This window comes from Bos grunniens, chromosome 2 (genome assembly GCF_055505025.1).
Source record: "Bos grunniens cultivar Pamir isolate PY7600 chromosome 2, Bosgru_T2T1.0, whole genome shotgun sequence".
NCBI classification, from domain to species: Eukaryota; Metazoa; Chordata; class Mammalia; order Artiodactyla; family Bovidae; genus Bos; species Bos grunniens.
The window spans coordinates 109,822,864-110,106,757 of record NC_141166.1 but is presented as its reverse complement, the minus strand read 5'-3'; the positions used below and the strand labels follow the sequence as shown (position 1 = coordinate 110,106,757).

The following is a 283,894-nucleotide window of genomic DNA, read 5'->3' as shown; positions in this document are numbered from 1 at the left end:
ACTGGAGTGGGTTGCCATTTCCTTCTCCAATGCATGAAAGGGAAAAGTGAAAGTGAAGTCTCTCAGTCGTGTTCGACTTGTAGCAACCCCATGGACTGCAGCCCACCAGGCTCCTCTGTCCATGGGATTTTCCAGGCAAGAGTACTGGAGTGGGGTGCCATTGCCTTCTCCACTATATGTCATTAGAGGGAAATATAAATTCACACTTTACCATCTTGACATCGAGAGACTTTGATGTTATATAATCACATATAACAATGTGTCATTTATAGTTCATTTTTCTTTCATTTGACATTATTTAGATCTTAGGTACTTCAACATCTGATATATATCAATGCCTCATCCTGGATTTGCCAAAAGAGGCCTGTGGAATAGTTTAGACATAGGCACTTGCTGCCTAACTAAGCCTTAATATCCCTGGTAGAAAAAACATTAAAATTTATACTTGTGAAATGAACACTCAGATTTAAAAGTACCATTAAAGTGTGTTGGTGGGAGTCAGGTGTTTTGAAAATAACTGAAAGTAAAGAATGACTAACCAGGAAAGATCTTCAAAAGATCCTTTATGAGAGAATTTCTTCATACTTAGTGGGAAACAGGAGATAATAGAGTAAAAAGTTACAAACTCCTCCACAGAACTCACACTCTTTCTTTGAGAACATTCTATTTCTTTTAATTAGTAAAAGTGACAAAAATGATTGCTGCAAAATCATAAAACAATACAGAAAGGTATAGGATGAAGAGTAAAAATACTCCTTCATCTGTCCCTTTTCTTCCAATAGCACTTTTCATTCCCAAAGAAACCATTGTTAATAGTTTGGTCTATTTCCTCCCAAAACTCTTCTATATGTTCCTGAATATTCTTACACATACATATCCCTAAACTGAGGCAAGTGTATAGATAAAGAGAAGGGGTCATACTGCACATATGGTTCTGTGTGTAGGTATCAAATCAGAGGGAATACAGATATCAACCTGACTTATTACTGATAATATCAACCTTGATCACTAGTTAAGGTAGTGTCTGCCCCAGGTTTCTCCACAGCAAAGTTACTATTTTTCCACACTGTCTTCTTTAGAAGTGAGTTACTAAGTCCAGCCTACACTTAAGGGAAAGAGAAGTAAGGTCCATATCCTGGAGGAAAGCGTTGTTAGTTGCTCAGTCGTGTCTGACTATGATCCCATGGGCTGTAGCCTGCCAAGCTTCTCTATCCATGGAATTCTCCAGCCAAGAATACTGGAGTGGGTTGCCATTTCCTTCTCCAGAGGATCTTCCCAACCCAGGGATCGAACCTCGGTCTCCAGCATTGCAGGCAGATTCTTTACTGACTGAGCCACCAGGGAAGCTCCTATCCTGGAAGAGGAAGTATCTAAATATATTATTTGGAATTCTGTAAGAAAGACTTCCCTTCTATTCCATTTATTTGTTTAGTCAATAATTTATATGTGTCAATATGGACACATGGCTATTTAATTTATTCTTTGGAGTATAACTCAATCCTGTAGAAATTTATTTTGTTGCTCAAATTCACATGCATTTAAATTCATTCACTGTCTCACTCACTCTCTCTCTCATTCTCTTCAAAGATATATTTAAAAGAGGAGCAGTCATAATAGGATTCTATTTATGGTTTTAGCTCCTTACTCATTCCTTTCTCTGTGAGTCACTGGTTTTTAATGTCTGCCTTCTAATGGAGTGAGAGTCAGGTGGATGATGAGCTGTGTATGAGGCCACAATCTAAGCTGAGTGGAAACAGCTTAGTGAGGGAAGGATTGGAGCTCTGTGTTCCTTACCAGCTCACACCAAACACTTATTATTGACAATATTAATGACTTTTGACTCTTCAGCACTGTCCATTCCTAATCAAAAGTCAGAAATAACCAGGTTCCCAGAATAAACTGGGATTAATTTATAAAAAATTCCTCTCTCACTGTCTAGTTGGTTTACAGTGTTGTGTTAGTTGGGCTTCCCTTGTGGCTCAGCTGGTAAAGAATCCACCTGCAATGCAGGAGACCTGGGTTCAATCCCTGCCTTGGGAAGATCCCCTGGAGAATGGAAAGGCTTCCCACTCCAGTATTCTTGCCTGGAGAATTCCATGGACTGTAAAGTCCATGGGGTCGCAAAGAGTCAGACACAACCGAGCAACTTTCACTTTCATAGTTGATACACAATGTTGTGTTAGTTTTAGGTATACAGCTCATGAGATTCTTTCCCATTATAGGTTATTATAAGATATTTAGTATAGTTTCTTGTGCTACACAGTACATCCTTGTTGGTTATCTTTTCAAAACTGTATTTTAATTGAATCCATGTTTGGGAATGTATTTCAGAGAACTATTGAATTCATAATAGGAAGATTTGAATGTAGTGACCACAGCAGCTGTTATTTCATCATGCCATTGAGCAATGTTTATTTATTTTTGGCTGTGCTAAATCTTCATTGCTGCATATGGGCCTTCTCCAGTTGTGGTGATGGGGGCTACTCGTTGTTACTGTATGGGGGCTTCTCATTGTGGTGGCTTCTCTTGTTGTGGCTCTCAGGCTCCAGAGCACAGGCTCACTAGTTGTGGCAGAGGGGCTTAGTTATTCCACGGTGTGTGGGATCCTCCCTGGCCAGGGATTGAACCTAAGTCTCCTGCTGTTTTCTAAGTTTATCGTCAACCTCTTTCTTCAGATTATCTTTGAACTTGGATAACTATCAGGTTCCTTTCAGTTGAGATTATAAGAAAGTTGACAGTCACTATTTCATGCCCACTTAGGAGACCTACCTTGGAGGTTTGAGTTGGGATCATCTAGCGTAATACACAGAGAAGGCAATGGCACCCCACTCCAGTTCTCTTGCCTGGAAAATCCCATGGACAGAGGAGCCTGGTAGGCTGCAGTCCATGGGGTCGCTACAAGTCAGACACGACTGAGCGACTTCACTTTCACTTTTCACTTTCATGCATTGGAGAAGGAAATGGCAACCCACTCCAATGTTCTTGCCTGGAGGATCCCAGGGACAGTGGAGCCTGGTGGGCTGCCGTCTATGGGATCACACACAGTCGGACACGACTGAAGTGCCTTAGCAGCAGCAGCAGCAGCAGCAGTGTAATACATGGATCATGGGGTGTGTAGAAAATGAAAATTCACTTGGTCATGGAGGGATCTCTGAGAAAATCTGAAAAAATGTTCCACAACAGCTGAAACTAAGGCACGACCAGAGGTTGTGTGACTGCCAACTGAACATTGGCTCTCAAACTCGGCTATCTATAACTCTGGAGTCTTTAAAATTCCTAAGATCCAAGCTGGACCCTGGACAAATGGAGTGAGAATCTCTGGGGACACAGCTCAGGCATCAGTGGCTTTTAAAGCTCCGCATGTGATTCTGATGTATAACCAAGGTTGGGAATTCCTGCAACAGAGGGATGCCCTAGGTAGTAGCAGAATAGCTGGGTACTTGGATAATAACGAAACAGAGGGTTCAAATGCATGGTCACAGTGGCGGGTGTTCAAAATTGTAGGTAGTCCATTGTTAAAATGAGCTTCTATTTAAATGATCAATCCCAAACAGCAGCACTAATGTTACAAACAGCAGAGATTTATTTACTTATCACTATTAATTCTCCAGAATGATCATGTGGAGGCAAGCAGGATTATACAGATAAAGAGATAATACACGTTACTAAGAAAACTTAAAATTCAAGTTTCAGATGTTGTCTGGCATGTGAACAGGGTGGCACCACCAATGTGCTCACTGTACCAGGCCAGGACCGACTGAGATTCCACATCCTGCAGCACTACCAGATCAGCTCAGGCTACAGGCCTCCTCAGCCACCTTTTAAACTTGCAAGAATAGAGGGTAAGCATGATCAAGGTCAAGGACTTTAAATCCAGGCAAATCTGGATTCTAATAACAGTTAATACTTATATAAGGTTTTCCATATGCCAGACACTGTACTAAGTGCTTTAGGTATTAACTTATTTGAATCTTACAATCTCTCTAGAAGGCAGGTATTAGCATCCATTCCTTACAGAGGTGACCTGAAGCACAGAAACTTTAAGGAACTTGTCTGAGGTCTTACAGGTAGTGTGTTACAGAATTCAGGATTTGAACCCAGAAAGGGTGGCTCTTGATTCTGTACTTTTATCTGTTACTCAACACTTCTGCATACCAGGGAGGCAACCAGCCTTCGGTATGTTATTGAGTCCCACTGTCTCATTTTAATAATACTTATGTTACAGGATGGGAGAAGGCAATGGCACCCCACTCCAGTATTCTTGCCTGGAAAATCCCATGGATGGAGGAGCCTGGTGGGCTGCAGTCCATGGGGTCGCTAAGAGTCGGACACGACTGAGCGACTTCACTTTCACTTTTCACTTTCATGCATTAGAGAAGGAAATGGCAACCCATGCTGGTGTTCTTGCCTGGAGAATCCCAGGGACGGGGGAGCCTGGTGGACTGCCGTCTCTGGGGTCGCACAGAGTCGGACACGACTGAAGCAACTCAGCAGCAGCAACAACAGCAGCATGTTACAGGATTATTGGGAAGGAAACAGCTGGTATAATGCTTGGCACAGTTTTCGTTATGTTGATGTTATTCACCACTGCCAGGCAGGTTATTGTCAGATCCTTCTGCCCTGTGGGCCTGGGTGGAGGACTTGTATATTTACTTAATGATCAACTAAGAGAGACTAGCAGAGCTTTGCAGTTAATTTTTCTTGTCTCTACTTCAGAATATAAGATAATAGATACTAGTATTGTACCCAAACAAATTCCACATTCTCGCAGACCACACTTAAGGAGTAATGATTTCATTTTTGCACCTTATTTTATGTTCCTGGGTATATTTCAGTGTCTCCTAGTTTACAGTCTGTGGGAACTTGAATCGAATTTGTATCCTACCATTGTGTGAATCATGGTGCTTTTCAGGCCTACTTTTTTTTTCAGGTCTCCTTTTGCTTTTCTGTGTATTCATTCTATTGATTTTTGAGAGTTTGTTATTGAAACCCCAACTAAAAATCTTAATTTCTCTGCTTAAAAAATCATTATAATACATAGTGAAATTATATGCAACTTTGTTCTGTATTTTCCAAGTCTCCTGTAAATGTGTTATCATACTTTTATAATTTAAAAAAAAATAAAGAGAAAACAAAAAACTAATGATTTCAGAAGATGATTAATTTCAGCCACTTCTGTCCTGAGTAAAATCAGCTTCACTACAACTTGGCTGTACTTAGCTAAGTTAAGAAATCCACCCCACCTTCTCCTGCCACCAAGGGAGTCATTATGTACTGGGCACTACTCTTTAAACGCTTTTCTGGAAGCAGAAATCCAAAAATCCAGTCTTGGTAGTTGAAGTGGAGACGAAAGAATTGCTTTCCTTTGCCATTTAAAAAGTTTACATGTTATGGCTCCATTTACATGAAATTTCCAGAATAAGGGAATCCACAGAGACAGAAAGGAGAAAGAGTGAGAATGGGGAGTGACTGCTAGTGGATGTGGGTTTCTTTTTGATATGACAACAATGTTCTGAAATTAGATAGTGATAATGATGGCACAATTCTCTGAACATACAGACAAAGAAACTGACTTGTACAGTTTAAATGAGTGAATTTCACAGCATGTAAGTGTCTTAAAAATGCTGTTATAAAACAAAATCATTCATGTGAATGTTGTTGGCTTTGTCTTGTATGCCTTCAGTGGTGCCAAGAAGGAGGAAGGCACCAGCTAGATGGATGTTTTACAGATGACTGCTGCTCACCTCAGCAGTAATAAATGGATAGCACTGCTACAGAATGTAGGATTTTGATGACAGTTTTCAGGTTGAGTAACTGAGAGGCTATTTGGGGTGACCAAGTTCTCCACAGGGATTCTAAGCCAAGTTCCTAATCTATTGCTATCCTAAGCAAAGCCTGATTATCCAGAGCTATGATGAGAGTGATTAGGTATGTCCAAAGCTCTTGGCATATTGTGATTTGCATGGTACCTATCACATGGTCATTAAATCTGTGATAAATGAGTAACTGAGACTCCCTAAAATCTGGCTTAAAACTCAACATTTAAAAAATGAAGATCATGGCATCTGGGGAAACAATGGAAACAGTGACAGATTTTATTTTCTTGGGCTCCAAAATCACTGCAGATGGTGACTGCAGCCATGAAATTAAAAGACACTTGCTCCTTGGAAGAAAAGCTATGACCAACTTAGACAGCATATTAAAAAGCAGAGACATTACTTTGCTGACAAAGGTCCGTCTAGTCAAAGCTATGGTTTTTCCAGTAGTCATGTATGGATGTGAGAGTTGGACCATAAAGAAAGCTGAGCGCCAAAGAATCGATGCGTTTGAACTGTGGTGTTGGAGAAGGCTCTTGAGAGTCCCTTGGACTGCAAGGAGATCAAACCTCTCAATACTAAATGAAATCAGTCCTGAATATTTATTGGAAGGACTGATACTGAAGCTGAAGCTCCAATACTTTGGCCACCTGATGCGAAGAACTGACTCGTTGGAAAAGACCCTGATGCTGGGAAAGAACGGAGGCAGGAGGAGAATAGGATGACAGAAGATGAGATGGTTGGATGGCATCACCGACTTAATAGGCATGAGTTTGAGTAAACTCTGAGAGTTGGTAATGGACAGGGAAGCCTGGTGTGCTTCAGTCCATGAGGCCGAAAAGAGCTGGACACGACTGAGTGACTGAACTACTGAACTGATGGATCCTCCGGGTTGAAATAAAGCCTCTGAACATAAATAGTTCTTTTGTTTGTTTGTTTTTTAACACCTGGGACAACTGCAGTGTGCTCTGAATTACATTGATACAGTATTTAGAACATCCATACACAATGAATTATATTAATAGATTTACTTTTTGAAAGACTTCAGGATACAAAAATAATGCCCCCTCTCTCTCTCTCTTCAGTACTTAGGCATTACTTAGTCTTAAAAAAATTTTTTTTATTGAAATATAGTTGATTTACAATGTTGTGTTACAATGGTTGTGTTTCAGGTGTACAGCAAAGTGATTCAGCTATATATATACATACAGATATATATGTATGTGTATACACACACACACACACAGAGTCTTTTTCAGATTCTTTTCCATTATAGGTTATAATAAGATAAAGAATATAGTTCCATGTGCTATACAATAGAGCCTTGTTTATTTTTATGTATAGTTGTGTCTATCTGTTAATCCCAAGCCCCTAATTTATCCCTTCCCTCCTTTCCCTTTGGTACTCATATGTTTTTTGAGTCTGTGAGTCTGTTTATGCTTTGTAGCCAGGTTCATTTGTATTTTTTAGATTTCACATATAAGTAATATCATATGATTAAGAGGTGAGGGTGTGGGTGCGGGTGGATGGGTTGCGGGGGAATGAGTCTATTTAAACTCTTCCTTAGAACAATAGTGACACCCTGTGGTAAATTCTTATTATAGGCTATAGTACACAGTGGATGGGTGTGGGTTCCCTACTTGTCTACTTGAAGGCAGAAAGTACTGTCAACCAAATTAATCAGACTTCAAATTAAATGAGAATGTACTGAGTGCCTCCTATGTACAGGAACTATGCCAGTGCCTTCATAGATATTATTTCTTTCTAGTATTCATCCAGATGACCAGATGCTAAACTAATTTTATATGTATCTGTGTCTCACTGTGGGGTTTCCTAGCTGGCTAAGTGGTAAAGAATCTGCCTGCCAATGCTGGAGACATGAGTTTGATCCCTGGGTTGAGAAGATCCCCTGGTGAAGGAAATGGAAACCCACTCCAGTATTCTTGCCTGGGAAATCCCATGGACAAAGGAGCCTGGTGGGTTATTGCCCATGGGTGGCAAAAGAGTTGGATATAATTTAGCAATCCAGAACTCCTAAAATTGTATGGAAAATATGTGTATATGTGTTTCTAGGGAAATGGACTCTTAGCTTTAGTAATATACTCCCATGGGTTCCTTGCTCCCATAACACTTGACATTGCTCTCTTAGAGCATGTCTCTAACAATGCCATTATGATATATTTGAACTAGCTTCATCAATCTCTTTTTCTTTGTAAGCTGCCATTTCTTCCAGCAAACCATGCTCACCCTAGGCTTAAAAGCAAACTTAAAAAAACTTCAAAGAAAAAAGGAAAGAGGGGCAGAAAGAAGAAAGCCAAGAAGAATAAGGCTAGATAGCAGCACAACAGCGTAGAGTGAAAAGAGCATTGGAATCTGTCAGTTTCAAATCTATCACTTCTGCCCATTTGAGCTTAGTCAAGTTAGTTATTCTTTGAGTCTTAATTTCTTCATCTGCAAAATGGAGATAATAATGTCAGAGAATTAGTCTAAGAATCAATAGATGGCAACAAGCTTTTAGATACAATTAAATGTATAATCCATGAGAGAAAAAAGTGATAAAATGAACTTTATTAAAATTTAAAACTTCTGTTGTGCAAAAGAGACTAAGATAATAAAAAGACTCTGGGGATCCAGAGGTTAGGACTCAGCACTTTCACTGCCATGGCCCCAAGTTTTTATCCCTAGTTAGGGAACTAAGATCCCGCAAGCTGCATGGAGTGGTCAAAAAACAAAAAGCCCCAGACTGAGAGAAAATATTTGCAAACAGATATCTAGTAAAGGATTTGTATTCAAAATATATAGAGAATCCACTGAGAAAACTTATGCTTTTAAATTTGAAAGTGATAATCTATTATACAAACATACATTTTTATTTATAACACAAATTTTTCTGATTACTAAATAGTGCGATCAGCATAGAAAACATAAAAATGAGTGAAAAGGATAAAGAAACAAAGTTAGTGTACCCCATAGCTCAGCAATAACAATTGTTAACATTATCAAAATGTTAACATTATCAAGATGTTTTTCTTTCCTTTTTTGCTAAGCATTCATGCATATATTCATGTGGTATCATTAGTTAACTGATGTTTAAAGTTACCCTGTTTGTTCTACCTGTGGGCGGCGGGCAGGGGGCGGGGGCGGTGGTCTGGATTTCTACAGAGAGGAGGAGGAGTGCCTTTCCAACACAGAGGTATAAAGTGTCCAATCCTGGTCTATTGGATGACAGGTGAGCTCTGGAGCTGCACCCAGGTCAGAGTTGAGAAGAGAAGGTAGATGTTCTCAGGTATGTGCTTGCTGCCTCTTCTGTCTCTGAACAGATCCAGTCTGTGTTTGAGTGTGCATGTGTGAGCATGCACACACAGGGAAAGAAAGAAGGTAGAGAGGCCAGGGCTGACCCTGAGTGTTTGCACTGCTGGCTGCACACGGGCTAGGATGGTTTTAGGAAGCCCCTTCTCAAGGACTTTTTCCTTGAGAACATTTCTGTTGAGGGATAACATAAATGCAGAAATGTGCAAGTCATAAGTATACAACTAGAATTTTAAAAAATGTTGATGCACCTAGACCTAGAAATACAACCAGCACCCCAGAACTCCTCCTAGTATGCTCCCTTCCAGGGATTATCTGCCACATAATTGACCTGACTTCTACTACTATAGATCATTTTTGTCTGCCAAACAGATTTTTTTGATTCTCTAATGAATTCATAAAGGGCACTATTGTATCTTCATAAACACTCTGAAAAGAGTAAAGTTGCATTGATGTAAATAATTCAGAACCAGAGTTTCAGTAAGGCAAGGAAGCCAATCAGATAGGCTGGTGGCCTCTGATGTAGGAAGATATTACAGCCTTGTTTACTAGGCTATCACGGAACCTGTCTAACCTGTGCCTGATCTACCACTTTAAATCTTTCTCTTCCAATTTCAGATGGTACCAATACTATCCAGCTGCCCTGACTCATGCCCAGACAAAACTAACCCCCATAGCTTTCCCCTTTTCCTAATCCTCTGCAGCTTAATATCTGCTAAGCCTGCTATATTGCCCACTATGACTTTAACCAGGCATTCTTGCTCCTCATTTTAGGAGAATTTGGAAAGATCTAGGCCTAGATACGGAGAAGGCAATGGCACCCCACTCCAGTACTCTTGCCTGGAAAATTCCATGGAAGGAGGAACCTGGTAGGCTGGCGTCTATGGGGTTGCACAAAGTCAGACACGACTGAAGCGACTTAGCAGCAGCACCAGCAGCAGGCCTAGATAATACAGACTGAGAAAACTAAAGAGTAAAATACAAAGAGTAAATTCAAAGAATTGAAAAGAACAGGAAAGAATAGAGGCATTTTTTTTTCTTTTGTTAAACTTTATGACATGAAACTTCCCAGTTTCTTTTCTAGACTAGAGCAAAGGAAGTCAAAACAAGTCTCAAAGCTCACATTAGTCCATTTTCAGGAATACAGTAACTCTTCAAACATACATACAGCAGTGTCCAACATTCCCTGTATATTTTTGTTAGCAGTCCCCTGTTAGTTCTCTGTGCGGGTTTAGTTTTTGTTTGTTTGCTTGTTTTCACATGTTCTGCACATCTTCCCTTTCCTGGTTGGAAATCATTACAACATCCCGGAAGTCTGTTTGGGGACAGTTGGTGTGAGCAGGAGACCACAGAGATTTTGTGAGCACTCTGGATATAATGTACAATGTAAAGAGTTGTACGGAGTTGGAGATACAAACTGGGTGACGGTGAGTCACAATATCCATTGTAATTTAGAATAAAGGAGGTGGGTTTGGGGAGACCTTAGAGATTAAAGAGATTAATCCTCTACTCAGTGAGTAGTCCCTTTGACAATAACATTCATAGATGATTATTTAACATCTGCTTAAACATTTTCAATGATTTCCAGTGATAAGAAGCTCACTGTTTTTCTGGGCAAGTCATTTTATTTATTCCCATCTTGAACTATCATAAAGCTTTTCTGTATAATGATTTGAGGTCTGCCTTCTTGCAACTGCATCCTAGGGAACCCAGTTATTTCCTCAGGAGTAATAAAGAATAAGACTTAGTAATCTAGTGGGCAGTTTTGCTATGGTGAGAGAGTTACCATGTTATTCCTTCCGGTCTTCAAGTTAAATATCTCAATTCTTTCCACCATCCTGTAGCCATCTTGGTCTCCTTCCTCAAGACGGTGTTAGTTTTATCAATGTCCAACTAGAACAGAATACCACAGATGTGGTCAGATCAGTTTAGGGTCTAATGGGTCTATAAATTTCTCTGATTTGTATTTAATTCTCCCATTAATGTAGCCAAAGCTGGGTTTTTTGTTTGTTGGTTGGTTGGTTTTTGGTTATCAAGTCACACTTTTGGCATATATTGAGCTGTAATCAATAAAAATGGTCATATCTTATTTTTTAAATTTATATAGTTAAAAAATTAACATACAGTGAAACTAACATTTTCTGTGAACAGCTCTGTGACTCTTACACATGTATAGATTTGTGTAAGCACCACCACACTCAAGACACAGAACAATTCCACCTCCACCCCACCCCTAATTTCCTCCTATTATACTGTTCTAATCACACCCTCCTCTGACTCCTAAGCCCTGGAAAGTATTAGTCTGTTTTCCATCAGTTATAGTTTTGTCTTTTCAAGAATGTAGTATAAGCAGAGTCATTCAGTATATAATTTTTAGACTGGCTTTTCTCACTCATTATAATGCCTTTGTGACTCATTCAGTTTGTTGCATGTATCGTTAATTCATTTCTTGGTGCTGAATAGTATTACATTGTATGACTGTACCATTGTTTGTTTGTATCCACCGGTATAAAGATATTTAGTTGTTTCCAGTTTTGGACAATTTTTATAGAGTTACTATAACCAATCATGTACTAGTTTCTGTCATAGGTAGTTTTCATTTCTCCTAAATACTGAGGTGTGGGATTGTTGAGAAACACCTAAAAAAACAAAACAAAACAAAAAAAACCTTCAAATGGCTTTCCAGATTAGTTGTACCATTTTGCTTTTCCATCAGTGATATTTGACAGTTGCAATCGTTCTGCATACATGCCAGCACCTGGTATTGTCAGTATTTAAAATTTTTTAGCCATTCTAATATATGTTTACTGATACTTCATTCTAGTGTTAATTTACATTTCCCTAATGGCTAAAGATATTGGACTATACTAATTTGCCTTCTGTGTATCCTTTCTAGTGAAATGTCAGCTCAAGTTTTTTTTTTTTCAATTTTTAATTAAGTTGTTTTATTATTGAATTTTGAGAGTTAAAAATATCTATATCTATCTATCTATATATGTATATATAAATATATGGACTTCCCTGGGGGCACAGTAGATAAGAATCTGCCCAATGCAGGGGACACGGGTTTGATCCCTGGTCTGGGAAGATCCCACACGCTGCAGAGCAACTAAACCCATGTGCCACAATTACTGGGCCTGGGCTCTAGAGCCTGAGAGCCGCAATTACTGAGCCCCAGAACCTAGAGCCTGTGCTCCCCAAGAGAAGCCAGTGCAATGAGAAGCCTCCGCACCAAATCTAGAGAGTATCCCCTGCTCTCTGCAACCTGAGAAAGCCCGTGTGCAGCAACAAATAAATACAACCCAACCCAGCCAAAAATAAATAAATACAGCAATGTGTACATGTCAATGAATAAATAAATATAGCAGTATGTACATGTCAATCTCAGGCAAGGGTTTAAAAAATTTAAAAATATATATATATATTCTGGACACAAGTTCTTTATCAAACATATGACTTGCAAGTAATTTCCCCCAGTCTGTAGGTTGTTTTTCATTCTCTTCACAGTGAATATCTTTTATAGAGTAAAAGTTTTTAACTTGGATGAAGTTCAATTTATCAGATTTTTTCCTTCTAGAGATTGTGTTTTTGGTGTCATTCATGTCCAAGAACTCTGCCTACATCCAGGTTATGAATCTCTTTATTTTTCTCCTTCTAACTATTGTATTGGAGAAGGCAATGGCACCCTACTCCAGTACTCTTGCCTGGAAAATCCCATAGACGGAGAAGCCTGGTAGGCTGCAGTCCATGGGGTCGCTAAGAGTCGGACACGACTGAGCAACTTCACTTTCACTTTTCACTTTCATGCATTGGAGAAGGAAATGGTAACCCACTCCAGTGTTCTTGCCTGGAGAATCCCAGGGATGGGGGAGCCTGGTGGGCTGCCGTCTATCGGGTCTCACAGAGTCGGGCACGACTGAAGCGACTTAGCAGCAGCAGCAACTGTTGTATAGTTTTGTGTTTTACAGTTAGGTCTATGACACACTTTGATTAATTTTTGTATATGATTTAAGATATGGGTTGTTGTATTTTTTTGGATGCCCAATTGTTCAAACACCGTTTATTGAAAAACATCATCCTTTCTCCATTGAAATGTCTTTCCATCTTTGTCAAAGTTAATATATGTGTGATTTTATTTCTGGACTTTATTCTATTCTGTTAATTTGTGTCTGTTCCTTTGCTAATAATACACTCTCTTGATTATTGTAGCTTTGTAGTAAAACATAAAATAGAGTAGTATGATTCCTCCAAGTTTATTTCTCTTTTTAAAAAGTACTATGGCTATTCTACTTTCTTGGCTTTCCCATGTATTTCCTATATTTATCAAAAAATCCTGCCAGGGGAATTCCCTGGATGCCTAGTGGTTAGGACTGCAGCGGGTACAGGCTGGATCTCTGGTAGAGAAACGAAGATCCCATTGCTATGTGATGCGGGCCAAAAAAAAAAAAAATCCTGCTAGAATTATGATTGGGATTGCATTAAACCTATAGATCAGTTGACATCTTTATTGTGTCAAGTCTCCCAATCCTTGAATGTAATATGTCTCTCCATTTATTTATCTATTTTAAACCAGTGTTTTGAGGTTTACATCATATAGTTCTTACAAACATTTTGTAAGATTTATACATAGATACTTCATGTTTTGGAGCTACTGTAAGTAGTAATGTGTTTTAAATTTCAGTATTCAGTTGTTTATTGCTCCCAAATGAAAATATGATCGGTGTTTTTCTTTTGGTTTTGTAGCCTGTGATCTCGCTAATCTAGGAGGTTTTTTGTCGACTCCCTTGGGATTTTCTACACATTGTCTGTGAAACAGTTCTATTTTTTCCTTCAAATCTGTATTCATTTTATAGTTTTTCTTGCTTTATTTTACTTGTTAAGTGTTCTACTATGATGTTGAATTGGTGTGGTGAGAATGAATATCCTTGTCATGTTTCAGACCTTAGAGGGAACACATTCAGTATTTTATCGTTTGTTTGTTTTGAGGGTGCCTTTCTCAATAGATTGGGAAAGAACTCATCTATTTCTAATTTGTGGAAACTTTTTATCTGGGATGGAAGTTGAATTTATCAAATGTTTTTTCTACGTCAATTGAGATGATCATGTGGCTTAAAAAAATTTTTTTTTAGGCTATTGATATGGTGGATACATTTCTTTTTTCCTAATATAAATCATTATATAATTACCTATAAACACTGCTTCCACCATATCCCACAATTTTTTGTATGTTAGTATTTTGTTTTTATTCAATTAAAAATATTGTCTATTTTCATTTTCTTTGAATATATACCCAAAGAGTGGAACTGCTAGATCATAGGGTAGTTTTATTTTCAGTCTTTTGAGGAACCTCCATGCTGTTCTCCATAGTGGCTGCACCAATTTACATTCCTACTAACAGGGTATAGGGTTCCCTTTTCTCCACATCTTCGCCAACATTTGTTATTTGTGGTCTTTTTGATGAGAGCTGTCATATCTTTTTGCAAAGTAAAGTACTTCATGTTGGGAAGTAATAGTAACCTCCTCTCCTTTTGTGCGTTGTTTGAATTCACTGGTGGCTCAGCTGATAAAGAATCCACCTGCAATGTGGGAGACCTGGGTTCGATCCCTGGGTTGGGAAGATTCCCTGGAGAAGGGAAAGGCTACCCAGTCCAGCATTCTTGCCTGGAGAATTCCATGGACTGTATAGTCCTTGGGGTCCCAAAGAGTTGGACACCACTGAGCAACTTTCACTTTCAAACTTTGTCATATAGGTATTGAGCCATGTCCTTTTTGTCCATTGTATTTCATGGATGTGTTGTGCTCTGTTGCTTCAGTCGTGTCCGACTCTTTGTGACCCCATGGACTGGAGCTGCCAGGCTCCTCTGTCCATGGAATTTTTCAGGCTAGAGTACTGAAATGGGTTGTCATTTCCTTCTCCAGAGGATCTTCCCTACCCAGGGATTGAACTGATGTCTCCTGAGTCTCCAGCACGGCAGGTGGATTCTCTACCACCTGAGCCACTGGGGAAGCCTCTTTGTTGTTTTAATGTGTACAGTTGTAATTAATCCTTTATTTTGTTGTATCTTCAACCAATTTATTGTTTAAAATATTGACTAGGTTAAGACTAAGAAAAGAACTTTGTAAGAATATTATAAAAGGCCTATAGGTTTATTCATTTATCTATCTCATTTTATTAAATGCCTACTACCATATACCAGGTGCTTTCTAATGCCCTGGGTACATAGAGAAAAATAAAATAAAATCTGTTGACAGAGATTCAGAAAACAATGTGCTCTGATACATCAGTGGATAAACTTAACTAAATCGATGCAGATTTTTTGAACCTGAGTCAGGTTTTTGGTGCTAGAGAAGACATCAGTTCAGTTCAGTCACTCAGTCGTGTCTGACTCTTTGCGACCCCATGAATCACAGCACACCAGGCCTCCCTGTCCATCACCAACTCCCAGAGTTCACTCAGACTCACATCCATCGAGTCAGTGATGCCATCCAGCCATCTCATCCTCTGTCGTCCCCTTCTCCTCCTGCCCCCAATCCCTCCCAGCATCAGAGTCTTTTCCAATGAGTCAACTCTTCGCACGAGGTGGCCAAAGTACTGGAGTTTCAGCTTTTGCATCATTCCTTCCAAAGAAATCCCAGGGCTGATCTCCTTCAGAGAAGACATAGCAGTAAACGAATGACAATCCCTTCCATCTTAAAGCTGTCAATCTTATCTATCCTATCACATTGCTTTGATTTTTCCATTTTGCCTGCCAGACTATCATGAAAACCCTTTGACACACGACTTTCTGAAATCCCTAACTTACATCAGTTATCTATCTCTGATCTACCAATATAGACATCTTATCAGAAAAAAAAAAGGGTAAATTTGTGAGCCTTGCTCCAGTTTCTTTTCTAAACGCTAATCAACTCCTTTAATCCACTTTATATTTTCTGGAGCTTGACATCAGCTAATGGACAGAATCTAGAGCCCAGTTTTTCCCTTTCAAAAAGCAAGCCGACTACTTCCCTGGTGGTCCAGTCAGTGCAGAGGGCCTGGGTCCCATCCCTTGTCAGAGAACTGGATCCTATATGCTGCAACTAAGAGTTTGCGTGCCACAACTGAAGATCCCGTGCGCCACAACTAAGACCTGGTAAAGCCAAATAAATAAATAAATAAAAATTAAAAAAAAAAGCCCAGCTGTTTGTTTATATTAAATCCCCTCTACCAACCTAAACGTCATCCAACGTCGTCCAACGATGGACCATCCTCTGTTTTCTATGATCAGACTCTGACTCCTTTTCCTGTGGTTATATTTTCACTTACCTCTCTTAGAAGCTTTCTGGAGGGAGGAGGTGGGTAATCACCATCAGAACAATTGATCTTTAGAGAGAGTGGAGCAGAGAGAACCAGAAGATGATGAATCCTGGTGCTGTTGTCTGTGCTTAGGCCTTAATTTGGAAGGCACCTTTGCTCATCACTGTATCACCGATGCTAGGCCTTATTTTGAATGTCGATGCTTGGAATTAGAGTGATATTCACTGGTGGTATATTCATTACTATAAAGCAGTGATATTCTTTAGTGGTTAGTGATATTCATTCACACTGTTGATTTGACAGTATTTCAAGGGTAGGAAAAGTGGATGCATATGGAACTATTAGCAGAAAGGATTTATTTCAAGACGCAGAGTGATTTAACAGACACTATTTACATTTTCAAAATATGATTGTGCCTGTTCCTATTATGGGCACTTTCTCAGCACCCCTGAAATCCAGGTAAAACTCTAATTTTGCAAAAGTAGTTACTGTTAAAGCCAAAAGCTCTTCTTTTCGCCTCTCATAATGATAGCATGATAATTTGTATACAGGAGACCTGATTAATACATTCTCCTGTTGGAGTCCAGTAAATCTTGTGATCCAGTCTCTTTTCCATGACAGATATAACTATTGCCTTACTACCAGATAATTTAAAACAACACAAACAACAGCAATAAGAGCAAGAGAAGCAGCAACAAAACTGCTCCTGCAAAATCCTGATTCCACGTCTAAGTTGCACGGATTCAATACTTCCAAATAATTGCCTTATGCTGCCCCCCTCCCCTTGCTCTCTCATTTCCCAATATAGAACTTTCCCACTAAAATCAATCATTCTTTGTCTCGGCTCTTATTTTCCTATGTACGGGAGTTAGAATGATTCTAGACAGTTAATTAGCCATAAATTGTTCTCTAAAACATAGAATATGTCAGCTGCTTTTGTAAACCTCCTATGTTCCATTTTCCTTCAGTGCTTTTTAAAAAAATAAACCTAATTGTATTAATGCACTGGCATATTTATTACTCACCTTTTCACTCTTTATGCTGATCCCTGGCTGCCCATGGGGTCCTTTGAATTGATCAAAACCACAATCCCCTTTGTAAGAAACCACAATCCCACATTTACTCTAACAATGGGAACCCATAGCCATGTGTTGCTTCAACGTAGGTCACCAGGAGCACATCAAAGCAAAAGCTGTGACTTGCTTGGGTCCCTCTTGAGTTTTTAACTTTCCCAGCTTCAGAGGCACAGGAGTGATTAAAAAAAAAAAAAAAAAAAAGACTGCCCCCTCATTCTCATTATGTGTTTTAGGAGGGAAAATGGAAAATCTTATTAAAAAGAAAAAATATCTCTTTTCTCCACTCAGACCAGAATTTTTCTGAACGTGTCCCAGGACAAGAAAAGAATAGAGAAGGAGAATGACTAGGTATGAGAATTGAGCTGTCAAGCTCCCTGGAAAGCAGGAGTTATGTGAAAGATGTGAATTTTGCCACATGTTAGGTTAAAGTGAAAGTCTCTCAGTTATGTCCAACTCTTTGCGTCCCCATGGAATTTTCCAGGCCAGAATACTGGAGTGGGTAGCCGTTCCCTTCTCCAGGGGATCTTCCCAAGCCAGGAATCAAACCCAGGCAGATTCTTTACCAGCAGAGACACCAGTGAAGCCCAAGAATACTGGAGTGGGTAGCCTATCCCTTTTCCAGTGGATCTTCCCAACCCAGGAATTGAACCGGGGTCTCCTGCATGGCAGGCAGATTCTTTTTAGGTAGTTTGTTCATTTATCCTTCCATCCATCCCTCCCTCCATCCATCCATTCGTCATCCACCCATCCATTCATCCATCCATCTGTCTCTTACTCTGTAGAGATGTTAGAATCAGAGACCACAATCTCAAACGCCTTCAGAGTATGAACAAGGTTTAAAGACTGAAAGATGGGAATGTGGGTGAACTGAAGAACACACGTCTCATCTTAAAGGACTTAAAAACCTTAGCATTTAGGAAGAATACAACTGCAGTGTGAACTGAATTCAGTCCTGTGTGAATTGAATTTTCAAGAGAAGCAGGAAATCCAAGTTTTTATAAAAAAATCTTCCAACTTCTTTCCTTGATTTGTACATCTTTTTAAAATAACTCTTTTGAACTTTTTTTTTTGAACTTTTCCTTTTATGCTGGAGTATAGTTGATTAACAATGTTGTGATAATTTCAGGTAAACAGCAAAGGGACTTGGCCATACATATACATGTATCCATTAAAAGTCTTCCAGCTTTTAAATGTTGAAATCAGCTATCTGATAATTTTAAAATCACTGTGCAAAATGTATCTGTATTCTGAATTTAACTAGCACTTCAAGACATCCAAAGCTCCACTGTCCTTCTGATGTTTAGAGATGAAAGAGGTCAAAAGTGATTATGCTACAAAACATATATATTAAATATTTTGTAATAACCTATAATAGAAAATCTGAAAAATAATATATATCTATATCTGGTTCTGAATCACTTTACTGTACACCTGAAACTAGCCCAGAATTATAAGTCATTTATAGTTCAGTTTAAAAAAGAACAGAAAGTTAATATTGTAGCTATAATAAAGAAAAATATCCTGAATTAAAAAAAAAAGTTTTTACTCTGTCTTTGATTCTAATTTCCCAGTCATTCCCTCATCAGGAGCAATTTCTATGACCAGTTTTTCTTTTTTTTTTTTTTAATACTTATTTGTTTATTATTTGGGCTTCCCAGGTGGCTCAGTGGTAAAGAATCCACCTGCCAATGCAGGAAACGCAGGTTCAGTCCCTGGATAGGGAAGATCCTTGGAGAAGGAAATGTTAACCCACTCCAATATTCTTGCTTGGGAATCCCATGGACAGAGGAACCTGGAGGGCTGCAGTTCATGAGATTGCAAAAGAATTGGACATGACTCAGCAACTAAACAACAACAATATTTGTTATTTATTTGGCTTTGCTGGATCTTAGTTGCAGCAGGTGGGATCTACTTCCCCTACCAGGGATGGAACTCAGGCCTCTTCCATTGGGAATGTGGAGTCTTAGCCCCTGAAGCACCAGGGAAGTCTCACCAGTTTCCTATGTATGTTCCAAGATATATCCTATATGCATATATATATTCTTTAAAAGCAACCACAACAATAAAGGGATAAACATTGATTTGCATTTTATTTTCCCACTTATGACTTTTGGATATTACTTTTAATCAATGTGTATTGGTTAAATATATATTAATATTTTATGAATATGATTAAATGTTTTATATGTATCATATATAAAAATGCATTATTTCATTGCTATGTAGTACTTTATTATATGGTAGTACCATAATTTATTTAATTCTCCTGTGTGATTTTAGTGTTTTTTTCTAGTCAAGAAAAATCATGAATGTCCTTGTCTATGAGCCTTTGAATATAAATAAAAGTGTAACAGTAGAATAAAAGTTTAGATGTGAACTCGCCAGGTGAAAGGGTATATGCATTTAAATTTTGACATATTTTGCTTATTTCAAAGAGATTGCCGATCTACAGCACTCCCCACGTGGGCTACCTGTCACAGTGTACTCTTGCTGACAACACAGTATATTATCAGATTTTTTAACTTTTCATTTGATAATTCCATTGATGTTTTCACTTTTATTTCTTTATCTATGAGCAAGGGTGAACATCTTTTGAAAATCATTTGCTTTCCTTTTTTCAGTTATTCATTAAACATTTATTGACCACGTACAATATGCTATGCATTGTGCGAGGTGCTGAAAATCCGAACCAAATGCACACAACTTGGGATTCATGGAATATATTGTCTACTAGGGGTGACAGACATGAAACAATTAATTACAGAAATAATTATTTGAGTACTGTTGTGATGTGGGTATGGTGTTCAGAGCGTGTGTAACAGGGCGCCTATCCTAGTCTAGGAGGATAAGGGGAACTTCTGGGAGAATTAAATTGAGACTGGAAGAAGGACAAGAGTTAACAGGATGCTAACAGTAACATCACAATGCCCTGGTCTCCCTCTCCTGACCCTCCCAGGCACTGGGGAGTGACTACACTTCCTTTTTACTTCAGACTCAGGCCCACCTGACTAAGAGGTAATCAGAGAACAGAACAGGAAAACAAATCTGAATTAGTTTATTTTCATTATTCTGGTGAAAAGTGTGGTGGCTAAAATCACTGACCAAATTTTATTATTTTGAAATAAATGTTAATTTTTTTTTTTTTCCTGCTGTGCCATTTGGGATCTTAGTTCTCTAACCAGAGATCAAACCTGTGCTCCCTGCATTGGGAGTGCAGTCTTAACCACTGAACAGCGAGGGAAGTCCCTGAAAGACAGGTTAATTTTAATATCCTATTTGTTAGTCAAAAATCAAGAGATAAAATAATTGAGATTGTTTGGGGTATTTGACAGAATGACAAGTTTTGCACCCCCTCCAAAACATTTTTATTTTCTTTGACTACCAAAAATTGGGTTCCTTTACCTAAACTTAATGCTGTCTAACAATTGTTAAATCATGAAAGTTTGCTGAAAAGATGTTTTCTCAATTACAGCTGTTTATAATATTGAGGACTTGACAATAAATTTCATATTAAAAAAAAGAAATTAGCAGTCAGCAAATAACTTGGGGAAAGGCTCCTGGGAGTTCATGTGACCTCAGCCTAGACCCCATTGTGTCACCTTGTTATCATAATATCGCCTTATTTTAATCCTGTCTGAAACTATCTGAGGTTGGTATTATTGGGAATCCCCTCCTGGTTCGGTAGTTAGGTCTCTGCGCTTCCACAGCTGGGGGCACAGTTCTGATCCCTGTTGAGGGAACTAAGATCCCCTATCCCACATACTGTGTGGCACGGACAAAAAAAAATGAGAATGGCATTATGCTGTTAAGATTCAGGTTGCTTTCTATATTTGAGCTGTTGGTACCCTCATACTGTAAAATCTGTATGCTTGTGGTAATTTCACAGACATAATTCAAAGATATTGTAGGTTTGGCTCCAGACCACCACAGTAATGCAAATATCACAATAAAATGAGTCACACAAAGTTTTTGGTTCCCCAGTGCATCTAAAAATTATGTTTACTTTTATATAAAATCTAGTCTACTAGTGTGCAATAGTATTATGCCTAAAAAAAAAAAAACAATGTATATACCTTAATTAAAAGATAGCATTGTGAAAAAATGCTAACCATCATATAGGCTTCCAGCAAGTCTTTATCTGCTGGTGGAGGGCCTTATCTCAGTGTTGATGGCTACTGACTGGTCAGGGTGGTGGCTGAAGATTGGGGCAGTGTGGTAATTTCTTAAAACAGCAACGACATTTGCCACATTGCCTGACTCTTCCTTTCAGGAGCGATTCCTCTGTAGCATGCAGTGCTGACAGCATTTTACCACAGTAGAACTTTAAAAATTGGGAGTCAATCCCCCAAACTCTGCTGCTGTTTATCAACTAAGTTTATGTATATTCTAGATCCTTCGTTGTTATTTCAATAGTCCTCACAGCCTCTTTGCCAGGGGTAGATTCCATTTTCAGAAACCACTTTGCTCATCCGTAAGAAGCAATTCCCCATCCTTTAAACTTTTATTATGAGGTTGCAGCAATACAGCCACATCTTCAGGCTTCATTTCTAATTCTAGTTTTCTTCCTTTCCCCACCATATCTGCAATTACTTCCTTCACTGTAGTCTTGAACCCCTCAAAGTCATCTATGAGGGTTGGAATCAACTTCTTCCAAATTCTTGCGTATGTTAATATTTTGACCTCTTGGTACAAATTATGGATGTTCTTAATGGTGCCTAGAATGGTGAATACTTTCTAGAAGGTTTTCAGTTTACTTTGCCCAGGTCAATCAGAAAAATTTCTTATCTATCACAGCTTATAGCCTTATGAAATATATTTCTTAAATAGTAAGACTTGAAAGTCAAAACTACTTGATTCATGGGCTCCAGAATGGGTGGTTTTTTTGTTTTTTTTGTTTTTTTTATGTGCAGTAGGACCCAACTGTAGGCTTAAAATATTCAGTAAACCCACAGTAAAGCTGTCATCCACGCTTTGTTGTTCCATTTATAGAGCATAGGCAGAGTAGATTTAGCATAGCTCTTTTTTAAACAATTTTTATTTATTTATTTATATATATATTTTTGTTGTGCCACGCTGCATGTGGGATCTTAGCTTCCTGACCAGGGATTGAACCCATGCCTTCTGCACTAGAACTTGAAGTCTTAACCACTGGACCACTTGGGAAGTCCCTAGCATAGTTCTTAAGGGCCCTAGAATTTTCTGAAAAGTAAATGAATGTTGACTTCAGCTTAAAGTCACCAGTTGCATTAGCCCCTAACTAGGGAGCCTGTCCTTGAGGCTTTGAAGCTAGACATTGTCTTTTCTCTGGCTGTGGAAGTCCTAGATGACCTCTTCTTCCAATATGAGGCTGTTTCTTCCACACAGAAAATTCCTGCTTAAGAGTAGCCACCATCAATAATTATCTCAGCTAGATCTTCTGGATAACTTGCTGCATAACTTGATAACTTCTATATCAGCACTTGCTGCTTCACCTTGTACTCTTATGTCAAGGAGATGGCATCTTTCCTTAAACCTCATGAACCAACTCTGCTAGTTTCAAACTTTTCTTCTGCAGCTTCTTCAACTCCCTGTCTTCACTGAATTGAAGTAAGTTAGGGCCTTGATCTGGATTAGGCTTTGCCTTAAAGGAATGTCGTGGTTGGTTTGATCTTCTGTCCAAACCACTAAAACTTTCTCCATATCAGCAATAAGGCTGTTTCACTCTCTCATCATTCATGTGTTTACTGAAGTAGCCCTTATAAGTAACTTCAAGAACTTTTCCTTTGCAGTCTCAACCTAGCTAACTGGTACAAGAGAGCTAGCTTTTGGCCTTTTCTTTTTTCTTTTGACATGCCTTCCTCTTTTAAGTGTAATTATTTCTAGCTTTTGATTAAAGTGAAAGACTCTCCCTTTCATTTGAATACTTAGAAACCATTGTAGGGTTATTGGCCTAAACTTTAATATTGTGTCTCAGGGAACAGAGAGGCCTGAGGGGAGACAGACAGAGAGACAGAGAGAGAACGGCCAGTTGGTGGAGCAGTCAGCACACACACAACATATCGATTAAGTTTGCTGTCGTACATGGGTGTGCCTTGTAGCACCCTCGAAACAATTGTAATAGTAATGTCACAGATCACTGTAACAAATATAATAATAATGAAAAATTTTGAAATATTGTGAAAATTACCAAAATGTGACGCAAAGACATGAAGTGAGCAAATGCCGATGGAAAAATAGCTCTGTTTGACTTGCTGGAGGCAGAATTGCCACAAACCTTCAATTTGTAAAAAATAAAATCTTTGAAGCACAATAAAATGAGGTAAGCCTGTTAGTAGCTTCTGGAAGAGTAGTTGGTGAGTTTTGTAGGGCCATAAAGTCAATAGCTTTATGATAACCACATGGGGGAGCTCAACCTTTCTTAACAGTTACCTTAGAAAATCACATTCTTTGTTTTTGTTTGTATATTTATTTATTGCAATTACTTTTTATTTTTATCAATCACCCACAAGATTAAAAATATTCAGTTGGTGTTACCTCCCCCCTCAGCAACTCTTAGTCTTATTCCCTAGAACCACTCACTATTTTTTTAGCTGTTTTCACAAGTATTTGGCTCTCTGTTTCTAAATGTGGGATTTAGACTGTTCTATCTTGATTTAACAACTTTAGATAATATATTATATACGTTCTGTTATGGTAGATGTGGATTTACAGTTAAGCACTCTAACCACCAGGCTACATCAAGCTCCCCCTGTCATCTCCCATCCCATCCCCCTTCCAACCCTGCCCTTGCCACACAGACACACACACCAGTTGTGTAATTAGAATGCTTTCAAGTGAGAATTACAGAAAGCCTTGATTCTACTGGCTTGATAAGGGAATTTGTTATCTCCACTTAAGTCTGAAAATCGTGTTTTTCAAGGTTGCACAAAAGGTTGCACAATTCAGTGAAGTATCGAAACCTGAGAGCTTTTGTTCTTTGCTCTGCTGTCCTTGAAGTGTTGACTTTATCTTCAGGTTGACTGCCCTCATGATTGATAGATGGTAGAAGCATATTTATTTGTCTTTTCCACATGTCCAGAGGAACATGGACAGTGCAGTGTTTTTGCACTTCTGTTTAAGAAGCCTCTCAACAGAATTGGATCTATGTTTCTTCCTAAAACTATCACAATTAAAGGGATTGGGACTAACTAGATTTACCCTTTAGGACTGGTGTTGGGATCAGCACATTGCCAAACAGAAAATGGTAGATACTTGAACAAAATCTAGGTGGAGGAAGGTGGGAGATGGAGGGAAGGGATATTGGAGAGGTAGTAACACTCTGCCATAATAATAAAATTACGTCATAATTTTTGGTTCAATTGATAGTCATGCATAGATCATATATTGTTCACTTCTGGGCCAAATAATGTTTTATGGTTTAATTTATTTGCTTTTATTGTTGTCATGCTTGCTTTTCCTGAAGTTGATTATAATATTCATTTTACTTATATACTTTTCAGTACTCCTCCTTATTTTTTTCCTATGAGATTTGTCAAACTCCCCTCAATACTTTCCCAAATGCTGAGCAAGTCAGATAGTTTATTAACTTCATACCTTTTTCTGGGAGCTTACCTCCAAGAAGCTCCCTGGGGAGCACTCTGGACTGGTTGTTCTCTAGGTCAGTTGTCAAACTGTGGTTATTCTGTAACTCATTCTTAAATTTTACACTCCGTTTTGGAGACCCACAAATTTTCTTTTTCTTGATTCATTTGGTTATTTTTCTGGACTTTTATTAGCTTTCTAAGGAAGGAAGTTTGTATAACTTTTGTGTGTCTGCAAATGCTTTTAGTTTACTCTAAAGCTTGACCAGGTATAAAATTCTAACTTGAATTTCTTGCCTGGGGCACAGATCATGACCCCTTATTGCAAAATTCAGACTTAAATTGAAGAAAGTGGGGAAAACTACTAGGCCATTCAGGTCTAACCTAAATCAAATCCCTTAGCATTATACAGTGGAAGTGACAAATAGACTTGAGATTAGATCTGGTAGACAGAGTGCCTGAAGAACTGTGGACAGAGGTTTGTGACATTGTGCACGAGGAGGTGATCCAAACCATTCCCAAGAAAAAGAAATGAGAAAAGGAAAAGTGGTTGTCTGAGAAGGCCTTACAAATAGCTGAGAAAAGAAGAGAAGCAAAAGGCATTGGAGAAAAGGAAAGATATACCCATGTGAATGCAGAGTTCTAAAGAATAGCAAGGAGAGATAAGAAAGGCTTCCTAAGTGAACAATGCAAAGAAATAGAGGAAAACAGTAGAATGGGAAAGACTAGAAATCTCTTCAAGAAAATTAGAGATATCAATGCAATATTTCATGCAAAGATGAGCACAATAAAGGACAGAAATCGTATGGACCTAACAGAAGCAGAAGATATGAAGAAGAGGTGGTAAGAATACACAGAAGAATTATATAAAAAAGATCTTAATGACCCAGATAACCACAATAGTATGATCACTTACTTATAGCCAGACATCTTGGAGTGCAAAATCAAGTGGGCCTTAGGAAGCAACACTAGGAACAAAGCTAGTGGAGGTGATGGAATTCCAGCTGAGCTATTTCAAATCCTAAAAGATGATACTGTGAAAGTGCTGCACTCAATATGCCAGCAAATTTGGAAAATTCAACAGTGGCCACAGGACTAGAAAAGGTCAAAATTTATTCCAATCCCAAAGAAGGGCAATGTCAAAGAATGTTCAAACTATCACACAATTGCATTCATTTCACATGCTAGCAAAGTAATGCTCAAAATCCTCCAAGCTAGGCTTCAACAGTATGTGAATCGAGAACTTCCAAATGTTCAAGCTGGGTTTAGAAAAGGCAGGGGAACCAGAGATCAAACTGCCAACATCCATTGGATCACAGAAAAAGCAAGAGAATTCCAGAAAAAAATCTATTTCTGCTTCATTGACTATGCCAAAGCCTTTGACTGTGTGGATCACAGCAAACTGTGGAAAATTCTTAAAGAGATGGAAATACCAGATCATGTTACCTGCCTCCTGAGCAATCTGTATGCAGGTCAAGAAGCAAGAATTAGAACTGGACATGGAACAACAGACTGGTTCAGTATTGAGAAAGGAGTACATCAAGGCTGTATATTGTCACCCTGCTTATTTAACTTATACACAGAGTATATCATGTGAAATGCTGGGATGGGTGCAACACAAGCTGGAATCACGATTTCTTCAACACAAGCTGGAGAAATATCAATAACCTCAGATATGCAGATGACACCACCCTTATGGCAGAAAGTGAAGAGGAACTAGAGAGCTTCTTGATGAAGGTGAAAGAGGAGAGTGAAAAAGCTGGCCTAAAACAACATTCAAAAAATGAAGATCATAGCATCCAGTCTCATCACTTCATGGCAAATAGATGAGGAAATGATGGAAACAGTGACAGACTTTATTTTTTTGGGCTCCAAAATCACTGTGGGCAGGGACTGCAGCCTTGAATTTAAAATGCTTGCTCTTGAAATTAACTTGCTCCTTGGAAGAGAAGATATGACCAACCTAGATGCATATTAAAAAGCAGAGACTTTGCTGACAAAGGTCCATCTAGTCAAAGCTACGTTTTTTCCAGTAGTCATGCATGGATGTGAGAGTTGAACCATAAAGAAAGCTGAACATCAAAGAATTGATGCTTTTGAACTGTGATGTTAGAGAAGACTCTTGAGAGTCCCTTGGATTGCAAGGAGATGAAACCAGTCAATCCTAAAGGAAATCAGTCATGAATATTCACTGGAAGGACTGATGCTCAAGCTGAAGTTCCAATACTTTGGCCACCTGATGGGAAGAGCTGACTCATTAGAAAAGACCCTGAAAGATTGAAGGTAGGAGGAGAAGGGGACGACAGAGGATGAGATGGTTAGATGGCATCACCGACTCAATGGACATGAGTTTGAGCAAGCTCTGGGAGATGGTGAAGGAATGGGGAGCTTGGCTTGCTGCAGTCCATGGGGTCGCAAAGAGTCAGACAGGACTGAGTGACTGAACAACAGCGACAACAATAACAACTACAAAAACAACAAGGTCATTACTGAGAAGTTCAAGCCATTCTCATTCCTGTTAACTTGTGTGTGATCTTTTATTCTCTCTTCTGAAGACTAAAGGATTTTCACGTTAGTCCCAATGATCAGTAACTGTAGGATGCTGTCCTTGGAGTGAGACATCTGAAATTAATAGTGCTAATCATTTGGTGAGTCTTTTAAAGCTATAGATTTGGGTCCTTCAGCTCCACTGAAGTGAAGTGAAAGTTGATCAGTCATGTCCAACTCTTTGTGACCCCATAGACTGTGGCCCACCAGGCTCGTCTGTCTGTGGAATTCTCCAGGCCAGAATACTGGAGTGAGTAGCCTTTCCCTTCCCCAGGGGATCTTCCTAACCCGAGGGATCAAAATCAGATCTCCTGCATTGCAGGCTGATTCTTTACCAGGTAGCCACCAGGGAAGCCCTGAGCTCCACTAGTTATCTTGAATTATTTCTTAGATTATCACTCTTTAATTTTTTAATTTTTCTTCTCTTTCTGGCACTTAGAATGATCAGATTCCATAATCTGGACTAATATCCTGATTTTCTTATCTTTTGTATTTTTCATCTTTCCCTTGTTCCCCTGATCTCTTTTTTTCATACTTTCTGGGAAGACTATTTTCCAACCCTTCTATTTAATTAAAACTTTGTCAATGTATAGATTTTAAGAGCTATTTCTTGTTCCTGGATTATCTGTTTTTGAAGCATTGTTTTTAAGGATACACCTTCTAGCTAAGGTTATTCTCTTTGTAAATTTTTATCTCTTCCCTGTATTGTTTATCCCCTTTTCCCTTTCCACTTCTTGAATTTTTCTGTTGTTTCTCCCTTTCTTTTCATGTTTGCTTGTTGTGAATTCTCTCTTCCATGTTGTTGTCTTCCAGAAATAGCTGTTGAAAGTCTGATAATGCATTCATTTATATTTAAGGGTGGAATCCCAAGCAGTTGGTTGGAAGTTTGTTTGTAGCCACTTCTCCTATGAAATCTTTCATGATTCCTCTAACCTCTGGGGTTTTAGTCTTTTAATCCCCAAAGCACTCTGAATCTCTCTTATGGCATTCACATTCTGCTTTATATCAGTTACCTCTAACCTAGTCTTATACATGTAAACTCTTCTATGAGATATGGATTCATTCTCCTGGGATAAGTTGCATTAAACCAGCCTGGATAACTTTGGAACATTTTCTTTCTTCTATTTCACTGTCAATGCTATTTATCATTGTCAGTTCTTGTTAATCAGGAACATGGTTGAAATTCCTGGATTAACTTTGCACAATCTGGGAAAAACAGCCATAGAATTGTTTGACAAATTCACTAAATAAAAATTATCTATCAGTATTTTATTTTTATATTTTCACTGATTTGTGGGCAGCATAGTTATCCTTCAAGGTGTTGGGTCTATCAGTCATCAGGGAGATGATACCCCAAGAACTCACAAAAAATAGCTTGTTAAAAACTGGAGTGATTTGTAAACATCTACTGAATCAAAGAGTGATGTGTAATAAATGGCTCTCAACTCTAAAGTATGATTAGAAAAGGAATATTTCTTTTAAAGATGGTGAAGGGCTTCTAAGAAGTATAGTGCTTCAAAGTGAATACATTTTTGTCAACTTCCTTAGCAATAGTCATTGTTTAATTAACTATCAAGAATATATAGTTTTTAAGAAGATAAGAATTATTTTAGTGCTACTAGATTATGTATTTTACTTCTCTGTTATGAACTAGAAAGAACATTTACCTTGAAACATTGCCATATAATTATATATCATGAAACAATTGCTAGTGTGCAAAATGATGATTTAAAAACAAAATCAAGTCAATTGATGTAAAAGAGTTGACACAAAGCTTACTAAAATTTTCTGAAAGGTGTAAAAATTGAAAGCTTTATCTATGTTGATGGTGAACAAATCACAATTTGTTTCCCTTTGCAAACCAAACAAAAAAAAAAGTTGACTCTGACAATTTTCCTGAATCTTAAGTGTAACAGAGATTTGTTTGCTTAGTTAACTCCCTGAAGGGCTTCCCAGGTGGCACTTGCTTAGTTACTCAGTCATGTCCAACTCTGTGACCCCATGAACTATACTCTGTTCAAGGGGTTTTCCAGGCAAGAATACTGGAGTGGGTTGCCATTCCCTTTTCTGGGGGATCTTCCCAAACCAGGGGTTGAACCCAGGTCTCCTGCATTGAAGGCAGATTCTTTACTATCTGAGACACCAAGAACCTGCCTGCCAACGCATGAGACATAATAGACTCGAGTTCAATCCCTGAGTTGGGAAGATCCCCTGGAGGAGAGCATGGCAACCCACTCCAGTATTCTTGAGAAGATGAATTCTCCTTATTCTGGAGAATCCCACAGATAGAGGAGCCGACAGATAGAGGATGTGGCAGGCGACATCTGTAGGTCACACGGGTTGGACACAGCTGAAACGACTTAGCTTGCAAACACGGACAATTCCCTGAAATCTGTGGTGTGTGAGTATGTATATTTCTGTGCTTGTGTGTGTACTTGGCTTGGTGAAGTGGTAGAAGGGGAAGAAAGCAGGGTGCTTGATCTCAGAGAAGCCTTACCTTTGCCTGATAACCCCAAATGGGAAAATAATGGCAAAAAGTAGAGGTGTACTTAGAACATCATTGTGGGTACTAAAAGAATGGTGAAAAAAGGTATGGTAGTTTTAAGAATTGGCTGCTGTTTCTTTGACATGCCTCCCATCAAGGAGTATATACCCTCTCCCTTTGAGTCTCGGCTGGCTTCTGACCCCATCAATAACCAATAGATGGAGCAGAAGTGATGCTGTGTGCCTCCTGAGGCAAGGCGAGAAAGGTGATATAGATTCAGCTTTTGGAACCCTGAGCCACCATGTAAGTTCCCGTACTGCCATACTGAGAGAAAATCCATATCACACAAGAGGCCATGTGTAGGGGCTCAGAACCAGTAAGGGTCTCAGCTGATAGGCAGCGTCACCTATTAGACATTTGAGTGAATATACCTCCAGATGATTCCAGCACATCTTTTCCTCCCACGCCATAATCAATGCCAACTGTTGAATCTTCCTGACTGAAGCCTCAAGTGTCACGGAGCAGAGACAAGTCATATTTGCTGTGCCCTGTTAAAATTTCTGATCCACAAAATTCACAAGCATAATGAAATGGTTGTTTTAAGCCTCTAAGTTTTGGATAATTTGCTGCATGGCAATAGTGATAAAATAGAAGGGACGAAAGGGAGTAGATTAGTCAGGTTCTAGGGGAAGAAAGCTGGGTTGTGAGATGACTATGCTGAACAGAAGCAAATTTTCTAAACATACAGGTAGATCATGAGTGAGCCTCAGGTGACAGCCCTTAACTGTTCTGATATTACCCTAGGAATTCTTCAGATATATTAACAAACACAAGAATGTAAAAGAATTAAAATACTAATGTTCTCTTATTATTTTTTTTCCTAAGAGGTAAGAAATGGATTTATTCAGATACAGAGAGATGCACACTCCACAGTGTGGGCCATCGTAGACGGCAAATGCAGCCGTTCTCTTATTCTGTAGTCTTTCATGAGCTCCTCCAGTTTCCATGGAATATTGCTGGGTGGCACAGTTCCCTTTCCTAGTACTCTTGGTGACACCTGAAGTATGTTGTTAATAATACTGACATGAAGTTATGTTAAGAAGATTAGTAAAAGTAACTACATCAAACATTAGAAGTTAATTTCACATAGAACGTGCGTGACTACAAACTCTACAACATTGATCTGATTTGCAAATATTCAATAATACCACTTAACTCCTCTTGTAGGGGGTATATAAGCCCCTGAGCACGTTTAGTCTGTGCTCAGTCATCTTGCATTTCCTGAAATGTGCAGCAAATCTTCAAGTTCAAACCCAGGTGAACTATTGTCTCTCTTCACCATTGCCCCTGACTCCACTGTCTGTTTTTTGGCTGTGAACATTTTTATCTCTTGCTTCCGATCATCTTCAGTGATACAGACCAAGCAGTAGCCATCAACTGTTGAAATTATTCTCTGTATAACTCTCTGAGGCTGCAGAGCTATGGGTACACAAACTTCTTTAAATATATTTATTTGGCTGCGGTGGGCCTCAGTTGTGGCACACAAGACCTTTGATCTTCTTTCAGCATGCACATCTTTTAATTGCAGCGTGTGAGCTCCAAGCTGCAGCATATGGGAACTACTTCCCTGACTAGGGTTCTAACCCGGGCCCCTGTATTGGGAGCTGAGTCTTAGTCACTGGATCACCAGGGAAGTCCCTACACAAACGTTTTTTGATATTGATGGGGGAGAGGAAACTTGAAGTTTTTGCAGATGGTTGCCAACTTGTTTATCCCTTCACTGTATTGCTTTCCTTTCTTGGCCAAAGAGTTGCTCTTGTTTCCATTGGATTCTTTGGAGGAAGAAAAACAGGAGTCCTGTTTTTCAGGACTCTCTTATGACACACATGTATTGTACCGAGGGTAAATAAGAATCAAGCTGGACCAACATTTAATGATAACTTAAATAAGTTAAAATTGAACTTTCTTTTATTCTTCATAACTGAACCTATGTTATTGATGAGTCCTTATTCCCTCTGATAGTACAAAACACTTGTAACGGGATCTATAAATGAAAATTTAAGCTAAGATCCTAAGATGACAAATGCCAGATGTCAGAGTGGATTGTGAGGATTTGTAAAATTTCAAGGGAAGTTTCTAAATCTTTTTCATATCCAAGTTCTAAAGGGTAGGGTTGGAAATGGGAAGAGAGGATTGGATGGAGGATGTCTTTGAAGAGAGCTCTGTTGTGAGCCCTTCCTGCTTCCTTACTGTTCAACTAAATCTGGAGGGAAGAGTTCCTCAGGAATCTTGCTATGAGATTCATGTAGTTGAGGGTGGGGTGGGGCTGAGTGTAGCCCTGTGAACTGATGTCTGACTTTTGAGGGAAAAATGTAAAAGACAGGAATGTGGACTATCCAGCTGATCCAAGGTGGGAGCAAAGGATGTGTTTGTGTGTTTTCTCAATCAGATGTGATCATTGGGAGAAAAGACAGGCCTGAGGCTCTCTGAGCCCTGAGGCCAGGGAGGCCTGGCGCGCTGCAGTCCATGGGGTCGAAAAGAGTCACGACTGAGTGACTGAACTGAACTGAGGCTCTTTGAAATCCCAAGCCTGGACTGAATGATGGGAACCCAAGGGAAATAATGGACTGTGGAATGTCAAGGGGGAGCAACTAGCAGGGTGGGGGGTGGGAGAGATGCATCCACGGGACCAGAAACAAAATAGAATGTTCCCAGTGAGGATTTCTAGAGTCCTAAAAGGGACCATACATTTAAAGCCAGCTTTAAACATCTTCCCTGGTGGCTCAGACAGTAAAGCGTCTGCCTATGATGCAGGAGACCTGGGTTCAATTCCTGGGTGGGGAAGATCCCCTGGAGAAGGAAATGGCAACCAACTTAATCCCATGGACAGAGGAGCCTGGTGGGCTACAGTCCACGGGGTTGCTGAGGGTCAGACATGACTGAGCGACTTCACTTTCACTTTTCACTTTCATGCACTGGAGAAGGAAATGGCAACCCACTCCAGTGTTCTTGCCTGGAGAATCCCAGGGACGGGGGAGCCTGGTGGGCTGCTGTCTATGGGGTTGCACAGAGTCGGACACGACAGAAGCAACTTAGCAGCAGCAGGAGCAGCAGGAAACCAAAATTGCATTTGTTTACGATTTTAAAAAATGTTATCCTGCCTCACACCAATATTAGTCAGACCCATGGCATGTAGTTCCACTGGTCTCCATTTGGCTTACAACGTACTAAGGTAGGGGCTTCCCAGGTGGGCTCAGCAGTAGAGAATCTGCCTGCAAAAGAGGAGAGGCGAGTTTGATCCCTGGGTCAGGAAGATTTTCTGGAGTAGGAAATGGCAACCCATTTCAGTATTCTTGCCTGGAAAAATCCCATGAACAGAGGAGCCTTGTGAGCTACAGTCCATGGGGTCACAAAGAGTCAGACTATACGGACCTCTGTTGGCAAGTGATGTTTTTGCTTTTTAATATTCTGTCTAGGTTTGTCATAGCTTTTCTTCCAAGGAGCAAGCATCTTAATTTCGTGGCTGCAGTCACCATCTGCAGCAATTTTGGAGCCCTAGAAAATAAAGTCTGTCACTGTTTCCACTTTTTCTCCACCTATTTGCCATGAAGTGATGGGACCGGAAGGTCGGCGGTATCATTTGTGATGTTTCTGAGTTATACGAGCAGGTGTAGAAATATCAGTTGAAATATCAGCTGTAGGAATACCATTTCAGCAATTATGGTGACTCAGTTCAGTTCAGTTCAGTTGCTCAGTAGTGTCCAACTCTTCACGACCCCATGAACCACCACATGCCAGGCCTCCCTGTCCATCACCAAATCTCGGAGTTTACCCAAACTCATGTCCATTGAGTCAGTGATGCCATCCAACCATCTCATCCTCTGTCATCCCCTTCTCCTCCTGCCCTCAATCTTTCCCAGTATCAGGGTCTTTTCCAATGAGTCAGCTCTCCGCATCTGGTGGCCAAAGTATTGGAGTTTCAGCTTCAACATCAGTCCTTCCAATGAACACCCAGGGCTGATTTCCTTTAGGATGGACTGGTTGGATCTCCTTGCAGTCCAAGGGACTCTCAAGAGTCTTCTCCAACACCACAATTCAAAAGCATCATCTGGTTGGCACTCAGCTTTCTTTATAGTCCAACTCTCACATCCATACATGACCACTGGAAAAACCATAGCCTTGACTAGACGGACCTTTGTAGACAAATTAATGAGCTTTAAACCAACTTTTTCACTCTCTTCTTTCACTTTCAGGAATTATTGCTTCCTTCAATTTGTGCATTTGTGAGATCTCAGCTGGTGAAGCAAAAAAGTAAAACCAAAGTCAAATGGTACTAGAGGACGTGCTAGGGAAAGACCTTTATTATTGGTCAATGTGATATGGCAGTTTTAAATCTCACCTCAACTTGACACATTGTATGTTAGAGTCATCATTATCTGAGTTATGGGGCCAGAAGCTCTTTTTATATTCAGTTCCACAAATCTTACACTTGTGGTTAAAAAAAGAAAAAGAATGAAGTTTAGGAACAGATGGAATAATAGCTCAAATAAAGTTTTGGACTGCAGTTCCTCAAGGAACATGGAATAACATGATTCAATCAGTATTCTGGAATCAACTATATGCTCCACATAGTATAGTATTTGCTTTTATTCTTGAAGATGGGGTAAGATTTTAATGACTAGAAACTGGGAAAATCTTATTGACCACACCCCTTGAAAGATCTTTGATAGTTTGTACCATTCTTCCAGGCTATTCATTTACAGTTGCTTATTGGTTGATTCCTTAAACTCAATTTATTATAAATACAGATACTATATTTATATCTTTGTGCTTCAGTGAAAAACAATGCATTCTCTAGGGGATACCCTTCCATGTTTTCTAGTTTTGATTTTTTATGAGCTTTTCACAATTCTATAAATTATTAAAAATTGACTGCAGTGTGAAACAGTTCTGGTCTATAGATGTGCACATTCCATCCTGTCTAGTAGAGGTGCAATTGACTACTCTCCCTGACTACGGAAAAGGCTAGTTTTGCTGCTGTTTGTATGTTCATTTCACCATTTCTTTACTCCATGGAAATTTGTGCTTTTTGACTTCCCCTTTGAATTGGCTGTAACACGTCCTCACTTTCCTCACTGAGTTAAATAAAATCTTTAACACATTCATTTTCATAACTGTATGAGATGATTTTACCTTAAAAATTATCTTTTTACAATGTATTGTCAAAAATATTAGTGTCTGGCAATCCATGTATTGCTCACCAGTGTCGTGAAGTGGTGATTATTGCAGCAGAGATTTGATATGGCACAATGAGTTTGAAATCAGAGTTTCTTGCTCATTTATCTTGGAAAATCAGTGGCTTTGGTGATTATGCTGTGTAGCCTGTTATTTATGGGCAACAGATAAAAAGGCAAGGAATGTGCATGTTTGGGGCAAGAGAATTCTGATGACTGTGAAACTATTATGGAATCCCTTAGAAACTCCCTCTGGTCACCTTTCCATTACTGAACCAGAATGAAGGCACCAAAAAATCAACACCAAATTACAGCAGGCAGGGCCGCCCATACCTCTCTCTACTTCAGGGCATCCAGAAGGAGTTCTTTTCTGATAATATCAGCAGAGATCATCTCCTAGAAGCTTAGAAAAATGTAAAGGCTGGTTTCTATATTTAACTAGGAGACTGCTGATGTTTTCTGATGGCAAATTAAAAAAAATCAGAGTGGTTCCTTGGCATGAAAATCTTCTCCAAACACAGAATATTATTATAGCAGCAAGTCATGAAAAAGGTCTGACATAGGTTGACATCCATGACCTTGTCAACATTGATGGGAACTTGTGTGGAAACCAACTGTTGTCCTCTTTGAAGTCTGAAGGTTTGAGTAGACTCTAGCTGCTTTGCTAGGGCGCTGACACTGATTTGTTCTGATCTCTCCCCTTTAAGATTCTCTTACCAATTTGGCTGCTGCACAAGTGCTTCCAGGGGCATGTGCTACCTACCATTCCTCACAAATTTGGTCACATACTTGGCTTTGTAGTTTTTGACACAGAAGAAAACAATGCCAACGAAAGTGTAGCATAGTCACTTGTTGAACTATAAACACATTCTAAGGACATGTGTTTTCCCCATCTATTGGCCCCATCTATCAACTCCACTTTTGATACTACTTGGTCAGTCCTCTGACAGGAAGGGAGAAAGTGTCATGTGTGGTCACCTTAAAGTCTAATTAGAGCACAGATGTCATATAAGCCTGGCACATTTCTCTGAACACTTTCCTGGTGATGAGAAGAGAGTTACCCCCATCTAACCTTGATAATAATTATTCAAATAATTGTTGGAGTCCATGGGGTCGCTAAGAGTCGGATACAACTGAGCAACTTCACTTTAACTTTTTACTTTCATGCATTGGAGAAGGAAATGGCAACCCACTCCAGTGTTATTGCCTGGAGAATCCCAGGGATGGGGGAGCCTGGTGGGCTGCCGTCTATGGGGTCGCACAGAGTCAGACACGACTGAAGTGACTTAGCAGCAGCAGCAGCAACACAGTTGCTTCATATGAAATACATTCATGTTTCAGTTTTTAATCTAGAAGTTGAAGCCACTTTGTAAGAGCCTTGTGCCTATCTTCTGCTATGGCTCCAAATTTTGATAAAATGATTCCTAAATTTACATGATTGGGATCATCATTAAAGTTCCTACGTTGGAGGTAGCTTTGTTTACCACCTCAGTTTCCATAACTGTAAAATGGAATAGTAATCACCACTTCATAGATTGTTTTAATTATTTAAAATACTGTATGTAAACTACACAGCACAGTAGTAGGCCCATAATATGGCATCTACTCTAAACTGGTTAAGACGTAAGTCCCAGTAAAGGACAAGAGCTCCAGCCATGTGAGCCAAGACAGATGCTGTCTGAAGGACTCCCATGACTTGGGTCAGGGAGAGGTCAGGTAGATCCTGGCTACTTGAAATTCCAGGGCTCATGCCTGGCAGAGTACACCTGGTCTACAGGCTGAAGGGCCTGGGGCTGCTGATAAGGACTGGCTCAGAACAGGCCTAGGACTGAGGCTACCTCCTATAGAGGTCAGAGGACAAAAAGGGCATTCAGAGAAGGCAGAAAATGTCGGTACTCTTTGTTGGTAAGATTCACCTGTGATCTAGTGGAGTGGTCTTTGATCTTTTCTCTAAGGAGACCGGATCTTTTGGGAGGATACTGAATTCTCAAATGTGTCTACGGGGTTACATGTCTTGCAGTTTTACTGTTGCAGGAGGAGAGGACATTAGCAATCATGACATTTATTCATAGAAACCTTCCACTAACCTGTATTATTACATGCGATTCTGCCACAAATGTGAATATTATCCTTTTTGCTTAGTACATGAGGAAAAGAATGTAGAGAGTAATCAGATGACTGGGCCGTGTTACATTTGGGACTAGAATCTAGGTAGCCTTTCTCCTAGGCCAGAGCATTTCCCATTTGTATAGGTTTAAAAATAAAATGTATTGAAGAGATTTTTGCTACTGATAGTAGGGCTTATTTTCCTCTGTGACTTGTGGGATATTTTTAAATTTTGTTTTTAAATGGAGGGTAATTGCTTTACAATGTTGTATTGGTTTCTCCCATATATAAACATGAAACAGCCATAAGTATGCATATATCCCCCACCTCTTGAACCTCCTTCCCAACCCCCACCCCACCCCATCCCTCCAGGTTGTCACAAAGCACCTGGTTGAGCATCTTGAGCTATATAGCAATTTCCCACGAGTTTCGCTAATAGCTTAGTTGGTAAAGAATCCGCCTGCAATGTAGGAGACCCTGATTCAATTCCTGGGTCAGGAAGATCTCCTGGAGAAGGGATAGGCTACCCACTCCAGTATTCTTGGGCTTCTCTTGTGGTTCAGCTGGTAAAGAATCTGCCTGCAAATGTGGGAGACCTGGGTTCGATCCCTGGTTTGGGAAGATCCCCTGGAGAAGAGAAAGCCTACCACTCCAGGATTCTGGCCTGGAGAATTTCATGGACTGTAAAGTCCATGGGGACAAAGAGTCGGACATGACTGGGCAACTTTCACTTTCATCTGTCTTACATATGGTAATGTATATGTTTCAGTGCTGCTCTCTCAATTCCTTCCACCCTTTTCTTACCCACGCTGTGCCCCACAAGTCTGTTCTCTGTGTCTGTGTCTCTATTTCTGCCCTGTAAATAGACTTGTGGGATTTTTAAAGCTGTACAACAGCATATGGGTAACTTTTAATTGTACCTCTATGTAGATTACACACGGAATAAAATTTTATGGCAGAATTTACATACCCAGTCCCAGGGAAACCTTGCCCAACTGTGCACTTTTTGACGTAGCAAACAGTTCAATAAATGGGATGGTTCTGGATTTGTCTGAAGCTAGCTGTGTGGCTTTAGGCAAGTTTCCTAGTCTTTAAAAAGACTGTCATTCTGTGGGCTTCCCTGGTGGCTCAGACTGATTTATTGCAAAGAATCCATCTGCAATGCAGGAGGTCTGGTTTGATCCCTGGGTCGGGAAGATCCTTTGGAAGAGGAAATGGCAATCCACTCCAGTATTTTTGCCTGGGAAATTCCATGGACAGAGTCCACGGGGTTGCAAAGAATCAGATACAACTGAGCAATTAACACACACACACACAGTCATTTTAGCCTTAGTGTCTTAAGTGATCTGTGAGGACTTCCTTCAGCTCTGAGTAATAATGATCCTGTGCTCCAAACACTATATGTTACAGACGGTATCATTTGTGGGTATCACCCTCCTTTGATAGCAGACGACCCTGAAGCTCAAAGAGATGAACAGATTTGCCAAGGTCGCAAATGGAAGAGCAGTTTTCAGTGCAGGATGGGAACCTCAAAGTCCTTGCTGCTCTCCTGTGCCAGGTCACCCATCAGTTTGTCTCTCTTCCTTTACCGGTGAGAAGTCAAAGAATTGTCAGGGTAGCAGCCTCTAGCTTGGAGGTTCCCCCTCAGGCACGCGCAGGATACCTATTGAGGAACACGGAAGAATGTCTCCACTTTGATTTATATTTTTCTCATCAGACCAGATCAGTCGCTCAGTCGTGTCCACTTGAAGCTTTTCTATTTTGGGGGTATATTTTTAAAATGTATATGATGTATAAATACATTGATTTACACACATCATACATGGAGGTTTGTGGGGTAGTCAGTAAACTTGTTTTTTACTGAAAGAAAAAAGTTTTAGAGAGCCCTGATTGTCAATCTAATTTTAATTTTTTATTAAAAAGTTATTGTGAAAATAAATAGGCTATAAAAATATTGTATAATAGAAACACAGTTGCAAATAGTTCTATTTGGATTATTTGACCTTTTAGATTATCTATACTTTTAGATTATCTGTGGCCCCTATTTTACATCAGAGCAGATTCCAGAAGGTTGATTGAAGAAGAGATGTCTGCTTTGTGTGCTTTGTGTGGGGATTATTTGACTTCCTATTTTTTTTTTTTTCTTTTGGCCTCACTGCTCAGCATGTGGGATCTTAGCTCTCTAACTGTGGACTGAACCTGTGACCCCTGCAGTGGAGTCTTACCCACTGGATCACTGGGGAAGCCCCTACTTGACTTTCATAATCTTGCTTTTATTATGGTAGTAATAATAGCTGCTGTTTATATATCTGTGCCAGGTATAGTCATAAGCATTTAAAGTTGTATCTCATTTAATCCTCACCATGGCTCTGTAAGTCAGGAAAAATAGCTCCATTTTATAGAAAAGGAAATTGAAATTTAGTAAAGTGCTGAGACTTGCTCCAGATTACCCATTTAGAAATTGGACTTTGATTTTTCTGACTCCATAATTCACTTCTTTCTTGTTTGGTAATCTCTGTTAAACATGTTAGATATATTTGCTAAAATATTAATTTTATAAAAATCAAGATTTTTTTGTTTCTCCTTTAGAGTTATTAAAATGGATCCTACAATACACATCTCATCTAAACCTTAACACAAAATCTCCAAAGTACTCATATAAGAGATCATTCTAAAAAATTATATATTTTATTTCTTTTTCTACTCCTTAAATAGAGATAAAACTAACTCTGAAAGGGTTATCTAATTAGCATATTTTATGAACAACTGTATCACTCTCAAGATTCTAAAAAGTATTAAATATTGAATTATTAGAAATAAAATAGGTAATTTTTCTATTTGATATAGGAAGAGTTAAGGCTGTAAATTATTTTATTGTCTATTTAGGTTTGCTACATAATTTCAATTTGTCCCATTAGTTTCTATCAGAAATTGAATACATTGTTTTGTCAACAGAAGGCAAATTACTTACTAATGTTAGGTTAACAAAAAGCAAAGATACGGAAAAAAATCTTCTATTAATTATGTGTGAAGTAATATTTACTAATTTAATCTGGCTTTGTAAGATATAATTCACTTTCAGTGAACAAGTCACAGACTTAAGTAATACTCAGTGGAGATTTTGGAAAATGGCAAATCACATAGAGAAGAATTTCAGGGATAAAAGAAATTAAATTTGGCCACTGGGTGTCCATCTTGATCCATATTCACTAGTAGTTAGGGCAAGAGAAATAAATCTTTTAAGTGACTTCAGCTTTTCTTTGTAGTTCTCTTTCCAGAGAGTTAAGGGAATGCTTTTATTTAATAACTAACACAGTAACACATTTTCTCTTTCAAAGTCTTTGTGATTTCTTTCACCACCATGAAGAATCTTCAGAAAATCCGAAGAGAAAAAAAAGACTTAAAAAAAGCAGCAAAAGAACCCCTTTAACAAAAATGGAATCTTCTGGGGCTAAGCTGTGCTCTTGACTGACTGTGTAAGACAGCCCTGGTCACTTTATTTCTGCACACTACTCTCACTATATAAAATTTCTAAGTCTTATAGGTCATATATTGGTCTGGAAAATATAGCTTTCTTAGTGAAATGGTGCATTTTCTTTTCATTATTACTTTTTCAAACTTGGATAAAAGTAGAACTACAAAAGGTATATAGTGTGAGGGAGACATGTACCCCCACGAATGCCTTATATTTACCTCTTTCTAATGTATCCTAGGAGTACATCAAGGTTGTATATTGTCACCCTGCTTATTTAACTTCTATGCATCATGAGAAATACTGGGCTGGATGAAGCACAGGCTAGAATCAAGATTGCCTGGAGAAATATTAATAACTTCAGATACGCAGATGACACCACCCTCATGGCAGAAAACGAAGAGGAACTAAAGAGCCTCTTGACGACAGTGAAAGAGGAGAGTGAAAAAACTGACTTAAAACTCAACATTCAGGAAACTAAGATCATGGCATCCAGTTCCATCGCTTCATGGGAAATAGGTGGGGAAACAGTGGAAACAGTGAAAGACTTTATTTTCACTGCAGATGGTGACTGCAGCCATGAAATTAAAAGACACTTGCTCCTTGGAAGAAAAGCTATGACCAACCTAGACAGCATATTAAAAAACAGAGACATTACTTTGCTGACAAAGAACCATCTAGTCAAAGCTATGGTTTTTCCAGTAGTCATGTATGGATGTGAGAGTTGGACCATAAAGAAGGTTGAACACTGAAGAATTGATGCTTTGAACTGTGGTTTTAGAGAAGACTCTTGAGAGTCCCTTGGACTGCAAGGAGATGGATAGAAATCAGTCCTGAATATTCATTAGAAGGACTAACACTGAAGCTGAAGCTCCACTACTCTGGCCACCTGATGAGAAGAACTGACAGATTGAAAAAGACCAAATTGAAAGCAGGAGGAGAAGGGGATAACAGAGGATGAGATGGTTGGATGGCATCACCGACTTGATAGGCATCAGTTTGAGCAAGATCCGGGAGTTGGTGATGGACAGGGAGGCCTGGCATGCTTCAGTCCATGGGGTTGCAAAGAGTCAGACATGACTGAATGACTGAACTGAACTGACTTGAATGTATCCTAGAATCTGGATATACTCTATGCATACATAAACACTTTCTGTATATATCTCCTTCCATTTGCGGGTACACATGTGGCACAATATACATGCCATTCTGAAACTTAAAAAAAAAGTTATTAGTGTATCTTAGAAGCTGCTTCATGTTAGTTAATATAGATCTGCCTCATTCTGAATTGAGATCATCCTTTTTTAAAGATGGGGCTTCCCTGGTGGCTCAGACGGTAGGAAATTCACTTGCAATGCAGGAGACCAGAGTTTGATCCTTGGATTGGGAAGATTCCCTGGAGAAGGCAATAGCTACCCACTCCAGTATTCTTATCTGGAGAATTATGGGCAGAGGAGCCTGGCGGGTTACAGTCCATGGGGTTGCAGAGTCAGACATGACTGAGCGATTAACACTTTCACTTTTCAAAAAAAAATAGTAACCAGTGCTCTGATGTTCTCATCTCTTAGGATTTAAAAGTGGCACTGAAGGCAAGAATCTGGTTGGACGTGCCAATCCAGATTAGAGGAAATGGAACACAGAAAAGTTCGAAACCCTTACCTTGGATGGTCTGCAAGTCTTTGATGCCCTTTTTCCTCCTCCTCCTTCCAAACCCCTCCAACAATCCTGAACAGAACTCTGACTTCTGTTATCTTATACTCCCTGATAAGTCTTTTTAGAAGCTGATGGTCTACTTATGCCAAGCCACATCCGTATGATGGTCCCCAAGACACACCATAGCAAAAGAAAAGATACCATAAAATTAGATAAAGCTAGATATTTGCAAATAACATTTTTAAAAAGCCCTCTCATTTGCATTAAAACAATGGAGCTTGATTTCATTCATTTCTGAACTGCTGAACTGGATTGAGCATTTTCATTTTCTCAAATTTAGTAGTTTGACTTAAGTCTGTTATCCTGTAAACAGGGTTACCCAAAATGAATCTCTATAATTATGGTGGGTTGCTGTGGCCCAGATTTACCCTTTCATTATGTTAAACTGACATTGAAACCATTCTGGACAGTGTCAGTAATATTTCCAAAACCAGTGGAATCATGATGTGTTGAGATAGAGTCTTAACAGGTAGCCAATGATTCCTGACTTTCTGGCCTTGCTCTACTCAGTTCTTGAATTTCAATATCCCCTCCCATCCCAAGCCCCTTGGGAGACTATCTCTAGATTTTGAATTCATTTGGTTTTGAGCACTTTAAGTCTTGTTCCGTATCCCTTGGGATCAGTAGAGTACTCTGGGAGTTAAATACTGGGGCGTACTTTTTTTTACCAAGCTGTGTTCTCTTTCTCAGTACAGGTCCCTTGGTTGGTAAAAGGACCTTTGAAAAGACTCAGGGCTCCCATAAATGGTATAAAACTGGCCTATTTGGAGCAACTCTGTTGCTTTGCCCTCTAAGAATTAGGACACATGGTTGGCTCTTGTGTCCAGAGGGGAATGTTGGATGTTTAAAGCCCTGTTAGCATGTTCAGAGGCTGCCCTTGATTTGCAGCTAGTGGCCTCCGAAGCATCCATAACACCTTGACTGGGAATAACTTTAAGTCAAGGCAGCCCAGTAGGTTGATATGCAGGCTTCCGGAGCAGTGTTTCAATGCATCTTTAAACTTTGCTGCTGTTTAACTTATCAGGCCTTGAAAGCATTAATACAGCTTCTGAAAGAGTCCAGCATAAATGAGGAGGGCCAGAGGTGCCAGCAGCAGAATGGCTCTCAGGTCCCCACCACCAGTGATGCAGAAGAATGAGTTCTCTTTCTGGATTGTTCAGGGGAACTTTGGCCTCTAGCTTCTACTTCTGCCTTTAGCTGGTAACTGCTGCCAAAACCAGGGTCAGATTAGCCTTTTGGAAAGACAAGTATGAGAATTAGTGTCATTTCTTACATGCTTTTGGCCTAGGTAGTAACAGTTTGTTCATCTGTGAAATAAAAAATTATAATAATTACACTGTCTATGGAAGCAATGAGATGTTTGTAAAGAATTTGGCACAACTCTCAATAAATAGAGGTCACTGGCATTAAGAAGGTTGCTTTAGTAGTTACCTGAACAGAGTAATTTTAATTGTTCCTTGTCTAAAAGAGGACCTACCCTCCTGATGTGATGCATGATGTTTTATAACTAAACATTCACTTTTGGGGCTTCCCTGGTGGCTCAGGATATCTGGTGGTGAGCAGGGCCCTAGGCAAATGGGTCCTGGGCAAACCAGCCCTTTTTGGAGGGAGTAAGGGAGGGAAGAGAGGCCTGAAGAGGGCATTGTTGTGAGGGAAAGAGGTCCTCACAGCCCGTGGGAGGATCCCTGGGGACAGATGCCTCCCCCACCTTTGAATGGCCTTGTTCTTTCAGCTTTTGGTGGAAAGATCTCTGGCTTGGAGACCATCTCTAGTCCTCATTTGCTTTATGACCTTGGGTGAGTCACTACTTCTCTCAGGGCCTCCAATATCCCTAAAACTTCCACCAATGCTAAAACTCTCTAATTTTGCAGAAAAGCTTGTGCAGTTACAAGACTGGTTGATCTACTCAGGCCACTTAGCTGAAGAGACCCGGACTTGAGTGAACCTTTCTTCAGTCATGGGTGGAATGAAGCGACCTATTTATTGAGTCACTTTTATTCCTTTATCATCAGTTGCAAATTACATGACTCAAGGCTATTAATGTTTTTCTAAAATTATCATGGGATTCCTGTCCTAATTCCTGGCTGTCTTTAAAAATTAGAGATGGGGTGAATGCTGAGCTTGTAGGATCGTCTCCAGTCTCGTTACTACTGAGGCTCTCTTTCCTTTGATCCAGATGGTGTGGTGGCTCGATTCTCCCAGCGTCTGGCTGAGTTTCAGACGTGGTTAAGAACCAACTGGTTGAGGTTCAAAGCAGACAAGATGGGTGTGATGCTGGTAGGCAGGGGCATACTTGGAGATTAAGGGAGGGAAAGTCCAAACTCACTCGAGTATATAAATGTTATATTACTCTTCCAGTGTTTGAGAACTGTTGATGGGCCAATACTTTCTAGAGTTTGGATGAGATTAAAAAAGCATGTCAACAATATAAAAACTATCAAAATAACAATTTGTGATAATTTGATAAAATGGAGCCACTGGATAAAACTATATGTAAAAAATTACAAACAGGAAAACCAGAACTGTTCTTTGCAGAACCAAAAGGCTATATACATGTTATGGGATAGTGTTAATAAAAATCAAACTGAGAAAAAGATGACCCAAATTGTCGCATAGATGGGAGACTTCCACCTGTAATGCATTACTGCTTTGTAATTTACATGCTGCCTGCCACAGTAAAGGTAAATTTATCTAAAATGTCATTTTTAAAAATAGGTGAAGTTTTTTGACATTTGGGTATTCTCAGTCTAATTAGTAGTTACCCATACATTTTTACCTGCACATCATGTGCAGGCTGTCACTTTTAAATAAAAATTTAAGGAAATAGTCTCAAAGGGGACTCTGAAAATTGTTAGATACAGAATTTGGTTTTAGGGTTTTGAATGTACTATATTAATCTATTTCATTCAAACAGCCCCAGAGTCTAAATTGTTGCAAATATTTTCTTGATGCATTTTGAGAGGTACTTTTTTGAATTTCATAACATGTGTATATAGTATTCCTTATATCTGAATCAGGTATTGGTCCTGAAAGGTTATATTTCTTAAGTACATGTAAATTGCCAGGTTTATTTATTGGTTAGTTTGGGGTAGTGGTTGAAGAAAAATTGAGACCTTAAAATGCTTTTGTTAAAGGTAAAATTGTTAAATAAATTTTTTAATGGAATATGAAGTAAATTGCTTAAAAATAGTTTCCCAATATAATAGCAATTTTGAATAACTTAATATGGTAAACGTTAATGTAAGTCTGCCCGAAAATAAGGAAGCCCTTAGGTGGGGAATGGGAGCTAAAGAGGCATTTATTCAGGCTTTGTAGTGATTTTGTTTTGTTTTGTTTTGGGACATTAGTCACAAATCTCACATATAATTAGAATTAACCACACCTTTTTGCTTAACTGTAAACATTTTACAGAACTATCTAACAGAATTCTAACAGAACTACCATTTTGGATATCACAATAATAAGGACTATAAACCATAATAATTTTAAACAGCTCATATGTAATGGTGAATTTTCTCATGCCTTCAACTCTGTAATGTTCCCTTTTCTGCTCCTCTAGTATCAGTTCAGTCAGTTCAGTCGCTCAGTCATGTCCGACTCTTTGCGACCCCATGAACCTCAGCACGCCAGGCCTCCCTGTCCATCACCAACTCCCGGAGTTCACTCAAACTCACGTCCATCGAGTTGGTGATGCCATCCAGCCATCTCATCCTCTGCCGTCCCCTTCTCCTCCTGCCCCCAATCCCTCCCAGCATCAGAGTCTTTTCCAATGAGTCAACTCTTCACATGAGGTGGCCAAAGTACTGGAGTTTCAGCTTTAGCATCATTCCTTCCAAAGAACACCCAGGACTAATCTCCTTATCAGCAGTCTTTAAAGATTTATTTTTTGGTAACCCAAGTATAAATATTGAGTGTTTGTATTTAGATACAAGGAAGACATCTGTTGAATTAATCCAAAGTGCTGAAGAACTCAGGGTAAGGGGTGACTATAACAAGGAGGTAGATTCTGATAAAAAGAAGAATGTTCCAAACATTAGAGGTTTTTTGGAGAAGAACAGCCTTTTTATGAGACGCTGAGTACATTGGAGGTGTTTAAGCATAGGCAGGAAAGCCTGGTAGTGGGGAACCAGAATGAGGGATTCCTGCCTAGACAATTTAGAAACTGACTGAAGACCTCTACGGTCCCATCCAACATTAAAATTCTGTGGCTAATGAATAGTTAATTTACACATATTTGATACTGAAGAGGTATACAAGAGTTTTGAGAAAGACTTTGCATTCTTTAAGACCCAGGTTTGATCCCTGGGTTGGGAAGATCCCCTAGAGAAGGAAATGCCAGCCCACTCCAATACTTTTGCCTGCAGAATCCCATGGACAGAGGAGCCTGGCGGCTACAGTCCAGGGGTTGCAAAGAGTTGGACACGGCTGAGCGACTAACACATGACACATGACTGGTGGCTCAGTGGCTCAGAATCCACCTGCAAGTGCAGGAGACATGGGTTTGATCCCTGATCCAGGAAGATCTCACGTGCCACAGAGCAATTAAGCTTGTGCACCACAACTATCGAACCTGTGCTCTAGAGCCTGGCGGCCGCAACTACTGAGCCCACATGCTGCAAGTACTGAAGCCCATGCACCCTAGAGTCCAAGTGTTCAGCAACAAGAGAAGCCACTGCAGCAAGAAGCCTGAACATCACAACTGGAGAGTGGCTCCCACTCACTGCAACTAGTGACGAGCCTGTGCAGCAACAAAGACCCAGTACAGCCAAAAAATTACTTTTAAAAATCAAAATGTCTTGGTAAGTGGAAACACTTCCATGAGAGAGAACACTGAAAACTGGCAGCCATTTACACATTAGTCAGAGTAAACCAATATTTTGATAGGGACTGATAGGGGCACTGGGTCCTTTGGAGAAGAGAAAAGATTTCCCACTGAGTAGAGGAAAAGCAAAGGTTATTAAGGCTCTGGTCCCTACAAATAAACTTCTTTGACTTTAGAGTTATATACAGAGTTCCTCTATTTCCCTGATGTCTGTGCCCCTTTGAAAAGAAATGTCATCTAGTGATCTATGTGTATTTAGTCTCATGGTTCCCTCGCTCCATTATTAATCACTCATTAACTTATTTGCTTAACTTAGAGCAAGACTGGAAACAGTGTGGGAGAGGGACCCCAGATCTGCTCTTATTAGCACATGTATAATGCCATAATTAATATTTGTCTTTGAAGAAATATAATAGGCATTATGTATATATACACACACACACACATATACATATATGTACACAAACTCTCTCCCTCTCTCTATATATATGTGTTAGTCACTCAGTTTTGTCTGACTCTTTGCAACCCTATAGACTGTAGCCCAACCAGGCTTCTCTGTCCATGGAATTCTCCAAGCAAGAATACTGGAGTGGGTTGCCTTGCCCTTTCCGATCCAGGAGTCAAACCCGGGTCTCCTACATTGCAGGCAGATTCTTTACTGCCTGAGCCACAGGAGGGCCCCCTTTTGTTCCAATATGGCGCTTATTGAATAATATTCAACGTAGCTGAGTTGTCAAACAATAAATGCCTGGGATAGCAGCTAGGTAAGACCAATACTTATCTGCAGATTTTATCTGGAGCTAATTACTCAGAAAAGACACAGTTCAATTGCACGAATATTTATACTTCCTAAAATGAACCTATCTGATTAGAAGTCAGAATAGGGGATTACCCTTGGGGGAAGTGACCGAAAGGGTTAAAGGGGAGCTTTCTGTGATGTTGATAATGTTATATTTCTTGGTCTGGTGCTGACTACATGAATTAATGTATGAAAAAATTCATCTAATGTATACTTAATGATTTTTGTGTGTTTTTTTATTCTTTAATTTAAAAGGTTTACTTAGAAGAATATAGATTGTCTAGTTACCATCTATAAGAAAGACCTTTAGGTGCTATATTTTATACTTTCATTAAAGTAAAAATTGAAGCAAGTAGTGGGAAGGCAGAGGCGCAATGATTGTATTTAATCCCCCACTGTTGTTCTTTTCTTGTCTCCTGGAAGTCCATGCCTGCTTGCTCAGTCGTGTCTGACTCTTTGCAATCCCATGGACTGCAGCCCACCAGGTTCCTCTGTCCATGGGGTTTCCAGGCAAGAATACTGGAATGGGTTGCCATTTCCTCCTCCAGAGGATCTTCCCAACCCAGGGATCAAACCCAAGCCTCCTGAGTCTCCTATGTGGGCCGGTGAATTCTTTCACCGCTGAGCTAACTAAGAAGCCAAAAGAGCTAAATTTATTTAAGAAATGTAACAGATAAAAATCTACCTCTTGGGCATCTTTTGACTGAATTGTATTGGAAGATATACAGGTTTGTAGGTTTATGATTATTACCATGAGCCACAGGTTAGAAATGTTTATCATCTATTTGGCCGTCTTTTTAAGTGCACTTATCTCATTGTCTTTCCACCCCCTCAGCAAAAGAGATGATAATTCCTCATCTGATCCTTGCAAGGACATGGTTTATGGATAGAGGAGGGGCAGAGGTGCTAGATGTAAAGCCATGAGTTGAGCAGAGCCCTTTTAGATGTTCAGCATGTTTCTCTGCTTCTGCTCCTCACAGTGTGAAGGCTTGTACAGGGCAGGTCCAAGCATATTTTTCTTGAAATGAATGTTAGCATAGAAGGGAGTGGGAATTAATGGGTTTTTATCAAGAAATAGGAGGAGGAGGCGGCTGAATGCTATTGATGTGGAGCTGACTACGGCCTGCCACCTATTTTTCATTCTTTGATCTTTTGCCATGATTTCCACCTTTAAAAGTTTTAATTAAGGCTTTGCCATGGAAAATATGGCAACCTTATGGGCCCACCAGAGTATGTTCAGTCCCTGAAGTTTTATAGATTTTACCATCTAAATTAATTGTAGGCAAACTGGGCCATTTTATATTTAAAAATAACTATCAGTTTTCTAGAAATGTGGTGACAGTTATCTCCAGTTCTGTATTCTCATGCGTTAGCTACATTGTTGTTAATATGACAACTCACTGTATGATGATTTTTTTTTCCATCCAGAGCTGCTAAAACATTCTTTTGAAATGTAGTGGGAATTCCCTCGATTTCACTTTCCCTTTTTCGGTTGAAATAAAAAGCATTAATTAAAAAAATATACATGTCAGCTTTAGCAATGAAACCTGTTCTTATATCACTTGAAACATTCAAAAACGGCAAGAACTTTGTCAACATTTTAATTTGGTTTATGTAATCATTTGCCCCCTTTGGCTCCCTGTATTTTTTCAGTTTTTTCCAGATATGACTGACAAACAAAATTATAAGATATTTAAACTGTACAATGTAATGATTTGATACATGTATACATTGAGAAACCTATATGCAGGTCAGGAAGCAACAGTTAGAACTGGACATGGAACAACAGACTGGTTCCAAATAGGAAAAGGAGTACGTCAAGGCTGCATATTGTCACCCTGCTTATTTAACTTATATGCAGAGTACATCATGAGAAATGCTGGGCTGGAAGAAGCACAAGCTGGAATCAAGATTGCTGGGAGAAATATCAATAACCTCAGATATGCAGATGACACCACCCTTATGGCAGAAAGTGAAGAGGAACTCAAAAGCCTCTTGATGAGAGTGAAAGAGAGTGAAAAAGTTGGCTTAAAGCTCAACATTCAGAAAACTAAGATCATGGCATCTGGTCCCATCACTTCACGGGAAATAGATGGGGAAACAGTGGAAACAGTGTCAGACTTTCTTTTTTGGGGCTCCAAAATCACTGCGGATGGTGACTGCAGCCATGAAATTAAAAGACGCTTGCTCCTTGGAAGGAAATTTATGACCAACCTAGATAGCATATTCAAAAGCAGAGACATTACTTTGCCAACAAAGGTCCGTCTAGTCAAGGCTATGGTTTTTCCAGTGGTCATGTATGGATGTGAGAGTTGGACTGTGAAGAAAGCTGAGCGCCAAAGAATTGATGCTTTTGAACTGTGGTGTTGGAGAAGACTCTTGAGAGTCCCTTGGACTGCAAGGAGATCCAACCAGTCCATTTTGAAGGAGATCAGCCCTGGGATTTCTTTGGAAGGACTGATGCTGAAGCTGAAACTCCACCTTCTTTGGCCACCTCATGTGAAGAGTTGACTCATTGGAAAAGACCCTGATGCTGGAGGGATTGGGGGCAGGAGGAGAAGGGGATGACAGAGGATGAGATGGCTGGATGGCATCACTGACTCGATGGACATGAGTTTGAGTAAACTCCAGGAGTTGGTGATGGACAGGGAAGCCTGGCGTGTTGCGATTCCTGGGGTTTCAAAGAGTCGGACATGACTGAGTGACTGAACTGAACTGCACTAATACATTGTGAAAAAAATGCATACACTGCATTAATTAATACATGATGCATCCTCTCTCTCGTTTTTTTTTTTTGTGTGTGTGAGAACATCTAAGTTTTACTCTCTTAGCAGATTTCATTACACACTAAAGTGATCATGTTACCATTGGATCATTTGATCCTCTGACCTCATTCATCTTATAAATAAAAGTTTTAAGCTTTTTACCAATCTTTCCTAATTTCACTTTTCTATTCTTCGTTTCTCTGATTTTTTTTTTTTTTAGATTCCACGTGTAAATGATGTCATGCAGTATGCTCGTCCTCTAACTGGCTCATTTCACTAAGCATACTATTTAGTTCCCTATTTAAAGTGTGCTAAAACTCCTTGGTCTCAGCTCTGTGCATCTCAGAGTCAGTCTGAGATGACATTTACAAGTAAATAAAATAAATAAAATAAAATAAAATAAAAAAGACATTTACAAGTAAATAAAAACAGATTAAAGTTCAAGGAGTGAACATCTTGACTTAGTGCTATTTAAAGTTCAGATTTTACAAAATGTAGTTTGCCATATAGTTCAGCAGTCCCACTTATGGTCTGTTCATTATGTATCAAGCTCCAAGTCAGGCATTACACAACACAATGACATTAAAAGTTGCTTTTGGATAGAAGTGGTGTGATTCTTCCTCAGTTTGAGAATGAAACAGTTGCATCAGACATAAACTCAAATAGAAAATGGTCTCTGAGATTTGTTTTGTTGTGCATATTCACTCTTTTGATCTTTCCATCTTTCAATATGTTATTTGAAAGCCATGTCTTTAGAAATGCAGTGATGCATTCAAAATAAATTAAATGACAAAGCTTCAAACACAGCCACTATTTAAAAAATTATATGTAGCCGAGAGGAGAAAACAAAAACACACAAGTGAAATGCTGTAGTTGCTATTGTGAAAGACTGATGCAAGTGAAATTAAGACACAGGTATTGACTCAGTACTTATTTTGAGACCCAGATATTAAATGAGTAATTCTTTTCCATTGAGTGATATCAGGAAACTTCTTTTAAAAAAATGCCATGCTTAGGAGGACTTCCACTGAAAAGATTCCGATGCTACTATTGCTGCCTGCAGCCACATTCCAATCCTATCTCTAGTTCAGAGATCTGAGAGCCCGAGTTAAAGAGATTTTACTTAAAGAGATTTTACAAAATTGTAATTTTTTTTCTTTTTGCTGTAACTCAATCTGAGGGCTTTTCATCTAAGTTGTCATTCCTGGGGGAAAACAAAGACCTGCCTTCAAACCTGGTAATGCTTCCTTGGCTGACTGCAGATAACAGCATTTTTGCCATAAAGTTGACTTTGATTAGTTTAAAATGACTCCAGTGAATTTGTTGTCAAAGGAGATATAATATCTTTGCATAAATTTCATATACTATCTTTATTTTAATAATTGGTATATAGCACTTTTACATATTTACCCTTGTTGTCAAGGAATAAAGTGTGATTTAAGATCACCAAAAGTTGTTTTCATGGTATATATGTAAGTGAGATTCTGATTAATTAATGAACTGACTGTTCTTTTTCCCTACCATGGACTTATGGGCATACTCTTTTCTCTTATTTTGTTGTCTAGAGAGTCATTTACTTGTACCTAAACTAACTAACATCTATAGGAAATCAGAAGATAAGAGTATTATATGAATCTCTCTTTTCTCCCCTAATAGTGGCTCATATAGTTTAGCCTGCTTAATGTCGTCCCGTGTAGCCACGCCATGCTAAGTCATTTTAGTTGTGTCTGACTCTATGAGACCCTATGGACTGTAGCCTGTCAGGCTCCTCTGTCCATGGAATTCTCCAGGCAAGAATATTGGAGTGGGTTGCCATGCCCTACTCCAGGGGATCTTCCTGACCCAGGGATCAAACTCGCATCTCTTAGGTCACTTGCATTGGCAGACGGGTTCTTTACCACTAGTGCCACTGGGAAGCTCCTCTGTCCAGGGAATTCTCCAGGCAAGAATACAGGAGTGGGTAGCCATTGCCTTCTCCAGGGGATCTTCCAGACCCAGGGATAGAACCCAAGTCTCCTGCACTGCAGTCAAATTCTTTACTGTCTGAGCCACCAGGGAAGCCTGGTCCCATCTAGTGTTCTTTCAAAAACAGATATGTTTACGGGGACTTCCCTGGTGATCTAGTGGTTAGGACTTGGCCCTTTCCCTGCAGAGGCCTGAGTTTGATCCCTGATTGGGGAACTAAGATAAGACCCCACAAACTGCACAGTGTGGCCAAAAAACAAAAACCAGGTATATTTAAGCATACAGTTATAAGTAAGGAGTGATTACTTGGAATGTAATGTACCACATGATAAATACAATTAACACTGCTGTTATATATGAAAGTTGTTGTGAATTCTCATCACAAGGAAAAATATTTTGTTCTATTTCTTTAATTTTATTTCAATATGAAATGAGTGTTCACTAAACTTTCTGTTTAATCATTTAATCATCTCGTGATGTAAGTCAAATCATTACACTGTACACCTGTAATGTATACAGTACTGTATATCAATTATATTTCAATAAAACTGGAAGAAAAAACATTTGATGACATTTGATGACATTCAGAGGGCAGACAGACTGAAACCACAATCACAGGCAACTAGCCAATCTGATCACATGGACCACAGCCTTGTCTAACTCAATGAAACTAAGCCATGCCATGTTGGGCCACCCAAGACGAATGGGTCATGGTGAAGAGGTCTGACAGAATGTGGTCCGCTGGAGAAGGGAATGGCAAACCAATTCATATTCTTGCCTTGAGAATCCCATGAACAGTATGAAAAGGCAGAAAGATAGGACACTGAATGATGAACTCCCCAGGTCGGTAGGTGCCTAATATGCTACTGGAGATCAGTGGAGAAATAACTCCAGAAAGAATGAAGGGATGGAGCCAAGGCAAAAACAACACCCAGTTGTGGATGTGACTGGTCATAGAAGCAAGGTCCGATGCTGTAAAGAGCAATATTGCATAGGAACCTGGAATGTTAGGTCCACAAATCAAGGCAAATTGGAAGTGGTCAAACAGGAGATGGCAAGAATGGTTTCTCAAGAGGCAGGTTGGGCTTCCCTGGTGGCTCAGACGGTAAAGCGATGCTTGGGGGTCCAGGCAAACCCTCTCCTTTCCCTGCATGGGCTGAGCCTTCCTGAAAGGAAGCTTAGGAAACACATAAAACATTGTTATCTTTCCTGAGGCAAATGAACCCCAAACTTAGACCATAAGGGCCTGGCTGTATTTTTTGAATGGGAAATAGGAAAGGAACATTTGTTTTCTTTTTTGTTGATGAATTCACAGCAGCCCCCAAAACACTATTTATAGTCCATGCTGGAGCAGTACTAGAAAGCTTTCAAAGCAAGTGAGACCTGCTTTCTGGGAGCTTCTCTTTTCATCAGAATTAATCCATTGACATTTCATAGGTCCAAAAAAATTAAAAATGAACACATCTGAAATTGGACACCCTAGTAGGTCTTTGATAGGGGTAGCAGTAGTGGTAGTCTCTCAATCAGGTCCAACTCTTTGACTCCACAGACTGTTGCCCACCAGGCTCCTCTGTCCATGGGATTCTCCAGGCAAGAATACTGGAGTAGATTGCCATTCCCTTCTCCAGGGGATCTTCCCAACCCAGGGATCAAACCCAGTTCTCCTGCATTACAAGCAAATTCTTTACTGTCTGAGCTACAGGGAAGATCAGGTCTTTGATAAGTGAAGACAAAATTTCAGTCTTTAATGAAGGTCCTTTGAAACAGCTGATTTCTCACGGACAATTCTTCAACAGTACCCCAATCCCCATCTTTTTGGCTTTGTTTGAAAAAATGTGGGATCATTAATTGAACGGACTCTGAGAAAGACTGAAGAAGAGAAGAGTGGTATCTTGATTTTCTAGAGGAATTTCTACCTTGTAGTTGTCAATAAAAATAACTGATACTTACTGAACATTAATTCTTACAAAAACTGTATGCGGTAAGCACCATTATTAGTCCCACTTTGCAGAGGAAGAGACTGAGTTCCAAGGAAGTTACAAGATGAGGTTGTGTTGCCAAGATTACATAGTGATGGTGAGGGGAGTAGCGTTGGAGTATGAACTCAGGTAATGTAGCTGTCAATTATGATGGTTGCCCGTGTTGGGCTCATTGGCTTTATTATTGGAAGAATCTGAGGGGAACTTGCTAAAAATACCATCTTTCTGTAATACCAGCAATACTCCCCTGGTAAGTGCTGCCAGCCCTAAAGTTGGTTGGCAGTGTTGCACAGCCAAGATTGCCCGTGAAACCTCTTATGCATTGAATGTGTACAAAGTCAGCAGTAAGAGCAAATATTTCCTTTTCTAACCTCCCCCAGGGTTTATCAGGTAAAACAGTTACCTTAATCATCTCAAGGTCCAAGGGTTGGAACTTTGCTTTATCCTAAAAGATGATTTGTAGGAAGTTTCCTAACTAAGAACACACCTTGGCAAAAGGGTAAAAAATTGACTATTTAGTGACTCTCAATCCAGGAGGTTCAGAACCTTTGGATTACTGACAAAGTTCATCTACTTTGACAGTCATATAGGACTTTGAGGGACTGGCACATTTTTATTAACTGTCTGTTAAGCCAGACATGCAAATGTAGACTCAACATATTGAAATACAGTCATAAAATGCTGGGGTATTTTGGGTGTAGACGGGCACATCTGAAGAAAATCATACAAGTTTATGTCTGTTTTATTCAAAACACCAATAGTATGGCTATGACCAATCCAATCCAAGTGTCTTCTACTTTTCAGGCTATATAATTTTTTAGCACACTTTGCTCAGTAGTTTGTGCAATGTACTGAACTCCAGATGAGTGTGGAGTAAGATTTAAAGTATTACTATATTTAAAATTTGATGTTTGTGATTATTAATGATTTTTAGCATGTAATTAAGAAGAAGCAACCACTAGGTTATTAATATTCTTTGCTCCCAATAATTCTTTTTGACTGCGGCATTGAAGTGTCTTATCCCCTAAGCCATTTCTTTCTAATATCCTTTCTCTTCTAACTGAGTTCAGTTCAGTTCAGTTCAGTTGCTCAGTCGTGTCCGACTCTTTGCGACCCCATGAATCACAGCACGCCAGGCCTCCCCGTCCATAACCAACTCCCAGAGTTCACTCAGACTCATGTCCATCGAGTTGGTGATGCCATCCAGCCATCTCATCCTCTGTCATCCCCTTCTCCTCCTGCCCCCAATCCCTCCCAGCATCAGAGTCTTTTCCAATGAGTCAGCTCTTCGCATGAGGTGGCCAAAGGAGGTGGAGTTTCAGCTTCAGCATCAGTCCTTCCAAAGAAATCCCAGGGCTGATCTCCTTCAGAATGGACTGGTTGGATCTCCTTGCAGTCCAAGGGACTCTCAAGAGTCTTCTCCAACACCACAGTTCAAAAGCATCAATTCTTTGGCGCTCAGCTTTCTTCACAGTCCAACTCTCACATCCATACATGACCACTGGAAAAACCATAGCCTTGACTAGATGAACCTTTGTTGGCAAAGTAATGTCTCTGCTTCTGAATATGCTATCTAGGTTGGTCATAACTTTTCTTCCAAGGAGCAAGCATCTTTTAATTTCATGGCTGCAATCACCATCTGCAGTGATTTTGGAGCCCCAAAAAAGAAAGTCTGACACTGTTTCCACTGTTTCCCCATCTATTTCCTGTGAAGTGATGGGACCAGATGCCATAATCTTAGTTTCCTGAATGTTGAGCTTTAAGCCAACTTTTTCACTCTCCTCTTTCACTTTCATCAAGAGGCTTTTTAGTTCCTCTTCACTTTCTGCCATAAGGGTGGTGTCACCTGCATATCTGAGCTTATTGATATTTCTCCCGGCAATCTTGATTCCAACTTGTGCTTCTTCCAGCCCAGCATTTCTCATGATCTACTCTGCATATAAGTTCAATAAGCAGGGTGACAATATGCAGCCTTGATGTACTCCTTTTCCTATTTGGAACCAGTCTGTTGTTCCATGTCCAGTTCTAACTGTTGCTTCCTGATCTGCATATAGATAATTATCTAATTATTGATTGAAATAACCATACGAACAAGAAAGGATAATAGAAGTCTTCCCATGATTGGCGAATGAAGACGGGAGACCAAGTGAAAATCCGCCAACTCTGAGGACACAGAGGCAAAGGCACTCAGGTATGGAAGATATACTTGTCTTCATTCACCTTCTGGAGTGGGCTATGCTGGAAGAAAAAAAAAAAACCTGCAAATTTCTCTTCTAAAACTTGTGTTATAAAGTATCTCCAATTTTTCCAGTTTGAGAAATAGTAAGGGTTTTATTAAAAGGAGTCACATAAGTAGTAAATTGGTTTTTAAAAAATGATTTTTGAAGCTACTAGGTCAACAGGTTTCTGTCATTTTGCCCACAGTTATCACGATCAGTAATCAAATGGCAGCTGGATCAATGTCCCTCTGCTACTCACCAAACATTGTTAATGGTAGGTTGTATTTTTATTTTTACTGTAATTTTAAAAACCTTTTCTATTTAGCATTATTTGCCTTTCAGATTGTGGTATTTCTAGGTTTAAGTATTATTTTATGAGACTTCACCTTTATGTTGATAGAACATACAAGTTCTGAAGAACATAGGTACATTTTTATTTCTACTGTTGATGATATATCATCCAAATGTTGTCTTGCAATATATTCAAATATAACAAGTTATTCTTCTTGTGACATATTTATTACTAAAGAAGTTCCTGTAACAATAGGGTGCCCTGCAATCATTAGGTAGAACATACTATGCTTTCAGCTAAAAAAAATTAGAATTTTGGATAACTTGTATCTGTCAATGGAACTTGATAACTTAACAGTACTTTAGTTTTGCTTGAGTTTTGTGGTGATTCTAACCAATGTGATTAAAAAAATTCTGTAATGAAATATATCAACTTTTAGAAGAACTGAGTAACAGTAAGTTGGTATTTTTCAAATGACTAGTGCATAATTTTACAAAATCAATTCACAAAAGTGTAAGGTAGACCAACAGACTTTAATATAACCAAAGATGAACATTTCATTGATATGGTTTCAGATTAATTATCTGTAATTGACCTTTAAGAAGCTACAACTTGTTGAGTTTTGGTGTAGCGTCAGAGAATGGTCACAACTATATAAAAATATATTTAAAAATTTTAATTATAAAAGAACCATTTAAAGGCATTGGAGAGCACTAAGACGTTCAACAACTTGGGAGACTGAGATACAAAAAAGAAAGAAAATATTGAGGTAAGCCCCCAAATCTATGACTTTTCTTCTCAAGGCATTTCTACTTTGTAAGTTGCACTGAACTAAATGGTCTAATGCAAGGTGGATGTTAAGATGTTAAAAGATTACCCAGAGCTTTGGTAATATGATGGTGCTGATGAGGTAAATACTGGGGTTCATATCTCATATTTCCATTGAGATACCCGAGGGGCTACACCCTAGCAATAGCACAGAGCAGCACCAGTTCAGCTCTCAAGAAGACTTACATCTAGTCTTGAGACACCTCAGTCTAACTGGATCAAGGATTCACCCCTATTCTAACTGCCTGCTTGGAGGAAATAAATCCCCTTTGGAGACGATTTCATCATCTACAGCCCGCACAACTTTTCATAGTCAATATAAAGTATTCAGTTAAAATTTGCCAGCCATACCAGGAGCTAGAATGGAAAGACTGAAGACAAAAATATAATTAATTAAAAACACATCCAAAGTTGGTTCTTTGAAAAGACCAACAAAATTGATAACTGATAAGGAAAAAAGTGTTAGTCACTCAGTCATGTCTGACTCTTTGTGACCCCATGGACTATAGCCCTCAAGGCTCCTCTGTCCATGGGATTCTCCAGGCAAGAATACTTGAGTGGGTTGCCATGCCCTTCTCCAGGGGATCTTCCCAACCCAGGGATTGAACCCAGGTCTCCTGCATTGCAGGCAGATTCTTTACAGTCTGAACCACCAGGAAATCCCCATGCAGTAATGAAGAGAGAGATCATATAACAAATCATGCAGATTCCAAAAAGATGATAAGAGGATTTAATGGACACATTTATGCAATATGTTTAAAATTTTGAATTAAATGGAAAGATTCCTAGAAAAGCACAAATTGCTAACACCAACATGAGGAAAAAACAGAAAAATCAACCTCTTGGTGGCATGCTGATTACAATGGAGCTTTTCCTATGAAGGGAGAAATGATTTGTCCTTCCTAGAATCAACAGATCCTCTAAATATGAGTTTCTTTTCCCTTCCCAAACTGCCCCACCAACACTATAATTATGACGATCTATTAAATTCTCATTTAAATGACCAGCTCAATAACAAAACTATGGGATTGGGGTACTGTCATCTAAGATGTAGTATGTGCAGATAGATGATACTCTGTCCCCTAGGAGTGGAAGAAAAACTGGTGTCTCTCACCGTATCTCAAGAATTTGCTAAATGACAGAAATGTAATTAAGCTCTGCTGGTTTAGAGGGTCTTGTTCCTTGACATAATGATTCCGCTAAGGGACACAATAAAAGTAACACAAAACATTTAGGTATGACAACTGCCTGGGCACTTGGCTCCTCATCCAAGCTTCTCCTCACCTTACACCGGAAGATTTATGCCCCAGGAACCTTCTGCAGCATGCCTTTTACTTTTTGCCCTGGAGCTTCTCCATTGCTGCAGACATTGGCTGGCTCAGCAAGCATACAGGTAGATTACAGGTTAAAGGGAAAGTAACGCCCATGAAGATAACTTTTTACCAACAGCAAATGGAAGCGGATAGGGAAATACTTCTGCTTGATAGTCAGGTGGATAATTCTGAAAAGCCTTTACTACCCTGTTTAGAAGGCTCTGGGAGAACTAAATGCCAGACATCACAGTGGTCACATTGATGTAACACCTGTTTATAGCTTTCCTCCTTGAAGTTATTTCTCAAATAAATGACTTGCACTCAAGTGTTTGTTTCAAGACTCTTCTTTCAGGGAAAGTACAAGCTTAGGTGAAGCTGATCATACTGGATTCAAGTTCTAGGTCTAATAATTGTGTGACATTTGGAAAATCACTTAACTTCTCTGGGCTTAGCTTCCTTTTCTGGATAGTAGGAGTGATTATAGTAACTACTTCATTGAGTTGCTGTGATAAAATAACCTGATGTTCCTAAAACACTTTGAACTGTGTTTAGCATGTGTGTGGATCACAATAAACTGTGGAAAATTCTGAAAGAGATGGGAATACCAGACCATCTGACCTGCCTCTTGAGAAACCTATATGCAGATCAGGAAGCAACAGTTGGAACTGGACATGGAACATCAGACTGGTTCCAAATAGGAAAAGGAGTACCTCAAGGCTGTATATTGTCACCCTGCTTATTTAACTTATATGCAGAGTACATCATGAGAAATGCTGGGCTGGAAGAAGCACAAGCTGGAATTAAGATTGCCGGGAGAAATATCAATAAGCTCAGATATGCATATGACACCACCCTTATGGCAGAAAGTGAAGAGGAACTAAAAAGCCTCTTGATGAAGGTGAAAGAGGAGAGTGAAAAAGTTGGCTTAAAACTCAACATTCAGAAAATGAAGATCATGGCATCTGGTCCCATCACTTCATGGGAAATAGATGGGGAAACAGTGGAAACAGTGTCAGACTTTCTTTTTTTGGGCTCCAAAATCACTGCAGATGGTGATTGCAGCCATGAAATTAAAAGACGCTTACTCCTTGGAAGAAAAGTTATGACCAACCTAGACAGCATATTCAGAAGCAGAGACATTACTTTGCCAACAAAGGTTCGTCTAGTCAAGGCTATGGTTTTTCCAGTGGTCATGTATGGATGTGAGAGTTGGACTGTGAAGAAGGCTGAGTGCTGAAGAATTGATGCTTTTGAACTGTGGTGTTGGAGAAGACTCTTGAGAGTCCCTTGGACTGCAAGGAGATCCAACCAGTCCATTCTAAAGGAGATCAGCCCTGGGTGTTTGGAAGGAATGATGCTAAAGCTGAAACTCCAGTACTTTGGCTACCTCATGCGTCATGAGTCAAAGAGTTGACTCATTGGAGAAGACTCTGATGCTGGGAGGGATTGAGGGCAGGAGGAGAAGGGGATGACAGAGGATGAGATGGCTGGATGGCATCACCAACTCGATGGACGTGAGTCTGAGTGAACTCTGGGAGTTGGTTATGGACGGGGAGGCCTGGCGTGCTTCGATTCATGGGGTTGCAAAGAGTGGAACACGACTGAGCGACTGAACTGAACTGAACTGAACTGAAGCACTACATAAATGTTAGCTATTACTTGCTCAAGGATCATTTTTTTCCAGTGAGGTACTCAACTCTTTATTAATTTCTAGGAACCTTTCTATATTATTAAGTATTAACTTTTTTGGTCAAGGGTATGAATTTTCCAATTTGTCTTTAAATTGTTTATTGTGTTATTGTATTTTTCACTAACAAAATCATTTGATTTTTATAGTAAAACTGTACCTATAGTTTTACTATAGGTGTCAATTCTTTCCATTCTATCTTCATGTTTTATAATATTAGGCTTCCCCATTCTATTATTATAAAAATAAAATGTAATAAAAATAATTTCTCCAGGCAATTCATTCAAAACAAGGTGTATCAGTACTTGCATACTAGTTAGCTGGAACTTTGCTTGATGTCAGCAAGTTTTCATATGCATGTAAGATTCTTTCATGCTCACTCAGTCGTGTCCCATTCTGTGTGACCCCATGGGCTGCAGCATGCTAGGCTCCTCTGTCCATGGGATTTTCCAGACAAGAATAGCAGAGTGGATTGCCATTTCTTCCTCTGGGGGATCTTCCCGACCCAGGGATTGAACCCCTGTCTCCTGCATCTCCTGCATTGGCAGGCGGATTCTTTACCACTCTTAGATAATTTCTGACACATAGTGAATATTCAGAAAATTTTAGTTACTAATTTTATTCTTTTAAAAAAATGTTCATAAAACAAAAAAAAAGAGGAGATCTTGACTGATTATAGGACTGGGTCAGAGATTTTAGAAGCTGAACCTGGAGCATCTTGTGGGGCTGAAAAGTAAGGAAATGCTCAAAACAAACAAACAAACAAACCCCAACCCCCACAATGATGAGAGTATGTTAAAGAGACAAAGGAATGAAATGAAAGAGTTCCTAGAGACCAAACAACCTAGAACAATTTGAGCAATAAGATAATAGTATTGGATTATGATCTGGAGAAGGCGATGGCACCCCACTCCAGTACTCTTGCCTGGAAAATCCCATGGATGGAGGAGCCTGGAAGGCTGCAGTCCATGGGGTCGAAAAGAGTCCGACATGACTGAGCGATTTCACTTTCACTTTTCACTTTCATGCATTGGGGAAGGAAATGGCAACCCACTCCAGTGTTCTTGCCTGGAGAATCCCAGGGACAGGGGAGCCTGGTGGGCTGTCGTCTATGGGGTCACACAGAGTCAGACACGACTGAAGCGACTTAGCAGTAGCAGCAGGATTATGATCCAAACTATAAAATAAATATCCATAATTCCATAGTGATATAAATAAATAATTGAATAAAGAAATAATTAGCTTGGCTCTACCGCAATACAAAATGGCTTTGGTGTTAAAAAAAAATTAAAAAAAACAAAAAAATACATAATTAGGGATAAACAGATAAATGCATTCATGCAGAATAATTCCCTTACTTTGCCCTTAAAGAAGTGGAGTGTGGGATGTGCATAAATACTTCCTTCTAAAGAGGACAGGATGAAAATCGGGGAAAGGAGCGATTGCTATGTAGCAACTTGACAAACATGACTTCAGCCAGATGGCCAAAATTACCATCAGTTGACAGTACGTACTGTTGATATGATGTGAGGATTATGGCTGTTTACCTCTGTCATCTTGCCCTTGCGAAACCCTAGTCAAATAATGAAAAAAAATTAGACAAATCTTAATTGAGAGAGTTGGACTGCAAGGAGATCCAACCAGTCCATTCTGAAGGAGATCAGCCCTGGGACTTCTTTGGAAGGAATGATACTAAAGCTGAAACTCCAATACTTTGGCCACCTCATGCGAAGAGTTGACTCATTGGAGAAGACTCTGATGCTGGGAGGGATTGGGGGCAGGAGGAGAAGGGGACGACAGAGGATGAGATGGCTGGATGGCATCACCAACTCAATGGACATGAGTCTGAGTGAACTCCGGGAGTTGGTGATGGACAGGGAGGCCTGGTGCTGCGATTCATGGGGTCACAAAGAGTTGGACACGACTGAGCGACTGAACTGAACTGTACAAAGTATCTAACTAGTACTCTTCAGAGCTGTCAAAGTCACCCAAACCAAAAATAATGTCTGAAAAACTGTCCCAGCCAATGGGTGTTTAAGGAGACATGATGACTAAGTATAATGTAACCCTGGATGGGATCCTGGAATAGAAAGAGGACATTAGGTAAAAGAAAATCCAAAAAAGTATGGACATTAGTTCCTAAATCAATATCAATAATGGCTCATTGATTGTTACAAATGCACCATACTAATCTAAGTTGTTTATAATAAGCTAAAATGGTTGTAGGATATATGGGAGCTCTCTGTACTATCTTTGCAATTTTTATGTAAATCTATTCTACAGTTAAAAAGTTTATTTTAAAAAGACTTTGAAGAATACAAAGTTTATTGGAGGAGTTATGACTATGGTCATAAGACCATAGTCAAAGACCTACTACCACGAAGTGAAAATCTTAATGAAGGTGAGTGTCTGATGGAATAGGATTACAGGAAAGAAAGAGACTCTCTGGGAGAGGAAGCGGTGATTTTATCACAAAGGAGAAAATATTTGAGCTTAGGCTTGAGGAGAAAATAGCAGTTGGTCAACTGGAGAGAAGAGAGAAATTAAGTACTTTTCTCGTTTAGTTTGCATCTACTTAAACACTGCTGAAGCATAAGAATCGAGATGCATCTTCTGCATTTTGAAATACTTCTTAGCATGCCCCATCTTAATGTCTGTTTCTCCTGACTGAACTCTTATAGTCCTTTGCCTATGGCATTGTCCAGTTACTAAGAAGATGGTATTAGCAGAAGTGGGTTTTAGATGAATTTTTGATTCTGTTCTTGAGCTAAAGGTCTGAATTCCATTTTCAAGGTTTAGTTGCTACAGACCTTTTGATTGCACTTTCAGAGTTTCTCATCCTTGAACTAGTGAAATTTGAGAGCAGATGATTCTTTGTTATGAGATGGGAGAGAGGATAAGGTGGAAGGAAAGGTTTGTCCTGTTCCTTGTAGGATGTTGAGCAACATCCCTCGTTTCTACCCACTAGATGACAGTACAACTTCCAGTTACAGCAACTAAGTGAAAGAAAGTGCAATTATCAGTTGCTCAATCATGTCCAACTCTTTGCGACCCCATGGACTGTAGCCCTCCAGTCTCCTCTGGCCGTGGAATTCTCCAGACAAGAATATTGGAGTGGGTTGCCATTCCCTTCTCCAGGGGATCTTCCTGACCCAGGGATCGAACCCAGGTCTCCCACATTGCCAGGTAGATTCTTTGCCATCTGAGTCAGCAGGGAAGCCACAGCAACCAAAAAGGCCTGCAAATATTGCCAGCTTCTCAGGTGGCACTAGTGGTAAAGAATCCACCTGCCAATTCAGGAGATGCCAGAGATGCAGGTTTGATCCTTGGGTCAGGAAGATCCTTTGGAGTGGGAAATGACAACCCACTGCAGTATTCTTGCCTGGAAAATTCCATGGACAGAGGAGTCTGCTGGATTACAGTCTGTGGGTCTGCAAAGAGCTGGACACGACTGAATAACCAAGCACACACCCCCCTGGGACATTAGAGAAATAATTCTCATTTTATAACTCAGATTGCAACTTTAATTGTAGGCCTTCAAGGCAAGGATAGCTAGAGAAGTTAAAACTCAGATATACCTTGAGGATGCTTCTAATAGCATGCAAGATCTCAAGATCTCTTCAGAGTAAGTTGCATCTTATACTGTTTTATTTCATTTGTTCACTTATTTAATCTGCAAACATTTATTGATTGGCTTGCCATGTATCAGATCCCAGGTCAAGTTCTGAGAATTTGGTGTTGACTAAGACAAAGCTCCAATACTTTGGACACCTGATGCAAAGAACTGACTCATTGGAAAAGACCCTGATGTTGGGGAGGACTGAAGGCAGGAGGAAAAGGGAACGACACAGGATGAGATGGTTGAATGGTATTTCCGACTTGATGGACATGAAGTTTGAGCAAGCTCCAGCAGACAGTGAAGGACAGGGAAGCCTGGCGTGCTTCAGTCCATGGGGTTGCAAAGAGTTGGACATAACTGAGGAACTGAATAACAATAACATCCTATAAAGTAGTTGGATTTGTCTTCAGTTCAGTTCAGTCCCTCAGTCATGTCCAACTCTTTGCGACCCTATGGACTGTTGCATGCCAGGCTTCCTTGACCTTCATTGTATCCTGGAGCTTGCTCAAACTCATGTCCATCGAGTCGGTGATGCCATCCACCATCTCTTTTCCAATGAGTTGGCTCTTTGCACCAGGTGAACAAGTTATTGGAGCTTCAGCTTCAGTATCAGACATTCCAATAGATATTCAGGGTTGATTTCCTTTAGGTTGGGCTGGTTTGATTTCCTTGTAATCCAAGGGACTCTCAAGAGTCCCTTAATAGGGAACCTGGCTGAATTCTGAAGCAGGTCTCCAAGCAAAGTTGTTTATGGAAGACTGGAATTATGTCTAATGGTGATACTGAGATAGTTGTAGTACTTGATTTCACCTGAAGCATGATGTATGGATCCTGACTTTATATAGGCTCTTTCTTCATGCATGTAGTACTCCTTATCACAGACATCTCTGTGGTCCTCCAGCCCTTTCATAACCCCTGAGATTAGAGATGCACTTTGGGAATTGTATTGGTCTTGGGCTCTCAAGAGTCATTATCCAGGAAGATGTTTTCACTGAGTTTTGTCTATGGAAATTGCTCCTGAGAGAGAGAAATTTGAAAGTGGGAGGCTAAACAAGCAAGTACCTCTGTACATACTCTTGACTGGTGCTTGTGGTGCCATCACCATCTGAACATGTATACCTGCCTTAGGCCCACCTGATTCTCAGGGCTTCCGGATATCCTGTCTTTAAATCCTAAATTTTTCTGGCAAGTCCTAATTCTATTGAATTTTTTTTTTTTTCAATCAGTGAGACTTATTAGATTCTCATCTGTTTCTTTAAACCTCTGCCAAGATGTTCCCTATGACTATATTTGCAAAGAAAGAGGATTGCCTTGTCATATTATACCTGGTATCTCTGTCTTTGGTTTAGAAGTCATGGCTACTGCCTTAGTTGTCCTTTTAGGTCTTGCTGTGGCTTTTCCAGGCCTGGTTACCCATCAGGAAAAGTGTTGGCTCAGGACTGCTTATGGCTTATGGCTCAGGTTGCAGTTCTGAGACTGGCAAATACAAAGTTGGAAAAAACAAACAAACGATGTCCTTTCTTTGTGAGTGGCAGTTATTATTACATCACAAGCATACTGGAACTGCTTGATAGGTGAGATACCTGGTGTCTTTTTGGCACTTTGTATGGTTTTGGCCTGGTTCTGTTTTACAGAGGGCAGAAATCCATTCAAGCTCCCTCAGGGAAAAGGAGGATGATTTTAAGGGTATTCTAGGTTAGGAACTAGACCTGGAGTGCTGTCAGGAATTTAGATAGCCCCATGAAACTCTGCCTTATCCCCCTTAGGCACCTTAATTTTACCCTCAAGGGTAGGAAAGCAGACAGTATGTTTGCGAAACCAGGTGGAAGCCAATGTGGCTGTGGACAGATTGTCACATGAGAGTCACGAGATGGCCAGTGGCCAGATCATTCAAGAGCTTGTAGCAATGCAAAAGTCTTTGAATTTTATTCCAGTGATAATGGGGAAACTATTGAAGTGTTAAGACCAAATGATTGATACGGTCTTGTGGAAGTTGTGTCCAATTCTTTGAGATGCCCTGGATTATACAGTCCATGGAATTCTCCAGGCCAGAATACTGGAGTGGGTAGCCTTTCCCTTCTCCAGGGGATCTTTCCAATCCAGGGATCGAACCTAGGTCTCCCGCACTGGAGGCAGATTCTTTACCAGCTGAGCCACAAGGGAAGCTGATATGGTCTGGATGACTGCAAAAAAATTACTCTGGCATCAGAGTGAAAAAATTTGACAAGGCTAAGGGAATACAACAAGTGTGTCAAAGAGCTGGGCTGGGGAAATCAGGAGAGCTATGAGGGGGTATCGAAGAGTCTCCTAAGGCAGTAGGGGTGGTTAGGGAAGCCTTCCTGGAAGAAGAGGTATTTGAGATGAGACTGGAAATTTGAGAAAGTCGAGTAAGACCTAACCAGATGAAGGGAAGGATTGGTAGGAGAATAATACTTTAGATTGAGGGAATAGTAGGAGCAAATCCTGGGAGACAAGAGAATTGTCCTTGTGGAATTTCTGACTTGATGCAAAGTTTTTAAAACTTAAAAAAAATCATTTTAATATAATTTTAAGCTCACAGAAATGTTGCAGTAGTGCAAGAGACATTGCCCTTTGCCCATGTGCTCGCTTTCTCTCTTCCTAATTTATAAATTTTGAAATTATGTTTCTGGATGTATTTATATTTTGTCTGTGTCTCTCAGGTGGGATCTTAGTTCCCAGACCAGGGATTGAATCCCAGCCCCAGCAAGGAAGGCACAGAGTCCGAACCATTGGACCACAAGGAATTCCCATTCCTGAACCTTTAAATATTTTAGGATATGTTCCCCCAAAACAAGGACATTATCTTTTACAACCAGTATGAGACATTATAGGATATTATTATGCAATCTATAGTCCATGTTAAAATGCCTCTGATTTTCCCAATAATGCCCTTTAGAGCTATTTCCCCCACTAGTCCAAGTCCAACCCAAGCCTGTGCATTGCACTCAATTGTCTTATCTCTAAAAAGCCCCTCAGTATGTCCCTGTTTGGATTCTTCTGATGCTTTCTCATGACTGTGTTGTGCATTTGTGTAGGTATACCTTGTGGTATCTGCTTTGTTTACCCTATGTTTAGCTTCTGTAATCTTGATGCATCTGCCCTTGCCTGCATTTGCTAGATACACCTTGTCCTAATAATATACCTGACTCACCTTGCCTTGATCTCCTGCCTCCTCCAGAGTTGGTGGTGGGGGTGGGCAGAGGGTGTTATGTTCAAATACGAGGACATTATGTTCAAATACTAACTATCCTATCCTAAACTGCTTACCTGGCCTATCTATTCCCTGTTCCTTCCTGTGGAAACAGTAAAAGTGCTTGCCCCCAATTCCCTCCTTTTGCTCTCGGAGTGATGACTTTGGCGGTTGCCTGTATGGGTTCCAATGTCCTGACCTGTATTCCCTCTTCTGGGATCTGTGAGTATAATAAACAGTCTTTTCAATGGCTGTCTCCTGATCTGTTGACTTTAACATACCTAAGTAATGGTGGCTCAGATGGTAAAGAATCTGCCTACAATGTAGGTGACCAGGGTTCGATTCCTGGGTCAGGAAGATCCCCTGGAGAAAGAAATGGCAATCCACTCCAGTATTCTGCCTGGAGAATCCCATGAACAGAGGAGCCTGATGGGCTATAGTCCATGGGGTCACAAAGAGTTGGACACAACTGAGCGACTAACACACAACACACACACATTAAAACACCTGCCAGGTTCTAAACTTGTTACTATTACTCTAATTAATAAGTAGTTTATGGAGAGATACTTCAAACTTTTTTGACTGAGATGCATAACAAGAAATATATTTTACATTGTGGAATGTCTGTTTCACAAGAGTTTTGTGAAACAACACATATCCTCTCCATATGAAAGTTATTTTAGTTTCTATTCTGCTCTGTTTTATTTGAAAATAATTCTTGTCTGACCTACTACGTTGATTTCATAACCCTCTAATAGTTAACTACCTTTGTCTGAAAGCACTAGTCTGGTGGAAATATCACTTTGATCATCTGCTTGTGGAATGGAAAATAGATGTGACAGGGCAGACTGACAGCAAGGACTCCATGATAAGGATCTAGCCATAATTCAGGTGAGAGAGTTGTGCTACTGGCAACCAGATTGAGAAAAATGGTTGAGTTTGATTTGAGAAGAAGTGATTGGATTGAGGAACTTGTATATGGAGTACAGAAGAGAAAAGGGTCAAAAAGAACAATTTCACAGACTTCCCTGGTGGTCCAGTGGCTAGCACTCCAAGCTCCCAATGCAGGGGGCCCAGGTTTGATCCCTGGTGGAGGAACTAGATCTCAGAAGCCACAACTAAAAAGATCCCACATGGTGCAATTAAGACCGATCACAGCAAAATAAATATTAAAAAAAAAAAAAAAGACAATTTTAGCCTTGGCCTGTGGGGTGGATGGTGGTGCCCCTTACTAAGATAAGAAACACTAAAGGTTTATAGTTCAGGCTCCATCATGCTAAGTTTGAACTCTTATGGACATTGGATTGGAACTGTCTAGTGAGCAGTTAGCTCTGTGGCACCAAGAGGCAAATCTGGGTTAGATTATTAGCAAGCTGGAGTTGGACTGTACTCAAGAAGTTTTTCCACTCCCTGTCCACTACAGGAAGCAGAAGTTAAGTCAGAATAGTAACAAATGCTTTGAAAATATTTCCAGTAGTTTGGCATTGAGATGCATGAAGTCAAAAATATACTTTGGAAATCAATGAATACAAATTTAGTAGAATAAATCTCACTTTTCAGCACTTTCCCCTCTTTTGGTTAACGGCACTGTAAAGTCTTTTTTGTACAGATGTAGAGAGAAATGTGGAACATAAAGAAATTTTGCATTATATAGAAACTTGCATTACATAGAAACAGTGCTGCCGTAAATCAAAACTGAGCTAGCCTGCGCTCTCCCGGATGCTGGTCCTTAGTTTTAATCCCCCAAATCTAGCAACAGGCATTCTCAGGTATAGATACCGAGATAAAAACTGGCGCACGGTGCAGGCAGTAAAAAGATGTCTGGTTTTAAGTGGTATGAGTTTGGTAGTGCACTGAAAAATTGGGGTTTTCTAGTGGAAAAGAGTGTGGATGTGCGAATTTACATACAGTGTTGGGATTGATAGGCAGTGTTTCATTATTGGTCCCTCATCCTCTATCCCCACCCCTTCATCTGCTCCCCTCCCTCCAGCCCTCCCTCCATTCTTCCCCCCTTCTCTGGCGTTTTTCTGGGATTAACGGCGGGGTCGGCCCCATACACAAACGCAGCTGGTTCGTACGGTCAGCCTGAGCCCTGCTGTGCAACCACGTCAGGAATTCCAGTAAGTTGGCAACACTGCAGCACAAAGACAACAACAATGAGGGAAACCCTTCAGTGCAGAAAGGAATGTTTGGAGCCCGCGCTGCTACACAGAGAAAGGACACAAACACCGCCCCCACGCCCGCCCCCTCGCCCCCGATCGCGCCTGCGCTCCCTCTCCCGCACCTCCAGCACCCCACGCGCGTCCCGGGCTGGACGGAGCCCCGACCAGCGCACCGCTTGGGGCGCGCGCCTCCCCAGCGCCCGCAGCGGCTCTTTGTAATTGTGGTGCGGGGACGCTCATTGACTATGCAGGGCGGCCCCGGCGGGCGTCGGAGTGCTCTGACCCCGGCGCGGTCTCGTACCATCGCCCCGGCCGCCCGGAACCGGCATAAATCACCCACCGAGACTAAAGTGCAGCTTCTAGCCCCCTCGCCGCCTCCCTCCTCCCGCTCGCCTCGTCCCCCTGACTTCCCAGCCCCCCATGCCCTTCGGGTCCCCAATCCTGCCTCCTCCGCGGCGCCGCCCAGCGCCGACGCTGCGCAGGGAGGCAAAGAGCGTCCCAGTGACTTCGGTCGGAGCCGAGAACTCTGGATTTCCAGTTCTTGGGAAGAAAGCCGCTAAATCTCTCCCGCCCCTGCTCGCACCTTACTCCTTTTTGACTTACAAAGTTTTCTCTATCTGGGTCTATTTCTCTCGTCTTGTCTTTCAAAAATAATACCTACTTCCCCTTCCCCCTCCCCTCAAAGCTTCACCAACCACTAAATCCTGGACTGTTTGGGGTCAGTAGAGTTCCACAGAGTCTCTCAAGATCCAGGCTAGGGGAGAAGGGGTGGCAGTATCTGGGTCGGGGACTACATGGGTGCTGGGCTATCGTCTTGACGGCCACGGCTCCTCTGAGAGAAAGGGCTCCTGACTGAAAGGGCTCCAGGACCAGGGCCTGGCTCCGGGGTGAGGAAATTCCGGGGTGACCCCTGGCCTAGAAACGGTTCCTTCTCACATAGGTCTCCACGTGGCCAGGAAAGCGGTTGCACGGACCCTCCTTCTTTCTGTGGGCACTGGAGCCATGTATCGGCTGAGGACGATGCTCAAGTTTCTCTCACAGTGCTCTTTGGGGCGCCCTCCTCCAGCCCCCACCAGCCTGGCTACACTGCCCCCAAAGAAAGGAGTGGCGGGATTCTCTGAACCCCTTTAGTTTCTCCCTCCCATAAAGGGGCACCTGCACCGTCTAGAAGACGTTCATTCTTTCAGTTTTGCTCAAAATGATCAGATTTGTAAGAAGCACGATCTGGTCGTGACACCTGTAGGCGTGGTGCTTAAGAAAATCTAAACAGGGATCCGACGCGCCCCCATAGCCCCAACGTTGATCTCACTCCCCCCGTAACTCGTAAAAACATAGAGCACGCCATCTCAGCGCCCAACTCTACAGGGGAAACCCGGGTGTCTGAGGGAGCTTGAGGACTGTAGACTAGAGAATAAAATAGTCACAAATCTCGATCGAGCAAGCTCTCCATTCCTCTTTCCCCTTCCCTCCTCCTCCTCCTCTTATTTTCCCTTTTCAAAAACTGTATAGGTAGCCGACATCAGTGTGGACCGCCTAGCCAACTTCTGTGCGGAGGCCAATCCTGCCCGCGTGTGATCGTGTCAGTGTGAGCGTGTGACGGTGATGAGCGTGTGTGCGCGTATGAATGAGCGTGTGTACCTGGGAAGTGTGCGTGCACGTGTGAGCGGGCGCGTGTGCGCGCGCGGCTGTGTCTGTAGGAGTGTCTGCGTGAGAGTGCACGCGTGTGTTCGGGTCCCGACTCCTCTCGCAGCTGCAAAGTGCAGGGGGCGGGCCGGGCGGCAGGGGGCCTGCCCCGCGGGATTCCCGCAGGCTAGTTCCGGGGCGGGCGGGTCTAAAGGGCTTTATGCACGGTCTGGAGGGTGGGGACTGGCGCCGGTAGAAAACGCGATTCCTCAGGCGCGGGTCCCGGCTTTCTGCCACTAGGAGCCCGCAGAGGTGCGGCCCTGAAAGAGCGCTCCCCAGTGGAGGGGCTGCAGTGCCGAGTGCGACGCGCGCCCACCTCCCGGGGAAGGAACGGCGAGGCCGGGGACCCGGACAGTCGCTGGGATGGAGCGCTGGGCGGCGGCGGCAGCGTGCACGCTGCTGCTGGCTTTCGCCGCCTGCCTGGCGCCGGCCAGTGGCGGAGGTAAGCGCCCACCGGTCCGAGCTCCGCGCGGAGTGCGGGACTTCCCTGGCTGCGGCAGGGTCGGGTCCGCGGGCGAGCGGAGGGGGCTGCGGCCAGCAAAGGCCAGGAGCGGGAGGCCGCCGGACAGCTCCCTGTGGGGCCCTCAGGTTGCCCTACGTGGGGCCGGCAGGAGCGCCCCTCCTTCGCCCACCCCGGCAGTGAGCTGTCCCAAACTTGAGAAAGCAGCCCCTGCGGTTTCGGTGACAGCACACCCCACAAGGACCCCGCCTTTGTTCCCACGGAGGTTTGTCCCAACCCTCCTGGAAGGTACTTTGCTGCTCTCCTCGTGAGTCCGCAGCTTGCTCCCCGCGCTGGTTTCTTCTCTCCGGGGCCAAGCGGTCTTCCGCGCTGCTCCGTGCGCAGTTTTCCACCTGCAGCGCCCCGCCCGGGAATCCCTTCGCGCGCCCAGGCTGGGGGCTCGAGCACCCCGCCTTTCTGCAGCAGCGAAACTTGGTCTCGCCGTGACCCCCAAGAGACCGCATCTCGATAAAGATCATTCACTAGCCGAGATAAGGCCGGGAGGTGGGATTGGCCGAGAGAGCGGCTGATACGCTGCAGCATTTTCTTGAAGGGTTTCCCTTTCCAGCCGGGAAGTGGAGGCTTTTGTGTTGATGAATGGGGCTCGTCTGCGCTGCCGGAGTTTTGAGGGCTCGAATGGAGAAAGTTTCTGCGATGAAGCGCTGTAAACTTCTCTCAAGTTGTCGGGAGAGTTTTAGTTTTTTACAGGAACGGAGGCGAGGGAAAGAGGAGGAGGGAGTAGGGGAGAGAATAAAAAGAATAAGAGGGGAGGAGGAGAGAAGACAAATAGAGAGTAAAAGGGAGAGAAGGAGGGGAAAGAGAGAGATCGGGGGCTGAGGTCGGGGAGAAGGAGAGAGAGAGAGGAAGCTAGGGATGAATGGGAGAGGCGAGGAGGCAGGGGAACAAGCGAGCTCTCTCCCTGGCTTTGCGTTGCTAGGTAGCAGCGAAGAGCTGCGTGTGACCGACCACCAGACAGACAGAGCGGACGCTGCTGCCTCCAGGGGGACTAATCTGTCTGTGGGGACGGGAGACCACCCTCTCCCCCACCACCCCTTCCTCCCGCTCCTTCCTTCTCGGACAACTTAATTGCCCTACAATGAAAATGAAACCCCTATTGTTGTAGGATTAGCCAAAGCAATACATTGATTTGCCTGGATCACATATTAGGGTTGAAGAGTGGGGACTGCAGAAGCCCCCATTTATGGCAGAGAGAGGGGATGGGCCAGTGGCATGTATTCAGATGGTTAATCTGCTTTCTTTCCTCAATTCTTAGAGTAAGCTCCTTAGAGGGAATCAACTAAGTAATTATACAGCAACTCCTAACAGTACACATTGCAGACTTCCTGGGAAGAAGTTTGGAAACGCCAACAAACCTCACTGGTCGTGTAAAACTCTTTGGAAAAGGAGGGGAGGCAGGAAGAGAACGTTAATAATTATAACTTCGAAAACCTTTTCTCAGGGTTGGTAACAGAGAAAGAGAATTTATTATTATTGTGGAGGGTTTGTCCTAAATATAGCCACAAGTTTTACTATATGTTCCTGTAAGTGCTTGGCAAAAGGAAACCTCGTCTGGGTTAAACTGGGATACATCTGGGTTATCCACATACAACCCAAACAGATGTTTTCATCCCTGTGTTAATGTCTTAGTCATCAAATAACCTGTACTTACTCTTCTTGGTAGTTTAGACCCATCTACCTTTCATTCTATAATAATAATCACATAATATGTATAGTATATAGCATATGATATCGTATATATCATATACTTTTATGTGGCAGGCCCTGTTCTAAGTATTTTACACTTGTTGAAATTTAGTCTTTATCACGCCTCTTTTTAAGTAAGCACTCTTACTGTTTCTATTTCACAGATGGGAAATGAAGGCATAGACCAGTTAATTTCCTTAAGGTCATATGGCTAGAAAATCACTGTGAGACAATTCCCAGAGATTCTGATACCAGAGGCTTTAACTAAACTGCTCTAGTATATGGCTCTTTTGTACTAGAAATGTCATACCCCCTTAGTTTCTGTCCACGTGTGAAGTTACTAAAGAAGCCAAGGGACTTTTTGCAAGTCTTTGCCACATACTGTAGAATTTGCTTGCTGCTCATAACTTGATATTTCCAGAAACTCTTTGCAGGTTTCTATCCTCACTCTCAGTCTTCCCAGTTGATCATTTTTACATACATGTCCTCTGAATATTGTCAACCTGGGGGTTTAAGATTTCTAGATTCCTGTTGTATTGATTTTTGATGTAGATGAAGAAGTATGATGACATTGTAAATGCCCTTATTTTAGGTAAGATCATCCTGCAAACTTCATATCATTAGAAACTGGAAAGTGTTTTGCAGTTAGTCTTTTAAAAAATATTGCATATCTGTGGCTAGAAATTATTTGCACTGCCCTCTATTTTGCATAATGCTTTTTAAAAAATGCGGAGAGCCTGAAGCAATGGCTTCACCTCATTCTAGCTGTGTGACCTTGGGAAAGTCCTTTAACTTTACATGGCTCAGATTGCTTATCTGTAAAACTGGTATGATAATGGGAGAATCCATTCTGTGACATTTTATGAACATAAAGTGGTAAGTGTGCCTTAGCATGGTGTAAGGCATTGTAGACAATGATCATAAACTAATAGCTCTTTTTATTACTTTGATTCACAATACCTTTTCTTGCTTACTGATCATATTTCTAATTTCAAAATGCACATGAGAATATCTTTAAGTATTTTCCACCTAACATTTCTCTGAAGAATTCCCAGATTCCAGGACGTGATTTGAAGTTTTTCAGAAAATGTTATGGTTTCTCAGGACAATGATACTCTTTCATCCAATAGAAGTTTGATTGTGCCCTTAATAGGATCAGGTTTTATGACAATTACATCTTTGGGTACAGTTTATATGCTTAGAAGGGTTGTGTGGCCAATAGCAAACAGGCAACATTTTGGTTCTGTCAAGTCTCTATTATCTGCTGCTGCTTTTATTTCACAGCAATTGGCTTTGCTTTCTCTTACTGAAGTTCTTCCTTGCCAGTCTTTGGGGCTTCTGCTTAAACTTCCTGTCCCTGCCCTATTTTAATATAAACTTTTATAACCTTTAGATATATCACTTGGACTGCTTGGCATTATTTTATAGTTAAGTAACTAAATCCTGGTGGAGAAGGAAATGGCAACCCACTCCAGAGTTCTTGCCTGGAGGATCCCAGGGACGGGGGAGCCTGGTGGGCTGCCGTCTACGGGTCGCACAGTCGGACTGAAGCGACTTAGCAGCAACTAAACGCTGGAGGGAGACTGAATGGAGTGAAAGGGTGGAGTTAAGTGCCCCACCTAAAGGACATTGATCGAGCCAGGGTCTGAACCTGAGACTCCTCATTCTTCCACAAGACCTTTAGATGCATGTCCTCTAAATGTCCCCATGTTGAGATCTCTAGATTCCTTTTGTGTTGATCCTGACTTATCAGTTGAGGCAAAGTATGATGAAAAGATGATCTTGGGCGAATCTTTAGTTGGGTGGGTCACCAGTCTCAGGCCTAAGCTGAATCTTATGATAGATTAATATAACCATGTGTTTTTAGCTTGACCCAGAACTCCCAAAGTCTGTGCCTCTGGATCCATTTTTTAAACATTGTGGACCATCAGAGCACATTTCTGAAGAGTTGATATAATTCACATATTAATAGTTATAGTCCATTAATTTTGTGATCTTGAGAAATTAAAAAAATCATTACACTGTGGCTGCTAAGTCACTTCAGTCGTGTCTGACTCTGTGCGACCCCATAGATGGCAGCCCATCAGGCTCCCCTGTCCCTGGGATTCACCAGGCAAGAACACTGGAGTGGGTTGCCATTTCCTTCTCCAATGCAGGAAAGTGAAAAGTGAAAATGAAGTCACTCCAGTCGTGTCTGGCAATCCACAAATATTTATTAATAAGCATCTACGAGCCTGGTAGGCTGCAGTCCATGGGGTCGCAAAGAGTCGGACACGACTGAGCGACTTAGCTTAGTGACTTAGCTTAGCTTAGCTTACGGTGTGCTAGTAAGACAGCAGTTATCAATATAACAGAAAGGTTAAGGATGATGAGAACTGAAAAGAGGAGTCTAGATTCCACAGTTAAAATGGGCTGCAACTTTGTGTTTACGATTCTGAGATAGTAATTTTCTAGTTCCTAATAACTCTGGCTAGGATTTCACCAATATTAGATTTGACACATTCCAGCCTCAGTGTTTTGGGCTGCTTTTAGAATGATCAGATTGATAGATGTTTTGAAATGTCAGAGATGCTTTGATGCTTCCCATGTTTATAAAGGGCCTGTACAAATGTTTCCTAATTGATTTCTTGACCATCTTAGCATTGTGAGACACAGTAGAAAAAGTGTGAATTTGGGGATTAGAGGATCTGGATTTGTAATGAATGTAAATTCATTACAACATACTCAACTGCTCTGGGTTGGTTTTATCTATAAAATGGACACATGTTTACCTCATAGGGTAGTTATGCCAGTTACCTGAGGAAAGTGTGAAATGCTTTTTAGACTGTGAGGTCTCATGTATTTCTATCCATCATGACTGCCCTTTTCAAGAATTTAACTTTTTATAAACTTGTGGAGAAGATATTGTATCTTGGTGTCTCCCCCTGCCCCCTTTTTAGTACAAGGGATCTTTAAATGATTTTCTTGTGCATCTTTGACACAGTACTTTATTGGCTACAGCAACTTTACACATTAGTGTGAATTCTCATGTTTGTAAATGACAGAAAACTCAGTTAAACTGCTTGAAGCCAAAAGGAAGGAGTATTGAAATATATAATTGAAAAGATAAAGCTATTAGGTTGAACCATATGGGATTGTTGGATGGAGGAGCCTGGTAGGCTGCAGTCCATGGGGTCGCTAAGAGTCGGACACGACTGAGCGACTTCACTTTCACTTTTCACTTTCATGCATTGGAGAAGGAAATGGCAACCCACTCCAGTGTTCTTGCCTGGAGAATCCCAGGGACGGGGGAGCCTGGTGGGCTGCTGTCTCTGGGGTCACACAGAGTCGGACACGACTGACGTGACTTAGCAGCAGCAGCATATGGGATTGTTGTTCCTAGGTCAGAAGCAGTCAAATTTGGCAATTTGGTTTAACCTAGTATAGTTGGGCACTCAGCCTACTTCATGTGGATTGGTTTCTCTATCTCCTGGTTCTGAGATGACTGTGTTCTCTAGCATGTTCTTCTCTGGCATCATATCCTTTAATGTTATGTCCAATGGAAAAGAGTAAGTTTTGTTTTAATTATACTCTGCAAAAGTCTCAATTGCATTCAGGGACTCCTCTTAGGTCATAAGCTCATTGGAGAACCAGTCACTATATCCAGGGATATGCAATGTGCCTCTGGCTTAGACTTGAGTCACATGCTTGATCTTTGAAGTCACAGACTGAAGTCTAGACCCCAGAGGGAAAATGAGGTGAGGCTCCCAGGAGAATGGTGAACAGATGTTGAGTTGCAGAAACAACAGATATCTGGAACACCTTATCAGATAAAACCAGTTTTCCATTTTGTGTATGAAGACAGACTTGAAATTTCTTACGAGTAGGTGGTCCTGGGATAACTCAATAATTGAAGAGGGAAAAGGCTTGCAAATATTAAAGCAAGACACGGACGTGATGTTGTGTTCTTGTGATCATGTTGCAACTAGAAGTTTTTTTTGTAGCCTAAGGGATTCTTATTTGGAGCTTTACTTTGTGATGGACTGGAATGTTCTGGAAAATGATCTGAGAGATCAAAGTATGGAAACTCTTGAGTCTTTTGTAGGATTTCATTTTTCAGCAAGTCCTAGGCCTTTGTCCCTTTTCCAACTTTCTTCATTTGTTTTTATTCCTAAAATATTGTCCCTTTTCCAGGCACTAGACCTTGGCTGTGAGAAAGAGCTAGAAAGAAAGGAGAGAAGAAGGGTTTGGAGACATATGAAGATGCTTCAGTGGAGACAGAATGCACTTTGGTGCTCATCTAAGAATCCTTAGCATATACCCTGCTGCTGCTGCTAAGTCGCTTCAGTCATGTCTGACTCTGCGCGACCCCATAGATGGCAGCCTACAAGGCTACCCCGTCCCTGGGATTCTCCAGGCAAGAACACTGGAGTGGGTTGCCATTTCCTTCTCCAATGCAGGAAAGTGAAAAGTGAAAGTGAAGTCGCTCAGTTGTGTCCGACTCTTTGCGACCCCATGTACTACAGCCCACCAGGCCCTCGGTCCATGGGATTTTCCAGGCAAGAGTACTGGAGTGCGGTGCCATTGCTTTCTCCAAGCATATACCATAGGGAACTTCTTCTATAGACAGTGGAACATGTATCTTTCACACTTCGCTGGGTTAATTCAGAAATGCTAAACATTTGCCCTCTATGCCAGTGGTTATTTTGCTGGTCTTTAAGTCTTATTTCTAATATCTCGGTATCATATACCAAGAAACTGGAAACATCAGTTTTTGGGAAATTTAAAAGTCTCTCCAAGAATGTAACAGATTAGACAATGTGAAGTTTCACGTTAAAATCTCTATGCTTTTGGTCATTAGCCCTCAGGTCATGCTTGACCCCCAGCATTATTGGAAACAGTAAGAAATGAATGAAAGAAGGAAATGCAATTACCACTCTGTGCCTTGAAAAGTTAAGTCACTGTTATTATGGATATAATGGCTTGTTTATTGTTCAGATCTTGAGATTCCAAGTTTGGAAGCAATACTAGAGGTCTCCTTTAAGTTTATATATCATCAGCCTCGTGAAGATCAGCAACTTTGAAAATAAGCCTTTACTCACTGATTCACATTAATAGCATATCTACTTTTGAGTGCCCAGTGGGTATTGAGGAAACCCCCAAAAGAGGAAGACGACCACGGCTACACTTCTGTTCTGCTAGACTTTCTTGGATTCTCATATAAAAACATCCTGTCTTATGGTGTCAGAGACTTGCTTGTCATTTTGAGCCCAGTTCTTTGGTTTTTATTCTCATTAACAAGGAGATTTTCTTCGTAAAAGGTAAAAAATCAAAACTCATTTATTTTGATAAGGAAATCCTTAAGTAAAATTAAATTTAGGGATGGAAATATCTGAAATATGTCAATCTTACCTACCTTTTACTGTCACTAAAGGGAAGGAGAAAATGCTGGTGTATATTTTCACACTGGTTTAATTTTGATGTGGGAAGGCTGTGGAGGATACTTTTTGTTGTTAAGAAACAGAAAACCCACCTCCAATTGGCTTAAACAATTAAGGGTATTTATTGACTCATGTAAGCAAAAACTTCTGAGGCAGAGTGGGGTTCAGGTAAGGTGCATTCAGGGCTCCAGTTCTCTTTCTTTGTGTTCTTGACTTTACTCCCCTCTAGGTTTCAGCTTTGTTTTCAGGCTGGCTTCCCATATTGTTATATTATAGCTGCCAGGGCAAATGAGGCTACATGCTTTCTTGATCCTATCTAGGGACAACTTTGAGATTTCAGCTGTGTTCTCAAAAGCATTATTTCATCACAATTTATAGAATGTGATCATCTCTAGGGTCCCTTGATGGAAATAAGCTAGATTCTTAAGCTTGGCATATAAAAGTTACCTGGGGAGCTTTAAATATATATTCTTAGGCCAAAACTCACACCTACTATATCAGGAGTATGGAATCTGTATTTTAAGTAATTCTAAGAGTCAGATGATTTGGAAACAACTCATCTGGGTAACCTGTCTCATTTTTAGTTTTGCAAACTGAAACTGACTTGCAACGGCAAATCCCTTCCACTAGCAGTGAAGAGTACTCCAGTTATATCTGTTCTTTCTTTTGGATGGGGATGTTACAAGGTAGCTACACTAACGAGGGAAACTACTCATTTACATCCAAGGGTGATATGAAGTACTGCCCCCATTCCTGGCAGTCTCCTTTCCTGGCCAATATGACAGTCCCTCCCTGGAGCCACTGTTTGTGTCTTAATTGGATTCTTTGCTTTCTCTGCTCTTTCCTTGGACACCCTTGATGTCCTTCCTCCCACTGTTAAGAATCTGAGGTTCTTTGAGCTGACCCAAGTCAGGAATTCATCTCAAGAGCATCCCCTGGCAGAGCTCACTGGCATCCATCCCATGTTTGGCATTGGGAGTTATTAGAAAATGTTATTTCCCAACTCTTTGTTGATCCCACTGGGTCTTATAGTCCATTGATCCCGCCACCTCTTCACTGTCCCTCAAATCCCTCAGTTATTTACCTCCTTAGCTTATATTTTATGGCCCATCATTAGCATCACTTCCTTGCCTCCACCCTCAGCAGTCTGGCCCTCTTTTCTCAGACCTCCAACACCACCTGCTCAAACAACATTGCTTCTTATAGATGTGAAAATAGAAGCAATTAACAGAAGGACGCAAATTCTCATAACTCAACCATCATTTGCACCTCAGCCTGTATATTTTCTTTCCTCCTGTTCCTCGGGATGATCTTTCCATGCTGTGTAGTCCAGCCAGTTCATTCATGTTCTAGATCACACTCTGTCTCTCACCATTTATCTCCTCTCATCAAATCTTCATTTTCCCCACATTCCCTTCTTGCTGTCACCTATTTCCTCTGTACCTTGGCAAAATTCCTTGGCAGATTTATCTTTATCCACTGTAGTTTTCCTCAGTTTTTCTCATATCCATGCCTTTCAGGTGTTTTTTCCCCACCACCCTTGACCAAGGTATTTCTTTGGCCAAGGTCACTGGTGACTTCCATTGTTAAATCCAAAGACCCATTCTCAGCTCTCATCTTGTTTAGCTAACTAGCAACACTGCACACAGCGTATCCTGCCTTCCACCATGAAACAGTTTGGCTTCCGAGAAACTACATTCTCCTGGCTTCCTTCTTTCTTTCTTGGCCTCCCCTTATTCCCTCATGCTTCTTTCCGTCCACCTTTCTGATTACTTTTCGTCTCTATCTGCATTGCTTTGGGCTCATTCTGTCTCGTGACATACCATCTGTACGCTGACAACTTATAAATTTAGGACTATAATCCAGGCCCTACCCTAAACTCTAGTCCTGTATGTCCAACTGCTTATTTGATAACCTGGTGGTACAAGAGTCATTTCAGACTTACATCCAAAAACTGAACTCTAGATCTCCATTAATGCCCCAAACCTGCTTTATCCATTGATTTCCCCATTTGAGAAAGTGACTACTCCATCTTTGCTTAGACTCCACACTTTGGACTCTTTCTTTTTATACCTTACATCCAACCCATCAGAAAATCCCATCATTTCAATCATCAGAATATATGTAGAATCCAAACAGTTTTGAAACTGGTAACTGATCTTTACCACTGCTGTGTTGATCCAGGTCATGGTCACCTATTACCTGGATTATTGCAATGCCTTCCCTACTGATCACCTGGTGTTCTTGTCCCCCTCCTGTCAACTCTCAGCCCCCTTTAAAAACCAGTCAGATCTTGTCACTCCTCTACTCAAAAGCACCAGTGGCTTCTGTCACACATGAATTGGATTTTTCAGAAACTGATGCTGAGAGGGACTTTGGAGTGCATGATATTAATGAAGATCAGTGTCTGTGAAGGGAAGAGGAGGAAGCAGGAACAGGCAGAGGAAGAAACTGAAGTGGGAAGGCCTCGGTTGACCCAGTGGCGAGTTCTGGAGCTGCAGCTGGCAAGCAGAATGGTCTGTGTCAGGCTGAATTGGCTTTCCTCAGTTGCTGGATGTGGTCTATCCTAGCAAGGTACCTTTCTATTGATACAACTGAGGTGGACGTTGAAGGAGTTGAGTGTAGGTAGAGAGTCCTTCCCTGCAGCTGGCCCTTCCTTGAAGGGAAATCTCGATGGTGCATCTCCGCATCTCCCTGGCTACCATTGCTCCCCAGCTCATACAGAGTCAGAGTCCAGGTAGACCCTAACTATTAACTTGGACATCCCCTGAACTGTCTCCTTCTCTCCCCCGACTCACAGTGCAATGGTTGTTCAGTTGCTCAGTCGAGTCCAGCTCTTGGTGACCTTATGGACTGAAGCACACCAGGCTTCCCTGTCCTTCACCATCTCCTGGAGCTTGCTCAAACTCGTGTACATTGAGTCAGTGATGCCATCCAACCATCTCGTCCTCTGTTGTCCCCATCTTCTGCCTTCAATCTTTCCCAGCATCAGGGTCTTTTCTAATGAATCGGCTCTTTGCACCCAGTGACAAAGTATTAGAGCTTCAGCTTCAGCATTAGTCCTTCAAATGAGTATTCAGGGTTTATTTCCTTTAGGCCTGCCTGGTTTGATCTCCTTGCAGTCCAAGGGACTCTCAAGAGTCTTCTCCAGCACCACAGTTGGAAAACATCAATTCTTTGGTGCACAACCTTCTTTATAGTCCACCTCTCACATATGTACATGACAACTGGAAAAGCCATGGCTTTGACTAGATGGACCTTTGTCGGCAAAGCAATGTCTCTGCTTTTTAATACACTGTCTAGGTACAATGGTATTCTTGCTTTCTTCCCAACATAGTGAGTACCTTAAGGCCTTCATACTTCCTCTCTTCTTGAACACTCTTGCCTCAGACTGTGCATGATCTGCCCCTCACCTTCTACAGGTCATTACTTATAGGTCACTTTCTTAGTGTTGATTTCTCAGATTCTTTGCTCTTTCTTCATTGCATTTATCACCCTCTGACATAATGGGCATTGTTTTGTTTTTGTTGTTGTTGTTTATTTACTTTGTTTCTCTTTTCTAAGATATAAATTCCAGGACCGCAGACATTTTTATCTTTCTTATTCATTGTCTTTCCTAGTACCGAGAATTGGGCTGATGAAATAAATCTAACTTGAATGAACGATGGATAGATGCCACCATGGGTACTAAAACTAAGAAGGGCAGCCTCCGCTCATCACTATGTCCCTGGTATTGCCAGCCGTTAATTCCGCCAGGCTCCTGGAGGCCCCATCAAGGTTCTGATGGAGAAAAAAAGAAAATTGCTGTCTCTATCAAAACAAGTGGCTTAGCAACGCTATTTCTTTCCATTTGACTCTCCCCCTTCCTCCGCCTCACTGCCCCCCAACTACTGATGACTCCCAACACATTTGATTGTAGCGGATTCTGCATCGGCCTTTTTAACTTCCACCCCAGACACTTGGCTACTCTGTGAGAATCCCCTGTACATACAGAATGGGTCATTCTGCTATTTTAAGGACAGATTTGATACAGTAGCTTTTACAAAAAGATAAGCCAAAGTTTTTAGACTTTATGTTAGTGGACTGTCACTCTGTGTTTAAACAGAACACAAAAGAAATCTGTCTGAGACCACGGCACAGTGAAAACAGCCTTGATCAGACAAAAGGCCCTCTGAAGAGGGGAGTGGTTTCCCAAGTCGGGGAGGCGGCGTGGACTGTGGAGGAAAGAACATCACATGTCAAGTCAGGACATTCATGGGTCTTGTTCCTGATGAATGAAGAAAAAATGGGCCCAGTTGAAGAGGGCCAGAATGCTGAACACTGCCCATGGCTGCTCGTCCCTGGGTGCAGTCTTTCTCACTTTAGATCCTTTTTTTTTAATTGAAAAAAGTTATTTATTTGGCTACGCTGGGTCTTCGTTGTGGCATGTGGGATCCAGTTCCCTAACCAGGGATTGAACCCAGGCACCCTGCACTGGGAGCACAGAGTCTCAGCCACTGGACTGCCAGGGAAGTCCCTAGACCCCACTCTTTTGATGGCTTCGTAATGCAAGCATGACCAAGTAGTTAAGTTGTCGGCATACAGATGGTATTTAAAGTCACAAGATAGGATGAGACTATAAAAGCAATGCAAATAGAGATGAAAAGTAATCAGAAAGGTGGATGGGAGTAAGCACGAGGGAACAAGGGGAGGCCAGCAAGGAAGGAAGGAAACCAGGAGAGTGAAGAAGTTGGGAGAATGACCTGAAATAATTATTGCTAAAATTTTTGAGTGTTTTCTATGTGCCTGATACAGTCCTAAGTGTTTTACAGGTGTAACTTTACTCACTTCTTCATTATTAACGGTTTGAATTTTATGGATAAAGAATTAAGGCAGGGACTTCCCTGGTTATGACTTGGTGCTTCCAATGCAAAGGGCACAGGTTTGATCCCTGACTGGGGAACTAAGGTCCCACATGCCTTGCAGCAAAAAAAAATAAATAAATAAAAAAGAAGAACCAAGACAAAGATAGCGTAGGTAGTTTGCCCATAGCTGTCTAATTAGTAAATGGTGAAACCAAGATTTGACCCCAGAGTGCTTATTCTTATGTGTTATCACTGGGTAGATAGGATCAAGTGAAAGATAGTGCCTCTGTGTCCATCAAAGCCTCATTTAATGGCTCATATAATGATCAGCTGACCTCATTTCAGAAGCTGGTACCTTTGCAACTCAACTCTTGGGACATTTTTGTGCTATTTTTGCATTCATTCCTTGTTGATGGAGGCCATATCATGCTTTGACATCAAGTAATTGGAAACAACAAAGGATAGAGAGATTCCTGCCACATGGGCCTGTCCAAAGCAGCTTACCCTGAAAGAGTACATTTCCACTATAACCCAGTTTTCCCTCTATTCTCTTCAGGTACTGGCTGATTCCTGCTTGCTGACTTTCTCCTCTGTTACCTTTCCGTTATCTAAGAATGTCTTCTCTATAATGACACATCCTTTAATTCAAAAGACCCTTTGACTGTCAGAGAGAGCTCTATTTTAACTTCCTTTTAGGGATGGCAGTGCAGATATGGAAAGTTGTCTGTTGCTTCATACTTGATGGAAAAATTCCTACTAAGTTCCCTCATTCAAAGTCCTAGAAGAAAACAGTGAACAACCACGTGAGAACTGTTGGCAGCTGAAAAGGTTGTTCCTGGAGAGATGGGGAAGGTATTTGCATATGGTTGGAAGGGCTGGAATGTCTCTTGGCTCCAAAGTGTCTCTCACCCTGGCCAGAGATGTCTGCTCGGTCGCCATTAGTGCCAATTCTTTAGAAGAATACATTCTTTCCCTTGAAACTCTGGTTAAAGTGCAGAAATGTTTACCCCTGTCTGGTCAAGTAGTTAGCTGAGATAATAATGCACAGAAAACATTCCTGAGTGAGGTTCAGAAAGAAGGAGATGCAAAGTTGATAGTTTGATAGGGGGCGGGGACGAAAGAAAGGAAGAAGGTATCTGAAGGTGAGAGTCTTGGAAGGGAGCTGACTTCATCTCCTAATTAATTGTTTTGCTTAAATCAGCTTTTCTAGATAACAGATGTTATTGCTTGTGCTTTTTCCTTAGGATGACATTATGGGGAGTTTCTGCTGTAAATCTGTTCAATTGACATCAAAGATTGAACTTCTTACTTTCTAGTAAGGCTCGCCTTCCTCTAATTAGCTCAGTGGAAATAAGATTGTTAGAACATAAGGAAACGTTGACCCTAAAAGCAACAAATTTGCAGCATTCTATCAGTCATTCCTTAGGGACTCATTGGCATCAGATAAGGTTGAGAGGAAGCTTTTGGATTTAGTGTAAATGGAAGTTACAATTTTTCTAGACCATAATGATTATTAATAGGAAATCCAGTTTTATTCCTTAGTATGCAATAAAACAACAGTTTGCATGTGGATAAGGTAAAAGCCACACATTTCTTAAGTCAATTGCTAAATGGTTAACTTTTATGTACCACCTCTCTGAATTATTTTTCTAGTTCACTTCTGACATAAAAATTGACTTCTTCCCTAATATTTGGTGCAGTGAGGTGTTGAAAGAATTTGCTAAGTAATCACTGGAAGCTGAGATTCTAGTGAAAAACAAAATGCATGGTTTAAAAATTGAACGTACTAACTGGGAGAGAGCAAAGATTAGATGCTTCTTTCTGTAAATAATTAAACCCAGCAGGGCAGACAAGAGAGAACATGGGGCTTGAGCTAAGAAGGATGCATGGGTATTGAACACTTTCACTTCCCTGTGAGGGCAATCAAAGAGGTCTTTAATAGTTGTTGCTGATTGTGAATATGTGCAACAAAATCCTTAATCCAGATTTACTTCTCAAGCATTTTGCTGTGATTGAAGGAATGAGAAAGGGAAGAGAAGAGGAACTGTTTGGTTGAGGCCCTTCAGCACTCTCTCTCTAGGAGGCCCAAGTGTGGTTTGTCACAGTGACCTGGGACTTTGGTCCCCTTCAGGACCACCACCTAGCCCTGGGGGTGCCTGGGTAGATCAAAGACAATTGGTTTTACTTTTTCTTGCCGAGAAGGAGTGGGTCTACGAATTGAGAGCTGGATTAACACAAGACACATAGGATGGATTCTTTCTGATTTTCTCTTTCAGAGTGGTTTTGAGGTGGTTGGTCTTAATTTTTCTATCTGTAAACAAAAAGAAAAAGATTTTACAGTTTTCCTATGGGTAAGCTTGAATATTAGCCTTAATGAAGAGCTTTATCATTTAAATTAACATAGACTTAAATTGTGCATGTATAGTTTTATAAATTTTCATACATGTATATATTTGTGTAACCAGCACCAGGACTGGGATTAGAACAGTTCAATAGCCCCCCACCCCCTCGATTCCCGTATGCTATTGCTGTAGTCACACTCTCCAAATAAAGCTCCTCAGTTCTTTTTTTTTGAAAACTCACTTTCACATATAAAAGCCTCAATTTCTGCCTTTCATTTGTGCATTTTAATTCAAGAAGTATTTCTAACTCATTTTTGAAGTAATTCAAAATGACATGGGTGAGTGGTAAGGTTGCAAGCTTGGTTTCCCCCTATTACGTGGAGGAAAAAAACTCTGGAAAGATAGCTCTTTCAGTATAGCCATATAGGAAAAAAATTGGCCTAAACTTGGCTTGTTGCTAGATTGGAATCTGCAAAGAAAACACACTCAAGAAGTCTCCCTTGAAGCACAGGACAGAGGTTTATTTTATATTTAACGATTTACCCCTTGACACCTGGGAAATGATTAGTTGATGTTTTCAGAGAAGATTAAGTCAGTGTGGTTAATTAACTGTGGTAATCAGGTGACTTAAATTAATTAACTCCTTGTTAACAATTTCCATCAATTTTGTAAATAAATGACTGAATCAGTAAATTATACTCAAGATTAAAGGCTATATTTCCTGATTTATTTTATTGATGACAAATTAGAGAATTTTCTCTTCATCTCATTCTCTTCCTGCCAACCTTACAAAGGAGAACTGGCTGGTTATAGTTTGAGAGGAACGCACCAGAGTAACTTTTAATGTATGGCTTTAAGTAAAAGTCAGGTGAAAGGACACTTGAAAAGATTTAGGGAAATGAAACTTAACCAGCATATACGTAGCAACATTAAGGGAGAATGTGGGTAGCAAATAATGATGAAACTCACTTTAGGATAAGCTTTTAACTATGAAGTCTTTAATGTTTTATTTTCTTTCTTTTTTCTAAGTGAAAAACGAATGAGGGATATAACAATTTGGTTTTTAGCTAGAAATAAATTTGAGTGGATATTTAGATATTCTATTGAGAAGGAACTTACCAAAATGTTGGGATGTAGTGATCGCATTAGTCAGTAAAGCTCGACGGCAGGTTTAAAGTGCCATACAAATATACAACTAAAATGTTCTTATTTTTAGAAGCTTTATAGTTGAAAATTCTCTTCCTTACTTACATGATTATGTCTTGGTCTCCAAACAATGAACTGGAACATAACCAAACTGTCTCCCATACCATTGCAGTTTCTGAACGGCATTGAACACTCAGGGGATTTGCATTTGTAGGACAGGTGATAGAGGGTTATTTAGGATTCCTTCTAGAAGGAATATTTGGCATCTTGAATTACATATGAGAAGTGAGAATATATTTATGAATTTGCAAAAATTCAGTGCTAACATCAATCAGATTTTATAAGGAGAAAATTCCTACAGTTTCCTTGAAGGCAGCCTAAATTGTGGGGATGAGCTGAAGCCAGTGATATAGATTTGCATTTCTGGCCCCTGAGCAAAATGCTGGGCTCTTTTCACTATTATGGAAGCTCTCTGGTCCCACTCCCTGCCCCCTTCTCCACCCATCCAAGGATCCTCAATCTGAAGGGTCTCCTCTGGACACAGTTCAGCTGTGGCTGAACCCTGTCTGGTGCTGGAACACGGCCTGGTGTTAAGTTCCAGAGATGTACCTCTAGGCTGCTTGACGTCTCTGAGCTTCAGTTTCCTGGACTACTTAGTGATTTCTACTCCACAGGGTCCTGAGAATATTTAAAGGACATTGTGAGCGTGCAGGGTCCGGCACTTGGTAAGCATTCAGTAAACCTTTGGCCCCACAGGGAACCTGGTGCTAAATCATTCATAGTTGACCAGCTCCTGCTTAGGTCAATGCAGCAGAGCAGCCACCATGCTGTGTCTTCTGAAATAAAGGAACCACTTGTCACATTCTCTATTCATAGAACTTGTTGGGGGGGAAAATATTAAAAAAAATTTTTTTTTTATAAGGAGAGGAAAGTCAAGGAAGCATTAGAAGACAGGCATTGTACCTTGCCTTTCTACCCCCAAGAACATTTATTTGGGCTTTCCCCTCTAGGGCTTGAAATCACAGACCCAAAATGTCATGTTACATAGTATTTCAAACTTCTCAGTGGGCTCAGTGTTTCCATTTTGTGTGTCTTGTACCTACCTCCTGTAAATCTGGTCCTCTGCAGAGTTGACTGGTGATGTCTTTGTAACTCTGAGAACAAGAGTGATGGATGCATGGGTCTAAGTAGAGCTCAGATGTGCCCTCTGGTCAAGGAGAAAGCTTTTCAGAGGGAGGAGTGTGTTCAAAGATGAACCCTCGGCTTTTAAGCAGACCGTGTAAGGATCATAAATAGTGATTTTTTTCCCCCCTCTTTTAATAGTTTTTTATTCTGTGAAAATAGACAATGGTCCGTTAGTGCTCCATAAATGCCTGGTGAGTTGAATTGACAGCATGGGAGCACTCAGTGGCTTTAGAGGGTGCCAGGATCTTACAAATTTGTTTTTTTTTTTTTTCTCTTTACATCAAAGGAAACCTGCTTCAAGTACACTCTTGGTAATTTGAAGGCATGTGTCAGTGACAGAGGATGAAGAATGTGTTTTTTGCTTGGTCATGCCCTATGCCTTTCTGCCTCTGTGCCAGTTCCAGTTTGTTCCTTCTGCCAGGCACACCCTTCCCTCAGACCCACATATTGAAGCTTAAATGCATCTTCCTCCACAGGGCCTTTCTTGGTCTCCAGTGAATGTTATCTGAGCCTCTCTCACAACACTTACCATCACACCATGAATTAAAATTATTTATGCATTTTATCTCTTTCTCTAGCATAGGACCACTGATGCTAAGAGTTATGCTTGCCTCCTCCGGTATCCTCTGTCTGGCACAGAGCCATGTGTAAGCAGGAAACTCAAGAAATCTTTTAGTGGAAACTTCTCTGAGTTGTAGTAAAGCAACTCTGTCCTCTAGGGTAGGTGACAGGCATGCTCTACTGCAGACTGCTGTTGCAGAGAGGATTGTGTTTGGCTTTGTTTCTCCCTTACATAACCAGCAGTAGGAGGCTGACTTGGTACTTCCATGCTATCATCAGGGACCTACGTACCTATCTTCCTGCTCCACCAGCCTTTGCTGGTGGCTCCCATCCCTAAGGTCACCTCATTGTCCAAAATAGTGTCTGTAGCCATGGCTACCTCTGCTCTATATTAGGTGTGGAAATGGAGGAGGAAAAAGAAGGGCATGCTCTCTCTTTAAAAGAGACTTCCCAGAAGTCCTGCACAACCCTATTGCTTGCATTTCATCTCATTGATTAAAACTTGCTCCAGTGACCACACTTAGCTGAAGTCTGGGAAATATAGCCTTTTGGCTGAGTACACCATTCACCTGAATAAAACTGGGATTCTGTGTCTGAAGGAGGAAGAGGAATGAGCATTGTGGTAGGCTATTGTGGTCCTGGCCATAGATGGTCAGGACCACATTTTTGTTAAGATATTTGAACTGGATTTGGAGGATAGATGCAAGGAGGATGAGAGAACTGGAAGCATGTTTTGGGAGAAATGATAGAAAAACTTGATGTTTCTTTTGGAGAAGAAAAGAATCAGAGGAACAATGGTTAGCTCTCTCTTCAAATATTCAAAGGACCATCATATGGACCGTCATATGAACCACCATAGGGCTTAATAATGGCATTTTTTTTTTTTTTGGTTATGCTTCATGGCATGTGGGATCTTAGTTCTCTGACCAGGGTTGGAACCTGTTACCCCTGCAGTGGAAGTGTGGTGTCCTAACCACTGGACCACCAGGGAAATCCCCTGGAGAGATTTCCCAAGGAAGTCCCTAAAGCCTATTTCTAATGATTCTAAGGGGTAAGAAGGGAGTTGTAGGCACACAGGATGCACCAAAAGAAGGCTGGAGTTTTGAACCCAGGTGTAGACTTCAGGGGTTTCTCTCTGGAGTCTTTACGGTCTCTTTTAACCTTTGACCTTATTGAAATGTATACTATATATATGCATCTGTGAGTCTGATTTTGAAGTTAGAAATAGTTCTTATTCAGAATCCCCTTTTCTCAGTGGTTGCTGTAATGGTGCTACTGCATTGCAGTTTACGTTTTGAAAAGCTCAGGGCTCGTTTCCTTTACATTTGATCTTTTTCAAAATGTCATTGAGAGTCAGAAACAATTTCCACGTGCAGGCTGAAATGAGAATTCTTAGACTGGAAATACTAATGTCAGGGCTTAATAACTGCATATTGTTTAACTTGTCATTATCAACTACTTTGGACTAAGATATCTGTGCTTAGGCGACTGGTTAATGTTATTAGTTAAACATGAATTCTTTTAAATTATTATTAAATGTTTTAAACACCAGAAATGTAATTGCTGAAATGTCTTTTAAAAAAATTGGGATATAGTTGCTCCATGAAAACAGAGACATTGTCAAGCAGAGAAATAAACTAGAAGAGTTAATTTATCTTACTAAACAGATTTATTTTTGAAAGTGCATAGATGTGAATCTGAAAACTTGCCTATCTTTGTAAATTAAGTTCTGTTGTTCTAATTCAGTTTTATTTTGAATATACATACGTTCTTTTGTGAACCTCGGATATAATAAATACTTAGTTAAGGAGAGAGTGTAATTTTTAAAAGGCTTCCCAGGTGGCACAGTAGTAAAGAATCCACCTGCCAATGTAGGAGACACAAGAGATGTGAGTTTGATAATTTAATAATATGATATGAAATTTTTGTATTATCAGCTTTTTGGAGGGTATAAACTATGATTCTAATTAGGGTAATTTAAAACTGGGTTGCAGATTATGAACACAGAAAGGCTAGAGTATAAGCAAATATGTATGGAGCAAACAAAAAAACACTGACAAATTCAAAGGGAGACCATATATAGAGTTTAAAGGGTCAGAAGACACCTGCTTAAAAATAGTAACCATGGCTAACTTTTGCTGACCATGTCCTTATGTGCCAGGCCCATACTTTAAAAAATTTTTATTTATTTGTTGTGTCAGGTTCTTAGTTGCCTCGTTGTGGCATGCGGGTTTAGTTACCTTGGGGCATGTGGGGTCTTTGCTCTCCAACCAGGACTCCAACCCTGCGTCCCCTCCATTGCTAGGCAGATTCTTAACCACTGGACTGCCGGGAAAGTCCCAGGCCCATACTTCTTATCCTATCTTCGTTTTAACCTTAAGAGTAGGAGCTCTTATTCTCATTTTTAGATGAGGAAACTGAGGCATAGAAATTAAGTAACATGCTCACGTACCATAGAGTTAGTAAGAGATGGAGCTAGAGTTTTGAACCCAGGCGTAGACGTCAGGGGTTTCTCTCTGGAAAGTCATTGGGTTTCTAATCTTCCCTCTTCTCTCCCTTTCCTCACCCCACTCCTCCTGCCCCCATTTTAGAGTAATATAGCAGGCACACAGCCATCTGGTTATTCAGACTTTGTCTTTTAAACTTCTGTCGAAAAGCTGTTGGCTTTTAGACACGCTGGGTTGAATGGAAGAAGGGAAAAGTAGACGCCTCTACATGAGATGCATTCCTACAGGTGCAGTGGTAGTGGAAAGTATACCTTCAGGAAAGTGTATCAGCTCCATTCCTTTACAGCAAGCTTTGAAACACTGGGCTTCCATATGTGTGTGTGTGTATGTGTGTGTACATGCATATGTACACAGATATACACATACACATTGGGTGGAGTTGGTAAATCTTACATTTCCAATGGAAGGAAATCTTTGAGTTACAAACAGTAGAGCAAGGGGTTTTGGTTTACAAAAGAACCAAAATTACAGTATTTCAGTAAATCATATTCATTACTTGATTCTCTTGGGTTTTGGCATCATTCATTTTGAAATATTTTCTTAGGGCCTTTTTCTAAATCCCAGATTAATCTAAAACACATTTCAGTGATTCAGAGATGTTACCAGTTCTCCTGGGAAACCTTCGGACTGTATTTTTGATGGCCTGTGCTTTTATGGAAAAATGCTATCTCTGTGCTGATGACATTTCCAGTATCAGCAAAGATAGCTGACCATGTACCACATTTGGAGTCCTGTTAAGATCCTAAAATCTGTGCCATCATTCTGGTGAAGAAGGTATTTGGGCATTGAAAGTGAAATTGTTAGTCGCTCAATCGTGTCCGACTCTTTGGGATCCCATGGACTGCAGCCCACTAGGCTCCTCTGTCCATGGGATTTCCCAGGCAAGAATACTGGAGTGGGTTGCCATTTCCTTCTCCAGGGGATCTTCCTGACCCAGGAATGGGTCCTGGGTCTCCAGTAAAGAAGGCAGATTCTTTACTGTCTGAGCTACCAGGGAAGCCTACAATGCCACAGTTAGAAATTTCACTTCTTTGAGGGCTTCCTGTTTTCTGCTGAAAGTACCAGCATCCACAGAAAGCTTTAAAACTCAAACTTTGCTGTGAGTAAGTTCACTTAGGTGCAGATTTTGAGGCTCAGAACACTTTGGCCACGTCATGGGGATCTAAAGGGAAGAGAAGGAAAGGATTTTTAGACTTGGGTGGGGGAAATGAAGCAGAGGTGGGACTCTTTAACTAGATAAGGCCCTAATCGCCTCATTCCTGGACTATCAGAGGAAACTTTTAGGCTTAAGTTGCTTTTCCCTCTTTGTAACTTTACCTACCAAACTTAGTGAAGTGTTGAGTGCTCTTAACAAACAGTGAACATACTCTTATTCAGGGAAGAACTGGCCTCACTTAGTCCTGGCAGGAGATGGGCTGGTTGTATGGGCTTGACTGAGGACAGCCAAATTGTCCTGGACTTTCTGTCTTTACTGTTGTGTCCTGACAGTTGTTACTCTGTTTCCTCGAGTGTACAGGAAATAGATGTTCTGCCAGAGCCTCAACACATGCTGTTGGATTGAATTGAGTTTGGAGCACTTGCTGTATGAGGTGGAGACTACTTCGGAGGGTGATGAGAATTGTGTTTATTACCAGGAAAGCCTGGGGCTGGGGTCATGGCAACGATGGGGTACTTTATTCCTCCTTTTGGAAGGGTTGGACCAGAGAGAAAGTAATAACTGAAGATGATAAAGTTTTCCTTTGGATATATTGCACATCATAAATCACATATGATTTTAGTCAAAGAATATGTACATTTGTAGCATTTTTATATTGCATTAGTGAACATTTAGAGAATTCAGATACCGAATATCTTAAGCATTCTAAGGAAGAATTTGGAATTTCATGTTTTTGAACCTAGGCCCTGGAGAATTTATGAACTTTATCAATGAAAGTTCATAATGAAAGTTTAGCTTAGCTTCAGTTGATTAAAATCCTGAATTTCTTTTATGTCCTCAGTTCTATGCCATATGTTGAGGGAAGTGCTGAGGTCAAGGGGAATACTTTTATGACCATAAAAAAGTTGCTGTGTCCAAGTTAATATAATGATTTAAAATCCACTCTGGGAAAGCCTCTATATTTATCATCAAATTTTTTTGTGTGTGTTGAAATTATACACTTAGGAGAGTTTGCATAAAATCTCCAGAGGCTCACCTGAGATTGAGTGATTTGAAATAGATGAAGAATAAGAATGTTTATTGTAGGAAAATGCATTGAGAATAAAATAGAAAACCAGTGGCAAGCTTGGTTTTGGCCCCAGCTTGACCTATGTTTCCTAGGATAAATCTGGATTTTCAGTCTTGTCCTTGATCTCAGACTGGGCCAGTGGCTACTTTGTACATGGGCAGGCAACCAACCACCTTGCTCTAAATGCTGAGCTTCTCACAAGCAAGGGGGCTCAGGCTCTGGGAGTTTTCTCTCAATTAGTTAGGGGAACAGACAGGTCTTATCTGGTGAAGGCACTGGTTCCTGAATATTTTACTTTGTAGGCTGTTAGAATATTTGAGATGGATGAGAAGTGGGTATGCCCAGGAGGGAGCCACCGTTCACAGAGGGACTGCTGTCCTTCAGGCTTTGTGCTTATGGTTTACAGGGACCTCTTTAATCCTCATCAGAACTTGGTTTTGCAGGTCAGAAATTTTGCAGGTAATAGCATGAAAAAAGTGTGAAAGTGTTAGTCAATTGTGTCCGACTCTTTTCAATCCCATGGACTGTAGCCTGCCAGGCTTCTCTGTCCATGGAATCCTCTAGGCAAGAACACTGGAGTGGGTTGACATTTCCTTCTCCAGGGGATCTTCCTGACCAGGTGATCAAATCTGTGTCTCCTGCTTCAGCAGGAAGATTCTTTAGTACTGAGCCACCTGGGAAACCCAGGGAACTGCATATCAGAGTTTAAGTCCATGTTCACCAACCTAAGTCAGTTAGGCAAGAAATCCTTACTGATTGAAAATTTAATAGTGAATAAAACAGAATTCCAGCCTTCATGGAACTTTTTGAATGATATGGGAACAGTAGTCTGCGCTACCCACGTGTCTTGGATCTTAGTCTAGTGTTTTCTCCATCACTATCTTCTTATTTTAGCCCTAATTGAAAAATCTGACTTTCTCACTGAATTTAATTAAAATCGTCTTTAAATAATACCTGTATTTGGAATCTCAACTTATTCATTTATTGTCTAAGTCAGCACTGTATAATTCTAGATGTCTAATTTTCAGAATTAAAATGATAATTGAAAACTCCATTCTTGACCAAAATTCCTAATACCAGTTTATTTTCTTGTAGTTTTTTAAGAAGTGTAATACAGGCAAAATTCCAGTAAGCAATAGTTTTAATTTTTTGTGTCAGAGATTTTGTTGTATGTACTTCCTAGTATAGTTTATTACTGAAACCATTATTTTTTTCCATCATTAAAATTCTAGGTTCTATTTTATTGCATGGTTAACACTTTATTATGAAAATAGGTTCTTACGGTCATTATATATTGATACTTAAATACAGATTAGGTGAAATCTTAGGAAATATATGTTACCTTTTTCTTCCTGCTTTTGACCATCACTGCAGATAAACATAATTTTATTTAAGCTGCTCTTAATATTGGGGAATTATAAACTCACTGTATTTAGTCAGAAACCCAAATACTATTTCATTACACATGGGTATTAGTGGGTGATAATATAATATTGTTGATTCTGTGTCAACAAGCTATTGAGTTTCACATTATAACATGAGGTGATGACATTTATAGAGCCTGGAAGTGATTTGAAGACCCATAAATGCTATTTAAGCCCAGGCATAACAAACCAGGGCCAAAGGACTCCTGGTTTAACAGATAACCTGCTGGTGAGGCATGTCCTGAAGTTCTTTTTGTTCAGTCTGCTAAAATCACTGTAGTAGAGAAGACACAGGAAATTTCGTATCATTCTACCATGAAAGTCTTTGCAAATGTAATAGATCCTATTTTATGGTTTCCCAAGTTACCAAATACACCTTTACCTTTGACTCTATAGGCAAACTAACATCATGCATATGTTAGCAAATCGCTTATAATAAAAATTACAAATTTTTAAAAAACTTTTTGTATTGAGGAATAACCGATTAACAATGTTGTGATAGTTTCAGGTGAGCAGCAGGGGACTCAGCCATTCGTAAACATGCATCCATCACCCCTCAAACTTCCCTGTGATCCAGCGTGTACTATAACATTGAGCAGAGATCCATGTGCTACAACAGTTACACATTTTGATTTGTGGAATCAGATCTTCTCTTGCAGCTTCCTTGTTTCCCCTATTTTTTTGTGGGGGGTAGGGTACAGAGTACTCCAGAGTAATGCTGTATATAAACAGTTTGTATAATGTGGGTCGAGGCCAGGGAAAGGGGGGAGTTCCATCGTTTACTGAATTAGTAGAGAATGACCCAGACATATAAAGAGGCTCCCAGGGGTTTGAGGTTGGCTTCTAAAGAGTCTTTTGGACCCTCAAAAGAGTCAATATGGAAGATAATTGTTCCATTGGTAGTTAGATTGGAAGAAAAAATGGCAGGATCCATTATAAAAGTACACAAATCATCATGATCTCAAGGCTTTATCAATCTTTTGGAAATCAGCTTCACCCACATATTCTAATGCGTCTCATATCGTTTGTTTATTGATTTGGTTACTAGGAGGTTCTGTGCTAGGCTCTGGGATTACAGAGGTATTTATTCCTGCTTTTAGGAGCTCACACTTTAGAATAACGTGCTGTTCTTGGTAGAATCATAATAAATTCCTATCACCTTGCTCTCACTCTTCTTTTGGTCTCTTACTCTCATTTACTTTTTCTGTTCTTTATTTTTCATATATATATCAGGTCATGGTGGGAGAATTTTGAGCTTCTTATAAAACGCTTTCTGAGATATAAGGTGACTAGAAGGGAAAAAAGGTCAGTGTTTCTGTAAACACTATAATAAGCCCCACAATGATCAATATTTCTGGCCAGAGTTGTCATTAGACTTGCTTATTGATGTGTAAGCATTGGTTGCTTCAGACTAAATTTCATGCATATATATACAATTATATATATTATACATAATATATATACAACTATACCTAATCTCCACTTTCTGAAAATGTACAGATTTCAAGTGAGAGCTTAGAGTTCCTAGCATGAAATTTGTGACCTATAAACCCACTTAGCAGTTACAAACCAGTCCAGCCTGGATTTGGGCCACTGTTAAAGAAGAATGAGTTACCATTTTGTACCACTGAGGTTAGGGTACAATGCTAGGTCTCATTACACTTAGTGTTTGGACACTGATATTGGTTGACTTTGGTATCTCTCCTTTCCTCCCCCTCTCTTCCTTTTTCTTTCCCTTTTCTCTTTCTTCCTCTATTTTATCTTTCTGCCTCTTTTATTCCTTTTCATGTCTTGAGAGCATATTGGTATAACTATTGTGAATGGTCAAGAACTAAATAGCATAGAGTAAGGGACTAAGTACAGCAAAGGGTTTGTTAAATAAAAACAAGGAAAAAGTGTACAGCACAAAAGAATATAGCCATTATTTTGTAATAAAGTGAAGTGAAGTTGCTCAGTCGTGTCCGACTCTTTGCGACCCCAGGGACTGTAGCCTGCCAGGCTCCTCAGTCTATGGGATTCTCCGGGCAAGAGTACTGGAGTGGGTTGCCATTTATTTCTTCTCCAGGGGATCTTCCTGACCCAGGGATCGAACCCAGGTCTCCCGGCATTGTAGGCAGACGCTTTACCGTCTGAGCTACTAAGGATTCCCATATTTTGTAATAACTTTATTTATTTATTGGTTGAGCTGGGTTTTTGTTGCTGCGTGCCGGCTTTCTCTAGTTGCAGAGAGCAGGGCCCATTCTTCCCTGTGGTGCTCGGGCTTCTCGTTGCGGTGGCTTCTCTTGTGGAGCATGGGCTCTCGGGCATGCGGGCTTCAGTAGTTGTGGCGCACAGGCTTGCTGCGGCGCACGGGCTAGCTGCGGCGCACGGGCTTAGTTGCTTCATGGCATGTTGGATCTTCCTGGATCTGGGATCAAACCTGGGTCCCCAACACTGGCAGGTGGATTCTTATCCATGGTACCGTCAGGGAAGTCCTCTAATAACTTTAAGTGGAGTATAAGCTATAAAAATATTGATTCACTATATTGAACACCTGAAACAGTATTGTCGGTCAGTTATATTTAAATAAGTTAACAATAAAAATTTGAAAAAAAAAATAAGATCAGAACAAGAAAGTATTTGTATGATTCAGTCCAGAAGACCTGTTTTGTAGTTAGAAATGATTTGCCCTCTGACTGTAGAGAATCACCAAGTCCATCAACTGGGAGTCAATTTCTTCTTTTCCTGCTATTGTCATAATTTCCGGTATCAAGCCATCGATCATTTGATAACCTGTGATCTAATTTACTTAAGATGACCAAAACAGCAATGCTGCCTGTATTTTTAACACACGTGTATTGATTTGACTTATGATTCAACACTTGGGACTAATTAATGAGAGAAACCCTGGTTTGGTGCTATTTATAAACTCTGCATTCAGATTGAAAGTGGGTCTGTCACACCCTATACAAGCCTTAAGCAGGAAAGTGGTTTGCCTGGATCTGTGTAGTCCCTTATTTCTCATAAGTGTGTGATTTTCCTTTTTAGTTTGATTCCATTGAACTATTTTCCCAATAATGTATATTGCTAATCAGTAAGCCATGTAGGAATACTTTGGGCAGCTGGGGTTGGAAATCAGCTCTTAAATGGGGGTGATTTTTAGTTTTTGTACAAGTCATGTTAAGACATTGTGTTGAAGGGCGCTGGACTCTTTCCTTATGGAGTTGGATTCACTGGGTTCTTATTAACCAGAGCAGGGAGACTATCTTCTTTGGTTTGGATAGTGTTCTTTCAGCATCCTATATATGTAGCTCTTGGTTATCAGATAACCAGTTAGTTCCTTGGTGGGGAGTGGGGACAAAGTTCTTGGGCTTAAGTTTTCTCCCAGGTGGAGTATGCGTCCCTCTGTAGGAACCTCAGTGACTCAGCTGCTAAAGAAAACAGCATGGATTATATGAGAAAATACAGGGAAGACTAAAACAAACACAATTTCGGTGTTTGGTATTGGCTAGCAGGAAGTTTTCATTGCTGAGTGTTCTTGGTCAAAATAGCTTCTTTTGAATGTTTTAGGCACTCAGGTGATTGTCAATTTATATCTTTCTTTATTTATAAGTGTGGCAGGGTGAGGAGAGGGTGTTTGAGAAAAGTATACATATATTTTTTATTCTAATAATTACACAGATGGGAAAAGGTTGCACCAGAAGCAGGTGTGTTTCTGACTTTGTTTTTCACAGCAGTGATCCTTTCCATTAGTGAAGAACAATTGCCTGAGGACTTCGGGTTTTGGCTTGTTTTTGTTTTTTTTTTTACCTGTGACTCCCCTCAGCCTTGAATGGGTAAGCCTGTGGACTCCTGATAGAGCACTCCAGGGTGACACAGGCTTTCCTGGAACTGGGATTCTTTATCACACTCCCATGGAAGTTCATTTCAAGGTGCTGGCACTAGTAGCTGGGGCATGATATTGCCCAACCCCAGGCCCTCTTATTGATGGGTGGGAGGGAGTATGATTGCCATTTAAGAAATTTTATGATCTTTAGGAGGGAAGAATTTATTCTAGGGGTTTTCTTAGATGATCTCTTTCATGTGGGGTAAGACATTTTGAGCTCTGAATGTCCAAGCCGCTTAGATGTTCTAAGTTGTTCTCAACCGGGGGTGGTACCACCATTCTCAAGGGTGTTTGGACATGTATGTCACATCACAGGGGATGGGCACGCTTGGCATTCCACTTGTCAGGGGCCAGGGACACTAGACATTTGCTCTTTGCCCAGCGCAGTTGAATAATTTTCCCACCCTACATGCCCATTGCTTTCCTGTCAAGAGTCCCTGGGAAGTGTGATTTTATTTATAATGCAGTGCCGTGCTGATGGACAGTCTGATTGTAGGGCTAAGAGGTGCTTAAGGAAAAATAAGTGGTGTGGAAGAGATGAGGGTAGAGGAGAATGGCTGGTAGCTAGTGTTTAAGCAAAATGGGGGAGGGATAGCTCAGTTAGAGAAGGTGGAAACGTAACTTCCCACTTCCCAGAATTGAGAGGCTTCTCTGATAGTATATCATGTTATTCTGCTGCCTTTTGATCATTGAAAAGACACTTTAAAAATGACTAAATCTTTCAGCAGTCTTTGCAACCTGCTATCTCGCAAGGACTGGCTGAATTCCACGTGCTGGATGCTCAGACACATCCATTCAGCTTGGAAAAGACAGAACACTAGGAGGCCTTGGGTGGTGCCTGTGGAAACTGTTGGCCATCTATCTGCCAGGCATTGGATCAGTTGTGGGGCAACTGGAAGGGCTGCAGGGTGAGCCCCATGCCTCCTGGAGTCTCTGAGTGAACCACCCACTGCCTTGCTCACCACGCTCTTGCTCTGGGCAAGGTTCTGAGGAGCCCAAGGCCTTCTCATGGCCAAATCTGTATCTTCATTCAGATTTGCATCCACCCAGAGAGCCTTTTAGTTTTAATAGTTACTGAAGTGAAAGTGAAAGTGTTCAGTTGTGTCCTACTCTTTGTGACCCCATGGACTGTAGCCCACCAGGCTCCTTTGTCCATGGAATTCTCCAGGCAAGAATACTGGAGTGGGTTGCCATTCCCTTCTCCAGGGGATCTGCCTGACCCAGGGATCAAACCCAGGTCTCCTGCTTGGCAAGCAGATTCTTTACAGTCTGAGCCAGCAGGGAAGCCCGATAGAGTTACTGGCAGTAAAGATTTCTTAGTTTTCTCACTCTCAACCCATTTGACCATGTCACTCTGTTCTTGACATTCAAGGCCCTTTCTTCTCCATCACCCAGCATTGTTGTCCCCCATGTTTGAAGAGGTTCCCGTGCTTGGGCTTTGGAGGCCTGCTCATTAGACTTCATCCAGGCTGGGCCTCCTTCAAGTTGCTTGGACCCTACACAAAGCCTGGTCTCTCCGTCATCCACCCAAGTCCTGGTCTTTCACACAGGCCCAGTGCAGTCTTTTCTCCTTCAAGAAGCCTTCTCTCATCACACCATCTTATGGTGCTCATTTTTTCCTCCATGAGACCAATTAGTTCTTACTGTCTCTGGTGCTTATTTGGAACCAAATCATCTGCTGTCATATGGCACAGCTTTGGGGTCGTACTACCTGCTGTGTGAATCCCTGCTTCTCCATCTACCAGTTATGAGATTTGGTCAAGCCTCAGTTTTCTCATCTATGAAATGGGGCTATTAATACTGTCTCATAGTATTATAGCCGTATTATCTCATAGTTGTGAGGATAAGTGAGATCATCTATGGGAAACACTTCAAATACTGCTGGCACTTAATACTGCATGTGTGGGAATTTGACTCATGTCTCTGAGGTGCAAGTTCTCCTACTAAGGGAATAGAACTCTCACTTCATCTATTTCTAAAAGAATCTAATGGATGTGTATAAAGATTTTTATATCATCTGACACATAGTAGGTACTTAACAAATAGCAGCTATTGTTGTAATGCATAAATAACTTTTGTTCCCAATAAATTTATAAACTCTGTATAAGAAAGATCATAGCTTATCATTCTTTGTTTCTTTCACAAACCTTAAACAAAGTCTTGCACACAGTGGGTATAATTTTTTGTGTGGCTTTTTTGAATCTGACATCATATTCTTTTGGTCTTTTTTTAAAAAAAGTAACTGCATTTAAATAACGTGTGTACATGATCACTCATCAACTGGCTTTGTGGTTTTCCCTCAAAGCCCTTGAATTTTTGAAATATACTTTTTGCTTTGTTTTTTATTTTTAAAAAGACTTTATTGAATTTGTTACAATATTACTTCAATTTTATGTTCTGGTTTTTTGGTCGTGAGGCATGTGGAATCTTAACTCCCTGATCAGGAATCAAACCCACACCCCCCTGCAATGGAAGGTGAAGTCTTAACCACTGGACCACCAGGGAAGTCCCTTGAAATATCCTCTTAATACCAATATTGTTTCCCTCTATCAAAACATCAGGGCTCTGAAACAATTTGGGGAAGCAGTCAACTCAATTTGTTTGTAAACTGGATTTAAAAAAAAATAATTCTGGCCACTTATTTGGCGACCTGTTCTGAAAACCAGGCAGCTAAAATGCTGCACAGGAAGAGCAGTGTTAATAGGTTGGTTTGCTGTGCCTGTCTTGAGTTGGCTATTGCAATAGCTGACAATAAGAAGGGCAAGGTCACCAGACGATTTGTTACCCTTGGGTGTCACAGCTGCAGTGTTAAGTTTGGAAATTAGCAAGTGATTTTAAATCTTCCAAAGGGGACAGGCCTTGTCGCTATGGATAAGGTGTGAAAATTGTAGTAAACCATCACTAGTTTATAAACATCACAAATATGTTTGTCTGCACCAAGGGAGTAAAATTAAGTACCAAAAAAATAAAGTAAAAATTATGGGTGAATTGAGGAGTGTATTTGAGTTCAGTGAAGGTAGGATTATTAAAATGCCACATAGTGTTACATGTTTTTTTTTTTTAAACTTTACAATATTGTGTTAGTTTTGCCAAATATCGAAATGAATAAAAAGAGCACATGTACCTCCTCAGGTAGACCCCAAGTGTCTGAATAGAACAGCATGTGTTAGAGGATTGAGTAGGAAAATAGGATTTGCCATAGAAATTACCTTACTCTGTTAACTTTGGACAATGTTCCATTGACTACAACTTGCCCTTTTCTTCTAAGAAGAAAATTCACGAGAGGAAAAAGAAACTGTTATAGGGAAAGAGCAAATGAATAAAACATTAATATGGTAATATTTTTCTCTTTCTTTTAAAACTTTTAGATAGTCCTCCTATTTCAGATTAAACCAGGTTTCATTTTTCTTTCTATAGATTTAAGATAGTAAGTTTCAATTAAAAGACATTGTTTGCCTTGATGGTTTTATGAATCTCTTGTCTGTAATGATCCCAACAGACTGAATTTTACAAAGAGAAATCTTCATTTCCTCGTAAATATGTGTTTACTGTCTCATGTGCCTAGCACTGTGCTTAGAGGCTGTGAAGGATGCAGAAGTGGTGCTCTCAATTCTGTGCTGTGCCCTTTCGGGAAAAACAAACTTCTTTCCTCCTTGAGGCATTATCTGTTACTCTAGTATCTTATCTTAACACATTCTTAGCCCAACACTTAAACCCGGAAACTCTATGGCTATTTATGAAGAAAGGATTACTCCTGTTTTTCTCCAGCTTGGAGCTCTGTAAGGTTAAAAAACAGGTTATTCCTATGCCCACTGTAATTTTTCTTGAAACTTTTTAAATTTCCCTGTATTGCTTAAAAAAAATGTTTTTTTATTAAAGTATATTTGATTTGTAATGTGTTAATTTCTACTGTATAGCAAAGTGATTCAGTTATACATATATATATATACACACATTCTTTTCATATTCTTTTCATATATATTTCATATATACACATTCATATTCTTCCCATTATGTTTATCACAGTACATATTCCCTTTGTAACATTAATAGAATGGATGACAGTTTTCTAACAATAGTGGAGCATTTGGTTGATAAGTTACCACCCAGCACTGATAGAGTACCCACTTGCTTTTCTTGAGAGGTGTTTCCAAATAATAGTCATTTGGGACTTAGACATGGAAGCTGACATTGAAAAGATGAATTTGATGAATTATCATGGATCTATTGATAAGTTGAGTGATTTGGGCTTCATATATTTAGATGATTGAGTATTTGGGAGGTCAAATGTGAAAAATATGAACTAGAAAGTTTTGCAACTTAATTGCAAAACTTCCCCTATCAATTAAAAAAATTTTTAATGTGTGATACTAAATAATTGCCTTTTAAGTGCTTAAAAAATTAATCTTGTGTATGTATTTTGTATTCTTTTCATGATATGCTTAACTTCATATTTTAGCAAAAACAAAGAACAACCTCAACATTTGACTTGTAATAAAAGTTGCTTAAGTGAAAAAAGAAAAAAGGTTGGTTAAGAAATACCTATATGTATATATATGTGTGTGTGTGTGTGTGTGTGTGTGTGTGTTTAAAACAGGCAGTGCTGAGAATCTGCTTCAGTATGCTCAGTTTCTAAGTGTATGATTTTTCTAGCAATAGGAAACTCTTTGTAAGTCGACTGACCTTTAGACAGCTACACTTTTTCAACCAGAAATTATTAGATACTAAGGGAAACAAATGTACTGAATTTACGAATGTATTATGTTGGATTACTAACAATAGACCTAATTGATAAAAGTGATTTAATATATGTTGTGTTAATAGCTAAACCTCCAAAGCCTCTAATCTCTCATGGAAATATTGCTTTGTAGAACAAAATCCAATGAGAAGTTCTGGGATTCCAGAGTGAATTTGTACATTCCTTAGGGGCATTTTTGCAAGGGAGGTTGTTGTGTTTTAAAGGTAGTTGATAAGAGACCTGCACCACCAACCCCAGACCTGCACCACCAACCACCATCATGCATTAGTCTATAGAAGGTATTTGGGTGTACGTATTCCTGTACCACTCGGTACCACCATTTAGTCAAGGAAAGTTTCTGACCATTTGCAGCATACATTATAAATCAGGATGTCACTACCAGACAATCAGATTTGAACATTCCATGAACAAAGTAGCCTATATCCCCTACGAATAGATCACTTAACTATGTTTATGTCATGCTGTTGATATGCCTGCCTTTACACAAGACAGGATAGCACGTTGCTTATTTATTTTGGGAGTAGGTAATTGATCTGTATATTTACTTAATTTCAGGTTAGTTAGTCAAACATTGAAATGGATAATTTAGCGTGATTGCTTAAATAGCTGGGGAAAATATAATTATTCTTCCAACCCCCCAAATTATTCCTCTACCACCATGGGCTTGTGAAAGAATAATTTTGAGTCTTCTCCAAGTTGGGCTGATGTTGACTGCTCTCTTAAAAAAAAAACATGATAATGGTACAGCACATAATGTATGGGGAGGCCACTGGTCAGGTATTTGGGAAAACTGAGGACCTCCAACTGCCAGATTAGTCCCCCAGGGAGAAGTAGGAAAACTGCAGGATATACTGGTTGAATTTAATGAATTTCTTTAAGTTATATTCTCTTTCTGGTATCACTAGGGTTATCACTGCCACTTGGAAATGTGGCAACTTTGATGCCAAGTTTGTGTACTCAAGATTGGCTGCAGAGATTTTTTTGTTTTTTGGCTTTTGTTTATTGCTGGAGAAGAGCTGTACCTGACATCTTACAAATAAGTTACAAACAAAAAGCCAAGATGTTGGTCTATATCTAAGAACAAGGAACCATAAATTGCTGTACATGATTTAGTAATAAAAAGGGACTTAAAAGAACTGTAGGGTGTGAAACTGAAAAAAAAAAAGCACTATCACACATATGAAAAAGTTAATCATGACGTTATTAATCAGCGATAGTTACCCTTAGCATTCTGGTCTTTTCTGTGCTTTTTTTCTATTATATATACTTTTGTTTTGGTAAAACTTTGTTCCCTTGTCTTTGTTACATTATATTATAAATATTTCTCCAAATCATTTCATTCTTCATAACTATTTTAATGAGTTCCTAATATGATATATAGATATAGATACAAGAAAGTTTATAATCATTTTCACATTGGACATTTAGGAAGCTTGCAATTTCATTTATCATAAATAATACTAAGATGAAAATCTCCACACATAAAATTTTAAATTCTCTGCCTCGTTCCTTAAGGGATAATAAAAGACCCAGAAGCTTGTTAAAGTGTAGAAGTAAAAGTATTAAATTAAATTAAAGAAGTATTAAGTTTAAATTAAATTAAAGAATAAGTGCTTTTAAAAAGCAGGATAACTGTTGTCAAATTGCTTTCCAGATTCCTTACATCAAGGTACCTTCTAGTTAGCTGTGTGTGAAAATGACCTTCCTGCAAACCCCAAAACAGAATATAATCATAAAAATGTTTTCCTAATTGTATATATAAGTAATTTACATCCTTTGATTACTAATTAGTGGGATACTTTTTATTTCATCAAAAATTTGTATTTCTTTGAAATACCTGTGTGGATAACTTTTTAAACTGGCTTTCTCTTGCTTGTGGGATTACAGGATGTCGCAGTAATGAGTTTCTGTGCCAACCTGGGCTGTGCATTACTGCGTCCTGGCGGTGTGATGGGACCCGAGACTGCCCAAATGGCGCGGATGAAATTGACTGCCGTAAGTGAAGAGGGGCGGGGCTCAGCGCTGTTATGAGTGACAGAAGTATTTCAGCTGTAACAAAGACAAAGAGTTGTGACTTTAATAGTTTATACTGAGCTCCAATCTTCAGCGTTAAAGTGGCATTAAGAATTCAGACCTCTTTGAGGAAGAGGTTCAGTTCACATCTGTTTGTGTCTTATCCAAACACCTTGGTAGGGAACCAACTTTCTTAGCTGTTTTCTGAAGCGTATAAGCGATTATTTCATATTATTCAATCTGCAAATTTTGTGCACGAACAAGAACAAAAAAATAATGTCTGTACTGCTGTGATTTGTAATTCAGGGAGTCTGTTTTCATAAACAGGATGTAGTAGATGTAGCAGGATGCAGAGGAACTTGTGTGAATTACTGTAAAGAGGTCACAGAAGTGGCTAGTGCAGTTTATATTTTTTAAAAATATAGTTAAAAACATGATATAGACACCAAATTTAACTTTTTAACTTACAAGTAATTATGAAAATCATTTTCCACGTATTTCTTCATTTATTTCTGTCCATAGTATTCTGAAGTAGCTTTCAGATGAGGAAACTGAGGCATAGAGAAGCTAAGTTACCTACTGAAGGCTTCCTGCTTAGTCTACTAATCCCAACCCTTACATCCATTTTCTCCCACCTTGCCATAGGAGATCTATCACACTACTGCAGTTTCATCCATTTCGATAGGTGAATAGGCGATGATTATAATCCAAAAACCCAGAAGGCAGGTGAAAATTCGAGTTGTTTGCCGTCCTCTGGCACAACAGAACAAACTTTGGTATTTTGTTTGGATGACAGTGCACTTTGAGAATGGGAGAAGCATGGGGCATAGGTGCCATGAGGTACTTCTCAAATTTTCATGCAGTAATGGGTCACCTTGGGAGCTTGTTGACGTGTAGGTTTTAATTCCACATGCTCGAGGTGGGGTCTGAGATTCGGCATTCTGGAAGCTCCCAGGAGATGCTGATGTTGCTAGTCTGGAAACCACACTTTGAGTAAGGGAGTAGTTCTGTTTGTAGAGACATGATCATGTGTTATCCATTTGCCTCCTGGGCTTACTGAGTTCATTTTAGGTTAAACACTAGGAGCAGAAAGGTAAGAAGACTATATCCTGATATAAAGGAATAACAGTTACACCAACAGATTTGTCAGTGTCCCATAGCAATGATAATAGCAACATACCAATGACAATAGTGATTGCAACTAATTTGCGTGGCGCTTTCACGTATGTTGGGGCTTCTGCAGTGGATCAGAAGGTGAAGAATCTGCCTCCAGTTCAGAATACCTGGGTTTGATCCCTGGGTCAGGAAGATCCCCTGAAGAAGGGAATGGCAACCCACTTCAGATTTCTTGCCTGGAGAAGTCTATGAACAGAGGAGCCTGGAAAGCTACAGTCCATGGGGTGGCAGAAAGTCAGACATCACTGAGCAGCTAACACTTCACATATGTTACTCTTCTTATTTTTTACAGCAATGTGAGAAAAGTATAGACCCCATTTTATGATGCATACATTGAGATTCAGAGAACCTGCTCAAGATTTTAAAGCAAATAAATTGTGGAAATAATAAAATGATTTGATTTGGAGTCTTATTTTCCAAATCTCATGGATTTTACAGTTTATCCTCATGCTTTACTATTAGTTATTACAATACAAAACACTTCAAGTAATGTAATAATTATAAACTAATGGTTGATTTTATTAAAATTAAAAATGTAATTAAAATTTAAATTTAATATTGTTTTGGTCATAACCTTGTATGTGTGTTTTTGTATGTGTATATGCTATTTGTTTTATTCTCTGGAATTTTGTATCTCTTTGGATCATCATTTTGTTGTGATACCATTGAGATTATTTGACAGTGAACACTGGCTAAGGTCCACAGGCTCTAAGGTTTTTTATATTTGCTATCAAATATATTGAGCAGTAGTTGACATACTTCCTTTAAAAGGAGTATTGCTTGTTGGTATAATAGGGTGGATGTTTGACACAATGAGTTCTTTTCTGGTTTATTTTAGCCACCAGTAGTTGCCATTCCAACCAGTTCCTGTGTCCGAATGAACAGCTCTGCATCCCTGAGAGCTGGGTGTGTGATGGGGAAGATGACTGCAATGATGGTGCAGATGAACGTCGGCATTGCCGTAAGTGCTTGTAGAGGAGTCTTGCTATGGCCCTTTGGACACCTTAAATTCTAACCTTTACAAATACAAACACAATGAAATGATTCTTTGTAAGTGAAAGAAAAGTTGGGCCTTGAAGGACAAGGAAACCTGTGCCAGCCATCTCACCCAGGGGTTGGATGATACTGAAAGTGTGAATGTGCTAAAGGTTTATCAATACATCCCTGTGATTTAGACTCCCAGCATTTAATTTAGGTTATGTTACACTTAAGAGTGAAACAAAACACTTTTTGGTGTCTATATGTGAGGGTCTTCATTTATCTGGCAGTTGGATGTTTTGGCTGCAAAGAATGAAAAATGTAACTCAAAAAATTTAAACAAAAAGGGAATTTATTACCCACACAGCAAGTATAAATGTGGCATTGTTCCAGGATTGACTGGAAGATAATGGAAAATCTCCGTTCCTTGAATTAATAACATCATCCAATTTTCTTCCACTGTTCTCCTCTGCTGTCTTTTTAGTCTGTTGGCTTTTCATGATTGCATGAAAGCTGTAGAAGTCCTGAATTTTACATTCCCATAATTCACATTTCCATATCTAGAAGAGAAAGCATTAACATCTTGATGGATTGAGATGGAGAGAAGATACAAGGCTGGACCACCTCTAGCTCTTGACCTCAGGTGTCCTCTGGAAGTATCCAGCTCTGATAACTGTGTAGCGTTCATCTTTGAGCTTTTCCACATTCTGTTTCATTAGATGCACATCCCACAAATCAGTGGACATCTGTCATCACTCTGTGTTGGTTTTGAGATAGCCACGATCCTGTTGCATTTTCTCATAGTCATTGCCCACAAAGATCAAAGAAGAAACAGATGTTTTGACGAGTACTTCATGTGAGAACTTGTTTAGTTGTTAGGTGACTAGAAATGGAGATGCTATGGGCTTCAGTGGGTTCTGGGTATATTTTTATTTAAAAAAATTGAATTCAGTCCAGGAATTTTGAGGCCAGCATGGAGTATGAACTCTTCTCAGTTGGGCCACTAGATGCTTTCTTTTGAGGAAAGTAATGGAAATTCTCAGTACTCATGAGTTTGACTTTGGTGTAAAGTTAAACGTAGACTGTATTAAACAATCTGTTGGGGCTTGTCAGTGCTGGTCATGTGGTCTGCCATCCAGCAACAAAGAGATGGTGGTCCTTGGGACAAAGTGATTAAGAAGAAGCCAGTGAAATATGTAGAACTGTGAAAGGTGGTGGTGTGGTGGTGACAGATTTCAGTCTTGAGGAAGGTACAGACAGGAGCTGATCAAGGCCAAATGGGAGCATGGCATATCTAAATCAGGTCCAGCTATGAATCAGGATTTAAGGTAGATTAGCAAAATGGGAGTGGGGGCCTGCTTCAGAAGTACCGAAAGGAGGAAGGAAACGTAGCAAGGATACTGGGGAGCAGGAAGAAATCCTTGTTTCTAGGAAATCTGTCTGGGCTCTGATATTCTCTGACTGGCCTCTCAAAGGTCCTAGAGGAAAAGGATGACCTCCATGCTTGATTGTGAAGCTCCCGAGAGCAATGACTAGGCTTTATTCAGCTTCTATCCCTAAGGCTTGCTATTCTGTGTCACAGGTAGTAAGTTCTTGATAAATGGACACTGACTGAATGAATGACTGGTTATTTATCTTTTGGCTCCATATGCCATTTGGTTCCATTTCCCCTTGCTGCCGGCACAGAGCAGGAAGAAAGCTGAGCTGTAGATTGTGATGCCGTGTGTGGTGGATGACCTGTTGCTAATACTGCATAGAGGGGATGGGAACTGCCAAGGGCCACTGCTTGGGGAGATTCTATAATTTGTAAGCGATGCTATTTTAAACGGGTATGGATTTCATAAGGTAACTCTTACATTTTACATTTTGTATTGTGTTTTCATCAGATCATATTTCCCCCAAATGCTTCTATTTTTTATGTGGATAATTAAAAAGTCCCATCATATTTCCTGTGTTAAACTCACAGAGTAGAATTCACATGAAACAACCATTCATTCGATTTTGTCTGATTTATCCAGAGACAAATTTGATGTTCTGCCTTCACCTACCATAATCACCTACCATTTAAGCCAGCTTAAATGTCTGTTTATAAAACTGACACATATTCAGTGTAGAAAGCTTATAAAATAAGTCTTCCATATCTTTCACTGTCTCCTTGAATTTTCTCTAACTCATGTCCATTGAATCAATGATTCTATTGAAACACCTCATCCTCTGTTGCCCCTTTGTCCTCCTGCCTTCAATTTTTCCCCTTTCAATTTTCCCCCAGTATGTCTCTGGGCCCTTTCCAATGACTCGGCTCTTTGCATCAGGTGGCCAAAGTCCTGGAGCCTTAGCTTCAGTATCAGTCCTTCCAGTAAATATTCAGGGTTGATTTCCTTTAGGATTGACTGGTTTGATCTCCTTGCAAGGGGGACCTTGATTAATACCTATACTTGCAAAATTCTTATTTCATCCATCCTTTTCGCTGTGTAGGTTTTCAAGCTATGTTGTATTCTCAACACATGTTGCTAATATAATTGTCTACACTCACAAACTTGAGTGTTTCGGGTATTTTGATAGTATGCTTGTCCTAACAGCCTTGCTTTCACATTGTAAGATGTCTTCCTTTGGGTAACCAGGTGCTCTACCTGGTGACCCTGTGAATTTTACGTTCAGTGTATGGGTTCCTTGCCTTTACTTTTAAATTTCCTCGTTCATATTTGTTAATGTTGTCACATTTGTTAATTGATCTGTGTTCTTCAGTAATTATAAAGTCATACGTTTTTCCTTTCACAGCTGGAATAACATGCTCCAGCCGTCAGTTTACATGCGAGAATGGCGAATGTATCCCAGGGGAGTTCAGATGCGACCATTCCACAGACTGCTTAGATGGAACCGATGAGAAAAACTGCCGTGAGTTCCTTAAAGCCTTTGCCCTGTATTTAGTTTCGCCTTTGTCCCTTTGGCATTTTAATCAATTCGTTGATGGATAAAAATGCCTACAATATGCCTCTTGTTATTGAAATCTCTTGGCAGATTCTTTTGTGGATTAGAGGTGATGTTCTGATAGGAGTCTATTTTTAGCAAGACATTCTGAGTGTGTCCTGCCTTAGCACATGAAGTTTCTGTATGTCTTGAAGAAACTTTTAACTTTATTTTTTTGGGCTTGTTTTCTTTCTTTCTTTTTTAAATAAACTTTAACATAGAGTTACACAAAGTCAGTGAGTACAAAACCCTGTTTGATCAATTTTAACTTTTATTACATTACGATGGTGAGCTTCTAGGTCAAATGTCTTTGGCCAATAAGAGTTTTTCTGTTCCTGTGGACTCAGTGTTTTCCAGATTACCTTTGGAAAGGCTTTCTGTAATGGAAGAATGTATCAGTTTGTAACTGATCACCACAAGATAAAGCATACAAATCACAGTGTTCTATATTTAATGAATATTTAATTATTACCATAAGCAAAATAAGAAAGTGAAATCATAGTGCATAATTTACTTCTTACAAATGAGTAAAGAGTAATCTGCCTCTCTTGAGACTTATATAGAATTTTTAGAATACGAGAATATACTAATTATTCTGTTGTGTCCTTCATCTGGTTCATCTAACTCTGTCTTTAGCCTCAGACATACCCATTTTCTCTCAAAGCCCTTATAAGTCTACCATTTCATACAGTTTTCCAGAGCTTCCTTGAGTTTTTATATCTTTTCTCCTGGCATTCCTTCTGGTATACTGCATTTTAAACTTTAAGGAGTTATTTCGTATTCTAATAATCAGTGGATAGATTTTGCACTTTAGAAATCTTGATCATAAACTTCTTGGTTATTATGTCTTCACCTAAAAATTTAAGTTTTAGTCTATTCTCCTGAGGCAACTCCTTTATTATTTGATCATTTTGATATGATTTTAGTTCTCTGGACTGTCCCTAAGTTCTTTCCTTTGGTAGACTGTATGAGAAGCGTACACTTTCCAGTATGGCACCATGCTTGGAGTGGGAGCTGACAGACTGGTTATGAGCCCATTGCTTGTGTTTACTGTACTGTACAAACTGTGCTCTTGATGGAAGAAATCCTGGTATGTATGCCAGGTCCATGCTGCAGCCTATCATCACACAGTACAATAAAACAAAAGAAAAAACTTCTCCAATGCTTTCTTCCCTTGTATGTTACTTTGCTTTGAGAGGAGGCTCTGCTATTTGTCTTTATGTCTCTGTTTCCTAGCAGTTCTGGTATAATTCTGTTGTAATTTCCAACTTACACGTTTTCTTTTGAAAGAGATTATGTTGCCTCTATTTCGGATCTTCTTTAACTTGAGAAGATTTATGGAAAATTTAGACTTAATTTAATACTGGCAGTTTTAGAGACAGCGGTGTATGTCTTTAGGTCACAAATAGTAAGTCCAGAATCGAGGGCTCCCCTTTGAGTACTTTGTAAGGCAAACAATAAATCCTTTATGGTGGCAAGTGAAGAAAATATTTTTCATTAAGAACAGAGACAAATCATACATTATATTTTGCAGTATTGTGTAAACTTCAAAGTGTTATGTAAATTCCAGTGGTTACTCTTATTAGGCCGCTCACTGAGAACAATAGCACCAGTATTACAGCACTGTCTTAGGAATAAAGTAACTGAACCAGCAAGGACAGAGTGGCTTGTTCAAGGGTAAGTGGTGTGTGGCAGGGCTAGAGCTCAGCTCGTCCTCTGGTCCAAGTCTGGTGATTGCTGTTCATGAAGGACTTTATTTACAGAAGGAGGAAGTCCTACCTTGTGCAAGAACAAAATGGGTGACCTGTGCCACCAGCCTGCATCTTTATCCCTTATTTAGGAATGGATAAAAAAAATGAATGCTTTATTGCAATGCAATGGGACTTGTGGAAATGCTATTTTAGGCAAAATAAAAGGCAGCCAAAACAGACTGTTTGGATTTATTTCATGTGAACACCCTGCAGCCAAGTCTCAAGTCACCAATACAACTGCCTCATGACTTTGCCAGTGGGTCTTCTGGAAAAAAAGCTGGCAGGGTTCAGGTAGCTCTTATAGGAATGAAGGAAAGGAAGTGAGTTTTGTAAAATGTCTGGGCTGGAGTTCATAATCAAGATTTTGTTTATATTTTTTTTAAGTACATACAAATAATTGTCGAACTAGAGTTAAAGCTCATTGTTTCTGGAATCATACAAGTCATGAATCCTTCAGGGTTCATGGCCCTGAAGTGAATCTCAACATGTAAGGGGGTTTTACAATGAGATCTCTTTCTTCCTATTTTTCTCTACCTTGTTTATTTATTGCTACATGTTATTTAAGGACTAGTATAAAAGAAATTTAACAAATCAGAGGAAATGAAAAAAAAATCCTTGTACTTCCTTGTTAGTGCCTTGATCTCCTGGCTATAGCCAGGTTTGTATAAGAAGGAAAGGAATGACCTGGATCAAAGTGTTTAATAAGTGCCAGCATGCAGGGGGCAGGATTGCCCTTATTTTGTTTTCCCTCTTTGTTTGGAGATCCTGTGGGAAGTGAGAGGGCATCAACCACTATCTTATTCAGTTTTCACATTAGTACTACGAGGTACTTTACAAAGATCCCTAAAGATCATCAAGAGGTAAGGGTGGATGAACCAAGATATTAACCTAGGTCTAAATCCTATGCCCGTGCCCTTGGAATATTTTTCTTTTGTATAAGATGTTTACAGAACATTTTGCCTCCAGATTACATAGCTATTTTATTATTAAAATGATACATTCAAAGCTTTTTATTATGGAAAGTTTTAAATGTAATCAAAAGCAGAGTGATTGCATCAGCTTATAGCTAATTTTGTCTTACCTATATCTCCTTGTTTTTCTTTCCATTATTTTGAAGTAGTTCTCAGATGTCATACAGTTTTGTCTTTAGGTAATTCAATATCTAATTGCTAACATACAAGGAAAGACTAAAACATAATGCTATCAGCTCTGCGTGCGTACTCCATCATGTACGACTCTTTGTGACCCCATGGACTGTCGCCCACCAGGCTCCTCCATCCATGTCCATGGGATTTCCGAGGCAAGAATACTGGAGTAGGTTGCCATTTCCTACTCCAGGCATCTTCCCGAACCAGTGACAGAACCCACGTTTCCCACATCTCCTGCATTGGCAGGCAGAGTCTTTACCACTGCACCACCTGGGAATCAAGTAATCAGATATCCATCCAGTTTTAAAAAGTTCTCCAATTGGCTTATTATTTTTTATTTGAAATAAAAACCCAAAGAAAATTTATATTTTCTTTAGACAAGTCAGTTAGCAACTGACTTGTCCTGGAGTTGCCCATATTTTTATTTATTTTTTTGCTTATTGCACTCTCTAATGTTTTTAAACTGCCCCATAACTGTACTTCCTGGAAATTGGTAGTTAGATCTAAAATAAGTTTCTTCAGTCTTAAAAATAATGACATTCGGGTCCAGTAATTATGGTGGGGAGCTGGCTCGTGCATTGTAAGATGGCTCTCACTGTCCTCTAGTGGCCTGTGTCCACTGGAAGCCAGTAGCACCTCCCAACTGTGAGAACCAAAAGTGTTTCCAAACAGTGTCAAATGTCCTCTGGGAGCAGAATTCCCTTCTCCTGCTCTATCTGAAGACAGCACTATCTAGAAACTTGTATAGTAGCAAGGATGTGTGTGTCTGTATGTGTGTAAGGACACCAGCACTTTGTATATAAAGGTATGTATTTCCATCAGGAGGCACCTCATGTCTAACTATCCCTTTGTGAGATTAGCAGCCACTGATGGTCATGTTAAGATCCATTTAGTCATAGGGGTACTTAGCTATTTTAAACATCATTTCAAATATATATCAGCTGTTTATTAGTTGTTCCACATGGTGAAGGATTAAGTGAGGCTTTGCCAGAAATCATTTTTGTGACACTTTGTTCTATTGTTTCTGCAGTCATGATGCATAGGAAAATTACTCATGTACAGACAGAATCAGTTTATGAATATGCCTTTGTCTATTTCTCAGGAATAATATTGTCTGTAGAAATGAGTCTTCTAGGCACTAGAAACACTTAAATATAGTGATGGATGTTGGAAAATTGCCAAGAAGGACTTATTTCTTTTCCCCAAATATTTGAAAGGATCAGGAAACTTGACTCTCTAGTTCATAGTCCTGCCTGTCAGCTCAGCCCCCTAGGGATATAGTTCTTACTCCTTCAAACTTTTAAGGTCAAGATCTTGAGCTGTGTCAATTCCAGGCACTCTTTTTACAGAACAAAGAGTGGTGTGTAAAGGTCCACTCAGGCAGGGAGAAGGGAGAGGAAAGAATGAGTGAGATGATGAGGAAGGCAAGGGTATGAAGTCCCAATAAAAGGATTATCCTTGAAATAAATTGTTTCTTATTATATTTGATCTTTTCGTCTGCTGTGTCCCTATATGCATAATGCAGATATTTGTGGTTATTCTGCTGTTTGGGAACTATCTGAATTGCGTGTGTGTGTGTGTGTGTGTGTGCGCGCGTGTGCGCACGCATGTGTGCTCGTGTATGTGTATAGCTGTGAAATAGGTAAAAGTTCATTTTCCCTAAGTTATTTTGCTGTTCAAGCTGGCTACCTGTAAAGTGGCACTTTCTATTAAACAGCTTGTTAATAATTATTTTTTAAGGAACAGAGATTCGAAACTGCCATCTTTGTTGCTTTTAATGAGATTAGCATCAAGGGAAACCCACTCACTCAGAGTCCAAGATAAGCATCAGAACAGTACAGCAATTATGGGTCATTCAATCATGGGTCATGCACTGCCTTTTGGTTGTTCAAAAATAGTATAATTTTTTCTAGTGAAGTAAACAGATTATTTCATTTTTATCAAGTGCCATATTAGCATGCTTTTGGTGCGAGTAAAACTACTGCTAATTATCATTGGTTTGTAGCCTTCTCTTTTGTTACTTAGGAATGCCAAAGAAAGGGTCAAATCCCTGTTACAATGAAGGCTTTCTTGCTGGTAATCAGCAGTGTTTGGTCTGCCTGCCACTGGGGTGGCTTTGTCTCTGACGTTTTATTTCCATTGACGTTCTGTTCTTTAGAATTTTGTATACTTTGGGCTTCCCAGGTGGCTCAGTGGTAGAGAATCCAGCTACCAATACAGGAGACACAAGAAATGTGGTTCAATCCCTGGTTGGGGAAGATCCCACGTGTAGGAAATGGCAGCCCACTCCAGTGTTCTGAAAAATTCCATGGGCTGAGGACCCTGATGGGTTACAGTCCATAGGGTTGCAAAGAGTTGGACATGACTGAGCAACTGAACATATACCTCCCTCTATATATGTCTAACTGCTGAAACTCCAGTTGGGGGCATAATTGGGGGTGGGCAGTGAAGCAGAGAGATAAGTCATTCTGTGAACAGTTATGCCTGGTGACAGACATGTTCATCAAATTCAGCCTTGCTCTTACTGTTCTCTCTACTGCAGGCGAGAAGGAAGAAGCAGAGAGATTGAGCCTTTTTTTTTTTTTATGATTCTCACAGTTTGAGATAGGATTCAGAACCCTGATTTCTTGAGGAAAGAGAAAAATCTCCTATTTAGTCTTCATCTTGCAAGCACATTATAACTATCTCTCATCTCTTAAAAGATGTTAAGATCTGTCTCAGCTGTTACATAGAGTTGTCTTTAATAACTGTCTCCATTTCCTCTTTCTTCCTTGAACTCACTGAAAACTGTCCATCTCCATTCTCCCCAAAACATTCTTTTTTTTTTAATTTATTTTTTAATTGAAGGATAATTGCTTTACAGAATTTTGTTGTTTTCTGTCAAACCTCAACATGAATCAGCCATAGGTATACATATGTACATAGGTATATAAAAACATTCTTGAAAATGTCACCAATGACCTCCATTTTGCTAAACCCAATGGTTCTTGTTTGAACATCACCTTATCAGAGAGCTACTCCTCACTGTCACTCTCTCTCATTTATTTTAATGTCTGTCCTCCTACTCTCCTAAATAAATAAAAAAAGTTCTATGAGAGCAAAGATTTTATGGAGTTCATCACTTTCTTTCTAGTACTTAGCATGTATACGAAGTCACTCAGTTGTGTCTGACTCTTTGCAACCCCATGGACTGTAGCCCACTAGACTCTTCTGTTCATGGAATTCTCCAGGCAAGAATACTGGAGTGGGTAGCCATTTCCTTCTCCAGGAGATCTTTCCAACCCAGGAAATGGGTCTCCTGAATTGTAGTGGATTCTTTATCATCTGAGCCACCATGAAATATTTTCAAAAAGCTGTGCTACTTATGATTTCAATTATAATCTCTTTATCCAATTCTTATTGTGGTGTCTAGGAAGATGGATTTCAATAAATATATGCTGCATTATTCCTTGGAACATTTGAGGCACAATTTTCCATTCTGTTTCTCAGTTATTCCAACACTAGGGCTCATGTGAGATTTTTATTATTTTAAAAATTCATACTCTGTCAGTGTTTATCTCGTTTGCAGATTTTGGTGATAGCTCTGTGTATGAGAAGAAGGTACTGCAGATCCAAAATCTTTGGTGCAGGCTTCTTGGGTGATTTTTAAAACTTAGGTCTGAGATCAGTTCACCACAAACTGAGACCAGGTAGGGACTTAGGACCTAGTAGTTTAAAGGGAGGCTGGTAAAGAAACTAGGTAAGTTAATGTCTTCCCTTTTTTTGCTTCAGGTTCCTAAAAAGCTGCTCAGACTAAACTTAATGTTGGTCCAATTTTAGTAGCCCTTGGAACGATCATATTTGCTTTCTCTTTCCAAGGTACTGAATTGCTATTTCCATTTTATAAATATTACTATATGTATGCTTTTCATTGAAAGATGCTTCTAATTATTTTTGGAAAGAGGCAGGAGATGCTTCTCTGTTGCCCACTTGCACTCCCTAGTCCATGATGACTTACTTCAGGGACTGAATTTAACTGACACAGGAGGTGGGAGGTGGGCCAGGGAGGGGAGTAGGCTGATCTTCTGCCACTTTGTGATCCGTCTTCTTCAGTTTTTGTTTTTTGACGTAGACTCTTTTTTTTAAGCTTGTAATTTTATATTCGAGTATAGCTGGGTGACAATGTTGTGATAGTTTCAGGTGGACAGTGAAGGGACTCAGTCATACATATACATGTATCCATTCTCCCCTAAAGTCCCTGATGTGGACCATTTTCAAGTCTTTATTGACTTTGTTACAATATTGCTTCTGTTTTATGTTTTGGTATTTTGGCCATGAGACATAGAAATCTTAGCTCCCTACCAGGGATCAAACACACACCCCCTTGCACTGAAAGGCAAAGTCTTAACCACTAGATGACCAGGGAAGTCACTGTGGTCTGTTTTTTCAGTATGGACTCTCTTGTTTGTCCTGGTACTCTTGAAAAGCTGTTTCTTAGCGTAGGGGTTCCTGGAATCCCTGGATTATATCAGATTGAAGTCCTTAGTAGAATATAAAATAATCTGATGAAATTTATATTTGACCTCACCTCTCCAGACTTACCAAAGTGAAATGAGAAACTAAATGGAAAAAAAAAAAACAAAAACTTTTTTCTTGGGTTGCTTCTTCTCTTTCTTTTCATAGGATTTTTTTTAAGTTTATCTATTCCTTTCATTCAATTTCATTCTTTTCCCTATAATTTCCTCTTCCTATTACTCTGAAGTCAGTCTGTAAGTACTAGAAATACCTATTATAGTGGTTAGGAATATGCATTGTGGGGCCAGGTTGACTGAATTTGAATTCTAGTTCTCCAGCTTACCAGTCATATGCCTTTTTTTCAAATTGTTCAACCTCCTTATACCTCAGAGAGGCATAGATATAAGGTCTATGAAATGGGAATAATAGTACCTCATTGGGATGTTACAAGAACAAAATAAGTTCATATGTATTGAGCACTTGAACAGGCTTCTGAGAGCACATCGTTTTCAATACATGTTTTTGATGATTATTATTGTTTTTGCTTATTTAACTCTGTGGATAGTACTTTTACTAAGTGCTGGTGGTCAAACTAGTAAACTTTTTCTGGCAAATCATTACTCTGACTGGATTGTCCTGCCTCAGAACTGAACTAACAAAGTTACTTATAAAGGATGACTCTAGGACCTTGGAAAATCCCAGGTGTCTATCCAGGACTTATATCAGTGACTGCTTGTTTTCCTTTTAATCTTGGCTTAAGCATCATAATATACCTTTAAGATACCTTCTCTTTCTTTAGAATCAGTTTGTCTTCTTGGCTGTTTTGTCAAATTCTGAGAAAAGAGTGTATTTAGAACCTTCCTGTGAAGATAATGAAGAGTAGTGCCTAATATCTGTGTCTTACTCTGCTGTGGATGATTTCCATTCGGGAAAGTCTATGAGTTTCTTAAACCACCTCTTCCTCCTTGATTATGCAAACTGAGCTATAGCATGGAACTTTCTTGCTCCAAGCCACATCATTAGCAGAGAAAACATTTCAAACACCGTCAAGTACCAATTCTACATGTATATGTGGAGGTAGCTCCCAATTTCGAGGAGCAAACCTGGACATGAATCATTTTGAAAAGTGGAGAAAGGAAGGGAGATGGAAGAGGATGTTCTTGCATTTTTTGTATCAGGTCAACTTTAGCAGTCTGGGGCTTAGTTAATAGGTACTTGTTAATCTTTCCATTAAAACAAAACTTACAAGGATGATATTCTCCGGTATTCTTATACAGTATCTTCTCTCTTACTACCCTTCCCCTTTACTTGAAGTCCTGTAGGGCATTTCAGCAACATGATGGATTTGTCCCATGGGAAAAAGTTTACAGGGTTAGACTCAGACTCTACATCCAAGCAAATAAACCAAAAAGTTAGACTTCAGAGAGATACATTATCACCAAGTATTGTGACTTCCTGTTTTCTGGGGTAGATTGAAACTCATTAATACTGTTAGCTGTAGAAACCTTTAAAGGAAATAGAATTTGCTCATTTCTTACTTTGCTCAGTGTACAACTTGGACCTTTTCCCTCTGTGGGGTATTCAAAGAGGGAAAAGCTTTTAGAAACAGTTTTCCAAATCTTCTGTGTATTTTGTGTTTTTGCAGTCCTTCCTATGGGCATCCCCGTACATTTAGTCAGGCACAGCAGAGACCAGAGGTGTGCAGGGCAAATCCTCAGCTGATTGACAGATTTATTATCAGCTTGGTCAGAGACAAGAAAGCTGTTCATACTTCATTCCAAGTGTCAAACTACTGACCTCTACCCTTACCAATATGGTTGGCATATCAGCTTGATGACATCAAGCTGGCCTTGTTGTTTGTGGTGCTGATGTGTTGTGTCAGCAAACTTTAGTTATATTAGTGGATACTAGTTTTCAGTGTGGGAATGGCCCTCAAAAAGGACGGGGAGAACAAGAGATCTGCCCAGCATGTTGGCCTCAGTTCCTTTATATCTACAATAATCACCTTAAATGAAAGAGTCCATGCATAAAATTTCTTCCTGATAGATATCTCCTTTATTGTAAAGAGGTTGGGTTGTCTAAGATTTCCTTCCTGCTTGCTGCTCTCTGAATAGCCTAGATGGCATACTACTATCCAGCGCAAGGGGAAAAGGAATCACTTGCTGGACTCAGCTGACTTCTAGGCATCTCTTGAAGGGAGAATGAATAAACTGAGCTATGTGACCCTTTGAAGATGCATTTGGGATGTGTACCATCCCTATGATGAAAAGACAGCAATAACCCTAAACACTAACTGGCTCTTGGTTGATTAAAAAATAAAATTTGCAAAGAATTAAATTTTATCAGTTATTAAATGCCTCCTATTTTAGTACACAGTTGATTGTGTGCAACTTGGCAATTAAAGTAATTATAGACACTTGGTAGACTAGTTTTGAGCTTCTGCAGATGAGAATATTTGTGCTTGCTCTTTTACTGTGGAACATCATGAAATGGGACTGCTGTCTGATCTTGGAGATGTACCCTTTTCTTACTGAAAAAGAAATTAGAGGAGAATCTGAGAATCACTATGAAAACAATCTTTAATGAAACAAAAAATAGACCAAGAAAGATAACATACTTGTGAGAGGGAGACTCTTTAAAGACCATAAAGAGCCGAAGTTCACACTATTTTTAAAAACTTTTCAACCTAAAAAGTTCAGCTGTGATAACTCTGGCACTCCCAAGCATTTCTTGAGCACAATGGGTAAATGACCTAGTTTCTGTACTGAATGATGGGGATTTGAGTAAGACAGGATCCTTGATCTTAGAGGATTTCATAATGTCATGGGGGAAACAGATAATCAGTGAATAGAACGGAGCCTATAGTGAGGGGGTCATGAGATATGTTCCAAGTCTGGGGAAGCACAGGGAGGGGCTGATAGTACCTTTTTCCTTCAAGGGAACATCCTGATTTTTCCACTGAGAGAAAACCAGGGTTAAAAAGCATTTGGCTAAAAGCAGTGAAGTGATCGTCAGTACATAATGTGGTAATGATTTGGGCTTGTGGCTCATACTGTGCTTTTGTAGAGCACACTATGCTTTTCAGAGTGCTTTACTAGACATTGTCTTTTGGAGGTTCCTGTATGTGTGGATGAGAAAATGGTGACACAGAAAAGATAAATAATTCAAGTAAGAGTAAATAGGTATGGAGTGGCACCCCAGGTCCCAGGTTTCTTGGCTTCTTGGCCTGTTTTCTTTCTTTGACCCTGCAGCCAAAGAACCAGCCCTTCATCTCCCAAACCATGTGTGATGGTACGTTGCTTTCCTGGGGTGTTATTTATATTATGTAAGAGAAGGTTCCATTTTGACAAGTTAAAATTTCTTCTCATTCTTCGGCTTGGAGTGCACAAGTCACTTTAGAGCCCAATTCCCTGGGCTTCCATTTCCCCCTACTATGCCCTCTCAAAGCACTGTGTACTTACCACATTAAGCACATAGTCCAGTTTGTAATTTGCTGTTTGTGTCATTCTTAGGTTATCCAAAGAATGTCTCTTTTGTTTACCAATATATGTTCAGCAGTTAGTGTCTAGGATATAGTAGTCACTCAAGAAGTGATTGCTAAGCAACATCTTCATTTAAGATTTGTGTGCTATTTCCATTCTTTCAGGATACCCAGTATGTGAGCAGCTAACTTGTGCTGACGGAGCCTGCTATAACACCAGTCAGAGGTGTAATGGGCAGGTTGATTGCAGAGATGCCTCTGATGAACGCAACTGCAGTAAGTAATATGCTGAAGCTGGTTTAGCCAGTTATGCACATTTCTTCCCAAGTTTGTGTTCAGTGAATTCATGTTGGTGGCTTGAAGTCAGCCATGGTGGAGTATTTTACACTATGGAAATTGGCAGATACAGTAAGTGAGGACTTTTATGTTCCTGGAGAACTGGTTGTTAAACATTTACCAGCACACTGCTGCGTGGTAAGAATCTTTTGAAACTTGAGATAGACTCTTCCTATGAAATTAAGTGGCTACAGTGAAATTGAAATTCTCTTTTCTTTCCCCTTTTAACCTTGTGTCCCAGCTCACCGGTGCACGCGCACTGAGTTTCAGTGTGGCAGTGGGCAGTGCATTCCTAGAACCTACGTCTGTGACCATGAAATTGACTGTGAAGATGGCAGTGATGAACATTCTTGCCGTACGGTGACTTCCTCATTTTGGGTCATGCTCTTAGGAATGCTCTTGTCTTTGCATTTCCGCCCCCTACTGACGTATTATTCTTTTCAAATAAAAGTCACCTCTGGCAGAGGAAGCCAGAATATCATTTAGGGCCCATGGCATGAGCCTCAGCAGTGTTGCTGAACTTAGACTTCTTTACCTTCCAGAGATCTGTGTAGAGTTGAAGTGGTGCTCATGGACAGTTTGCATTCTTTTCTTAGGCCACACAGATACAGGGTATATTGTATTACTGGATTTCCTTTCTGGCACCTGGGCTTATTTCAGTGCTAAATTGAGAGGAATGTGATATCATGGAATGAGTTGCTCAGAATCATTGAGTCCTAGAGAGCAGTTACTGTGCTTGTGGTCAAGTGAGAGAATGTTGGCCATTGGCATTTCTGTAGCATCTTTGTCAGTCTGTATTCTTTGCTCTGTGTCAACTTATAGCTATCTTGTGTTTCATCTTGATGCACTTGATTTTCATGTCCTGAACCCAAAGCTACTGTTTTCTTCTCCCCTTCTCTCTTCTTCTCTTTCTCTCTCTCTCTTTTTTTTTTTTTTTTTGTTCATTTTTGTCAAGATGGTTAAGGGACTAAATGGGTGTAGAAATTTCAGTTTCTTGGAGCTCAGTTTAGGTGGCGGGGTGAGCACTTTGATTTCTTTCCAAAGGTTTGTATCTTTGGAGTGTAGCTGTCATTTTATTTTCTTCCAGCTGCTTATCGGACCTGCAAAGGCAACGAATTCACTTGCCCTAACGGCGTCTGCATTGCACAGAGTTGGGTTTGTGATGGAGAAAGTGACTGTGTAGATAACGCTGATGAAGATGGATGCGGTAAGGAGGGGAAGAGCTTCTGATTGGAAAGTATTTTCCGATTTTCAATCAAGTGTTTTCCAGGTCTTGCTGTTCCTACTTTCCTTGTTAGAAATTATCTGTGTGACATGCAAGTTTCCAGATTGGCTGGACTGACAGGGAATTTTGGGTGAGGAAGAGTGGTTCCCCTAGCTTTTTCTAAAAAGACACAGAATTCAAATATAGCATAAATTATAATCCTTTCCTAACAGTAAGGCCAAATAGATAGGACAGTCTCTCCCCCTTTACAGCCCTATCTGAGGTTTTCTTTTTAAGACTTTTATCTTAATTAGATTTATCTATATAAAAGAAGTAGTCTGGGGAAGGAGCAAAAATAGAGGAATATGTGATTTGTCTTAAGACCTTACAACCATGAAGAAGGACTGAGCTGCAGATTGGTAGACGTAGGAGAGGCCACTATCGGGAGAAGTGAAAAGGAAATTGTCAGTGATATTCATCCCCTTCACTGGGCAGTTATCAGCAGTACCTCCAACAGCTTGGAAGCTGCTAACACCCACACATAAAGCAAGTTACCTTTATGATTCTAGCCTGGGTATATTAATAATGTTGCTTGTTTTGGTTGGGAGCATCCATTGGTTTCATGTTTCAGTATTCCAAGAAGTTGTGTTCCAACTTGCTGGATTATAATCTTTCTTGTACTGTTGACAATTCACTAAAGAAACAAAACAAAACCAACCAAAAATCACACATCACACACACACAAACTCAGGAATCCTGGCATTACCTTGATAGCTCTAGTTCTATTATTCATGATTTAATAACTGAATGTTCTCCTACAGGTTATTCATCTAGTTTGTTGATATGCTATGCTATGCTATGCTAAGTCACTTCAGTCGTGTCCGACTCTGTGTGACCCCATAGACAGCAGCCCACCAGGCTCCCCCGTCCCTGGGATTCTCCAGGCAAGAACACTGGAGTGGGTTGCCATTTCCTTCTCCAATGCATGAAAGTGAAAAGTGAAAGTGAATTCGCTCAGTGGTGTCTGACTCTTAGCGACCCCATGGACTGCAGCCTACCAGGCTCCTCTGTCCATGGGATTTTCCAGGCAGGAGTACTGGAGTGGGGTGCCATTGCCTTCTCCGGTTTGTTGATAACTCAGGCCCATTTCTGCTTCTTACTCTTATAATTTGGCTGGGAGTTGCCTCCCCTAGAAAGACTGGAACCTAAATAATGACATTTACCATTCTTTAGAATCTCAGTAAAAGGTCAGTTGTAGCATTAGAAACTACTTGTTTATTGTGAAATATCGGTCATTTGTAGGTTTCTTGTTTACCTGATCTCTTAACCATGTATTGAAAAATGTCTGGCTCTACCTCTTATATGGCCTATTATAACTCTCTTTTTCCCCCACAGAAAGCAAAATTAATCGTACCTTTGACTGTTACCCAAATGAATGGGCCTGTCCAAAGTCTGGAAAATGCATCCCAATTTCTAAAGTTTGTGATGGTACTTTAGATTGTCCAGGAGGAGAAGACGAAAGCAATATCACTGCAGGACAACAGTGTGGTGAGTATGGAAATTTGTCTGGACATCTTTCAGGTAATGGTGTCTCTGTTTTTCTATAACAGATTGCCATAGATAGAGAGTATCAAGTGGTGTTTGCAGAATGAGCGATTCCAAGACTTAGTAGCTCTAACCAACAAACATTTGTTATTTCTCACAGTCCTGTGGGTTGGCTACATTATTCTTTTGGCCTGAACCAGCTCACTCACATCTCAGGATGCTCCAGCAAAAGCATGGCTAGTCCAGGCGTGTTTGCCTGGTCATGGAAAGGGCAAACCCCAGTGAACAAGCTCTTCTAAGCCTCGACTTATGTCATGTTTCCTAAGTGTTCTATTGGCCAAAAGAAGTCACACTGATCCCAGATTTAATGGACTGAAGCAATAGACTCCATTTCTTGATGGGAGGAGTTTATAAATATCTGTGACTCTTCCTCCCCCAACCCGCTGCATCTCCTTCCCAGGAAGAATGGTTTAATGGTAATTGTGATGACTCTAAAAGTATTCTGGAGATTTGTGATGACTCTAGAAGTATTCTGGAGATTTTATTCCCTGGATTACACCTGTGGAAAAAGTGTTGCTAGCTTTACTCAAAAACTTCTGGTTTCAGGGATCTATACTTGGAGTTACTCACCGCCCTACCCCCACTCCATAGCCGTAGAATATTTTCCCACTATAAGCCATCACTTCTGTGGATAGCCGGCTGTCCTGTAGGAAAATGCAATTCATGGCCTTGATTTCTCTCTGAATTATCTTGTAGTTGCCTAACAGTGACCATGAACTGTAACCCTAAAGTTTTGGTGATTTCTTTTCCATGAAAAAAAGAGGCTTCTATGGCTTCTTTTATATTCCCACCCCCCCCCCCCACCATTTCTTTGGAAGCCCCTTTAAACAGTCCTAGTGCGAAAGTTAGAAAACAAAAATTAGTTGAAGCTAGCTTGGATTCGGAGAAGGCAGTGGCACCCCACTCCAGTACTCTTGCCTGGAAAATCCCAGGACGGGGGAGCCTGGTGGACTGCCATCTATGGGGTCGCACAGAGTCGGACATGACTGAAGCGACTTAGCAGCAGCAGCAGCTTGGATTAATTAGCTTTTTAAGTTAAAAGTTTAGTGTTTAGTGTTCAGTGGCTTGGAAATTCTTGGGAATATCCTTCTATTCTTTCTAGATAGAAGAAATAGATATCTAGATAGATATCTTTCTATTAGATAGCCTAATATCTTTCTAGACACAAAGATAGACTTTTGACCAGATTTTTTTCATGAACAGCACTTCTGATGCCTTGTGCTTGCACTTAGTTATAATGAATTTTTAAAAATATGTGCTGAGTTTTTATTGCATCATACCGCAGGCTTGAATGGTGTTACTGCATACTTACTGAGCTTTTACTTTGGAAAGTTCTTACTTATAAATCAGCTTTGTCCGGAGATCACCTTTCATTTCACAAAGTCTTTTTCTCTGTTTAGATGTGAATCTGTGTCCGTCCTTGGGATGTGAATACCAATGCCACAGGTCACCAGGTGGAGGGATGTGTTACTGCCCCTCAGGTTTTATTGTCAACCAAAATAGAACCAATAACTGCGTCGGTAAGTGACAGTCTTTCATCACAGTGCTCACGGCACTGGGGGCGCTCCCTTTAACATCAAGAAGTTTGTATTTATGGAGAGGAGGATCTGTTAACAAAGAGCAACACAGTCTTCACTGAAAACCTGGCCAATGTGAAGTTTTAACTCTGAGACACTTTTGTGAGGTGCCCATGGCAAAAGAGTGGTTGGATGATGAGTGAGTAAGCTAGCTACTTATATATCTGTCCAGTACCTAATGATGGAGGTTGTTCTTTTGATATATTGTGTATTGCTGTTTTATATATTTGGAAGCAGAATTATATAGCCATACTTGCTAAATACAGTTGGCCCTCCCTATCTGGGAATATCAATAACCTCAGATATGCAGATGACACCACCCTTATGGCAGAAAGTGAAGAGGAACTAAAAAGCCTCTTGATGAAAGTGAAAGTGGAGAGTGAAAAAGTTGGCTTAAAGCTCAACATTCAGAAAACGAAGATCATGGCATCCGGTCCCACCACTTCATGGGAAATAGACGGGGAAACAGTGGAAACAGTGTCAGACTTTATTTTTCTGGGCTCCGAAATCATTACAGATGGTGACTGCAGCCATGAAATTAAAAGACACTTAATCCTTGGAAGGAAGGTTATGACCAACCTAGATAGCATATTCAAAAGCAGAGACATTACTTTGCCGACAAAGGTTCGTCTAGTCAAGGCTGTGGTTTTTCCAGTGGTCATGTATGGATGTGAGAGTTGAACTGTGAAGAAGGCTGAGCACCAAAGAATTGATGCTTTTGAAGTGTGGTGTTGGAGAAGACTCTTGAGAGTCCCTTGGACTGCAAGGAGATCCAACCAGTCCATTCTGAAGGAGATCAGCCCTGGGATTTCTTTGGAAGGAATGATGCTAAAGCTGAAACTCCAGTACTTTGGCCACCTCATGCGAAGAGTTGACTCATTGGAAAAGACTCTGATGCTGGGAGGGATTGGGGGCAAGAGGAGAAGGGGACGACAGACGATGAGATGGTTGGATGGCATCGCTGACTTGATGGACGTGGGTCTTAGTGAACACCAACTAAGTGAACTTAGTTGGTGATGGACAGGGAGGCCTGGCATGCTGAGATTCATGGGGTCGCAAAGAGTCGGACACGACTGAGCGACTGATCTGATCTGTGAATTCTTCAATCTCCAATTCAGTCAACTGGGGAATCAAAAAAAGAAGGGGAATGGGGAGGCAGAAAGTTCCAGAAAGCAAAACTTGAACTTTCTGTGTGCAGACAGCTATTTACATAGCACTAAGGACTCCGAGCTTTCACGGTCAAGGGCCAGGGTTCCCTGGTCAGGGAACTAAGATCCCACAAGGTGTGTGGTGTAGGCAAAAATGAATAAATGAATAAATAAAATAAACAAGCACAAAAGAATCACTCTGGTTTACAAACTCTGGAGAAAGTCTATTTCCTGCTTACGCTGTCTTCTGTAAGTGTAAGACTGCTCCGGCTGTCTGCCACATGTCAGGCTACTCTTCCCCCTTTACTGCCACCCAGCTGCCAATCCGATTTCCAGTCTTAGTTCTCTAGGCCTTTCCCCTTTCTCTTACTAGAAAAGGAATTCCAGTAGAGATACCGGAAGCCACATTCTCAGTGTTACATTTGTTTTTCTCTCTTTTTCCTCTCAATCCTAAAGAGAAATTTGGGCTGGGCCGCCTTGTAGTTGGAACTCGATAGGCCATGAAATGTTTTCAGGAAAAGGGATTTGCTCTTTAAGAATCCCTGGTTCAGGTTAGATGCACGGTACTGGATGCTTGGGGCTGGTGCACTGGGACGACCCAGAGGGAGGGTAGGGGAGGGAGGAGGGAGGAGGGTTCAGGATGGGGAACACATGTATACTTGTGGCGGATTCATTTTGATATTTGGCAAAACTAATACAATATTGTAAAGTTTAAAAATAAAATCAAATTAAAAAAAAAAAAAAAAAAGAATCCCTGGTTCATTCTTGTGATACCTTGCAACCTATTCTTTAGTCTCTCAATACCCGCCCCCCCCCACCCCCCGCCTCCCTTCTAGAGCCACATTTTCCAACATGTTTTCCAACATCTTTTCTAATACTTAAGCCTGTGATGAGGTTTGAGTTGTAGGTCAGAAAGAGGTCCAGGCTGCTTCAATTTTTTGCATCCCTTAAGAAATGAAAAACTTTCATAACAAGATTTTTACGTTTAAATCTATTAATGAACGTAACCGAATTTTGCAGTATTATGCTGTACACAGGATCATTTCAGAATTCAAGAACACATTTGGTTCTACTACTACTGGAAGTAGTCCGATACTTGGGCACTAATTCTAAGGTCCACAAACATCTTTCAGTCCCTTTACGATGTACCTAGGACTTTAGTACAGATGACCTCTTTTGGATACAAGCTCAAAAGTCTGCAATTTTGAGTTTTGTGAATGTGAGGCCCTCTGCTACCTGCAGAGACTTTCTCTGTGACCTTTCTTGTCCTTTAAGAATGTACCTTTGCCTCTGAGTTTTGAAGCTGGGTTAATGTTTATTTCACATTTCAAGAAGACTATATTTTGCTTTCTTGGTAAAGAGAACCTATTAGTTTCAAAACATGACATTATGAAACCAGTTACACTCATTTCAGCTGAGCTTTTAGAGACTTGTTTAGGTCTGCTCTTTCAAGCATTTCAGTTGAACAAACACTCTCTGTATGCCTGTAATCCTCTGCATGCCTGAGTTACCACAGAAGCTTCAGGTGTTGGAAACCTATGCAACGTTTATCAGTTTAGCCATGGCTCCCCGGGGGATGCCTCAGTGATTGTTAAGAATAAAATGGAATAATCATGACAGGAAATCTTGCCTTCTACCATTCTTCTTCTCCTGGTAGTCTTGACCTAGCTGTGGAGACTCTGAGGCAAGCCACCAGAGCAATTCACTGGACTATTGTTTTTGATTGACAAGGACATGCTGTTTGTTGAGGGAATGACATCGTGGTGCAGCCTTAGGGCAGGAAGGTCATTTAGCATGGTGGGATTGCACACAGCCAGCTGGATCAGAGGGTGTCCGAGCAGGATTTTTTTTGAATTACTCTCAAAGCAGTATTTGTTGGTAAGAAGGGACAAAGAGTAAAAAGGAAAGTAAATCAAGGTGACTTGGGCTGGGAAGGAGGATTTTGAAGCAGCAATTTAGTGTTTTGTAGTTTCCATTACCTTTTCTACTCTCTTTAAAATCCTCAGGTCTCCCTTTCATTTTTCTTGTCTTTCTTTTGGCTGTCAATGGATATTAATTAGCCTTCATTCTTTGTAATGATGAACAGAATCTTACTCAGTCATTAAAAGTGACAGTGTTTATTTACTCATTTAAACCTGTACAGTACTTGTAACCCAGATGGTAGGAAGGGCATTTGCACCCAAGAATTCCTAGTTATGACTTTTCCACCCTCTTTTTGACATGAGAACTCCTGTTCCCAGGGTGATTCCAGATCTTTAGACATAGTCATAGTGTCTTGGATTCAAAATGAGGTCATGATACCCTGGGAGTTTGAGGGCGAATGTCCTGTACATTCCTACTGAAGCAAAGCCTTACGTGGTGTTTTCTCAGAAAGGAAGTGAGGGCACAGAAGAAATAGATCAAATGCTGGTCTTTGGTCTATACCCACTTGTCTTTTTACCTTGTCATGTCCAAATTGGATTAATTTTTTCTTTGTCACAGTCCTGGGGATGAAAGATGTGCTGGTCTGTGTTGTTAAACTTGATCTAGAGGGAAAACGGGAATGATTATCTTGATCCCAGGACTTTCTTGGTCTTTTTTTTAATTAAAGTTTTTTCTTTGTTAGATTTTGACTGTGCTGGGTCTTCGTTGTGGCACGTGGGCTTTCTGTCTAGTTAACGGCACTCGGGGGCTTCTCTAGTTGTGGAGCCTGGACTCTAGAGTGCAAGGGCTCAGTAGCTGTGGGATCTTAGTTCCCCCACCAGGGATCAAAGCCATGTCCCTTGGATTGCAAGGCAGATTCTTAACCACTGGACCACCAGGAAATTCCTTCTTAGTCTTTCTTGTTGGGGAGTCACAGGATGGTGGGGCATGCAGCAGGTGTGGTAGAATTCAACCCACAGCTTTGCAAATGTTATCAGATCCTAGAAATTCTAGAGAACCCTAGATCTGTGAGTCTCAGGAATTATAATTTACTTGAGAATTTTCTGAAGCTCTAGGGGATATGAGCCTGTTGATTTAGGCTGTGGACATCATTCTTCAAAGAAAGAGAGCAGGGTGAAAGAGGGTGAAGACTGGATGTGAACTTCAAGGGTCAAATGAAATATTTGGCACCAGTTATCCAAGGATAGGACAATTTCTGTGCCCTTTAAGCTTTATAATCTTTAAGAAAGTCATGTGTGTTTTTCTTCCCTGCCCCCATGTTGTATTGTTTATGTGTCAATTATATTGAAAGTCTTTTTACTATTTGATAGAACTGGGACTACTTGGCCATTGAACACAGCTCTATTGTGTAATGGATTTTCAACAAGTACATATTAAATGAATGAATACTGCTAATGAGTAAGCAGAAGAGAATGTATTTTTCACGACTTAAAAATGATGTTAATTTTGGTGATGACTTTTGACATCAGAGAAAAGGATAAACAGACCTTTCCAGATACTTTATTGCATACTTTGTTTGTGTCTCATTGAGCAGTTGGATATAAGGCAGTTCTTTCTACAGTGAAGGAAGTCTGTGTCCTCCAGTATGGTAACCTCTAATCACATGTGGCTGTCAGCATTTGAAATGTGGCAAGTGTGACTGAGAAATTGCATTATTAAGTTTATTTCAATTTAGTTAATCTAAATATAACTCCGAGAAGCTGCAGAGAGCTAGTGTCTACCACATTGGAAAGCACAATTTTAAAAGGATGCATTTATACCAAAATTTTGTATTATACCAAAATTTTGTATCAAGTGTTTTATAAACCATCATTAACAAATGAAATGCAAAGGCAATGAGTCCAAGCAGTGTTGTGCATCACCTGCAATGTTATCCTTTATGTAGATTTTAAAGAACCTTGGGTTTTCCTTAGTATGACAATGCCTATGCCCTGCCTCCCCAGGGGGTACTTTCTTAGGTATTTGCATCACCAGATTCCTGTATAGCTTGTCCACGATTTTTTTCAGAAAGTGCTCAAGCTGTATTGTTAAACATTATTATAACCGGTTATTTCCTATTTGACAGATTTTGACGATTGCCAGATATGGGGAGTTTGTGACCAGCTATGTGAAGACCGAATTGGCCATCACCGGTGTAACTGTGTAGAGGGGTATGTCTTGGAGCGCCAGAAGCACTGCAGAGCTAATTCTTCTTGTGAGTAAATTAAAGACAGTCATGTTTCTGAACAGTAAACTTTTATCCTCTTTCAATGCTGCTGCTGCTGCTGCTAAGGCACTTCAGTCATGTCCGACTGTGTGTGACCCCATAGACAGCAGCCCACCAGGCTCCCCCGTCCCTGGGATTCTCCAGGCAAGAACACTGGAGTGGGTTGCCATTTCCTTCTCCAATGCATGAAAGTGAAAAGTGAAAGTGAAGTCGCTCAGTTGTGTCCAACTCTTAGCGACCCCATGGACTGCAGCCCACCAGGCTCCTCCGTCCATGGGATTTTCCAGGCAAGAGTACTGGAGTGGGGTGCCATTGCCTTCTCCATAGCAGAAGTCAAAAGAAATATCAGCATTAAGGCAGATGGCGGGTTTGATTACCACAAATCAGACGTGGCCCCTACTGTTGGAAGAATGGATCAACATTAATTTCGTGCTGTTAGGGACCAACTTGTGGATTAATAGTTGTTGGGTTTTTAAAATTTTATTGATTGTTTGTTCACTTTGGGCCTGAAATAGTGTATCATCTACCACATAAATTTTAGGAGTACATTTGACCTATTTTTGATTAATGTACCTACCACAAGGTGACAAATATCAATAGGCACTGTTTATGCCAAATTTTTTTAGAGGTGGTTCAAAATGGACCTGCTAAATTTGGATTACAGCTTGTGAAAATGCCCTCATTATAAGAATACTGTGGTATAGAAAAATCATGAAAATTTTTGTCACTGTGGATTTCTGGGTAATAAGATCTTGACTTCACTCTCTTTTCCCAATTATTATTATTTTTTTCCCATACCTGTTTAAACTGCCTTTAGTGTCTTTCTGAAACTGATTTGCCCATCTATGAGTGGACTATTTTCTAGTTGTTTTTGTGTATAAAATACCTGATATGCTGTGGACTAACTTTAATTACAACTGATTTTTAACATTTATTTATTTTTGAACAGGTGCATACTCATATTTTCAAAAATTTCACATTATTGAGAAGTTATATGACCACCTCCCCACCCCCTATACCCATTCCACTCTGCCCAGTTTCCCACTTCTCCTCTCCTATGGATAATCACTGTTTATTTTAATTCTAGAGCTTATTAAATGCATAAATAAGAATATGTAAATATAGACATTTAACTATTTTTACATATATGGTAGTAAACTATACATACAGTTCTTCATTTTACTAATGTTGCATACTGTATTTTTAAGGACTTACCATATCAACAAGGAGAACTCTATTTTAATTTTGTTTTATTTTTATTTGAAGTATAGTTGGTTTCCAATGTTTCACGTCTACAGTGTTTTTTAATAGTGGCAGAATCCGTTTTTTGGATGTATATAATTTATCTAACTAGTCCTTTAGTGATGGGCTTTTATATTATTCCTTATCCTTTGACATAGCAAATCAGACTTCAATGAATAACTGTATTCATTTTGCATTCTTGTAAGTATATGGGTGTAGCAGGTTTGGATCCACCATTGCCATGTTTTTCACATTGGGTGGTTTCCCATTAATCTTTAAAATGTGTTTTGTGTTTTACACAATCTTAAGTTGCACCTGGGGAAAGGTGCCCATATCAGCCAAGATACCTCAGTGTCATCGAACCAGCATTAGGACACTTGAGTTCTTGACAGACTCTGTTCCTAACTTACTGTGATTTTGGACATTTCATTAAACCTCTTTGTGCCTAAATTTGCCCATCTGTAAAATGGGTAAGATGATATGTATTTCTACACACACATTCCGATATGTATTTTCTGAAGGTTTAAAACCAAATAAGAAAACATAGTTGTAAGTTACTTCATCATCTCTGTTCACTTAAGGACTGACAATGCCTTCCTTCTTCACATTTAGTTGGTGAGGCCTTTGTGATCTTCTCCAATGGTCGGAATTTGCTAAAGGGTAGCATTCGTGGAAACAACTTTCAGATTCTGGCAGAGTCTCAAAATCGTGGATTGGCTGTGGGTGTGGATTTTCACTATCGGCTACGCAGAGTCTTTTGGACAGACATTGTGCAAAAGAAGGTAAATAGAAATTTCTGGAGTATAGCTTGGGACCTGATAGAACTCCAAGCACAAAGTGTTGATAGTTTTTCATTTTGGGAGGAGTAGGGAGGGAAGTTCCTTTGTTTTCTAACAAAAAAGGCCCTTGAGATATTTTATGTTAATCAGCACCTTTTACAGCTATACTATTACATGTGACCTATTAAACAAAGCAGTCTATTATATGGATTAGCCTTGAGCAACTTTTAATTTTATTCGAAATGGAGTCCAAAAGCCTAATTAAAAGAAATAGTAGACATTCTTTCAAAACTGGATAGATATTTGGTAGTAATTTTTGAAACTTGATCATTTAAAATGTAAAAAGTATTCTGCTTTCCTGGATGATAAAAATCAGATTTTACCTGCATCTTCTAAATGGAACTGTAATTGAGCATTGGGTAACAAATATTGACAGTATTTTGTTTAACAGCCAAAATTTCATTATGCTCTCTTATTTGGAAAATGTGATGGATCTGATTTCAACTTTGAGTAATGCAATGGAGATTTTTAAAACATAAATTTTAGAGATTCTTAAAGAGTTAAAGATATTTTATTTCTTCTTACATTTCCTTGTACTATTAATAAAATTTTAATTCAATTAACAGATAAATTCCATAAATTTTCCAAAAATTGAGACTTTGGATTATTAGTAGGTCTGATTTAATAACAACTATAAATAAAAACAAACCATTTCCACCTGTGCCACCAAAAGTCCACATTGAATTAAACTTTCACTAACTACTGAAGAATTAGAGATGCAGGCTTTTTTTTAAAAACTCAACTTTATATATGCCTCACATGATTTTAACAAAATGCCCCCCCACCTCCTGTTAACCCATGATGTAAAATTAAATGTCTCTAGTGATTTTTTTTTAGTTCAAATGACTGATTTGTACACCAAAGATAAGTCCTGGAAAAAAAACTCTCCCAACTAGTTATGCTTAAGAGGTTTAATAATTTTGGTTTTTCTTTCAGGTTTTTTCAGTTGACATCTCTGGTTCACGTATCAGAGAAGTTCTCGGTGTTTCTATTGAAGACCCAGAGAATCTGGCTGTGGATTGGGTAAATAATAAACTTTATATTGTGGAGACCAGAGTCAACTGCATAGATGTGGTAGATTTGGATGGAAGCCATCGGATTACCCTTATAAGTGAATATTTGGGACATCCTAGAGGAATTGCTGTGGACCCAACTGTTGGGTAAGTTATTTGCAAACATACTGATTTCAGCATTTTTTGAGTTTCATTTCTCCCTCTTTAGATAAAACATCCATTGGCCTAGTTGAAGATTCTTTATGCTCGGTACTGTAGAATCCTTGTTTATTTCATATCTCTTTTCATAGCAGCTTTAAAGGGCTTAGCTAAATAGAATCCAATTTGAGGATGTGCAGTCCAAATATACCTACCAATGTCCTAAAAATATGTAATGTTATTGGGGTATGAGTTTTATGCTTAGTGTTTGCCATGTTTTCCTGGCTGAGAGATTGAATTCTTTTTTCTGATTCACTCTAATAGTACTGTCACAACTAAACCATTATTAATGCGATCACTCTTAAGTTGTGAAGTTGTTTTAAACAGGGGATAGATCTAAAACCACTGGGTGGTGTTTTGGAGGGCTCTCAAGAGCCCCAGTTCTTTATGCCTCAGCACAGAAAGAATTTAGCAAGAGGCAAAGTGATAGATAAGTGGTTTATCAGCGTAGGATGTTAGTGTTGCTGCCCCGAGTACTTAGTGGGTTACATTTTTATAATCAAAGGAAGAGAGGGGAGGTGGATAAGACCACCTTCTTTTTCGTTCTTTGAGTCTTTGGTCATTAATTCCTCCTATTTGTTGGGTGGGAGAGTTTTTGAGGCGTATCTAGGATCATCATGGCACTGTGGAAAAAATTCAGATCTCAGTACGAGTGTCTTTCACTTTGAAATATCACTTTTCCCTAAATTAGTATTTTTGTGCATGCAAAGAACATGCCCTAGGTGTCATTAACTTGTTGACATCACTGGGCAGGTTGTAGGCCTTATTTTCCATGATTGTTTTGCTCTTTTGGGGCATGTCTCATGTTTCTGTTGCATGGTTTTGTTGGTAAGCAATTTGGCTTGGTTTTGTTGTTAAGGACACCTGTCTGGCTTTGATATTATGCCACTTGCTCTGCTTTATAAGTCAAGCAAACCCACATTGTTTGATGATTTTTCCATTACTTTCTTGAGTGCTCATTAACTTTGTGGTCTCCCAAAGCCTCCCTAAAGTTCCTTCTCTATCTATAATCCCTAATGGAGTTTCTAAGCTAACAATCTGAATACTCTACTCTCTCCCCACTGGACCTGTCCCTTTTAGTGATTTCCTGTTAGAGACAAGTGTTGAGATGTCAATGTTTTCTCCAGGTATAAATTAAAATTTTCCTCATCTTCACATTTAAGACCAGTTATATAGAGACTAGCTTTTGCCTAGATTTTCACAGTTGGGTCTTAGAAGTGTTGGGTGAACTTGAGGCTGCTTAAGTGCTGGTGATTATTCATTTCTATTTCATGATCTGTCCTTCCTTGAAGATGATGTATATCATGTCTAGACTGTGCCTTAGAATGAGGAATTAAGGAGGGAAATGACTTGATAGATTTTTTTTTTTCCTGGTAGCATTTTTGCTGGCTTTAAATAGAGAAGTGAAAGATGGGGTCAGGGAACAGGGGACAAAAATTAAGAAGGTTAGAAGGTAGATAAGCTTTTTTTTTTCTTTGCCTGCGAATTGTGCATTTTCATAGTTGCTGTTTGGAGTTTTCGACCCCCCCTCCACAACTGGTCTTCACAGTCTCTGATTTTTAATGCTTTAAAATTTCTCTATTGTTTTAAACCTCCATGGTTCTCTTATCAGCTAGAAGAGATTTCCATTGATCCAAACACACAATCTCAAAAGATATTTACTAAGTAAACTTGTAAAATAGCTGATTCTCTCATCTTTTGTTTTTCTTTTGTAGTTATTTATTTTTCTCAGATTGGCAGAATGTTTTTGGAGTACCGAGGATAGAAAGAGCTTACATGGATGGCTCCAACCGAAAAGACTTGGTAACAACAAAGCTGGGATGGCCTGGTGGGATAACCCTGGATTTGGTATCAAAGCGTGTTTACTGGGTTGACTCCCGATTTGATTACATTGAGACTGTAACTTATGATGGACTTAAAAGGTAAGAAGTTTGTTTTTTTTTTTTAAGTACATTTTTATAAGTTTGGGAGAAGTACGTAAAATTTATGGGGAGGGATACTGAAGAACTAGAATTAAAAGACTGCTTTGTTGGTTGACATAACTTGAATGATCTTTGTGTTGACATTTGCATGATGTGACCTGCTCTGAGTTTTAACTTGTTCCATGTTAACACTCAAATTTGATTTCTCTTCTCCAAACCCTCCCCCACTCCCAGATGAAGCACATTATTTTCATTAACTCCTGAGTTCATTATTCTGGGTCCCTTAGAGTTTGTTTCCAAAGATCATTTTATAGTTTAGTTTTCTATTTCCCCCCTAGTAAATAGGTTTAACATTATCTGGTGGGAATTAACTGGATTATACTGCTCTTATATATTCTTCAAACCTTAAAGAGAAATTCTGACTTTTTACCTGATATACTTCAAAGGCATTTAAACAACCTTTGAATGCAGACTATGGCATATTTTTTTCCTTCATCTTCTTAGTCAAATTAGAGTTGACCATCAGTTCAGTTCAGTTCAGTTCAGTTCAGTCGCTCAGTCGTGTCCAACTCTTTGCAACCCCATGAATTGCAGCACGCCAGGCCTCCCTGTCTATCACAAACTCCTGGAGTTCACTCAGACTCACGTCCATCGAGTCAATGATGCCATCCAGCCATCTCATCCTCTGTCATCCCCTTCTCCTCCTGCCCCCAATCCCTCCCAGCATCAGAGTCTTTTCCAATGAGTCAACTCTTCGCATGAGGTGGCCAAAGTACTGGAGTTTCAGCTTCAGCATCAGTCCTTCCAAAGAAATCCCAGGGCTGATCTCCTTCAGAATGGACTGGTTGGATCTCCTTGCAGTCCAAGGGACTCTCAAGAGTCTTCTCCAACACCACAGTTCAAAAGCATCAATTCTTTGGCGCTCAGCCTTCTTCACAGTCCAACTCTCACATCCATATATGACCACTGGAAAAACCATAGCCTTGACTAGATGAACCTTTGCTGGCAAAGTAATGTCTCTGCTTTGAATATGCTATCTAGGTTGGTCATAACTTTCCTTCCAAGGAGTAAGCGTCTTTTAATTTCATGGCTGCAGTCACCATCTGCAGTGATTTTGGAGCCCAGAAAAATAAAGTCTGACACTGTTTCCACTGTTTCCCCATCTATTTCCCATGAAGTGATGGGACCAGATGCCATGATCTCAGTTTTCTGAATGTTGAGCTTTAAGCCAACTTTTTCACTCTCCACTTTCACTTTCATCAAGAGGCTTTTTAGTTCCTCTTCACTTTCTGCCATAAGGGTGGTGTCATCTGCATATCTGAGGTTATTGATATTTCTCCCGGCAATCTTGATTCCAGCTTGTGCTTCTTCCAGTCCAGCGTTTCTCATGATGTACTCTGCATATAAGTTAAATAAGCAGGGTGACAATATACAGCCTTGTCGTACTCCTTTTCCTATTTGGAACCAGTCTGTTGTTCCATAGATTAGTTTAATTGTTAACTATTTTACATCCTCTTCTTTTGGTGTTTTCAAAAACTGGTTAAAACAGCCTTTAACTTTTGACCAAGAAAAATTACTTGTGTCAATATGATTTTTCCAAATGACTTGATCTTATTTTCACAATTAAAAGACCCATGATACTTTTGTTTCTCCTTTATTTGTAAGGATGGTATCACAGTTTGCCACAATCTCTATTTGTTTAAATGAAGAGATTGAGTATTAAGGCTATGACTTCTTATTACTGAAACTGGTTCCCAAAGTGAGAATATGAATTAACCTAATGACAAAAATAATCATATAAATCATACAATTGAGAAATTGCCTAACTTTTTTCTCTTTCATGAATCATCCTCCACCTCACTTTGTGTGGCCTCAGTGAATGACTGATTCTGTAGATGTAGTCATGGCAGCAATGTTGATTTCTTCCCCTTGTCTGGCACTTCTTACCTCTGTTGTCTTCCATTTAAGCAGTTCTGGGCACTCTGTCTCCACTATCAAGTGATTAGCTGACAGTTTAATCAAGCAAGGGCCTGTCAGTGGTAGCCCTGTGCTTTCTGCTCTCTAGAGTGACATCGGAAATAGGTGTGTGTTTGCCACGTGTCGAATTTTCTAACTTGCTATCTTGTTCCCTAGTGGCTGAGAAATGGTCAGTGGTGCAGTGTTGTGAGTGGAGTGAGTGTTGAAGGCATCTTCTACCAGATTTCCCATCCCTTGTTACACTCTTTCCCCTAGGAATTTCAAAATGATGTTTCACATCTTAACCCTTTTATATGTGGAGCAACCTTAAAAGAATGAAGAACAAGTGGGAAAGCAGTAATTTCTCAAAAAATTTAGCTAGGGCAGGGACTGGTCTATAAGTGCCAAGGCTCTTTTCTTAGAGGCAACATGGAAGTCCTTCTAGCAAGTATAGACAGAAATACACCTGCATCTTAAAATGTATCTTGACTATATATTCTATAGTAATAGCTAGCAATTTTTTAGCTTTTAAGCATATATGTGAGCTAATTCCACCTTTAATCAAAACTGTATGGTGTATCTCTTTTGTAACAGGATGACAGTAATTCATGGAGGCGCGGACATTCCTCATCCCTTTTCAATAAGCTTGTTTGAAGGACAGTTGTTCTTCACCGATTGGACAAAGATGGCTGTATTGAAGGCAAACAAGTTCAAGGAGACTAACCCCAGATTGTACTACCGCTCTTCCCTGAAGCCATTTGGAGTGACTGTTTACCATGGCCTCAGGCAGCCCTATGGTAGGCACCCCCCCAACAGAGGGAAAAACCTGCTTGGTACAGGCCTTGGCTAGAAAGGTTTTCTCAAAGTTCTCATGAGATTTGGGAGGTGTTCTCAAATGTTTGATGGATTATCTAGAGAGTTAAACTAGCTGAAATTAGCTTTGCAGGTCATGGGTATTTTAGAGAAGTTGATGTATTTCGGAATTAAAATGCCCAGTCGACAAAGAACATAGAGATGTGTTTAACAGATATTTATTGGCATATGCAGTATACCAGATCCTGTCTACAGGCTGGAGAAAGAGCAGCAAATACACCAAACTAAAATTACCCATCCTTCGTCTACTGGGATAAATCTCCCAATTCAACTTCCTAATATTACAGTCAAGGAAGCCAGACCCAGAAGAAGAAAATGACATGCCTAAGCGGCCACTTTATTTAGGTAGTGCCAGAGCTTTTTTTTTTTCTTCTTCTTCTTCTTCCTTGTATGACACCTGTTTAGCATTGGGTTTGGTGTCTCTCAGATAGTCATTAATCAAAGAAATGAAATATTTTGATTCAGACACTGTGAAGTCTTACGTTATTTTATGATAAGTTTTGTTTCAGGGTTTTAAACTGACATGACTGGACTGGGTCCATAGCTCTTTACTGCATTTGCTTATGCATCAAAGGAAAGAAATACAAATGAGGCTACATTGGAAGAAAGCTTAATATCAGTGAACAGTAATTCAGAGAAAGAAAGATTTAACTTAAACCTCTAATGCTAAGTGATGGGTCTGGCTTTCTGGAGAAAGACTATAAAGTAATTAGGCTGATTTAAAAAACCCAAACCAACCAACCTCTAGAACTGATGGTTTTGGATGACTACCCTTCTTACACAAACAAACACTTCATTGGAAAATATATACTATATATATATATATATATATGAAAGTATATACTATATTAGAAAATATCTATTTGGAATGATCAATTCATGGGCTACTAAACTCACATCTGCCCTTGACCAAAAGTATAACCCAGTTTCATCATCTAAATTATATTATTTGCCTCAGAATGATACCTGCCTGTGTTTCTCAAAATGAATCTACTTGAGAAGGTAAAGAGACTATTTTAAAGAGTAAGTTAAAGGATAAGAAAACAATTTCAAAAGCAGACATTTTAAATTTTGACAGCCTTGCATACAGTGAACTTTCTGAAGTCATTGCCTTGAGAATTGTTTTTGGATGTATAGACTGGTTTGTGTTTCTGACATGTAGGGTTTTAGAATTAGATCTGGATTTGAATATTAGTTTAGTTGTTTAACAACTAAATAATCTTGAGCAAGTTGTCAAACCTTTTGGAACTTTGGTTTCCTTTTCTGTAAAATTGGGATAATAATGTTTACCTCTTAGAATCTTTGGTGGTAAATTGTCTTACAAAGTTAAGTATCCAGGGAGGTTATTTGGGGGAAGTAATATTTTAATCACTGATGCTAGCAGACAAAGCGATATAGTTACTGGGAGGATAAGAACCCTCAAGGCTATTCAATTGCAGGAATTTTTTTTTTTTTTTTTTTTGCCTCTAGCAGTTTAAGAGTAGATTCAAGAGCAGCAGTGGGATTGGGAGCAGTTAAATGGATGTATACAGTAATAACCAGTAGTGATGTCTCCAAGGAGTTTCAAACCCATTTCACCCACGGGTTGCAAAATGGCTTCGCTTGTCTTGGGTAAATAAGCATTTCTAATTGAGATTTAACAATGTACATTTTTCCTTCCAGCAAGAAATCCATGTGCACATGAAAATGGGGGCTGTCAGCACATCTGTGTCCTCAGCCACAGAACATTCAATGGTGGTTTGGGTTACCGTTGCAAGTGTAGGCTTGGCTACATTCCGGATTGGGATGACTATCACTGTGTTGGTAAGATCACTTTTGGACTATCTTTCTGACAGTCAGCACAGGGCTGTGCATGCACTGCTTTGGGACTGGGCCAGCTCCCTGTAGCACTTCTTCACAGCGAATAAGCTTTTGGTAGCCCATAGGCATCTTCCTTTGTAGGCAGCATTCCTTTTGTATGAAGAAGAACATGTTTGAAGATGTAAATTTCCATCATTTGGGACACATTCAGGGTTCCCTTGGGTGACTCTCATTCCTGAAATCACTTTCTTTCTTTAAAGTATGCTCTTGAAATTCATAGGATTTAATTTTGAGCCCTTTAGTCTACCACGTGTATACCTTTAGATGTTAGTCTTAACCCTGGTGGGAAGCACTTGCCATCACTTTTATTGACTTCTCTTAGCTCACCACTTTGCCAGTCAGGTAATCACATCTTGATCCCACCTCGCTTTACTGGTATATTCCAAACTAAACTCCTAAGTGTTGGGGTAGCTCATTTCTTCATCTGGTGTTTACTCCTCAGTTCAAATTTTCTCTCTGTATCTGCTTCTATGCTCTGGTTTTCATTCGTGCCTTAAATGCGTAGTCTTCCTCTTTGATCACCTACACATCTACTCACATTAAAATAACGCTGCCTCGTCTTCATCTGATGATGAAATGCACTCCTACAGTATTTGTGTCTCTCATTTATTGTCCCTTTGACAACTCCCCTTTTTAATGCTTTTGACACCTTCTTACTCCCTGCTGTTACTTCTGGATTAGTATGTAAATCCTCTTATTTTAACTTGAACAAATTTGTTCACTTTGTAAGTCATCCTAGATTCAGATAAAGATCACCCTCATTGCAAAAACCATGCTCTCCTTTTTGATTTCCTGGCCCATTGTCTCTGCCTTCTTCTTTGATTTTACACATCACTTCTTCTTTCCTATTTCCTTCATTCCTCTCCTTCCTTTCTGCTTTCCTCCCTGTATTTCTTTCTAATTTACCTGGTTGCTGTTAATATTCTTTTTTGCTGGTCTTCGCATCTCCTAAACTGCAGTAGGATTCTTGATATAGATCTCTACACAAAAGTTAATGTAACTGAGAATTTTGATGGAATCATTGTTCAGTTAATACCAGTTTGGAAATTCAGCATATGGACACCATGTGTTATATAAGTTTAATCCTAAGGATAAATTTCTCAGGGAGAAGTAAGATTGTAATACTTACTGCCTTTATAGTATTTTCCTTCTTTCCATTATTTCCAACTATGTTTTTTACATATTTTTTGTATTTATTTCAGAATTATCAGGTGTGATTTATGGGTATAAAAGTAATATCTCTGGAACTGGGAGAAGGCAAGAACCATGCTGTGGTTGACTGCGTGTGTCCTTCTTTCTACAGCTGCTGAGCGGTTTCTGCTCTTTTCATCTAATCTGGCTGTTCGTGGCATCCCACTCACCCTCTCTCACCAGACGGAGGTCATCCTTCCAGTGACAGGATCTTCTTCCATCTTCCTTGGGATTGATTTTGATGCCCACGAGAAGGCTATCTTTTTTTCAGATACAAAGAAAAACATTATTTACAGACAAAAGCTCGATGGTACAGGTGAGAATGGTTTTAAAGTTTTTTTTTCTTTCTTGTTTTGTCTGTTTTCAATAATAATACTAATCATTTGCCCTATAAAACTTTTGCATTCACTTCTTAAGCAGGATCTTTTACTAAGCTTGCTAAATATTTTTAGATAGGGAAATCTATAAATTAGGTCTAAGCGAACACTTCCTTTATTTTCAAAATAAGTTACAAATGAGACTGAATTTTAAAACAATTATTGATGTAATTGGAAAGCTACAAATATTACCATATCGACACTTCAATAAAAGGAGGGTTAAATATATGAAAGCTGTTAATGGGTTAATTGACTAGAGGCTGTTCCCTTTATTCAAGCAGCCAGATTGAGCTGATGGAATGATCTCTGTATAGATTTGCTACACTACCTAAATGGAATAAGAATATTTATTTTTTAAAGATATGAATTATATGTAAATATAGATTTACTGTAAGTTTCTAGTTGATTGGAATTCTGTTAAAATCTTCATAATCCTCACAGAAAGATAGATTAGTCAGACCTTATCAGTTGGGTACTATCAGTCAGACCTTATCAGTTGGGTACTATCATGATCCAGTACTCTGATTTTACCATCCACTAATGGGTCGAAAACCGAAGTCTGAAAAAAAAAAGAGTAGCTACAATAACAAAGCAACTAAGAGGGCCAGCTCAGGAGCTCACTGCTTAGTTTCAAATCCTAAGTTCTCACATTTCTTAGTTGTATAATCTTGGGAGTGTTACTGTGAAATAGGAATAATAATAAAGGCCCTACGTAACTCAATGTTTTTGATAGGATTTTAGGTTAATGCATTTAAAATACCTAGAATAATGCCTGGGAAATAGTAAATACTTTCAGTAAATGTTAGCTAGATAGTTGGATGGCATCACTGACTCAATGGACATGAGTTTGAGCAAACTCTGGGAAATAGTGAAGGCCAGGGAAGCTGTTATCAATGAAAAACTCTTATTACTCTGCTCCACCCTGCCCCAACTGAGACTTGCTCACTAGAGGTACTTCCTTACCATTCTTTTGTCCCCATGTTTCTAAATACTTACACTTACTAATACTTATGCTGTTACTAATACTTACTAATACAATTATTAGTAAGTATTAGTAATTAGTAAGTTACTAATACTTACTAATGCTTATACCATTACTGAGTCCAAGCTCATACAACTCACTGCATGGCAGGCTAGTAAAGCTAGAGATGAGGTGTTCCAGCCAGGAATAGCAACTTTATTTGGAAAGCCAGCAGACCAAGAAGATGGTGCACTAGTATCCCAAAAAAGCATCTTACCCAAGTTAGAATTCAGGCCTCTTTTATATTAAAAGCAGAGAGGATTTGGCTGGTGAATCCTTTGTCCTTGGAGCTATCCATGTAATCTGTTTACCATGTTCCTATAAACTACCAACAAAGCAAAACTGTTCTCTGTTCTGCAACTTTTTATCTCTATAGAAAGTAGAAAGTATTAGTCACTCAGTCATGTCTGACTCTTTGAGATCCCATGGACTGTAGCCCACCAGACTCCTCTGTCCAAGGAATTCTTCAGGCAAGAATACTGGAGTGGGTTGCCATTCCCTTTTCCAGGTATCTTCCTGACCCAGGGATCAAACCCACGTCTCTTGCATCACAGACAGATTCTTTACCACTAGGGCCCCCTGGGAAGCCTTTTATCTCTGTGTGTGTGTGTGTTCAGTTGCTCAGTCGTGTCCAGCTCTTTGCGACCCCATGAACTGTAGCCACCCAGGCTCCTCTGTCCAAGGAATTCTCCAGGCAAGAATAGTGGAGTGGGTTGCTGTTTCCTACTCCAGGGTTTTATCTCTACATGAAGGGAAAATTTATACCTTTAAATGTCACAGCCTTGAGAATGGGCTATCCTGTGTATTTTATCCCATAGGCAACATTCCTTTACAAAAGGTGCCGAGCCTGCACGCTAAGCACAGGCAGCAGAGAACAAAGGTTAGAGCTAAAGGAATAGATGCAATATGGAATCAGGGTTATTCTTCTCTGTTGCAGTACCTTTTCTTGATTTGTCATTTTAGACATTTATTTTCCTTGTTACAGATAAGGAAATCAGCTCTCCTTTTCCTTCCCCTTCTCCCTAAAAAGCTAGAACATAATTTTTTGTTCATTGCTAAATCAAGTAGTCTTTCATGATGACATTTCTTGAACAAATGTTGATTTTTTTTCCCCCTGGAGTTTGACAATTGCTCCATCTTCATTTGCTTAGTTTCTTCTATAGCTATTATATTTTCCCCCAACAGATCTATCAAATGCTTATCTGTGTATCTACATATTTATCAAATGCAAAATCTGTGATTTTTTTCCCCCTCTGCTGTATAGTTGAATCTGGCACACAGCTCTTCTGACCTCCATCTGCTGCTTCTCTCTGCTGGTTTTCCTATTTCTGGAAAGCCATTTATTTCTCTTTCCAGACTTATTTCCATACTTTGCTGAAACACATTGTATCGTAGCTTTCAGTGGGTAGGGTGGTATATAATTTGAGTCTGAATCTACTTTTATTTTGCCCTGCAACTCAATCATTTGACAAGGTGTTAGGGTGAAAGTAGTTTTACCTTAGAAATTTGAAGACACTGATGCACTGTCTTCTAGAAGCCCATGTTGGAAGTCCTGTGCCATCTGCAGTAGCATTTCAGTGTATATGACCTTTTCGGGGGGAGAGTCTTTTTGGAAACTTTTAGAATCTTTTTGTGATCCTTTTCATCTTGAGATTTCTCTCCTATTCCGGGAGTTTTCCTGCCCCTGCTTTTTTCTATTCAAGCATGTTAGGTTAATCATCTGTTTTCTTCTTATCTTTCCTTTCCTGGTTTTCATCTCTATCATTTTGTTCTACTTTCTGTGAGTTTTTTTTTTTTTTGGCATTTTAGTTTTAGTCTATCAGATATTTGATTTTCAATGTTGAAGAGCTCCTTCTTGCTCTCTGATTATCTCTTTTTAAAAATAAAGCCTGGGACCTCCCTGGTGGTTCAGTGGCTAGGACTCCATGCTCCCAAAATGGGGGGCTCAGATGTGATTCCTGGTCAAAGAACCAGACCCCACATTCCTCAGCTAAGACCCAGTGCAAATAAATTAATTAATTAATAGAAAAATAAATTTAATCTTTTCTTAGTCTATGAAGATATTAATTACATTAAATGATTAATTTTTCTCTTTCCATTTCCTTTGGGTTGCTTTTTCTTTTGGGGTTGTTTTCAGATGTCCTTTTTGTGAAGGAAACTTAAATTTCTTTGAGCCTTGTTTGATAGTAAGAGCAAAGCTATAAAGTGCTAACCAGAAAGCTATAGTTATGAATGGGCCTCATCAGTTGGTGATCAAGCAGCCTTTTTGTTGCTAAGTCGCTTCAGTCATGTCCGACTCTGTGCGACCCCACAGACGGCAGCCCACCAGGCTCCCCCGTCCCTGGGATTCTCCAGGCAAGAACACTGGAGTGGGTTGCCATTTCCTTTTCCAAAGCCTTTTTGTTGAGAAGTTTCCAAATGTCAGTATCAGCAAATCCTTTCTGGAGATGGTCAGTTTCTTCTTAGTAGATGCTCCTTCTCCCTGTTGGGGTGAGGAGTAAGAGGGGGAAACTAGTACCTGTGTTCTGGGAGCAGTGCAGATGAGAGGGGGCGGAGGCCCCTTCAGTTCAGTGTTCACAGGCATAATCTCCTGTGTTCAGTTCGCTGCAGAGCTGTCGGGCCACATGTCCTCAGCCTGCAGCCTCTCTGAGTTGAGTTTCCCCGAGGAAAAAATTCTCAGGTCTGTTAGAGGGTGCAGAGGAGAGGAGTGTCATAGATGCTCAGGGTTGGGTTCGGCTGTTCACCATACCACCTTTTTGATTTATTTATTGGCTGTGGTGAGCCTTCACTGTTGCATGTGGGCTCTCTTGTTGAAGCGAGCGAGGGCTCCTCTTCCTTGTAATGTGTGGGCTTCTCATTGCGGTAGCTGCTCTCGTGTGCAGGCTTCAGTAGTTGCGGCTCGTGGGCTCTAGAGTGTTGGCTCAGTAGTTGTGGCGCACGGACTTGGTTGCTCCATGGCTTGTGGGATCTTCCCTGACCAGGGATCAAAGCAGTGTCCCTTGCATTACAAGGCAGATTCTTAACCACTGGACCACCAGGGAAGCCTCTGTACCAGGGTAGTTACTCAGCCCTGCCTTTTTCAGAATCTGGTGCCTCTGTGTGCAGATAAGCTGAGGCTTCTCCATGTGTGGGTGTTGGTGCTCACCTCTGCTGGTATATCTCACCTTTTATTTAGTTAGTTACCCCTTCTCCGGTTTCTTTCTCTTCATCTGTTCTTCTACTGGAAGGAAGAGGAGATAAACTTGCGGTTAATCTGTGATTTTGAACCAAAAGACCTTTTTTCTGAGGACTGGAATTACATCTGCAGAGTTACTACACACAGGCTGTCTCCCGTAGGTGCCTCCACAGGTCAGATTCCTATAGCTTTGGCAACTGCAGTTCTCATCTTGGTTTTCTTTCTTTTTTTTTTTTTTAAATAAATTTCAAGTCCACAAGCTGAGAAAATTGCCTTTTAAAATAGCGGTTAAACTCTTTGCACTTTGCTTACGGAGGTATTACGTTTGCTCTGTTTTTCCGAGTGAGAAGGTGAAATTCAGTGAGTTTACGTGCAAAAACTGTTCGAAGTCAAATTGAAGTCAGTATGGGCTGACCCTCAGGGAACTTGCCGCATCAATGATCCTTTCTCTTCTCCACCTTTTTTTGTTTATCTATTGACTTGTCCTCATCAGATATGCTGAAGTCTCTCTCATCCTAAAAATCCTTCAACCCACCCTCTACTTCATGTTCCTTTTTGATTGCAGTCTTCTGTCCTCAGGTTTGTGGACAAGCACCTTGAAAGTTTGGTGTACGTTTTTTAAGCCCTACTTCCATATCTACATTTCTCACCTCTTTGCACCATGTCACTTTCTTGAAACCAATCTTATCCCAGTCACCTCCAGTCACTTTGTTATAAACTTTCAGTTCTTTTCTTTGGCACCTTAGTCATTTTCTTAAATGTTTTTTTCACTTTGACAACACACTCCTGAATTTCCTGCTGTTTCTTGACCATTATTTCTACTGTTCCTTAAACATTTTTTCTTTCAGTTCAGTTCAGTTCAGTTCAGTTGCTCAGTCGTGTCTGACTCTTTGCAACCCCATGAACCACAGCACGCCAGGCCTCCCTGTCCATCACCAGCTCCCAGAGTCCACTCAACCCATGTCCATTGAGTCGGTGATGCCATCCAACCATCTCATCCTCTGTCGTCCCCTTCTCCTCCTGCCCTCAATCTTTCCCAACATCAGGGTCATTTCAAATGAGTCAGCTGTTCTCATCAGGTGGCCAAAGTACTGGAGTTTCAGCTTCAACATCAGTCCTACCAATGAACACCCAGGACTGATCTCCTTTAGGATGAACTCGTTGGATCTCCTTGCAGTCCAAGGGACTCTCAAGAGTCTTCTCCAACACCATGGTTCAAAAGCATCAATTCTTCAGTGCTCAGCTTTCTTTATAGTCCAACTCTCACATCCATACATGACCACTGGAAAAACCATAGCCTTGACTAGACAGACCTTTGTTTACAAAGTAATGTCTCTGCTTTTTAATATGCTGTCTAGGTTGGTCATAACTTTCCTTCCAAGGAGTAAGTGTCTTTTAATTTCACGGCTGCAATCACCATCTGCAGTGATTTTGGAGCCCCCCAAAATAAAGTCTGACACTGTTTCCACTGTTTCCCCATCTATTTCCCATGAAGTGATGGGACCAGATGCCATGATCTTAGTTTTCTGAATGTTGAGCTTTAAGCCAACTTTTTCACTCTCCTCTTTCAGTTTCATCAAGAGGCTCTTCAGTTCTTCTTCACTTTCTGCCATAAGGGTGGTGTCATCTGCATATCTGAGGTTATTGATATTTCTCCCGGCAATCTTGATTCCAGCTTGTGCTTCTTCCAGCCCAGCATTTCTCACGATGTACTCTGTATATAAGTTAAATAAGCAGGGTGACAATATACAGCCTTGACGAACTCCTTTTCCTATTTGGAACCAGTCTGTTGTTCCATGTCCAATTCTAACTGTTTCTTCCTGACCTGCCTACAGGTTTCTCAAGAGGCAGATCAGGTGGTCTGGTATTCCCATCTCTTTCAGAATTTTCCACAGTTGATTGTGATCCACACAGTCAAAGGCTTTGGCATAGTCAATAAAGCAGAAATAGATGTTTTTCTGGAATTCTCTTGCTTTTTTGATGATCCAGTGGATGTTGGCAATTTGATCCCTGGTTCCTCTGCCTTTTCTAAAACCAGGTTGAACATCTGGAAGTTCATGGTTTATGTATTGCTGATGCGTGGCTTGGAGAATTTTGAGCATTACTTTAATAGTGTGTGAGATGAGTGCAATTGTGCGGTAGTTTGAGCATTCTTTGGCATTGCCTTTCTTTGGGATTGGAATGAAAACTGACCTTTTCCAATCCTGTGGCCACTGCCGAGTTTTCCAAATTTGCTGGCATATTGAGTGCAACACTTTCACAGCATCATCTTTCAGGATTTGAAATAGCTCAACTGGAATTCCATCACCTCCACTAGCTTTGTTTTTTCTTTATCTGTCCTATATGCAATTGTGATCTCTAGTGTTCAACATGGGTCCTCTCTTCTAATTGTGCATTTTCTTCCACATAATTCTGCATCTTCTGTGTCTTTGGTTAGCATCTAATGTAGTAAGTATAAATTAGTGTAGGGAAACTTATGATAGGCCATTTCCTGAATGCTTTTCTTCCTAACCTGGAGAATGAAGGGAAAGGTCAGGGAAGGCTTCATGCAGAAAGTGCTAAAAGTCTCAAACCAAGCTCACATTTTGGTTTTCACATCCATTGCACCAATTGCCTGTTGGATACTTCACCTGGATATCCCACAGATCACCTGAAAACCAATTCGTCTAAATATTCACCATTCTTCCTCTTCTCCAGACCTCCTGCCCCAAGGGAAAGGTGTCACCTTTTACCTGCCGCCCCACCCTCCCCAAATCTGGTGGTCACCCAAACTTCTTCCTTTCTTTTAGCCTCTATCATTAACTTGTTAACCTGTAGCCATGCTTCTGAACATGTGGAATCCTCAGTGTCTGTCCTTCCCACTTCCACATCTTTTCTACAGCCCTTCATTCACCGCTTCCTTTGGGAAACCTCTCCCTAGGACTTCACTGGTGGTCCAGTGGTTAAGACTCTGGTTCCACCTCATGGTGCATTGGTTCAATCCGTGATTAGGGAATTAAGATCCTGCATGCTATGTGGTGGGGCCAAGATAAATAAATAAATAAAAGCAAAACACCTCTCTACACCTATTGTCATTGTTCAGTTGCTAAGTCGTGTCTGACTCTTTGCAATCCCATGGATTGCAGCACACCAGGCTTCCCTTTCCTTCACCATCTCCTGGAGTTTACTCATATTCATGTCAGTGATGCTGGTTAAGCATCTCATCCTCCTGCACTTCCTGCCATAATTTCCATACCATCCTGTGCATACCACCATCACAGCAGCCAATATTCTTCTATTGCTTTCCCTCTTGCCCTAATTGCCTCCTCTCCCCTCTCCTACTTCATTATAGATATCTTGAAGACAGTGTCCACATTTCTCTCAAGACGCTTCACTTTACATGACTCAGTTTCCCCATGTGGAAAGTAGAGATAATAGTAATTCCTGCTCTTGAGCTGTTGTGAGGATGGATGAATTCATGTAAAGTACTTGGGCTCGTTTCAGGCTCATGAAGTGAAGTGAAGTGAAGTCGCTCAGTCATGTCTGACTCTTTGTGACCCCATGGACTGTAGCCTACCAGGCTCCTCCATCCATGGGAATTTCCAGACAAGAATACTGATGTGGGTTGCCATTTCTTTCTCTAGGAGATCTTCCTGACCCAGGATTGAACTCCGGTCTCCCACATTGTAGGCAGATGCTTTACTGTCTGAGCCATCAGGGAAGTGGTGGCTCATATTAAGTGCTCAGTATAAGCTGCTGTTAGTAATACTATTAGTAGTATGATGTTTCCTCAATGTCTAGTATGGTGTCTAGCACACAGAGGACTTTCTTTGTATAATTTCTCATATAAATAAATGGAAAAAAGACTAGACTTTTTCCTTCAAAAGAAAGAGGTGTGATTGTTTACTCTGATTCACATTTTTTTTTTTTTTAAAGGAAAAAGAGGGGGAAAGGCATAAAAATTCACAAAGGAAAAAGTGGTCTTTGTTTCTCTTCATACCAGTTCTGATTTCCTTTCTGGCTGCTGGTCTTTCCCAAACTTGGCAACTTTGTGGCTATGAAAGAATTGTTGATGAGAAGGTTGGGCGGGAATGCCTCCCAGATACCCCCAGTCGTACCTGGCAGTGTCAGCTTATCAGTGCTGTCTGTGGGTGGTGGTTGTGAGTATGTGAACTCAGGTATCTCTTCTTCAGATGTTCTGTACTGAGAAATTTTTTCTGAAAGGTTGAACAAGGGAGTAAATCCAGGCCATACCACTGCTGGTTCTGTTTAACAGAATCATATCTATTCTTTGAGATCCAGACATTTGGAGATGAGTAGATTCTAGGTTTATCTCATGTGTTGCTTTGCAGTTTACAGTTGCTTTATTTTTTTTTTTTTAAAGAATTTCATGTTACTGAAATATTCTTTGCGTGCTCACACAAAGTTTAAATATGCAGTGATAGGAAAATGTATATCATATAAAATATGCTTACTTTAAACCATGTCCATATTTTAATTTACAGGAAGAGAAATTATCACAGCTAACAGGGTGCCAGCTGTTCAAAGTTTGAGTTTTGACTGGATTTCGAGGAATCTCTATTGGACAGATTCGTCTTATAGGAGTGTCAGTGTCATAAGGCTAGCTGATAAATCAAGACGTACAATCATCCAGAATTTAAATAACCCACAGTCAATCATAGTTCATCCGACTGCTGGGTAAGTATGTTCATGTTTTCTTAAGAAAACAAGCGATGCCATAGGTATTGGGCAAATTTAGTAAATACAAGATTGAACCATGTAAATTGAAATCACCTTAGATTGTATCCTTTTAGCATATGCTGAAATTATCACTTTACCTCTACCACTTACCTTTAGCTAAGTTTTGGCTTTCCCAGCCTTCACTGAACTGTGTTTTTTTCATAGTCACATAGGACCAAACAGTGAGTCACAGATTCGGTGGAGAAGGAAAGAATATGCAGCAGAATTATCAAGAAAGGCTCAAATTCCTTCCCAGCTTTAATGCGTTGATACAAAGCTTACCAAAGCTTTCTAAATCGTTCAGTAGTTTTCAGAATGAAAAGTCTTTCAGACCACAAAGTGTTTAACCACTGCGTTGTTGATGGAGTCAGGCAAGAAAAGACAGAGCATTTCACATCATCCCTTTTAGTTCTTACCTTTTTTATTTAAATATGTTTGATAGTTTGATAGCTTACCATAAAGTCTTAAACCAGGTAGTTATGTTTTAATAGAGTAATAAAAAAGTGATAACTGGTAACTTACTAAAGCCTGATTGAGGGTACATAGCAAACACTTTACATAGTGCATAATCTCATCTAAGCCAAAAGCTGGTTTGTGAGTGAGTGTATACAAGACCTGTTTTGGACCTCAGAGAGATAAAGTAACTTGCTCAAGGACCCACTGCTATTAAGCAACAGTTAGTATTAAAATTCCAGACCTATCTGACTGCAAAGCCTGTGTGTCTAACATATTTTAAAACTGACGATGGTATCGATAAGAAGTTTTATTGCCCGATAGAGAGTTAAATGTTGATTTTCTAGTGAATTTATCTTAAGCTAAATCTTTGGCAGTGGGTTTTAAAAAGGCGTTAAATTCCTTTCCTAATCAGTCATTCATTTGAAACAATATGAAGTCACATTTCAGAAAGTTACCTTTTGGAAAAGACTCATTTTAGTTCTTAAGGCGCACATGAAAGAGAAGAGCTTTGCCCCCCTACACTTACATTTTTGCTACCCTTCGGAAAAAAAAAAAAAGCATAAAAAAGATGTCTTGGGTAAGAAATCTTGTGTACATTGATTTGGGTGCATTTTTAATCAGGAATGAAATGCTTTGCTGCAAATTCCTTGTGGAAGATGATTAAAGAGTCATCTAGTGGATCCTTGATGTTTAATCCAGAAAGAAAGTGAGAGATTATAAAATCTGTTTTTGTTTTACTCATCATTTATTTTATTTCAAGGACATGTAGTATTAATAATCTGAATTATGTCTTTTTGAAGAGCCTACTTGGTGACAATAGTCCTGAAGTCTAGCACAGTGGTTCTCTGCCCTGGATGCTCATTTTAATGCTATTTGTATTTTCTATGTATTTTTTTATATAAACTCTACAGAAAACTAGTTTGCAGCAATTCTCTGGAGAATCTGTGTTTAGTTTGTGCCAATGTTAACATCTTTGATTTATTAACTCCTTTTCTAGGTATATATTCTTCTCGGTTTGGTACCGTCCTGCTAAAATCCTGAGAGCATGGGCTGATGGATCTAACATTTTACCTATAGTAAACACTACTCTTGGGTGGCCCAGTGGGCTGTCCATTGATTGGAGGTAAGTAGGAATCGTCCCAAATTGCTGCTAAGGGAGACATATTGTAGTTGGCCAGCTTCTGCTGGGATGAAAATGTATGCATTAAAATGAATATTCTGAAAATTGCTAGAGGAAGCAGAATAGGGCAAGACTCAGGGAAATAGAAGAAGGATTTGATGAAGTACTGGTCATGTGCAATTTTTACAGGGGCCATCTTGAGGATAGGAAATCTTTGGTGTCAACAAATATGTATTTGCCTATATGCACTATGGGAGGGTTTTTGGAATATCAGATTTAAATTTTAAGATATTGATCTGTTAAGGATATAGGAAAAGGTAACAGGGTAAACAAGCTTAGAGATATCAAATGCAAAAGCAGTTCATAGGAGTAAAAATAGGAAGAAATGTGTTTAACCTTTCAAACATAAGTCACTAACGGTATTTTTCCTAAATGTGAATTTAATAAGGCAAAAACTAAAATTCTTAACTTGAAGATAACATTTCAGGTTTTCTAAGACATTTGAAAATCACTTCATGAAAGTTGCTTTGTTTTTCTGGGGAACATAAGACTATTAAACTTTGCTTAATGAATGTAAATGTGTCAGCTGAACATGCTGTTCAGCTGAATTGCTGTTGTTTAGCTGCTAAGTTGTGTATGACTCTTCTGCGACCCCATGGACTGTCCAGCTCTTAGTCGTGTCCAACTCTTTCCACCCCATGGACTGTAGCCCACCCAGTTCCTCTGTCCATGGGATTTCCCAGGCAAGAACACTGGCCTGGGTTTCCATTTCCTTCTTAAGGGGGTCTTCCTGACCCAGGGATCGAACCCATGTCTCCTGCATTGCAGACGGATTCTTTACTGCTGAGCCACCAGGGAAATCCCTGATTTTGAATGCCCTTAGTATAAGGTGTGCTTTTCTAATTTCTGAATAACCAGTAACTAAGTATTTTGTTATTCTAGTTCTTCACGATTGTACTGGGTAGATGCCTTTTTTGATAAAATTGAGCACAGTAACTTTGATGGTTCAGACAGAAAAGCCCTGACCAATGTACATCAGTTGACACATCCATTTGGACTTGCTGTCTCTCAAGGTATGTTTTGAAGCAAAAGTGTTTTATTTATACTGTGCAAGCTGTATAAAACTCATCCTCATTTGGCAATCTCATAATTCCAGAAAAACTGGTCACTTATGAAATGGTGCTCTTATGTCTAAATAAAACATTGTTTGTTGATGAAATATTAATGTTTTTCTGTTTGAGACATTTCTATGTAACAGTGCATCTGTTTTCTTCCTCCCATCTCCTCTCTTGTGAGTATAGGCATGTTCTTGTGGGTTCGGTTGCTGGGAATAAGAATCTAGAACGGCACCACAAAACAGGTGGTGTGTTTAGTCTTGATAATAGGGTTTCTGTGAATGATTGTGTAGTTTGTACCAGGCCAAGAGGGTAAGGAAAAACTAAAACTTACCCTGGTTCTGCTTGACAAACCGTAATTAATCTGGTTAGAGAGGTGCCATTTTTTGATCCAACAAAGCCTCTACACTTACGCTAGTTGTGTTTCAAGTTGAAACTTCCTGCATGCGTGCTAAGTCACTCAGTTTGACTCACAAAGTATCTGACTCTTTGCGACTCCACGGACTATTAGCCCGCCAGGCTCTTCTGTCCATGGAATTCTCCAGGCAAGAATACAGGAATGGGTTGCCATGCCCTCTGCCAGGGGATCTTCCCAACCCAGAGATTGAACCCACGTCTCCTGCATTGCAGGTGAATTCTTTTCCATTGAGCCACCAGAGAAGTCCTGAAATTTCCTACTGTGAATCATTGGCATACTGCTTTTAAAAAAAGTAGACACTGACTATAATTCAAAGACTTTCTCATACACATGTAGTATGGAATGAATAACTAGTAAATATATTCTATATTCCCCCCTGTTTTCTGTGGAGGAGTGCATGTTATTTTAAAATATTTTAAGTGCTCTTGTGAGATTTTTGAGTCAGTTATAAATATGCAGCCAGTGCATTCTTTTTCCCTTTCTACTAATGCTGTCCGACACATCCTATTTGTTCTCACATAGGAACAGTATAAACATGTTAAATTTTCTCTGCTGTTTGCTGGAATATTTTGTAATTAAATAAAAATGCAGTTTTTATTTCATTGCTGGTTTGCAGTTTGATTGCTAGTCAGACCAAATATGATTTAGTAAGTCCAATGACGAATTAGTCATTGATTAGACCATAGATAAGGAAAACTGATTTTATGACACAATTTGTGACATCTTAGTCATTTTCTGGTCAGTTGGAATTTTTAGTTGGTTATTGTTTTTTTCTTTGGAAAACTCTATTGAAATACGCGTTTATTTCCCTGCTTTAGTATCTAAGGTAAAATGAACACAATTGAATTTTTGATGTTCAAAATCTTGTATGGCCTCTTCCATTTTCAGCTTTGTGGAGCATTATTGTCTTTTAAGGTGTAGGAACACTTATGTGGATAAATTTTATTGATCCCTAAACATACACTAACATTTCCTTCTTGAACTATCTATATCTATGCTTTGCCTTCTCAAAGCTCATTTTGAAATCTGAGAGTCAAATTAAAAAAAAAAATGTTCTCATTAAACATGGGATATAAAATGTTTGACCTGGAAGAGAACTTAGAGATTAATTTTACTAGAAACATGAGCCCCCACACAGTGACGATCACTCAGCAGTTTAGTGCTCAAGCTAGGATAAGAACTCAGTCTCCTGAGGCATCATTTCATATTGTATAAAAGAATCCTGAGATTAAAAAGATTTTTACCCATAGAGGTCTAAGGCCAATTGCTATTAAGTTTCATCACAATATTCCATATTCCAATATTCTTCCCTGAATCTAATCACTACTATTATTAATAATATAGGCTTCTTCTAGGTAGGATCTCTCTCAGATATCTATGCTAGCAACTCTTTCTACTGTTTTTATTCCCTAGCACTCTTGTGTCAGGAAGTATTCTTCCAACTCTATTGTTTTATTAAAGGTCCTTAGCTTCAGAGGCTCAAAAGTCAACAAATAAATTTTTTCTTTAAGAAAAAAAAAATAAGCTTCTAAAGAGTCATTTCTAGAATTACAAGTTATGGAAAACAGAAACATATTTATTTAAACAGATACTTATGAAAGAAGCTTCCCACATTTAGAAGAAGCATTATAAACATATTGCATTTTCCCAGGTGAGCTGTGGCAAGTAAACTTATCACCATATTTCTTCTTAGACTATATATATGTTACTGATTGGAGACGTGGTATTATTCGATTCGGGAAATACAATCCTGGACAATCGATTATTCTCCGAAGTGGTGTTGGTTCTGTGATGCGTGCGAAAGTATATGATTCTAGAGTCCAGACAGGTGAGTAATGTTGCCAGGTTGTTTGTATGGATGTATTTAATATGGTGGCTCCTTTTACCTTTAAATACTTCTTATTTACTATAACTTTATAGTATAGTAAATATACTATATAAATATCCTAATAGCTTTATCTTCCTGTCACTGAGATAATTTTAATGTGTAAGAATTTCTATTCAACTCTACTTACTTTAAGCATATGGGAGGAAAAACACGTTTCGGCACTTCTCTGTATTTAAATTGAATGTGTCATTTGGCATGTTCCTTTCCAAGAAGAAGTCAGTCTCTAATAGTGGGTCTGACAAGTATTCTTTCCCATTCATTTTTCGTCACAAACCAAACCTGTGATCAACCTAAAAGGACTGTGCTTAACCGCTGTGTTTGGGGGCATTGCTTTTTCAGGGTCTAATGCCTGTAGCCGGCCCACCAATCCAAACGGCGACTGCAGCCACTTCTGCTTTCCAGTGCCGAATTCCCAGCGGGTGTGTGGTTGCCCCTATGGAATGAGTCTGGCTTCTGATCATTTGACTTGTGTGGAGAATGCCTCCCGAGAGCCGCCGGTGGAGCAGTGTGGCACTCTTTCCTTCTCCTGTCACAACGGCAGATGCGTGCCCCTTCAGTATCGCTGTGACGGATTCGATGACTGTCTTGATAACAGTGATGAGGTTCAATGTACCACATCTAGTAAGTAGCTTATACATTAGTGATACGTCCTGTGATATATATGTAGAGAGAGGTGCACTTTAAAAAAAAGGCTTAGGTTATCCCTATAGGAAAAAAGGAATATGTACTCTAAAGGCTTTTAGAAAGCTAGACAATGAATATTATTCATAGATAATGTTACAGATGATTTCTAGCATTATTTGGACTATCCTCAATAAAATTTTTTTCTGACATTGGATGGACATGCAGAGTCACTGCATTTTGGCCTCTCCTACCCCAAATAAATGGGATCTAATCTATAGTACTGGAGAGAATGGTATCATGGAATAAGTGTTTGCAATAATAGATTTTGAAAACCTCATGTACTGTATTCCTTTTTCCTCCTGTAGGTGAAAAATGGATTATGGGTGAAATGGTGATTTTAACCTTTATAATCTTTTGATGGTAATCCAATTTATAATAAATACTATTGTGAAAGATTAAAAAAATCTCAGCAATTTCTATCAAGGAGACATTAAAGGAAAGAGAAATGACATTTGAAAATAAAAGTGCTCATTTGTACATTTTTGAAATTTCTAAAGGTTTATTTTGTTTAGTTTTATTTTGCACTGTTCTTTTTTAAAACTGCAGGTTTTTACATAAATGTTTTATCAATTTCAAATGAGCCATATGATGAGAGGAAGCATAGCTTAGAAGCAAAGGATGGGCCTTACAGTCGTGACAACTAGAGCTTTGGTCTTGGGCAGATGCCTAAGCCTCTCAAAGCCTCAATTTCCTCATCTGTAAAAATGCAGATAATTATATGTACCTGGCAGTATCCTTGTGAGGATTTAGAGAGAAAAAAAATATGTAAATAATAGTTGCCAAATAAACATCAGCGAATGGTGATGGCTTTCACATTTTGTATAATGCTCCCATTGAAAGGTAAGATCTCATTTAAAAGGCTGTAAAAACCAATGTCTTTACGACCAATTCGTTTCTATTGTAGATGCTACCTGTTCACCTTTAGCATTTGAGTGTAAACGCGAAGGACACTGCATTCCCTCAATGTGGCGCTGTGACGGAGAGGATGATTGTCTGGATGGCAGCGATGAGCAGAACTGCCCCACTCGAGCACCCACTTCCTGCCGTGCTGATCAATTCACCTGTGACAATAACTTCTGTATCCCAAGGAGCTGGGTCTGTGACACAGATAATGATTGTAAGGATGGATCAGATGAAAAGTCATGCAGTAAGTTTTGAACTGATTTCTCTTGGCTGCTCAGCCTAGTAAATAGATTTGAACCATGAGTAGGCTTTGAGTACTTTCCTTGAATGCTCATATAATTTTCATTATATCTTAGCCACTTCTATTCCATCTGTCAACCAGTGTATTAATAGGCTGTAAAAGCAAAGACATGGGAAGTCTTGCTAAATATTTTCTATGGAAGCGAAACAAGGACTGTCTTTGATATTTAACTAATATCCCGATGGAAACTGGAAAATAAAAATCCCACAACTAACTGTTCAGATATTTAAAACAATTGCCCTTTCTAAATCATATAAACACACCCAGATGTTTAGCTACTGGTTTTTCTTTTTATTTATACAGGCAAAAAGACAATAGAATAAAAAGGCAAAGAACATTTCAATTTCATTAATCTTACCCACCTGCACAGAGTGGGTGCAGAGTTCCCTGGACTAAGTTCTGTTTTGGTTGCATGATTTGGCTAGTCCCTTTTTTTCAGGACTAGATAAGCTTTAAGATCCCGTCTAGCTTTCACATTCTGTGAGACTATATTATGATTCCTGTTTTGAGTCGTGGAGGCAGCCCTTCTGACCCTAAGGCTATGTCTCTTCTGCCAGCTAGGGTCCTGGTTTTGAGGATAGTTCTGCTTAGGCTTTGGATTAAATTCAGTTATCATGATCCAGTTAAATCCAGTTATCATGTGGACCATGCTCCATGACCACAGGCCATCCTATTTTGTGGGCTGGGTTTCATTGCTTAGCTGTGCAGAAGAGTCTTGGACTTCATAGTATTCATGAGGTGTAGTCCAAAGCAAGGCCATGATGCTTATCTTCTACGTATGGTCTGTTTTTCAAAGTATCCTCACAGTTTCTGACTCTGAAACTGTTTTCAGTTCCTCTCTCCAAGAAGGCGATCTGCCTGACGTGCAGGAATTTTGAGCACACATACAACTGAGATAATTTATGTATTTCCTAAGCATTGTACAGTTTGGCTCTGGTACACATTGGACAAGAAATAAACTATTAACTTGGTTTTGTTTTTGGATGACATTAGATTATACACAGACATGTTCACCTACGCAGTTTCACTGCCCTGATCACCGATGTATTGCCCTAACTTTTGTCTGTGATGGGACCAAGGACTGTGCTGATGGGTCTGATGAGATTGGTTGTGGTAAGTACATTGTTTTATTTTTTTAATTAATTAACTAATTGCTTAATTAATCCATTGAGGTTATAAGTCCATAACTGATTTATATGTTTCAGGTGTACAATATACTAATTAACATTCAAAGATTAAAATCATTTATAATTGTAAAATATCAGCTATATTCCCTTTGTTGTGTAATATATTCCTGTAGCTTATCCCTATCTTACCCCTGCCCCCTTCCTTCTGCCCACTGTTAACCACTTGCTTCTTCTCTATGTCTGTGAGTCTGTTTCTTTTTGGTTATTTTCATTAGTTTGTTTTAGTTTTTAGATTCCACATATAAGTGACATTATATGGTATTTGTCTTTCTCTGTATGACTAAGTCCATCCACGTTGCAGATGGCAAAATTTCATTCTTTTTTATGGCTGAGTGGTGCTCCATTGTGTGTGTATATCTGTGTGTATATCTATATATATATGTTTTCTTTATCTATTCCTTTATCTATTTTCTTTATCTATTCCTCTGTTTATGGCCAAATAAGCTGCTTACCTATCTTGGCTATTGTAACAATGGTTTATTTTTATTCATGATGTTTAGAAAAATTTTGATGTTCAGTTGTTCCTTGGCTTAATTTCTAATATTTTTCTCTCATTTTCAGTAATTAACTGCACTGCTTCTCAATTCACATGTGTTAGTAATGGTCAGTGTATTAGCAAGACATATCGCTGTGATGGTGTTTTTGACTGTGATGACCACTCTGATGAGACAGATTGTCGTAAGTACCATATACCTAGCATGTTTCAGGTGATGGGGTCATTTCTTATTTACCAGGATTGCTCTTCCCACAGATTTTCTCTTAGATAAGCTAGAGGGAAGGCAGCCTAATTAACAAAACATTGTCTAAGGACCACAGTATTGATTGTATAAGAAAATCAAATCAATATCACCAAATAGGGATAAATTGTGAATCAAGTAGTTATAAATGGGCACTTTCAAATTGTCTTTTGAGTAGGTTAAATATTTGTCAGGTATTTTTCTTTTCAGTGTTACCTGCAGCATTCAAAATTAGTGGGTTTCAATGAGGTTTGCCATATATAAAGATATTTTAATGGTTTCTTTTAAGTCTCAATAGGGAGGTCACATCAAGCAAATCATTTGTTTAGTATCTGCTAACATGTTTCTGGGGTCTTTGTTCTGGGAGTCTGATAGAAAGTAAGAAACAAAGCAAGGCAGATAGTTATAAGGGCTTTATAGAAATGATACAGATAAAATTCATTGAAGGTGCCGAGAAAAGAAATTTTTTGAGGGTTCAAGGAGGACTTCATGGACTATAAATCTGATGGACCTATGAACTTCACAGGCTGTAGACCTAATAATGGAAAGGATTTGTTATTGCCATTTTTATATTAAACAAGGTGAGGTAGTCATTTGTTTGAATGTTGGTGTTTTGGATCATAAAAAGTAGGTTTCTATCAATTCTCCTCCCTAATCAGAAAAGAGGGTTTCCCTGATGGCTCAGTGGTACAGAATCCACCTGCCAATGCAGGAGATGAGGGTTTGATCCCTGGGTCCAGAAGATCCCTGGAGAAGGAAAGGGCAGCCCACTCCACTATTCTTGCGTAGAGAATCCTGTGGACCGTGGAGCCTGGTGGGCTATAGTCCCTGGGGTCACAAAGAGTCGGACATGACTGAGCGACTATAACAACAACAATTAGAAAAAGATGGTTTAAATCTATGGATAAAAGAAAATATAAATTATAAGTGTGTACAACACCCAGAAATTCTTAATCACCAAAGTTTCTATTTCACATTGAAAACATAGAATTCTTCTCTGGTGGTCTGAGGTTAAAGTGCCATTGCCTCTGGCTTTCTATTACCTTACAAGGTCCCTGGGAGAGAGTTTGGGTTTACTCCTGTGAAATAGGCAAGTAATCTATAAGAACTGCTTGGTGAATAGCGGAAAGTTTGCAAAGAATGGAAGATTTACAGTCATCTTGGCTTCATCATCATCAGTTCAGTCACTCAGTCATGTCCAATTCTTTGTGACCCCATGAACCGCAGCATGCCAGGCCTCCCTGTCCATCATCAACTCCTGGCTGCTGCTGCTGCTAAGTTGCTTCAGTTGTGTCCGACTCTGTGCGACCCCATAGACGGCAGCCCACCAGGCTCTCCCGTCCCTGGGATTCTCCAGGCAAGAACACTGGAGTGGGTTGCCATTTCCTTCTCCAATGCATGAAAGTGAAAAGTGAAAGTGAAGTCGCTCAGTCGTGTCTGACTTTTTGCGACCCCATGGACTGTAGCCTACCAGGCTCCTCCGTCCATGGGATTTTCCAGGCAAGAGTACTGGAGTGGGTTGCCATTTCCTTCTCCAATTTGCATGTTACTCCAGGTATTTCTTGACTTCGTACTTGGCTTCATTTAGTATAATTCATTTGAGGGAAAGTGATAACATCCAAATATATGAAATACATGAATTCCATGTCACCATAGCTGTTTAACCTCTATTAAATTCTCTGATGATTCTTTATTATTTAATCCAAAGTTAGAAACACAGGAAATATAATTTTCTTTTGACTCAGGGACTTCTATCCATTGTACATCTGTTTCTTTGTTATCAGATCCATTAATCAGATCAGACAGAGAAGACAATCATTTTAGACGTTAATATTACATCTTAAATTAATATTTGTCATAATCATTATTAGAAACTCACCATTGATCCAAAATGATTTCTTCTGAACCTAGGAGTTATATAAAAGGGATTATGGATCACATTTACAAACGCATTTTCCCCATGCTGTTCTCTTAGCAACCAGGCCTCCTGGTATGTGCCACCAAGATGAATTCCAGTGCCAAGAAGATGGGATCTGCATTCCGAAGACCTGGGAGTGTGATGGGCATGAGGACTGCCTCCAGGGATCTGATGAGCACAATGGCTGTCCCCCCAAAACCTGCCATCCTTCTCATTTCGTCTGTCAGAATGGAAACTGCATCTATAGAAATTGGCTCTGTGATGGGGACAATGATTGCGGAGACATGAGCGATGAGAAGGACTGCCCTACTCAGCCTTTTCAGTGTCCCAGTTGGCAGTGGCAATGCCCCGGCCATAGCATCTGTGTGAATCTGAGTGCAGTGTGTGATGGTGTCTCTGACTGCCCCGGTGGGACAGATGAGTCCCCACTTTGCAGTAAGTCTCCTGACCACAGTTTACTGGCCATGAACTCATCCTGAGCAGGGGCCAGCTGCGTGTCGTCATTGTCACAATCACCATGTAGTTGTTGAGGAAGGAATCTCAGTTCTCTGAATTTCAACCTGTGTAGGGATAGCCCTCATGGAATTCAAATAAATCATCACTGGGTAGTATTTATCATTTAATCCTTTGCACCCGGTTCTGTGTTTTTACTTCATTAGATCATCAAATTAAATTTGGTTCTGTTGGATAATGCGCTCATAAGTTTTTCTAACTTTCATATTTCCTAATTTCAATCAGAACTTGCCACAAAATGAATAAAGTCCAGGGATTTGTGTTTGCTGTGATTAAAATCCTGTGATTGGCATATCATCCTAATTACTGTCCTTTCTTTCTTTGCTCTTTAATCGATGCTCACTCTCAGATGAACCCTAGCCAGGTATGACTGCAAAGTATTTTAGGTTCTTATGATTTTATTTGCATTGCATTTGTGCTGAAAATGTCCTAATCATTTAGACCTACTTCCCCTTCTGGTACATGTTTCATACCATGACTCTTATAAATAAGAATACACATGGAAATAGAGGATATTTGCATCTACAGGCAGATAACTATCTTGGGTGCCTCAGGCATAGTCATTTTAGCCCTGAAAGTAAGGATGATCGTATGTTAGTTTATCTATGCCCTCTAGTCTTTCAGTTCTCCTTCCCCTTTGTAAACCTTTTAGCTCTGTTCTTCAGTGTCAAAGTCTTATCTTCCATATCTGTGTAGGTATAAGAATGAAAGAAAACAAATGGAAAGTAATTTAGGTCTCTTTGCAAGCTTTACCAATGACAGTTATGTTTCTTTATGTTTAGTTTATATTTCCTCCACGTTTCTTTCATTGCACTAAATGGAGTTATATTAGAAGGTTGTAGTGAAGAAAGTGGTCCAAGTCCAGTGGATGTGAAAGATGGTAAATCCTTAGGCAAGTCAGAGCAGTGGACAGCCTATGGACCTCATCCATGTGGATTCTGCTCATAGCTCAGACTTGGGTATTGTGTTGAGGGTGATGTGAGACTATATGACATGTAATGTAACAGAGTGAACCAAAGAAGCAAAGATTGCTGACTTTTCCCCTTTGTGATTTCTTTTTCTTTATTCTAGACCAGAATAGCTGCTCAGATTCCAATGGTGGTTGTACTCACCAGTGTATTCAAGGGCCTTATGGGGCCCAGTGCCAGTGTCCATTGGGATATCTGCTTGGCAATGACTCTAAGACCTGCGAAGACATAGATGAATGTCGTACTCCAGGCTTTTGTAGCCAGTACTGTTACAACATGAGAGGTTCTTTCCGGTGCTGGTGTGATTCAGAATACACGCTAGATGCTGATCGGAGGACTTGTAAAGCTACAGGTAATGAAAGTGAGCTAACTCCAGCTAGTTTAACAGGCATACTCCACACACCATCTTCGTATAATGCCTGATGAATTAAATTCAACCAGTATTAATTCTGGGCTTCCCAGAGGGTGCAGTGGTAAAGAATCTGCCTGCCAGTGCAGGTAGATGTAAGAAACGTAGGTTCAATACCTGACTCAGGAAGATCCCCTGGAATTGGAAATGGCAACCCACTCCAGTATTCTTGCCTGGCAAATTCCATGGGCAGAGGAGCCTGGCGGGTTACAGTCCATGGGGTGGCAAAGAGTTGGACACGACTGAACACAGCACACACATAGTATTAATTAAGTTTCTCTGACATGAAAGTGTTTGTACTATGTGTTAGGGTATTGATGTGGCTGCTTTAAATAATAATAATAAATAAATAATACTGAAACCAAAGAGGCAGTTTCTTCTTTTCAGGTAGGAGTCTGGAGGGTAAAGGGTTCGGGGGTAAAAGCTGGTGTGCCTTCCATCCAGGGATCCAGTGATCTTGCTCCAGAGTTTGCCAGCTCCCAGGAAGTATGAAAGGGGTGAGCAGCTTCCTTTTAAGGATGATCCCTGGAATTTGACACATCATTTGTGTTTGCATTTTATTGATGGAAACTTAGTTATATAGTCTCTCCAAATTGAAATGGAAATGGAGAAACGCCTCTAGCTCTTAGGCCCTGTGCTGTGCTAAAAGTTGGCATAATTTAATACTAAAAAGGAAGAAGAGAGAGGACATGGGAATGATTAGAAATCTCTGCCACAGCTGAATGCGGAGTACAAAATAAGCAAGTACAAAAGTAACTATAGAAACAGGAAGAATGCAAGAATAGTTCACTCCAGGTTGATAGATAAACACTGAAGTGTAATTCAAGGATGAAAGACATTTTGAAAGCTTACTTTCAGTACTTGTGAAAATCAGCTATTAAGGTAACATCATTCTTATAGGAGTTTTTGTTTGTTTTTCCCCATTACTCTAGTTTGGAATGGCATCTTCTTTCTGTTATCAAAGGTATTACATCAAATATTGTTGTTTCTCCCATAATCATTGACACTTTGTATTTTCTTCCTGGACAGAATCTGAAACTCTGTTACTGGTGGCGAGTCAGAGCCAGCTTGTTGCTGGCAATATGACCCAGAATGGGTACTTTGTCTACCCAGTTATCCAACATGGTTCTCACATTGTGGCTGTTGATTTTGATTCAGTCAGTGGTCGTATCTTTTGGTCTGATGGAACTCAGGGTAAAATCTGGAGTGCGTTTCAAAATGGAACAGATAAAAAACTAGTAAGTACATAAGTACATATCTACTGGCCTTTGATCTGCCTAGTTCCCCAGTCTCAGGTCTATTTGCTGTTAATCACCAGTGAGAGAAGGTCCTACCCTATCTTAAGTGGTTCTCATGTCTCCCTCTGGGCCATCCATACTTAAAAGCCCTGGATGTTCCTAACTCCTATCTAATGGGATCTGAAGGCAGAGACTTGAATCTGAATACCAGGTTATACGATACAGAGACCTCATTGCATCTTGGAAGTCCCTTCTGCATTTTTTTTTTCCTAGTGGATAAAAAACGAGACACAGGGGAGGTTGCTTTTCTTTCTTTTGTCTTTTAAAATATTTTTAAAATTTATTATTTCTTTTCTATCTGGTTTATTATATAGGATAGTGAATATAGTTCCCTGTGCTATACAATAGGACCTTGTAGTTGAAGTTGCTTTTCTTAGCTTTAATTCAGTTATGTTTCTTGATCAGTATCCCAGAGTTTCAATTTCTTCATCCTTGGTGGTTATGTTTCCTCTGCCCCTTAGAACTTTATTTTGTAATTGTTGGCTCTCAATCAATAAAAGCATTACTTTTGCCATGAGAACACTGTAAAGTTTCATAGGGTGGCCAACTTAGCAAATGGATACAGTTTTTATTTAGCTGAAAAAATTCTGAAATCAAAACTCCACACTAATCCAACAATAGAGTATTCAATTCTATACAATCTTGTAGATTTTCCCTAGAAAACCCTACTGTTTATACATGGGAAGACCACATTTTCTAGTCCTTACATGAGAGCATAGGACAAGTTAGATGATACCTTAGTCTCAATTTTCATTTTATTTCTATGTTTGGATTATTTCTTGAGAGTTCACTTATTATTCACTTTCGTCTTTAGATACTTGACAGTGGTGTCAGCATGACTGGAAGTATTGCAGTAGATTGGATAGGACGCAATCTTTACTGGACAGACATTTCCCTGCGAACAATTGACGTCGCAAAACTGGATGGGAGCCACAAGACCGTGCTGATTAGTGAAAACATAACAAATCTAGGGGGACTAGCAGTAGATCCCAGAGCTACGTAAGACATTTTTTTTTCTTAAATATCATGTTGCCTTAACATTGTATGAGAAGAAATAACAGTAACGTGATGTGGCTAATACTCATATCACAATATTTTAAATGATCCCTTGTTTAGACATCTCTATATAAATGTTAGCCATACAGCTAGTTGTTGCTGTCTTCCTTTATCTGAATAGTCCTCTTCATAAAGTACACAAGAGCAATTAATTGTTCACTTAAAGATCATGTTACTTTTTAGCTTGCAAGTATATGATGAAGTCTCTAACAAATGCATGCAGTAAAACACTTCATATTTATACCGCAAAAAGCCAGATTTTCTTGCTTCAGTTTCATATTGTTTATTACAACTTCCTTTTAGGTCATGTAAGGAGATTTTTTCCTCCTGGCCCTAAAGGAAAGAAGAAATTCTCTCATGCTTAGAAATCTTTGAGGGCTTCTTTCCTTGAATTTCCTTAGATTGTCTTCTTTTTTTTTTTTTAATTTTATTTTATTTAACTTTACAATATTGTATTGGTTTTGCCATATATCAAAATGAATCTGCCACAGGTATACATGTGTTCCCCATCCTGAACCCTCCTCCCTCCTCCCTCCCCATACCATCCCTCTGGGTCGTCCCAGTGCACCAGCCCCAAGCATCCAGTATCGTGCATTAGATTGTCTTCTGCAGGAAGATGAGTTAGGCAAATTATGTTCAGTGCAGTGCAGGCGTGCTAGATATTATAAAGTATTACACACCAGTGAAATTTATGATGAATCTGATGATGAATAAAGACTTTCTTAAAAATGACAGGGTAGATAAACAAGGACAGATGGACTTTTCTAGATCAACTGTATATGGATTGTACAGAAACACAAATCAGCATTGAGACATTTCAGTGTGTCACACTGTACTGCTTGTTTTATGAACGTTATAAAAACACCCAGATGGCTTGTGATTGCATTATGATTGCAGTTTTGCTTTGTGACATAGTAAGCTCTTGCATATATTCTGAACTGGAGATGTGTTATTTTAAGCAGAGCATAAACATGATATTCTATTATTTAAAATGACAGTTATTTTCCATGTAGAAATGTGTCCTGTCCAACTGGTAAGTCGTTTCTTTCCACAGTGACCGTGTGATGTTCTGGTCTGACTGGGGCAGTCACCCTCGCATTGAGCGAGCTAGCATGGATGGCAGTCAGCGCACCATCATTGTGCAGGAGAAGATCTACTGGCCCAATGGATTAGCTCTTGACTACCCCAACAGGCTACTCTATTTCATGGATGGCTATCTTGATTACCTAGACTTCTGTCACTACGATGGAAGCAATCGGGGGCAGGTGATAGCCAGTGATTTGGTAAGTTGGTAGCAAAGAAAGGAAATTAAAGTAAGATCATGGTTTAGTAGGAAGCATATGGAGTAAAAGAAAAGGAAGAAATTCACTTCTGTGTCGTAGACATCCAGAAAATATCAACAGGAAGGAGGGCCGGTCCATCTATTTTCGCAGAAAATCATTATTCCTGTTCATGGTCCAGGAAGGATTAATAGCTTGCGTGATTTAGTTGATCTGTCATTTAGCTGATGCCAATCTGTTGTTTCCGCATAAATAATGATTTAATTATATGTAAATTCCTCAATGAAATCATAGTTTGTTGCATATTTTGTATTTTTATTCAGGAAATTCTGGTGAAATTTATTTTCACAAGTTAAATGGGAAAATGAAGAAAAAGTATATTTTACTAAAGAGCTTTTGAAGCCTTCAGAGTAAAGATGAAGGCTAAATGACACAGGTCCATGAAAGTATTTTTAATTTGTCAGTGGGATGTAGGTCAAGAAGTATGTTTTTTTCTCTCTCTTGAGAAAGGATTTTGCTATGTCTTTGTTAAGTTAAATGCTAAAGGAAACCATCTTCTTGGGTAGGTATCCCTTCCTACTTTGTTCACCTTAGTTTTTATTTCTAGGTCTCATTGTTCTCTTCTGCTTCACAGATTCTGCGCCATCCTTACTCCATAAGTCTTTTTGAAGATACTGTGTACTGGAGCGATCGTGCTACTCATGAGGTTATGAAAGCCAATAAGTGGCATGGGGGGAACCAGTCAGTGGTGATGACTCTTCACCAGCCTCTTGGCATTGTTGTGGTTCATCCTGCAAAACAGCCAGTTTGTACGTGATAGGCATATCTTTCCTGGGTATAGCTTGGAAAACATTGATTCTGGGAATGTAAAATGTATAATTTTGCAGACCTATTTGTTTGGACAGTGTATTTCCATGATTTCTATTTATCATGGAAAACACAAATCTTTTATGTGTTTACATACTCAAAGTCTCCCTGGTTTTTTTCTCTCACTTACTCTTGCCACACGGGGCTTCCCTGGACTTCCTTTCGGTACAGAAGCATATCCGGCTTCTTCTCATCTCTGAACGTCTGCCCTGGGATGCTCCTTGCCCAGATCTCTGTCTGAGGTGCTCCTTCTGTTACTCTCAGATGGTCCTTTGTGACTTCATTCTCTCAGATGGCTCTTGACCATCCTATCGAAAACGGCTCTCTCTTTCATAATTCTTTTGTTCTTTGTTCTCACATTCTAAAGTCACACGGTTTATGAGTTTAGTTCTGGTTCCCTTTGTTACAATAACGGCCTCATATTTACAGTATTCCCAGTCTCCTGCATTGGCAGTTGGGTTCTTTACCACTAGCACCACCTTGAAAGCCTGTTTGGCTTTACTAGTTTTTGAGTGAATGAATGGATTACTGCATCTAACAAAGTGTATGTAATGAGAATATATAAGATCTAGAGAATATCCTATCAGCACAGGATACACACCAAGTCTCTTTACTTCAAGGAGTAGAAACACAACAGAAAGATGTCACCAATAAAAAAAAGAAAGATTATTACCTAACCAGAACTTTCACAACAGTAGATAAGGTCACATAGAGAACACAACCTGGTTTCATTTAATGTAAAAAGATCTTTTTGGGGTCAGCCAAGGAGACACATCTTATGTAGCATCAAATTTCTACTTCTAAGCTCTGGATTACTCAGGGGCTGTTTGTTCATACTCCATTTATAGACTGGATTGGTCTGTGACCTTGAGTAAGTCATTCTTCCCACTTATGCCTCTTATGAACCTTATGTTGAAAGATGATGTTAGGGAAGGGTGAAGTAGTTAAGGGCAAAAATCGAACTAGCCAAGGTAACTAAAATATTTGTGTGTCCAAATATCAGAGACTTCTGGGATTACAATTTTTTAATCAAGATGTAATTGATAAATGACATTGCATTTGTTTTAGGTGTGCAACATAATGATTGGATATTTATATATATTGTGAAACGATCAATGTGAGATTAGTGAACATCCATCACCACATATTTTTCTGTGATTAGAACTTTTAGGATCAACTCTTTAGTCTTCATGCTGTACATTACATCCACAAGACTTCTTTATGTTGTAACTGGAAGTTTCCACCTTTTGACCACCTTCACACTTTTTGCTACCTTGCGTTCCCTGTGTCTGGCAAGCACCAATCTGTTTTTTATTTTTTGATTTAGATTTCATATGAAAGTGATATCATTATACCCTTCAGGTCTGTCTATGTTGTTGCAAATGGAGTATTTTCTTCTTTTTTGGTGGCTGATTAATATTTGATTATATGCATTCTGTTCACTTTAATGTGGGCAGTTTTCCATTCACCCTGTTTTCTTCTCTTTGTATTACAGCCTCAAATCCGTGCAGCTATACCCGATGCAGCCATCTGTGCCTGCTTTCCTCAAAGAGCCTTTACTCCTGTGCTTGTCCTTCTGGGTGGACTCTTGCTCGTGATTCTGTGACTTGCGTGAGAGGTAGAGTATGTCCTTTAAGTACGCTCTGAAGGTGGAACTTGCCATCGAACTCTAAAGCACTTGGTGATGGCGCGTGTGTGCGATGTTTCCTCTGATCAGCAGATATCTGTGGGGTGTGTGCCGTATGGGGTGAGTTAATTGAGCACCATAAACAAAAACTGATTTACAATCAACCATATACAGAAACTCCATTACAAATGAGTTGTAATTGAAATATAGTTTCTATATATGGAGCCAATATTATGTGTGCCTGTGGTTCAGCATTTTTTAACCTCACATTTTTTCTTACCTGGTTATAGGCAGGCAAGCTGTGATAATGGGAAGTTCCAAATTCTGCATTTAGAAATAAAAATTATGTATATTTGTGGATAGTTTCATTTTTAGGTTACTTATCTCATTTTAAAAAATATTTATTTTTATTTATTTGTTTGGCTGTACTGGGTCTAGTTGTGGCACGTGGGATTTTTTAGTTGTGAACTCTGCAGCATGTGAACTCATAGTTGCACGGCATGTGGGATCTAGTTTCCTGACCTGGGATCAGACCTGGACTCCTGCATTGAGCATGTGGAGTCTTAACCTTGGACCACAAGGAAAGTGCCTCCTATTTCATTTTTTATTCTCATAACCAGTAGTAAATAAAGAGTGTTACAGTATGGGTGTTCTGACTCCAGTTTCAGTCCCTTTATTATTTACTATTTTATAGTGCTCTAAAAATGAAGCTTTTCTTTGTATGAAATACTTTGAGTGATTATTTCAGCAATTTATTCTTCATCTCATCCTAGATATCTTACTGGGTTGATTGAAGAGTATGTGAATATTATACTAAGTACTTTAGGGATCAAGAAAGGAAGGATAAGATAGAGTCAATCCACAAAGGGGATTTCTAAGAAATCATTTGCCTTTGCTTAAAAATCTAAAGAGGTAGTATAAGCAAGTTTCTTTCATTACTCAGTGAAAAGGAGTAAACATTTTCATCCTGATAAAAATGGCTGTGGACAAGTTAAAAGTAAATGTTTAATGGTGAAAAATTCCTAAATTAAGAGAAAAGTAGTCTTAATTCTAGAGGAAAATTTAGTTTTCAAAAGGAAAATATATTCCTGAATCCAGGAAATTTATGGCATTTACAGGTTATACAGATGCAGGGTTACTGAACATTGAATTCCATCAGCATGTAATATTTTGCAGTGATACTTTTGTGATGAAAGATTTTAATTATTGGTAATGCTTACAAAGGGATTGGCATTTGCAGTGTTTCTTCAGAGATTTATTATGAACCTAATCCTTGTTGACATTGTTTAATTTAGTGTGTCCTCAGAGTCTTTCAGCAGAAGATTAAACGGGGCTATAGACATTCTTTGTACAAAACATTCTTTCACCACACAAAGATTGTTGAACTGTGCGTTGGGGATTGGTGTCATCTACGTTTCTATCTGATAGTGATTGATAAGTGTCAACCCTAAAAAAATACCTTTTTTTATTTCACAAATAATTCCACTAGTGGTTTCCCATGGACTGATTTTTACTGAGGTGGAACTTTTTCAACATTTTCCAACAGGCTTCTGAGCATCGGTTGGGTTACTGAGTCCTAATATATGTGAACTAAAAAAAAAAAAAATTGCTTTTTTTCAACAAGAAGCTTAGAAGACAACATTCATAGATGAAAACAGTTTATTTAAATATTTGATCACCTTTAAAATTTTGTCTGTACAGTGTCTAGCATATCTTTGAAAGTTCTTGTATAAGATTAGGTGAAAAAGCACAGATTGTTTAATATTGGCTATGTATTCATAAAAGCATGCATTAAAAAAATCTGGAGGACAGGATACACAAATGTCAATAGTGCTTACTGTTGGGAAGGGAGATTAGGGAGTATTTCTATTTTTTCCTAATTTTATGTTATAAAATTTTAATGGGAGAGCTTTCTCTGTATGAAATAGTTTTTTTCTTGTTTATCAAATATGTTCTTCAAGTGCCAAAAAGCCCCCCAAACTCAAACCATCTTCCCAGCACCCCCTAATATTAAGAGCTGCACATCCAAAATAGGGTTGTATAAGGTCTGACTCTGGGAGGAGCTATGCTTGGGAGTCATAAATGCCACCTCTTAATGACAACATAAATTTTTCATTCATGACTGTTGTCTTTTCACTTCTTTGCTCTGCTAACACTAATCTTAATTCTTAATAAGATAATGACATGAAAAATAAAAATGAAGAAATTTTCATTTCTCCTGATCTCCTTTCCAGCCAACCCTAGATGCTGCTGTGCCTACTCTTTCATGGCCATGGTCCATATTCTTTGTCTGGCCCCCCAGATTCTCAGTTCCTTGAGGATAAACCTGATCCCTTCGTATATGCCCATGGCACACAGTGTCACTCAGTGAATGTTGAATGGATGACAAACCTTTCAATATCATTTTTTATTTTCCATTCATGTATTTTTCACATGTTTATGCCTTTACTGATGTGTAGAGTTATAAAATTAGTCCTTTTTTCTTTGCCACAGAGCACTTTTCATGCACCTTCCTATGCCACCTGCTGTTTTGGTGGTCACTTCTGCCAGTGCAGCGTTAAATGATACCCCACCTCTAATCTATGGCCCGCAAATGTTCATTGGTTGTAAACCCTCTCAAACGCAGTGAACAGACGGAGGTCCTGAGACCTATCCCTAGGGAGGAGAATTGGCTGAAGGAGTAGCGCTGGAGGAAAAGCTTATTAGAGGAGGAGTCCGGGAGGCCCATGTTTGATGGATAAGAGATGAAGATTTTTCAGCCTTAAACAGTGCTTTAGTTAACAATTCTTCCAATTAAGCAAAAGAAAAATTACCCTAAAAAAGAGCAGAATCAGATTTTGAGTAAGTAAAAATTCCCCTGTGAAATTGAGAAATATTTCTTATTTCTCTGAACCAATGAGCATTTATAATATATAATTAATTAATCATTAAATATGATCTCAGAATAATTTCAGGGTACATTTGAAACTCATAATTTTTAATTTCTGTATTTAAATCAAATGAATTCAGGAGTGATTTGATATTCAATAAATAGTACCCAGCATGTACTTTTTGCAGAATAGTGATTAAGAACATAGGTTTTAGAGTCCAAGTGACCTTGGTTATTTTGCAACAACAACAAAAGGCTTTAAGGAGAGAAATTCAATGAACAAGTATTTGTTTGCTGCATATTGTGTAGCATGTATTCTCAATAAATGGGGATGGCTATTTTGATTTATTGCAGTTGTTCAGAAAAGAGGAAAAGCAGCTGAGCGAGGCAAGGTTTGGGAGTTAATCTCATTGCATTGTTTCCTGCAAGAGTTGCATAGCTGTGGGAGGCTCCTTGGCCTCAGTTGCTTTTGAAAACAGCATTGCTGGTTGCTGTGAAAGACTACATGCTATACATTGTAGTACTTTTCAAGAAGAGTTGCAAATTTCAAATCTGTACTAGGTAATCAATTGAGTCAATTCATTTCTCAGTAATGGAAATGCCAGGAACAAGGAAAAGCTAATCGAATGTAAAAGAAAGTAAAGAAAAAATTGTCAAAATAATCCTGCTGAAGATGCAAAGTTTCCGGAATAATCAAAATAATGCAAACACCATTTTTAGCCCATGAAGATTATGCAATAATTAATCATTTTATACTTTGTCTGAATAGGTGATATATCTTACATGTCTTAATAACACAAACTCACATTTCAAAGTTTTCCTTTTCTCGCAGAGGAATGATAATAAAACCCTACTCATGAACTTTATTAGTTTTTTCATAATGCGCCTATAGTCTGGAGAAGATGATCTCTGAAAAAGGACCTCATTATCTATTAAAGAGCCTACATAAAGTGATAGTTTAAATAAGATATTATGAAGATGTTTAAATTGCAATATATAGATACTTTTGAGAACTTCAGAAGACACTCTACATATTTACTTATCTGTCCATCCATTTATTCATGTATGGGGTCATTCAGTTAGCAAATATTTATTAGACAACTATTCCAAGCTCTGGGGACATAATAGTGAGTAAATTGGACGGGGTCACTGCCCTTTGGGAGTTAGAATCTAATGCAGAAGATAGACATTAGTCAAATAACAGTTGGTGCAATTATAAATTAGATTTACTTAGTAATTAGACCCTTTCATAAACACTAGGCAACACTTTGTGGTGTTATTTTCTAAAAATACTTAAAACTAATGAACTGCCATTCACCACGAAGAGACTACAAATTTTCTTTTGCCCCAAAATGTGAAAATCCAATTCTCCCTTGCCTGAGTCATTCTGCATCTAGAAATGGGAGAACTTCTTGTCTGTGACTATCCAAACATGGATTAGCAGTGTGAGTAAGGAATTAATGAAGTGTAAGGTAAATGCTGATCTACCTTGGGTGATTCCAGAAGTCTCGTATGTGAAATTGGTGGTCTGGTGACCCAACAACCCACTGAAACCCAATGGAAAACCCTGAATTTTCTGGTGAAATATCTATCATGCATTATAATTATTGCCATGTTCCTTCAGTGGCATTTTATCCTATCAGATGGTAATAATCCTTTGCCTTCTGTTAGTCTAAATATCTGGGATATAATTTTGAGTGATATTCTGTTATTTTCACAGATGATCAAGCATTCCTAATAGTTGTAAGAAACAGTATAATTTTTGGAATTTCCCTTAATCCTGACGTGAAGACCTTTGATGGGATGGTGCCCATATCAGGGATACGCAATGGTTATGATGTTGCAGTTGATTATTCAGAGCAGTTCATCTATTGGCTTGAAAATCCAGTAAGTTTCGAATAACATTCCAAGTATGTAGCTTGTTCTTGAAGAGCCTACCTTCACGGAGGCCTTCTTACATTTTTGCTTGCGGGGGTCGGGGTGGGAATGACCCAAACAGAAATTAGTTCAACGCTAAGCCTTTTTTAATTCAGTGAGGGATGTCAATGGGAAGTTGGCCTGGAGCAAAGACCCAATAATAAACACGTTTAAGCCCTTCGGTGCATTTATTCATTCATCGAGTATTAAGTGACTACTACTTTCCTGCAGTGAACTGGCTGCTTCCAACTGCAGAGTACATGCCAAGAGGAAGCAGTAACCAAGTTTGCTCTTGAGCTTTAATCTAGTGGAAGATATTAGACTAACATAAGAATGATCTTCAGTTAAGACCAAAGGCAATAATTCCCTAAGGGAATTTCAGGAAAACATCTGATGTGGCTGCTGTGGCCTTCACTCAGAATCTTTGTCTTTAGGAGAAAAGAGAACATTCCTCCAACTTCCTTCCCACTGGGACTCTTTCTTTACCTATTAGGGAAGAAACCTGTGAGAATGGGGAAGGGGCAGGGAGAACATGAATGATTCAGTGCTGCTGGCGTTGGTGTTTTACCCAGTGAGCCCACCCAGTGGCCCTGGCATTTTGCATTTCTTCCATGCATGAAGTATCTTAAAGCAACTGCAGTGAAGAAGCTGTGGCCTTGAAACAGCTCACCACTCCTTGTCTTTCTCCCTAGGGTGAAATTCACAGAGTGAAGACAGACGGAACCAACAGGACAGTGTTTGCTCCTCTGTCAAGTTTGGGGGCTTCTGCGAGCCTGGCCTTAGACTGGCTATCAAGAAACCTTTATTTTACTGATCACGTGACTCGATCAATTAAGGTACTAATTCCATAAAACTGTTGATACAAACACTGGTTTCTGATTCATGTAAAATTTCAGGAAATGCTGTCATATGGAGGAAGGAAAAAGGGATATTAGTATTAGTTCTCTGAAAACAAGGAGAAACCTAAAAATTGAAACTTTCTACTGTGCTATTTTGTCTCCACCTGAGTATCAATGGCAGCCTGTTAATAATTTAATAAATAAGAATTTATTAAAATATATACAAAGATAAATAAAAATTATGTAATGAATTCAGTGTAAAGGGAAGCTTATAGTAGGCAAGGCCCATTTCCATCATCTTTCCCCATCAAGTATCCAATGCTATTTCAGTTCTAAACCAAATTTTTAGATTGCCATTGTTCTAAGATGGAAATCTATGACTCTAACAGTGAAACAGAAAGTAGAAACTTGATTCTGATTCCTTTGATGCTTTCCTTTGTGAGATTAGTGTTCTTTTCACTCTTAATTCCCAGAAGAAACTCTATAGGGGCACAGGTATGAAATCACATGAAGTAACTCAGAGGTAACTTGACTAGTGTTGGTTTACTCCAGTCTGGGATAAGGTTAAGACATGGGAGGGATTATTAATTCAGAGTGAGAATGAGAAGTCCTAACGCAAAGGGGCAGTCTTGGGAATGTGGCCGTAGGGTGACAGTCCACTGCTCTGGATGAAGCATCAGTTAGTACGTCGGTTCTCTTTGGGACATTCAGAAAGATTGATGCTAACGATGAGGAAGGTGCACAGTAGCCTTCCTCAGGAGCCTCCACGGTAGCCATCCAAACCCTACAACATTGCTGAGGGCCAACAAGTGCAGTAAACGGTCACGGGGACAGGGATAGTCACAGTATGTACTCAGTATCCTAATCTCAAGCCAAGTAGAATCAGCAGCTCCTAACATGAAGGGAAACTTGGAGGCTCATCTGGTTCATGCTCTTCATTTGGTAAGACTGTGAAGCCCACCGAAGTCAGCTTCACTACCCTGATTCCAGGAGGTGGGGTGGGAAGGGGTGGGTGGTCTAACTTTGCCTTGTTATAAACCACAAGTGCAGCAGTCCATCCTGCTTCAACCCCCTTGTTCAGTGACAGAAGGTATTTTGCACAACTTTAACTAAACATATCACCGGCCCAAGACAAGGCAATATTTACTGCCAAGACCTTTAGTACCAAACTCATCCTCTAGAGGCCACTCAGTACAAAACTGTCTTCTTTCCAAATGGCAATTGATCGGCTCCTGTTTTGTAAAGGGGGTCTTCTCTTGTGGACTGATAGTCTTTCAAGAGCAGGGCGCTTGTCTCCTTCATCGGGGTTAGATAGCACCAGTTGAAGAACTGAGTGTGTGCGTGTGTGTGTGTGCATGTGCGTGTGTGTGTATTGGTGAGGCTACTTTAACCATGGAAACTTAAATTGTGCCCCCAGTGAAGCAAGGTCCAGAGGAAAGAAAGCTTGCTCTGGAGTCCTGGCTTCGAGTCTGGCTTGTTTGCTCAATTGCACATTCATTCAGCAAACACTAGTAAACGCTTTCCATGGATCAGTGCCATGCTGTGTGTGTGTTCAGTCGCTCAGTCATGTCTGATTAAAGATCCCGTACAGTCCCAGGACTGTAGCCTGCCAGGCTCTTCTGTCCATGGAATGTCAAGCATACAGGAGGGGGTTGCCATTTCCTTCTCCAGAGTATCTTCCTGACCCAGGGATTGAACCCTAATCTCCTGCATTGCTGGCAGATTTAGGAGTAACTCATGTTGAATTCCAGCTTTTCCACTAGGGGTAGCTGTGTGCTCATTCACTGAAAGCAATTTTGTAATTGAAACGTGAAACATACAGAAAGGCTGTCTGCCACAGAGCTCCAGCTATTCCAAAAAAACAAGGAGACTTTCTTTTGAACCGAAGACATCCTTAGGAAAAGGAGAGAAATTGTAGCAGAAAGAGGCAAATTGAAAAACTTATTTTAATCCAAATAGGAGAAAAAGCTGCTACACAGGAGAGAGAAAAATAGAAAGAGTGAGGGAGAGAAGGATGTGTGTGTTTGTGTGTGTGTGTGTGAAAGAGTGCTGTTGCTGCTGCTGCTGCTAAGTCGCTTCAGTCGTGTCCGACTCCGTGTGACCCCATAGATGGCAGCCCACCAGGCTCCCCCGTCCCTGGGATTCTCCAGGCAAGAACACTGGAGTGGGTTGCCATTTCCTTCTCCAATGCATGAAAGTGAAAAGTGAAAGTGAAGTCGCTCAGTCGTGTCCGACACTTTGCAACCCCATGGACTGCAGCCTACCAGGCTCCTCCATCCATGGGATTTTCCAGGCAAGAGTACTGGAGTGGGGTGCCACTGCCTTCTCCATGTGAAAGAGTGAGGGAGGGAGAAAGATGTATATAGATAGAAAGGCAAAGATAGAAACAAGCATAAATAATCAGTTTGTATTGAAATACGATTTTATAGAAAAGGCTTTGTGCAAATCAAGAGGCGTTTTCTTACTTCTTACGAGTGTTTCTCACCTCAGACTGTCTCAAGTGCATACTAAAATGGCCTTGTTTCTATAAGAAACTGCTTCTGGTCCAGTAACGCGTATCTCTCAGTGGTGTTTCACAGTGGTATAACCCTGTAGTTATAACAGTTCAAGCAAGATTGCTTAAAAACATAACAATAGGAAACCCACAAATCCTCTCTAGGCCTCTTCTGTATTACCTTATGTGGGCATGATAGTGGCATCCATCTCATGAAGTCACTGTGAGGATTAAATCCGATAGTGCTTAATTTAATGCCTGCTGTATAGTGGGTTCCCATAAACAGGTCGATAAAACACACTGACTGTAGTCGTGCCGGGGTGCTGGGCAAAGCACTTTGCATGAATTGTCCCATGTTGCTGGGACCTCTATGCAGAAGGGACCATTATCTTCACACTTGACTAACACAGTTCAGAGAGGTGAACTTACTTGCTTCAGGTGCTGTAGTCAGTCATGTAGGATCTGGCAGGGCCGGCATGGGCACACAGGCCGTTAACGTGGCACAGAACTCACTCAAGTGAATTAGATGGTTTGCTCAACTGTGTTTGCAGTGATGGACCACTGGGTGCTCCGGTCCAGTCATCGGGGCACAGGAGACCTGTGGGGTTCCCTTTGGATGGTTCTCATCTTTTTCTGTGGAGAAGGCAATGGCACCCCACTCTAGTACTCTTGCCTGGAGAGTCCCATGGACGGAGGAGCCTGGTGGGCTGCAGTCCATGAGGTCGCTAAGAGTCGGACACGACTGAGAGACTTCACTTTTAGTTTTCACTTTTCATGCATTGGAGAAGGAAATGGCAACCCACTCCAGTGTTCTTGCCTGGAGAATCCCAGGGACGGCGGAGCCAGGTGGGCTGCCATCTATGGGGTCGCACAGAGTCGGACATGACTGAAGCGACTTAGCAGCAGCAGCATCTTTTTCTGAAGGCATTTTGTAGTTTCACTCAGGCAGTGATCCATGTAAATAGCTTCTCCTGGATTTTTAGATAAATTGCAAATAGAAATTTGAGAGGTGATGTCATTTTCTTACTTCCATTTTCTATTGAGCTGATTTTTCTTATAGCTCTGAGATGCAATTAGGGATTATCTACCATGCAAACTCTCTCATTCACCCCAATCATAGTTTGAATTTGTTGCATGTTTCAGTTTTCCTTCACCTTAGCTTTCTTACTTTCCTCTTACACAGGTTATGACACTTCGAGGAGATGTCAGTTACAGGAAAACCCTGATTGCCAATGATGGGACGAGTCTTGGAGTTGGTTTGCCAGTTGGCATAACTATCGATCCTATTAATGGGTGAGTGTTCATTCAGAAATAGCATATGCCTTCTATACAGCACCACTTTGGTTTGTATTATGATCTGATAAAATAGAAGATTTCAAACATAGGATCTCTTCTGATTTCATATGCCAGCATTTGAAAAATATAGATCTCAGGGCTTCTCTGGTAGCTCAGTGGTAAAGAATCCGTCTGCCGGTGTGGGAGATGTGGGTTTGATCCCTGATCTGGGAGGATCCCACATGCCACAGAGCAGCTACACCTGTGTGCCACAACAATAGAGCCTGTGCTCTAGAGCCAGGGAGCTGCAACTACAGAAGCCTGCATGCCCTAGAGCCTGTACTCTGCAACAAGAGAAACCACTGCAATGAGAAGCCTGTATACCACGACTTGAGAGTAGCCCCTGCTCACCCCAACTAGAGTAAAGCTCTCATGCAGCAAAGCCCCAGCACGGCCAAGAAAAAAGAAAGAAATTATATAAAAAAGAAGGAGAAGGAAACGGCAGTCCACTCCAGTATTCTTGCCTGGGGGATCCCATGGACAGAGGAACCTGGCTGGCTACAGGTCATGGGGTTGCAAGAGTCGGATACGACTTGGTGACTAAACCACCACCACCATATAAAAAAGAAAATATAGATCTCAGTATGAAAGAAATAGCTGTTAAGTTATATGTGATATGTATTTTTCAAATTAATAACCCTGAATTTCAAACAGGCAAGAATTTCAGGCATTTTAAAATAGAGTGAACAATGATATATTTTGACTTTGAATGAGTGTGGAAAGCTTGAAATAAACCTTGAAGGGTGAGAAGACCACCAGTAGATGGAGGATGGCTTACAGCTGAGAAGTGGTTCTTGAGGCCAAAGAGCAGTGGAGGCCCAGAAGCATGGTGGTACTTAGCATGGTTGTGTATAGGGCTGGAACCAGAGACTTCGAGTAAGGGACAGTTGACTAGTTGGGAGAGATACAGCAGCTAAAGCCACTTAGGGATGAATCAGGGAGGGGCCTTAATGTCATGCTAAGGAGTTGTACTGTATTTTTTTTTTTTTTTTTGAGAAATAAGGAGCCAGCAGGAAATTTGGAGGAAAGGAATGATAGAACCTAATCTGTATTTTAGAAAGATTAATCAGGATTGGAGTGGCAAGAGTCAGGGGAAAAAGAAAACGTTTAGCTAGTGATGAGAATTCTTAGCTAAGGTTAAGTAGCTTAAATTTTTAGTGAACTCAGAATCTGTAAGAGTTTTGTGACTTTGTCCAGAAAACTTTTGGCAACCTGGAATGGGAGAGGAGAGAGGATAATGACAGGAACTTACGGTGAGCAGTTAGCAAGTTAAGGAGATCATGAGAATAAATAAGAGTACTGTTAAAACAGTTAAAATGGTATGAGGTCCAGGCATAGAGGGCCTGAAGGTTTGAGAGCTCAGACAAATTTTAAGGGCAGAGGATAGGTTCAATGGAAGAAGTAAAATAGGAGAAAGGAAGAGACGGAAGAGTTTGGTTGAATTTCAGAGTTTGAGAACTTAGAGGTAAAGAAGTTTAGAATTGAAGAGTAGGTTCATGGGAAGGGTATATTGGATTGATGGTGAAAGAAAGATGCCAGTAAAGATGATTGGAATTAAGGCTTTGCGGAATCGTAGAAGAGTTTGAGAAGGCTGTCTGGTGAAGCAGGAGGTGAGTTTGAAAGGAATGAAAACTTTGACTCATGTCTAGAAGTTAAGTCCTCAATGGAAATGGAAAGCAACCTTCACATATTTTAATGAAATTGGTAATTCTGTGTGCTGATTAGGATTCATGTGTATACACTGCATTTTCCATCATGAAAATTGGAATAGCTTATCTTGTGGTAATTGATTCGGAAAAGAAATAAAGAAGGCTGAGAAGTGATCAGGGAGGTACTTGAATACTTTTGCATTAGCTCTTTCTTTTCTGGTGTGCTTAGCAGTATGTGAGTCTGGAATTGACTGTTGATACAGGCTTTTTAGTCCATGAACGTCCTGTGTGACCAAGCTAAAGGACTGTCCACCAGTGGAAAATGGTATCCTGTGTCAGATTTCATTTTAAGTGGCCTCTCTCCCAGTAATAACTGGGAAGTATACAGACATTAGAAAACACTAGTTATGGACTCCTCCACGCTGTATGTAACAGGATATTGACATTTCAGACTTCCCCCATTGAATGGTGCATATCCTGAGGACAAAAAATTTGTTTTTCATTTAAATACATAGTGAAAATGTTTCACTCAATACCTTTATTTTTCATGGTTGTAGGAAACTGTACTGGTCAGACCGAGGAACCAACAGTGGCCTTCCCCCCAAGATTGCCAGCGCTAACATGGATGGAAAATCTCCAAGAACTCTCTTTACTGGGAGCCTTGAAAATGTGGCATTTATCACCCTTGATATTGAGGAGCAAAAACTCTACTGGGCAGTCAGCAGCACGGGAGTGGTATGTGCCCCATTTTAGTCTGCTGTCTGGCAGTGGTTCTCAAACAATCTCAGCCACTTTTGGGGCTTCCAAGGTGGCACTAGTTATAAAGAACCCACCTACCAATGCAGGAGACATGGAAGAGATGTGGGTTCAATCTCTGGGTTGGGAAGATCTGGAGGCGGGCATGGCGACCCACTCCAGTATTCTTGCCTGGAGAACCCCATGGACAGAGGAGCCTGGTGGGCTACAGTCCATAACATCATGACTGAAGCGACTTAGCATGCGCACACATGCACCAGGGCTTTATTGCCCTTTCTCTCAATAACTTCTTTCCTTGAAGTCCAGTTCTTTACAGAATGTTATTTTTTCCCTTATTCTTTCTTTTAAACAGAAAACTTCTGAGCTCAATAGGCATCTGTTCACAGATGCCTTGCCTATTATTTTCTGGTAGTTGTAATGTGTGAGGACTCCCTTTCTTAGTCATTTTAAACTTCAAGATGAAGTTCATTATAATCTGCAATAAAAAATAGGAAGTATACAATTTCATTCATTCACAGAAATAACAATTGATCTTTACTACTGTGCTTACGCGGCCGATCTGGAACTAGGCACAAAGAAGGTACTCAGTAATAATTATTGATCAGCTACAGTATTGTTTTGGTTGTTGAATGTGTGCTAGTTGCTTCCTTGCTTTAGAGAACAGGAGTGATTTCAGATCTGTTTATGACATAGACGCTCTTCAAAAAGTGGTCCAGTAGATTTGATTTTCAGTTCATGATAGCTTGACGAGGACTCATCTCACTCTTAATATGTGATTATAATGAAGAAATGCAGTGATGTGTGTGAAAGCCCTTTACAGAAGTACTTGCCACATGCTGTGATTTCTGCATACAAGTTAGGATGTCCCAGACCAGACTACCCAGCAGCCCCCACTTCCTGTTTCCACATCTGCTCTGCTCTCCGCAATCTGTGAGCCGGTTGGTGGTGTGACTTCCATCCTTTCTTCTAGGCTAGAACCCTCATATTCCTCCTTCACACTAATAAGCATGTCCTGTTTAATCATCACAAAAATCCCGGCAGTTTGTCCCTGAGTGTCTTCTCTCAGGTCCAGCCTTTTCTGCCACCTGCACCATTCCGAACCACTTCTCTCTAGCTATCTCGCTAATGAAACTGCTTTCATGATGGAGGCATGCGGTCTTCATAAAACTGCAAGGAACCCTGAGCCCTGGCCCAGATAAGTAGCTCCAGATTCCTGAGCCAAGTGTGGGCAGCTCATCTGGTCCCAGTTACTCCCTCAGCAGCTCTCCTCAGAGATTATCTTCCTTGTGCTGCACCCTTCTGGAATTTCTGTTGGTTTCCAGGACATAGCCTGCTCTTGTAACTGCTGGATTCCCTTGTCGAGAGAGGCAGGGAGTGACACCCATTTGTCTCTCTCACCAGCAATCAGTTCAGATCCTGACACAGAGGAGGATCAAACCAGCTCTGTCTATATATTTTTTTTCTTCCAGAGCAGACTGCTTATCACTTCCTGTTAGGAACTTCATTCTTGAGTTCTTCTCTAGTTCACCAGAGTCATTTTGAGGCTGATTTATTCCTGTGCTGATTTAATAGCGCTGTCTTGCTATCTTCTGTGAGTGTGTTGAGTACGTTTCCTATCTCCATTGCAGAAATGGTTGGTGACGACGTTAAACCCAGGGCCAGTTAGCATACAGTATCCTTGACCAGAATATCACATGCAGGGATTAGTTCCCTATTTTTCACCATGCCATCTGAGAAGGTTGACTGGCTTACTTGGACTTCAGCTTCATTATCAGTGAAATGAGCACAGTGACATTTGTCTGACCCACCACTTGGGATAGGTGAGACTATCACATATAGTGAGAAATAGATATGAAACACCCCTGGGAAGGATAGAATGCTATCTACGTGTGAAACATTATTTAGTGAATATTAGTTTTAAACATTTGCCTCATTTCACCATGAATCAGTCAATAGCAAAAATTCTAACCTTTCAGATTGAAAGAGGAAATGTGGATGGAACAAATCGAATGATCCTGGTAAACCATCTTTCCTACCCCTGGGGACTTGCTGTCCATGGCCCCTTCCTTTATTACTCCGATGAAGAATATGAGGTCATTGAAAGAGTTGACAAGGCTACGGGGGCCAACAAAGTAGTCTTGAGAAATAATCTCCCAGATCTCAGGGGCCTTAAAATTTACCAAAGACGTGGTGAGTATTTGTCACTGAAACATACATTCATGTGTGTTCAATGAATATATCTATGCACTTACATGTCTGCCTACAACCCCACCACACACACAAACCTATGTGCATACAGAAATAGAAATTATCCCAAAATATATTTTTTAAAATTTAAATTTATTTATTTTAATTGGAGGCTAATTACTTTACAATATTGTATTGGTTTTGCCATACATCAACATGAATCCGCCACAGGGGTACACGGGTTCCCCATCCTGAACCCTCCTCCTACCGCCCTCCGCATACCATCCCTCTGGGTCATCCCAGTGCTCCAGCCCCAAGCATCCTGTATTCTGCATTGAACCTGGACTGGCGATTAGTTTCTTATATGATATTATACATATTTCAATGCCATTCTCTCAAATCATCCCAGCATGGCTAAGTGTCAAAGACTAATATGGCATCTGAAAGGCCTGATTCACTTCAGAGTAAACTTTCTCCCATTCATTCCCCACCACTTTTTACTTTGCTTTTGTTTTATTGCCCTCCCTGACATAATTATGTATGTGTTTATTGTCCGAGTTCTTCATTAGTTGTAACCTTTATAAGGACAGGTATTTTGTCTGTCTTGTTTCTTGCTCTCTACCCAGTAACTAGAATAGTTACTGGAGCATTGGAGGTTGGATACCTACTGGAAAAGTGAATAACACAATAGAATTTTTTTAATCTTAAAAGGAGTACTCTTAGGTGTGCTTTTTTGAGATGGTGTAACTTTTGATTTGCCCCTTTAAATTAGTATTATGATCTAGAGATAATTTTTTTTATTTTGAAATATCTAGGCTAAGATGATCAAGTAATTTGTTTGTTGTCCTATAACCTAGGTTTGTCACTTGATATTTTATTGCATATTCAAAAAAACTTCAAGTATTCTTATTTAATATACATTAAATCAAATATCCATCACATATTTGATCATATAATTAAAATTGATAGAATTTTAAATGGTAGTACATAGGTTATTCCTCTAACTCTTGAGTGATTGGTGGAAGAAAAACAATTGGTGCTCCATTCTCTACTATGATATAACATAAACTATTACATGGTTGTGGTCCGATTTTAAACTTCTGTGTGTTAGTTCTATAAGCACTCAGCTCTCCAATATTGTTTTTAGGTTAGCTCAGATTCCATATTTTGTTATTGACTTTTATAATGACCCCAAAATTTGACACTGAGTGGCAAATAGATGGGGTGAAAAGTTACAAACTAATTGTGATTTCATTTAGGCTCTGAATCCTCAAATGGCTGCAGCAACAACATGAATGCCTGTCAGCAAATTTGCCTGCCTGTACCAGGAAGACTGTTCTCCTGTGCCTGCGCCACTGGATTTAAACTCGATCCTGATCATCAGACCTGCTCTCCATACAATTCTTTCATTGTTGTTTCCACGCTGCGGACAATCAGGGGCTTTAGCTTGCAACTGTCAGATCATTCAGAAGCCATGGTGCCAGTGGCAGGCCCAGGTACGTTCCTCCAATACAAGCAACATTTGACTCCACTGGGTGCCATGTTGAAGTCCTTATAGCATTTCTATATGAAGTCCATATAGCATTTCTCCATGTTTGGATTCAGCACGTAAGGAAGCATGTTTATTCTGCTTGATAACCATATTCACATGTGCTCATGATTGATCTCTGCTTTCCTATGTCTAAAAAGTCATCTAAGTTACCATCTTGTAAATATATTATACAGTCAGCAAGTTTTTCATCCAGCTTTGCATTTTGAAAAATATCAAATGCAGAAAAGTTGAAAAGTGTAGTGAACACCCTTATACTTGCTAGATTCAACCATCGTTAACATTTTGCCACAATTGATACTTAAGTGTGATCACCTGGTAATGGTGATCACCATGAAATCTCTGCCTTTTTGCCCCTCTACAATTTATGTGAAAATTTTGGGGTTATACTTTGATACCCTATGGATATCTTTTCCCCCAAGCATCTTTTATTCATTGGTTTTTGTCTTTGTCTGAAATGATGATTTAATTGGGAATTGCAAAGTGGTTCTTTTTCTTGCTTTATTATTCCTTCTACATTCTTCTCTCCTTTTTATTATCACATACACTCAAGTTTTTCTTTCTTTAATTCAGTGTAGAATCATTTAGCATAATTGTTCTTTTGATGCTCCTTTTGATCCATTTTGTCCGGGAAGAGCCTCTCACACTGCTGTCTATATTCTTTTGACATGATTTCATTAGTGTTTGAATGCTTCCTTGCTTCCTGGTCTAATAAATATGTTCCAGGCTTACCTTGTACCTTCCCTTCCCAAACCTATGCTTAACCATTTCTCCCAGAAGCCGGTACTCTTTATTGTGGGAAGTGACTTTTAGAAACTAAGATCTGGGGGTAGTTGTGCTCATTGCAACTGGGAAATAAATAGTTTTATTTCATAATCAGGGCATGGTTTGAGCAAAGGGGATTTGGAATGAGGGTTAGAGAGGAAGGGCAAACATTTTTAAAAGTTCTAATTCAAGCTAGAGCATAGTTTAATGATCTTTTCTTTAATGTTCCAGGACGAAATGCACTGCATGTGGATGTGGACGTATCTTCTGGCTTTATTTATTGGTGTGATTTTAACGTCTCTGTGGCATCTAATAATGCAATCCGTAGAATCAAACCAGATGGGTCTAATTTTACAAACATCGTTACAGATGGGATAGGAGTAAATGGAGTCCGGGGTATTGCAGTGGATTGGGTAGCAGGTGGGTAAGCTGTATAGTGATTTTATTGAAAAGCTTTTTGTGTTTGCATTTCTATCATCTTATTTATACTATAAAGTTTAACATACATGTGGCAGATCTATTTCCCTAGATGTTTATTGAGATTAGTTAAGATAAGCTGAATTGAGTTTTTAGAATCAATGTAACAGCCTTGTGCCTGTTAATGACAGTGTTTCAGTTGACAGATTCATTATAGATGATCTCATTATAGATTATTTACTGAGTCGTTGGCAAAATGGAAAGAAATATTTAATTATGTGGACTTATTTCACCCTTAAAGGAACATCTAATTTCTAAATTAGAAATGTCTAAAGGAATATTAAAATATAAACCATAAAATGGCAATCATTTATTTTAAAGCTGAGCAATTGTAGTTGCTGAATTCTTAATTGCTTCCTCATGTTATTTATGAAAACCCTTTGATTATTAGGTACTTTGTTGTAGTTAACTGAAATGCCTGACCCAACATTATATTAACTTTTCTATACTGATTTATATACTTAATTTTGAATTACCATCCAGTTTTTCATAATACATTGAAAAACAACTGTCAATAGTCTATGGCCTATGGGCCAAATGTAGCCCATGCTAAGTAAATTCATTTATGTATTGTAAACTATCTTCCCACCATACTTTTTTTGCTCTAACATTTACTTTGTTCTGTAATGCCCAAATTTGGTGACTTTAGAAGGTCCATGGGATGATGAAAACATCTACACTAGTTAGAAACAGTGTAGGAACAGTTAGGAACTGTTAGTTCCTAAGAGTAAATATTTATTTTCCTAAGCCTAAACTGAGATATTTATCCTCCTGGGAAAGACAACATATACTGGCTCAAACCTCTATCTTACAAGAGCTATCTTCTTTTTTCTTGGTTTGCCATTAATCAGCATGCTCTTTCATTTTCCTGCAGGAAATCTTTATTTCACCAATGCTTTTAGATCTGAAACACTGATAGAAGTTCTAAGGATCAATACCACCCACCGCCACATTCTCCTTAAAACCATAGTGGATATGCCCAGAGACATTGTTGTGGACCCCAAGAATCGATACCTCTTCTGGTCTGACTATGGGCAGAACCCAAAGATTGAACGGTCTTTTCTTGACTGTACCAATCGAACTGTGCTTGTATCAGACATCACTGCCACACCACGGGGCTTGGCATTGGATCATAGCAGTAACTACATTTATTGGGTTGATGATGCTGTAGATTTAATTGCAAGGATCAGCATTGAGGGAGGGGAAACTGAAGTGATTCGTTTCGGCAGTCATTACCCAGCTCCTTATGCCATCACCGTATTTGGAAATTCTATCATATGGGTAGATAGGAATTTAAAGAAAATCCTCCAAGCCAGCAAGGAACCAAATAGAGCAGATCGACCAACAGTGATAAGGGACAATATTGATTGGCTAAGAGATGTGACCATCTTTGACCAGAGTGTCCAGCCTCGGTCACCAGCAGAGGTCAACAACAACCCTTGCTTGGAAAATAATGGAGGATGCGCCCAATTCTGCTTTGCTCTGCCTAAATCACAAACCCCTAAATGTGACTGTGCCTTTGGGACCCTGCAAGCTGATGGTAAGAGCTGTGCCATTTCATCAGAAAATTTCCTCATCTTTGCTTTGGATGATTCCTTGAGGAGCTTACGTTTTGACCCCAAAGACTATAGCCAACCTTTCCCAGCAATAAGTGTGGAAAGAATGGCTGTGGCCCTAGACTATGACAGCATAGATAACAGAATCTACTTCACACAACTTTTGCCATCCGGAAAAGGCCAGATTTCCTATATCAACCTGAATTCAAGGAGCAGTCCTCCCACTGTTGTTGTTTCGGGTAAGTGCACTCTAATTGTAGCTTATCTTGGAAAGAGACGCAGTGGGATCAACACACATGGATGACCCAGGGATTCTATAATGTTTATTGAGATTCTGACTTCTTTTTGTGTGTTTGTTGGTTGTATGTCCAGGCATAGGGAGTCCTGAGGGCATTGCCTTTGACTGGATCAATAAAAGAATTTATTACAGTGACTACACCAATCAGATGATTAAGTCCATTGCCACGGATGGGTCTAGACACACTCTGATAGCCCAAGTTCCAAAGCCAAGAGGAATTGTGTTAGATCCTTGCCAAGGGTATGTCATGATTGCTTATTTCTGGAGGGAGCGGGGTCTGAAATTATCTTATGTTAATAGAGAGCCAGTGTTTCGTGGACTTGTAATACTGTAGCTACAGATTAAGGGATGAAAGAGCATGAGTGACCTTACTTGGGAAGGAACCTTGGTTGGTGCTCCTAGGAAGTCTGGCCGCATACTGGGGAATTAATGCCCCGACTCAGTAAATCCCTGTTGGACAAGCTGTATGGGTGGGAATGGAGTAAGTTTCCATTTGCTCTATTGGTGTCAGATATAACTGTTATATTTGCAGTTAAAGAATGCTGCTGTCTTTCTTAAGTAAAAAGAAGTGAGTTCCTTGTGGTGAATTACGACTCCTTTTGGATCACTAGGTACATGTATTGGACTGACTGGGGTACCAATGCCAAAATCGAGATGGCCACAATGGGTGGATACTCCCGGAGAAGCTTGGTGGACAGGGGCCTGGTCTGGCCCAACGGGCTCACTCTGGACTATGAACAAAACCTTATCTACTGGGCAGATGCTAATCTGTACGTGTCTTTGGTTATTCTTGTGGGTATTGATGAGATTTCTTCCTCCCTGTTCAAAAGAAGAGGGATATGCATAATGTGGTGAAATACTGGTGAATAGACCTGTGAAAATTGATCTCTATCATGAGACTGAGTAATTATGAACTGAAAGACATCTAAAGATGCATTACTGGACAAATTAATTTCAACTATGATTATAAATATAATCATTCAGTTTATAATCATGTAACTACCTCGAAAAATGAATGACTTTAAATGTACACTGATAGTAACTTTTCTCTGGGTTTTAACATTCAGTGTCTTGTAAAAGCATTTTCCTTCAGTCTTTGTCTTTTGATCATCTTCTCAAAAGAAAAATCATTTCTTGTGCCAGCTTCTTCTCAGTCCATTTCGCAATATTTTCTTTATAAACTTCTGTCAGCTCTAATTTTTGCATGTAACTCTCCAATCACTTCTGAAATTACATATATTCCCATCATCCTAATGATTGAAGATATGAGATGATTTTGTTTATTATGGCTGGTATCTGCATGTTGGGAATCTTAAACTTTCCTTGCTTATTTTCTTATGATTTTTGGTCTCGTGATGCTGAGTACCTAACAACTTTATCTTTATTTTCTCACTTGAAATAAAGCAGGGATGTTTTGTGTCTAAATTAGGAAGATATCTCAAAGTCAATGGCAAATGGAAAAACTTATTAAGCGGGTGGGAAGGGAAAAGTAATTCACATTTTATTGAGTGACTACTATGTGCCAGACACCAAGACAGGTATTATTTCCAAGCAAGAGGTGTATTATTTCACAATACTTCCCACTGTTCGTTTCTTTTTCCTGTTTCATTTAGTAGGATTACTTGTGGGTTATATTAATATTTGGATATCATTTATATAGGCCATTGTTTAATAAGGAGATGAAGTTCTCCCATTACCAGAAGAAACATTTCTTGCTGCCATACGCTCCACTTGAAAGGAAAGTTGGGGGCTTATGTAAAAGTCATGATTGTACTGAGGCATTGGGTGCCAGTTGAGGACCTTAATCCTTCTAGATTCTAGTATTTTCTTTTTCCATTTTCATTTTAGGGAGAAGATTGAGCGCATGGATCTAGAGCACTATCTGAGGGAGGTCATTGTCAGCAGAGCCAATAGTCCTTTTGGCTTGGCTATTTATGGCCAGTATGTTTACTGGACTGACTTGCTCACTCAGAAAATTTATCGAGCTAACAAAGTTGATGGGTCAGGGCAGACTGCAGTGACCGTGACCCTTCCCTTTCGGCCTAAGGGTATTCGTGCTGTTGTGAAGGACCAACAACAATGTCTCAGTCCTTGCGATCGGTTTAATGGGGGCTGTAGCCATATTTGTGCCCCAGGTAAATACTTTGGTCACTTCTTGTGAAGAGTTGACTCATTGGAAAAGACTCTGATGCTGGGAGGGATTGGGGGCAGGAGGAGAAGGGGACGACAGAGGATGAGATGGCTGGATGGCATCACCGACTTGATGCACATGAGTTTGGGTGAACTCTGGGAGTTGGTAATGGACAGGGAGGCCTGGCGTGCTGCAATTCATGGGGTCGCAAAGAGTCGGACACGATTGAGTGACTGAACTGAACCGAACTGAAAGCATTGGGCACAAAGATAGAATCATGGAGAGTGATAATAATGATGACCACTAGTAGGGAAGGCTGAGGGAATATTCAGCTCCAGCACGAGCAAAGATTCTCTTTGTTTTCAGACGAATTTCTAAAATAGATTTCAGGGTTTGTATGTTGAGAAGAAGACTTAAGGTTTTTTTTCTTTCCTATTCCATATGGAGACTTCTTACAATGACATTTTAAATTCAAGCTTAATGGAGGTAGAAAGAAATATGCAGGTTTGGCTGCTGCATATCATGTCTTGAATAGAAATTTCATACTTTCATTTAGGAGGTACTGTTTATAGTTGAATAAACAGAGTGTGCCTCAGAAGTATGTTTTATAGAGAATGATAAATTCATAAGAGGATGTGCTTTTTGAGACTATTGCTGTGCAGATTTTGCTGAGAAGGTAGAATCATTGTTAATGTTTCAATGAAGATAAGAAATAGTGGTTTAAAGATTAGGGTGAATTAGCCACATTCATTAGAAACTGGTGGTGGTTCATATTGATGAAAACATAACATAGAGCAGAGTTTCCATGTCTTAGAGGGTGTTTAATAATATAGAAGCTGTTGCCAGTGCTCTTCAGGGGAAGAAAATATCAGTGTTTGCTACAGAAATATTTTGCTTTTTTCTGGGCTTACCTTTCTTCAGGTCCAAATGGCGCTGAGTGCCAGTGTCCACATGAGGGCCACTGGTACCTGGCCAACAACAATAAGTACTGTATCCAGGATAATGGTACCCGGTGTGACAGTTCCAAGTTCACCTGCCTCAGTGGGAAGTGCATCCCTGACCAGTTGCAATGTAATGACATCGACGACTGTGGTGACAGCAGTGATGAGCTGGAAACTCTCTGTGGTGAGCTGAACTCTTGGAACTTTTGAAGTTCACGATGTACCTAGTGTTTGGTCCTTTTACAAGCAAAGAACATGTACCCTGAGAATCTAGACTGCACTTTGCTTAAATCACGCAACAGTGGATACATACGCTGTGAAGTAGTGTTCAATGCTTTATTAGGAAGCACCTCTGAAGTGCACCTAAGAAAGAGCAGAGATGCTGCATGCCATTTATAGTCTGGGGAGCTCTGGGAAAATTACTTAACCTCTCTGAGCCTCAGTCCCATGAAAGCATTGTGTTTGCATGCTTTCATGAAACTGAGATAAACTTATACATTGAGATGGTAGAGGAACGGAGTGACTTTGCCGTTTGCGTCAAATACTCCATTTGCTTAAAAAAAAGTATACAACATATTTGCTTAATTTAGCTAATTTAAAGTTTGAGCTCACTTTGCATGCAGTACGTGTGGCAGCTTTTGCCTTGGAAGGTCAACCCAAAGTGTCTTATTTTACTTGATTGTATCTTTTTAGAAAACGGGATGATGCTTTAATCCGCGAGCTTCTTCAATGTTTTTTTCAATATTTCTTCCCCCTCCTCTCAGCGTTTCACAGCTGCCCTTCGACAAGCTTCACCTGCGCCAACGGGCGGTGTGTGCCATACAGTGATCGCTGTGACCACTACAATGACTGTGGCGACAACAGCGATGAGGCTGGGTGCCACTTCAGGGCTTGTAACAGAACAGAATTTACTTGCAGTAATGGAAGGTGCATCCCTTCTGAATTAGTCTGCGATGGGGTAGACAACTGCCTTGACAACAGTGCTTCAGATGAGAAAAACTGCCGTAAGTTCACCTTAAGTTCTTAATGGGCTTTGGAGCCTCTAACTCTCAGAGCCTGGGCGATGTAAAGACGGTGCATTTCTGAGAAAGAACCGACAATATTCATCTAAAACATACATTTCATTTTACATGTCTACTAGTGATTTTTAAAAATAATTGTACCTAATATGTGATTTATTCATACAATCTTTGACTATTTTCGCCTTCAATATTTTATCTTTGGTTTGTGTTTCTGATTATTGTGAAGCTTTACCAATGATTACTGACAAAATTAATTGATTAATGTGTGTGGTTAATGTTTGTTATGCACAGAGCTATGTAGTACAGTGTTGACTGAAATGATTTGGTAAATTGCTTTTTAGTGAGTTGCTTTTCCCAAATTCCTGGAACTTACAGTTTAGCATCTTGAGAAAACAGTAGCACAGAGTATGAGCAATAATGCATTTTCAGTTTGGGTATATCTACATGTTCTGCTGTCTTTGTATGCGGTTACACACAATATTTATTTGGGTGTGCCAGTATTATTGCCTGGATAATCCTATGGACAGAGGAGCCTGGTGGGCTACAGTCCTGGGGTCACAAAGATCCAGACATGACTGGGTGACATCCAGAGCATGCACCCATGCCTTTTTGTTTTGTTTTTTTTTTAACAAGTGGTCAATATGTTTCATCCATGCCTCCAACTTTTTTCCTGAGTATTTTAAAGCAACTTCCAGAAACACATGTCACTGATAAAGACATTTGTTCTGCTTTACAGTGTTATGTTGGTTTCTGCCATACAACAAGGTGAATCAGCCATAAGTATACATATACCCCCTCCTTGAGCCTCGCTCCCTTCCCACCTCATCTCATCCCTCTAGGTCTTCACAGAGTACCAGGCTGAGCTCCCACTAGTTATCTGTTTTATACATGGTAATATATATTTTGAAAAAGAACTACTATTCTAGCATTATGCTTAACAAAGTCAACAATACTTACTTAATGTCCTCTAGTACTAAGTCCATATTCAAATTTTATTGCTTAGCCCCAAAATGTCACCAGTTCATCTGTTCACATCAGGATTCAAAGTCTACACATTGATTTAGGTTGGAATTGAGACCCAGACCTTTGATTACATTAGACTTAGTTCTTTGGGCAAGAACACATCATAGGTGGAGCTGTCTATTTCTTGTTATATCACATCATGAAGCATATAATGCTTGATTGTTCCACTTTAAGTGAGGACGATATTAATTTAGAAGTCAGTTTGAATCTTCCCTTTAGGAAGTTCCCATCAATTGTTCACCCAGTGGTTTTTAACCATGGATGGTTGTTCCATGAATTTATTATTATTTTAAGGGTTATAAATCAGGTATTTAAAATTTTTACTATTCCATCCACAGTTATTAGCTCAAGTTCTCTAAAGAAGAAATTTCCCTTATCAGCTATTTTGTTACTCTGAAATACAATTCTGCAGAGGAAATGTTTGATTCTTTCTTTCCCTTTTCAGTTTTCAGAGTAGTAAGTTGGTGACCAATGAGCATTAAGCTTTGGCTTTGTTTTGTTTTTACTATTGTATTAAACTCATGGATTTTTACATATTTGAGTTTTAATGAGATGAAGTAATTTACTGCTTTTGGTGCTTAATTGTCCTATTTTTGGCAGCGGGAATCCTGCTAAGTTGGATCCTTTTTTATTTTGACTTGATCCTATTCGATCTTCCATAGTACATTTCAGACTTGTGCATTTCTTGTCTCAGACCTGGAATTTGTCTCATTCCTTTTGTGTGTGGTATTTAAAAATTACTGGGACTTCCCTGGAAGTCCAGTGGTTAAGACTTCCAACACAGAGGGTATGGATTCCGTCTCTAGTTGAGGAACAAAGATCCCACATACCTCATGGCCAAAAGACCAACACATAAAACAGAAGCAATATTGTAATTTAATAGACTTTTAAAAAATTTAAAATTACCACAGTGTTGGGTTACCTATTCCTATTTGGCCTTTATTGCTTCTAGGCCTTTTTAGTGGACAGGACTAGGAAATACAGTTCTAAAGGGAAAAAAAATGATATTGGTATTTTCCATTTTAATTTAAGATAAACATGTTTTTACCTTTTAGATTTTATAATCACATCTCTTACACTTAAAATCTTAGTTTGTAATAGGTGACATAGTCACTTATTTGCTTTATTTTAGAATACTTTCAAAATAATCATGCTATGCTATGCTAAGTCACTTCAGTCGTGTCCGACTCTGTATGACCCCATAGACGGCAGCCCACCAGGCTCCCCCGTCCCTGGGATTCTCCAGGCAAGAACACTGGAGTGGGTTGCCATTTCCTTCTCCAATGCATGAAAGTGAAAAGTGAAAGTGAAGTCGCTCAGTTGTGTCTGACTCTTAGCGACCCCATGGATTGCAGCCCACCAGGCTCCTAGGTCCATGGGATTTTCCAGGCAAGAGTACTGGAGTGGGATGCCATTGCCTTCTCCGAAAAGTAACCATACAAATGTAATTAAACATTTTATGTCCTTCTTGTTCTTAGATTATTTCCCATTAGAAATATGCAGTCATTTGTTACTATTTCCAAATTTTGGAAATTGCTTTTCTTTATCCATTTTTATTTCATTGTGTTCAATTATAGAAAATAATGTGCATGGATTCATAGTCATATAAAAATTGTATGACAAGGTACACTCACAGACATCCTTCATGCTTGCCCTCTCCACCCTGTTCCCTCCATACTATTCTCAATCTGTTCATAGGAGTGACAATTTTCGTTAGTTTATCTTTTCATTTTTGTTTTAAATGTAAGCATTTCTTTCTTGCTGGACACACACAGTTACCAGTTTTCATACACAAAAGATAGCCTAGTGTTTTGCTTTCCTGCTGTTAATGCATCCTGGAGCTCATGCCATCTTTCCTTATCAATATATAGAGATCTTCTTCATTCATGTTACTCCATTGTGTGGGGAGTGAGGAGAGTGGGAAGTCTTGGTGATGCTATTAAATAATGAAAATAGGAAATGCTCTTTTTACTAGAGACTATATGGCATCACATAACTGTCATGAGTTATGCCTCTCTGATAGTTTCCCTTCTGCTGGTTTGTGTAGTAGATAGGTTAGCATGGACATATATGACGTACACGTGATGAATATGTTCCAAATTGTTTTTCTGGTTGTCTTTTTCAAGCTGAACGCACGTGCCATCCTGGATATGTAAAGTGTACGAATTCAACGATTTGTATTCCACGTTCTTTCTTGTGTGATGGAGACAACGATTGTGGAGATATGAGTGATGAAAACCCCCTTTTCTGTGGTAAGATAAACCTTTTGTGGTTCCAGGCATGCATGTCTTGAGCTAATACAGACACATGGCTTCTGTGTTTCGGCTAATTTCAATTTGTCCTCTCAAGTGGACCTTATACATAGATACTGCTGCTGCTGCTGCTGCTAAGTCGCTTCAGTCGTGTCCGACTCTGTGCGACCCCATAGACGGCAGCCCACCAGGCTCCCCCATCCGTGGGATTCTCCAGGCAAGAACACTGGAGTGGGTTGCCATTTCCTTCTCCAATGCATGAAAGTGAAAAGTGAAAGTGAAGTTGCTCAGTCGTGTCCGACTCTTAGCGACCCCATGGACTGCAGCCCACCAGGCTCCTCCGTCCATGGGATTTTCCAGGCAAGAGTACTGGAGTGGGGTGCCATTGCCTTCTCTGTGTAAATAGATACAGCAGGCAGTTATTTAGGATGTAATTGGAGGGGCATAAGAAGTCCCTTCTCTCTGTTCCCTGGCTGGATGCCTGACTCCAAATATTTCTTCCAGGGATCAACTATAATGCATAACCTCCTATAATTAAAGGTCTTTCATCTTCAGGAACTACAGGCAGAATTTGCAAAATAAGCCCTCATATTTATTCTCAATACGTTTATAATAACCATTAGTAACTGAAAGAATTTTTGTCTTTTTCATATGTTTGACTTTCAAAAACCTTAATATTTAGTTGTTTGGTTCAATCAAATAATTTCTTATATTTATAGCTCAAATTCTTAAGTTCAATAACTTTGAAACTATTAGTGTAAATAGATGCATCCTTTAAGAATTTAGGAATGGTTACCAGGCCAGGTTACAATCCAAGAGTAGGAATCAGTTGTAAAAACAGCCACAAGAGGAAATAGAAAATCTAGAAAACATATCAGACCATAACCTCAGGTTATATGAGAAAAGTTTACACATAGGCAGAATCATTTACTCAAATAAGTTGCAAGGATGAATAAGAGCAAAACTTTGATAATTCTCTAGAATCATGGTCTAATATGGCTTAAAAGGTTGTGTATAGGGTGATTTGGTTATTTTGTTGTTTTTTTCTTTTCAGTAGAATTTATTTTGTGTTATGGCAGAAAACATAGAACCATGTTTTCTTTTATCTATAATTTGATTTCATGTATCAAAAAATAGTCTTTTTGGTATTTCTAATAAGTGCAATTTATTTTCTGAATCTCTGAAATTTAGGAGAATGGAGAAGTATTGCTCTCCCATGTTCTTTCCTCTGGATGGAAAACTTCTATAAAAACTCATGCCTCAGTCTTCCTGTCTTGGCAACTCCTACCCAGTTCAGAGATATAGGCAGGTTATGAGGAACAAGCTTGTGTGTTGCTCATGGATTTTCTCTTCTTTACCTACTGCAGCCACTCGGTCGTGTGGGAGCGATGAGTTCCATTGCACCTCTGGGCCCTGTATTCCTGCGCGTTGGTATTGTGATCATGAAAAAGACTGTTCTGACGGCTCTGACGAACCTCCCACTTGTGGTAAGAGAGTGAGCCAGCATGAAAAGCATTGTGATGCAGCTGGCACCCCTCTTCCAACTGCTTCAAATGTGACCTATGGCTCTGGCTAGGGAATGTTTGCACTCCTTGCTGATACCCCTCAGCAGATACTCATTAAAAGCCTGGTCATGTAGGGCACTGGGTGGATTGTTGGGCAGGATATGGAAGTTGCTGATTGATGCAGACAAAAGTTGCACCTACCAAAAGTTGGTGATGCACCTACTACCTGTCTGGTTTGTGGAACTCAATTAATTGTAATTGACTCTGAATTGGAATTTCTGAATTTGGGTGAGTTCTCACCCATAAGACTATGGGAGGATCTAAAGGTTATTGAGACCATGATGTACATGCCGAGGGGGCAGGTGAGGGGCACACGTTTCTTCCTGCTCTGTGTACCAGCTGAGGGGTTAGGGTCCCAAGGCCATCTGAGCTTCCTGAGATGTTCCAAGGACCTAGTTATATTCTTGGAGGCAGTTGTGTGTTGCTTGTGTTTGAAGGCTGCTATTTACCTTTGCAAATCCTAATCTGTATCCATGCACAATTTTTTAAACATAACTGTAAAAATCTGAATGTACAATCTTCTATATTGCTTTTTTTAGGGGGTCTGGCAATATTGTTGTATGTGGGTCAGCAAACTATGGCCATGCTTGTCTTGTTTTTTTTTTTTCCAGATTTTTTTGACATTGACCATTAAAAAAAAGTTTTTATTGAATTCGTTACAGTATTGCTTCTGTTTTATGTTTTCTTTTTTCTTGGCCATGAGGAATGTGGGATCTTAGCTCCCTGCCCAGGTATTGAACCCACACCCCCTAGTTATATTATAGTGTCAAGTAGTTGTGAAAAAGAACATATGGCCTGAAGCTTAAAATATATATACTGTCTGGTTAAGAGAGACTTCTCTAACCCATGATGTCATCTTCATACTCTTGTTTAATGGCTTTGTGATATTCCATTGAGTGGCTATATGATCATTGAGTTAACTGCCTCTATTTTAAGTATTTAGATTGCTTTATTTTTTCTGGTATTATAAATATCACTGTAGTAAGTACCATCACTTTTTTTGGAGGGGTATTTTCTTAAGACCATTAGCCTAGTTTTGCAGCTGAATTCAGGCTATTTTCCATTCCTGTTTTCCCTTGGGCTCAAATTCTGTGGCTAATAGAGAATGGTATTAGAAGCTCCTTGACAATTTCTTTTTCCCCAACACTAAAAGTTTTGTAGAAAACAAAGGGCACACAGAGTTTTAAGGAGCTGTAAAAGAAATAGTAGTTGTTAGGTGAGTAGAAGGGTCTTAGAGATTATTTTAAATATATGAACTATTGGTTCAGATATATGAAGAATAAATAGTTTCCAAACTTATCCATGGGAACTACAGTCATTATCAATTAGTATTATCAATTAATACCAACTATCTGACATATTTAAATAGAAGTAAACACACAATCTAATATTAATGGATTTTCATAATACAGAGGTATTTTTTTCTTCTAGTTTTATTGAGATTGACATATAGAACTGTGTAAAATTAAAGTGTAGAACATAATGACTTACATACATCATGAAACAATTATCATAGTAAGTTTAGTGAACATCCAATACACAGATATAATTTTAAATAAATAATAAGATGTATACAAAAGAGTGAAATCCCCATTCTTTCACCCTCTTACAATCCCCTCACCTCCAGACATAACTGCTATTAAGTGTGAATTCTTTATCTGTATATCCTGACATATAGGGATCTTACTATATATATCTTTCTGCTGTTCCCCTCCCACTTTTTTTTTTATCCTAACAATATCTTATCAGTTAGAAAATACACCTCTCCCTCTTGAACCTCCCTGCCATCTCCCTCCCAACCCCACCCCTCTAGGTTGTTACAGAGCCTCTGTTTGAGTTCCCTGAGTTATACAGCACATTCCCATTGGCTGTCTCTTTTATATGTGGTAATAGAAAACAACAAAATTCTGTAAAGCAATTGTCCTTCAATTAAAAAATAATTAATAAAAGAAAGAAAATACACGTCCATCTTATCTTTGTACTGCTGAATATTGCTGTAAAGTGTGGCTGTTCTGTGTGTTTTTATCCCTTTCCCAACTGCTGGGCATTTAGCTTGTTTCCATTTTTTCCTTGTAAGATGTAATGCTGGAATGAACATCCTGCGTATGTGGGAAGGCTCGATCTCTGGGAGTCAGTTTCCTGTGTCAAAGCCTTTCAAAGGCTGTATCGATACATACTCCATTCTTTCCAGCTCGTGGAAGTTCACGTTTCTCCTTACTGTTATCATTGTGTTGTATTTTAATAGTTAAAATTAAATGTTCTTTTGCCTTAGGCTAATTTTGAGGGATCTCTGGGATTCTGGGCATATGACAACTTGATTTGTTAACATGTGGGATATGATTAAAGAATTCTAATTGGTGTTCTAAGAAGCCCTTGCTATAGTATGTTTCTCTCAAGATTCCTGACTGCACATGACTCTTCTCACCAAGAGTGCTTTTTTTTGTTTTTTTTTTTCCCAGAGTTTTCTCAGTCAACATGCGCCAGTGATTATTTCAAGTGTGACAATAACAGGTGCATCCCAATGATGTGGGTCTGTGATGGTGATAATGACTGTGGAGACATGAGTGATGAGGATGAAAGACACAACTGCAGTAAGTGCAAACAATTAATTCTTCTCTGGAGTCACGTTTCAGGGAAACAGTAGCTTGATTTTTCTGTCTTTGGAGAATATGGTTGTCACACAGGTTCTTCTTTATTGGAAGTATGCAGATAGAATGTTATCTTTATTTTTCTGCTCAGGAATGTTTTATATTATCTACATAAATGCTTGTAAATGGTGAAAAATGATTTGAATGTTTTTTTTTCTGTTGCATTTAGGTAATGGAAATAATGTCCTACATTTCTAGAACAGATAAAGAGAGCTCAGTTGGCCACTGAGTTAGCAGCTTTAATACTGTTGCAATTAACTGTGCCTCTAGTTTTATCCATTACCCTAGAGCTGTTAAGCGGGGGGCAGGGGTCATTCTTTTAAGTGAATTATGGAACAGACTATGAAACAACATTTCCCATTACCAACAGAGCATAGAACTCTAAATTAGGTGTCTTAGAGTATCTTTCCATGGTAGGATAATAAAAACAGTGACTCGATGATCTTTGCATTTGATTCTCACATGTCCATGACTTTGGTGATGGCCCCTGTTGCTCCATATCCTCTATGAAATGGGTGGGCAGCTGCCCAGGTCTAGACTGTAGTGTGTACTCTTCTCCCATATCTCTTCTTCAAGACCCCCTTCCTTTTGTCTCCTTTTCACCCTCAGATAAAATCTCTATTCTATACTGCAGAGTTTCATGATTACATGTTAGCATTTTCGCTCTTTCCTAAAGTGTCATGGTGTCTGTCAACTTTTATTAACAAGTACTCTTCCTATATATGTAGGAAAGAAGCCCTAGCTTTTTAGAAAATTCTGTGATTTTTCTTTTTTTGCTGTCTAGTTGACCATTGTGAGTTTCACTTTTCTCATAAAACTGGCATAAAATGCCTATCTCACATTGTGTTTGTGTGATTATACTTTATAAAATAAAAAAAAATTACCAAATGTATGGGATTTTTAGTATCCAATTAATAAAATGCAAGTAGTTTTCTATATCCCTAAGGGAAAACTATGACCTTACATTAATTTTATGGAAATTAAATTATGAGGTGTTTATCTTTACTTTTTACTTCTGAAAAAAATTCAAGGTTCAAAGCATTTAAAATGAAAATTTGGGAGAGTAATTTATCTTCCTATTTTCCCTTCATTTCCTTTCATCCCTCAGACTATTATGTAACGTAAAGCAAGATAAATACTGATTCAAAATGAACTTGACTGCTGGAATGAGCTCTCATATGATTCCTGATTCTCTTTGTGCTTTAGCTTCAGAGAATCGCAACTGCTCAAGTTCTGAGTTTGCCTGTGAGGTTGGTGTGCGTCCACACAGAGGCTGTATCCCTAAATCGTGGGTTTGTGATGGTGAAGCAGATTGCCTTGATGCCCTTGATGAGCACCAGAATTGCACCAGAAGATCCTGCTTTGGAACAGAGTTCGTCTGTAACAATGGCTTGTGTATCCCCAACCACTTCAGGTGAATTGGGGATTAAAAAAGTTATTAACAAACCTCAAAAGTCCATGAGGCAGGGCTGGGGCCCATGATACTTTTCATGGCCTCTGAAAATGTTTGGACTTCTTTTAAAATCAAAAGAAAAAAAATAAAGAGAACTTTTAGGTCAAAGAAAGTATTTACATACTAAATAATAATATATATGCCTTTATACCAACGTAGTCCTTAAATATAATTTTAAATATTTTTATGGAGGAAGGGGCCCATGAAAGCAGAAGTGCCTGGGGTCCTGGAAGGTCATAACATGACCTTGCACAGAGGATCAGAAAGATGAGTGAAGTGGGCTTACTAGAAGAAAAGTCTTTCTTGAGGCAGCTGACGCTCAGGGTTTGCCACTTGGAATAGAGGCATGGGCATAAGAAATACTTCATTCAATTCTTTCTGCTATAAGAAAAGTGACAGTGTGAGCAGGATGATGAATGGGACTGCACGCTGTGGCTCAGGGTCAGCCTGACAACAGAGAGAGGCAGGTGAGGCGGACTGTGGGCGTGTGCCCCTGTAAGAGACACAGACGCTATCAGCATCATGTGTTTGGAGAGAAATTGGGGATCTGGATTTTCACCTGAAATATTCTGATTTTAAGTGGTACTGGGTCTCATGACACAGGTGTGACCGGAACAATGACTGTGGTGACTACAGTGATGAGAGGGGCTGTGTGTACCCTACCTGCGACGAGACCCTTTTTACGTGTCAGAACGGACTCTGCATTAATAAGGCCTATGTCTGTGATGGGGACAATGACTGTAAAGATAACTCTGATGAGCTGGAGCACCTGTGTCACACCCCAGAAACCACATGCCCCCCTCATCAGTTCAGGTGTGACAGTGGGAACTGCATTGAGATGGTGAAAGTCTGTAACAACTTCCCTGACTGCTCAGACAACAGTGATGAGAAAGGATGTGGTGAGTATAACGGAAGATTAGGGAAAAGGAAACGAGGGGGACTGAGTGTGGATTCTCAACCCTTTCTGACTTAGTAGGACCTTTCAGTTGGTTCTCTAAGTAGCACACTGCCAGAAAATTACTGTTGTTTGCCTATCAAAAAGCAAGGATTTCTTGGTCTATAAGGTCAGTCACACACGTTTTTTGGACTAATCATCAGTTAGCCATTCATTATAGAGAATAGGAGATAAACAAATTAAGGCCATCGTATCTAAGAGCAAACAGCACTGATCTTGCAATGACTTGTTGCAATGACTACATTCCTTAATCTGTTCTTAATTTTCATCCTCAGGTGACTAAAGGGGAGAGTTTAACTGGAAGTCCCCCTCCCACCCCGCCCCTAACCCCCACCCTGGTTGTATTAGTTGTTAAAACCATTGGTGAAGGATCAAGGAAGGAAGTTGAGTAAGAGTGACTTTTGAATAATGTGGGGCCTTTAGAAATCCCTTCTTATTTGTCCCTGTTTATTTGTCTTTTTTAGCATGATTCATTAAGAACTTGGCTCTGTCCAAACCCAACCAAACAAAAAGAACTGCATCTGTCCAGCAGGAAGGCTGACTTTTTTTTAAAATTTAAATTTATTTATTTTAATTGGAGGATAATTACTTTACAATATTGTATTGGTTTTGCCAAACATCAACATGAATCCGCCACGGGTGTACACGTGTTCCCCATCCTGAACCCCCCTCCCACTTCCCTCCCCGTACCATCCCTCTGGGTCATCCCAGTGCACCAGCCCCAAGCACTTTTTTGACCATTATGGTGGGTCCATTACTGACAACTTAGGTTCTCTGATAACTGTCTTTTACCTACAGGCATTAATGAGTGCAATGACCCTACACTCAGTGGTTGTAACCAAAACTGCACAGACACCTTAACCAGTTTCTATTGTTCTTGTAACCCTGGTTACAAGCTGTTGTCTGACAAGAGGACTTGTGTTGATATTGATGAATGCGAGGAGACGCCCTTCGTCTGTAGCCAAAAGTGTGAGAACTTACCTGGCACTTACATCTGCAAATGTGCCCCAGGCTACATCCGTGAGCCAGATGGAAAGACCTGCCGGCAGAACAGCAACATAGAGCCTGATCTCATTTTTAGCAACCGTTACTATTTGAGAAATCTAACTGTCTATGGCCATTTATACTCCCTCATCTTGCAAGGACTGGGTAATGTTGTGGCATTGGATTTTGACCGAGTAGAAAAGAGATTGTACTGGCTTGATATAGAGAATAAAGTCATTGAGAGAATGTTTGTGAATACGACAAACAGGGAGACAGTCTTAAAGCACAATCTACCTGGTGCGGAAAGTCTGGCTGTCGACTGGGTTACCAGGTAAGACAAAAGCTTTTTAAAAGTTAACAAGTTTTTGTTTTTTAAAAAGTGTTCTAGCCAGGCTTTCATCTTAATAGGGAATTGATCTTTCCAACTTGGGTTACCAGGTAGAAACATTTTAATGCTTCTGCATGTTTTGTTTTTTTGTTGTTGTTGCTGTTTTGTGCTGTGTACCTAATAATCAAATGGGATACCACAGAATCTAAAATCTAGTGATTTTTAAGAATTTATGATATGAATTTTATGGGGGGGGAGCATCACAAAGGAAGAAAGAGCTCTGTTATTACTGGAGGTATGTGAAGGGATGATTCATGCTTTGGTTGGTGCATTCAGTCATTTAAAGCTGTTGCCTAAGTGCGATGCTATTCTAGGGACTGGGGTTTGGAGGTAAACAAGACAGACACAGCCCCTGCTTTCCTGGAATTTACAGGCTACTTACAATGCTAGTCATTCCCAACTTGGGCTGGTTATAAATTAAAAAATGGCTAACTTGAAACTCTGAGCATCTTTACGGTAGACAGTGGTATTTTAATTCAACTCTACCAGTTCAATCACACTTCTTCACATCTCTATTGAATCAGACACTTGGCTTTGTGGCTGACAGGAAGCTGCATGCACTTAGGCTGCAAATATTATTGCTTTGGTCACCCTTGACCCACAGAGGATGCTTCCACATCTTTTCTGTTTGATCGTCTTAAGAGTAAAGATGGGGGATGGAGAATTGGCTTCCTACTTCTAGTTGAATAATAGCCTGCCTGCTCCAAAACTGCCTGAAGAATAATCAATAAAATATTGATGTGAATACAAATATTTTATATATAATGACTCTGTGGGGTGTCAAAAAGCATAGCAACTAACGATTTGCAGGAACAGAACTAACCATTTATCTTGTCCTTTGATTCAATGAAGGGAAAGATGGATAATATTTTAACCTTGATATTGTCATTCAGCCCTCTCGCCCCAAAACTGGTAGGATGGTATTTTCCCCTGGACTTTAGCTGCTTTCCTCTTGTCCTAGGCATGTTCTTGACCAGGGGAAAGAATTAGATACATGTGTGGTAGTCAGGAAGATGGAGAGAAAAAGTCTAGGGTGATTGTAGGATAAAATACCTTACGAATGAAGCATTTCCTCAGATGTTCATGAGAGATTCCAACCAGATTAAACATTCCTTAAAACACAAGGCAGAATAGAACCTAGTCACATTTAGGCTTAGAGGGGAAGTTCTAAGATACAATTACTTGGAAATTTGAAATAATCTTCCCAGTATCAATAAAGATGTCCACACTAAACTCAAAGATGTTTGGTTCCCAAAGCCCTTAAACTTGATATACTAGTTTTTCAAAGCACAGTGCAAAATTTCACAGTGGAAAATTGGACTGGCTCTCAGTCCTCTTAATTTTTCCCTATATGGGGATGGAGTGTCTTCTCCATATTCTGTTCACACGTCAGTGTTTTGATTGTTGAATAAAGAGGAATTAGTGAGTTGGCAGTAAGCTCCACAGAGTAGAGTGCCCTATGGTATAGCCAGTCTTGAATTAATTCCTGCTCTAGCTCTTACTACCCTCTGGGTCTCAGCAGCCTTATCAAGAAAACAAGAGTAACAGTAGAACTTACTCCGGCAGTTGTTGTGATCTTAGCCCTTAGCCCAGGGCCTGGCACTGAATATGAGCCTATTCAGTCACTAAGTTGTATCCTACTCTTTGCAACCCTATAGACTATAGCCCACCAGTCTCCTCTGTCTTGGGATTTTCCCAGTAAGTATACTGGATTGAGTTTTCATTTCCTCCTCCAGTGGATCTTCCAGACCCAGGGATCAAACCCAAGTCTCCTTTGTCTCCTGCATTGGCAGGAAGAGTCTTTACCACTGAGCCCCCCGGGAAACCTGGCATTGAATAGATAGCTACTATTATTGTTGCTATTATTACCCTCTACAGTGATAGAATCCAAAATTGTGGCCATCTCGGTCATCAGTACTCACCCAAGTGAGCAAGGCTTGTACATTTTTGGGTACTCCTTTCCTCATCCACAAGCCTAAGAAGGTACTACTGTCCTGATAGTTACTCTGACACCTAGTATGATTGGATCATGTTTACCTCTAGCAAGGAGACATTGGAGCTTTTGGAAGAGAAATCGTTTCAGTGGAAATTGACTATCAGACATTCTAGGAGTATTGAACTTTGGAAGGTTATGGATACTTTAAGACTGGTGATTTGATTAAATGAAATTTGGCTCAGGTTAAGAAAGTTATTTTGCCAGTCTAGTGGGACAAGGCCAGGGAGGCGGTAAATTTTTCTTTAGCTTAAGGATGCTAGCATTCAGAGTTCCCTTTTGCAGTCTCAAGGCTGCACTTGAGACAAGTTTCCTTGACTCCACATGTAAACTGTAATTCATGATACTTATTGATTGCTCTCATTTCTGCTTCCTTGCTCCTGTGAAGCCTGGATCATTACCTGGAAAGATGCCTTTTGCTGTATGAAGCAAGTAAAGCCAAAATCCTTCTGTGGCCCCACAATTCCCTACTGTAAGCTGACATCACCTTGCAATAGGAAAACAAGCACACATTATTGCATCTTTTTTTGCTTCATTGCAGGAAGGTCAACTGTTTTCCTCTTGTCGTCGTTTGCCTGGGGGAAAAGTGCTTGGATGGGAAAGTGTGTGGCTAAATGTACGTTGTTTTACAAGTAAAATGGCTCTAACTCCTGCTTCTCCATCTGCAGAAAGCTCTATTGGGTGGATTCCTACCTGAATTGCCTTTCTGTCTCTGACCTCAATGGTCGATACCGCCGCAAGTTGGCTGAGCACTGTGTGGATGCCAACAACACCTTCTGCTTTGAGAATCCTAGAGGACTTGCACTTCACCCTCGATATGGGTATTGTCTTCCTGTAATCTCAGGCTCTTCTTTTACGCCCTTCTTCCACCTCTGTTACCAAAAAGGCAGTTCACGTAGTGATCTCAAGGCCAGTATCTTGCTGGAATTTGTCTTCTGCTTTTGCTACCTGGTAAATGGCTTAATGGCTAGAAGCATGACTTGTTCAAATAATATTCATATGCTATTTTCTTTGCCATGACACATCACTTCACTTATAAAGTTACATATTTTGGCTGCATGCAAGTAAATCATGGTTAAGAAAACAACAACTCACTTTATCGGACTTTCCATGTCAAGCCTACTGAAATCTCTAGTTTATCATGTTCATTCCTGAGAATTTCCTACACATTATCCCCTTTTAGATTCTGTTAGTTCTCTTTCTGTTAGTTCTCTTTCCTTTATGAAATGCTCTGTAGGATGTAAATTCTGTTTCTCTAATTGGAGAAAGCTTGTGTCTTTGCCACTGAGTTCCTCTGGCTTCAAGGACTGACATGTTGTGTTTGCTCCAACAGGCACGTCTACTGGGCAGACTGGGGTGACCGAGCATACATTGGGAGAGTAGGCATGGATGGAACCCTTAAGTCTCTGATTATCTCTACCAAGATCATGTGGCCCAATGGCCTCACCATTGATTACACCAATGATCTACTCTACTGGGCAGATGCCCACCTGGGTTACATTGAGTACGTACATAGAAAAGAATAAAGCAAACCGCATAACTCTTCATTCCAAACAGCAGGGTTTGTGTTGCCAGTGTATTATTCCTGCTGCTGCTGCTGCTGCTAAGTCGCTTCAGTCGTGTCCGACTCCGTGCGACCCCATAGACAGCAGCCCACCAGGCTCCCCCGTCCCTGGGATTCTCCAGGCAAGAACACTGGAGTGGGTTGCCATTTCCTTCTCCAATGCATGAAAGTGAAAAGTGAAAGTGAAGTCGTTTAGTCGTGTCCAACTCTTAGTGACCCCATGGACTAGGCAGCTTCTAATTGGCCTGTTTGATGAACGTTCACTCTGAGGTCGTTTCTAACTAAAGTGCCTACAGGCAGTTCGCCGAGCTCTGAGGCATGGTACAAGAGAAAGAGTGTGAACTTTGAAGCCATCCAGATCACAGTTTTGTCTTGGTGCTTTTACTTCTTATACTCCTAAAAAAGCAGCTAGTAATCTCTCCCCTATGGTAGTCAGCCTAGTGCTCAATTCATCTTAATTTCCTTATCCCTTTACTCTGCCCTTCCCTTGCAAATATATGATAAACAGACTTGGAAACATTATACTGTTCAATGAAGAGTACTCCTTGTAAAAAAAGGTAATGCAAATTTTTGGCCAAGCAATATGTGTTTATTTCAGAGACATTGCTAATTATGGCGTAGTTAGATGATGGTGATGTCTTCTGGGTATTTATGAATTCGTACCCAGATGCACAGCCTATTGCATGCAAAAAACAAGATCTTTAAAAATTGTGGCATTCTGTTAAATTTATCTTGAAAAAAATTTCACTTGAGAAAAAATACTCATAAAAGTGTCTGAGCTCTCTATGTAGAGATCATGTAAGAACTGAGAGAAGAGATCAAGACCGCTTTCTGGTTTATGAATTTTTTAAAAAGAAATGGATAATGACTATATTCTGGTCATTTGTCTGCAGTCTTAGCAACAGAGATCCAGAAGATTGACCTCTGGTTTTCCTATGCCTTCTTTAAGTTTTCATAAATTAAGATATTTTGGAAAAATTTCTGACATCCCATGGCTAATGTTATCAACTTTTTTAGTTGCTAGATCATTCCACCTCTTGTGGGAGTTTTAGGGTCTGCGCCCAGATTTTTAAATATAAAAGTAACAATGAAGTGAAAGTCACTCAGTCGTGTCCGACTCTTTGTGACCCCATGGACTAAACAGTCCATGGAATTCTCCAGGCCAGAATACTGGAGTGGGTTGACATTCCCTTCTCCAGGGGATCTTCCCAATTCAGGGATTGAACTCAGGTCTCCCACATTGCAGGTGGATTCTTTACCATCTGAGCCACCAGGGAAGCCCCAAAGTAACAATATTCTGACATAATTTCCTAGCCAAATTCCATGATATTCATTGATTTGTTAGCTCCTCTATCCTTAAAGGCGTTAGAGGAGAGGCATGGTCTTCATTGAGTCACTCTTTCTTCCTTTGATCCTAGGTACTCTGATTTGGAGGGCCGCCATCGGCACACAGTATACGAAACTGGCACACTGTCTCACCCCTTTGCTATTACCATTTTTGAAGACACCATTTATTGGACAGATTGGAATACAAAGACAGTTGAGAAGGGAAACAAATACAATGGGTCAGATAGAGTGGCGCTGTTGAATGTAACACACAGGCCATATGACATCCGTGTCTATCATCCTTATAGGCAGCCAATTGGTGAGTAGTTGATTCAGAAGTTTTTGCACAGTTACTCAGAAGTTTTTGCACAGTTACCTTAGGGTCTTATACACATTGCTCTTGTTTTTTTTTTATTTTTTTAATCATTAATATCATAATTTATACTGGAAATGGTGTTACTTGTTAATGTTTTCTATGAAACAAATGTTGAGAGTTGAGGGGATAGAAATTAAAGGTATAGAGTTTATTCCCCTGTTTCTGGAAAAGGCTGCTGATGATTCTTTTTCATAGTATCTGCTATATTCTTAAAGATTTGGGTTTTTTGTTTTTTTTTTTAATAAAAATCAATAGTTATTATATGTTGCCTTGACATTTCAGTCCTACTTAAGAAAGCACCTTTGAAAAATACTTTCCTGTATAACCACAATAAATTATAATACCTAAGAGACGTATTATAATCACATGGATGTATTTATAAGAATCATTTTTTTACTAAGATCAATCTAAGAAATGATTAAAAGAAATGCTTAAAGGAAAGTTATAGTAACCATAAAATATAATTTATTAAATGGCTATTTGCATTTGATATCTAGCCAAGTTCTGGAATATTCTTTGGGGATAGAGTGCATTTTGTGGGCCTGCTAGGTCATGTTGTCTTAATAAACTTGGAAGTTAGGAAACATATCATAAACATATTTTATCATAAACATATGATAAACTTGGAAGTTAGGATATATGAGAACTGGCAAACTATTTTTTTCTGGAAGATAATATTCTTCATATTATTTAGCAGAAGTTCAAATTCATCTTTACCTCTGAGTGGCAGCCCAGAAAATTAGTATAGATGTTGCTCAGTTTATCTGTCAACTTGATTCTGGGCCAAGTTGCCTGTTGCCTTCTGTTGCCTGTATCCTTAGGAGGAGAGAATATAGCATCTGTTGGAAAGTAAAACTTTATTATGTTCTGGGTGCATGGAGGTAAGCTAAACCTCCCACTTGCTCTCCAAGAACGTTCTTTTTTAATGGAATGTGGGATCTAGTTCCTTAAACAAGAATCAAACCTGTGCCCCCTGCACTGGGAGTGTGGAGTCTTAACCACTGGACCACCAGAGAACTTTTCTAGCAGTAAGTAAGCCTCACTTCTGCACATAAATCAGTATCAGCAACAGGGTTGCTAACACAGCTCTACCATATGTCTTCTTTATGAACTTTTTGAAAAAGCGTGTATCTAGGGTAATGATTTTTTACTAAGAGGTGATGAGTTTTATGTGGCAGGTAATCAGTTCGTCCCTGCTTTAAGTGAATGAACATGTGTTTTCTCCCTTCTTTCACTAGTGCCTAATCCCTGTGGTACGAACAACGGTGGCTGTTCTCATCTCTGCCTCATCAAAGAAGGAGGTGTTGGATTCACTTGCGAGTGTCCAGATAACTTCTACACCGTCCAGCGTGGTCCCAACACCCAGTGCCTGCCCATGTGCTCCAGCACCCAATTCCTGTGTGCTGACAGCGAAATGTAAGGCTCGCTCCTGCCTCTCTCCGCTGCCTCTCCAGCCTTTGGACACACATTGAACTTCAAGGCCCCTGGGGATAAGAGTTTTCTAGTGAACAAGATTTTGGCTAATTAACATGGCTCATTTGGGATGCACCAAGACTCTCTCCAACTGTCCAACTTCAGTCTGAAGTCTCCAACTTCAGATAATTTCTTCCATGAAAGGAGGCATTTTGGGAACCAAATAATTACACCCAGGCATGCAAATTTTCATATCTGTAACAAGGAAGCAAAATTCTAATGAATTGCCCAAAGTCTCAGGGTCAAGAATGTACATAAATGTACACTGAGAAACAGCCCTTAGGAATGATAGAAATTCCCCATCTTTTTCAAACACGTGCTGGCCTATCTCCTCAGTTAACTATGCCAGAGGATCGAGGGTCACACAAATCTATTTTTGATCATTTGTATTTGTTATGAAACACAGTCATAGATTATTTCCCTCACAGTGGGTACAGCCCTTGATGACTAGGGGTTCAGAGTCAGAGAGTGAGATTAAGAGGAGGTGTTATGCAAACCATAGCATCTAAGATTCAGTGGCAGATTATTTTGATGATTGAGTAAAGAATCTTAGATTAAGAATCTAGCATACCCCATCACGACGTAGACTCTCAACAAATGGGAGTGCCTCCAGCTTCCCAGACCATAGCCTGATGTCATCTCTCCCTCTGACTGATAGCTCTAACCATCCATCTGTTACCCAGAATGCACACTTCACTATTGGCTGTGGCAGGAATTTGGTCATCATGCTCAAAGCACTTTTTGAGCATATGGTGGGTCTTAACACACCTGTTCTTTCTAACCTAGTTATGTTTTCTCTGAAGATTATGCCACAGTAACCAAGGTTGAACTGATCCTCTTCTTGGGCCATGATAAAACGCTTGCATATCATTGCTTGAAATTCAGCTTTGCCTTCTTCTCTCCGAATGGTCATTGCCTGCTCCTCTCACTGCCTGTTGCTTTGCTAAGAGAAGGCTGTTTCCTTTGTGCAGGTGTATTCCCATCTGGTGGAAATGTGACGGGCGGAGAGACTGCTTGGATGGTTCCGATGAACCTATCACTTGCCCACAGCGCTTCTGCGCATTAGGAATGTTCCAGTGCAATGATGGCAACTGCACCAACTCACACTCCCTATGTAATTTGCGTCAGGATTGCCCTGATGGGTCGGATGAAGACCCTGTGCTTTGTGGTGAGTGGAATCACTTTCTACGTTCTTTGCCCGCTTCTGTAGTTGATCGTGTACGATCAGGTTCTGTGGGGGTTTTCTGAATATCAAATCAAAATCTGGTCCAAAATCCTGGGGGAGGAAAAAGACAACTCAGAGTCCATCCCACATTATAAGTTGTCTATATTGGTGGTTCTTTGCTGTGTACTGTGTATAGAGTCTTCTTTAAGAGCTAATATTGAGGGTGAAATCAGGGATTCTCACATTTTAAACAGGGACTCTCAGTTGTGATATTTATTTATGTCTCCAGTTTTAAAAAGCACCCTCTCAAAAAAAAAAAAACTCCACTAAAACCCAAAAAATAACCAAAAGTAGCACATCAACAATAGCAACAAACACATAGTTTGAAAACCATTGTCCATTAGGGCAACAGGTACCGGAGAAAGTGAATTTAGTAGGCTGTCAATCCTCATCCTCTAATGTTACATTCAAGAAAAAGATCTTTAAGAATGTAGGGGACAGTAATAGTCAAAGGACTATCTGCCCGTGTAACGTTACTGGTTAATAATAAGCGCATTAGGCCATAAGTCCTCTAAAAGGAAAGTAGAGTGGAGTTCTACAGGATCCATTAGTGTGAATTAGGGGCTTCTGTTCCTGAACGCTTGCAAACTGATAACCAAATGCCACCGCTTGCAGAGCATCACCAGTGTGAGCCCTACGAATGGCAGTGCGCCAACAAACGTTGCATTCCGGAGTCCTGGCAGTGTGACATGCAGGACGACTGTGACGATAACTCGGACGAAGACAGCTCGCACTGTGCCAGCAGGACCTGCCGGCCTGGCTACTTCAAGTGCGCCAACGGCCACTGCATCCCTCAGATATGGAAGTGTGACGTGGACAACGACTGCGGAGACTACTCAGACGAGCCCTTGCAGGAATGCTGTGAGTTCCGTGTGCCCGTCCGGCCTGAGAGCAGCTCTGTGTGGCTGGAGAGACAGTGCATAGGCCCTGCTGCGGCCCTATCACATGCACCCTCTTCGCTCTCCCCAAGAATGCAGAGGAGAGCTGCATGCTCAGCCTGCAGCTTGAACCACATGCCTGGGTCTCAAATGGAGGATTCCTGGTCTCTGCCTACGGGATGTCTAACTACAGAATATGATAAAAGAACTTACATTTTTATCTTGCACCTTCTGTTTTGAGCCTCAGAGAAAGCTGGTGAGAGACAGCGAAGGTGAATGAGGGACCTGAACCTCATGTGATTTTTTTTAACTTCAAACCCAGTAAAAAAATGTACCAGGGTACATTTTCCCCCATCCCACCCCATTCCCCCGTCAACAGTCTGACCACAACATAAATGAGTTGTAATGATGTGTTGAGAAAACCTAAGGTCTCTGTCTTTCTACTCTGAGTGAACAAATCACACCTTAAGGAGACACAGGCTTCCCAGGTGACTCAGTGCTGAAGAATCCATCTGCCAATGCAAGAGATGCGGGTTCGATCCCTGGGTTGGGAAGATCCCGTGGAGTAGGAACTGGCAACCCACTCCAGTATTCTTGCCTGGAAAATTCCATGGACAGAGAAGCCTGGTGGGCTACAGTCCATGGGGCTGCGGAGAGTCAGTCACACGACTGAACGACTAAGCACAAATGAGACACCGTTGCCAAAAAGAGAGTCTGGTTGGTTGATAACATGCTCACTGTGGAAGGTGTCTGTGGTTTCCTGGCAGGACCACGACGACTTCCGTTCTTACTTTGCTCCATCCTGTCTTTTCAGTGGGCCCCTCCTATCGCTGTGATAACTATACGGAATTCAGCTGTAAAACAAACTACCGCTGCATCCCGAAGTGGGCCGTGTGCAACGGCGTTGACGACTGCAGGGACAACAGTGACGAGCAGGACTGTGGTAGGCGGCGCGGCGTGGGGGGAGGGGCGAGAGCTTACCAGCAGCGGGGTTGGATTGCCCACGTCATCCTTCCTTCGTTTGCCTCTAATAACGTGTTGCATTTTACAGCGATTTTATAGGGATCCCGGCATTTTACAGGGGTACTGGGAGGTTCATTTATATCATCTTAAATGAAATCTTTCCCCAAATGTGAAGATATTAGGAATTTGTGTAATTTCTCACAAATGGGAAAGTCTTATTTACATTTGACAAGTTTGTCTTGTCTTACAGACTGATTGAAATGGATGGGAGGGAGGAGGTAGAGAAAAAATTTGATATGTATCTCTAAAAAGGACATTTCATAATCAAAATATTTCTTATTTGGAGGTTTTGGTATTTCGAATGTCTCTCTGACCTTCCACGTCTTTTGTGTTTGGCAATATAGAAAGAATCTATGGACAAAAGGCCAAATGAATTAATGGAATTTTCCAAGATTAGGCATATTCTCTAGCTGAAAAACAGTGCGTGTTGTGTTTAGTTGGAAGAGAGGTAGGAAAGATAATGAGTTATTTTAATAACACTGAATCTAATCACCTAGAGACAATGCAATGGACATGTTTTGTTTGCTGGCAGCATCATTTAATTTTCCTTTTCAGGCCTTTGTTGCAAATTACAAGCCAGGGACCAAATCATTTTTTGAACTGTTTTCTACAAAAGAGAATGGATTTAGTTTCAAATAGTAGGATAGGCTCAGTCTATCCTAAAGAGGAGTATTGACAGTGAATGTGGCTGGCATTCCTCTTTCTGGGAGTTTCGAGACTAGGGTAGCATAAACCTGAGACCGTCTCACGAGAGCCAGTACTACTTTGGCATTCCTTGACCATGGGCTTCTGAAGTATTTGCAATGACTGTGATTTGCAGAGTCGATGACATGCAAACCTTCTGGGGAATTTCGGTGTACAAATCACCGCTGCATCCCTCTTCGCTGGAGATGTGATGGGCAAAATGACTGTGGAGACCGCTCTGATGAGGAAAACTGTGGTGAGTGTTCGGGGTCCTTCTTTCCCATGTGCCATTGGAGTGGGGATGTCTGCTCTTTGTAACTCAACTGTCAATGCCATTCATCCTCAAAGGGTAGGATGATGGCTGTCTGATCTCTTGCTTTCTGACTGGTACATTTCTACTTTTCATCTTCCTAGCAGATTGTAATCACGCTCTAGGAAAAGAATATTTACCCAAGTATATCTTTTGTCTGTTAATTTATTTACACTCAACAACATCTTTTTTTTTTCAAAAAGAACTTGAGGTGACTTACATCATTGCCTTATGATATGTATCAATTTCAGATTAACTAACATGAAATATACTCTAACTTTAGTCTCCTTTTGGAAATGAGAAAGTATGGGCTGTGGAAAGAATCAGGGTGCTGGTTTCACCTGCAATTATAACTGACTAAAAACAGACTTACAATTGAAGTGAAAAGTCTATTTTTGCAGGTTGGATGGTCTGGGACTTGGGGCACAGGAGGGGGTTGGGCACAGAGGGCACTTGGGCCAGCCCACTGTGTATGAGTCCTGGTGCCCTCTAATGGCCATGTGGCTCTCCTTTTCAGCCCCCCGGAAATGCACAGAGAGCGAGTTTCGATGTGATGATCAGAGCTGTATTCCTTCTCGATGGGTCTGTGACCAAACCAATGACTGTGGGGACAACTCAGATGAGCGGGACTGTGGTAACTGTTACAGCAATTTGAGGGGCTTCCCATACAGTCTCGTACTAGGATCAGCACATTGGAGGGGAGTAGGGAATTCGGTATTCTTTCTTGGGAAATCCCATGGATAGAGGAGCCTGGCGAGCTGCAGACCATAGGGTCACAAAGAGTTGGACATGCCTTAGCCATGAAACAACAACAACGGGGACTTCCAATGTGTATTTGTAAGGTTTTATAGAGTAAGATGACTTTTGTGTATTTTCGGTAATATAGAAACCTTAGCATTACAGTACCTTCTTCTCTGTACTTTCTAAGCTGTATGATTACCTTAGGGCATTCTAGATCAATAATAGGGGAAAATCACAAGAGAGTTTTAAAAATCTCATTTTAACTAGAGGAGAGATTGGTACTTCCATCTCCGTATCTTCAATGGGGAAGGTGTAACTTTTGAGAGTTTATTCACTCACTAACCACAAGTTGTGGGTTTGTTGTGAGCCAGTCACTGGGTATGGATAGGAATGCGATGGAATACTTACTACCCTCCACAGAGCTAAAACTTGTCTGAGAATACCAAGGCACCTTGGAAATAACATTCTTTCCTTTTCAGAGATGATGACCTGCCGTCCTGGATATTTTCAGTGTGATAGCGGGCACTGTATTTCTGAACATATGAAGTGCAATGGGGTGGCTGACTGTCGCGATGCCTCTGATGAAGCCAATTGTCGTAAGTTTCTAGACAATTGGTATGGTTATGGCTGTTTAGACCCATTAGCCACCACTTCTTAGATTGAAAGGTCATAGATATTTTCTATTCAGCATTCATTGATAATTATCAATTTACATGGGGCTTGAGTCATCATGTCTATATATTTCACAGTAGTCATTCAAGTATATTTCACAAATAATATTTCAAATATTATATATAGATAGAGAATATGTTATGTCTGTGCTAATGAAAGTATTTATATATTATCAACTACTCTACAAATCATTAATCACATAAAAATTTGGCAGGAAAAGAATATTCAAGCAATGAATAAATGGGTATTCAACCATATTGAAGGTCCAGCATTAAGCATTTTCTGAATTGTAATAAAGGCATATAAAACCATTTAAAAGTATAAAGCCTATATGATCATTTGTATTTTAGTCTTTTTGAACCACTGAATAAATATTAACTGTTGATGCTTATCTATGATGGATTTTGTTGATCATGTGGTTGCCGCATCTTAAAACCTTGGTTTCCTAGAGACTTTAAATATATGATAGGAAAAGCCAGTGCTGGCACTGCTGAAAAGTTTCACTTACCTGAAAAAGAAAAAACCCAATGCTGTCCATAGAATGACTCGTGTCATTAAATACTGGGCTTAGTCAATTACCCTTAAGAAACATTCCATCAGAATTTCAGACGGTTTAAGGCTGCAGTACTTGTGGTTGAATCAGAAAAGAGCAGGCTATAATGGAACACTTTCTATTAGGAGAATTCTTCCTATAAAAGGAGAAATAGCCAGCTAGCTTTCCAAAAAGTATCTATTTCTAATCATTTGAATATGTCTCCTCCCCACCGACAGCCACCCGCTTTCCCAATGGTGCATACTGCCCAGCTACTATGTTTGAATGTAAAAATCACGTTTGTATCCATTCATCATGGAAATGTGATGGTGACAATGACTGTGGCGATGGTTCCGATGAAGAACTCCATCTGTGCTGTGAGTGAGAGACTGAGGGGTGGTGTTGTCAATGTTTCTTGTGTGGAGCATAAGTGGGAGGGCATTTGTACAATCTTTGTGTGTTGGACACATGATCTGATTAGTGCACTTTCCTTGGCCTTCCTGCTTAGTTCTCTACTTGAGACATGAGAAAGTTGGGCAGACATCCATAGTTTTAAACATTTTTGTGGCCTTTGAAAACAGTGGCCTCAAAAGAAATTGTTGGAAAACCAATATGCATAAATAAAGGCAGGTCTGTTGTGGTCGAAGTCTGAGTTAGGGTGGAGTGTATATCTCTCCTGCTCCACCCCACTTTCAATGCCCCTCAGAGTACTTCTGCCAAGCCTCTGGAGCTTCACAAAGCACCTTTAGGAAATATTAAAACCACTTAATCTTTAAACTCACTTCATTTACATCATAATTCAAGCCCATCTAATTCCTTTCTGTTGTATGATGCATATTTATTTTTTAAACCAGTCAATCTCAATGTGGGTACCCATCCGAATCCCTTGGGGAAAGGTGCTTTAGAAGCACATGCTCTGGTCCCACCTCAGGCTTAGACCTATCAAAGGTCCAAGGACATTTTGGGTCTGGGCAAAAATATATTGAAAAAGCTCCTTAGGTTTTAATTTGGTCTCTTGGTTGAGAACTACTGCATTTTAGCAAAGTGAATGAACATAAGTTTGTTTTGATCATTTTGCTCCATGCCTTGAGTCATTGGAGATCTCAGGTGTTATCTCTGTTACTAAGAGAGTCAGTATCACCTGGCGACCTGTTAGAAAAACAGATTAATTGCTGGCAGTGGAGGCCAGCAATCTCTGCATTAGTAAGCTGCCCACCCGCCTCCCCAACCCCTCCCTCACCCACCATGTGATTCAGATGCAAGCCAAGGTTAAGAAGGTCATGTAAGTAGAAGCCCTCCATTCCTCTTGAAACTCTTAATTCTTAGTTTCATTTAGCTGTAATTCACTTCTGAGGTTCTCATCATCACCTCTTCCATTCAATTTCCTAGATTCCTCACTATTCATTTTAGCCCTCACTATTCATTTTTATGATTTGACTCTAGAAAATAATATATCAGAATATTCCTTCCATCAAGAGAATTTAATTATATTATATACTTAAAATATAAATTGCATTATATTTTCCCAGTGGCATCCCAATATTTCCCTTGCCACATCTTTTCTTCTAAGGAATTAACAATAGTTTGTTTTGTTTTTCACTTGAAGAATCTTGAAAAAGAGCCTAAACATGTGTAACTGTCAAATAAATCCTGGAAAAGTTGTTTCCCACTATAAGATAAAGTGCCCATAGTTAGTAAGATTAAACTTTGGGGAGACAGAGACACAGCCACATGAAAATGATCCACACTGTTTTATAATGTTACATTTTCCTTTCACCACAAATAATCCTTGTGAAGTTCTATTAACAATACTTCCAAGAGCCAACTTTTGCAGCTGTTCTTTTTTTCCCCTCAACCTCATTAAAAATCTCTCCTCTTGCTTCCTGTGTGTGGTACCAAGGCAGAAGGAAAATCAAACAGCTCATGTCGTCCATGGGAAAGAGGAAGACACCTGTGTGTTGAGTTCTGAATTCCTGGTACATGTAGAGGACTGTGTCCCTGTTCTAACCAAGGGCCCTGGGTTTTACCTGTAGGTTCCTCACAGGGGCATGAGCATCAGCCAGAGATCTAACTCTGGGTAACAGAATGAGTACGTGTTTGCTTTGAGATGTCAACTTTGAAAGTAATAGGTGAGGAAATTGAGGAAGGAAATTCCATCATGGTGTAGAACTTTAATGAAAAGACTTCATTTTCTGGATTGTAGTCGGAGGGACAAACAGTGAGCTCCTGGCTGTTAGGATGAGAGTTAGTGTATAGCCCTGCTGGTCTCTCCAACCTGCCGGCCACCGTTGTCCTCCTCACTCTAGCTCCAGCCACAGAGATCTTTTATTCAGGTCCAGAAGCCTGCCATCTTCCTCCTGACCCAGACTCTTCCCACGTGAAGCCTCTTCTGACCCCTCCTCCCCTAGATCTATATCAGATCTTCCCAGTAGCTGGTTTCATAGCATGTTTCCTTTGGGGCTCTTACCACAGTTTTAGTTGAATGGTTAATTTGTGAAGTTGGCTTCTTTGCTAGAATAAAAGTTCCATGAGGATAAGGACTGCGTCTTTCTTTTCCCCAGTTGAACCTGGTGCACAGAGCAGCACCAGGGTGTCAACAAGACACTCAAGATATGTTTGTCAATTGGTTAATCAAATAAGCCAATAAGGGGCGAATCAAGCAAGCCCAAGCCTGGTGTTGGCAACAGGAGTGTTTTTATATCCTGACCCTTATGTTCTATTCTTAATGTAAACTTTTGCTTTTTCATCTTGTGTTCTAGTAAATGTTGCCTGTGACTCACCATACCGTTTCCGGTGTGACAACAATCGCTGCATTTATCGTCATGAGGTGTGCAACCAGGAGGATGACTGTGGAGATGGAAGTGATGAGAAAAAGGAGCTCTGTAAGCAAAAGTCAAAAGGGAGAAGGGAAAAGAAAGGCCCCCAGTTGTCTGCAGTCTGCAAAATGTACCTCAGGGATTTCAGTTTGTTCTATAGAGGCTTGAGCTGTGCGTATGACTGCAGATCTCCATGGACATTGTTTGCAAGACTCCCTAAACACACAGTACTCAGATGCAGCCCTTCCCCCATTCTTCCTATTTCATTTGAACCAGATGTTGGAAAGTTCCTTAAGGAAGTGAGAACAAATACTAAATAGTGGTTTGAGTCCCACTTGAAAAACTAAGGGTTTCAAAGGGTTTCATCTTTTCAAAGATGAGGTTTGGTCACTCTTCAGCCTAGAGCTTCTAATTGTTAATCTAGGGATGGGAACTTCTCAATGTCCCGCTGAAAAGCTCATGTTGAGTAAGGCTGCACTAGTGTTCACAGGGCTTATCTAATATCCTTCTTTAAAATGAAAATGCATTTCCCAGACGAGAAAAATGATAGATTATTTTAAGAGATAAATGGCTGCATTTAATATTTTAGGTATTGAGAAATCTGTGCTTTTCCATTTTGAGACCGTTTTCCATATATCCATTGAAGGAAAGAGCTGATTAATTTTCTGGGCAATTTAGTTTACCTAGAAAAAGTCAGTCAGGAAGGTTATTTATCCTGAGTCCAATTACTTTTTTTTCTAAAAGGATATTAGCTGGGGAAATTTGGATAAATGCTTTTCTATTCTCTATTCCTTACATTGATATGGCCTTAGAATGCTTACTGCCAGTTGCCATCCTATGTCAGGCAGACTTTGATACCATCTCCATGTTCAAGTTTGAACCCTTCTTCTCCTTCCCCTTTTTGGGGCAGAGATGAGCCAATGGTTATAACATTGTTAATATGTTTGTTTGAAGCATAATACAAAAGGATGAAAACCTGGAAATAAAACCTTTTTTAAAAATTGGGGCAGGTTTACATCTTTTTGTCTTCTGTTTCCACTTCCTCTATTAATCATGCCAGACACTTGTAGGATGTAATCAAATCCCAGTGTGGAAAAAAGGGATAGGAAGCTAAAATTCTTCCCATGGAGGAGGATGTTAGAGGAATCACAGCCAGGCATCACAGCAGACGAACTGCAACATTTCAGTGGCTTACACCAGCAGAGGCCTAAAGTTTGATGAAGGTCAGGCAGCCCCCTTCATCCTGTATTAAGCCATCCGGAACACGTAGTCTTCAAGGTTGCTGAAGCTGGAGAAGAGAGAAATGGAGGAGACAGTTTCCTTACTTCTTAGGCCTGGAAGTGACAGGTGTCCATTATGCTCATAGTCCATTGGTTGGATCTGGCCCCAAGCTACCTGCAAGGGAGACCAGGAATTGTAGGGAAGCACCAGCTTATTTGTGAGAAACACTGTTTCTGACACAGAAGGAAGCATCTTGTTTCACAAAAGAGAATGTTTTGACTTGAACTTATTCTTAAATTATAGGTGTAGAACCGACTCCTAGACCTTGTACACCAGATGAATTTAAGTGTAGCAATGGGCGTTGCATTCCACAGCACCGGGTGTGTGATCATGTTAATGACTGTGGTGACAATTTTGATGAGACGGGATGCAGTAAGTAAATAATTATTTTTGTACTTCATGGTAGTAACTCAGGTTACCTTACTGAAAAACTTGCAATAACATAAAGTAAATGGTAACCACATTTGTCTTTAGTTTACATGTTGTGTTTCTTTATTGAACAGTTTTTCTATACCAGACATTGTGCTGAATACTACATGAATACTAAATAGGACTATTTCATTTTATCCATGTAACAATCCTGTGAGTTAGGTATTGTTTGTCTCTCTGTCACTCTCTTTTAAACAAATGAGGAAACCACCCTACAGGTTAAATAAATTGGCTGTGTCTTCCTGTCATTAAGAAATTGAGTCAGGATTTGAACTCTGGTCTCCTTTAACTGAAAGGCACAGCCTCTTCCCAGTTCACTAGGTGGCTGTCAGCACCTTAAAGCTATTTATTTTGTTTCTAAATTTGCACATTTTTTTTTGTCTTAAGCCAAATGCAGTATCTTTGGTACAGAGGGGAAGAGTAGTTGGTAAGAATGGAAATGTCAGGACATGCTTATGGTCCAGTGGTTAAGACTCTGTGCTCCTGATGCTCCCAATGGGGCCTGGTTCAATCCCTGGTTGGGGAACTAGATCCCGCATGCAGCAACTAAAGACCCCATATGCTGCAACTAAGACCTAGCACTGCCAATAAATTAAAAAAATATATATTTTTAAAAGAATAGAAATGTCACAGGGGACCTTGGAAGGAACACAGATTTTTAAGAGAGGATTTTTGTGTAGGAAAGGTATGATGTACACAAACAAGGGATGATTCTAGCTTAATGGAAAGTGAATGTTGCAATGGCAGGCTAATAATTTGCCCTTTGGTAGTCCTGTATAGCGTTTGTGAAATGCTTTCACATACATTCTTTTTTTGTATATATAATGTTTATCTGTTTATATATTTTGGCTGCACCAGGTCTTCCTTTCTGTGCGGGGGCTTTCCTCTAGCTGTAGGGAGAGGGGCCCTCTTCCTTGCAGCGTGTGGGCTCCTTGTTGCAGTGGCTTCTCTTGTGGAGCACGAGCTGTAGGGTGTGGGCTTCACTAGTTGAAGCTTCCAGGCTAGCACACAGGCTCAGTGGTCGGCTGTGGCTCATGGGCTTAGTTTCTCCACCGTATGTGGGATCCTCCCCGACCAGGGATTGAACCTGTGTTTCCTGCATTAGCAGGAATGGGTTCTGCACCACTGAGCCACCAGGGAAGCCCCCCATACATTCTTTAGTTTGTTACTCAAATTAGCTCCAGGGGATTACTGCCATTATGTCTAAAAGAAAGCTCAGAGAGCTTAAATAACTTGCTTGAGGTCACACAGAGGGGCAGGGGCCGAATTGGAACCGTCCTGGGACTCCAGACTGGAAGAACTGGCTCCCACTTCCTCTGCCACTAACTGTGCCACTTAGAGTACCTACTAACATCACTAGGCCTCAATTTCTTTTTAGGAAAAAGGAGGGAGTTCTTCAAACCCTGCAAGTCTGGACTTGGTAACATTAGTTAGCTCCACATGCTTCCAACTTCCTGGGCTTTAATAGCCTTTTTCTGAGGCCCCTCAAGGATTTCCTGGCAAATTTTTCTCCTGTGTGGGTTACAAAGGAAGATGAAGAACCAACCATATTGAGTTGATTTGCCATTTGTTTCACACACTTTATCAATAGGATTGGACTTTTTGACATAATAATGTGATTTAAATTAAATATTTAAAAGGCATAAACATGAGGGAATTTGCAGAACCAAGAAGTTGATTTGGGTTTGATGCCTGGAGACTAACTGATAATGTGAATGGTTCCAGGACTTTGGGGATTTCCAAGTTAGGCTTGGATCAAGCTTTGGTTTCTTTTGCAGTTGCCTGTGCAAGTTAAAAGGCTTAAAATCAGCCATAGTCCCTGTTCTTTTTAAGGTAACTTCCTTGCTGAGAAATTGTTTATTTATATTTTTGGTTGTGCTGGATCCTCATTGTTGCGGCGATTAGGGGCTACTCTTGTGGAGCGTGGGCTCTAGGCTCGCAGGCTTCAGTAGTTGTCCCTCGAAGGCTCTAGAGCACGGGCTCAGTGGTTGTGGAGCCTAGGCTTGGTTGCCCCATGGCATGTGGGATCTTCCTGGACCAGAAATCGAACTGGTGTCTCCTACACTGCAAGGCAGGTTCTTCACCATAGTACTTCTAATTCAAATGACATTGCGTTAAAAGCAGGGTTTGTTTAAGGGAACTGGGTAGCCCAGGCAACGGCAACCCACTCCAGTACTCTTGTCTGGAAAATCCCATGGACAGAGGAGCCTGGTAGGCTGCAGTCCAACAGTCCATGGGGTCGCTGAGGGTCGGACATGACTGAGTGACTTGACTTTCACTTTTCACTTTCATGCATTGGAGAAGGAAATGGCAACCCACTCCAGTATTCTTGCCTGGAGAATCCCAGGGACAGAGGAGCCTAGTGGGCTGCCGTCTATGGGGTCGCACAGAGTTGGACACGACTGAAGCGACTTAGCAAGCAAGCAAGCAAGCAAGCAAGGTAGCCCAGGCATTAATCTGGTATGGAAACAACATTTCTTTTCAGATATTAAGTGGATCTGTGATGGAATTCAGTCTTACTGCATTGGGCTACTTTGACTAAGATATAGAATTCTCATTTTAAATACCAGTTCTTGGTGCTGCTCATCCGCTTGCTTTCCTTTTCATTTCCCTTTCTCCTCCTTTTCTTTTAAACAGAATCAATGCCTTCTATTTATATGTGTGTGTATACATATGCTATATATACATGTATACACACATGAGATATATATATATTATATATACATCAATATTTATATATATATATATATATAAAATTTGGGCTTCCCAGGTGGCACTAGTGGTAAACAACCTGCCTGCCAATGCAGAAGATGTAAGGGATGTGAGTTTGATCCCTGGGTCAGGAAGAGCCCCTGAGGAGGGCATGGCCACCTACTTCAGTATTCTTACCTGGAGAATCCCATGGACAGAGGAGCCTGATGGGCTATGGTCCATAGGGTCACAAAGAATCAGACAGTACTGAAGTGACTTAGCATGCATGCACCCAAATATTATTTATATATTGATATCATTGTATAATAGTAAGATAGTGGAGCAGGTGGTGATGGTTGTAAAGAGTCCCTGGCTTTTTGATTCTGTCCAGAAATGGATGCTCAGAGGATGATCTTGGCAGTGCTGAGTATAATCAGAAAATTGCCTCAAGGATCTAACATTACATATATTTGTACAAATGGAATTCAGGGCATTGGCAGATATACCTGTAGAGAGGTCTCTGATACTCAGCAAAACTTATGGAAAGGGGGCATCTCAAGACTTTCTGTTCTCTGATGGCCATCTGTAGGTGTTCTTCTGATAGGCCACTTGAGTGTTCACTTGTGCTTCATCTGCTTTGTACCTTTCATTTGTAATGGTGGGATTTTGCGTTTCAGATACAGGAAAAGACAGATCATGTGCTGAAAATCTGTGTGAACACAACTGTACCCAGTTACGTGAAGGAGGATTCATCTGCTCCTGTAGACCTGGATTCAAACCCAATAGTATTGACAGAAACCTCTGTGAAGGTAGACTGTATTTCCTCCAGTTCCTATAAGGAGAACCTTGTACTTTTTAGGTTCTCCACTCATTCCCTTTTATTAAACATGGCTTAATTCCCTTCGTGGGGCTAAGCTCATGCCGGTTGCTTTTTTTGCATGCTGTCTTACCGGTGTCTGGCATAGCACTGGGTGATAGTCTATCTTCAGTAATGTCTGTGAAATTGATATGATGAATGAAGGCTTGGCTGATGATGGCTCCCTATTGTATCAGTGTGTGAGATCAAAATTTCTCTTTAATAAACACAAGTCTGCCTTTCTTCAGACAATACATATTTATTACACCCTTATGTCAGACTTATATAAATGAGTTCTAAGATGGGGCGCTTACCAAGATGGTAAATATCAAGTAGGATTTTAGGTGTATTTGATCATTTGAATTTACTATTCCTATTTCATGATGTACCATACTCAGATGATTAGAATAGTTCTTTTGAGGGCTGATGCCTAAGAACTCAGTTGAAAAAGCCAAATCAGTGCCGCCCCTTCCTGGAACCAGTTAGCAGGAGGGAAGTGGTACCAAATACCAGTGGTACAACAGCTGCTTCCCCAAAGGGAAAATCTTGTTCTGCTGTTGTACAGAGTCAGACTGCTTCTGTTTAAATCTGGTCTTTGGGACTTTGGGTTCAATAACAGTCCATATCTGAGAGAGTCGTTTTGGAAGATCAAATGAGGGAAAAACTTGAAATGCATGTGAAATAGTATCTGAAGTTTGGTTAGTGTTCTGCAAATGTTGGCATCATGACTTGTGCTCATCTGCACTTTTCTCATCATTATTGCTTGTGAATATGGATTTAAACAGAAGCAGGATCTCTAAGGAAGAGATGGGCTCTAAGCAGATATTGCTCACTTGGTTTTATTTTGCCTGCAGACATCAATGAATGTATGCAGTTCGGGAGTTGTCCTCAGATCTGCCATAACACCAAAGGAAGTTATGAGTGTTCCTGCGCTGAAGGGTTCACATCTCTGAGTGACAGATACGGAGAACGGTGTGCGGCTGACGGTATGATGCTTTGACGGGGGATTAACTGACTTTCAAAGACTCAAAGCCGAGGGCTACAATATACCAGGAAATAAACTTTTGAGTCCTATTTTTTAAATTCACCAGCTGCTTCTCTTCCAATACCCAACCCACTCTCTTCTCCTCTCCCCTGACAAATCAAAACAATAAACACAACCCCCAACAAATACATAGACACTGAAACAAGAGTCAAGTGTTATTATTCTGGATTTAGCCTCTGGTCCACCTGGATGAAAACTTCAAAAAGTGGACAAGATATCCCTCTCCAGAGGATTCAGATAACAAATGCATCTGTGTAGAATGGTAGTCAGCAAAGCCTTCCACTCCACTGAGGTCAAGGTTTGAGGTCCAGCAATCCAAAATAGGTCACAAAACACATCCCATTCAATGGGTCATAGTCAGTTGGGGCAGACCAGGACCACTCTGTTGACAAAACTTTTTTTTTTATTGTTCATGGACTATTGATCACAGACAGAAAGAGTCTGGCTTATTTACGACTTCAATCATTAGCTCTGCACTTTTGGTTAATGCCAGTATCTGTGAAGCAGGCCTGAGTAAAAGCAGAAATAGAGACTACATAAAAATGGCAAAAGAAAAAGTCAGAAGTTACCACAGTCCAGATTTCCAGAGTTCTGATATAAATCAGCATATCTCAGTTAAGGAGTCTTTATAATCTTATGGATTTGAATTGAGTTTGTAATTGAGTTTAAGGACTTGATAAGAAGGCGACATTTTTATTTTGCATATTAAGGGTAAAATGGCTGTTCAATTTCTTTGTACAAATTGAGTTTTTGTACAAAGCATACATTTGACTAGCATACTTAAATATTTTACCCTCTAAGCATTTTTGACTCTGAATGCAAACTAGGGTGAAGGCATTTGAACAGTCGGTGTGGTAATTAAGCAGCAAATTAGAAAATCTTCAACTCTTTTAACCAAAGAGATGACTGAAATGAGAAATTTATGTAGAACATTATATCAAGATAAAGGAAATACATAAAATGAACTTTTAAAAGTTACTTAAATTGGGTTTGATTGACATTATGCAAGTAAATTTAAAAAAATTCTAGACAGTATATCTTGGAATAGTCACCATTTACATAGCTGCTTTAACTAAAAAAAAAAAATAAGAACAAGCTGGTTTTTTGTCATTAGCTAGAAGCTAAACTAGGTCATGGAGCTGATTACCTGCTAAAAGAATCATTAAAATCTGTCAGTAAAGAATAAGAAATGGAGACTTCTGGGTAAACTTTTAGTAAGACTCTATATATTGAATTTCTTCTGTGAGAATGAATGTCTACAATCTTATTTGTTTTATTGTCATTGAAAAAAAAATCAGTGAAAATGAGGTAACTATCCAGGGATTTCAGTCTTTACTTTGCTTTAAACTGTTACCTAAAGATAAAGAACTGATTATATCCCTAACAGAAATGGAGACAAGAATGTCACAGATTTTGCAACCCAGTTTATGGTCAGCTCCACTGATTAGCAGAGTTTAGTTCCTAGAAAAATGTGTGTGTGTGTTTAAGGACAGGGAAGATATCTGCTGTTTTATATCCAAAATTCAGGTAGAATTCAAATAGATTAATCAGCCCTTCTTTTGTCTCCAGGTAGTCCTCCTTTGCTGCTACTGCCTGAAAATGTGAGAATTCGAAAATACAACCTCTCATCTCTTCAGTTCTCAGAGTACCTTGAAGACCAGGAGCGCATTAAGGCTATGGATTATGATTGGGATCCGGAGGGCACAGGCCTCAGTGAGTATGAACCCTGGCATCTGTCACCGATATCAGTTGAATCCACTGAGTGATAAGGTGTTGAACTTTGGGAAATGGATTTTTAATGAGCGAGTGTTGCTGCCTGAGTGGAAGAGGACGCTCCTCCCACCCGGCATGCTCCAGACTGCTCAGCGTGGCCGTGCACCCAGACTGTTTCCCAACTTCTCACTGAACCTTCTCCCATCTCTGGGGACTGTTCTTTCAGGACTGCCTCACATCCCTTTGTTCACTGTCTCCTTGTCTTTGCTCTTGCCAAGACTGTTCTTCCCCACTGCTGTATGGTTGGAACATTTCTATTCAAATCCCAGTTCAAAGTCACCTCCCCTCTGGTGTCTTTGATAATCTCGGTTCTGTGAACCTGTAGCATTTTATCCACATTGGATTGAGTTTACAGCTAGTTGTCCACACATCTTTCTCCCTACACCTTAACCATGTGCTCTTTGGAGACAGAGATTGAATCAAATTCATCTCCACATGCCTGGCATCTGACCCAGCATCTAATTTAGTGTATGTGGTGTGTAGTTGATGAAGGAAAATAAGTGATGCTTACTGCTAAGTCTCTTATGGTTCTGTATGGCATGCGGGAGATGGTTGTTGGGCAGGAAAACTTATATAGTATGCCTGTCTCCCTTGTCTACTGGCTTTATGACCTTAAATAATTGTAACAACTCTCTGGATCTCTATTTCTTATCTGTAAAATAAGAGCAGTAATCTTGCTCAGCCTGGCTCCCTCTGAGAGTTGTTTTGAAAGTCAAATGAGATGATAGATATGAACATGCTTTGCAAACTATGTAGGGTTTATTTCACATTTCATCATACAATGCAGTAAACTTTTCAAGAACGGTTCCTACCTAGGAAAGTGTGTGCCCTGAAAGGCACAGTCTTCCTATGCTTTTAAAAAGAAAATTGTATTTTTTTTGGCCACAGTATGTGGCATGTGGGATCTTAGTTCCCTGACCAGGGATCGAACCCCTGTTCCCTGAAGTGGAAGGCGAAGTCTTAACTGCTGGACCATAGGAAAGTCCCTTCCTATGCTGTTTAAAGTGCCTGCTATCCAATATCTTTTAGTTTATACATAAAATAAGACTTTTCTTCTACACAGCTTCATTATTGCCAGTATGGACTTAAACTCGTAACAATTTGCCTCTAGTTAATCTATATATTCTTTTTTTGAAACTAGAACATGATCTTAATGAGGGTAAACAGGCTCTTGGCTGAAATATATTTTAATGAATTACCGTTCAATGCTGCTGACTAATTATCAGTAGGTTATCAGTTAAAGCTTTTATAGCTAGAATGTCAAGTATGATAGATTTTTGAGGTTTGATCATAGTGGTTTCATTGCACTATTAGTATTACAGGAACACTGAGGAAGCAGAGACATCAATGAATGAACAGTACTTCACCTGATTAGACTCCAGTTCTTCCCTTACCTGATGCTGGTTACACGCACCTGATCGCTGTGTCTCACCTCTGCAGGTGTTGTATATTACACTGTGCTAGGGGAGGGCTCTAATTCCGGTGCTATCAAACGTGCCTACATTCCCAACTTTGAATCTGGAAGCAATAATCCTGTGATGGAAATTAACCTGGACCTGAAATACATAGTGCAGCCTGATGGATTGGCAGTGGACTGGGTTGGAAGGTAAGTTTAGCTTCATTTCCCTCTGCCTTTTCTACTCTTCTGGCCAGAGCTCCCCTCTGCTCAGCTTGGCACATGAATTGAATTGACCCAGATTATGGGTGCACTCAGCCTCAGGGCAGCTGAGTGATACCTGGACTTACTCGCATCCCAGCATCTACCTCTGCTTACCCAGTGGGGTGATGGGGTAAACTTTATCACTTCCTGTATTCTGTGTGCCTCAAAAATGTGGGGAAAGCCCCAAGGTCAAGATTTTATATTCTATCTAGGAGAGCATTTTTGTCAACAGAATTCTGGATTCCAAAATGAACTTTCAGTATGGCAGCACTGCTCATTTGGTGAAGAAATGGGACAGCCTTGCATTCTACCAGCAAAGCAGTTGAGACGAAACACTTTTCCTGATGCTGATTATTTTGAGGAGGAACAGTCCAAGCGTTGTGTTCCTAGCAGGCTGTGTTGTCTGAACAGATCGGAAGTTTGACTTTCCTGTTTAAGCTTTGGGTTTGAGCTAATAGGGGTGTTCTTCTAGAACTTCAGGAACCAGAGCCAATTTAAATGATGTCTAAATAAGAACCTTAAGTAGGTTTATCATCAGATAGATTCACGAGAGGCAAACTGATGTGGAAGAAACCTTCTTCAAGGAAGAGCCTTGGGTTGGAATAACATTTACGGGAAAGTAACTACATTACAATCAGAACTCAATCATTATGTCCTTCTAATGAAGTAGTAGTGTAAAATGTTTGTTGCCCTCTGAGACAACAGAGAGTCATCTGTAGTATTAATTTTCACCTCTTCACATACTTGTCTAGTACTCCTGGAAGACTTGCGCATCTTTGCAGAAGTTAGGCAAGTCCCACTGTACTTGCAGGATAACAGGAGACTCATTTCAGCAACTCCTGTCAGGAAACAAGACCTCAGAGACTCATGAACTGGCACCTCTAGACTTTAGCACCTCCTTCTGAAAACCAGCCTGGCAATGGCAGATCTTTCTTCTTGTTTTCCCTCTTTTCAGCCTTAATGAATGAGTGAATTTAAGAAAGTACTGCAGCTCTTTCTGCTTGAGACTGAGACCTGAAGCCCGAAGAATAAGGGCAGGGTGGCTTTGCTGAGTTTGCTATTTTGAGTGTCTGTTTCCACTCATCCTTGAAGCTGATGCCAGATTCCTAATGATGATGATGGACTCTTGGCTGAGGAGGAAGCTGACTCACAGGCAGTCAGAACGAAAGGCCCACAGAGCCTCACGACCCCTACCTAGAAGCAGTTGTCTCGTAATCATGCCAGGTGTGAGGGTCACCATCGTTACCCGTCCTGGCTGATAACCGCTGCTTCACTGAATAGCCCCTTCACCCCACACCCCATCACTTGTAACTTCCCTCACATGTCCCCTTGGCTGAAGAGACTGGGGCATTCCTGAGAGACAGAGGCTGTGCTCTTATCACTGGTGTCTGAGTAGCTGTTTTGCTGGCCAGAACTTCCACACTAAATGCTCTGGTCTTCACACCTCCACCCCGGAAGTTCATTCTAGACTTTTCAGTTGTTTGTCTCTCTAAATTCAGGCATATTTACTGGTCAGATGCCAGGAGACAACGGATTGAAGTGGCTGAACTTGATGGAAGGTACAGAAAGTGGCTGATTTCCACTGAACTGGGTCAACCAGCTGCAATAGTTGTGAATCCCAAGCTAGGGTAAGTACTTGAAGGGGTCCTTAATGTGCAATATTTTCCACTGGGTTCTCAAAAAAATTATTTTCAATAATTTTCAATTATTCCCAATTGTACTGAAGTTGTCCTTGGACTTTTTTGAGCGGCAGCTATGACTGTTTTCAAGAACTATAATATGTTTAAAGGATCAAACAGGCTTCAGTAGACAGACACTGCATATGGGGAAGGGTTTAGCCACATTTTCAACACTGCGGTTTGTCTAAAATCCACACATTTCTCAGTAGTATTTAGGGATTGGGCAACACCTGATGATTGGTTTAGACTCGAGATTGCAAAGTGGTTGGTGGCTGATGGGCTAAACATGGCCCGTATACTTATTGGACTTGAACTTCAGAGCTTTAAGTAAATGTAGTTGATAGCATTAGATATTTAAAAGATGATTTATTTATTTATTGGCTGCATCAGGTCTTAGTTTCAGCACGTGGGCTTTTTGTTGCAATTTGAGGGTTTCTTTAAAGTTGCAGGTCACAGGCTTAGCTCCTCTGAAGTATTTGGAATCTTAGTTCCCCAACCAGGGATGGAATCCAAGTCCCGCCTGCATTGGAAGGTGGGTTCTTAACCACTGGACCACCAGGAAAGTCCTGATAACATTAAAATTAAAAAAATATATATTTGTATTTCTGGTTTGAAAAATCAGAATAACTGGTAACCTTACGTGGATATGCTTTCCTTGACACAGCATTGCCTGGAACTCTTAGGCTAGGGCTTGGCTTAATGTGGTCTTTGCCCATCACCCTACATTCACAGCTGCCCTGACCATCCATTTATCTTGCCTGATCCTTTCTAGGTACTTAACGTGGTGCAATCCTTGGTTTACTCAGTTCTTCTACAATCAAGTATAATTGGCTGCAAAGGAATACATTTTCAAAGAGTTAGGATGAGGAAAGGAATCTTTTATTTTTTTTTACTCAGATACATTCCAAACACAGGATTGTGCCTTCTTATACAGTGGCCATTCAAGAAACAGCCTTTGTGATTATATATATTGAAGGGTCTGGATATATATCCTAGGACAGGACTGTCCAGGTTGTATTTGGAATGTGCAGTTCTCATGAAGGAGAGCTCACAGATGCACCCGCTCTCCCCTGTCTCCCTGTCTCTCCCTGTCCCATGTAGATATAAAAGCAGCATCCTTTAGGACCCAGGCCTCTTTGAAAATCAGTTGGTTTTTCCACCTGATGAAATGCTACCACGAGGAAACCTTCTGTTACAGGTTTATGTACTGGACTGACTGGGGCGAAAATCCTAAAATCGAGTCCGCTTGGATGGATGGGCAGCGTCGGAAAGTCTTGGTTCAGGAGGACCTCGGTTGGCCAACAGGCCTCTGTATAGATTATATGAATGGTGACCGGATCTACTGGAGTGACCTCAAGGACAACATTGTTGAAACCATCAAATATGATGGAACCGATAGGAGAATTGTGGTAACTTCAGGTTAGAAATTTCACTTTCAATTTCCTATATTAATTAATGTGTTTCCAGTCTCTTTGCTCCCCTTTTCCCAAGAAGTAATCCTAATCTTAGGAGATGGTTTATATAGTTTCTTATATACTTTCCATTCTACCCAGCTCCCATCTGCTGATTCAAATGCAAATGAACCTGTTAGGAGTTCTTTCTTGTATCATAAAAAAAACTGCTCTCGGCATCAGATGTTAAAATAACCATTTCTTGTTAGGTTGCCCTGATAGAGGTGAGGATCCTGTGTTACAGTGGTTATATCCAGGTCTAATTCCTTCTAGATACATTCATTTTTAACATGCTAAATTGCCTTTTATGCAAGACTGGAAACATTTAGAAGAGTAGCATTTTGTTTTCTTGCCTAAATTCTACAGACCTGAAAAATCCAGCATGTATCAAGTTTTCCTGATAAGTGGTATCTTATGTCTAAGGAAAAAAAAATTCTCTGCCATACAACTTGTTTTCTAAAAGTAAAATAAAATCAGCAACTTGAAAGTGAGCGAGTCCCCTATAATTGGTGTCAGCCTGTAGGCATTGGTCCAATATAATTTCTGTTATCTTGATCTCCTGGCGTGGCACACTTTCCTGGCCATGTGTACAGAGAATCTACGGATGTTGCTGGAATTTTAAGGTGTTGCCTTAGAGGTTGATCTGAGCAGCTTGACTTCCAACCTAGAAGTGGAGCTTGGGTATCTTCTTTTCAATAACCTTGTTTTGTTTTTGCTTTTTCCCTGTGGGTGAACAGCGGTGAACCCTTATAGTCTGGACATCTTTGAGAGCCAGTTATACTGGACATCTAAGGATAAGGGAGAAGTGTGGATCCAAGATAAATTTGGGCGAAACAAGAAAGAGAAATTGCTGACAGTGAACCCTTGGCTTACTCAAGTTCGAGTCTTCCATCAACGGAAATATAATCATTCAGGTAGTCACAAACCTTATTTCAAATTAATGGCTATAGTCTTTCTGGAAAATGGTGGTGGATAATAATAGCTGACCTCCCTGTGCCTGAAACATGCATGTGTGTGTATTTTAATCATTTTGAGGAGAGAAAGATAAAATTGGAGACAAAATGAAATGATGCACATCATCAGCAGATATGAAGTAAAAATCCTTCAGTCCTTGTTGCTTGCAGTGTGGGAATGTCTTCTTAAGCCACAGAATCCGGTATGGGTTAGACCCCTGATAAATGTAAGTGGAGTTTACAAGTCACATAATAATAGGTTTCCTGGACATCAGAAGTCTTACCCACTCTTAACAATTGCAAGGTCAGGCTAGTCAAGTCATCCTGAGCTAGGCAAGCCTTAGCTTAAAGCTTGAAGGATGCCTTTTTACATTCTCCCTCCTTCTTTTCTTAGTTCTGGGTCCTGCTTCTTCAGGTGGTGGTGGTTGTTTTGTTGCTAAGTTGTGTCTGACTCTTTGTGACCCTATGGACTGTACCCCATCGGGCTCCTCTGGCCATGGGGCTTCCCAGGGCAAGAATACTGGAGTGGGTTGCCATTTCCTTCTCAGAGAGATCTTCCTGACCCAGGGATCAAACCCATCTCCTGCATTGCAGGCAGACCAAGGGGGATGTTTTCTAATTCATCCTTCATCACTGTGTGGAGTAACGTGAAAGGGAAAGGACATTTTTGAAGTGAGGAAAGGAACTAGAAATCTGCCCAAGTCACCCAAGCAGTAGATAAGCTTTAAACCCAGAGATGATTTTTAAACTTTATTCCATTCAACCCAAAGCTCAGCATTTTTCTATTCTGGTCCATTTGTCAGTAAACCCAGTTCCAGCTCAAATTCTATGGCTCTGTGTGAGCTGCATCCCAATTCTGGATTTCTGTGACAGGGCCTCAGTAATTGTAATAAAGGTGATGCTGTTAATCAGAGCTCTAAATTCCCTAACCTTGCAAATAATGAAACTGAAGCCCAGAAGAAAAACTTGTCTTTGGAGAGCAGGGGTGAAAAATCACATCCACTGTATGCTTTGGCTGGACTACACTTTTGGATCCATCCAGATTTGGATATTGACACGTCTGGATATAATAGTGGGGTCTTACTGACCTTTTGAAATATCTCAGATTGCTTAGTGCTGATTGACTTTTGCAGTCATGTGGTGAACCAGGCAGACACCCACCATCCAGACTTGCCAGGGCCATAGGGGAGATAAATGATGCCACTAGAAAATGTGAGGGGCACAAAAGTGGGGTGGAGGGCACAGGGAGGGACAGTGCCATGCTGGTGAGGTAGCAGGGGAGGGTAGTGTAAAGGGGGTGAGTTGTCAGGTGTCACGTGACCTAAAGGTATCAGGATGCTGCCTGAGCTCAGATGTCGCCTGGCCACAACTCAGCAGATGGACATGTCCCTGGTTGGAGCATTCATCCCCTCCTCAGAAACTAATCGCTGTTCTCATTTGCTTTCCAGTGCCCAATCGCTGTAAGGATGTCTGCAGCCACTTATGCCTTCTGAGACCTAAGGGATACACCTGCGCCTGTCCCCAAGGCTCCAGATTTCTAGAAGGGAGCGTCACAGTGTGTGATGCAGGTAGGAATGCTGCCTGGGCAGCCGTGGGGGCTAGGGGGAGCTCCTTTGCCATCTTTAGTAGAGTCCCTTACCTAGGCTTCACCTTTTTCAGGAGCCTGAAGAGTCCCTGGGTACTGGTCTCTTGCAGAAGAGAGTGGGGGTGGCTGGAAGGAAGGATGGGAGATCTGGAAACTATGAACAGAGCTGAGTGGGACTGAAGGGGCCAAACGGAACTTGTGTCCCTGTGATTTCTGAGGATTGTTTGCCAAAATCTGTAGAGATTTACATCCAGTACCCCTAAATCGACTGTTAGGTTGTCTTATAAAGACATTTTGAAGAGTGACTTTTCTATAAGGCCTCATCCTCCTCAATCTGCCCCATACTGGATCCCAGTCACCCCAGAATCTATTCAGCCTTACTGGGAGTTCCTCAAAGTGGAGAACCAGGCTCCAGAGGTTGTGAGGTGATGCTTATCCTGTACGGAGGGGAGACATAGAGAGAGTTCACTCTTTTTCCCGTTTGCTCATTTCAAAGTTTTGACAACTGAAAAAAGGCCACGTTTTAAAATGTACTTTATGCTGTTGACAGATGGAAGCTGAAATAAGTAAGCAGTGGTTTAATTCTCATCCCAAATGCTATAGATGACCTATTCTTGGCAAGACCTTTCTTCAGTGACTTTATTAAGGAATTAAAAAGCCATATAGTAACTAGTTAGTGTCCCTAACTAGTATCCAGTGCTTGATAAGGATGATAGGAACATCATCTTGTTCACTGCTGCTGCTGCTAAGTCGCTTCAGTCGTGTCCGACTCTGTGCAACTCCATAGATGGCAGCCCACCAGGCTCCCCTGTCCTGGGATTCTCCAGGCAAGAACACTGGAGTGTGTTGCCATTTCCTGCTCCAATGCATGAAAGTGAAAAGTGAAAGTGAAGTCGCGCAGTCGTGTCTAACTCTAGCCGCCCGTTTTATGGCTCACATTCTGGGGAAATGAAGAGACATAACCATGTTCTGCCGCCAGAGGGAGCAAGCAGTGAAACAAGCCCCCACCTGTTGACTCTTCCCAATCAGGCTGAAAAGTTGCAGGTTTAGAGAACGAACTCAGCAAGTAACTGCCCCTTCTGCTCTCTCTATCCCCACTCTGTCCCAGTGCTACTGGGGAAGTATTTGCAAGATTACGATCTTTAGCAAGGGTAATTTTGAAGGTCTTAAAAAAATATCTCCCATCAGCTATCAAGTATCTATTGATCTGTGTGTGTGTCTGTTTATTGATCAATGGATTGCTGATGCTTCAAAGTCTTTAGTGGATGTTTCAGGGTATGCCTAAATTGAGCTCTTGATTTAACTGGGTTCAAAAAGAAGCATTCTGAAAACCTCAAATGAAATGTGAATGTCCTAAGAGATTTACCACAATGTTCTTTTTAACTATTAGTGCGTATTTTCAGGAGTCTAGTATCGCTCCACTATTTTGGAGGGGGGCTGCTATAAACTGCCTTTTTTTCCCCTATCAAATATATGTTAGTCCCCAAGACCTTATTGATAAAGGAGTTCATCTGACTTAAGGGTGAGGTATCATTTTGATAGAGAGGATAATCAGCTGCCCCACTCCATTCACTCCCTACTCCAGCTTGGGCTGAAACAAGTTTGCAGGTTGGTGGGGGGCTCTGCTGAGTGTGGCTGACTCACACATGTGTGACTTCCTCCTTCTGCAGCCATTGTAGGTGCTGTCAGCATGCCCCCTCCATGCAGGTGTATGAACAGAGGAAGCTGCTATTTTGATGAGAATAACCTCCCCAAATGCAAGTAAGTCTGAATGCTGAGGTCTGAGCTGTAGGTCTTACCCCTTCTGGGGGGAAGTTGAGACCCTTAAAAACAAGCACAAGAGCCTTGTCAGTTTTCATATCATAAGCAGCTTGCCCTCCAGTGGGGGAGTCCACGGAGAACTAAGGCAGTACTTCTCAAAGTATCATGTACATTAGAATCACCTAGGGCTTTGGAAAAAAATGCCCATCTCATTCACAGGGATCCTGCATTTCTAAGTCCTGGTGGGGGTGGGGGGGGGAAGTGAAAGTGAAAGTCTCACCGTTGTGTCCAACTCTTTGGGACCCCATGAACTATACAGTCCGTGGAATTCTCCAGGCCAGACCACTGGAGTGGGTAGCCTATCCCTTCTCCGGGGGATCTTCCAGACCCAGGAATCGAACCGGGGTCTCCTGCATTGCAGGCGGGTTCTTTACCAGCTGAGCTACCAGGGAAGCCCCGCTCCTGGGGGGATGCCACAGAATTGTGTGCCCCATTCTGGGGAGCAAGCAGTTAGAGAAATGACAACCCAATTTTCCTCCTCACCTGGAATTGCCAATTTTAACTGTGGGAGAGCAGCCATTAGCAGAGCTGCTTCAGTGCCAAGCTCTCCAGAGGAAGAGACTCGGCTTAAGATTTGGAAAGCAGAAAATTATCAAGAAAGCTCTTCACATGGTGCACAAAGGTATTTCATGAAAGCATGTCCAAGGAAAGAACACGATGAAGGTTTCCGGGTTTACTCTCCAAGGAAGAATTCCATAGGTTAGAGAAGACACCAATAGGTCAGTTTGATGAGTCTGACTCCGTAGATGGCCCAGCTGTTCCCTGTGAAAGTGAATTTCCATCTTCAGATTACAGTCGAAACCTAAGGAAGCAACAGCTCGTGAATGGTTCTTCCTTTCCTTTCAGGTGTTCTAGTGGCTACGTGGGAGAATATTGTGAAATGGGGCTTTCCCAAGGCGTTCCTCCAGGAACAAGTAAGTTTTAAGGATAATGAGGGGTCTGGGAATGCATCATGCTCCCTCAGTTGCGTGCTGTCTATAATCTGTTTAACTCAGTTTTGGAAGAAGTAAAGGTTCTAGTCCCCAGCCCCTGCTGCTCAGCCAGCTCACTCTTTTCCTTCTTCTCCTGTTCATACATTTCCTTCTTCTTCCCTCTTCGGCAGCGGCGTCCGTGCTATTGACAGTCATCTTGATCGTCATAATTGCTGCTTTAGCCGCTTTAGGATTTCTCCACTATCGGAAAACTGGCTCCATTTTGCCTTCTCTGCCAAAGCTGTCAAGGTCAGTTTCATTATGTGGAATATTGATTTTAGAAATCTGGATGATCTGTAAGCACGTGAATAACTGAATTCTTCTTTTTTAAATTAAAAATCATCCTAGAGTGTTCAGCTACTCTGCAGAAGCAAAAGATGCTGAACTGAAAGCAGTCACTTCTTTGATTGCTTCCCTGAAGCCTGAGTACAAATCACATTTTAGAGTGTAAATGGCTGTGTCGACCAGGTTACACTGGAGAACAATATCGGCTGTATGAAGGGCCAGGCTTTCTTTCCCCTAGTGCCCTCTCCTGGTTCTTAAGCACTCAGGAATGTGCTTGAACACTTCTGGGTGACCAAGGGAATTTACTCCTGTACATGATGTGTAAATTCAAAAGTGGGATTCAAGCCTTTCAATTAAGTGAGAGTTAGCTAGGAAACTAGCTAGACAATTATTGCAAAAGATTAAAAAAAGAAACAAAAAACAAGACACTGATTATTTCTTTTCAGCTTAAGCCATCTCAAATCCTCTGAAAATGGAAATGGGGTGACCTTCAGATCAGGGGATGATGTGAACATGGATATTGGAGTAACTGGTTTTGGGCCCGAGTCTGCTATTGACAGATCGCTGGCGATGGTGAGTGTGGTTACAAAATGACTATTTGAAGGTTAGCATTTTCACTGTTTTATCAAAGAAATACTTAAGAAAAATATATTTATTTATTTATTTGGGCGCATCGGGCTGCAGCATGCGGGATCTTCACTGTGGCACATGGACTCTCCAGTTGAGGCCCATGGGCTCAGTAGTTGAGGTACCTGGGCTTAGTTGCCCTTCAGCACGTGGATCTTAGTTCCCCAATTAGGGATTGAACCTATTCCTTGCATCACAACGTGGATTCTTAACTGCTAGACCACCTGGGAAGTCCCAAGAAACCCTTTTTATAAAGAATAAAATTCAGCTACTAAAAAAAAAAAAATTAAATACACTATGCCCCTCGGAAGAAAGTCTTCGCTCTACAAAGTTAGGAAACACTGAGCTTGTTGCAGAAATGTGTCTAAAAACATTAGTAATGAAATTGAAATGAACCCCTGAGCTAAAAGTAAGTCACACTGTTGACCTGGAATCATGCCCAGTTTTAAGTTTAATTGAAATCTTAAAACAATCTATGTTTTGGGGAAACGGGAGAGCGACCATGATATTCTGTCTTTATTTGATGACTTTTTATATGTTAAAGGAAGAGGCAGGGAGATACATGTTGCCTATTTTCCCACCGAGGTAGTGTTGGGATAAACATGGTTTTTGAGTCAGTGGTTGGTTCAAATCCCAGCTCTGCCAGCTTCTAAGAATGTGATAGAAGCATGGAGGTTGAACTTTCTGTGCCCGTCTGTAGAGTGATCCCTCCTGTGAGGACCAGATACTTTATGGGTGGACTAGGATCCGTGCAGTGTTCACATTTGGAGATGGGAAGCCATTCTCAGCGTTCTGCCTCTCCCCTCCCCCGATCTTTCTTTTTTGTCCCTGCCTAAAAGTGCAGTGTTATCCATTCTGCTTTCCCCTTCTGCCTCTTCTCTTTGCTTCTCTTCCACCTCCCACCCTTCTATGTCCAAAGCCAACCCGCAAGTGGCTTTGCCTTAAGGACCCATAGAGTGCTCAGAAACGGGAAGAGTATTTTTGTTTCCCTGAGCTGATGAGTTAGAGCATTTATGTCGCTTTACACAGTGTTTGCCATAGGGAGGTCTTGTGTCTCTGCTGGCTTTTCTTTTCATCTTTTGGGGTCAGTTCGGCAAAGCACCTAACATACCTCCTGTAAGGAGTGCATCTTCTGCTGTGTGTGAACCAGGTTTGCATGGTATAATCCTTTTTTTCCTTCATCAGAATGAGCATTTTGCCGCAGACTTCGGGAAGTCGCCCATAATATTTGAGAACCCGACATACTCCTCCAAGGACACTGCTATCACAGTGGCTCAGCCAACAACAGCCCCGGTGAGAAACCACAGTCCTTTCTGTCAGGTGCTGCTGCTGTTGAGTCTTGTTCTTTGGAATAATGTGCCTTTAGCATCCTCCCGGCCTTCCCTCCTTGGAAGGAAGCACGGTGGTCCCTTCCTCAGCTTCATGCTCTGCAGTCACAGGATTGGCCAAAGGACAGAAGGCCTGAAAACAATCAGAATCTTGGGTTTTGGCCACCATTCTGGGGGTGCCAACCAAGAGCAGTTTTCATCCTGAGTAGCAGAGCAAGAGGTCTGAGTGCATTCAGTGGCAGACACAGGGCCTGGCACACACAGGTGCTTTGTAAATATCTGTGAGCTGAGTGAGTGGACAGTCCTCAGGCCGTTATGCAGAGGCCTGGGGGACTGGGCACACACTGTGTCTGGTCCTTACTGGTATCATGAGAGTGTAATTTGAGGTGACTTCCCTGCTCGCCTTTCTCATACTTTTCTGGAAAGTGCAGAGGTCTCTGAGGTTGGTAGACAGATACCAAAACTTCCTTTGGTACAGTCCTATTACTCACTTATCTTTGAGAGGAACAGAGAGATAAATTAGACAGATGGATGGAGGGACATTTCTTCACTGGGTCCGGATCAGCAGACCCAATGCCACTGCCGGTACCTGTCAATTTTCAGCTAGCCCGTCTTCCTCGTGTCTGAACCACTAGAGCTAAGCTTCTTTTGCATCAGGAGATACAGTACATTTTAGTATGACAGAAATAGAGTGTGACCAGTAATGAGTGGTCCCAAGAATATTCGTGGTCCCAAGAATATTCTATCTCATGCCTGATTCTCCCAAGAACCAGGCATGAGATAGACAGCTTAGTCGTTGGCACTCCTGATTTGGGGGAGATGAGAGTGATGTTTATTCACGGACCAGAGGGTCGTTTTCATATAATAAAAATGGTGCCTGATCATATTTGTACAGGAGCAAGGTGGTAAGCAGAATCAAAGAGTTGATAAACTTTACAGCAAAAATTCTTTCAAAACTGAATACTGGCCTTCAATATGCACACAGGTAACTGAATCTGCAACAGTGTATAACAAAAACTATGGAAGCCCCATAAACCCTGCTGAACTAGTTACAGACACAAAGCCAACTTCCTCAAGTGATGAAACTCAGGTAACAGTGACTGGAATGATAATGGGATTTGGGAAGGACTTTGGAATTGCTGGGTTTATTAATCCTAGGCAAACTAGAGAGACCGTGATAGGCTCACAGATCCCAAGATGTGTAGACAATTAGTAAAGATGATTTTAAAAATAATAAATTGAAAACATTCTACTGAGTAAAGCTACATTGTAACATTGAGTTGGGAATGATGTTCCTTGTGACACAAAGCAGGAAAGAAGGGTGGCATACTTCTGAACCCAGCCTCTTCAAATCAGAGGCATTTAGTTTGAGATAGCAACTTAAAATGCATAAAGACCTCACTGTGTCGATGATACATATAGAGAACCTTTTCCTTTCCTGTGCAGTGCAGTTTTTCCGCTGTGTATGTCTTTGTTCCCTTAAGAACGCGTGTTGCGTTTACTCTACTGTTGTTACTGATGTTCACCACTTGGTGGCACTAGTCTACACTCGCTCGATCTTTCCATCTAACATCATTGTCCTCAATGTGCCAGGCGCAGAGTTTAATACCGAAGAGTAAAAGAAAAAAAAAAAAGAACACTAGATGGAGCTTCTCTATCTTGTCTGCAGACCCTTTGAAATTTGTGAACTATGTGGTCTACAAAGAGAAATTCAATAAATTTGATACAAAGCTTTACATGAATGGATAATATATCATTAGTTTTAATAGACACTTAAGAAGAAGCTATTTCAGATATAGCTGTTTGATTCTGGGCAACTATTTTACCTCTGGGCACTAGAGTCCTTAGTATTACTCACTGGGGGCACCATTGGCATCTTGGGTTGGGCAGTCCGTTATGGCACAAAACTATGCTCCACGTTGCTGGACATCCTAGTATTCCTGGCCCCTGTCCACTGAGTGCCAGGAGTTTCTCCAGTGCGTTGTGACCCCTGCCCTCCCCTCAGCCCCTAAACATACACTCCCCATTGAAAACAGTAGGATCTGGGATGTTCTAAGGTCCTATGACTTTTGTTAAGTAATATAAAGGAACTAAAGCCCAAAGGTAGTTAGAAATCTTACCATTTTCTAGAATAACCCCTGTTCTCAAATTGCATAATCTATAAACAAAATTAGTGTCTGCAAAGTCATGTTGGATTCTCAGCACTGGTTCCTGTTCTGCTCTTTCAGGTCAAAATAAGAGTTGAACTAAATTGATGCTAACGAGGAGAGCTTATAACAAAGGTGCCTTTGTCTACCTTTTCATCTTTCATTTACTAATTCCTTCTTACACACACACATACACAGACAAATGTAGTCTTAGGAATTTCCACTTTCATTTTTTGATATTTCATATTTTCATATTTTCTTTAAGCTACATTGAAAAGTTTATTTTGCAGACTACTTTTTCCACAGACACCAGAATACCTAAATGTCACACGTTGGTTCCCCGTCTGACTCGGCCCCGCGGCAGTGCCAGATCTACATTCTATCCTCAAGTCCAGTGATCCCCTTCTTTCAACAGAGCTCTCTCCCAGCTGAGCAGGAAGGGGAATGTGATGGGGATTCTGCAACCTCTGCCCTGCATGACAGTCATCAGAAACACTGAGAGACTCTCTCAAGTAGAGCAGACCTTTACCGGTTGCAGTCCTTTTTTCCCTCATTTCCGTCTTTGCAATACACTAGCTCTTCCTCCTTTTTTCTTTTTTTAATCAGTTGAGGCTGAGGCCCTCTAAGGTCTGTCCTCCATGGTATGTCCATAGATTTTTCTATGACCTTTGCCTCCTGGGAACTAAGATAACAGCCAGAGTGGCTTAAAGCAGTAGAAGCCCTTGGCTAGGATGACCTTAGGTTGACATTAATGTGCCAGAGAGGCTTACATTTTTCTCTTTCATGACTCGAAAAAATGAACTCCTATGGTTTAGTTCTGTCATTTTCAAAAGTTGTGTTGACACGCATTGGACTTCCCAAGAGGATAACAGTGAAAATCAACACTGCTTCTCTTGTTAGTAATTACTCAAGTCCATGGGGCCATTCCACACTGAAGCAATGAGTTTGGGCCTTCCTCATTAACGGTAGGTTTCTAGAGGCCGGGCTTTGACCTGAGTATCTCCATCTTCCCCTTGGTGGTGGCTGTGTGCTGAGGAGGTGCTCAATTAAATGTGAGTGAATGCTTTCTTCTACTTCTGTATTCACATGCTCTCTAGTCCTTCACGTGTTGGCCCCCTACTTTCAGAGAACAGGAGACACTTCATAAAACACACATGCTACCTTAGCGACCTGCAGGAGGGCATGGTCTATTCCCCAGTCTCCTGTTCTCTTGTCTCCTGCCAGCTGGAGATGGCCAGAGCCATGGCCAGCACTCTACCATGGACAGCTTTTCTGTAAGACATGGGTCGTTCATCATAGTCCAGGCTGATTTCTCTTTGGGTTCTTTAGTTTTGAGGCCTCTGAATCCTAGAGGCATTGCCTGCTCCTCTACCTACAATTTAGTTCAGTGATTTTGCTGAGACCCCCTTTCCTCATCTGCAAAATAGATATAATCAGAGCCTTTGCCTTGCAGTCATTGGGAAGATTAAATCAGAAATGTGCAAGACTCTTAGAATAGTCCCTGACACATAGTAAGCACTCAATCAATGTTCTGTTCAGTTCAGTTCAGTCACTCAGTTGTGTCCGACTCTTTGCGACCCCATGAACCTCAGTATGCCAGGCCTCCCTATCCATCACCAATTCCTGGAGTCCACCCAAACTCATGTCCATTGAGTAGGTGATGCCATCCAACCATCTCATACTCTGTCATCCCCTTCTCCTCTTGCCCTCAATCTTTCCCAGCATCAGGGTCTTTTCAAATGAGTCACCTGTTCACATCAGGTGGCCAAAGTATTGGAGTTTCAGCTTCAACATCAGTCCTTCCAATGAACACCCAGAACTGATCTCCTTTAGGATGGACTGGTTGGATCTCCTTGCCATCCAAGGGACTCTCAAGAGTCTTCTCCAACACCACAGTTCAAAAGCATCAGTTCTTCAGGACTCAGCTTTCTTTATAGTCCAACTCTCACATCCATACATGACTACTGGAAAAACCATAGCCTTGACTAGATGGACTTTTGTTGGCAAAGTAATGTCTCTGCTTTTGAATATGCTATCTAGGTTGGTCATAACTTCCTTCCAAGGAGTAAGCGTCTTTTAATTTCATGGCTGCAGTCACCATCTGCAGTGATTTTGGAGACCCAAAAAATAAAGTCAGCCACTGTTTCCACTGTTTCCCCATCTATTTGCCATGAAGTGATGGGACTGGATGCCATGATCTTATTTTTCTAAATGTTGAGCTTTAAGCCAACTTTTTCACTCTCCTTTCACTTTCATCAAGAGGCTCTTTAGTTCTTCTTTGCTTTCTGCCATAAGGGTGGTGTCATCTGCATATCGCTTTCCAAGTGGCTGCATTTTTGTATTGTTTTGTGTTACTGTAGTTCATACTTTGGCTGTTAATTGTTGTTTTTATGTACTCTTTGTTCTGGGATCAGTTGGCACACCAGGAAAGCCCCTGTTACTTGTTTTCGTTATCATCATAATGGCAGGAGGAAATGGTGACAGGATATGGAATATGATGGAGTTGACCAAGGATCAATACGAGATGAGGGTTACAGTCTGGCTTGTTCCTTAAAGTTTCAGGCAGCCCCTGAAGAAATCTCTTGCCTGTCTCTGTCAAAACTTCTAGATTCTCAGGCACAGATTCTGTGAACTATACATTTCAGATCAAGCAAGTGTTTTGAAATTATTAGATGACAAGAGCCCAGAGTTTCAGTGACTCTTCAGGGCCCAACCATGGGAGAATTGAGCAATTTTCCTGCATGGGCTGGATCATGTGGTCCCAAGTTCCAAATTACTTTTTCCCTCTGTAAGAAGAAGTTTTAAAACCTAGGCTGGGGGCAAGAAACAAAAAATTCCATTACCGAAAGTTTTCTGTTTCCCTCTTTTTCGTTTAGCCAACAAAATGGAATATCTTCAAACGAAAACCGAAACAAAATACCAACTTTGAAAATCCATTCTATTCCGAGGTAATTGTTAACAATTTTTCTCAGCCCAGGCATTCTTTCTTAGCATTAACTTGCTAAATCAGGCATGCACTCAGATTATTCTGAGCAAATTGGCCACAATTTGTCTTCCCCACACAAAACCATTTTCCATCGTGTTGGAAATAAGTGACAGATTCTTGTTTCTTTGTGGTTTTAGATGGAGAATGAACCAAAGGTCGGTGCTGCTGTGACCCCACCTCCATCACCTTCTCCTCCTGCTAAGGTTTCTTGGAAAAAAGGCTCAACTCCAGGCTACAGTGCAACAGAAGACACATTTAAAGACACTGCAAATCTTGTGAGAGAAGACTCGGAGGCATAACTGTGCTGGCTATTTAGGGAATAATTAGAAATACACTTTTGCACATTTTTTTTTTTTTTTACAAACAGATGAAAGAAATTAACATTCAGTACTTTATTAAAAGAATATATTTCCCCCTCTGTACTCCTGTAGTTGGGAGTTTGTGGAAACAATGCCTTGTGTGTCTTTTTTACTCATCTCATATTTTTACAACTAATTACCACCTTGTACTATATGTATATCTTTGCACTGAAACTCTCTGAAGGTAATGCTATAAATATATTGTACATTTGTAAATTTTGGAAAGATTATCACATCATTAAATTTGCTAATGAAAGTATCTGCTGAATTGGTTGGTGATCATTACATTCAATGATCCACTGAAGAAAGGAATTGACTCGGGGCCTTTAGCAATATCAGAAGAGGCACCATCCTAAGACCCTATAGCATTATCAAGGAAGGGAATCCAGGCCCCATTCTTGGGTCTGTTTTCACACATCAGCACTTAGTGTTCAATTTGACCTGATGAATAGCATATCCATAGAGATGCAGATGATACAGAAGGTTGAAAAAACTAATTCAGTTCCACCCTTCTGCCTGTTGGCATTGTCCAACCAGAACTCTGTTTGCTATTATCTCCCGAGCTACCAAGTGAACATGTTTATGTTAATGTCTGAGAAAAAGCTCATGTCCTTAAGTCTAAGTATCCTGCAAAGAGTTTGTAATCTAGTCACATGAACTTGCATTTGATGGACCATAGGGTGATCAACACCCTTTCCTGGCATCTCAGGTGGTTGCCTACTCTAGAAACTGGAGCTGAATGAATGAAAAGCAAATCTGTCTTCATAAAGGAAGGTGCAAAGCAAATACCAGCAGAGCAAAGCCTCAGCTGGATTTTGTGTTTCTCTGTGTGAAAATTTTCCTTATAACGACTATTTATTTTCTCAGTTGAACATGAATAGAAAGGGAAACCATTTTTATTGAGCCTGGCTTAGATTCTTTAGCAAAATCGTACATTTATATCAGAATGTATTGCAGAGTCTAGCCTTTCTCCTGAATCTAGACTCTAGTCTCCACAGCCGGAACTGTGGCAAGAATACAGTTTCCACACTAGGTAGCATTCCCAGTTCTCTGTGCTAATAATGCACATTTTACAACAATGAATGAATGAGTGTATGAATGGACAGGTGGATGAATGAAACATGTACTACTGATGATTTTATTCCTGAGTTCTCAAAATATTTTTTGCTCATATTTTGAGTGTTTATTGTAATTATTTTGAAATGTACTTTGATTAGAAAAGCAAATGGAAATGATGCTGCTGAAAAATTTCTAATAAAGGTGTATTTTATCAGACTTCTTCTGTGTGCTTTAAAATTCCAGGTCATGAATTGGTTGTATTTTGCTGTGCATGGAGATTGGGACTTTGAGTGCTAGGCATCAGGGAACCAGGATTGCCTGGGGTTCAAGAAGGGAGGAGAAGGAAGAGGAATCCATGGGTCACTTAGCCCTGAAACTGGCCTGGAGCTGGGGAGCAGTGAACACAGGAGGATAAAGTGTAGGTTTCCACCTGAACTCTGGGAGGCAGCCCCCTCAGTTGCCTTAAAGGGTCATCCAACCCCCCTCCCCTTTCCTTCCCACCCTAGGACCCCAGCCAGTTGCCCGCTTTGGATCTGATGGTGATGGGAAGGCAGCAGCAAGGTCACAGCTGGAGAGGATTTTGTTCAGTCTGGTATTTGGGCTCCCATGGCATGTGTGAGCCATACCAGCCTGAAGTCAGAGTAAAAGGGAGTTCTAAAACAGTTGTGATTTCCAGCTTTGGTATTTGTCTTGGGCCTTAAGCTCAATAAGAAATAATCTGGGGAATTTAAAAAATGAGAATTAATTTCCTGCTCAGCTTCATTTCTGGGTCTCCCTTGGAAGGACCTAGAAAGCATGCTGCTGCGTGTCTGTTCTCTGCCATGTGAGCTGGCACTTGTGGTCAGACCATCAGTGGGTCGGTCATCCCTCCTTGGTTGGCTCTCCCAGCTGGGGTTGGCTGGGGTTGGCTCTGCCCCTGCTTTATTCTCTCCTGGAGAGAAGTTGTGCCAGGAGTGTGTGTGGTGGGGGAGGGGGAGATCGGGAAACAGGGTGCTGTTTAGAGGATGGAAAAGCTGATGTGACTCAGTATCACATCACATGAAGCCAGGTCAATCCTAAAGGAAATCAACCCTGAATGTTCATTGGAAAGACTGATGCTGAAGCTTAAGTTCCAGTACTTTGGCCCCCTGATGTGAAGAGCTGACTCATTGGAAAAGACCCTGATCCTGGGAAAGATTGACGGCAGAAGGAGAAAGGGGTGACAGAGGATGAGATGGTTGAACGGCATCACTGACTCAACGGACATGAGTTTGAGCAAGCTCCAGGAGATAGCGAAAGACAAGGAAGCCTGGTGTGCTGCAGTCTACAGGTTCACAAAGAGTCGGACATGACTTAGTGACTGAACAACAATCACGTGAAGTGGAAACAATTTTACCAGCAGAAATGTGTTATTGCACAGTGTAAAATCACAACCACGAGAAGGTTTGTCCATGGGAAGCCATTGGATCACGCTGGTCATCTGTCCAGAGCTTCCCATTGATTTTTTTTTTTTACCATCCCCTTTTTCCTTCATTCATCGATTTACTCACTCACTCACTTGCCTATGTTCTTACCAGCATTCAGTTGCAAACTCAAACCTAACTATGAGTTTAAGGAAAATGTGTGAGAGGAGAACTTTTAGTGGGGAATTCCATCCATTAATTCTTGGCTTTTTTTTTTTTTTCCTGAATTAGGAAAAGATCACTAATATTTGATTTTTGAGATTGAGTACATCAGGCTGGCTCAAAAATGAGAGCTAGTTAGGCCCTGGAGTGAGGGAGGGGTCTGAGGAAATTGGTTATAGATGTACATTCTGGAAAGAGGCCTGGACCCACAGCCTGGAGCCCTGGGTTGCCCTTGAACTCTCAGCCTCTTTTCAGTCTTCCCCTCTGCATTCCTCAAAGTCACAAGCCACAATTCATACTGAAGATGACATATGATTATATGTTTCTGTTTTTTAAAAAAATTCTAATTTATCTTGGAGTATATTTGATTTACAGTGAAAAGCAGTTGGACATACATGGAAGGTGTCTAAACCCTGGGAGAGGAAGGCCAGCTCTGGAGACCATTGCCTCATGCCTCCAGTGGTCCTAACCATGGCCATCTCAAGGTGAGGATCAACACAAATCACTAGGCTTGTCAACTCCTGAAAGTTACCAGCCTGTGGAGGACTTTTAGTCACACCAATTATGTGCCTCTTCCTGGAAGTGAATTCAGAACATTTTGTTTGAAAATCAACCACGTGTCTGCATTCACTTTGTGTCCACGATATTCTGGAATAAACTATAGGAGACAGAGCAAACAGGTCTCCAGAACTTATTTGACATCACTGAGTCCACTAGCTAACAATATAGTCATCGAATGCTGTCCCCTCTTATGCAGACTAGAGAGGAAGGGCTCATATTTCTGCTCCTCTGATAATTAGCATCCCCTAATGATCGTCACTTGCTAAGAGCACAGTTTCCCAACCAATTACTTCCATCACAGGGGCTAGGCCATCCTCCTGCTGCTAATCACTGAGCCTCAGCTGCTGCTTCTGTGGAAAACAGAGAGGGGGGCTATGAGAGTTCAGTGCGAAAATACATCAATATGTAGACAGTGTATGCAGCCCACTGCCTGGCACCAAGCCCTGAATCCCCAGTAGCCGTGATTTTGATCATTATTAAATGGAAGAGAAGGGAAGAGTTTTTTTTTTTTTTTTTAAATGAAGAAATGTATTTTGGGCTTCCCAGGTGGCACAGTGGTAAAGAACCTGCCTGCCAATGCAGGGGACATGGGATCAGTCCCTGGTCTGGGAAGACCCCACAGGCTGCAGAGTGGCTAGGCCTGTGCACCACAGCTACTGAGCCTGTGCTCTGGAGCCCAGGAACTGCAACTGCTGAAGCCTGCGTACTCTAGAGCCTGTGCTCTGCAGCGAGAGAAGACACTGCAATGAGAAGTCCTTGCACCGCAACCAGAGAGTACACCCTGTTCACCGCAACTAGAGGAAAGCCTACAGACAATGAAGACCCAGCACAGCCAAAATAAACAAATAAATAAGATTAATTTTAAAAAATGTATTTTTCAAATCTTTATAGAATGCAATTTCATATTTAATTAATTAATTGCTTTTGGCCACACTATGCAGCACGTGGCATCTTTGTTCCCTGACCAGGTATTGAACTTGTGCCTCCTGCAATGGAAGTGCAGAGGCCTAACCCCTAGACAGCCAGGAAGTTCTCCAGGAAATGTATCTTTACAAGCTCCTTGGGGATTTTAACATGAAGCCAAGGATAGAATTACTAATCTAAATAGAAGTGGCTAATCTTTTTTTTTAATGATGGATGTTATAGGGGTAGTCAAGATTTTCTCCGGGCCTGTGGAAGAATGCATAGATCTTGTATGTAATGAGGCTGGAGTGTAGATGATAAAATTCAGAGTCTCATTTTATTGTCATGCAAGAGTAATGGGAAGGCAGTAAAGAACACTGGGTGTGAAAGATGGGAATCCTGAGGCTGAGAAAGGGAGAGTTCATGCTCCCATCACAGGCTCAGGAGCACGGCCCAGGTTTTCCTGGTGCCCCGTATCCAGGCCTTCGCTGAATTAAAGAACAGGTTGATGTAGGAATTTGACAGAACATATTTAAAGCCTATTCTTCTATCTCTTCCCATGTTTCCAGACTCCAGAGGACTTTAATTATGCTGTCTTCAGTTCGGTTCAGTCCCTCAGTCTTGTCCGACTCTTTGCGACCCCATGAATTGCAGCACACCAGGCCTCCCTGTCCATCACCAACTCTCAGAGTTCACTCAGACTCACGTCCATCGAGTTGGTGATGCCATCCAGCCATCTCATCCTCTGTCGTCCCCTTCTCCTCCTGCTCCCAATCCCTCCCAGCATTAGGGTCTTTTCCAATGAGTCAACTCTTCGCATGAGGTGGCCAAAGTACTGGAGTTTCAGCTTTAGCATCATTCCTTCCAAAGAAATCCCAGGGCTGATCTCCTTCAGAATGGACTGGTTGGATCTCCTTGCAGTCCAAGGGACTCTCAAGAGTCTTCTCCAACACCACAGTTCAAAAGCATTAATTCTTTGGCGCTCAGCCTTCTTCACAGTCCAACTCTCACATCCATACGTGACCACTGGAAAAACCATAGCCTTGACTACACGGACCTTTGTTGGCAAAGTAATGTCTCTGCTTTTGAATATGCTATCTAGGTTGGTCATAACTTTTCTTCTAAGGAGTAAGCGTCTTTTAATTTCATGGCTGCAGTCACCATCCGCAGTAATTTTGGAGCCCCCCAAAATAAAGTCTGACACTGTTTCCACTGTTTCCTCATCTATTTCCCAAGAAGTGATGGGACCAGATGCCATGATCTTCGTTTTCTGAACGTTGAGCTTTAAGCCAACTCTTTCACTCTCCACTTTCACTTTCATCAGGAGGCTTTTTAGTTCCTCTTCATTTTCTGCCCTAAGGGTGGTCTCATCTGCATATCTGAGGTTATTGATATTTCTCCCGGCAATCTTGATTCCAGCTTGTGCTTCTTCCAGTCCAGCGTTTCTCATGATGTACTCTGCATATAAGTTAAATAAGCAGGGTGACAATATACAGCCTTGACATACTCCTTTTCCTATTTGGAACCAGTCTGTTGTTCCATGTCCAGTTCTAACTGTTGCTTCCTGACCTGCATACAGATTTCTCAAGAGGCAGGTCAGGTGGTCTGGTATGCCCATCTCTTTCAGAATTTTCCACAGTTTATTGGGATCCACACAGTCAAAGATTTTGGCATAGTCAATAAAGCAGAAATAGATGTTTTTCTGGAACTCTCTTGCTTTTTTGATGATCCAGTGGATGTTGGCAATTTGATCTCTGGTTCCTCTGCCTTTTCTAAAACCAGCTTGGACATCAGGAAGTTCATGGTTCACGTATTGCTGAAGCCTGGCTTGGAGAATTTTGAGCGTTACTTTACTAGCGTGTGAGATGAGTACAATTGTGCAGTAGTTTGAGCATTCTTTGGCATTGCCTTTCTTTGGGATTGGAATGAAAACTGACCTTTTCCAGTCCTGTGGCCACTGCGGAGTTTTCCAAATTTGCTGGCATATTGAGTGCAGCACTTTCACAGCATCATCTTTTAGGATCTGAAATAGCTCAACTGGAATTCCATCACCTCCACTAGCTTTGTTCATAGTGATGCTTTCTAAGGCCCACTTGACTTTACATTCCAGGATGTCTGGCTCTAGGTGAGTGATCACATCATCGTGATTATCTTGGTCATGAAGATCTTTTTTGTACAGTTCTTCTGTGTATTCTTGCCACCTCTTCTTAATATCTTCTGCTTCTGTTAGGTACATACCATTTCTGTCTTAGTTTCCCTGAACTCCACTGTGGCTGCGATTCCTCAAGAGGCCTTTGGGGGCCAGGGAAGAGATGAAAACATCCTGAATCTTCATGACATTAGAGACTTTTACCCCAAGATGAGTGGGATACAGTCTATTTCCAAGAGTGCAGTTGTATATTTATTGCTTCTAAGTTTTCATTTGTCGAGTTTTTTTTTTTTTGAAAATTCAAAATTTAAAGGATAAGCGATCTTGAGCTATTCTTGGCAGCAGTGCTTTGCAGCTGTTTTCCAAATTTTCAAGGGGCTGGATTCACTCAGTGGAGGTCAACGGAGATGCTAGCATTTGCTGCACAGAAATGTTCCCCACATTATGGAGGTGGTGCTTGGACTCTGGGCTCAGGAAGTCCGTTTATCTGTCATTGGCCCTCACTCAGGGCCTTGTGAAAACAGAGACAACAGTCATACAGGCAAGGAACCCCTCTCCTAGAGAGAGGGGACCTCTGAGCGGCCATGTGATCTTGGATCAGTTGTTTCACCTCCCTGATGGTTAGTAACTTCATCTGGAAAGTGAAGTGGTTGGACAAGTTTATTGCTAACTTCTTTGGTTTTCAAGTTCAAAGACTTCTCTCTACTTCAGTCTTAATTTGGAATTTGGTTCAATTCAAAATCACTGCGGCTGTTTCAGTAAGTTCTAAGCCTGTTACATCAACTTCAAGGACGACAGCTCCAATTATAGCTTCTTAGTTTTTATCCTCAAATGCTGTCTCTCTCTAGGTGAGCTATCGAAGAGATATATTTTAGAAAATCTTTTCTTTTTGTGAAGTATCTGAAAGCCTGCTAATAAGTTTCAGGGCTGAAAGTTGCCACCAGGGATTTATTTTTGCAGGAAACTCCTGCAAACATCCTCTGTAGAGTCAGGGCCACAGGGGTCTTTCATGGGATTCCAGGCCCACGGAGTGTTTCCTAAGACGTATGAAGGGACCCTAGTCAGAGTAAGGCTGGCTGGAGGACCAGGAAGTCACCTCTGATGAGCCACTGGCATCCTGCAGACTTTTAATGAGATGCTAGGCCCTTAAATGGGCTCTGGATGAAAGAACAGATGAACCTAGAAGTAAAATAAATTAATTATGATTTTCAATTCTTTTCCTATTAAACCTGAATTTACTTTTTAATTGTGGTAAGATATATATAACGCAAAATTTTAAATTTGGATTTTTAGTCATCTATCTGACATCTGGAGCTGTCCCCCACCCCCGTCCCCCCCCCCCCCACAAGATGGCCTTAGAAGACTTCCTGTAATGGCTTTGAAAATAACTGAGGCATGGTATTCCTTCTGATATTCTGACTGTGTCAGGGCCTATGAAAAGAGGGCAGGAGACAGAGCTCAGCTCAGCCCAGGCCAACAGGAAATGCCCTAGTCTCCTGTGAGGGACATGGGAATTACTTCTCATGGGCTGAGCTGTGGTGTTCAGAGCGCAAAACCACCACTTAATAACTTAAGCAAATTGCCGCCTTGGCTTATCTGGGAAGGTGAAGTAGAGTTGGAGCCAGGACTCTTTCCCTAACTAGCTGGCTGACCTTGTACAACCAGTTGAGTTCCTCCAAATTTCTGTTTCTTATCTTAAAAAGAAAAAGAAGAAGAAGAAGATAACAAATTCCATAGGGACACCAAGAGGACAGTATTTATTCATTCATTCTACAAATGTTGAACAAGCATCTTCTAGGTACCATGGAATGGTATCAAATAGTAATAGCTAACATTTCCAGAGCACTTTATGTGAAGTATCTCATTTAATTCTGGAAGCCTTATGCTGAAAGTACTATTTCACTATTTTACAGACCAGAAAACAGAGGGACAGATAGAAAGCTAAAGCCACAGATAGCAAGCTGCTTTTTTATTTTTAATTAAAAAATTAGAAAATTATATTTTGGTAATTATAGTCATAAAATAATTCAATGATTTTGTGTAAATGATAAAGCACAAAACAACAAGCTTTGGCACAAGATCATGACCTAGGAAAAATTTTCCTTTACTTCCTCCATTTTATTTCTGTGGATTGTTAGTAACCTATACTGTCCAGCAACAATAAGTATGTGAAAGTGAAAGCGAAAGTCACTCAGTTGTGTCCGACTCTTTGTGACCCCGTGGGCCATACACTCCATGGAATTCTCCAGGCCAGAATACTGGAATGGGTAGCCTTTCCCTTCTCCAGGGGATCTTCCCAACCCAGGGATTGAACCCAGGTCTCCCACATTGCAGGCAGATTCTTTACCCGCTGAGCCACAAGGGAAGCCCAACAACTATAAAAGTAGGTATTTACTGAAGTTTTCCTATGTTTCCAGGACATTTTCTAAGCTCTTTCCAAGTATTAACTCATATAATCCTTCCAGAAACTCTATGAAGTAGATTATCATCCCCATTTTACAGATGAGGAAACTGAGATAAGAGAGGTTAAATAACCTACACAAAGTCTTAGAGGTATTAAGTGTTGGATCTGAGACCCTACCTCAGTCCAGCCCCTGAGTACACACTCCACACCGCTGTGCCACACTGAGTCTTCCCATAGGCTGGCGAGGAAATACCCTGCCCCACTCCACCCCCAGCTAACTCCCTCTCGATTCCCGTCCTACCCTGCACTGACTGCCCAACAAGTTCCTAGTCTTAAAAACTTTTCCTAAAGCCTATCTAAACTTCCAGTTCAAAGGACGCCTTCAGTGACTTGTAAGCTACTGGATTCAGGTCGATGCCTTCTGGCCCCTGTGTGTTAGTATTCTGCCTTCAGGCAATGCCACTGTGATTTAACAAGAGCCCTTGGAGAAGTCCCACGAGGGACCTCCTTGTGCTGGGCTGGCTCCTGGGTGTTCCTTCCCCAGTTGGGTGCTGGCTTCTCCCTCTGGGAAGGGCAACGCCAGCCTAGTCCAGCTGTGCCCACCAGCATTAACCTTTTCTTCACGCAGTCATTAGCATTTCAATATAGAACGAACTAATGCCTTGATTTATTCTGTGGAGAAATAAATCTGCCAAGACAGGCTCAATATTCCTGGTGCGTCTCCTGCTGTGTCTGACCCAGCAAGGCTCTTGTTTCTGAGAAACAAAAGAGGCAGAAAAATGTGAAAAGCAGCCTAAATGATTTTTCTGAGCTCTGCCTCAAATGCGTGGTGGAGTCAAACAGCTCAGACAGCTAACCCTACCCTAATTGTTATTTGTAATTTCCTGGGCAGGGAGGGATGGTGTGTGTGTGTGGGATGTGTGTGTGTTTTTCTTTAATCAAGCAAGATGCACACCCTTTTTCTGCCTTCACAGGACCTTCTAAGCTCACCTCCATTCTAGTCGTGGTGTGCATTTAATAATCTTTTTTCTTATTTCTCTCTCTCTCCAACCCCATGTCAGTGTCCCAGGGACCATGACCAGCTTTCACTTCTCTATCCATAGCTCCTAACATAGCACCTGGCATGTAATGAGTGCTGAATAAATGTTAGCTGAGCTTCCCTGATGGCTCACATGTAAAGAATCCGCTAGCAATGCAGGAGACCCAGGTTTGATCCCTGGGTTGGGAAGGTCCCCTGGAGAAGAACATGGCAACCCACTCCAGTATTCTTGCCTGGAGAATCCCCATGGACAGAGGAGGGTGGCAGGCTCCAGGGGTCGCAAAGGGTCGGACATGACTGAGTGACTAAGCACACAGGCAAATGTTAGCTAAGGAAATAAATGGATAAAAAAGCTAAGGGCTACAGCAAGAAAGAATCCATCAAATCCTGAACCTCCAGTGGAAGGAGCGTGCTCTTACAAACACATCTATCTTTGACCTACATCGCCGGGTGGTTCAGGATTCATGAGTGTGAGGTTAGTTGGTCATGATCAAGTGCCATTTAAATTTGTGTCTTTTTTCTTCTGAGCTCCTAGGACTCACAAAGGCTTTTCATTGAACAGAATGGTTAAATGTTGTGCAAAAGACATCTGAAGAATTAACCTCACGCTCTTCTAGAAAGATGACTGAGAGGGAACGAGCCATCACTAAAAGCTCACCTTTATGTAGGTAGGAAGGCTCCACCCCTCTCATGCCACTCAAGCTCTAAACCTCCAGTGTTTGTGCACAGGACAGTGGTGCAGAGAGCCACTCACGAAACCAGCCTGGCTGTCTGGCCTTTTGAGCCTATGCTGGCTAGGACCCTGGGCCTGTGATAGCTGGGGTCTGCAGAGCAGTTAGCAAGTGCTGTTCTGCACACAGGCTCTTGTTTAGGGGGTACACCAAGCTGAGGGAGGTACTGTTATTAGCATCCCCGTTTTACGGAGGAGGAAACTGAGTCATAAAATCAAAACAGGCTGCTCAGGATGGCTCAGCTAGGTAGTGGCAAAGCCAACCTCTGAGCCCAGGAGCTTCAACCCAGAGCCACATCTCTAACCCTGGTCGGTACTGCTTTCCAGTTCATCTCTACCTGAAACACAGTGTCATGGAAAGAGTCCTGTTCCAGGGAGGAGGAGACCCAAGTCTTATTCCAGACTGGTCAAAATTCAGCAATGTGATCTCAGAAAGTTGCCTGCTTTTTGTTGTTTCTTAAAAGGGGATAGAAGATCACTGCTTTACAACCTAAATGTCCATTGACAGTCGAATGGACTAAGAAGGTATGGTATATGTATACAGTGAAACATTCAGTTCAGTTCAGTTCAGTCGCTCAGTCATGTCCGACTCTTTGCGACCCCATGAATCTCAGCACGCCAGGCCTCCCTGTCCATCACCAACTCCCAGAGTTCACTCAGACTCACGTCCATGGAGTCAGTGATGCCATCCAGCCATCTCACCCTCTGTCGTCCCCTTCTCCTCCTGCCTCCAATCCCTCCCAGCATCAGAGTCTTTTCCAATGAGTCAACTCTTTGCATGAGGTGGCCAAAGTACTAGAGTTTCAGCTTCAGCATCATTCCTTCCAAAGAACACCCAGGACTGATCTCCTTCAGAATGGACTGGTTGGATGTCCTTGCAGTCTCAGCCATAAAAAGAATGAAATAATGCTATTGCAGCAACATGGATGGATCTAGAGATTATCACACTAAGTGAACTAAATCAGACAAAGACAGATACCACATGATATTGCTTACATGTAGAATCTAAAATACAATACATATGAACTTAATTACACAACAGAAACAGACCTATAGACATAGAAAACAAACTTATGCTTTCTTAGGTTGCCTTCGGTTACCAAAGGGAAAAGTCGGGTAGGGATAAATTGGGAGTATGGGATTAACAGATACAAACTACTATACATAAAATAAACAAGTATTTACTCTATAGCACACAGAGCTGTGTTCAGTATCTTGTAAAAACCTAAAATGGAACAGAGTATGAAAAAGAGTGCATATATACATATATGTCCCTGATTCACTTTGCTGTACACCTGAAACATTGTACTTTAATAAAAAAATGAAAAATGTTTTATTTTCTAAAGAACATTACCACATTAAAATCTTTCATAAAGGAAGACCCTCCTTAATTAATTCCATGGGGTCCATGCTTTGAATGTATTATTTGTAAGAAGAATCATATTTATTGGGTAACAGTTTCCCTGCTTTCCATGTTTTATTAATCAAGTCAAATCAGACTCTCAGTTTCAGTGAGGTTCTGCTTGTCCATTTCACCTAGTTTCCACCTTCTCTTTTCCTGTGTCCCACCATGGATTATTTTTCTTAGTCTTAGCCACCATTTTCTATGCAATAAGTCTGTTGACTCAGTTTCATCTGTCTGGGCCAGCAATTTATCCGCCTTATTCTCCTCTGTGTCCTCAGGGTCTAACATCTAGCAGGTGCTTGATGAGTTGTTGGGCTCATGAGTAAATTGACTTATTGGTATTGACAAGCCTGTTAGCTGAGGCTATTGAAGGGTAAGCCATGTAATATGGCTTTAAAGGTATTGAAAATAACTTGAAGAGCTCCATTTTTGCTCTTTAGAAATCTATAGGCTCTGGGTTTGATATTGCTGGGTGGAATGACCTCTAAGCTCCCATCTGCTTCTGAAATTTCACCACCCAGTGGATTTCCCTTGTGAAGACTGGAGAGATTCACTGAAGACTGGACACTAGGGGGTGTCTTTCTCCCAATTCACGTGAAGTAGGGAACGCTGGCACCACCTGCCATACCCATCTGTCTCCAAGCAGGGTCACCCCAAGGCCAGGTGACGTAGCATGACTGTATTCATGGTGGAGAGACGTCTATGGTAGTAGAAGTTCTTTAAAGATCCAAATTGATAGGAAACCTATACCCTTTCCACTCACACATTTTTCTTTCCCTTTACACACTTAATGTGTAAGTTGAAGGAACTGGAAAAAAGACTCACTTTATCCTCTCATATATATATGAAAGATGCTTGGATCTATCCCTTTAAGAAACTAAATATTAGCATTACAAGACCTCATGAATGTTGTGAAAAAGCCATGTGTACGCTCATAAGGATGGGTGGATGAAGGCAGGCTGGGCAGAGGGAGAAGCTCAACTCAGATGCAGTTGCCATGGAGGCCTCAGCCAATGGTACAGGATGCTCTGGAGCTGGGAATGGTCCTTCTGAGTCATCCTTAACTGAGGCTGGGGCCAAGCCTTTGGTCTCTTCATCAGCCAGGCATTGGTCACCTACCACCCTGTGTTAGTCTATTCGGGCCTCTATAACAGAATACCATAGACCGAATGACATACAAACAATAGAAATTGATTTACTTCAGTTCTGGAGGCTGGGAAGTTCAAGATCAAGGCACTTGCAGATTCAGCGTCTGGTGAGAGCCCACTTCTTGCTTCACAGAGACCGTCTTCTCACTGTGTCCTCACATGGCAGAAGGAATAAAATTCTCTGAGGTCTCTTTTATAAGAGTGCAGTCTCATTCATGAAGGCTCCACCCTCATGACCCAATCACCTTTCAAAAGCCACACCTCCAGATACCATCACACTGGGGTCAGGGCTCCCCTAACACAAACATTCAGTCTGTATCACACCTCCACATCCTTGGCTGAGGCAGCACAATGGCTGCGGGCAAGTCCATCAAAGGCCATAGTCCTGGGCCCTTGGCAACAGGGGAGTGGGGTGGGGTGGTGGGGGTGGGGTGGCAGGGGTGCAGAGGCCCCTAGTAGGGATCTGGAACTTTCATCTGTCACCATATCCTATAGCATACTTGATTTGTTAGAATGGACTCGAATAGAACAATTTTCCCGGCCAAGACTGTGTTGCACTCAGCAAACGAGGAATCAACCTGGAAACAAAGACGGCCCGGTCCTCCATTTGTCAGATCTCTTGGCAGGGCAGCCAACACAAGAATAATCTCCAGAGGAAGGTTCCTAACCTCCTCTCCCTCTGGCCTCACCTTCTCACTTTCCCTTCCCCTCTTCTCTGTTAGTTTTATTTTCCAGCTAAGCTGTCAGTGGCAGCCTTTGATGGGCATGGGGTTAGTCCTTAGAGAAGGAGGTTGAGGGGACAGGGAGGGGCTTGCCCTTCCAGGTTAGGGGGCAGGGAAGGGAGTGGGAGTCTTCTTTCTGGGCCAGAATCCTTTTGCTGACAGAATGACACACATGCCCAATTACCTTCCGAGATACAGAACGTAAAACTGAGCTGCTGCTGCTGAGTCGCTTCAGTTGTGTCCGACTCTGCAACTCCATGAACTGTATGTACCCCGCCAGGCTCCTCTGTCCATGGAACTCTCCAGGCAAGAATACTGGAGTGGGTTGCCATAGTGGGCACCAAACGTTCTATCTTTTTGAAGGCGTGGAATTTTGATCTTGTAGATTAAAGGGTATTTCCCTAAGATCATGTATTAGCAGAGGTGTGTCCTGGACTTGTTTGTTTGTTTTTGTCTTTGGAGAGCAATGAATCACCCTAAAGAAGTAAACAGAAATTCAATTCTAGGAAGTTCTGTTGCTGCTGCTGCTAAGTAGCTTCAGTCATGTCCGACTCTGTGTGACCCAGTGGACTGTAGCCCACCAGGCTCCTCTGTCCATGAGATTCTCCTTGTGGGTTGCCATGCCTTCCTGCGGGGGATCTTCCCTGTATCTGTTACATCTCCTGCGTTGGCAGGCAGGTTCTTTACCACCAGTGCAACCTGAGAAGCTCAGGGAGGTTGAGACTGTGCTTGACTTAGTGAGTCTACTTTCTGACCTTGCGGGAAGCTTGGTCCCTCTACGTGTCCACTTGCGTCTTTAGCTCTTTGACTAGTGAGTGTGCATGTTTCATATTGGATTGCAAAGGAAATTTATATTTTCTAATTATTTTTTCATAAAATATACCAGTCCTTCAGATTCCTGGTAGCAGCTTTTGAATGGATCTATTATCCTAATGTTTTATTGGAAATGGAGTGATCTATAACACGACATATCCCTTTGATAATTATGGCTTCCTGTGGCTTCAAGGAGGCTTGAGAAAACCTCTAATTGGGTCCACGAGGCCGTGGTCATAAAGACAGCCTCCCACCCCTACCCTGTTGACATATGAGCCCGGGCTCCCAGCCTTCCTGTCACCCCTACTCTCCCCTTCCGGCAGGTGGCACTAGCGGTAAAGAATCTGCCTGCCAAGCAAGAGACACAAGAGACTCAGGTTCAGTCCCTGGGTCGGGAAGATCCCATGGAGGAGGAAATGGCAACCCACTCCAGCATTCTTGCCCGGAGAATCTCACAGACAGAGGAGCCTCGTGGGCTACAGTCCATGCGATTGCAGACAGTCGGACATGACTGAGTGACTAAGCACAAATACACTCACCCCTCAGCTTGTGGGAAAGGTGGGACCCCTTAAGAGTCTGTGAGTTCAGAAGACAAAGAAGAGGGGCTGATAGAAGTGTGAACAGCCCGGGCCATCAAGCCGGGGGTTTGGAGCCCATCTATGTTGGTGAAGGGGAGCTTCGGGGGTGAGTGGCGAACTCTGGTTCCAAGACCACCAAGCCCAGTGCTGAAGACACGGATTCAGGCATTGCAGGAAGCCTGGCCTGGGTTTAGTTACTTACCCAGCATATTCCTGCAGAGCATGATTTAATCTCCAGGTACCTCAGGCTTGTTTTGTTTTTGTTTTATTTTTTTGTTTCTTTTTAACTGAGTAAAACAGGGTGATAGTAGCAGGCTCCTAGGTTATTATAAAAACGAACTGAGACAACGACAGGAATGTGAGCTTCGTGAGGACAGGGGCATTTGTTTCATTGCGGGGCTGCAGTTCCAGTGCTCACATCATTGCGCTTGGTGCTGAAATAACTGACCAATCACAGCACACGGCCTGGATTACAGCCAGTGTTCATAGCAACACAGCTGCATAACTGACCAATCACAGCACACGGCCTGGGTTACAGCCAGGGCTCATAGCAACACAGCTGCATAACTGACCAATCACAGCACACGGCCTGGGTTACAGCCAGTGCTCATAGCAACACAGCTGCTATTACTCTGCTGGGAATATCCCCCTCCAGCCTGCTGCTTCCAGATCAGAACGTGTGCCAGACACTCCTGTGCACACTCACGGGAGGGCCCAGGCGCAGTCACCCCTCACACTTGGTCGAGAATTGACTGGCTGGGTTCCTTGGATGACTCAGCAGATGGCAGACCCATGAGAGGGACCATGGGATTGAAGTGGCAGGTTCCAGTGTTCTTTTCTGGTGCCTGCAAAGGGGTGGGGGTTGGGGTGCCAAACTGAAGGATTTCAAAGGGCGGGAATCCTGGAATGCTTGAAGAGTGGCTGTTACGTGCTGGACAGGAGGAGTAGTGGTGGGGAGGGGGTGGAATGGCAGGGAGCCAAAAGACATTATGTTCTGGGTTTGTTTTAGGAAATTTGCCAGGAAAGGAGAAAGACCTTTTTCCCTTTTCTGTATTCTTCTCTCTCCCAGAACAGAGCCTAGTCCAGTTAGCTCTACAGCTGAGCCACATTTTGGGCCCATGGGCTCTTGCTCGCTAGAGAGGGACCTGGACCACCAGCTGGCCCCCTTGTTTCTATGAGAAATTCATTCTCAGTTCCAGGCAGATGATGAATGGCATTGGTCTCAGAATGAAACCCGTTCTGTGCTCTGTCCTGGAATCCAGACACATCAGGGCTTGATTTTGGTGGGGCCACTGGGGAGTTCTGCTAGCATACTAGAGATCTCACAGATCCCCAAGCAGAATGGAAGCAGACTCTTGGGCCAACAGTCGGTTCCAGGGCAGAAAATTCTTGAATTCTTGAATAAATCGGAGGGTCTCCGATTGGTTTCCAATTGCAAACTGGAGGCCAAAGAGCTTTCACCTCCTTGACGTGTTAGGAAGTGCTCTAGTTGGGGAAGAACTTCACTTGAAGAGACGGCCATGCGCCAGCTGGTCCAAAGGTTGGCTGAGTTTCAAGGAACATCTTGAGAGGGGCTATCAGCGTGTTCATATTTTCTCCCAGCCATGCTCTTAAGGGCACTCTGGCCACATGTCCTGGGAAAGACACTTATGAAACGAGCACAGAAGGCCACAGGAAGATGTGCAACACTGGGGGTGTTCAGGAAGCCCAGAAAGAGAAGTCCTTTCTTAAGTAGCTCTCAAAGATTGATTGTGCTGGTGGGAGGGGTCTTTGCCTGGGCGAGCAGTGACCAGGCCATGTTACGTTGTGGGGGAGGATGGGAAGATGACAGATCCTTCTATAGCATCCAAGGGCTGAGCTGGTTACCTGGGGGAATGGGAGTGCTGGGAACAGGGCAGTTGGCAGAACTGTGGGTACCCACAGCCTCCTGGCTGCCAGAAGGACCCTGAACCTCACCCACCCTGCCTGGATATAACCTTGGCTACTGTCAGAACTGGAGCTACCTGTATAAAGACACTTCTGGATTACATGACTTTTGAAATTTGGGGACTTACTCTAATGGATCTCAGCTTGGGGGTCTTCTCCCACCTACTGAGGAAGAGAGAGGAAGAGTGTGAGGAGCCAGCCAGATGGCTCCAATATTAATGGACCAAACACACTATGTAAGATAGAACTGTTTCCAGTGAGTTCCTGGCCTTGCCTTGTTAGTGCGGCAAACTGATTTAACCCTGGTGGCTCAGACAGTAAAGAATCCATCTGCAATGCAGGAGACCAGGGTTTGAAACCTGGGTCAGGAAGATCCCCTGGAGAAGGGAATGGCAACCCACTCCAGTATTCTTGCCTGGAGAATTCCATGGACAAGGAGACTGGTGGGCTACAGTCCATGGAGTGCAGAGTCAGACACGACTGAAAGACTAACACACCCAAAGAGCAGCCAGATCATTCCCACTGCCTCCATCCCCTCTCCCCGCCCTCAGTAAGAATGCTAGGACTTGTTGCCAAAGGATGGGAAGCAAAGAAACAAACACCAGATATTGACCCGATACAGTGGGCATCTGGCATGCTGTCCGGACGTTGTGTTTCTCTAGAGTGTTGCAGTTCTTTTCACAGATCATAAACTGTTTGATTAGCTTCAAAAAACATGCCAGCATGTCCCAATTATCCTCAAGAAGGAAGGCAGAGGGGCAAAAACATTGCCTAAGAGAAGTTAAAAGGTAATTCCTAAACCCAATCTAGGCTAGTGGTTTTCACCAAACTCACCTGGCATCACCCCATCAGGGGGATTGGTCAAAAACAGCTGTTGGTATCCCTGCCCAGTGAGGGTTCGAGGGCCCCAAGGAGCCTCAGATGACTTACTGGAGGTGGGGGATGGCCAAAGGCCAAAGGTAGTGAGCAGAGGAACATGTCTGCTTAATCAGGAGACGCCCACTGGGCTGCCAGGAGATCCTGACTCTCCAGGGTTGCTCTGCCGCTCTGGGCTGCCTCTGGAAGGTCATTCCCGGTCCCTGGGCCTCGCTTCCCCTTCCCCTCCCCTCCTGTACCGGCTTAAAAAATGTAACTCCTAATACGCCTCTGGAAGGTCATTCCCAGTCCCTGGGCCTCCTCCACCCCACCCCCCTTAAAAAATATGACTCCTAATACCCACCCCCATCTCAATAAGGAGCTAAAACCCAAGAAATGTTAAAAGGTGTTAAGGCCTTGGAGAAGGTTTCCATGGAAGGGCGGTGGCCCCAGCAGGAGAAGGTGCACAAGTGTTTGTGTTTCAGACCAAAGGCAAGGGCATGAAAGTCGCATCCGACTCTTTGCGACCCCATGGACTGTAGCCCGCCAGGCTCCTCTGTCCATGGGATTCTCCAGGCAAGAATACTGGAGTGATAGCCGTGCTCTCCTATGGGGGATCTTCCTGACCCAGGGATCGAACCTATGTCTCTTATGTCTCCTGCGTTGGTGGATGGGTTCTTTACCAGGAGCACCACCTGGGAAGCCCTGGTTCTACACTAGCAGATACAACATAGTCTTTGCCTGGTCTCTGCCCTACATCTCCTGCAACAGAATTCCCCTGCTTCCCAAGGATACCCAGGCAAAGAAATATTGATTCCTTTCAGAGTGCCAGGAATTTTGAACATGGGTGTAATTCATCTTCTAGGAACTGAAGTTTTTTTTTGTTGTTTGTTTCTGCACCATGCAGCTGTTTATATTAGGTTTGGTTTGACAGCCGATTCGACTTTATCTAAATGTGTCTTCCCCCACAGGCAGGGTGGACTTGCCCCTGAGTTAATCACTCATCAGCTGCTGTGTACCCAGACCTCAGAGAGGGAGGAGCAAGAGAGACTTAGCACTCACTCTGGGTCTCGCAAAGCAGTGGATAATGATGCCGGATTCTTGTTTATAATTACGCTTAGCCAGAGAATTCCCCAAATTCATTGTCACATCTTGTTACAGAGACGTGCCTGCTCCGGAGGGGCCCCCTCCAGGCGCATCTCTGGGGAGCAGGCAAACAAAGGAAGAAACATGGGAGCCAAAGTCATTATTGGGACCAAAGTGACAGGATGGAGGGACTGTGAAGAAATGATATGCACAATTAGCAGCCTGGCAAGTCTACAGACGTTACTCGTTAAGATTTCCCCTAATACGCTGATGGGGGCTTTGTAGCAAACTTTAGCTTCCTATCCATCTTAGGAGTGACAAAAATAGAGCACTGAGGTTGATTGACAACACCTCGTAGGGCTCATTTATCCATTCCCAAGCTTTCGTGAGAAGGGGAGGCAAAATGCCTTTAATACAGCAGTGGTCCCGGCCTCTTGTCAAGACTCTAGCCATCTTTCTCTCTGGTCTGAAAAGTGCTTTGGCTCCAGCACAAGGAGGTCAGTGGGAGAGACCAAGTGAAGGTCAGACTACTTTCTCTTTCTTCTTTCTTTTTTGTTAGTCACGGTTAGTGGCTGGATTTTTAAAAGGATCCAAAAGCATGAAGTGGGAGACTTGAATATTCTGATTTGCATATTCATGTCAAACCTGTGTTGCCAGCACTTGGTTGTTTCAAAGGCTTGTTGCCAAGAGCCCAGCTTTGAAAGGCCTGAGCACGTCGGGGGGCACCTGGGGCCTCTGTGAGAGGCTTAAGGAAGGAGAGCACCCTGCCCTTCCCTCCGCTTCTCTCTGCTGGTTCTCCAGTCTTCCCCGGGGTGAAATGAAAGACACCTTCTCCAAGGAGCAGACTTCACCTGTCCACGCTCCTTTCTTCCTAAAGACACGTAAGCACATCAGCTGGGGGCGCCAGAGAGGCACAGGACTTTGGAGATGGCGGGTGTTTTTCTTGAATGCCTTGTAGTGTTTTTGATTACCATCATCGGCTGTTTTCTGTGTTATTCTGGGTTATCCTGGGAGTGAGTGTTAGTCACTCAATCATGTCCGACTCTTTGTGACCCCGTGGACTGTAGCCAGTCAGGCTCCTCTGTCCATGGGATTCTCCAGGCAAGAATGTTGGAGTGGGGTAGCCTTTCCCTTCTCCAGGGGACCCAGGTCTCCCACATTGCAGGTGGATTCTTTACCATCTGAGCCACAAGGGAAGCCCTAGAAGCTTCTGGGTTATTCTGCTGCTGCGTCGCTTCAGTCGTGTCCAACTCTGTGCGACCCCATAGACGGAAGCCCACCAGGCTCTGCCGTCCCTGGGATTCTCCAGGCAAGAACACTGGAGTGGGTTGCTATTTCCTTCTCCAATGCATAAAAATGAAAAGTGAAAAGTGAAAGGGAAGTCGCTCAGTCATGTCCGACTCTTAGCCACCCCATGGACTGCAGCCCACCATGCTCCTCCATCCACGGGATTTCCCGAGCAAGAGTACTGGAGTGGGGTGCCACTGCCTTCTTGGAGAAGGCAATGGGTTATTCTAGAAGCTAGCAATAGTGGGGCTGGGAGAAAGATAGTTTTCCATCCGACAGAGGTAATCTATTTTTTATGGTGTTCTCACAGCACAAACCTACAGCATATCGGATTAGATAGTCTACAAGGAGGAATTCTTCAGTAGGAAAAGCTATGAAACGAAGAAGTGAGTTCGTCTTGAAACGGCAGATTTTAATCCGTTGGAAGTGATATTTCTCAGGGGTAGAGAGATTGTATTCCTTCTCAATCAGTTCAAACAGGGTCCTTCCTGGGAATCTCAGAGATTTTATGAGTATCTGGCGCCCCCTGGTGGCCAAGTGTTAGTACTGGCCTTGGATGCTTTGTTCCTGACCAACATGGGGCACAGGTGTGAGGAGTCACGAGCGGAATCTCAATTTGCCTCCGTTTGTTTCCTGGGGCCAGAGGTGTTGGGGGGAGTAGAAGCAGGGATGGGGCTGGCTGCAATAAGTGGCTTGTCCAGTTGCCTGACCGGGAAGCCACAGTGTCCTGCACCACACCACTTGGACAAAGGACTCACTGTATCCTTATTGAGAATCAACATGAGGGGACCAGGGCTGTGCAGTGAAATGACGTCGACCTTGGGACTTAAAGAGACTAGAGCTCAACTCCTAACTTCTTGGACTAAACACTTAATCTTTTGGATGGAGTCACTTTCAGAATGGTGATAGGAATAAGTGCCAACAAAGTGCCTGCTGACTCTCAGTAAACCCCAGCTCCCTTTGCCTCATGCCTGTCCCTCATCCCAAAATTCTGAAAGAGATGGGAATACCCGACCACCTGACGTGCCTCTTGAGAAACCTGTATGCAGGTCAGGAAGCAGCAGTTAGAACTGGACATGGAACAACAGACTGGTTCCAAATAGGAAAAGGAGTTCATCAAGGCTGTATATTGTCACCCTGCTTATTTAACTTCTATGCAGAGTACATCATGAGAAACGCTGGGCTGGAAGAAGCACAAGCTGGAATCAAGATTGCCGGGAGAAATATCAATAACCTCAGATATGCAGATGACACCACCCTTATGGCAGAAAATGAAGAGGAACTAAAAAGCTTCTTGGAGTGAAAAAGTTGGCTTAAAGCTCAACATTCAGAAAACGAAGATCATGGCATCTTGTCCCATCACTTCATGGCAAATAGATGGGGAAACAGTGGAAACAGTGTCAGACTTTATTTTGGGAGGCTCCAAAATCACTGCAGATGGTGATTGCAGCCCTGAAATTAAAAGATGCTGACTCCTTGGAAGGAAAGTTATGACCAACCTAGATAGCATATTCAAAAGCAGAGACATTACTTTGCCAACAAAGGTCCGTGTAGTCAAGGCTATGGTTTTTCCAGTGGTCATGTATGGATGTGAGAGTTGGACTGTGAAGAAAGCTGAGTGCCAAAGAATTGATGCTTTTGAACTGTGGTGTTGGAGAAGACTCTTGAGAGGTCCCTTGGACTGCAAGGAGATCCATCTGGTCCATTCTAAAGGAGATCAGTCCTGGGTGTTCATCGGAAGGACTGATGTTAAAGCTGAAACTCCAATACTTTGGCCACCTCATGCGAAGAGTTGACTCATTGGAAAAGACTCTGATGCTGGAAGAGATTGGGGGCAGGAGGAGAAGGGGACAACAGAGGATGAGATGGCTGGATGGTATCACCAACTCGATGGACATGAGTTTGAGTGAACTCCGGGAGATGGTGATGGACAGGGAGGCCTGGTGTGCTGCAATTCATGGGGTCACAAAGAGCTGGACACGACTGAGCGACTGAACTGAACTGAACTGAACTGTCCCTCATCCCAAATTTGAAACAGCTCCCTGGGTCTAATTCACTTGGCACACAGCTCTGTGGGCTGGCTTCATGCATATACTATTTCTTTATAAAAATATTATAAGGATTTGTGGGTTTTTAATTTGTTTTTTGCTGCTTTGTATGTTAGCCGCTCAGTCGTGTCCAATCTTTCCACCCCATGAACTGTAACCTGCCAGGCTCCTCTGTCCATGGAATTCTCCAGGCAAGAATACTGGCTGATGCTGCTGCTAAGTCGCTTCAGTCATGTCCGACTCTGTGCCACCCCATAGACGGCAGCCCACCAGGCTCCCCTGTCCCTGGGATTCTCCAGGCAAGAACACTGGAGTGGGTTGCCATTTCCTTCTCCAGTGCATGAAAGTGAAAAGTGAAGTTGCTTAGTTGTGTCCAACTCTTCGCAACCCCATGAACTGTAGCCCACCAGGCTCCTCTGTCCATGTGATTTTCCAGGCAAGAGTACTGGAGTTGGTTGCCATTCCCTTCTCCAGGAAATCTTCCCGACCCAGGGATTGAACCCAGGTTCCTCCATGGCAGGAGATTCTTTACCATCCGAGCCACCAGGTTTGCTGCTTTAATTGATTTTAAAAAGTAGTCTTGAGACATTCCTGGTGGTCCAGCAGTTAAGACTCTGCACTTGCCATGCAGGGGGCCCGGGTTCCTTCCCTGGTTAGGAAACTAGGCCCCGCACATTACTACTAAAGATACCCCCACTGCAACAAAGGTCCCGCTTGCTGCAGCCAAGTAAATAAATATTAAAAAAAAAAAAAAAAAAAAAGCCTACTCCCTGGCTCTCTTACCCCTGGTTCTCCCCTTTCCCTAACCTCTTTCCCAAACCCTTATGTAAAAGTCGGTCTCCCTTAAATTTGACCGTAAAGTAGCTCATGCGACCATTTCCATCTGAGATGTGGCCATTGCACTTGGACAGTTATGAGACACAGCTGAGCCTTCAGGCATGCCTTGCCTGTTGGCCAGTGAGGCACCAGGACCTCCAGACAGCAAACTCTCGTCTTGCTGATGTGTTTCTTCAGGCTTCACTAGAAGTCGTGAATAGATTTTCCTAGTGACCCACTTTAATGTGATATCAGAATATCTTCATAACAAATCTCAAGTCTTTTTCGCTTCTAGTTTTCCTCCTATCATCATTCATTTGGGACAGCTTTTCTGTCACAGAGGAGTTGGGATTTAATCACAAAATGCTTTTCTGCCTCCCATTTTCACTGTGGGGGGAAGAAAGAGAGATTACTGATAGCCTAGATAGGCGAGGTAAGAGGGGGACTCTTTACAGACTGCACAGACTAGCTTGTCTGACTGTGGTCTTAACTACTTGAAAGAGGACTAAAGTAGAACACACGATTAGGTCATTGTGGAAACTTGTCATGTGTGTGGAAAGGGGCAGCAGAGGTGGAGACACGCGAGTATCTGCTCTCCCAGGCCAGTCAGAGGTGTGTGTGCGTGTGTGTATGTAGGGTCCTTGGGCATGAGAGCCAACCTCTCCCAAATCTCTAGTTTTCTCATCTGTAAAGTGAGGCGTCATAATAGCACTTACCATAATGTTGAGATTATATCTGATAATGCATTACAGTTCACAGCCACATAAAAAGTGTTTAATAAACAGTGTGTCTACTATTTTCAATGGACTGTTATTCATTCACTTTCTTTCTACTTTAACTGATTTTGGGTTCATCTGGTACCTTTGGAAACTTCCTTGGCAATTTACAGAAGTACAGGTGGTCTTACTTCACTTCCAGCTGAAATGGAAGTGCAATTGTTATTTTAACCTTCTAGGAGCTTCCCAGGTGGCTCCGTGGTAAAGACTCTGCCTGCCATGCAGGAGACATGAGAGATTCTGGTTCGATCCCTGGGTCGGGAAGATCCCCTGGAGGAGAAATGGCAACCCACTCCAGTATTCTTGCCTGGAGGATCCCGTGGATAGAGGAGCCTGGGGGCTAGTCCTTGGGGTCACAAAGAGTCAGACATGACTTAGTGACTGAATAACAACAAGGGATGAAATAGAGAGAGGGGTCTGTGTTTCTGCCCCGGGACATTCTGCCAGCTCCCAACTCGGCTCTGAAACCAGAAGATGCTCAGGAAATGCTTTTCACCTAAACTGGAGCCAATACAATGCTTACTAGGAAATACGCCAAGTGCAGGCACCCCCTCATATACCCTCTGTCTAGCATAAGCCTTCTGGGAGTGGTGTCCCAAGTAGGGTCCCGTTGGTTTGTTCTTAGTTTGGGTTTAAATGGATATTTGTAACCAAGACCTTTAAGTCATGTTCCCTAAATGACATTTCTCTTGTCCCTTAAAAACAGACAGGACCTCCTGATTATGTTACATAGCCCACTCCACCTTATTTTTTCCCACAGTGCCCTTGTCAGAGTGTTGGAGTTGATCATGATGGCTCAAGTTCAATAACCAACCACAGCATTTCCTGTGGTTTCCATTGCATTTCATTACACTGTATTAGAAAAGTATAAGAGGAAATGGTGTTATGTTACCCAAGAGAAAAGCGATGATTTTGGCAAGTTTCTGATAGTGCAGAAGCAATCAACACCAGATCCAAATGCCGCTGAAGATTTTGTCTTAGAGTCCATTCTTCCAAGATGAGTGTGGTCGTTGTTTCTGATATTATTTCCACAGTTCAAAACTCTGTATGGAAGACCAAGTAGATTGATTTCACTGGTAAGAGATATAATTTAGTGCTGTGGCTTGGATAATCTAAAAATATATGCTCCTTGAGCAAGAAGGGCCCTTGGCAGCTTCTGTTGCTGGGGCCTGTCTCTAAGAGGCGTCCTACATAGAAGCTGATGGTCCTCACTGCTACCCAGCAGCTCTAGGTGCTGCATAAGTTGAGAATCCTTCTCTGAGCTCTCATCTTCTTTGTAACCACCTTGTGAGGTGGTTGTGTGAGAATTAAATGAGGTAGTTTTGCATAGAAACAATTAACACAGTGCTTGCTGTGAGTGGAGTAGCTGCTTAATATATGGTACCAGCATTACCGATGTCGTCATCATCATCAATATTACCATCGTTATCTTATTTCCGCAACTCCTCTGGAGTCAGGGATCTTAGATTTCTATTGAGTTGTGATTTGGGGTGTCTCAGCTTTCTCACAAGAGAAGCAGCCTATTTCTTATCTGAGCCTCATTCTGTAGTTACTCTGACAGAAAATGTTGCTCAAGTCTTTTCACCTTTCAGGGCCTCTGTTCCCTTTTCTTTGAACTTAGACAATAGATCAGAGATCTGAAGGGCCTAGAATTTCTGCCCTCTCTGTCGGAACACTCTTCTAGTAATTGAAGCTTTGCCAGGTCCATCCTGCATCTTGGACTGCCTTCCTCTAGAGTCCCAGCACCTTGGCGAGGATTCTCCGTGGGGTGGGTGCTGAGAAAACAGTGACCAATGGATATTTTGTGTGTGTGTGTGTTTTCTCATGTCTTATTTCTTTTCCCTTTCATTATTCTGAGGGCTCTGCTGTAGTTCCAATCCCTTCTTATCACACTTAACTTAAAAAATTGTGGAGAACAAAAGTCATTGATCTTGTCTTTGGCCAATGATCCGAACAGGCTGAGAAGGGGGCTGACCTACAGTAAGTTCTGCCATAAATCAAGGCTGATTTGAGAAGATTTCAACAGAATGAACAATTACAATTGCTGACGTTTATTGAGGATTGTGCTAATCTTTGATATGTATTCACTAATTCTTATAACCATCTGAGGGACAGTCTATAGATGAGGAAGTTAAGGTAGAGAAATTCTGTTCCTGCTGAGTGTGAATCTAGTGTGAAGGCTGGAGCTTGGTTTTAACTCCAGCAGCTTGATCCAAGAGTCCTTGTTCTCAACCAGTTGTGAAGCACTTCTGAACAGATTTATCACAATTTTGTAAAGGTACTCCCCTGGGAAAGATGCTTAAAGGGAAGAAGGACCAGGTGAGTGCCTCCATATTACTTTCACCCCAACATTCTGCCAAACCAATGCCATGCTGATATTATCACATGGTTCTGGAATAAAGTAGCCCATGGTGGTAGCTTTGGCACAGTGCTAACTAATCTGCCTGCAAATCCAAGAGACTGGGTTTAATCCCTGGGCCAGGAAGAACAGCTGGAGAAGGGAATGGTAACCCACTCCAGTATTCTTGCCTGGAGAATTCCATGGACAGAGGAGCCTGGCCAGCTACAGTCTATGGGGTTGCAAGGATTTAGACATGACTGAGTGATTGAGCACTCACTGTGAGCTCTATTGGATGGCTTAGACAACAGAAATGTATTGTCTTTCCAGGAGTTCTAAAGGCCAGTAGTCAGGGTTGTTTCCTCCTAAAGGCTGTGAGGGAAGGATCTGTTCCAGGCTTCACTCCTTGGCTTACAGATGCTCTTTTTCCTGAGTCTTTTCACATTACATTATTTTCTGTCTTTGTGTGGGTCTATGTCCAACCTTCCCTATTTATAAGGACATCGGCCACATTGGATGAGGGCCCACCCTAATGACCTCACTGTAACTTGATTTCCTCTGTAAAGACCTTATCTCTAAATATGGTCACATTGGGAGGTACCAGAGGTTATGACTCCATCATATCTTTTTTGCAGGAGGACCTAATTCAATGCCGTAACAGCTCCCCTTTGTCATTCTGAAGTAATAATCAGCAAGGGGGCAATTTACTTTAACAGGAACTCTCCGACAGGCCTTGGAGTCAAATGGAGTAACTTTGTTAATGCCTCATTTGCTACTGTTAATCAATAATCAAATTAGCTGATTTCTAGATTCTCATCTACAAAAGTAAGAAAAAAAGAAGAAAAGGAAGGATTCAGTCAGTGTCTAACCTTAGAACCCTTGACTGTTGATGACATGGAACGAACTCTCAGTGTATCAAACACTATTTAGGAATTAGATATCCCCCAAGAGAATGTATTGTTTTCAAACTGGTTTCCTTAAAGAGTTAATTAGCCTCTCGTAGAGGAGCAGTTTACCTTCAGCACCATTTATTAATGCGCTGGTGATTCCACTTGGAACTGCCCATGTTGGTAAGCAGCGCTCTTAAGAACTATTTACAATTAACACTATTATCTCCTTTCTTATTTCATTCAAAATAAAGATGAGAATTAGAGAGGAAACCAGGCTACAGGGAATACAGACTTTAAGATGTATTTAATGAAAGAGTAACAGCATCATGATTTAATGAATTCATGTGTTGGTTTAAGGCAGATGCTGAAGAAGTGAAATGCTGACTTCACAGCTGCCTGTTGCCTAAGCCTGGGTCAGATTTACACAGGAAACCGAGTGCTTGTTTTAAAGACTTCTACACTCTTGTTCATTAAAATTAGAATGTGTTGTGGAGGAAAGTGTGTAGAGTCTAGCACTGCTACCTTTGTGTAAAAATGGGTGCAGGGAGGACTCTCTATGTCCACATTTATTTACACATTTCAGGAAGGCCTTGTGAGAAGCTACTAGCTAGGGACTAGAGGCCTGGTGGGAGGAAAACTAGGTTTCCATTATACACACTCTGAATGCTTTCATTTATTTAAACCTCATCCATTGATAAAAGCAAGTGCATGTTTTGGATAACTGCACACACTTCTGGTTGATAAGGTAGGTGGAATTAGGGGAGAGATGGATTGGGAAGTTGGGTTTACCAGATGTAAGCTATTATATAAAGAACAAATAAGCAACAAGGTTCTACAGGGTACCTACATGGTATACAGAAAATGATATTTTCTATCCTATGATAAGCCATAATGGAAAATAATATTAAATATATATATATATATATATCTCTCTCTCTCTCTCTCTCTCAAATCACTGTTGTGCAGCAGAAACTAATACAACATTGTAAATCAACTATACTTCAATTAAAAAGTTACTAATAAATATATATTCCACAGGGAATGTCCCTCTTTCTTTTGATTTTCCTACTACAGCTTAGCTCTGCCTCTCTTTCCATCTCTTCCTGAAAGTGGAGTATTTGAACTATTCAAAGGCATGGACATTCCAAGCTCCTTGGAACCTCGAAGAATCCTTCCAGGCTCTGGGCATGGTATGAAGTTCAGTGGAAGTTCATCTTGAGGTCTGTGAGCTCCTCTTTGAGCACGGCACCCCTCCTTTCCCCTTGTCAGAGGCTAAGACAAGCTTTCAAGGCTTGAAGAAACAATACTCCAGACCTTGTGAGAAGCTGGGTGAGAGACATTTGGCCTATGGCTTCCTCAGGCTTTGGAGACTGGGAATTCTTTGCTGTCTCTACTGGTATGTGCTATATCTGAGGAAAGCCCCTTGCCCCAATCACAGATTCTTAGGTTTGCGAGTCTGCAAACGTCAACCAAGTCAGCCACCCCAAACCCCTGTTACTTGAGTCCCTTCTCCAGCATTTGTACGCCAAGGGCTGTCCTTCCTGTGCTCACCCACCAGCTGTGCTTGCCTTCAGGCAAGATTTTACTGGCAAAAAACCACCTCCTTATATGATGCTGAACTTGAATTTCTTGTAACTTTCACCCATGACCCTGGACCTTTCTCTTTGCCATCTGGAAAGGAGTTTAATTCCTGTTTCACAGGGAGACTCCTTCAGGCGGGTTGTCTTCCCTCAGGCTCTCCTTCCAAGTAAACAACACAAGAGTTTTCAGCTCTGCTCCAGCTCCTACTCGATTTCCTGGCCCCCCTCTTCAGAATATCTGTGGCCACACAAGAGTGGGGTTCAGATCAGTGAAGGCTCAATTTTACCAGCACTCTGAGCAGTTGGGAGGAGACATAGCCATCATCAGCCTTACTCTCTATGTTGTAAATTTAAAGTTTAAACCAAGATTGAAACATCATTTACATTTTTCTTCCTTGTGAGGGATGGTGGAGGAGGGCTTTTACATCATCACATCATTACATCACACTGTTGCCTCATTTTGAGCTGATGTTACATGAAATGCCTCAGTCACTTCCACAACGTGGCTCTGAGTCCCATGCTTGCTTTATTGGAACCACAGCGAGGCCCTGCTTCCTTCCCTTTATCATTTTGTCTTGCTAGTCCATGGTTCGGAGAAGGCAATGGCACCCCACTCCAGTACTCTTGCCTGGAAAATCCCATGGATGGAGGAGCCTAGAAGGCTGCAGTCCATGGGGTCGCTAGGAGTCGGACAGGACTGAGCGACTTCACTTTCACTTTTCACTTTCATGCATTGGAGAAGGAAATGGCAACCCACTCCAGTGTTCTTGCCTGGAGAATCCCAGGGACGGGAGAGCCTGGTGGGCTGCCGTGTATGGGGTCGCACAGAGTCAGACACTACTGAAGCGACTTAGCAGCAGCAGCAGCAGCAGCAGTCCGTGGTTAAAACTCACAGACGCATTCCAGACCCAGATTGTGTTTTATGGTTTTCCTCTGGTGGGCTGACAAACCTCTTCATCTAAGTTGACGGTAAAAGTGCTTCTCTCTAGGGCAGAACTTGGGTCAGATTCTGTTCCCTTTAGAAGGGAAGGCATGCCAGTGGAGGGAGGGGACATGAAGAAGACTTGAGCATTTGGAGAGTTTTTGTTCTTTTTTCCACTTGGATCTTCCTTGCAGCACACAGGCTCTTCACCATGGTGCACAGGCTTATCTAGCTGTGGTACAAGGCACGTGTAATCTTAGTTCCTTCACCCAGGATTAAACCTGCATTCCCTACTCTGGAATTCTTAACCAACGGACCTCCAGAGAAGTCCCTTAGAGAGTTTTCTGACCAGACTCCTTTTTTTCCCCTTACGGTCATAATGAGCACTGGAATTTGTAAAGTGTGGAGATAGATAACTGTATTTCTGCTCGTGAAAACAAGTTGAATTTCTTAGAAGGGTATTAGCAGCAGTGGGTAGAGAGTAAGGAGGAAAATGAGAAGAGCTTACACTTCTCTCAAGGGTTCAAGAACATGGAGAAGGAGCCAGGAGGTTCATTGTCTTATGTTTTCAGTACTCAGAACTTTAGCACTTTTCATTTAGGATGGCTATAGAGTTCCAGAAAAGAAAATTGAAAAAAACATTTTGGGATTAAAGTTCACTGTTAATTTTTCTCTCTCACTCTCTTCTTTTTTTTTTGAAGAGGAAATGTAGGAATTGTTACGGTTAAAAGCGACTTGGACATTAGGATCCTCTTTTGTAAGATGGGTCAGTAAAAGTAACTGTTGTGTAATAGTTGTAAAGATTATGTGAGAAAATGCAGGAAGAGTCCTCTGGGTGAACCCTGACTCATTTGAAAGGCTCCGTGAACACACTATTATTATCATGATGGCGGTGGAAACAGTGGCCGTTTTCCCCCCCTCTCCTCTCCACTGATCATTTTTGGCTCAAAAATAATGAAGAACACTCTATTAACTAGAGCTAGTCAACAAGGTAATTAGAGGTGGAGATCTTCCCATTTTTCAGTGGTACTGGAGCAGAAACGGGTCCTACTGGGAATGTTGTTAGTGGAAATTGCTCTGTGAGACAGTCTAAGCTATCTGTTCTGCTCAGCCAAGTCGGAGTGTCCAGCTACATTCCTAGTAATATCTTCAGTGTGTTAGTGGTAGGAGGGCCAAGTGCTTCCTTGGCCCAGCTAAGATCCCCTCATTTCTCTCATTAGTATTTCCAGGGCTAGAGGCAGCCACAGTGACTAGGATCAGTAGGGTCACGGTGTCACTAGTAACACCGACACAGTCCACCCCATTACCCCCAAGTGGTGTTTAGAGGATTATTTCTCTGAATTGTAAAAAATACAGCCATAGGAAAACATGGGATTCACAGGGTCTTACTCTGCTGTTCCTTTTTCCTTTTTCTGATCTTAAAAGCCTAGAGATTCAAAGAGTTGATCTGGGGTCAGGACAGATCATCTAAGGCCTTTATTAAGATTAATGAAAATTATTTACACATAAATATATGAAACAACAACAATAAATAAAATCAACAACAAAAAAGAAAAAAGAGAGAACAAAATACAGTTAGAAGATTTCAAGCACCTGAGGAGTGATGTGCAAGTGCTTTTGTTATTTTACCACAAGTGAGAAAATTTTTTAAATAGAATCTAGGAAAACAAAACAGAGTGTGTATTTATATATGCTGAAAACTATGCATTTCTCTATGCATAGTAATTATTGGCTCGGAGAAGGCAACGGCACCCCACTCCAGTACTCTTGCCTGGAAAATTCCGTGGACAGAGGAGCCTGGTAGGCTGCAGTCCATGGGGTCGCTGAGGGTCGGACATGACTGAGCGACTTCACTTTCACTTTTCACTTTCATGCATTGGAGAAGGAAATGGCAGCCCATTCCAGTATTCTTGCCTGGAGAATCCCAGGGACGGTGGAGCCTGGTGGGCTGCCATCTATGGGGTCACACAGAGTCGGACACAACTGAAGTGACTCAGCAGCAGCAGCAGTAATTATTGGCTAGGTAATATCATATTAGATTAATTTAATAAAGATTTTGCTTCTGTAGATCCAGTATTGAAGTTTAGAAAACTACTCTGTAAGATGCAATTTCTACATAATTACAGTGGCTCTGAGCGTGAGTTCTGGCATCAGCCTGCCTGGGTTTGAACACTGGCCCACACTTGGGTAAATTGTTCACCTCTCTGTGACTTCATTTCTCTGTCTCCAAAAAACATACCTCCAAAATATATAAGGAACTATTCCAACCTAATAGCAAAAAGCCAAATAACCTGATTTAAAAAATGGGCAAAAGACTTGAATAGACATTTCTTTGAAGAAGATATTCAAATGACTAACAGGTACATTAAAAGATGCTTAATATCACTAGTCATCAAATAAGGTGAATTAAAACCATAATGAAGTATCACCTTACTCCTGTTAGGGTCGCTGTTGTCAAGAAGACAAAAGATAAGTGTTGGTGAGGATGTAGAGAAACTGAAATGCTTAAGCATTGTTGATGGGAATGTAATATGGTATAGTTGCTTTGGAAAACACTATGAAGTTTCCTCAAAAAATTAAAAATTATCCAGCAGTCCCACTTCTGGGCATTTAATCGAAAAGGAGTGAAATCAGACTCATGAAGAGATATTTGTACTTCCATGTTTATTGTAACACTGTTTAAAATAGCCAAAATGTGGAGAAACAAATGAAATATTCACCAATAGACGAATGGATTGAAAATATATGTGGTATATACACACAGTGGAATATTATTCAGCCTTAAAAAAGAAGATAATTCTTCTATATGCCTCAACTTGGATGAACTTAAAAGACATTACACTAAGTGAAATAAGCCAGTCACAGAAGGACAAATATTGCATGTTAATACTTAGATGAGGTATATAAAATAGTCAAACTCATAGAAGCCAGGAGTAGAATGGGGGTTGCCAGGGACTGAAGGGATTGGGCAATGGGAAGCTGTTTTCAACTGGTATAAAATTTCATTTACGCAAGATAATTGAACTCCTGAGATCTGTTGTATAACGTCATGCCTAAGTTTACAGTATTGTATACTTCATTTTTTAAGAGGGTGGATTTTGTGTTGTGTTCTTACCACATTAAAAACAAATGAAAAGCAAAAAAAAAAAAAAAAACAACACCAAAAACCTGTATCTAAGAGAGAGTTGTGTGCTTAGTTGCTCAATCATATCCGACTCTTTGAGACTTCATGGACAGGCTCCTCTGTCCATGGGGATTCTCCAGGCAAAAATACTGAAATGGGTTGCCATGCCCTCCTCCAGGGGATCTTCCCAACCCAGGGATTAAACCCAGGTTTCCCACATTGTAGGCGGATTCTTTACCATCTAAGCCACCAGAGAAGCAAACCAGGTAAGGGGAGACCCGGATGGTTAGGGTTAGGTAAAATCATTCATGAAATGTACAAATGCTTTAAGAACCTGACATGCACTCAGGGTTAAATAACCATTATTATATTTTTATTATAGCATTGGGAACCCAGGTTGCTTGGATTACTTGATCCAAGTTACCATCATTAGTTGGGTGGCATCATGCTTAAGTTCTAGTTGCCATAAGTAAGAGGGAAAAACAGACCTAGAGGATTGAGAGTAAATATTTTACTTAGGTGTTTGACTGGCTGGCTTTGGTCAGGGCTTATGCTGTGCAGCTATAGCAGATTGCTTTCCATCTCCAGCTTCTCAAAAGGAGCTGAAATGAAACTGTTCAGGGCAGCTGCTGGTATACAATGTGATAGGATGCTGCGTTGCTTTGCAAGACCTGTTTCAGACTAGGGCATTATTTATTTCCAGGGATGAATCAGGCAAGAGCTGTGATCTGGCTCTTTCCTGGGCAGATGCTATGTGCAAAAAGAGCTTAGAAAGCTTGTTAAACCAGAATCTGCATTAGAACCCTGGTAATTTTAATTCCTCATATAGAAGAATGGATTGACTCATATTTTGTTTTAAGAAGTGAATCACGGAGTTGAAGAATGCCAGCAGTGTATCAGCAGAATTGTCGTATTTTTCAACACGCAAAAACTTATGAAACTGTTGGCCAGTATTATCTTTATAAACAGTGGTGTAGATTAAGTTGTCACAAATAATTCATAAATATTAAAAAAACTTATAATTTTGAAAATGTTTAGCTCTTCCATCCACACTGATGGGACTGAGATGTCTTGTGTTCCTGAGAATTGTTGGGATTAATAAAGTGGAGAAGAGCCTAAATTGATAATTTTTCTTACATGCTCCTGGAAATTTCCCTCATTAAATGTTGGGCTGGATTTCCCAGAGAAGTTTCAGAGTTTCTGGGGAGATTTTAAATAGAAAAGGATTCTTTTCAGCCTGGATGACGTGGACATGCCCTGCCTACAGGCAGAAAAATGGACAAAATGATGTCTGATGCTCCCTTTTTCTGTGACCACTGAACCCTAAGTCTCAACTTAGACACAGGCTCCTTCACAGTGTCTCTGGACCAACAGGTCATGAGAAATCTCTATGGCAACAAACCAGCATTAGGGAGTCCCTTGCAGAAATACTCAAAGGCTTGAGGAAGTTACAGGATTTTGTTTGAAAAGACACACTGACAGCACAAGTAATGCAGCTGGTGAGCTTGATCTTAAGTGCTAGACTGCACCTTAGAAGGATTAATACAGGCTTATTTCTGCATTTATTCAAGACATATTTACTGAACACTGGTCTATATGCCAGCAGTCTGCTAGACAAGGGAATAGGAAGATAAGCAAACCAACGTGGGTTCTGATTTCATGAAATTTATACAATTTGATAAGAAAGGCCAATATTACCTAGCTTACCTGTCACACAAATACATAATTACAGAGTGTAAGCTCCCTGAAGTAAATTACAGACTGCGGTGAGAATGTGTAAGATGGGAATGTCGTTGGAATGAAAAGATGGTGGTAGGAATTTGGAATTGTATGGGCTTGCCCGAGAAGGGGTTGAGTCTGTAGGATGAAGAAACTAGATAAGCAGGTAAAATGGGAACGTTCTAGGGAGAAGCATGGGCAAAGGTCCTCAGATGGCAAAATGAAGACAGTAGCCTAAAATGAAGGTTCATGAAGTGTGCTGGGACAATGGGGTTTATGTCATGTGTTATCTTAGTCAAAGGGCAATGGGAACACACTGAAGGATTTGGGAAAGTGGAAGTGGGGAGAAAAGCAGCAAGATCAGACTTTAATTTGGGGCAATCTGACTGCAGTGAGGAGAAACCGTTGAAGGTACACAGAAGTAAATATGCTGTAGTTGAGGTAAGAGATGATACACGCTTGGACAAATGGTTGCCGTAGAGGTGAAGAGGAGTAGATGGACCCGAGATCTCCTTAGGAGATAAAATTGATGGTACTTGGTGCGGGACCCAGAAAGAGTTGGTGGGGCAAGGGAGATAGAAACGCCAGGTTTGAATGTATTGTTCACATAGAGCTACATCAGACAGAGCTGGATTTTTAGATCAGATTAAGGGGAAGATCTGGAACACTTTCTTGGTCCCTCTAAACTAAGTGGGGAGGGACCTCCCTAGCTTGATGTGGTAGAAGACGATATCTCAATTCATCTTTTTTTTTTTTAAATATTTATTTGGCTGTGCCAAGTCTTAGTTGTGGCATGTGAGATCTAGTTCCCTAGCCAGGGGTTGAACCCAGGCCCCCTGCATTGGGAGTGCAGAGTCTTAGCCACTGAACCACCAGGGAAGTCCCTCAATTCATCTTGACCAGAGATTCCTGGAGAAGCCCCTCTAAGGTATCCTGAGCAGTGGCCTCAGTCTTCAGTTTACCTTTTTTAAAAAAAAAATTAATTTATTTATTTTAGTTGGAGGCTAATTACTATACAATATTGTAGTGTTTTTTGCCATACATTGACATGAATCAGCCATGGGTGTACATGCATTCCCCATCCTGAACCCCCCTCCCACCTCCTTCCCCATCCCATTCCTCAGGGTCATCCCAGTGCACCAGCCCTGAGCACCCTGTCTCATGCATCGAACCTGGACTGGCGATCTGTTTCACATAGGGTAATGCACATGTTTCAGTGATATTCTCTCAAATCATCCCACCCTCGCCTTCTCCCACAGAGTCCAAAAGTCTGTTCTTTATATCTGTGTCTCTTTTGCTGTCTCACATATAGGGTCATCATTACCATCTTTCTAAATTCCATATAAATGCATTAATATACTATATTGGTGTTTTTCTTTCTGACTTACTTCACTCTGTATAATAGGCTCCAATTTCATCCACTTCTGGTTTACCTTAAGCTCTGTGAAGAAAGGGACTATGTCTTGTTCCTGACAGTTGGCCAGTGCTTAGCAGAAAGCCCAGCACATATGTCCACCAAAATATTATTGATAAATATATGATATTTTCCCAAGAGCACAGAGACTATAAGAAGCAGTGGCGCGATGGGGAGAAGTCTAGAAACCTATACTTCAGACCTTTGGTGCGGTGACCCTGCCTCCCTCCCAGGTCATGTACTTTTGTTGAGACTATGCCTTTCTACCTCAAATACCCTCATATCCTCATTTAGTTGAAAAAGCTTTAAAAGTTGCTTGGGTGAATATGTTTGGTTTCATTTTGAAGTGATACCATAATTTGGCAGCATTTATTTAAGTATAGCATTTTTTTTTCAGTTGGATGAAACAGGGAGTTATCAATTATAACTACATAGAGAAATGAGTAAAGAACTCAGGTCTATGCAAAACAAGGGAAATAACCATTAGGAAAGTTCAGCACTTCCCAGATAGCTCAGACAGTAAAGAATCTGCCAGAGATTCTTTCAGGAGACTCAGGTTCTATCCCTGGGTCAGGAAGAGCCCCAGAGAAGGAAATGGCAACCCACTTTGTACTCTTGCCTGGAAAATTCCATGGACAGAGGAGCCTGGCAGGCTACAGTCCATGGGATCATACAAAGACACATGACTGAGCATGCACGCACGCAAGCTCAACTACACAGTGGAAAGTTCAGCAAGGGAGGTTCTGGAAGATTCTAAAAGTCGGGGCAGCCTTGGGGGCCTGGAAAGTTGGGGAGCAGCAGGCTAGATTTGTTTTATAATATTTATTTACT

At 40.8% G+C, this 283,894-nt stretch overlaps 1 protein-coding gene across 3 annotated transcripts; it reads left to right on the top strand.

The window, feature by feature from the left end:
• Positions 1-72,179: 72,179 nt before the first annotated feature.
• LRP2 (LDL receptor related protein 2) lies at positions 72,180-248,442 on the top strand. Of its 3 annotated transcripts, XM_086370868.1 has the most exons (79): positions 72,180-72,397; positions 106,324-106,431; positions 108,464-108,586; positions 111,382-111,498; positions 122,610-122,720; positions 123,022-123,135; positions 123,868-123,987; positions 125,380-125,532; positions 126,990-127,109; positions 132,303-132,431; positions 134,298-134,467; positions 135,461-135,684; positions 137,451-137,657; positions 140,208-140,410; positions 142,149-142,289; positions 143,650-143,853; positions 152,595-152,787; positions 154,283-154,408; positions 155,348-155,478; positions 157,632-157,766; positions 158,166-158,447; positions 159,415-159,657; positions 160,708-160,827; positions 161,463-161,579; positions 163,614-163,991; positions 165,141-165,389; positions 166,476-166,684; positions 167,559-167,743; positions 168,855-169,083; positions 169,715-169,889; positions 171,443-171,565; positions 176,164-176,330; positions 177,053-177,196; positions 180,877-180,986; positions 183,235-183,412; positions 185,410-185,623; positions 186,880-187,116; positions 188,166-188,354; positions 189,286-190,206; positions 190,340-190,505; positions 190,877-191,035; positions 192,114-192,400; positions 193,318-193,521; positions 194,102-194,341; positions 197,509-197,634; positions 199,002-199,121; positions 201,659-201,790; positions 203,054-203,261; positions 203,904-204,199; positions 205,054-205,570; positions 208,289-208,441; positions 208,954-209,124; positions 210,603-210,829; positions 212,125-212,302; positions 213,331-213,527; positions 214,200-214,445; positions 215,277-215,405; positions 216,306-216,425; positions 216,997-217,113; positions 217,700-217,816; positions 218,664-218,801; positions 221,184-221,306; positions 222,765-222,893; positions 226,319-226,450; positions 227,352-227,483; positions 229,112-229,255; positions 230,756-230,921; positions 232,475-232,603; positions 233,853-234,073; positions 234,843-235,019; positions 236,507-236,626; positions 238,314-238,404; positions 239,311-239,378; positions 239,567-239,684; positions 240,167-240,293; positions 241,533-241,640; positions 242,661-242,765; positions 246,699-246,770; positions 246,946-248,442. In XM_086370868.1, the coding sequence occupies exons 1-79, from the start codon at positions 72,319-72,321 to the stop codon at positions 247,105-247,107; spliced, it is 13,950 nt and encodes a 4,649-aa protein (XP_086226994.1). In that variant the 5' UTR covers positions 72,180-72,318; the 3' UTR covers positions 247,108-248,442. The 3 variants fall into 3 exon arrangements, with proteins under 3 accessions (XP_086226994.1, XP_086226997.1, XP_086227004.1); XM_086370871.1 differs by lacking the exon at positions 242,661-242,765; XM_086370878.1 differs by lacking the exons at positions 208,289-208,441; positions 208,954-209,124; positions 210,603-210,829; ... (24 more) ...; positions 246,699-246,770; positions 246,946-248,442 and adding an exon at positions 208,162-208,242.
• The last annotated feature ends 35,452 nt before the right edge of the window (positions 248,443-283,894 follow it).

Coding starts and splice junctions, on each gene's coding strand:
- LRP2 (XM_086370868.1), top strand. CDS start 72,319: ATGGAGCGCTGGGCGGCGGCGGCAGCGTGCACGCTGCTGCTGGCTTTC. Junction 191,036..192,113: donor TACTGGGCAGATGCTAATCT/GTACGTGTCTTT, acceptor TTTTCATTTTAG/GGAGAAGATTGAGCGCATGG. Junction 239,685..240,166: donor TCTCTGCCAAAGCTGTCAAG/GTCAGTTTCATT, acceptor ATTTCTTTTCAG/CTTAAGCCATCTCAAATCCT.